This window comes from Macaca mulatta, chromosome 5, assembly GCF_049350105.2.
Source record: "Macaca mulatta isolate MMU2019108-1 chromosome 5, T2T-MMU8v2.0, whole genome shotgun sequence".
NCBI classification, from domain to species: domain Eukaryota; kingdom Metazoa; phylum Chordata; class Mammalia; order Primates; family Cercopithecidae; genus Macaca; species Macaca mulatta.
This window is the reverse complement of record NC_133410.1, coordinates 137,096,084-137,384,441: the sequence shown is the minus strand read 5'-3', so window position 1 is coordinate 137,384,441 and position 288,358 is coordinate 137,096,084. Positions and strand designations below refer to the sequence as shown.

At 40.7% G+C, this 288,358-nt stretch overlaps 3 long non-coding RNA genes across 4 annotated transcripts; 2 read left to right on the top strand and 1 right to left on the bottom strand.

Annotated features, from left to right (window-relative positions):
• The first annotated feature begins 16,586 nt into the window (after positions 1-16,586).
• On the top strand, positions 16,587-24,232 carry LOC106998497 (uncharacterized). Its single transcript, XR_001444979.3, has 2 exons — positions 16,587-16,690; positions 24,016-24,232. It is a non-coding gene; the product is annotated as an uncharacterized LOC106998497 (long non-coding RNA).
• Positions 24,233-65,120: 40,888 nt separating this feature from the next.
• LOC114678396 (uncharacterized) lies at positions 65,121-76,402 on the top strand. The gene is made up of 3 exons (XR_013417299.1): positions 65,121-65,287; positions 66,228-67,213; positions 74,844-76,402. It is a non-coding gene; the product is annotated as an uncharacterized LOC114678396 (long non-coding RNA).
• A 61,805-nt stretch (positions 76,403-138,207) lies between these two features.
• Positions 138,208-262,951, bottom strand: LOC106998496 (uncharacterized). 2 transcript variants are annotated; one of them, XR_013417298.1, is made up of 4 exons: positions 262,794-262,951; positions 262,316-262,397; positions 149,346-149,512; positions 138,208-144,769 (listed from the first exon to the last, which is right to left on the bottom strand). It is a non-coding gene; the product is annotated as an uncharacterized LOC106998496 (long non-coding RNA). The 2 variants fall into 2 exon arrangements; XR_013417297.1 differs by lacking the exons at positions 262,316-262,397; positions 262,794-262,951 and adding an exon at positions 184,226-184,458.
• Positions 262,952-288,358: the final 25,407 nt, after the last annotated feature.

The window sequence follows — 288,358 nt, the reverse complement described above, 5'->3', positions numbered from 1 at the left end:
TATTTTGTTGAGGATTTTTGTGTCTATGTTAATCAAGGATATTGGATGATAGTTTTCTTTTTCTGTTGTGTTGTCTGGTTTTGGTATCAGGGTAACACTGGCCTCATAGAATGAGTTAGGGAGAGTTCCTTTGTCTTTAATTTTTTGGAATAGTTTCAGGAGGACTGCTATTAGCTCTTCTTTATACATTTGGTAGGAATAGCTATGAATCCAACCAGTCCTGAGCTTTTCTTTACTGGGAGACTTTTTATTACTGATTCAACTTTGCTATTCATAATTGGTCTATTCAAGTTTCCTATTTCCTCCTGACTCAATTTTGGTGGGGTGTATGTTTTCAGAAATTTATCCATTTCCTCTAGGCTTTCCAGTTTGTTCATGTATGGTTGTTGATAAAAGTCTCTGATGATCTTTTGTATTTCTATGGTATCAGTTGTAGAGTTGTAATGTCTCCTTTATTTCTAAATTTGTTTATTTGGGTTTTCAGCTAGCGGTTTATCAATTTTGTTTACCTTTTTTAAAAAAACAACTTTCTGTTTCATTGATCCTTTGTATTTTTTTCTTTCTTTATTTTTTTATTTTTTATTTTTATTTTTTTATTTTTTATTTTTATTTTTTTTTTTTTTGAGACAGAGTCTCGCTCTGTCGCCCAGGCTGGAGTGCAGTGGTGTGATCTAGGCTCACTGCAAACTCTGCCTCCCAGGTTCATGCCATTCTCCTGCCTCAGCCTCCCGAGTAGCTAGGACTACAGGCACCCACCACCACGCCCGGCTAATTGTTTTTTTTTTGTTTTTTTTTTGTTTTGTATTTTTAGTAGAGATGGGGTTTCACCATGTTAGGCAGGATGGTCTCAATCTCCTGACCTCATGATCTGCCCACCTCGGCCTCCCAAAGTTCTGGGATTACAGGCGTGAGTCACTGCACCCGGCCTTGTGTTTTTTTCATTTACACTATATTTTGTTTAGTTCTGCTCTGATCTTTATTATTCTTTTGCTAATTTTGAGTTTCATATGTTCTTGCTTTTCTAGTTACTTGAGATGTCTCTTTAGGTTGTTTATTTGAAATCTTTCTTTTTTTTTTTTTTTTTCTTTGAGATGGGGTCTCACTCTGTCACCCAGGCTGGAGTGCAGTAGTGCAACCTTGGCTCACTGCAACCTCTGTCTCCCAGGATCAAGCAATCCTCCCACCTCAGCCTCCAGACTAGCTGAGACTGCAGGTATGTGACACCATGCCTGGCTAATTTTTGTATATTTTGGTAGAGATGGGGTTTCACTACACTGCCCGGGTCTCGAACTCCTGAGCTCAGGTGATCCACCCACCTCAGCCTTCCAAAGTGCTGGGATTACAGGCATGAGCCACTGCACCTGGTCCTGATTTTTTTTTTTTTTTTTTTAAGCAGGGTCTCACTCTCTTGTGCAGGCTGAAGTACAGTGCAGTGGCATGATCTCAGGTCACTGCAACCTCTGCCTCCTGAGCTCAAGCAATACTCCCACCCCAGCCTCTTGGATAGCTGGGACTCAAGTGTGCACCACCACACCCAGCTAATTTTTTGTGTGTTTTGTAGAGACATGGTTTCACCCTGTTGCCCATGCTGGTCTCAAACTCTTAGGCTCATGCAATCTGCCCATCTCAGCCTCCCAAAGTGCTGGGATTACAGACATGAGCCACTGAGTCCAGCCTCAATTTTTTTGATTTAGGTGATTTTTGCTATAAACTTCCTACTTAGCATTGCTTTTGCTGTATCCCAAAGATTTTAATATGGTGTGTTTCTATTTTCATTTGTTTCAAGAATATTTTTTATTTCCATCTTACTTTCTTTGTTGAGTTAATGGTTGTTCAGGACTGTGTTGTTTAATTTCCATGTATTTTTATAGTTTCCAAAGTTCCCCTTGGTATTTATTTCTAGTCTTATTCCACTGTAGTCTGAGAAGAGAGTTGATAAAATTTTGATTTTTAAAAATGTTGAGCCTTGTTTTGTGGCCTAATATATGGTCTATCCTGAAAAACATTCCATGTGCTGATGAGAAGGATGTATATTCTGTAGTTGTTGGATGAAATGTTCTGTAAATATCTGTTAGGTTCATTTGGTTTAAAGTGCAGATTAAATCCACTGCTTCTTTGTTGATTTTTCCATCTAGATGATCTATCTCATGCTGAGAGTGGGGTGTTGAACTCCCCCACTATTGTTTCATTGGAATGTTTTTCCTCTCTTTAGATCTAGTAATATTTGCTTTTCAAATCTGGGTGCTCCAGTGCTGAGTGCATATGTTTTTAGAATTGTTATTTCCTTTTTTTGGATTGGTCCCTTTATGACTGTATAGTGACTTTCTTTGGTTTTGTTTGTTTGTTTACTGTTTTTAACTTAAAGTTTGTTTTATCTGATATAAGTATAGCTACTCCTGCTTGCTTTTGGTTTTCATTTGTGTTATATATTTTTCCATTTCTTTAAGTTTATATGTGTCTTGGCAGATAAAGTGTATTTCTTGTAGGCAGCATATAATTGGATATTGTTTCTTTATCCATTCAGCTAGTTTATACATTTTAAGTGGAGAACTTACATTAAGGTTATTACTGATATATGAAGTTTTGAATGGCATCTGAGAAGTGTTCAGCTGCCAACAGTGTTCAGCTGCCAACAGTGGCTGGACAGGGCGATCTCTAGCCCGTTGGACAGCATGCTTGAGAACTGGGGGACAGGACCAGGATAGTGGACTTCAGGCCCTCTGGTAGTGTGTTCAAGCACTGGTTGTAATAGGTAAAGGCAGGTGGTCCCTAGGCTGCTGGCAGAATGCTCAGGTAGGGGCAGTGGTGGCTGTGCTGTAGGCCTGTCTCTGAGGAGGTTGGGGCCACTCTCAGTGAGACCAGTTTAGGAAGGCAGCTATGGGATATCCTGTTCTGTCACCTTTTGGTCCAACAACAGACTGTGGCAGAGGAGGAAGTAAGATTTATCCTTGGTGTGTGTAAAAGTGCCATCCTCTTCTCTTCTTTGACAATCCTCTGGGGGCTGAGTGCTCCGAATGGTGCCATGTGGCAGTTGCTTGGGGCTCAGAAGCCTGTGGGACTCAGTGTGAGTGTTCTTTCTAAAGTAGTGCCTCTACACAATCTCTAAGTAGCTCTGTATGTTAGTCTGGAGGCCCAAGAGGGTCAAGGCGCTTTCCTGTGGCTAGGAACGTAGAAGTCCATGGTGGGAATGTGGAGCCCTGGGGGTCATTCACTTACCCTTTCCCTGTTTATGGGAGGTTTTCTCAGCTTCCAGCTGATCTTGGACCAGTAGGTTGCCCCGCTTCCCTCTCCTTCTCTGCTTTTGATGCTTCCTACCACTTTCCCGTTGAATTCTAGTGTTTTCTCTTAGATGATCTATTTGAAGTGTGAATATCTACTTGTCATTTTTTGTCCTCTCCACAGAAGAGGTGTGTACTAGCTGCATTTAGTCAACTATCTTAGATTTCTTCCACTGGTTCCTTGGTGGGTTGCTGACATCAATTGCCAGAAAAACGTTTCCTCTTCCCCAGGGCCTTACTGAAGAATTGTTCTACTAAAAAAAAAAGTGGGGGGGAGGGGGACTATGTTATTTAAAAAATGTCGGTTCCATAAAAGTCACAGACAGGCTGCAGGACTGTTCTATATTAAAATAGTAAATGGACATGACAACTAAGTACAATACTTTAGGTTAGACTTGATCCTGTTCTTGAAGGGGGAAAAATGTCATAACAGATACTGCTTTAATTGACAAAATTTGCATATGAATTCCAGAGTAGATACAAAATATTTTATTAGGGTTAAATTTACTAAAGTTGATAACTATTCTGTGGTTAAGAAGAGAATAGCCCTATTTTTAGGAAAAAAGAGATATTTAGAAGGGCATAATGATTCATCCAATTTATTTTCAAATGGTATAGAAAAAAATTCTGTGTGTGTGTGTATACATATATATGTGCATACACATACACATATGTATTTATAATAAAAAGGAGAAAGAGATCAAACAAAAAAGCAAGTAGGATAAAGTATTAACAATAGGTGAATCTGGATAAAGGATATACAGGCATTCCTTATACTATTCACACTTTCGACTTTTCTGTAAACTGGAAATTATTTACAAATAAAAGTAAAAAACAAAACAAAACAAAACATGTTTCATCCTTTCTCTGTTGCCTGAGGATGTTTATTAGACCCTTCATAGCCTGGCTCTGGCTCCTTTCTGGCTGCACCTGCTACCATTTCCTTTCTCACTCTCCAATAAGCAACCCAACGCTTCCCATTCCCCAGAGTACACCTCTCTGCCTTTGCACCTCTAGTTTCTTACATCTGGAATGGTGTTCAGCTTCCTTCCTGCTCAGCAAATCCTCATTTCCTGAAGGCTCAGCTCAAAATGACCTCTTCCTTGAAGTTCTTTGAAAAATCTTTTAGAAAGTTTTAAGCAAAGTTGAGGTGCTCAGAAAACTAGAGAGAGAAACACAATATGCTTTGTTTTATCAGAAATGTGCAAAATAAAAGGTCTGGAAAGAATTGGGTAATTTCATCTTACAACTGTGTTTTAACTTTTAAAAATTCCTGCATCATTCAGTACAGTTTCAAAATCTTCATTCTACATGGAACTTCTATTTGAATCTTTCTACTATATTATAGTAAGTTATTTTATTTTATTTATTTATTTTTTTGAGACAGAGTCCCACTCTGTTGCCCAGGCTGGAGTGCAGTGGTTCGATCTTGGCTCACTGCAATCTCCACCTCCTGAGTTCAAGCAATTCTCCTGCCTCAGGCTCCAGAGTAGCTGGGATTACAGGCACCTGCCACCATACTCCTCTAATTTTTGTATTTTTAGTAGGGATGGGGTGTTGCCATGTTGGCCAGGCTGGTTTCGAATACCTGACCTCAGGTGATCTACCCGTCTTGGCCTTCCACAGTGCTGGGATTATAGGCATGAGCCACCATAACCAACCTACAGTAAGTTATTATTATTATTATTTGAGACGGAGTCTCACTCTGTTGCCAGACTAGAGTGCAGTGGTGCAATCTCGGCTCACTGCAACCTCCACCTCCCGCGTTCAAGCGATTCTCCTGCCTCAGCCTCCCAAGTAGCTGGGACTACAGACATGCGCCACCATGCCCAGTTAATTTTTGTATTTTTAGTAGAAACGGGGTTTCACCATATTGGCCAGGATGGTCTTGATCTCTTGACCTTGTGATCCACCTACCTTGGCCTCCCAAAGTGCTAGGATTACAGGTGTGAGCCACCGTGCCCAGCCTAATAAATTATTTTATATTACAACAACAATTTGTATATCTTATAAGATACCATGCTGTATCATAATTATTTCTTCAGGTATCAGTTTCACCAATCACAACGTGGAATAAGAAAAATCTGATTTATCTTTAAATCTCTTCCAACACTTTGCAAATGCCTAGCATGTAGTGGGCGCTAAGCAAATTCAATGATCATTATATAAAACAACCTAATTACCAAATGTGATTTAAACTTGCATGTACATACAACTCTCAAGTTTAACATCACTATTATCCTAGCAAACAAATGGGAAATGCTTAACAAAAATGTTTTCACTGGATTTATTCTTCTCGTGGGCAGTCTAATAAATAGAGTCCACTTTTTTCCAGTCCTTCTCAGGCAAAAAGACGTGTAATATATGGGTAAATAAATGATTATAGACTGCAGTACAGTCTATAATCATTTATACAGAGTGAAACCTTTTAACTACAAATTTACATAGAGCCAAATCTAGTTAGGGTCAGAATTTGAAAATCCCACCAGACTCAAAGCAATTTGTAAGTAACAAAATTCCATTCAAATTCCAGGCCGGGTGCGGTGGCTCAAGCCTATAATCCCAGCACTTTGGGAGGCCGAGGCGGGTGGATCACGAGGTCAGGAGATCGAGACCATCCTGGCTAACACGGTGAAACCCCGTCTCTACTAAAAATACAAAAAACTAGCTGGGCGTGGTGGCGGGCGCCTGTAGTCCCAGCTACTCGGAGGCTGAGGCAGGAGAATGGCGTGAACCCGGGAGGCGGAGCTTGCAGTGAGCCGAGATCGCGCCACTGCACTCCAGCCTGGGCGACACAGCGAGACTCCGTCTCAAAAAAAAAAATAAATAAATACTTTTGTCTATACAGTCTCTGAACAAACATCAGTATCTCTGTACCTTTGTTATGGCTAGGTTTGTCAGATGAGTGTGTGTATTACAGTTATCTAGAGGGACAGAACTAATGGAATAGATCTATCTGTACAAAGGGGAGTTAACTCACACGGTCACAAGGTCCCACAATAGGCCGTGTGCAGGCTGAGGAGCAAGGAGAGCCAGTCTGAGTTCCAAAACTGAAGAACTTGGAGTTTGAGGCATGGAATCGTCCAACACAGGAGAAAGATGTTGGCTGCGAGGCTAGGCCAGTCTCACTTCACATTTTTTCTACCTGCTTTTTATTTTAGCTGCACTGGCAGCTGATTCGATTGCGCTCACCCAGATTAAGGTTAGGTCTCTCTTTCCCAGCCCACTGACTCAAATGTTAATGTCCTTTGGCAACATTCTCAGAGACACATCCAGTATCAATACTTTGTATCCTTCAATTCGATCACGTTGACACTGAGTATTAACCATCACAGTGTGTGTGTTCATCTGCCTTTTGGTTTAAAAAATACGTAATTTTATACTTTGAACTCATGAGGACAATTATATTTGTACAGATTTAAACAAACACTATTGTGTACTAGATTTTCTAGAAAATAAAACAATTCCTTCTAGGATTTAAATTAGAATCAAAAATCAAAGTCAATTTGTGCTTTCATGCTCTACGAACCATTGAAAATGACACATGCACAACTTTCCCAAATCTAATTTAAATCTTAGCTAAGAATATTCTAGCATATCAGTTGTTTCCTGGAATTTTAATATTTGAAGAGGTGGAAAGAAATGTTTTCTTTCTTTATTTAAGGGTAGAGTTAAATAACAATTAAGAATTTTATTTTTTATAACAAAGCTGCAATGTTTTGAGTACTATTATGTTTTAGCACAATGTGAAGTCTACAGATTCTTATATTAACTTAGTGATCTCAGACTTTTTACAAATGAAAGTATAAAGTTTTATTCCATTGGATTCTAATACTCCCCTTTGTGTTATAATTGTTCTATTTTTTTTTTTTTTTTTTTTTTGACACGGAGTTTCGCTCTTGTTGCCCAGGCTGGAGTGCAGCCGCACTTGGCTCACCACAACCTCCGCCTCCTGGGTTCAAGCGAGTCTCCTGCCTCAGCCTCCCGAGTAGCTGGGATTACAGGCATGCGCCACCACACCCGGCTAATTTTGTATTTTTAGTAGAGATGGGGTTTCTGCATGTTGGTTAGGCTGGTCTCGAACTCCCAACCTCAGGTGATCCGCCTGCCTCAGCCTCTCAAAGTGCTGGGATTACAGAGGTGAGCCACCGTGCTTGGCCAATTGTTCTATTTTTTTCAGTAGAGCTAGTTATTTTTTGTGTATGTGTAAGACAGGGTATTGCTCTGTTGCTCAGGCTGGAGCGCAGTATCACAATCACAGCTCACTGCAGCCTTGATCTCCCATGCTCAAGCCATCTTCCTGCTTCAGCTTCCTCAGTAGCTGGGACTACAGGCATGTGCCACCACACCTGCCTAATTTTTTATATTTTTTGTAGAGATGGTGTCTTGCTATGTTCCCCAGGCTTGTCTTAGATTCCTGAGCTCAAACAATCCTTCCACCTAAGCCTCCCGAAGTGCTGGAATTATAAGGAAATTATAAGCCACCATGCCCGGGCTAGCTAGTTCTTTCTACAATGTAAAATGTAAAAATCAAGTATATACTGCAACCAGAATTCTTGATTTGCAGAGCTCAGTTAGGGACTGATAAGGACATGCTGCTGACTCAAAAGGTTGAGAAGCTTGCATTTGATGATGCTGAGTAAAACCTAACTTCCTGAGTTCCAGTAATTGCCCACAACACATTATTTTTTCTCCTCTTTTTTTATTTCACCTTTGCCTCATATATTACATACAACTGTGAGAATTAGAGGTGTCTTACCTGGAAAAGAAGATAATTAGAGCAAATATAATTGTCATGGGCTAACTCTTGCAGATCACAGCTCAAGAAGTCAGAAGCCATAGGTGAAATTATAGGGATAACACCAGCTCAATGTAAAGAATTTCCAACATAAACAGCTACTGCATGACAGAATGAGCTGCTATGGGAGAATACAACATCCAATCAAGGCAAGTAGTCAAGGAAGAGTAGGTAACCATCTGCAAGAGGATTTCAACACTGGACAAGACAATCCTATAGTAAGTCAAAGTTTAAGACCCTATAATTATGTGATATTGGAGATTTAATGTTTACAATATTATTCTCATTCCATCTGGTTCCTAGTACTAAGTCTTTGCTTTTTGTTTGTTTGTTTTTCTTTTGGAGACAGGGTCTCACTCTGTCACCTAGGCTGGAATGCAGTGGCCTGATCTTGGCTCACTGCAGCCTCAACCTCCCAGGCTCAAGCAGTCCTCCCACATCAACACCCCAAGTAGCTGGGACTACATCCATATGCCACCATGCCTGTTTAATTTTTGTATTTTTTGTAGAGACGGGGTTTCACCATGTTGCCCAAGCTGGTCGCGAACTTCTGAGCTCAGGTAATCCACTCACCTCGGCCTCCCAAAGTGCTGGGATTATAGGCATGAGCCACTGCACCTGGCCTGCTGGTACTAAGTCTTCCCTGACATTTTGTCAGTAAAGGTCAAAGTCACTGGAAATGGTCACTGCACCTAACCTAAGTGTCAATTTCCTGATCTACAGAGTAGAGGGTTTGACGAATTCATCTCTAGAATTCTGTCTACTTCTAGCCAGCCAGACTCTTCACTGATATGAAGTCACCACTGTGTATCTACCTTACTAACCTTTTTTAGTTAACATGTAGGAAATGTAATAAATGCCTGACATTTTTCAACAACATTTATAACCTTTGGGGATCAGTTCATTTTCAGCAATTCAATTTTAGTCATTTTGATTGCTTTTGTCAGAGGGGAAAAATAATGTCACGTAATTAAAATGATAAATAACCTCCCAAATAATGTATGTTTATTAGTCTTATGACAGAACCTCCAGCTATATTTTGTTAGAACTAAATTAAAAACAGCACATAACTTGCAGCTCTTGCAAGTTTTCACAATTTAAAAATTGAAGATGTGTTGCAAGCAGAGTTCATTAATTATAGAGCTCAATGATTATATTTGATAAAATATCCTCTGATCTACAATTACAGACTGATGAGAACATGCTGTTGATTCAAAAAGATTGGAAAATCGCATGTATCACTTGCAGACTCCTGGGACCAGCGTACTCTATACCACTCAGGTATAGAGATGCATCTTCTAGAAGTGCCAATTGCCCTACTCTCTGGGACCAAACTAACTAATACCCAACCTCTGAGGTTCTTAACACCTCATGTATTCAATCTGTGGTATTCTTAACACCTCACCTCTGAGACAGTCAACATTGTGTCAGGTGTTGAAGCCTAAGCCTCTGAAGCCAATGTTATGCTAAGCTGTACAGGAACTGTAACTACAACCCCTGGCTCAAGAACAACCTAAGCAGTGGCCTGTGCAGAAACTCCTGCAGGAACACCCCTTCCTCAGGTCTAGTGAGCCAAGTCCTTGCAGCAGGAGGGCCAGTAATCACACCCATTCCTATTGAGTTATTTTTTTTAATCAGTTAATGCTTAAACATAAGTCCACCTCAGTCATCAATCTCTTTGCATGATTTTTCCCCACAGCTCCTGGATGAGCCCTCTGTTCCCCCTCTCTTGCCCAAGGCTTCCACATGCCTTCTGGAACCATTGCTTTGTATTCAGCAAACTCCCTTATGTCATCACTCTGTTCTCTCAACCATCCCTTCACCTTTTTGCTCCAACATGAACCTGAGTTTTTCCTGAGGACATTGCTTCTCCTGTAGTCCTCTAACGTGGTGACTGTCTGCTCTCTCACATCGGGTGGAGAAGGGCTTTGGTGTCTCATTTTTCCCCATTGTCATTTCCAGGTCCCTTGTCTTTGCACTCTCTCATCTGAGTCAGTGTGGAGCTATCTGATAAGGCCTCCTTTCCCCCTGCTGGTAGCTGTCATCTCTGGGCCTCCCATTTACTCTTTCGGACTGCTCCCCTCAAATCCAAACTCAGCCAATCGCTGCAGTAATTTCAAAATGCAAAGTTGACATACATGATAATCTGGCCTCTGAATCCCAACTTTCTTATCTCCAATGACCTTTAGCTTCTCTCCATCCTAGCTACCCACTATCAGGGTCACATTTGGACCTTGTCATCATCTACAACAGATCTATTGCCAAAACCACCAATTCAAGCATCCTGCTTTTTGACCACACCTGTTTCTCCTTTGCCATTCCACCCACCATGACTATTTTGTGTCCAAATTTAGATTTTTAGCCCAGTGACCCCTTCTACTTTCTACCAATTCATCAGGTCTCTTCTTTTATCCCTTTGTCCCTTATCCAGCTAAAATTCCATGTGCTATAGTTTCCGTAACAGTTTGTACACTGTCTCCCCCACCACAGAGTCTTTGCCCATGGCAGTCTCTCAACCTATAATGGTTTTGTTCATCACTTTCCTGGTTAATTCCTATTCATTATTTAGACCAATGCTGGTCAGTAGAACTTCAGCAGTGATGCAAATGTTATATACCTGTGCTGTCCAATTCTGTAGGCACTAGCCACATGTGACTATCGAGCATTTGATGTGGCTAGTGTGACTGAGAAACTGAATTAGAAACTGAATTTTAGGGTTTTGTTTTTTGTTTTTTGTTTTTTTGTTTGTTTTTGAGACAGAGTCTCACTCTGTTGCCTGGGCTGAAGTGAAGTGGCGCGATCTGCAACCTCCTCCTAGGTTCAAGCGATTCCCCTGCCTCAGCTTCCCAAGTAGCTGGGATTACAGGTGTGTGCCATCATACCCGGCTAATTTTTGTATTTTTAGTAGAGACGGGGTGTCACCATGTTGGCCAGGATGGTCTCGATCTCCTGACCTCGTGATCCACCCGCCTCAGCCTCCCAAAGTGCTAGGATTACAGGTGTGAGCCACCGTGCCCGGCCTGAATTTTAGTTTTATTTAATTTTAATTAATCTAAATAACTACATACAGTGGCTGCTATTTTTGTCAGTGCGGCTTTTGCTCTCACTCAAACTGACCTTCCTTAGGACAGCCTTCCCTAACTCCCCATGTGATTTCAGGGTCCTCTGTTATATTGCCATGGCTTTATCCTTGCCTTCACAGCACCTATCTTAGTTCGTGATTATATACTCATTGTGGGATTGTTTGACTGTGTCTGATTGCTTACCATTGTATCCCAGCATCCATCACAGTTCCTGACATACCATAAATATTTTTCAATAAATGAATGAATGGATGGACATTGTGAGAGCAAGAGGAGGGGATGCAGATTAAAATAGCTGTGAAGAATCTTCAGTGGACTATCCTCATGATCCAAAGAAGAATGACTGCACTACTGGAGTTAGGGGTGCCACTAACGAGTCAGTTGAGCAACCTAATTCCAGGACCACTTGGCCAGCATTGGTGCCAGTGGGTGCAAGGACCGTTAATACTGACTCACAGGCCAAAGGCAAGCTCCTTGTCCTCCAACTATAAGCATCATCTTATTATTCACGTTCCATCAGGTTATCATTAGTCAGATTTCAACTGTCAAAACAATATCCTCCTCCAGCAGAGCTATGAGCCTGATAATTTATTCTGATATACTTTTGCTGCTACCAATTTTTTGTAACTTAACAAAAATACTGGGATACTATATTTGAAAGTAAAGCACATTATTTCAACACCTGATTTACTCAATTTAACATATGGCTTATATCTTAAATGTGTTTTTAAAAGATTATATATTCTCAAATTGATAGAATTATAATTTCCCCCATTTAAGGGTTACATAATTAAACATAGGCATGTAGTTTTTGTGGAAACAGATACAACATGATCTAGAACATTGTAAAATATTCCTGCTCAGAAAAAAATACATAAAATTCAAAAAGGTCCTTCCACATATAACACTTCCATTTTTTCAGTAACAAGTTTGAGAATTCCTTACTAATATCAACAATTTTTAAGGACTCTCCCATTTATAGTAATTGTACTTTCAGTATTCAGTTAAATGAGAAAACACATAATGATAAAAGCTTCTATAAACCCAGGAATGTTCTGAAACTTATAGCCATTAATCAGCACGTACTTACGTATTCTTAAAAATAAGAATACAAATATATTTGCAATATAAACAATGTTTGTAGTGGAAACACTCATTTGCTCCATTACCCCAACCTCCCCACCATGCTCTCCAGTTTGTTTCTGTTATATATTCGGTGGTTCGGTATCTCAGAAACTGATCCAATATTTAGAGTAGAAAATGGACTTACTGAAAGGGGACAGTCTTAGGCAAAATGCAAACATATATGCATATATGTGTTTGCCAGGTGTATTTATTATATATATGTTGCATATTATATGTACTCTTGACAAGGGAATCATAGAACTTGGAGATATTCCAAAGTTTATCTGGGCTATTTCCTATAATGCAATAGAATAGTATCTAGAGCATTCATAACAGAAATAGCTGAATGATTTAGGCGCATTCAGCAATGAAAGAATGTTATTATTTTATAGTAGCTTTAACACAGGAGAAAAAGTGTTTTCCCTATAATTATGATTATTGCCATTAATATCTCCAAGGTTTTTGGTTTTCACTCTACTACCTGTAGGTGTGTGGAGGAGTGCAAAAAATCTAGTCCATGTCTATTCTGCAACAGAACAGCCTATCAGATCATTTCCCAGTTAGAAGCACCTGCCTTTCACTGATTCAAATCATACTTTAGCCCTGGGGCATTCACTTATGGCATTTTTTTTGTGATGATGGTTTATATCAACTTGGGTTTTGCAGTAAATGCCCGTCATTCTTAGAACTTCCTCCCCCACCTTATCTAGTTATGATAAGCACAACATCAGTGATTCATGAGAACATAACCCTGAAAACCTCCCCATTTTAGAAACTGCCTTAGTTTTGCAAAGTATTTTATAGAAATACTATGTTCATATTTTAATAGAAATATAATCTAGACAAAACCAAAAAGCAAACTTCTTTCTAGGTAAACTTCCCTATGAGGACTCTGCTATATTTTCCTCCTCTGTAGTTAAGTTTCCTATATCTTTGAGCTTTAGTTCTAGAGTTTCAGATTTTGTAAGGCATTTTAAAAGAATCATCGAATAATAGCTGCTGCTCTAGGACCAGGTTTACTTACATTGTCCTGACTCTGAACTTCTGAATCCTATGTGCACCTCCTTAATTATGTAAACCCATGACCCTCTGGTCTCTACCTCAAGTTCCTTTCTGCTCCTAGCCCTCTACAAACAAGTCTTTTTATTCCCTATGTCCCAAAAGAAAATCACTCTAGTTTTGAAGACTCGTACTTTGCTGATCAACTTCTTTACCTATTCATCCTCCAAGACACACAGTGGTAATTTGATTAGTAGCAACCTGCCCAGGATAGCAAAATGCATGTCCACTTTAATTTCTGTACAGTCAGCTTACATGGTATTATGCCTCAGGGAGAGCTCTAAGCTACACTTGACTTTAGATTCCCTTGTTAATTCAACAATTAAGACTAATCTGTTACATATTACAACTTATAAAAGACTATTTCCAACATTTTTTTTTTCCAGACAGGGTCTTGTTCTGTTGCCCAGGCTGGAATGCAGTGGTACAATCATAGCTCACCTCTGCCTTGAAGTCCTAGGCTCAAGCAATCCTCCTGTCTCAGCTTCCTGAGTAGTTAGGACTACAGGTGTGCACCGCCATGTTGGCTGATCTGGCCTCAAACTCCTGGGCTCAAGCCATCCTCCTGCCTGGTCTGTGTTAGGATTACAAGTGTTGGGATTACAAGTGTGAGCCACCATGCTCAGCTATTTCTAAGACTATTATGGCACAATGGGTACTCAATAAATATTTGTTGAAAGAATGAATGAATCAACTTATAGTCTTAGATGGAAAAGCCAAAGGATCAGATCTCTTTTCGGTAACCACAGTGCTGGATTGGCGAATGCTGCCTTCTATTTGAAATCGTGTAAAATTCTTCTTTCAGATATAAATTAAAATCAAAGACAACCTCTGAATGCCATCCCATGAAGCAATCTGCTATTGTGATATCAGGTGTGGCTTCTACCACCACAACCACTGTCAATCTAATTTTTTTTTTTTTTTTTAAGATTCTGTCACCCAGAATGGAGTGCAGTGGTGTGCTTTTGGCTCACTGCAGCCTCCGCCTCCTGGGTTCAAGCAACTCTCCTGCCTCAGCTTCCCGAGTAGCTGGGACTATGCCACCATGCCCATGCCACCACACCTGGCTAATTTTTGGATTTTTAGTAGAGATGGGGTTTTACCATGTTGGTCAGGCTGGTCTCAAACTCCTGGCCTCAAGTGATCTGCCCACCTTGGCCTCCCAAAGTGTTGGGATTACAGGCGTGAGCCACTATGCCCGGACTTCATCCTACATTTCTCTACTCTTCTTCTGTCTCCTCTTATCAAAATCTGAACTGATCCAGAAATCTTCCAGTCCTTGGTGTGCGTGTGCACATACACACACACACACACACACACATACACATGTACATATTTTCTTGATCATAGTCCTAATGAAAAACATGTGGAGCATAGCAAGAAATTCCTTCTTATTCTATGAATAGCAATTCAAGGGATGGTTTCCAAAGAATTATTAAAACACACGCAAGAATTCACATTATACTCCAGTGGGTAGTAACAAATTGAAAACGTTATCAATGCTTTATAATGTGGGGAAAACCCTGAGTATATAACAGTCTTGGGCAGTGAAAAAGAAATAACCCAGATTCCACAATTTGAACTGCTGACCTTTTTCTGTAGCTGACCAATATTTTTCACCTCACTTAGTTTACTAATTTATGATTTTCTTACGCTAAATTTTGCATCCCTTTGGTATAAAGTGCCAGCGTACCTAGAAAATATTTTTGCATTTTACATGCTAGTTAAAATATACCCTCACATAGTTTGTGTCTTTGAAAATAATTTAGTACCCTATGATTAATACACCAGACTCATATAAATATAAATAGACATAAATACACACATATATATGTTTCGTCTTACTATAATCCATCCGAGGTTAACTGAGAAAATCCCCATATAACAAACATATGTACAAGTCCCAGCCAATGATCCATTCTAGGGAATGTTAAATAAACCAAATCTGGTTTGGCCAGAGAACTTAGATAGTCCCTTGGAGTTTTCTGCTACATCAGGTGTAACTGAATGTAAAATTTTCTATCTGGAATTTCAGGGGCAATTAAAACTCTTAATAATTCTTTTTCCCTTTGGCTGTACCTTTATTGGTTGGCAATGAATGACTTGGCTTCTGACCAGCATAGGAAAAAAAATACTTTTTTCTCAGAAAACTTGTGATGACAGCTGTCATTTTCCAGCTCTCGGATGCCAATGGGAATTGACCCCAATAGTCATAAGCAATAAAGTTCTGTACAGAGAAAATCCTATTTAATGGAGGAGCATTTTCCATTAGGAAATTCCTTCTAATAACAAATAACTAGAAACTACTTTTTGTTCTCTTCACAGGGCCTAGTCCCATGACGGGCCCTCATTCCAGGCCCTACCACGGTGACATCTCTATTGTACCACCAGCTCCCCAAAGTGGTGACAGGAGCCCTGGGCCTGAGCTGCAGCAGTGACTCAGCATGCCCCAAATGTCTCCAAGTTTCCAAGGCCACCCCACAGTTGTATAGTAGCTCTAGTCAGGCTCCTGGGGAGGTCTGTCTGACCTCATTACCATGGAGCAAGACAGGATTTTGTAGAACATTCTTTCTTCAGTCTCTTTAAAGAGCACAAGCCAGGACACACACAGACTAGAAGCTGGTTTCTAGGAAATTTAACCTCTCGAAATATGGGCATCATTGAATGTCCCTGATATAGTCATTCTCCAGCTGCCACTGTATGAAAACAATACACACAAAAGATGAAAGACAACTTTGAATGACTAGCACTGGACTCAGGACTAATGATAAGAGTATTAAAGTCACACATTGGCCTACCCGAAGCAAAAATTTTCTTCCCTGAAAGAGTTGAGAAGTGTCACTGTCCAGTGAGGCATTTCCTTTCAAACTAAATCCAGTTAAGAAGCTGGGCTGCTGGCCATAACTCCTACAGAAACTAACATATACTTCTGTGCCTCTGACAGCCCGGCCCAGTGATGAGTACACAGTTGTAATTGAATTGCATTTGATGTTGTTTGCACTAACACAGCACCAGACTTCAGGACAAACCACAGCTCTGCAGAGCAGAGGTCTGGCCCACTCTCCCCCCACCCCACCCCCCGTGGCTTGGGTCTGCCCTTGTTGTTACGACCTGCCCGAGGTTTCATCAGCATCACCTCTGACTCATACTTCGCATTCAATAGCAAGATGAATTCGCCAGCAATGAGAGCCTGGAAGAGGGCCAGCCTGTTGGTACTAAAGCAGTGCTGGCCCCAACGCAGCTGGCTGGGCCAGACGTTGATGGGAAATGGCTGACAGCAGGATAAACAAGCAGCTCCCTTTTTGGTGAGCTTCAGAGGAAGCAGGTGGACAGAATCAAGGCTTCAGGTATGCTCTGCAGAGGCTCTGTGGAGTGGTGGGAGGCTGTAAAACAGCGTGGGAGATGGTTGTGGTTCTCCCCCAAGAAAGGCACCGTCAGGGAGAAAGGCAGATTGGCAAACAGTGTGGGCCCACAGTGTGAGCCAGGGGAGAAGCCATCAGGGGACACATCAAGCCGTGAGAGGCAACTGGTCAGGGACCCCTCAGTTCCCCACCGTCCCGCAGAGACATTGGGGGCAGTGTCTGTGCCTCCCTCCCTCACCACCCAAGCTGCTCCACAAGAAATTCTGAGCCCTACTGGGCAAGTGGAGGGAACCAAATGCCTCAACTTGGAGAAGAGTGGAAGGTCTAACCAGCAGTACTGTGGAAGAGCAACACAGACAAAAGGTGTAGAATTAGCTGGGCAGGGTGTGTGAGTTCCTCCTGGTGCCTGCATGCCTGAGAGGACGTCATGCATTGAGCTTGGTTTAGGTTTTAAGGCAGTTTTGGTGTTTGAGGCTTATTTAGCACACATACGTCCAAGGTAGCATCAGAAAGAATTATAAACTTCGTGTGACTTTTCAAAACAACCCAGTGAGCCTAGTGTTGGCAAATAGCAGTCAGCCGAGATAAGCGGCCATTCTAGGAGCAAAGGCCCTTGTGCCAGGAAAACAAGAACAAGCACGAGCGAGAAGCAGGGCAATGCAATCCACAAACACAATTCATGCTTTACAGCTGTGAGACAATGCTTCTTTTGCTTGGACCTCAGGCTCTGCAAACTGCAGCACAGAGGAGGGTAAGTGTGCAGTGGCCCCTAGAGAAGAGTGGTCAGTAACAAAATTGCACCCCACTTTACTTGCCCCTTTGTGTCCCTGGGTCACTGCCCGGCCTGTCCCAATCCTGCAACATGTGGAAAGCCAGCGTGTTCAGATGGAATAATAGGGGATGCGACCTAAAGAGATTACTAGTAAGATTTTCCAGAAAAAGAAAAATAACTATTTTTTAAGCATGAGCAGGGAGAAAGTTTCTTTGTTTCTAATTGGAAAGCTTTGCAAGCTATTGACTTATTGAGAAAAATGACAATTGGGTACACAGCTTTGACTTCTGGTGATTTCTGACACTTTCCTCAAAAGCCTAGCACTCCAAATTGAGGGCCCCAGGACTGGCTGTTTTACAGAAGCCCTTATGTATTGAGGTCTTGTATGAAGTGAACCCACGTAAGATGGGGAGGGGTGACAAATGTTGGCTCAACCTCAATCGTCGGATTATGGTTCAAGGTCATTTTCTTAGAGATAGTGAGTCTTCAGAAAACCTTTGAGTAAAGGCAAATGAAAGGCTTGGGTCTAAAAACAGGCTTCCAAAAGTGGAAATAGGACACAGGAAGTGGAGAGTTGGAAAACAAAACAAAACAGATGAGCTGGAATGAAAAGAGCAGAGAGAGAGTAGAAAGACGGGGAGAGACTCTCTAAGGAAAGCTGTGAAGGAAGAGGATTGTGGCCTCTTGGCTTTATTTTCAGTTAGTGCCTCACACAATTCATAAGGTGAGGCTCCCGCACATTCTGGCCTGTTCTCCCCAACTGTGGGGGTGGGGAGGTAAGTGAACTACACCCGGACTTCTTGCAGCTGTCATCTCAATATCAGGTATCTGCGAGGTGGGGAGAGAGGTGGGAGGATTGATAAGGGGTTGTATAATTACTGGGAACTCCAGCCAATGTAATACATGCTTATGTGGGCCTATGTAGTTAGGTTTCACAATCCCTACTGACTGTGCCAGACCCTGAACTAAATACTGGGGATGTCGAGATCAAGAAGGCATGATTCCTGCCCTTAGGAGTGCACCATCAAAGGAGGTGAGGAGTACATTTCCTCAAAGGAGGAGACAGATGAGAAAACTAAACATTTTGATTCAGTATGTTTTGGGATGCAGGTAGGAACCAGGGCTGCAGGGCCAGGGAAAGGGGGCACCTCCCCCAAAGACAAAGGTTCTATCCTCAGTCCCACAGAACAGCTTACAAGACTCCTCCTCAGGTGCAGCTGGGTCGGAGGGTACGGCCATCTCCAGCTGTCTCCTACATCGCCTCTATTTTCTTACTGTCTCCTTCTAGTCTAGGTCTCTCCAATCCTATACACTTCGTTTCCAGCTCTGTTATGCCTTCAGGCTACTGGCTGAGCCTTTTTCTTTTACTGCTAAAGCATAGCATACATTTTCCTACATTTCCTCCCTACCCTCTCGTTTTCCACCCACCCCTTGATGTCAAGTTCCTCTCTGTACCGCTTTATCATAATCTCCCTCTTGAAGAAGAACCACCAGTGATTTCCTCATCACTAAATCCAGCGATCCTCATTGATGTTATTATACAGAGAGCTGACTGGCAACTATCACACTACAAGCTAAAACTCTCCCCTCTTTCAGCTTCCCAGGCCTGTCTGCCCTTGTTCTTCCCGCAGTTCTCCTGTGCTTTCTTCATTAGCACCAATTCCCTTTCCCATCTCATAAGTGGGGGTGTTCCCCAGTGAACAGCCGCAGGGAGCGCACCTTCGTCCAGAGTACCAGGTCTTCTCCCTGCTGATGACACCCAAGTCTTTTTCTCTAGGTCTGATCCTTCACCTTATTTCCAGTCCAGAATTTCTAATCATGTACTGGTCAGGTTCACATTCATGGTCATCTGTGTCTCTCAGGGTTCCTAGCACAGTACATTGCATAGATATGGACACAATAATATTTTATATATATATATATATAAAATACAATAATATTAAGCTTAATGATGAGTGAACGAATGAACAGATAAAACATCCCAGTCTCCTTCAGAAACCCACTTTGTCACTTCTGCCTTTCTTTCCTGACCATGGTTTCCGGCCTGTTATCTTCCAAGAGACAGAAAATTTATTATTATTTTCCTAGAGGAGTCTCATCCCCAAAGCCTGGAAATGGGGCTTTGTATTATCCATCTAAAGATGAGTATTGTTGTCTTTCACCCCTCCATTCTCTTTTCAGTGCCTCGTTTTCTTTCTTGGTGAAATGGAATAAAAGTGATCAGCCCTTGTGACAAGTCATATTATTCATGGTAACATTGTTTTGTCTTGTAAGTGACTGACATTAGGACTCACATATGAACTGATTTATACCTCAACTTCAAAATGCCCTTTCTCACGATCTTTAACCCCAAAGCAACAGTAATAGCTGGACTAATAGCACTTGTAGTATGCCAGGCACTGTGCTGGGCTAAGTGCTTTACATGTATTATCTTTCCAAATCTTTTCCAAAACCTTATAAAGCAGAAACCATTTCCACAGAAGGAAACTGAGGCTTAGGGAAGTTGAAGTAACTGGCTCAAGGTAAGTGGTAGAGGCAGGGTTCAGGGAAACATGAGAACATCCCACTCTTAACCCCTTACCACACAGCCTCTTGTGTCTATTGGATTCAGTTACAGGGGGCTTGAGTTGGTTCACATCTACAAATAATTGAATGTCTGTTACCTGCTGAGCATTGGGGGATAAAAAGTTTAAAAAGATCAAGTCCGTGATCTCAAGGAGCTTACAGTCTAGAGGAAGAGAACCAACATGAGACTGATGCCTGTGCAGTGAAATGAGACTTTTGGATGAAAGGGTTACATTTACACAAAGCACGCACAGTTCAGTATTACATGTCCCTGCCCTTGAAGAAGATCCCAGCTGCTAGAGTTTTGACTATGCAGTGTTTCAGATTTAGTTTCCCCTCCTCTTTGATCAGGCTCCTCTGTCTTTCTAAAGCTCATACTATACATATAATTTCCATTCAAATTCAAAATCTTTCCAATTATTGTAGTGAATGCAATGTTATTCAAGGATTTTTTTTTTCCTGAAAGAGCACCTATCTGACATGCATTTTTAATTTTATGTGCAATATGCAAATGTCATCACTGTAGTTGTTAACCGCAGTGCAGGATTGCAATTAACTATGGAGCTGTGCATTTTAGTTATATGCTAATGCTAATGAGATTTTCATAAAGCAAGTCCAATTACCAGCCCTATTTTTTAACTGCAAGAGCTAGTGCAAAGCAAAGGTGTTGACTTTCTTTAGAATAAATTACCCTTTGTCCTTGGCTCCTTCATCATATTCAATCATCCTAAAAAGTAACTCCTGCTACTTTGAATATTGTATCCTGCCTTGCTCTCCAGTACAATATTAATGGAGACTGTGGGCAAGATTGTTTAGAAACCAATTTACACTGCACAGGCAGTGGGAAAACTTCCTCCAAATGTAAACTGCTCCAACAGAGGAGCAGAGCTTTGAATACTCAAAGTAAACAGGACCTAGAGGAGACTGAAGACCCAGACAGTGAGTTAGCAAAAATAAATCACAACAGAGCATGTATGTGGTGTAACCTTGCACAGAGGAAACAGAAGCAGTGAATGGGTATTTAAACTCAGATTTATGATCAGCTGTGTCACTAGTGGAAGACAACCACCTTAGCGGGATATTCATTCATTCATTCATTCATTCAAGAAACAAGTTATAGGGGCTTCTGTGTTCCAGACACTAAATTAGACACTGAAGGTTCAAATACGAATCATATAGGTGAGGAGAGACAGACTTTCATATTTTATTTCTGTACTAATTGATTCTTTTACAAAAAGAAAGTGTCTGTGAATTACTCGGGCAGTGAAAGAATGAATAAGCACAATGCCTGCCTTCAGTGAGCTTATAGTCAAGTAAAAGGATACAAATATGTAAAATAATTTTAAAAGGACACAAACATGTAAAATAAAGTATGACACATGAGGTATTTTTAGAGGGGGACAAAATGAAGGCAAAGGTCAGTTTGGAGAAGGAAGGTGATGGGGGGAAAAGCTTCTTAAAAGATAAGGAGATTCTTGAGCTGAACCTTGAAGGTGGATAGGTATTAGCTAGAACAGGGTGAGAGGTCAGTCCAGAAAAGAACAATCTGAAGAAAGCACAGCAGTATGCAACAGCCCAGGTGACTGGAAGTGATCCAAGGTCCCTGGAAGCACAGGGTACGCAGCAGAGCCAAGATGAAAGGTAAAGTTGGAAAGGAGCCACTGAGAGGTTTTCAGCAGGAGAATAAACAATCAGACACGCCTCTTGGGCAGCAAAGTGGAACAAGGGTGAAAGGTGAGTGGGTGGGGGCAAGTAAATCACCACCCACAGGAACCACTTCTCTGTTCAACTCAGACCCTGAGACAAATGATCAGGTTATATTTCCCCTCAAGACGTTTCCTGTGCCCCTATGGAAGGCTATGAAACAACAAAGTACTCTTTATTTTTAATATTTTTTTCCAGAAAGAAAATATGGGAGAGAGGGAAAAAAGCTTGATGACGTTGATACACAGTTTGAGTGTCTTTTTTACTCTGGATCAACTTTGAACCAAGATGAAAGAAGCATAGAAACAAAACCACAAAAGAAGAAAAGGCGAGAAAAATAAGGGGAGAGAAGATGATAAGAATAGTACCAGGCTGGGCTCAGGGTTTCAGGCCTGTAATCCCAGCACTTTGGGAGGCCAAGGCGGGTGGGATTGCCTGAGGTCAGGAGTTCGAGACCAGCCTGGCCAACATGGTGAAACCCCTTCTCTACCAAAAATACAAAAATTAGCTGGGCGTGGTAGTGCGCACATGTAATCTCAGCTACTTGGGAGGCTGAGGCAGGAGAATCGCTTGAACCTGGGAGGCGGAGGTTGCAGTGAGCAGAGATCGTGCCATTGCATTCCAGCCTGGGTGACAAGAGCAGAACTCCGTCTCAAAAAAAAAAAAAAAAGTATTAAAAATGAAGTAGAATTAGGTCTGGGTAATCGGAGTACCTTTTCTCCTTTTCATACCAACCTGCCCCCAAACTCCTGCCGCCTCTGCCTGGGAGAGGAAAGCCAGGAATTGGGAAAGGAAAGTGGAACAAGGGAATCTTCTGGAGGTGTCAATAGAAGCAGACGTCCATTCGAGGTAGAAGTACACAGAGTTCCACTTCGTTGTAACAAGGATGAAAGGTTAAAAGTCCCAGTACAAGGGCAAATATATTTAGTGGTGGAAAGTTGAGGAGTTTGTATCAGATGTCTTCTGCTTTAATTGTGAAATACGAAGTAAAGTTATCTGCCCTGAGGGGAGAAGTGGGAATTCAAACAATGAAAAAGTTTGAGCAAATAGTGGGGTTCGTCCAGAATTGGGGTTTTGCTAGATAATTTCAGTGAAAGGATCAAGGGTCAAGGGAATTTAGAATATAAGTAATCTGTTCTGATAGGAGGAAACTCAAGACAAAAGTGGCTGGTGGATGGGCAGAAAGGAGAGAGGAGGAGTGATGGGAATAACAGAGTAAGCTGGAGGGAGGGGGATGTAGCTGGAGGGCAGTCATCTGTACTTGTTATCTCAGGGAGGATGTCCAGGTCTAGGGTGAAGCTGTGAGAATGGAAGTCAGAGATGGGGTATGGAAGCTCACTGCAAGATGAGGAGGTCAGAGAACTGAGTGCTCAATGGTTAGATGGGTCAGATAGAAAGAATATGAAACAAATGCCAGGCTTCAATGACTGAGGAGGAGTGAGCAGAAAACCAAAAGAGAACAACATCATGGAAGGGCAGCAGGGTCTTGGCCTGATGACCTGGGCCTTCAGGGAGCAGGAATCCTGAGGCAGATGTTGGTGAGTTTTAACCTCATCCTCTCATCATTTTTCTTGCTGATAGAGCCTCCCTTCCCCATTAGGTCACATGTATGAGCTCATGACCCAACCCCAGCCAACAGGACTAGGGGGCAATAAGATGGGGGCTTCTGGGAAAGATTTTCCTCCTGGTTAGGAAATTGTAGGTGAGGAGAAATTGCACTTTCCACCTTTTGACATTATAGTAGGTTGAATAATTCCCCTGAGAGATATCAGGTGCTAATCCCTGGAACCTGTAAATGTTACCTTGTATGGAAAAAGGGTCTTTGCAGATATGATTAAGTTTAGGATCCTGAGATGGGGAGAATATCCTGAATTGTCCAGGTGGGCCCTAAATGCAGTCACAAAGTGACATTTTAAAAGAGGGGTAGAGGGAGATTTGATATAGACAGAGAGAAAACACACACACACACACTCACACACACACACACACATACACGAGAAGGTAATGTGAAGGTAGAGTCAGAGATTGGAGTGATGTGGCCACAAGCCAAAGAATGTTGGCAGCTATCAGAATCTGGAAGAGGCAAGAAATAGATTATCCTCTAGAGCCTTCAGAGGGAGGATAGCCCTGCTGACACTTTGATGTCAGCCCAGTGACACATCAGACCTCTGGCTTCTAGGTCACACCAGACCTCTCTCACTGGCTTCTAGACCAGTGAGAGAATAAATTGTTGTTGTTTTAAGAACCAAATTTGTGGTATTTGTTACAGAAGCCATAGGAAACTAATTCAGATGTAGCAGTGAGCGATGTGATGACTGGAGTGGCAGCAGCTATCTTGAAACCATGAGGACACAAACCTGAGGATAAAATTAAATTCAATATCCTGGAGAAGACAGAGTGGAAAGATGGAAAGACCTGTTGAATTAGCCACGTATCACTCAACCTTTTGACTTCTTATCATGTAAGATAATAAATGTCTTTATTGTTTATGGCTCTTCTGGTTGGATATTCTGTTACCTGCAGCCACGAGCATTCTAATTGATACAGGCCTATCCAAAAGGGTGGGAGAAGGCCGGGCGCGGTGGCTCAAGTCTGTAATCCCAGCACTTTGGGAGGCCGAGATGGGTGGATCACGAGGTCAGGAGATCGAGACCATCCTGGCTAACACAGTGAAACTCCGTCTTTACTAAAAAATACAAAAAACTAGCCGGGCGAGGTGGCGGGCGCCTGTAGTCCCAGCTACTCGGGAGGCTGAGGCAGGAGAATGGCGTGAACCCAGGAGGCGGAGCTTGCAGTGAGCTGAGATCCGGCCACTGCACTCCAGCCTGGGCCACAGAGCGAGACTCCGTCTCAAAAAAAAAAAAAAGAAAAAGAAAAAAAAAAGAAAAATGAGCAGCTCCCATTTGAGTTAGGAGCAGAACAGGTAACTTGCGGAGAGTCAGAAGCTTAAGAAAATGGTTAGGGAAAAGATTGTAGGGATAGGGGCATTTGTTAATTACGCAATAGGCCTTTTCAAAGGCAGTAAAAGCTTAGGAAGAGGAAGATAATTGGGAGGTATTCTGAGAAAATGATTATGTGAATCACGACACCGTATTGTTGTGATGAAATTACATAGAGTATATATATAATATAGGTAGAGTGGGGAATAAGGAGAGACTCGCACTTTGGTAGATTTAACCAGTCCCAGGGTTGCCAAGAAAACATTTCTACCAATGCCAGGACCAAAGTGGCTTTTAGACTTTAATGCTCATAAGGTTCATGGAGTTTGCTAAAAATCTTAAACATTCCTAGGCCCCAGGACCAAGATCCTGATTCGGTAGATCTCAGTAGGGTCCAGAAACCTGCATTTCTAATGAGTATCCCAAGCGATTCTACTGCAATTGATTTGAAACACACTGTCCAAAACACTTGCTTTCACATGTTTTTGACTAAAATCTGCATTAAGAAATACATGTTGTGGCATAAGCCACATGCACACACCCACACATATGCATGCACACACCTACAACCACAAACGTGTGTACAAGGCATGTAAAACAATCTGGCTTAACCAAATACACATTTATTTTTCATTTATACAAAATCCAAAGCTGATGTCCCTGGCCAGGTGACTCCATTTGGATGACACTCTTCCAAATGATGGCTCAGGGTCCAGGCTGCTTCCACATGTGCCTCTGAGATCATGTGGCTTCAAGATTGCCCTGGTGTCATCTAGTGGCATATGGAAAGAAGAAAGCATGGAGGAGCCTGTGTGGGAAGGTTTTAAGGGCCATATCTGAAAGTGGCAGATATCTCTCCAGACACACTGTATCAGCTGGGTCTCAGTCACATGGCTGGTTGTCGAGGCTGGGAGAGGTCGAGGAGCCCACAGGTCCTGGTAAACACCATCAGACTCTCCACTGTAGATAGACTGAGATGTGTGTATTTAACCAAGATCAAAGTTTCACAAAATAATACTCCTATCATATCCAAATCCTCTAATAGTTTTCTGTTTTGTTCCACCCCATTCTTTTCTACTTTATTTTTCAAAACGTCAGTCTTCACAACTAAATTGATCTCATGTTCAATGAAACTCAACAAGTCACAGTTTGGGAAGCATCATCCTGGAGGATGTTGCCATTTGGCCAATGGGGTGGGTGGTCCCACATTTTTGAGGGACTCTGTTTTCTTTGAATATATATTCAGCACCCCCACAGTCCGGCCCACTCAGTAAGTGGTCACCATCATTGCTCTCATGATTGTGGTGGTGAAAAATACAAAGGTTTCCCCAGAAATGACATTTTTTTTTTTTTGCAATTAACAGCATATAAGATAGCCTCCTTTTGGTTGTTTAAGACTTTAGAACAGAAACTTGCTAGTGGAGCAAGAGCAAGGAGTAAAAAGAGCTGAAGGACACGTGTCTACACTGAGGGCAGAACGGAATCCACAGAGCGCCTCTGCTGCTGTGCTTACCGTGTGGTTCCCTTTCTCCCTACACTTGGACCAGACACGTAAGATTCACCAGATGTGAAACCTTTGGAATCAGTTGGAAAAACCAGAAACCCGAAGCCACAGTAGACATCTCCATAGGGATTTCTTACCTCTTTTGGTCTGGACTGACCCAATGATAAGTTATTGAATTTGACTTGTATTTCTGAAGCTCCAGGTTGGAAATGGGGTGAGTGAGTGAGAAGGAGCTGCCCTGACTCTGGCTCCTCCCCACACCCAAACTCTTCTCACCCTTCCCAGCTGTCTCAGACACAGGCTTGGGGAAGGAAGAGATACACGGAGGGAATGGGAAAGAAGATTAGGAAAAGGTGTGGAGATGGCAAAAGGAAGGGAGAAGAGTGGGAGAGAGGAGAGGGGAAATCAGGGGACGTACTCCAGAGCAAATTTTTACCAGATGAAGAGAAAAAAAGAGGAAAGGCTGTTTAGGTTTCACTCCACCTCACGCATGGATTTAGGAGAACACGACTACAGGACTCAGTTTTTGAAACTGTAGCTTCTGGAAGGATTCAGAATTCACTGAGTTTCATGAAAAATGAAAAGTACCTGAGGAAAATGCTAAATGTTATTCCAGAATCATAGAACAAGCACTGCTCACTTTAGACAGGTTAATGTGTAGCTCTTGGATAAAAATTTAGAAAGAGGCAGCTGTTTGGAAAGTCCAGCAGGGGCACCAAGCCAAAGACCTGGGGCAGCTCGCAGCCCAGCCTTACACTGGAGTAACCTGAGCCCTCAGAGAGTCCAGGAGGTGAGGCTACAGTCCAGCATTCTATTTTTAATTCACAGTGTGGAGATAAGAGTTAAATAGAAAGCAGATTGAGACTTCCCTTAAATCTCCTCTATAAAAGAAAAACTGGAATTAATCTACAGGAGCACTCCATGGATAGCTCAGTACCATCATTTTTAAAGAATAAAATTAGAAGCAGAAAACTGCGTCCATATCTTTCTGACATCCAAGAATTATTGCCATCGAAGCACTACAGCCCATGAAATTACTTTCCAGGCTACACTCATTAGATGTAGCATTTTCATTCTGTAGACCTGTGGTTTTAACGGAAAAGAAAAGAAAAAGAAAATCCCTCCCTTCATAGTACAACTGTTCCCATATACTGGCCCATTAATGGGATGCTAATGAATGCGGAAGTCATTGTAAAATCACAAATGCAGAACTGAGAAGCAGATTTCCAATATCGATAGGCCTAACCTTGTTTTGGAAATTTGGATCATGAGAGCATGGGACTCAGGTAGAGCATTGCGGCCTGTGTTTTCTGCACACTGCAGCTAAAGAGGCACTCAATTACAGGCTTGATTTTTAAGAAAATTTTAATCACATCATACAATCACCATTATGGGTTATACATTAAACAGATGCTAACCTAGCTACTGCAGCCTTTGTCACTGGAAGTGTTAACCACATAACACGGCAGCAGCAGAGCAAAGAGATTAAGAGTTCAGGCTCTAGAGCAGTTGGCCAGGGTATGAACCCAAGCCCTACCAATTACTCACTGTGTGACCTTGGGCAAGTTGCTTAATCTTTCTGTGCCGGTGTTTCCACTTTTGTAAAACGGAGATAATAATAGTCCGTGCCTGCAGTAAGGATTAATTGAGAAAATGTATGCAAAGCACTAAATCAGTTCCTGGCACTATAGTGTGTGCTCAACAGCAGTTGGTGGTTGTTAGTATTATATTGTTGGAGACGTAAGAGAAATGAATCTGAAATGGCTCTGCACTCCGGTGGCTGAGTTCAAACCTGCTGAGGTGTCTGGTCTTCATGACATCTCAGGCCTCATGCTGCAGAGGAAGAGGAACCAGTCACCTTTCTCTGACGGTCTTCGTGTATCTGAATCCATTGCCATGCACTGAGCCTCGCATGGTGTGTAATGCCTTGGTTTGTGTATTTACAGGATGCTTTTCTGAACAACTCTCTGTTTGCATGATGCCTTTAAATACACACAAGAATTACAAGGCAATCCTCTGTTTGTAGCCTACATGAAGGCCAGTTGGAGAGACTTCAAACACCCAGGAGATTGAGCAAACTCATTATGGGGTCTGATATAAGAAGGAACTGTATGTATGAGGAGCTGCTAGGATGCAAAGATGAGTAAGAACTGACCTCTGCTTTCAAATCATCAGTTAGCTGAGGGGCACAGTTAAGACACAGGTGGATTGACTTATGTGCTATCCAAACAACACAAACCTATTGTTGTGGAGTCTCCAAAGATGAAACACCAAACAAGACACACTTTAGAGAGCAGCACAGCACTGATCGATTTCACAAATATCTACTGGGCATCATCATTTGCCAGGTTACTATTCTAGGTGCTGGGATATAGCAGTGAACAAAAGTCCCTGCCCTTGTGGAGCTGACATTCTAGTGGGCAAAAGGACAATACATAGAAAAGCACAAGAGTACGTGTATATACACACATATACACATAGGTAGTATGTCAAGGCGTGCTAAGTGTTACAACAGAACGGGTAACAGGTTAGGGAGTGACAGAGAAAGGAGGGGCTATATGACAAGCTGCTAATCATGAGGTAAAGGAAGTTAGAGAAAGAAACAGAGGAGGACTGAGAGCATCCTGAGAAAATTCTGGAAGCTGGGTGGGCAGGAAGGCCATGGTAGAAGGAGTGGGGAAGCAGGTTGTTCTAGGTATGGGATTTAGAGAGAGCAGAGAATGACCAGAGTCAGGAGGAGGTCAGAGGAGAGGCAGGCGCCCCCAGGGTGGGCACAGCACCTCTGGGGACCAGGTTACCCAGGGACCTGAAGCCAGAGCCATACAGGTCATTAGGTGTAACTCTCAAGAGCTACTGCAAGCTGCCTGATGAAAAACATAAGCAGTCCCAGTTTTTATTTCAGCTGATGAACAGGAACCAGGGCCAAAGGATGGCACCAGCCTAGTAACACTGACACTTCTTCTTTTTTTTTTTTTTTTTTTTGAGACAGAGTCTCGCTCTGTCGCCCAGGCTGGAGTGCAGTGATGAGATCTCAGCTCACTGCAAGCTCCGCCTCCTGGGTTCACACCATTCTTCTGCCTCAGCCTCCCAAGTAGCTGGGACTACAGGCGCCCGCCACTCCGCCCAGCTAATTTTTTTTAATATTTTTTTAGTAGAGACGGGGTTTCACCGTGTTAGCCAGGATGGTCTCGATCTCCTGACCTCGTGATCCACCCACCTCGGCCTCCCAAAGTGCTGGGATTATAGGCGTGAGCCACCGCGTCCGGCCAACACCAGCCACTTTTTCTAACTCTCATTGTCACTTGTCACAAATAACCTCCAATACTGCCTGCTCTTACATGTGGAATCTAAGCAAGCTGAACTTACAGAAGCAGAGTGTAGAACAGTGTTTGTCAGGGGCTGGGAGAAATGGGGTCATACATCTCATCTATATTAGGATGAAAACGGTCTGCAGATCTAATGTACAGCATGGTGACTGCAGTTAATAATTCTGCATTGTATACTTGAAATTTGCTGAGAGAGTAGATCCGAAGTATTCTCATACACACACACACACACACACACACACAGATATGGTAACTTTGAGGTAATGGAGATGTTAGTTGACCGTAGTAATCATTGCACAATGTGTATGTGTATCAAAACATCACATAGTACACCTTACATGTATATTATTTTCATTTTAAGAAAAAAAAGAACCTCCAAATGTGCCTCTCTCCATGTGCTAGAGAAGAGCCTTCCGCAGCCACACATGCCCCCTTCCAGTCTGGTCACATCTGGGAGGCCCTCCCAGCTCCTGCTCCCCCATTTCAAGGAAGGCTGCGCACCACTTCTCCGCTCACTCCCATGGTGGCTGGGTTTGAGGGCATTATGCCTGGAGTGATGACACCAGAGCCACATGGAGAAGGAGCAAGGTGGCCTCCAAAGGAAAGGAAGCTGGGCTAGGGCAACTGTCCACCACACGTGGGGTGTGGTTCCGTGTGTGTGAGTTTTGCTGCCTCTTCCTTCAGCAGCATCCAGAAGCCGTCACCTCTTCTATGGCCTGAGTGCTCGCCTCAGCAGCCTTCCCCATCCCTCTGGGGTCTGCTGCCTCGAGTCGCGAGTCCAAATACATAAGCCTTTAAAAAACACCCGGCATATAAGCACAGAACGAGAGCTTAAAGAGGACCACTCAAACCTTGGCCTTTTGAGAGACCATTTCTAAGAACTGTGTCTGTGTTTCTGTGGGTTGAGTTGGCTGAAATTCTAATGGGCACCACAAAATGCTCTGTATAAAGTAAGTGTAATTCCTTAACGTGAAATAGAATGGCTGAATGTCACGCGAGTTTGCCCGCCTTGCAAACTCACAGGAGGCAGTCCAATCTGCAGAATCTACAAGATATGCTATTTCCATATTTTTTTTTCTTTCGTAATCAGGTTAGCCTACAAGTCAGTATCTCTGATATTCAGACTCTACAATAAGCAGCTCCCATGGAAGCCCACTAGCTTTGCTCAAATTGAACTATTTCATTTCAATAACCAGTACATTCTATGTCTCATTGATAGAAATTGCTGTTTGGAGGTTTGTCAATTCACTTATTCATTTTTTTTCAACAAATATGTTGAACACATAATATGTGCTAAGTACAATGCTATGTCCTAGAGGTTCAAAGGAAGAAAAGGTCCTTGTCCATCCACAGGTATATGCTACATCTTGGGCTTCTTAAATGGGGTTTTTAAAACTCCAGCAGAAAAACTCTTGATTCTGGCAATGCTGTAAGAAATTTGTTTTTATTAGTTCTCTTTTAGGCACTGTACCTTATTTTAACAATCAAATCATTGAGCACATAGCAGGGGGAAAAAAAAGCAGAAAAAAGTTATATGGAATCATTCTTTGAAAGGCCTAGATTATAAAATCAGAATATAAGGTGAAAATCATGAATAAGCACAAGTAGTTTTGAAATTGCCTTATGCAGGTACCATGCTGGAAACCAACACACACCATATCCAGGTAAATCAAACCCAGCCATCATTTCTTCTAGCTTTTGTTAGGCACTAAACGGTTGACTTGCATTTAGAGACAATATTGTTAATAAAAACATGTCTTTAAAATGCTAGGATTGCATTCAGTGTCTAATAAACTGGGTCAGAATGACAGTACAACAGACTGATGTGTAGAATATTCTGAAATAGTAACTGATGAATTACGTTTGCACCTGGTAATTCTAATGGCCCTGCAGCTCTGAACCACTGAATTAAAGGCATCCATTTCATCATATGAGGATGGGCCTTTAAGCTGCCACCTGCCTTCCTACTCTCTCCTTGTAGTGAAGAAAGGTAGCTGAGGGTTCCTGAGCTTCCCAAGGAGGATTCAGACGTCCTGAAGGGACCACTAGACCAGAAGAGGCCTGGGTTGGGTCAAGGGCAATGTGTAGAGTGTGGACTTGGAACCTGAATGGCCAACCATCAGCAGTGGGAGGGTGTCACAGTGCCCACAAACTAGGAAGGAGAAGTCCCACCTCAACTGAGGTCAACACAGACCAGAGGAGAGCACGTAGAGCTCAACAGATATGTTGATTCTCCCCTGTGAAGAAAAGCAGGAGAGTAGGAAGAAACCTGTAGTGCCCAAATGTGCACCCAAAGAGACTAAATATTAAACTAGAAGTGCCCAAGTTATTTTGAAATAACAATATTTTTACATTGCCTACCAGAAATGGGGGCTTGAGAGCTACATTGTGTTCAGTTATAGAAAAACAAAACCGGGCCGGGCGCGGTGGCTCAAGCCTGTAATCCCAGCACTTTGGGAGGCCGAGACGGGCGGATCACGAGGTCAGGAGATCGAGACCAGCCTGGCTAACACGGTGAAACCCCGTCTCTACTAAAAAATACAAAAAACTAGCCGGGCGAGGTGGCGGGCGCCTGTAGTCCCAACTACTCGGGAGGCTGAGGCAGGAGAATGGCGTAGACCCGGGAGGCGGAGCTTGCAGTGAGCTGAGATCCGGCCACTGCACTCCAGCCTGGGCGACAGAGTGAGACTCCGTCTCAAAAAAAAAAAAAAAAGAAAAAAAAGAAAAACAAAACCACATTTCTACTCATGAAATAGTGCTGTATGTTGTAAACCTGCTACATATCCCAACTATAACCTCAGTGACTGAAATGGCGGAAGCACCAGCACGATTAAATGAGTTCTCCTTATGTACTGAGAGAAATATACATTGAATTTTCATAGCTTAAATGCATATAGGACATCATCTCCTTATCCTCTTTGATCCTACATTCCTATGCCACATATAACACTAAGCTCAGAGAACACAATAGTTTGCTTGGATACACAAAATATATAGCATGTATCCACTAATACTCACACCCATCCAAACTCACCAAAAGCACAAAAGAAATGAGAAGTTTTGTTTCTTAACTTTGTGCTTAACACCCTTTGTGGTTTTTTTGTTTGTTTGTTTGTTTGTTTGTTTTGTTTTGAGACAAGCTCTCACTCTGTCGCCCAGGCTGGAGTGCAGTGGCATAATCTCAGCTCACTGCAACCTCTGCCTCCTGGGCTCAGGTAATCTTTCCACCTCAGCACCCACCTCACTCTGTAGCTGGGACTACAGGCATGGGCCACCATGCCTGGTGGCTAATTTTAGTTTTTTAATAGAGACAGGATTTCACCGTGCTGCCCAGGCTAATGTCAAACTCCTAGGCTCAAGCAAGCAATCTTCCCACCTTGGCCTCTCAAAGTGTTGGGATTACAGGCTTGACTGGGTTTTAATGAGACTGAATATTTTGTCATTTGGGTTTCTTTCTTTCTTTTTTTTTTTTTTTTTTTTTTTTGAGATGGAATTTTGTTCCTGTTACCCAGGCTGGAGTGCAATGGTGCGTTCTCAGCTCACCGCAACCTGCACTTCCCGGGTTCAAGCGATTCTCCTGCCTCAGCCTCCGAGTAGCTGGGATTACAGGCATGTGCCACCACTCCTGGCTAATTTTCTGTATTTTTAGTAGAGACGGGGTTTTTCCATGTTGGTCAGGCTGGTCTCGAACTCTCAACCTCAGGTGGTCTGCCCACCTTGGCCTCCCAAAGTGCTGGGATTACAGGCATAAGCCACCATGCCCAACTCACATTTCTAACTCTAAAAACTACTCTAGAATCATATTCTATTCTATCTTGTTATCCAATATTAAATGGGGCACAGATGTTCAGTACATTTTTATTGATTAATAGATTAAAGGACTATGTTTATAAACTGGATTGGTCGGCAGGAACTGGGGCAGGTTATATATTAATATCTTAATGTGAACTAAGATATGGAAATTTATTTGGATAATGTAATATTGACATCCTACCCAACCCTGAAATCCCATGATTTCTAGTTCAAACTACCTAGCATAACAGTGGATTCATCTTTAGGGATAAAAGACTATTGATTCTCTTGTGGAGAAGCAGCGTTCTCTTTCACCATCCTCAGTCTAGTTCTCCAAAATGCTATTTTTAAGAAGCCCCAGCTAAAAGGCAAACAGCACAGTGGGTTAGATTTGGTGTTGGAAAGGTGGAAATAGATCTTTCCTTGTTGAGAACTACTCAATTCGGTAGAATAGGAGACAAAAACCTCAGTGAGGCTGTTAAAGGTAGAAACAGAAAACAAATCTATCACGGAACCTCAATTAGCTTTAGGGGGCAGTGTCTCAGAGCCATCTCCATGGAGAGGAGGCCACTTCTCTCAGTGACCAGGACACAGTCTCACAGCTGCTCGGGCCTCAAGGGCCTAAGGAGACAAAGTGAGCAGAGGTGAGATCATGTTCTGTAGAGATCGTGGTGCCAGCAAATGTGCCCCTGTTCTCACATGCTGGCAGGCTGCCTGGAAGGAGCCAGCCCAGCTGTTAGGTCTGGTGGCAGTCTATTTAACCTGACCATACTGGGAGCAAAATCCCAGCTCTCCTGTTCGTGAGGCATTTTCCAGGCAAAAGCTCTTGTATGCATTTGGTTCAGTGGTTATTTGCGTATCAGGAAGGGCTGAGAGAAAGGCAAGTAGATACATCCATCCTTTCAAGGAAGATACACCCACCCTTTCAAGGAAGAAAGTTGGATGTTTTATGGCTAGAGACACTATGATACTTGCAACCAGAGTCATAGCTAACAACTAAGAGTCTCTAAATCATATTTATCATAAAATTCTAGAGCCGAAAGAGATTTTAGAGATTGTCTAGTTTTAGGAAAGAATCAGAAGCCCAGAGATTAAGCAACTTGTTGAAAATTACACAACTATTTCATGGCAAAACCAGGACAACAACCCAAATGGCCTAATTGCTAATCCAGGGATCTTTTCATCATACCTAACAGCTGTTTGAGAACATACAGGACAGCTCTCCCTTGCTCACTCCTCTGTCTTTATATCCCTCTTCCCCCTAGTGTCTGAAAAGGGTGTTTGGTGGGTAAATATCTGGAGGGCCTCTGAAGATTTTGTTTAGAAGGTCTTCGTTTGCTCCCAACATCCTTCCATCATTTTGTGACATTTTTCTGCATATATTAATTTTTCTAATTTTTAAGATAAAAAAAAACTCAGATGATATAGAAATAAAAAATATAAGTTCTCATAATTTTCAACCTTTGGAGATAGCCACATTAAAGATTAGATGTACATTCTTCCCAATGTTTATGTATATGAAGATTTTACACACACACACCCCCCCCCATATGATATGATATATGAGTTGTTAACAATTTATTAAGTTTTCGCTACTTTAAAAGAAGCATGCTATTCATTCTTAGTGGGTGGGAGATGAGCTATTGAATATCTACTAAGCGTGAGATTTCTTACCCAGGAAGTCTTTGTTAATGAAGTCTACCCTTCATTAACCACCCTGTTGCACCCACTGTTAACATATTCTTTTGTTTTTCAGCCCCAAAGATGAGAATTTAAGCTGGATCTCCTAGAGGAGTTGGGATCAAGGTTATGTACTTGGAGAATAAGAGAGAAGGACCCAGCTGGGCACGGTGGCTCACACCTGTAATCCTAGCACTTTGGGAGGCCAAGGCGGGCGGATCACCTGAGGTCATGAGCTCCAGACCAGGCTGGCCAACATGGCGAAGCCCTGTCTCTACTAAAGATACAAAAATTAGCCTGGCAAGGTGGTGCACACCTGTAATCCCAGCTACTTGGGATGCTGAGGCAGGAGAATCACTTGAATCCGGGAGGCAGAGGTTGCAGTGAGCCAAGATCGCACCACTGTACTCCAGCTTGGGTGACAGGGTGAGACACCGTTTCAAAAAAAAAAAAAAAAAAAGAGAGAGAGGGAGAGGGAGAAGGACCCAACCTTTGGGACAGGGAGGAGGAGAGTTGCTTTCCAGAAGACAGTAGGGTGGGACTGATGCATTTACCTAAAGCTCAGGAGCTGGTAGGAGCGCCAATAGCCATGGTTTTGCCTGAACCCAGGCAGGCCAGGAACTCAGCATCCCGAGTAGGATTCTCAGTGAAGATAACACTGCTAAAACCTGGCCATGGAGAACATAAACACTGCCAGAGCAGTTGCTCACGACAAATGGATTACATGGTCAGGAAATCCAAGTTCTCAGAGATAAACCCAACTAACTGATAACCAGGCACTTCATCCCCATTCTCTTTGACCTCTAGGTCCTAGAGTTCTTGTATAATTCCAAATGGGTGAGAGGAACTCCCTGAGAAAATGACAGATAAGATTTCCCAGCAACCCTGATGGAGGGGACAGAGTCTTATTGAAATGAATTTAGAAAAATAAAAGCATGTGATGACTGTCTTACCTATGAGCTGTGGAACAAATCAAACATGCAACATATGTGATGCAATAGGACGTGATGGGATTTTATTTACACATCAATGTATCCAATGATACAAAAATTGTTTCTATTTCCACATCTGTCTCACAATAGATATAAAAATTTGAGAGATTAAATGTTCAAAAGTAAACAAAGCAAGCAAACAGAACCTCAGAAGAAATTTTAGAAGAATATATGTGTAAGTTATGGATCAGAGAGACTTTTATACACATTGTATCAAAGCAAGAAACTTAGTCCAGGCACAGTTGCTCACACCTGTAATCTCAATGCTTTGAGAAGCTAAGGCCGGAGGATCACTTGAGTCCAGGAGTTCAAGACCAGCCTGGGCAACATAGCAAGTCCCCTGTCTCTACAAAAAATAAAAAAATTAGCCAGGCGTGGTGCCACACGCCTGTAGTCCCAGCTTCTTGTGGGGCTTAGGTGGGAGGATCACTTGAGTCTGGGAGGTCGAGGCTGCAGTGAGTCACGATTGTGCCATTGCATTCCAGCCTGGGCAAAAGAATGAGACCCTGTCCCTGCCAAAAACCCCAAGCAAACAAACAAACAAGCAAAAGAAACTTAAAAGCTATAGAAGAAAATGTGGACATATTTGATATATAAAAATGTAAATTTTTTAGTATGGAAAGACGTACAATTGTTCAAGGTAATATGCAAATGCTACATTAGGGGGAAATTGCCATGGATATGTCAGATAAGGCGTTACTATCAGTAAAATGCAAATAACTCCCACAAATTAGTAAGAAATAGATAAACACTGCAACAAACATAATAGTAAATAATATGAATAGAAAATTCACAGATGAGCAAATCCAAATGGGGATAAATGAATAAAAGATGCTCTATTTCACTAGTTATCAAGGGAATATAAATTAATGATATTTATTCTCATTTATCAGGTAGACAGTTTTTTTGAAAAGGATACTCTCACACATTGGTGTTGGAAATTTAAGTAAGATTGAAATGCACACACATGTATCCTATAATCTAGAAATCTTACTTCTGAGAAATTAATACCATAGAAATATGAGAGCCATCTCTTCATGGTATAGGGGTAGGAAAAGTTTCCTTAAAGAAAACGGAGAAAACATGAACCATAAAGGAAAATGTTGATAAATTGGCTATATTAGTATTTATTTCTGTATGCCAAAATATGTCATAAACACTTTTAAAAGGAAAGTCATAAACTGGCAGAAGATAACTGCTACTCATAAAATGATCAAAATATTAATATCCAGAAATACTTGTTTTTATCTAATGACATTGCCAATATTCAACAATTTTGGACCCCAAAAAAGACATGTGACTCAACCTAATACACAGAATTTTTCCATATTCAATAAGAAAAAGACAACCCAAGAGAAAGAAATGGACAAAGCATAGGAATTCATAGATGAGGAAAACCAAATGGCCAATAAACCTTTGAGAACTATGCTTAATTCACTAGAAATCTGGGAAATAAAATAAAAGCTATAATGAGATAGCATTTCGTATCATAAGGGCTGGCAAAGATTAAAGAGCATTGGTAATAATGTGAGGAAATGGGAATTCTTATATATTGTAGAAGTACCTATAGGTATAATTTGGCTATACCATGTGAAGTTGATGATAAACACACCCACCTACTTCACTGCTGGGTATATGTACCAAAGAGAACCTCAAGGAGACATGTATAGGAAGGATTTATGAAGCATCATTTATAAAGCAATTGGCACAATATGAATAACATTGTATTTTATAGGTGAGTATCAATATGAGATAGATTTATATCTGTCAAAATTAAAGACCTAACTCTACATATGTCATTGTGATAAGTCTTTAAAAAATGTAATGTTGAATAAAAAACAAATTGCAGGAAAATACCTAGAGTATGAGCTCAGTTATATACATTTTAAAATTACACAGGACTTTACATACATAGTAAAATGTGAATGGAGACAATATATAGATGATTTAAGATAACAATTAGAGAGAGAAAGCGATGAAATGGAAGAAAAATAAGGAGATCTTTAACTACAATTCCAACCTTTAAAAAAAAAAAAAAACCTGAAGTAAATATGGCAAAATGTTAACAATTGTTTTAAAAAATAATGTTTCAGGCCAGGCGTGGTGGCTCACACCTGTAATCCCAGCACTTTGGGAGGCCGAGGCAGGTGGATCAACTGAAGTTGGGGGTTCGAGACCAGCCTGACCAACATGGAGAAACCCCGTCTCTACTAAAAATACAAAATTAGCCAGGCGTGGTGGTGCATGCCTATAATCCCAGCTACTTGGGAGGCTGAGGCAGGAGAATTGCTTGAACCCAGGAGGCAGAGGTTGTGGTGAGCCAAGATGGCGCCATTGCACTCCAGCCTGGGTAACAAAAGTGAAACTCCATCTCAAAAAAAAAAAAAGTTTCATACTTCTGTGTTTTTCAGTTACCATCTTTTCTCTATCTTTGAAATATTGATATTTTTTAAAAAAAGAAATAAAAGTTATAATATGTAAGATTCCATGAACAAGGATGTTTGTTGCAGCATTGTTTCTAGAAGAGGGACCCGTGTTGGTGCCCGATGATAGCGGAGAGGTTGAGGAAACCGTGGTACATCCATACCATGTAGTTCATTCATCTATGGCTTGCAATAGATCGAATTGGGCTTTTGTTTAGTTTAACTATTAAAAACAATTTGACATTAATTTAGTATCTCACATTGTTGAAGTAATGAAAAATGGGATGCATAGTGTTCTGAAACTGGCTGCGTAATATTTCATCATATAGAAGCAGGTGACATCATAGGTGAATGTTGGCCCACTTGCTCACCCTGTTTATTAATGATGCATTTCCTTCCCTCTGCCCCTCCTATGTCTTTGAAGCTTTGATTCAGAGCATCATTTACCAACCTCCATTTCCTCTGTGGTTATGGCTGGAACCTCTGATCACATAATTTCGCAAGAGAATAAATTATGACACCAGAGTCTTTTGGTTTGATTTCTAATTAAACAAAAAGGCCCTTAATAACAAACTCTCTCATCAATTTATGTGGATGGCAAGTGTCAGAGAGCACCTTGGGATTTCAGCTTTCTTCTTTCCTATCATCAAGGAAAGTGTCACTCCTCTGACTTGTACCTCTCTGTCCACAGCATCTTTCTTCAAGAGCTCAGTTAACCTCCTGTCACTGCACTCCTGAACTCCTGGGTGATGCCAGGCAGGAGAGTAAGTTACAGCCATTCTTGTTTGTTTGTTGGTTTGTTTGTTTGTTTGTTTGAGACAGAGTCTGGCTCTGTCACCCAGGCTGGAGTGCAGTGGCGCGATCTCGGCTCACTGCAAGCTCAGCCTCCCAGGGTTCATGCCACTCTCCTGCCTCAGCCTCCTGAGTAGCTGGGACTACAGGCACCTGCCACCACACCTGGCTAATTTTTTTTTGGTATTTTTAGTACAGACAGGGTTTCACCATGTTAGCCAGGATGGTCTCAATCTCCTGACCTCGTGATCCACCCACCTCAGCCTCCTAGATTGCTAGGATTACAGGCGTGAGCCACCGCGCCAGGCCAGTTACAGGTATTCTTAAAGCATCTCTGCTGAATACCCAGGGGACTGGAGAAAAAGTGGCTAACTTGTGCAGGGCAATGCTAACAATACTAATAATAGAACAACGGCTAACAAAGGGCCCTGCATCGCCAGACCCCCTGTGCTGTCTTCATGAACTCAGTTCCTTATAAATACAGCTCATGAAGATTGTTGCCATATCACAGAGGTTACACCATTATTTCAAAGAATCAAAAACATTCACATAGTTCCTTAAAGACATTCTGCTCTCTAAATTTCTTCCTTTGGCTGGTATTTTAAGAGCTGCCTCTATACTTTGGATGTGTAGTCTACTGATGTTCAACAGCTATGAAAGGATCACTCATTTACCACACCATGGCCTTCCAAAGCCCTTGTCATCCAGAAATAAAATTTCATTTCTTAGGAGGAAAATGAAAGTTTTGGGGTTTTTTTTCCCCCTTGTAATGTTGAGAGCTTCTTCTCACCACAGCAAATTGGATCAAAATCTCCCAAAGGGGCACAGAGACAAAGGGAAATGATCTGAAGCTTCCTGGTGAAAGCAGGTCACATTATCCCCTCTTCCTCGTCTTTCCCGTCAACACCTCTGCAGGAGGTGCGCCTTCAGAAGGCAGTGTTAAGGGACTGCACACACAGGCTTCTCCAGCCTGGGAAATGGGAGTCAAATTGATAACTACCATTAACATGCTGGCCATTTGCAAACTACTTCCCCTTGAGTGTTTAAAAGCATTTTTTTTTTGGTCAATTGAGGACAAAGAAAATGCCCTTTTCTGTGCTGGAAGAAAACAAGTTAATGACTTCAATTGCTTCCCTTGCTGTGGCTAGTTGATTTCCAAAGTCTCCTTTACCCATAATGGTTTGGATGCTACGGCATTCTTACTGTGATGCTGACATAGCTAGACAGTAGAGAGTTAGTGTCACGCTGTGGGTGGCTAGGGGGCATGGACTTTGCAGAGAGATCTGTAAAACTGAGAATTCAGTTCCCAGAGACAGAATAATATTAAATATCAAATGTGGCACATTGAAGAAACTGTTTTTGTTTTAAATTACCTCCAATACATAGTACTAATGCCTATCCAAATATTAAAATTACCCCCACATGGAACACATTTGCTGTTCTTTAAGATGCATTTTTAAACTGCCACTCTATAATAATTCTGGCCTTTTATAGTGTCCAGAAGTCCAAGGCTATACATCCTCCTCATCAGCATTCACTTGAGAGGGCCTGTAACCTTTCAGATGAGGAAGCACTACTTTTTATTTTTCTCATGCTTTTAGATAAGTCTGCTAAAAGGTCTGGTCACATCTGAGACTGGGGCATATTGACCCCAAAGAATGGGGAAAGAGGACTTCTATGCTACTAAGGACTGCCTAAGGGTTAAGGCAAGCTTGTCCAACCCATGGCCCACAGGCTGCATGCGGCCCAGGATGGCTTTGAGTGGGGCCCAACACAAATTTGTAAAACATTATGAAGCCGGCATGGTGTTGCGTGCTTGTAATCCCAACACTTCGGGAGGCTGAGGCGGGTGGATCACTTGAGGTCAGGGGTTCAAGACCAGCCAGGCCAACATGCTGAAACCCTGTCTCTACTAAAAACACAAAAATTAACCGGATGTTGCTGCACATGCCTGTAATCCCAGCTACTTGGAAGGCTGAGGCAGGAGAATTGCTTGAACCTGGAAGGCCGAGATTGTAGTGAGCCAAGATGGCGACACTGCACTACAGCCTGGGCTATAGAGCAAGACCCTGTCTCAAAAAACAAAAAGCAAACAACAACAAAAAAAAGTATGAGATTTTCTTTGGCGATTTTTAAATTTTTAGCTCATCAGCTATCATTAGTGTTAGTTTATTTTATGAGTGGGCCAAGACAATTCTTCTTCTTTCAATGTGACCCAGGGAAGCCAAAAGATTGGGCACCCCTGCCTTAAGGTGATTTGAAGATAAGACCTATAAGGAGGTAACAAAGGTTATGTGAGGTGACAAGGGTGGGGCTCTGATACGACAGGATTAGCATCCCTATGAGAAGAGATGCCAGAGATCTTGCTCTCTCCTTGCACAAAAAGGACATGTGAGCACAAAGTGAGAAGGTGGCCACCTACAAGCCAAAAGAAGAGGTCTGAGAATGAAACCTATCTTTCTAGCACCTTGATCTTAAACTTCCTGGCCTCCGACACTGTGAGAAATACATTTCTGCTGTTTAAGCCATGCAGTCTGTGGTATTTTGTTACGGCAGCCCACAGCTGACTAACAAGGGACATACCTTCAGGCACGTTCACATTTCAATTTAGAATGCCACTGTGGCAGTGGCTGAGACTTCTTTTTGAATTAGGCTGAAGAAGTTCAGGACATGGCACCCCAAAATATGCCCCTTTGGTATATTGATTATTTTGAGCTCAAGGCACTTGAAAAACAGCAAATGCAAGAAGCTTTCTCCAAGCTCTTATTACCTGCCTAAAGACAGATCCTCCAAGAGGAACTCAATTGTCATAAATTCCTTCCCCGGGTGTTTCATCAACCAGGAAAGATTGATTCTTAATCACAAGAGAGGAGACCAGAAGTTGACACCACACCCAGACACACTTTGTCACAAACTATTTTATCTCTCATCTCTTCTTCTTCTTTTTTTTTATTTTTATTTTTTTATTTTTTTGAGACGGAGTCTCGCTCTGTCGCCCGGGCTGGAGTGCAGTGGCCGGATCTCAGCTCACTGCAAGCTCCACCTCCCGGGTTTACGCCATTCTCCTGCCTCAGCCTCCCGAGTAGCTGGGACTACAGGCGCCCGCCACCTCGCCCGGCTAGTTTTTTGTATTTTTTAGTAGAGACGGGGTTTCACAGTGTTAGCCAGGATGGTCTCGATCTTCTGACCTCGTGATCCGCCTGTCTCGGCCTCCCTCTCATCTCTTCTTCTAAGGGTCCATTCATGTTTCCTAAAAATCACTGACTCTTCCCTAGGCGGTCTACATCTCTCTCCGCTTCTCCTCTTAAGACAGTGTATATAAGCTCTCAAACATCCCTGCTTGTTTGTGTATTCTCATTTTTCCTGTGATGCCTCTGTGCATGTAATATTGCAAAATACATTAAAAATAATTTATTATTTAAAACTTTAGATCATAAATATTTTAAAATATTACAAATCACCATGAAAAACTTGTATTTTTTTGTGTTGTTAATATCCCTGTTATCAGTTTATTTATTTATTTTATTTTTATATATTTTGTTGAGATGGAGTCTCACTCTGTCGCCCAAGCTGGAGTGCAGTGGTGCGATCTCAGTTCACCGCAAGCTTTGCCTCCTGGGTTCATGCCATTCTCCTGCCTCAGCTTCCTGAGTATCTGGGACTACAAGTGTCCACCACCACACCCAGCTAATTTTTTGTATTTTTACTAGAGATGGGGTTTCACCATGTTAGCCAGGATGGTCTCGATCTCCTGACCTCATGATCCGCCCGCCTCGGCCTCCCAAAGTGCTGGGATTACAGGCGTGAGCCACCGCACCCAGCCTATCAGTTTATTTTGTAGACCCAATTACTGAACCTAGGAAGGTAACAAGGTTTATTTTACCTAGGTGGGTTACCAGGTTCTGGCTTCAGGATCAGCTCATAGCCTGAGACCCAGGGGCCCTGAGCTATGAGTCTTTTCTCCTTGAAATTCCCCTACAAGCTTAAAATACATCAGTGCTTTCTGACAGATTCGGTTTTACGGCCTGTCTGATTGTGTCTGGGGAGGTAGAAAATGGAAAGGGTTGGGCACTGGAGATGAGAGGAAGGGTCAAGATTCCCTAGAGGTCATTCTCACAGGTACTATGGGGACTTTGTGTGCACCTTGCTTCTCTTTTAGGGGTATCTCTGTTTCTTACATTCCTTAGGCTTTACCACTATTCATAATAATCTTACTATCTAGGCATTCAGCCATTTTGCTGGCCTGGACATAACTGACTTGTAACTCAACTGCCCAGGTTGATATAAATTTGTGATTTTCTTTATTCAGCTCTTTTCGCAGAGTAGAGGGAAAAGGATTCGCTCTAGAAAGTGAGCAGACTAGGCTGGGCGCTGTGGCTCAAGCCTGTAATCTCAGCATTTTGGGAGGCTGAGGCAGGCAGATAACCTGAGGTCAGGAGCTCGAGACCAACCTGACTAACATGGAGAAACCCTGTCTCTACTAGAAATACAAAATTAGTTGAGGGTGGTGCCGCATGCCTGTAATCCCAGCTACTCAGGAGAATCGCTTGAACCCAGGAGGCCAGGAGGCGGAGGTTGTGGTGAGCCGAGATCGCACCATTGCACTCCAGCCTGGGCAACAAGAATGAAACTCAGCCTCCAAAAAAAAAAACGAAAGAAAGTGAGCTGACTATTACCATCAATGTCCCTGGTAGGCTCTGGCATTCCTTGTTCATTAAAGATAAGTACAAATTGGACTTCCAACAATTAACAAAAATATTTTAGTAGCTTATTTTGATCTTGAATAACAAAAGTTAATTGCACATCCTTGAACTTTTTCTTCCCAATTCCTGGAATTTATATAAAATTTGTAGAGAAACCCAATACCATGATGCATTCTACTAGAGAGTGTTAGAGCTCGAGACTTTCAGGAATTAAACCAAGTCAGCACACTCTATTGTGCTATCCTCAGACTCCTGGTCGAGGGTGGTGGTGGGGAGCCAGGCCTGGGGCGCTTAGTACAACAGGAGGACAACAATGGGGAAATGCCTACTGCCCCCTGCTGGTGAAAAAGGGTCCATAGTTCCAACAACTTGCATAGCCCTAAAAGGCCTCATTTAGACAATGTTTTGAAACCATGGTATCAGCTTCAAAATGACTTTAAATAACCTTAAATATTTAGCTTTTTAAAAATAAAGCTGAGCAGTAAAAATCTACTGCTTGGTTTTTCTTTAATTATGCTGCTCCTCCTCCATATTTTCAGTTTCCTTTACAATCTGGTAGATCATATGTCATTAAATTCTAGGTCATTCTGCACCAAACAACGGTTGACCTGTCTTAGGTACCAAAGTCCCTTTAATTTGTGATGATAGAAAAAACTTTTCTTAAAGTGTTCCTTTGAGAATGTATCTCGAAAGTATAGAAAGTAATTACCTGGAAGGTAACTGTGGCTGTAAGCAAGTGCTGGGACTTGGAGCTGTATGTTATCATTCCAGTATCAGTTCTGACACTTAACTTAGCTGTAAGATTTAGGAAAGTCACCTAATCTCATAGAATTCATTTGTGAACATATAATGATAATAACACATAACACACAGGGTTGTTATGGGGATTAAATGAGATTATTACAATGAAAGTGTTACTCTAAGAGCTATAAAATTGGAAGGTATTACGAGTAAAGGAATAGGTAACTGTGGGGTTGCCCACTTAACCATTATCACACAGGTATTTGGAGTCAAATGCCCTAGAGCATAGTAAGGATTAAACATTAAACTGTAGATATTCGTCATTGAGATTAGCATTATTACCGTGGTTTAATATTTAATTCTCACTGTTCTCTAGGGGACCAGATGGACTCTGGGGAGAATGTAGATTTAGACATTCCTGACTGCTGGAATCCCAAACTAAAGTCCATACAAAATAAAAACACCTCATAGACAGAAGAGTCACTCTATGAGGCATTCTAAGAATGCACTTTCTGCATGGTGACTAGTTTTTAATTGGTCAAGTGGATAGGTTCTCAGCAATCTTGCTCCTCTGGGAATAATAAAAACATTACACTGAAGGTTTTGTTTGTAGGTTTGGACCTAAGTTTTTCTGCTATAAGGGGTATATTATTAACAAAACAAACCCAACCAAAAAGTTGGAATTCTTGGAAATTCACCAAAATTCTTTAGCTCTTTTCAATCATCTTTATTTTGGATTTACTTGGAATCCTTGATCTTTAACCCAATTTTGAGCATTACACTGTCCCTATTTAATGCATAAGGAATATTTTGGAATTTTAAAAGAGCCACAAAATGTCAAACCCAAGATCCTAGTTTTTGGTCTTGTTTGTTTGTGAGGGTGGAAGGATTTTACATCTTATTTTGTACTTACTCTGTTCCCAGCAGCTTTTGCTTTGTTCACATCTCACACAGAGCATACTTAATTCAGTGAATTAATTTGGTTGTATGGTAAGCACTGCGGAGAAGCTAAGAAAAAACATCACAATCGAGAAGGTAGAAAAGGTCTTCCAAGGATGCACTGAAACTGTTGCGTATACTCTGGGGCCTCCAAGTTTTCTGGGAAAAAACAAAAGCAAAAGAGTGGCTGGGAAACTAGCTTAATACATAGGTATAAAGCATGGAACAGCTTCTTTTGACTAGTTTAAGAGGAAGCCATAAAGCACAAGTTCTTGGAATTATGCCAGCAAAAAGTGTAACCCTTTTATTTATGGGGGCATTCATCAGAACTGGGCCTTTGTGAGCCTACCCCAGACTGTGGTCGCTTGGTTTAGTCAGCTGCTGACTCCTCTGGGAAAACACATCCCCTTTTAGCAGAAATAAGGAGCAAGGAGAACCACTGGGTAGCGGCTATCACAGTGATTCCCAATGGAAACCAGCCCACAAAAGCCCTGTAAAGAATAGCCCTGCTGTATTCCACGCCAGTGAATGATTACACACAGGATGGGTGAGGCAACATGGATCCACAAACACCTGGTTTACTTATGTTGGCCATGATGGTGCCCTCAGGACAAACCACAGATGGAAATCTGTCCAGGGAATTCCTGAGTTCATAGGCTCACCGTGTCCTTTGAACTCCAGCCCAGCCATTTCTATATGACCTCTGTTGTTGTCCCAACTGAACCCCATTTCTTCTCTCTCTTTTGTGGTTGTAAGAATGGAAAACTTGATGACTTCTTTCTCTTCATCATGGCTACTCCTCAGAATGTCTTGCTGACCACGTCCGTGTTGCCAGAGTCTACTGATCTAATAAAACCTATTTCTATCAACAAAATGTAACTATGTGTGACCATGTATTTATACCTTTTCACAAATGGAACTTCTTAAAAATAGATTTCCCATCCATATTAACTTATTAAGTAAAATTTCCCTGTTTTTTAATAAAACAAGTTTTCCTAATCTCAAATACTATCCAACAGATGTTAGTCACAAATGCACATCATACATGGGAAAGCATTATAATAAAGCTCATTAGTGCTGTTTATTTCCTTTTCAAATGCTATTGAATTTTTACATGAGTTTCTCTATAAGTTAATTAGTTGTTATTAAGAAAAAAATATATGATTGAATTTTCCAAATATATTTGAATTTCATAGTTTAGAATTTCATGCGAGATAAATAATCAGCCAGTGTTTTTGCCTGCTGTTTCCATGAAGATCTCATTTATCTTAGAAGTGATTAATGTAGAATGACTATAAATAATATAAGTTTAAATAGAATATACATTTTTTGTTTGTTTGGTTTTTTGCTATGCTGTTTGTTAGGCTTTACAATGTTGTAAAAAAACTGTAACAATCCTCTCAGCCTGGAATTTTTCTTTATCAAACTTTTCCTCCATTTTCAGGAAGGAACAATGATTCAGAAGGCTTGTAGATTAGTCACTTCTTAAGAAGTTAGATCATTCAGTACTGCATCTTAGCCAACTGTCCAAGGTCAGCAAAATGCTATTTTGCTAAATGCATGTTCTGTCTGATGGCCCCAGGCAGAAAGCCACAGCATTCAAACTATTAATATCTCCTGACCTTTCAACTTACAAATAGAAGCATCCTTGCAGCCATTTTTTTTCCTGTATATCCCTGAAAAACTAAGGATCTAGGGTGTAAGATAAGAAATATTTAATTTAATCAGTTTTTAACCACAATCTTGGGCTTTTATATAAAAGTACACTGTTTATTTCTTTTTTCCTTTTGAGACAGGGTCTCACTCTGTCGCTCAGGCTGGTGCGCAATGGTTTGATCTAGGCTCACTGTAACCTCCGCAGCCTGGGCTCAAATGATCCTCCTGCCTCAACTTCCCAAGCAGCAGGGACTACAGGCATGCGCCACCATGCCTGGCTAATTGTTGTATTTTGTGTAAAGACAGGATTTTGCCATGTTGCCCAGGCTGGTCTCGAACTCATGGACTCAAATAATCTGTCCGCCTCAGCTTCCCAAAGTGCTGGGATTACAAACATGGGGTACCATGCCCAGTCACTGTTTATTTGTTTCATAAAATTTTCTTAAACACTAATTATGTGCAAGTTACCATGCCAGGCCTCTGGGAAACAAAGATGAATCAGTCAGATGTACTCTCAAGGAGCTTATGGTCTAACTGGGGAGAAGAAATATCGCAAAATACTATAACATAGGGTAAAAAGTAAGAAGTACCACAAGAGAAGCACAGACAAGATGATTTGGGGGTTCCAAAAAAATAGATTATTAAATTTTGTGGGCTGGCAGCAGAGAGGAGGGAATTGGTAATTAATCTGAGAAGATGACATTTGAGCTTGCCATTGATGGACAGAATTTAAAACATAGAGAGGAGATGTAAGTGCAAACATTTCAGATTCAGGGAAAAGCATAATTAAGGGCACGGAGGTCAGAAGATACAGGGTAATAAAAAAAGGTTCAAGTAGTTCAGTTTAGTTAGAGAACAGGGTATATGAATTTAAAAATCACTGAAACTAAAACAGGGAAATTAGTTTGAGACAAAATCTAGAGAGCTATTAACACCAGATGATAGAGTATGGGCTCTATTTTACAGATGGTGGGAGCCCGCTGAAAGGGAATGCCACATTTGACTTGTGCTTCAGTGTTGGATTCCATTGGAAAGGGGGCGGTGACTGGAAGTGAGGACACCAACCCATCAGGCATGCTCTGTAACAGTCTAATAAGATATGGCTTTGGTTTTCTAGGGAAAAAGAAAGCCTGAAGCAAGGACTAAAGTGCTGATATTTTATTTGGGAAGCACAAGCCAGGGCCAGGGAAGCTGCAGAAAAAGGAAAAAAGGGAAGTGAGTATAGGAAACAATGCAAAGTCATGCCTTGCACAACTGGCTTCTGCTTCGGGATGAGTCGTTGGATGATGAGGCATGGGAGGCTCAGCAGGTCTGTTCCTTTGGCATGTGGGACATCTTGCAGTGGATGCAGGGAGGGACCATGCCTCTAGCATGCTCTGGGAAGAATAAAGGAGAAGTTTATCTTCCCACCTACCTCCCATTGCCTGTTTTTCATTGGTCAAAACTAAGAATTAACTCCCTCACATTTCCAAGTTTACATCATATGACTGCTCCAACTACATGGGATGCCAAACCGCAAACCTGATGTATGTATGGTGTTCCTGTTTCATTCAAGTCTGGAAACAATGGGAAGAGCCAGAACCTCTAGGTGAGTACTAGGTGGCTTGGCAGTGTGCATGTGTGCGTGTGTGTGTGTGTGTGTGTGTGTGTGTGTGTGTGTGGTTGAGGGGTGAAGAGTTAAGGGAACTTCTAAGATAAGTCCCTGGTCAGTCCCAGCCAGTTGAACTCTGTTGGGCAGGTATGGTGGTTGAGTAGTTGAAGGTCCTAGAAGGAGGCAGTGGCCATGGTGTCTAAGGAGGCACAGAAGATTTGTGTAGAGATAATGATTCAAGAGAAAAGAAGGACCCTTCATACTTCAGTTAAAGAAGAATTCTTCTGGTGGGCAATCATGCACTTAGGGTTGAATTCTTTTCTCTGTAACATTATTTAGAAAATCGCCTGCCTCTCAACAATGAAGACTGAGTACCACTGGCTTACCAATATTTCTGTATATTATCTGAGTTAGTAGGGTTTGAGTATCACATTTTTTTCCTTCCAATTCTATGATTTGTCATCATAAAGTTTTGGCATATGCAGCCCAGTCTTTGGAAGAGGGGTTGAGAACTGTGTAATACAGGTTTAACATTATAAAGTAACATCTATCATCTGAAAATGAGACTGTAAACACCAGTCTGGACATAATAGGGCATGCTGAGCCCACTTGTTTGGAACTGCGAGGAAAATAAGGTCATACAAAAGAGCCCTCTGCCCTTAAGAAAGAATTCTCAATTGCAAATCACTTCTGAGTACCAATGGGGAAATGCAATCATTTATTCTCAAGACTGAAAAGAGAAAGGAGACCTTTTTACCACTCTGTGTGTGAGTGTGTGTGTGTGTGTGAGAGAGTGTGTGTGTGTGTAAGATAGAGAGAGAAAGAGATAGAGAAAGAGAGAGAAAGAGAAAGAGAGAGAGAAAGAGAGAAAGAGAAAGAGAGAGAGAAAGAGAAAGAGAAAGAGAGAGAAAGAAAAAGAGAAAGAGAGAGAGAGAAAGAGAGAGAGAGAGAGAAAGAGAAAGAGAGAGAGAGAATATGTGTGTGTTTTACCTACCTAAAGCTAATGGTAGCCAAAGTTTTCCTTTTTTTCTTGGAATTTTTTCCTTAATCTAAAACAGGTTTGGTGCTCTGGAAAAAGAATAAGAATTGCATTCAAATAGTCAGGCTTCAAGTTGCTTCTGCCTCTGTGTGAAGCAAATAGTTACAACTCACTTGGAAACTCTCAGGCTCCTGGACTGTAAATGAGGATAACGATACTCACCCTACCAACCTCAGGGACTGTTCTAAGAATGAAATGAAATGAGACTGAGCTCTGAAAATGCTTAAATGCTTTTCAAAGTAGAGTGATTGTGCTTTCTGTAGCATCAAAGACAGTCTTGTATAACTGGGCAAAGTCAACTGGACGGGATCTGACAATAGAGACTGGCTTGAAGGGCTGGAAAAAGAAGAAAATGCCCCAAATCTCTGCCTCTCTTACAATGTGGAAATCGCCCCATATCACACTGCACCAGGTAGGGTTAAATTGATCCCAAATGTTTCAGGAATTTTTAATGCCCTTGGAAGAGACACAGCCAATTCTTCATCTGCCGAAAGTAATGCTGCTAACCTACTATCTGTCAGTTTCCTCAGTGCTTTGAAGATTTCTCTAAAGTCATTTGACTTGGTTTCCCTTTGATTTCAAATTCCTGCTTGACCACTTACTATATGTATGACCTTGAGCCTTTTTAACTCATCTGAGTTTCTCTGTTTCCTCATCTATATATTGTGAATAAGAAGACATTACTGTAGGATTATTAGGAACTTTAGAAATAATACTTCTTATACTAGCATAGTGCCTGATCCATAGGCATCCAGGACATGTCAGCTAAGATCATTGATTATTGCTGTCGTTTTTAGTATCATACACTAGAAAGAACAACAGCTTTGAAACGAGACAATCCCGCATTTAAATCAGCTCTGTCACTTACAAAAAGTGTAACCCCGAATAACTTAAGAAAATGTTTTGAAGTTCAATTTTGAGATAATGATGGATGATTTCAGAAATTGTGAGAATTTCAGAGGTATCGGCAGTAGGTTGAATGGTGAACCCTCCAAAAGATATATCTATGTCCCAAACTCAGAACCTGTGAATGTGACATTATTTGGGAAAAGGGGGTTTTGCAGATATAATTAAGGATCCTGAGATGAGATCATCCTGGATTTTCTAGATAGGGCCTAAAGCCAATAATGAGTGTCTAAGACAGAAGAAGACACAAAGAAGAGGAGAAGGGAATGGGGTCACAGAGGCAGAGACTGGAGCAATGCAGCCACAAGCCAAGGAACACCTGGACCCACCAGAAGCTGGAAGAGGAAAGAAGGGATTTCTTTTTCTTCTAGAGCCTTGGGAGGGAGCATGGCCCTGCTAACAACTTATTTTCAGACTTCTAGATTCTAGAACTATCAGATAATAAATTTCTATTGTTTTAAGCCACTATGTTTGTGAAAATTTGTTCTAGCAGCCCTAAGAAACCAATGCAGTATTTAATACAGAGCGCCTGGTACGATGTTGGCATGTGACAAGTGCTCAGCAAATGGTAGGTGCACAGTGGGTTCTCCACCTGTCCCCACTACCTCCTCAATGAGTAAATGCCTGAACAAATCCATAGGCAGCAACCTGAGAGTCTGACTCCAGGGAGCAGGGGATACAGTTAGACTCAGCCCATGCTAAGATAGAAGCCTGACTTTAGTTTGGTTAACGCCACGTTCTACCACAGGCAATTGACACCAGGGCTCTCCCATTTTATAATAGCACAGATCCAGTCTCATTATGCATTAAAGAGTTTGTTCTCCTAAAACTCTTACTGCCCCCAAAGGTTTAGAATTTAAAAATAACATCAACAATCTCTGTTCAAAAAAAGTGAACAATATACTTAAATGTTCTTCTTGTAACAATAGCCCGCCTCTTCCTGAAGTGCTATAAAAATTCAGGGAGCAACTTCACCCAGTTGTGAGAGATAAAAGAACAGCAACTAAAACAGGCAGTCAGACCAAGGCAGGGGGGCAGCCTGTTGTCTCTGGGTTGAAAACCATCCTGAATGCTAAAAGAAATCACTCTAAAGAGCGGTGTGTGGGTGCATATTGACAGACTTCAGAAGCTGAGGTTTCTGAGCTTAGCCTCCTGAATGAAGCAGGACTTTTGACATACTACCCCCTGGGGCCGCTGCCTTAGGTGTGATGCTATTGGAGCCAAGGATCTGTCTGTGATGGGGTCCAAAATTTACACACCACAGATGAGATGGAGCAAACATGTGGAGTTTTTTTTTTTTTTTTTTTAATGTTTCTATAACAGATTCCAGCTTCCTTGTGAATCCACATCCTGTAGGGCAATTGTTACAGTGAACCTTTATACAGTGACTGCTGTGTGTCCCGGCACACTTTTCAGTGCTTGAGATATATTAACCATTTAGTCCTCACACTTCCTAGGAGGAAGTACTATCAGGATCCCCATTTAGAAGATGAGCAGCCAGTGACAGAGATTTAAGCTATTTGCCCAAGGCCACAGAGCTAGCAAACAGTGCCAATTCAAGAGCAGGTCACCCAAGACTTTATGCTCTTTGTCACTACAGTAAACTGTGAGAAATAAAATTAAACTTGCCAGTTAAAATGATCTGCCCATCTCAGGTTTACACTTTCAAATGAAATCAATTTCTTTTGAGTAAATGCTCAGTCAGGTCCTCACACTTACGGGAGAGGGGCTTCTGGTGGCCGTACTGGTCCCTGCGCAGTGGGTGGACATCCACTGCTGGGAAGCCCTGCGGTTTGTTCTCTGTTGGTCTCTTTCCCTGGCTGATCTCTGGCCTTGGCAGCATTCTGCCTCTGGCTGCCTCATGCTATGAAAGGGTGGTCACAATTGTCCATCAGGGCCCCTCTTCCACAGGCATTGGACATACCCCCGCAGGTCCCCTTCTGCTGGCATTGAGGGTCCTGTGGACCCTCATCCCAGCCATCCACTCCCTCAGCTTTGGCACTCAGTACCTTTAGCTGGCTGAGCAGGCCTTTGGTCTTCTTTCTAGGCCCACCAGAAACCTAGGAGTCCTTGCAAAGCCAACCTCGGCTCCCAGGAAAAGAAAACGACTACCTTTATCCTTTCCAACTCATATCATCCTCTCCGGACTCTCATTAGGCTACCAAGCCATTTCCAAACCAACATCAGACGCTGCTCCAAAGGGGCGTACAGTTTTCTCAGTCTACACTCAGGGAGGTTGAAATGTAAACATTACAACTCAGATGTGAAAAAAAAAATATGTAGCTCTTTGTTATTATCTATTATCTATCCCAACTTGCTATGGGGCCCCATTCCCAGTCAGTAGCAGAGACAATTAAAAAAAAAAAAAACTTAAACCTCAGTCTCTTCTGCTTTTAGGAGAGTCTATTTCAGTTTAACTCATTCTTTTGGGGGTAATCTTTTGAATTCAATCAATTCAAAGTTAAGTGCCTTCTCAGTGCTAATTTTTTCAAATTTCTCAAGGGGGCCCTTTTTTCCCTCTTCCTTTCCAAGACGGCCTCTCAGGAGTGAGGGTGGTTGAGAGAGGGCACATTAGTTCTCCAGAGAGCAGGTCTTCATTGGGCTGGGCTGGTCTCTGATGCCCTCTGCTGGTATCCGCCAAGGTGTGGCTAGTCCTGCTTGGCCCACTGCTGGACTCTGGGGTCCCCGCCATTGCCTCAAGATGTGAAGCCTCTACCCTTTGTGATCACACTGTCTTGTCTCTAGGCCTCTGCACAATCACTGTTTTATCAAAACTTCTGTGAACCCCTTTCAGGTTCATGTGGAACCCTGGGTTCTCCTACGTACCATTTGGAGATGCTGGGGACCAGCATTAAAGAAAAATTATCCAGACACTTGTAAAAATGGTAAGGAAGGCTTTATTCAAGACTCTGTAGTAGAGATGACGTCTATTGCAATAGGAGAAAGAAATTGGGTTCAACTCTGAATACAGTAGAGACAGCTGAGGATTTATAGTCAATGAGCAGAGTGAAGGAGTCGGTGGATGAAAAATTACTAAGAAGAGACATTAAGGGTAGGGGGCATTCTTGCTAAACTGACCTTACAGCATTCTTGCTAAAGGCAGGCTAAGGACTTATACATCAAAGTGGGTTGATGAGGAACTTGATCAAATGTCTAGGGTGGGGAATGATTTAGCAAGATCCTTGATTAAAACTGGGCTACGCAGCCCAAAGTCAGGATGAGACCAAGGTCAAGGTCTAGTGAAGAAAAGGACTCAGAAGAGCCTGACCAAAGTTTGGTCAAAGAGAGAATCTTTATTACCAGACAGCATCTCAGGCCACTCTATCTGAACATCCATCAGCCTAGACATTCTCAGACTCTCTCACACCCACACTATCTGTGGTTTCTATCATCTTCCTCTTCCTCACCCTTTGATTGAAGTCTGGAGAGTTGGAGGTGCCTTTCCAGGGACCTAACAGCATCCCCACCCTGAGTGAATTCCCTCCAATCTCTCTGCTTTCTCTCGCAGAGGAAGCCTTTCTACAGCTTCTTCCTTTCTTGTATCTTCTGTCCTCTCTATGCTGTGTTCATAGTAAAACTCTAATCCAAGTTGGGTTTTGGTATGTGAAAGGGAGGTCTGAGAATAAAAAAGAACTCCTTTTCTCTCTCAGCAAAGGCTAGCTGAGACAACATTATTGTCTTTCTTTGGATTAAATGCTACTTGGGAAGACAAAAACTAAACCTGACACCTTGTTTTCCTTTACACTTCAACAATATTGATCATTCCTGACACAATAAACACCTCTAACTGGATGAGGATGGTCACACAAAAGGAAGTTCAAAAAAGAAACATATATTAATATATTTCAAAACTACTTTATTCCCATGGCAAATCTGTAGGAGCTTCCCAAGCCCACTCTCTGTGCCTTCCCTCCCCATTCTCCCTGCAAAGCTATGATGATGCGTATTTTTCTGATAGTTTGAAAGACATTTGAAGAATTCCACTTTTCTTTCTCCACAGCACAGTGATGGACATTGAGGAAGATACTGTACATTTGTTCACTCAACACTCATTCGAACCATCTCCTAGTTTGCCCTTCTATCTACCACAGGCTGGAAGATAAAAGAATTGTATTTTCCATACTTTCTTGCGGTTAGGAATCTGCATGTGACCCAAGCTCTACACCCACTCCCAGCCCACCCCAATGAGACACTTGGAGGTGGAAGTGAATAACTTGAGGAAATGGCTGAATTCTCAGTCAGACAGGCTTTTCCAACAACCATAGTGAAAGAAGCATTTGGGTTTCCCGGGGTAGCTGTGGAAACATGTCTGCCATCCAGTCTCTAACATCACAGGTGCCGCTAAGAACAATCCCATGGTTTAGTCGGGCAATCATCTGGGTGTGTTGTACTTGGCTGCTCTGTTCTTGGTCATGGAGCTTTTAAGAATGTTTGTGTTCAGAGATTCTGTGAACTATCTAATACTATTTAATATATCCTTTTCTGCTTAGACTGACTCTAGTGGAGCCTGTTGTCTGCAACTCAGAAGTCTGACCAATGCAGCAACCCTCTCTCCATTATCCCTGTTCCCCCCTCCTCTCACGACATAAACAAAAGTGTAAGCATGGAAATAATAATTTAAAAAAAAAACAGGAGGGTTCTTTGTCTTAGTCAAAGCTATCTTGGTTTTAAATAAGAGACATCAACTTGAGCTATCTTTACATAAAAGGGAAATTCATTAGAAAGATGCCAAGAGCTATGTAGTGCTCTGGAGACTGGAAAACCCTCAGGGGACAAGAAAGCATCTGTCTTTTCTTCTCTCTCTCTCTTTTTTTTTGTTTCCTCCATGCAAAGTTCCTGAGTTTGTATCAAGTTTCAACCACAAGTGCAAACTATTCCCAGTGCCAATTCAAAATTCTTGAAATAAAGATCGGGCCTAGAAGTCAAGTTGTCCACCCCAAGCTAATCACTTATGGCTAGAGAACTGCATTGCACAAAAATACAGCTGTGGAGTAGAAGTGAGTACTCAGAAAATTAGGATGACAGACACTCCAAACTGTTACTCCTTAGATATCTGTGTTTAGAAATCTTATCAGAACTCAAACATTTCTAGAGCTTAATAATGCTTGAGTGGTAATCAGATAGTTACAATATAGCTCAATGTACTTTGAAGCTGCTGAAGCCTCCCCAAGGTTTCCCTAACACTTTTGGGAAACCTCTGGATGGGGAATTTTGTGAAACCACTAGAGACCAGTGGCTTTGCCCTTAATGGCTATGGTGGTCATTATCCTGACTTCCCGGGAGCTTGTCTCATTCACACCACCTTCCTTAATAGTTTACTACTAAGTCCATGTGACACACAGCTTGCCTGGGAGGAAGTCCAAGCCCAAGGTGAAGACACTGTAAGATGTATTGCTCTGATTTTCCTTTTCCAAAATTTTAATGAAGATCCCAAACATGCCATGGTGGTGTATTCTAAATCCTTAGATCTTGTAAAGAGGGCACCAGAAATCTCAAGTCAAACATATAACCAGTTTTACCCAACTATAGTTCTCACCAGACACTCTATAATGGTAGAATTCAGGTCCTCAGTAGGACTGGGATTGACTGGCTTAAGTGATGTTTAGAGTTCCTCAATGAGGCTAAGAACTATGATCTAAAAACACAAGGTCTCAACCATGCACGGAACAAGATGGGATGTTCCCTACTATCTCAGAATTTTGACTAAAAGCCCCAAAGCTGGGGACAATAAGTACTAAGTACTCACACAAAATCTAAAAGACTTAATAACACATGGCAATAGCAGTCCAACCATTATCATTCTGTCTCGACTATGTAAGACTAGAAATTTCAAAATAAGATTATTTGAAGAAACTATGTAGGTACAGAGAAGTCTTTGATACTTTATCTCAAGAGACACATTCATAGGGACAGGCAAACATGCAATAAAAAAAGTTGGTTATCTTACTCCTTATCTCGGTTTTTGCAAAGCTTCCCACACTCATAGGTCTAACCTCTACTTGCCAGTAGAACAGACTTGGTACTCCAGGGGACCCTACTACTATAAAATAATTAGATCCTGAATAAAATAAAATTTAAATTACATGGCTAGACTCAAATGAAATAGGAGAAAGCACCTAGGGTGAAAAACAAAGCCTAACTAAAACAAATCTCTCGATTTGAAACCACAGCAAGTGAATGTGCACAGGTGAAAGATAGAATGTCTCTGAAGCTAAAGATGGTCCAGGCATTGATTTGGGGCTGGTGAGTAGATTAGATTCCAAGATAGAGCAGGGTAAAAGGAGCCCAGGCTGTAGGTATACTACCAAGGGTCACAGTAAATAGCCACAGCCTAGGGCCCTGGGAGAACTCCAAGGATACAGAGATGGAGATTAGAACAACACTGACAGATAAGAGGCATTTCCTAATCCCTCCTCCCTGGTGCCACATAGAGAATGAAGAGAGAACCAGGGGCAACAAATGAGGAACAAGGAAAGAAAAAACAAAAACAAGAAAGGAAAGACTATGCTGCCCTTCCCTACTGAGATTACTGAAGCTCCCATATCAGGGTGAGGCCTGATATGGGAGCAGGGAGATTTAACTCCGGCAGACCTTAATACCGCACTTCAAAGCAACTGCAAAGCCATGAACAAGGAAGAGAGATCCAAGAGCATGATTGCAGGCATTGACAGGAGAATAAACTTCATTGAGTTCTGGCCAATCAGTAAATAAGTTACTTCAGATATAATTGTTTCACATGATTGTGTGTAAAGTTTGATGAGATTCCATGAAGATGCCCTAAAAATTAGCCTGGGACAAGGAACTCAGGAAATCTCTTCTCCAAACAAAGTGAAAGCAAATCTCATGGTCTGTGTTTACGTATACTTGTAGATATCACAATCCAAATCAGACGCACAGGAAACATGCTTTAAAAGTTGTCTAATGTAACCCCATTTAAAGCAAAAGATGATTCCTTTTTTTTTTTTTTTCCTTTGGTCCTAAAGAAAATGGCTCTGCTATATTTCCTTCATTTCTGGTAGATTTTTGTTTTTATTGATAAGATAATGCATATTTGAACCTCAATAATTTGGAAGCACTGAAAGAAGGGGTAAGGGGCAAGTGAGGGGTTAATGGAACACTACAATTGTGTGAGAGCTAGTCATAGAATTAGGGGAGCAAATCCTTTATGTTGTTACTTCTGTGTGATCATAATGTCAAACAATCCAGCCCATATTTAAAGGAAGGATAAAAACTAAGATTAATGTGAATGAAATGAATAAAACCAATCACAAGTCAGTGGGCCTCAGGATGTTACATAGTAATATGTCATAAGCACAGTATTTTCTTTTCTTTATAGAATTAGATGCTAAACCTAGAAGATGAAGCTATTTTCATGAAATCATTTCTGAACTACTGATTTTAGACATAACTCCTCTTATAAGTACTTACTATTCTGAAAATAAATGCTTAGTTTGAAGTTATTCTGTAAGAATATGTTCTCATATCTAAATTACCACAAACTTTACATTTTTTTTAAAAAAAGATGGGGTTTCACTCTGTTGCCGAGGCTGGAGTGCAGTGGCATAATCATGGCTCACTGCAGCCTAGAGCTCTTGGGCTCAAGCAATCCTCCTGCCTCAGCCTCCCGAGTGGCTGGAACTACAGGTATGTGCTGCCAGGTCTGGCTAATTTATTTTTTAATTTTTTAGAGATAGTGTCTTGCTATGTTGCTCAGGCTGGTCTTGAATAGGGCTCAAGCCATCCTCCTTCCTTGGCCTCTGGAGTAGCTCAGACTGGATTACAGGCATGAGCCACTGTGTCCAGCTCACAAACTTTATATTCTTAAGGCTTCACATAATGAGGCTAAAAGGTTCTTGTATTTTCTTAGTCATTTTAGAAGAGACAGAGGGAGTTGGCTGAAGGCAAGAGTTCTTCTTAACCTGAAACCTTCATTACAACAGACAAACTTCTGGCAGCTTCAGCCTTCCACAGATACCTTACATTTACATAGTATCTGGCAGTGTTCAAAGGGCTTCAGTAATGGTGCAGGAGATACAGCCTTGAATCAACTGAGGAGGCAGAATCGGCCGGCTCCGAGACTATTACAGACAAGCTTGTGGCCTCCAGCAAGCTATGCAGTCTCTCTGAGCTTTAAGCTCCTCATTTATAAAACAAGGACATTACATATACCATCTCAACATCTTTTCTAGGCCTAGGATTCAGCTGTCTTGCCCTCCTAGCAACGGAGTGATACAATGCCGCCACTCTGGCAACTGAGCAGAGGCTGGGGAGTTTGGCAAGCTGAAGAACATGTTTGTGAGCTCAGAGCATGGTTAAGGCTGACGTGTGAGTCGTTCAGACAAAGCAGAAAGAAAACCACTTTCAGAATACTCTTTGTGATGTGTATGCAATTTACTTCCTAAAAAAAGACAGAGTATTTTCACGGCTGGTGTGAGTCCAAACTTGCCATAGTCTCAGGCAACGCGTCTGGCTATTTTAAACTGCTAAGAAGTTTAGTGACAAGTGCCCTTCCATTTCATCTTTATAAGAATTATTAGGCTTTGGGGATGAGGAGAAGATGCGGGGGAGGGAAGCTTGAGTAATCCTTTCAGGAGCTTCTTACTTTGGCACACGGATAGTTCTCAAGAGGAAAGTAGATTTTTTTTTTTTTCAACCATATAGTTTTCCAGAACAGGAAATTCATAGCAAAACATTTCCCTTTGTTTTGAGGTAGTCACCACACCACAACACCCAAGGGCCCACCCTGAGAGAGTCATGTGTAGATCTTTGTATTTCAGCCAGCATTCCTTGCCATATTGTTTATATAAAACACACACACACCCCTAAACCCATCTATCTAAATTCACACACGGAGGAAATTTAAATGCAAATATTTTTTCATATACCCATATATGTACACTAAAAGCAAGTTTATATAACAAGATTAGTCACAATTATGTAATATAAAAATTCTGACCTTATTCAAGTTACCCTAAGAATGTAGTACTATGATTGTCAAATAAGGTCCTGGGCACTTTGGTGTGTCTAAGAAAGCTCTGTAAGTGTGCTAACAAATTTTGAACGACATGCAAAATTTATTTTGGTGACATCTAGGTAGGAAGCCTGTTCTTATGATGTCCATCAGATGGACCACAAAGCTCAATGAGCAGAGGCAACTTCAATGTAGAACAAAGGGGGCAACTTCTGGGAATGGGATATAGGCGGTGACCACATCAAACCTAACAAAAAGGTATTTACTGGAACAAGGAGGAATGTTGCCTTTAGAGGTCTGGAGAAAATAAGTCAGATCAACACATTGTTTTATTCAAAAGTAGCAAAGTGATAAGCAAAGTGATAAGCTTTGCTACTGTTGAATAGAACAATGTATTGATAAAATTGATAAAATTTATTGATAAAAGTGGCAAAGCTTTTATATTATAGAAATGATTGTTTTATCTAAATTTTTTTTTTTTTTTTAGACAGAGTTTCACTCTATCACCCAGCCTAGAGTGCAGTGGTGCAATCTTGGCTCACTGCAACCTCCGCCTCTCAGGGTCAATCAATTCTCGTGCCTCAGCCTCCCAAGTAGCTGGGACTACAGGTGTGCATCACCACATCTGGCTAATTTTTGCATTTTTAGTAGAGACGGGGTTGTGCCATGTTGCCCAGGCTGGTCTTAAACTCCTGGCCTCAAGTGATCCTCCCGCCTCAGACTCCCAAAGTGCTGGGATTACAGGCCTGAGCCCTGGTACCCAGCCAAAATGATTGTTTTATAATTGTTGTTGGCTTATTCATTTTTAATTTCTTCAAATGTACTGATAAGAGTCCTAATATTTGCAAATGTGTTATAAACACAAAGAAGGGTAAGAAGCATCATTATAAGAAAGCACTTTTGGTTTGGTCCTGACTTTCCTACAGTGTCCCAAACATCAACATCCCTTATCCTCTGGTGTGTCTCTGGGGGCTGCTGAGCAATCCAGGTGCCTCCTGAGCTTGTAGAGGTCATAGAATAAGGCTCTGCCAAGGAGGGCTTGAATGTCTGCTGAAGGGGTAGACATTCCCCATATCTCTTATCCAGGGAAAAGGGGTCCCTGGATGGAAAAAGAGAGCCTTAGATAGAAAGGGAAGACTCATCACTCTCTGGGACCTGGCCTATGGCCACTTCCAAGTGGTAGAGGTTGACGATTTCCTCCAGTGGAGGCAGAAACACGGTTAAGAGCTGAGTCTTGCAAACCAGATAGTCTGTTTTTATGTTCCCCTTAGTATATAGTTTTCTTTTGTTATCCCAAATTTTTTGGTGCCTAAAAATTTTGCTTAAAAGTTCCAGTTTGCAAGGCACAGTGGCTCATGGCTGGAATCCCAGGCTTTGGGAGGCCAAGTTGGGGGGATTGCTTGAGGCCAGAAGTTCAAGGCCAGCCTGGCCAACTGAGTGAGAACCCTTCTCCACAAAAAATTAGCTGAATGCGGTGGCACATGCCTGTAGTCCCAGCCACTCGGGAGGCTGAGGTGGGAGGATTACTTGCGCCTAGGAGTTCAAAGCTGTAGTGAGTTATAATTGTGCCACTGTACTCCAGCCTGGGCAACAGAGCAAGACCCTGCCTCAAAAAAAAAAAAAGTTCCAGTTTGGTCACAGCCATGCTGTGTGTTTTGGAAAATTAAGGAGACAGTTGAGTTTACCTTTGGGCTAAACATTATTGGAGGAGTGTTCTGCAGAGATTAGTGTGGAGACAACAGCACCATAAGCAAGAAACCCTCAAGGGAAAAAGGAACTCCGAGAACAAGTGTTGGCCGTGATACTCGCTGTCCCTCCCAAGGTGCAGATTCTTTCCTCATTGCTAAGCCTTAATGGATTAGTCTTCAATTTTACCAGCACATCTTGCAAGCTCCTTTACACATGTAAGGAACAATAGGGCGTGAGTCGGTAACTTTGGCATCATAAGAAAGTTTGGACCAAACCTAAAATGTTATCACAACAACAATTAACAAACTCTCATGAGACCCTGATAGAGGTTAAATTGCTAAAGGAATAGTAATTTATTCATGTTGCTCTTTGGTAATTATTTGTAGAACTTGAATGTAGTACATCATCTGGAAATACCATTTATCATTTTGTTGGTGCTTAAATAGGATGTTTAATAGGGACAAATCCTCAATTTCCAAAATCAAGAGTATTAAATTCCACAGCTTAAATTATTTGATTAAAGTGTCTGCAGTGTTGCTTGTGAAAAAAAAAAAATGGCCACAATTCCTAAAACTGAGCTGGGAGCTTGAGTCCAGTAGGATTTTTGTTTATGGGACAAGAAGGGAAGCCAAAATGAAAGAGGGGAATGAGAAGAGAATCCACATTCAGAATTCACTTTCTTAAAAACCAGCAAGAGTGACCCCCAAAGCCATCACAACTGTTTTGTCTATCAAGACTGTGTCATTGAATCATGTAGACATACAGGCCAGGCGAGAACTCAAACTTCTCTGAAAATCACTGATTCTTTTGTCCTTAACAAGTCTAAAACAACAATCCTCCCAATAGCAAACAACAGTATCACTGTATTTTAATCTCAGTCATCTTCATTGATGCCTATAGTGTAACATCAAGAAGTATAACTTCCATGTAGTGAAGAGCTTGATAACAAAAATCTACAAAATGCATTTATGTATACTAGCTCCCAAGTTATAAGAAATTTGAGAAATAATGATATTTATTCTAAAATAAGAGGTGGAACCTTTCCTTCCCCTCCTCTACCCTGTAGATATAAAAAAATTTACAATTTGAGAAACCAAAGAAAATCTTAAAGAAATGTTATAATGTATAAATTATAGCTACCAATACTCAAAATGAGTCAAGAAACGAAAAACATTCCAAATACATACCATTAATAATGTAATGTCACCTTAATTTTGAAGTTTATGTAATTGATGTTTACATGTTGAGATTATTTCCCCTAATAATAATAATGGATTTGCACTGACCTGTTATTATTAATAGGGAAAATAACCTACTTTTCAGGGGCCCTTTATAAGCCACAACATGCTTTTTAAAGATGGCTAAAATTATCTTTAAGTGAGTAGGAATTGAATCAATGGTCATGGCCCCATTAGTGTGATGCTCCATCAGCCAAGTGCAGCCTGAGAGCTCACATGTGTTTACTGATGTGGTAACAGGAGGGGTCAAGCCAGCTTCATCCTGTGCATGTCAGTGCCCTTGTTCAGACTGCATTGGACAGTTGGCATCATTCTTACCTTAACTTTTGTTCAAAACATTATTTGCTAGCAGATGATATCTTTCTTTTTGAAGCATTACTGGCATATCCATTGACAGGGTGGGTGAATGGGCTATTAAACATCAATTTAAGGACTCAAAATTATTTGTTGTTACAGCTGGAAGGAATTGAGTCAAACATCAATACTCTACAGATGAGAAAACTGCAGCTTGAGGAGGTTAAGTCCCTTGCCCAAGGACATGGAGGTATTAAGTGCTGGAGCTGGGACTAGAATTACATCTTCTGTTTCTGCACTGGTCTCCACAGTGAAGGCTGCTGGATTCCGCACTGGTTTGTGGAGGAGATGACTTGCAAGTGTAGAAAGAAAGAAGCGTTGATCTCCCAATGGCTCAGAACTTCTTTTAAAAAGTGATTTAAAAAAAAAAAAAAAAGTGATTTTTGTTGGCATGACTGGGAACACTGCCCGGGCAAGTCTCTGTTGTCTGACCTCCTCTATATAAACCCAAGCCATGGCCAAGGGAGCTAGGAGCTCTGGCTGCCCAGAGGGTCCACATCTGGGCAGGCACCAGGAGAACTGCACTGAGGCTCAGGCTCCTGACAATTGCTCATACACCCAGGGCCTACATTCAGAATTCTTGTCCGCCTGTGAGGTTTGACGGCCAGCTGTAGTACCAAATCAGGCCTGGAGGTCCCCAAAGTGCTGGCCATTAAGTCTTTAGTTCCTGGATTTCGAGGAGGCCAGGGAGGAGGTCCTAGAAGTGCAGGCCAGGGTACACTTGGGGTGGTGTATTCAGCAGGTCTCATGCAGTGATTTACCAACTAATAGATATTTCAATAATTAACAACTAGTACATTTTTACTAGCTTATATAGCAGTCCTGAAATCAAACCTGCATATGCCCATTTCAGATGAAATACTCTTAATGAGATACTCAGTTTAGAAGTATCCCAAGGAGTAAACTCAGTTCTATATGCTGGTGCAAGAAATGTTACCCAAAGTATGGGATGTGCCTCAGGAACCTGGGGCCCATAGTCAGTCAGTGTGTAGGCCCCCAATCCACCTGCCCCATTCTCTCATTTATAGGCCCAATATCCCCTACCCCTGCCAACTCATCCGTCCCTTCAACCCACACACACACACACACACACACACACACACACATATGCATGCATACACAAGGCAAACATCACAAGCAATTCTGAAAAGGAAATTACAGAAGAACATGAGCCTAAGGGTATATGTGTATAAGGGTCCTTGGCTTACATATGGGTGTCTTTCTCTCAGCTACCTCCCTCACCTAAACATGTGTTAGGAGCTTTGAGATTTTTTAAACCTGCATGAGTGACACCAGGAAAATTACCCCATCCTCAAATGGGTTTGGGCTCTAGGAATGGTTCTGCCCAGCAGCCCATCTTCCATCTAGTTGAGACCGAGCAATGAAGTCAAAGAACATTCTTTGGTCAAATATGTTTTGGCCTGGATTTGCTAGAAGAGCTCTTTGGACTTGCTGAGAACTCACTCAATTACTGAATCTTCTTTCATTTAACTTTTGTGTTTCTTGGACAGAACTCAAGAGGAAGATATGATTGTAGTGGGGTTCAACAAGGTCACTCTGGTCTGAGTGACAGACAATAATAACGAGCCCCAGAAAGGTACCTGTTTTTCAGGGTGGTGTGATCAGTATTACACAAGAATCTTGCAAGCCATCTTTTACGAGGCCAGCAAGATCACAGAAGGCAATGCCCAGTTTGCCCAGAGACAAGCTGTTTCCTAATCAAGTTTTCTTATACTCGGAACTATGGAAACATTTTCAAAGGTATTATTCTCGGCAGGTTTCCAATAATTCAACATTTCCAGACTTATCCAAATGGCTTCTGAAATATTTGCTGTTTCTTGAGAGCAGCTTTCAGGATGAGGTAATTAAAAGAAACCTATCAATTTGATATTTTTTTTTCCATGAGTAAATAATGTTGACATACTGTTCAAATAAACCCACAATTTACTGCAATCTGTTTTTAGACAAACCCTCCACTTTAACCTCCAAATGGGAAAAAACGAAGAGACTTTCCTCTTCTCATTTAATCAAGAACATATGTTCAAAGATAATACCGGAGGCTTATTCTGGGAAGCGTTCTGCTCTTCCTCCGACAGCCACGCAGCGAGCTCACGAGGCAGCCTCCACACATAATGAAAGCAAACGCCACCATAAATCTCCCGCTCGGCGGAGGTCACTTCAGAAAAATCGCCCGCTGCTCAAATAAGCACCGGCTCTGCTGAGGCACATGGATGGGGGTAACGCCGACTGTGATAAACACCAGCAGGTAGGCTCCAAACGGAGGCCAACCCAGGCAACTCAGAGAGAAGGGAGCCGCGATGAAGCAGGTGTGTGTGCGTGTGTGTGTGTTTACACACAACAGCCCTGGCCCAGTGTGTTCTGGCTGCGAGAACGAGCAACCGTACCGCGAGAGGAGCTGCTCTCCCCACTGGGAGCAGAGCTCCGGAGGCACCAATTTTCATTAAATCTAAGAGTACACACAGGGGCAGGAGGCCAAAACAGTCCTCAAAAGTGAGGCTTTTAAAAACATCTGTTGGGAGCTTTGAGATCGTAGGACAGAGAGAGAGAAGGAGAGAGAGCGAGCGAGCGAGAAAGAGAGAGAGAGAGAGAGAGCGCGCTCAGAGTCCAGCAGTTTCATTTCCAGACTGTGAGTCATAAAAGGAGTACGTAAATCCCTATCGCCGGAATACGCTGACCCAAGTCTGGGTTTACGAACACCTGAACTACATTTCACGGGAATTAGCTTTAAATATCAACCTGATCACAAAGCTTGAAAGGCTTTTCTCCCACCTCAGGATGCTTGGAGTCCTCTGGAACCTGGAATGGAGTTTTCTGACAGCAAAGGTTTACAGGAGCATAACATAAATTATGGAGATTTCCCCGCCAGGCATAAGGATGTGATCACTATAGGCACCTGTGGGCCCAAGCAGGTTACCCACCAATATCCCTTTAAACACCAAATTATGGACTATTAGGCCACTGCTTCAAGGCTTCTACAAATGTGAAACCTTGACAAATTCCCAAATAGAAGCCATAAAACCGATCATTTTTTAAACCTGTATGAGTGACACCAGGAAAATTACAGCAGTGTGGCAGGTCACTGTGAAATAAAGCTGCCAGAGAGAAGCTTATGATGCTGTCATGGAAAAGGCAATTAGAAGGTTACTTTCTCTCAGGTCTAAGATTGGTTCTTGTTCTTCCTACAGCTCCCTGCCTTCCACCTCCCTGCTGCAAAATGGATCAATCTATAATAAGTAGTAGTTATATATCATAAGGCAGCAATTCCTTTTAGTTGTTCCACTATAAAAAAGCATCCAGATTTAGAACTTGACAGGAACCAGTATCGCCTGCCCCCCAGAGCCGGCAGAAAGTCTGTGTGTGTCATTCAGCCAGCATGGAGTCTGGGTGTTTTAAAAGCTTTAATTTGAAGGGGATAAAAACCTGGGCGTTAAGCAATTTGGCTGTGGATATTTAATGCATCAGCCACGCTATAGAATTGGAGCCCTCTATTTAAAATGAGAAATTGAAAACTTACACGCTCTGTAGGCAAGGTGTAAGTAAATGTAGGATGGTAAGCAGAAATCAGCTGAGAACCTGCAGAAACACCATTAGAAGGACTAATGGCATGGTTCAGAAGTGGCCTTAAATAAATGTTAGGGTATTGTTTGTAAGTGTGTAAAACAGGTCTGGCTTTTAATTAGCAGGAGCCATATCTCCCTCTGTTTAGGTAAAGGCATTACTTCTCAAAGAGAATATCCTAACAGGGTCTACATAGGGACTAGGAGGAAACAATGGCCTGGGAGTTGAGATTTACCTCAAGGCACGTTCCTCCTCAATGGCAGCATGGAAATTGGAACTCAGTCTCCTTATCTCTAATTTCCACTCTAACACACTTATTGTAGGTAGAAAAATGCATCCCAAAGATGTCTACATCTTAATCCCCAGAACCTGTACATACAGCACCTCACATGGCAAAAGCGACTTTGCACATATGATTGAGTTAAGGGTTTTGAAATAGGGAGATTACCAGGTGGCCCAAGGGAATCACAAGGGTCCTGATAAGTATGAGAGGGAGCAGGAGAGTGAGGGTCAGAGTCAGAGAGAGACTGGAAGATGCTATACCACTGGCTTTGAAGATGAAGGAAGGGGCCACAAGCCAAGGAATGCAGGCAGCTTCTAAATGCAGGAAAAGGTAAGGAAATTGGTCTTAGAGCCTCCATAAATATGTAATCCTGCCAATGCCTTGATTTCAGCCTTATGAGACCCTTTCAGACTTCTGATCTCTAGAACTGTAAGAGAATACATTGCATTGTTTTAAGCCACTAAGTTTGTGATGGTTTATTACAGTACCAAGAGGAAATCACTACAGTATACTAGCTGGGGATCACATTTCCCCACCTCATTTTGATCTACTCAAAGTAGTCCATTACCTCAGTGCTGGTTAGAGTCTTCATAAAAGCAAAAACAACAGAATTCAGATGCTTCTGCAGTTCTCTCTGGTATGGAGAGCAGGTACAATCCTGAGAACCATACCCTGGAGTTGGACCAGCGTGTACCAAGGTGGGGCTTGGCAGGAGTGGTCCACCCTTTTGGGAAGGAGTGTTTTATCACTGATGTTGTTAAGGGTCCCACAGCAGATTTTTAGTGACTTTTGTTGTTTTTAAATTCTCACAGGCAGTGCACCTCTGATTATCCGTTCCAGCATGATCTGCTCCCACTGTCCACACCTACCACTAACCTCCATCATTGGTCTTTAGTGTCTTCTACTTTTCTTTTTTGATTTTGTTTTTGTTTTATTTTTAAAAAATTTTTAACTTTTCTTTACGCCACTCTCTCGTGGCACCTTGTTGGCTCTCTGCTCTGTGTCTCTTTCCCATATGAATGATTCCTAAAGGAAAGATTTTTTTCTAATTGTCACCTCTGTGTTAAGAAATTAGTTGGAAAGAACTTAAAGTATGAGGGTTCACCAACTATTTCTGGCGTATTAGAATACTCTATTTCATTTGGGTGTGTTTCATTAATGACTTCTACCCTCTTATCCCTGCTTCTTCTTCAAGCCTTCAAGACCCCTCAAAGTTAATCTCTTCAGGTGAAATTTCAGGTTCCTTGTTTGGGTGGGCCTTTTCCAGAGTGTCTCATGTACATTGTGTAGATACAGCTTTGGAGTCAGACAGACCAGGGTTTGACTCCCTGACACACCATTTACTAGTGATGTCACCTTGAAAAAATTATTTATTGTCTCACTTTGTTTCTCTGTAAAATGGAGAACATAATAATGATCTTGCTCCATGGTGAGAAATTAATGAGATTTTGTATTTCAAGTGTTTAGCAGAGTGTGACCCACACAAGCCACAGAAATCGTGGTGGTGGATAAGTCACAAAGCGCTTAGTGCCCGTATTTCTCGGATTCTGAAACTTCTGGTCGCATAGGATTTGAAAACCCATTTACATCCTATGGGACCAGAAGTTTCAGAATCTGAGTGTTGAAAAGAAATATCCACCAAATGTGTAACAGCAGCAAGAATTTACACATGGCTAGCTGTGAACCTTCTTCTTGGATAGCGGACTCCAATAGGAACAAGCAATGGTAAGAGATGATCTACAGCCCTGTCCAAAAGAATACAAAAGGTTTAGTAGGGAGAAGATATAAAGACATAATTACTGAATTACTGGCATTTATCACTCTATACTGAAGTGTTATTACAACTGAGGATGATGAGAAGACCCAGGAGACAAAATCTTCCAAGGGAATCAGGAACAAGGGCACAGAGGTAATGAATTTTGAGTTGGGTCCTGGCACGTGAGTAGGAGTTTGCAAAGCAGAAAATAGGAGAAAAATTATACCAGGCAGAGAAAAGTGTATAAGAAAACCAAAGTAAAAGAATAGCAAGATCTCCTGAGCATAACAATAATATTGAAACCATGGGTACAAATTAAATCCAGTTCAATGAGTTAAAGCCATGGCCCCTTGCTCTGAATCATCAACAACCTAACTTTCTCTGGATCTGCTGCAAAGCGATTTCAGGGTCACACCAAACATTCTTCCTTAACTAAAAACGATGCCTTGAGAATTCACTGATGGCCACAGTGCAATCAATACTAATCAGTTAATATGCACTGGCCCTGAGATAACAGAGCACCTAGAATCCCAATGTATGAATTCATACCTAATCAATATACTGCCTTATATGAGTTGAGGATTTGTTCACATTCCAAAGCATTTTAGTAAGATGCTAAGAAAAATCAATAACTTATTAAATACCAGTTACTGCATTAAAACAAACAATTAATCATCTTTGTTGCTATTATATTGGGACCAGAGATCTGACTTTATATGTTTTTCATTGGTGTGCATGCTCACAGGTTTACTCCCTTCATTAGAGGAAATGACAGAACTCATGACAGCAATGCTATCAAGAAGGAAGTTTCAGTTTAAGAACCCCTCTGGGCTTGCAGAATAACACACTACAGCCGAGATGGTGCTACTATAAGAAATGGACTCCCCAGCACATTATTGAAGACAAAAAAACCCCTGCAGCAATAAAAAAAAAAAAAAAAAAAAAAAAAGCAGGGGGATGGGGGCAAAGCGATAACTTCAGCTGGAAGTGATGAAAATCAATTGTTAGAAGTAGAAGAGACCTTATGCTACTAAAACAATAATCATCACTTCAAATATTTCCTGCTCTTGAAATATTTTGTCAGTGCCCTGTGATACCAGGAAATAAAGTTACGTTCATTTCCAGTTTTAAGATGGAAATGGGAGTTCACATTAGCGTACATATATATTTTGTGAAATGGAAAAATGAGACCCACTGTCAGCCACAATAATAAGTACCTTTCTCAAAAAATGAAGACTTCTGGTCCTGTTTCATTGACCTGTTAGGAACAGTTAACTTTTTAATTTTTTTTTTTTTTTTTTTGAATACAGATTTCAAGTTGCCTCTTCCACGGCCATGATGTCATCAATTTCTTAGGAATATAGAGAAAAGGTTGAACTATATGCCTATGAACCTGTGAATAAGTTACTCTTCTTATCTATGGAAATGTCCCCTACACTTAAAAAGTATGATCAGTATTATGTAAGCTAAACTGAGAAGTGCTGAGTTAAACAAAATTATCTCACTAAATTATATCTGATAGGGTTTTTTTTTTTTCCCTAGGAATCTTTGAATAGCATTTCTTAAGAAATTGTGATTATTAGGTCCAAATAATTTAAAGTTGCCATTTCATTTGGAGTTGGTTGATTTTTGTGTGAATGTTTTTGCAAAGAGCATTCATATGTGAGTCTTCCCTGCAGGCTGCATGGTGCAGTGGAAAGAAAACAGATACTACATTTATTAGTCTGGATTTGAATCCTAACCACCCTCACACTGTCTTTAGTCAGTAATTTTACTTTTCTAAGTCAGTATTTTCAGATATTAAATAGAGGCAAATAACATTTCCCCTACGTACCTCGCTGGAGTATCATTATGACGAGCTAAAGTCGTGTGTATAAAAGACTATTATAAAATCTGGGACCCTAACTGGTTAGTCATCCTGTTTTGTTGCACTAAAAGAAACACAACAAAAAGAAACCCAGCAACTGAAATTTATTTGCATCTTTAAAGAGTACTAAAAGAGATCGAATTTATAATTCACAGCACTTTTTTTTCTTTTTTTCTTTCTTTTTTTTTTTTTTGAGACTGAGTTTCGCTCTTGTCACCCAGGCTGGAGTGCAATGGCGTGACCTTCAGCTCACTGCAACCTCTACGTCCTGGGTTCAAGCAATTCTCCAGCCTCAGCCTCCCAAGTAGCTGGGATTATAGGTGCCCACCACCATGCCCAGCTAATTTTTGTATTTTTAGTAGAGATAGGGTCTCACCATGTTGGCCAGGCTGCTATTGAACTCCTGACCTCAGGTGATCTGCCTGCCTCAGCCTCCCAAAGTGCTGGGATTACAGGTGTGAGCCACCGCGCTTGGCCAATTCACAGCACATTTCTGATAGTCCCCCTTACTGTACCTGTCAAGTTCTCTCACACGCGCACATTCTCACATATGGTTGTTTTGGAGTCTCTTTCTTTATCAACTCCTCCCTCTCAACTCTCCACCCAACCCCTCTCCAACACTCAGGACTCAAACCTTGTCTATACTGTCTTCTCCCCCATCCCCTGGGTACCACCTCTTCTCCTCAAGCTCTTTATTGCATATATCATTTTGGCTTTCTGCCTGCCTTCCATACAGCTATGCTCCAGATTCTCCACCAGAAAAGCCTAGGGGGGAATCCAGCAGGCAAGAATCTTCCATGCAACACTCCTATCCCCAAGCAAGTGGTGTGGAATGAAGAGACGGAGAATACGCGTACATTCATATTTTTCACTTTGGGAGGCTGAGCAGGCAGATCACCTGAGGTCAAGGGTTTGAGACCAGCCTGGCCAACATAGTGAAACCCCATCTCTACCCAAAATAGAAAAATTAGCCGGGCATGGCAGCACATGCCTGTAATCCCAGCTACGTGGGAGGCTGAGGCACAAGAATCGATTAAGCCCAGGAGGCAGAGGTTGCAGTGAGCTGAGATCATCCCATTGCACTCTAGCCTGGGCAACAGAGTGAGACCTGTCTGAAAAAAAAACAAAACACACACACATACACACACACATAATTTTAATCCTTTTTGCACATTAATATTTTCACCCTAGCTGTTGTTCTCTATGCATATTAATAATTATATTGTCTTTTAGTTTTTAGTTTAGGTAATAAGGTCTTTATTTTCAAAATAAGTAAAACAAATAGCAAGGAATTGACCCAGCAATTGATTCAGGATCCCAGAATCAGTCAAGAATGTAGGTAGAAAGTGAGTTTTAATTTTTTTCTACTCTACAGAACAGTAGTTCCTAGAGTATGTTCTAAGATATCCCTAGAAATGCCTCTGAGAAAGAAATCCAAGGCCAAATACAACAGAAAAGTGCTGTACTCTGTCTTCCTTCAAGGGGCCGGGGTCCACAATGCATACTGGCAACTGAGGGAAGTCCTGAGTTTGTAAAGAAATCTATTCACAAAAACAGAGATTAGAGACTTAGTGGGAAAAGCAAGATTATAAAACATTTAGGACAATATCTTTAATCTCTTGTAGGGAAACTTTCTTTTTTTTTTTTTTTTTTTTTTTTAATAAAGAAAAGAGATTTAATTGGCTCGTGGTTCCATAGGTTGTACAGGAAGCATAGCAGCTTCTGCTTCCAGGGAGATGTCAGGAAATTTGGAATCATGACAGAAGGTGAAGGGGAAGCACACACGTCTTACATGGCCAGAGCAGAAGGAAAAGAGAGCGGGAAACTTTCTTAAATTGGACCCCAAAAGCACAACCATAACATAAAAGATTGATACATTCATCTATATTAAAATGTAAAACTTCTCTTCATGAGAGAACATCATTAAGTAATGAAAACATGAATCACAAATTGAGAGAAGAAATTTTGCAATACGTAACTTAAGAATTACAATGAAGAAAGCATAAAGAACTCCTAAAAGTCAATAAGGAAAAGATAACCCAGTTAGAAATTGGGCAAGAACATGGATAGTAGCATTTATGGAAGAGGAAGCTTAAACAACCAACAAATATATGAAAAGATGCTCAAATTCACTAGTAATAAAGGAGATGAGAACCAAAATCACAATGAGATGGCAAAAAATTCAAGTCTGACAATACCAGGTGTTGGTGGGGATACAGGGCAATGACATTTAAAGCCTGTTAGACTGAATGAAAATTAGAATTGTCACTTTGGATCACAATTTGGTTAATCCTATAAAGGTGAAGATGTACCTACCCTCACACCCACTGATATATACCTAGAGAAATTCTTGCACATGTGCTCTAAAAAACGTGTACCAGGAAGTTTCTAACACCATTGTTTGTGATGGTAAAACACCAAAGCCAAACTAATATTAATGAGACAAGAAAATGGCAAATGAATTGTTCATAAACAAAATAAATAACAGCAAAGAAAATGAACCACAGCTATGTGTATCAACACATATAAAGTCCAGAAACACAGAATGGAATAAAGGACAAGTCTCAGAAGAATATCCACTGCATGATTTCATATAAAGCTAATTCAAAAGCTTTTTAAAAAAAATTTTTTTTAGACAAGGTTTGCTCTGTCACCCAGGCTAGAGTACAGTGGTACCATCTTGGCGCAATGCAGCCTTGACCTCCTGGGCTCAACTGATCTTCCTTCCTCAGCCTCCTGAGTAGCTGGGACTACAGGCATGTGCCACCATGCCTGGCTAATATTTTTTCAAAAATTTTTTATAGACATATGGTCTCACTAAGTTGCTCAGGCTGGTCTTGAACTCCTGGCCTCAAGCAATCCTCCCACCTTGCTGCGATTACAGGTGTGAGGCACCAGGCCCAGCCCAAAAGCATATATAAATCTAAAAGATATCATTTAAGGATATATATATTTATATACCTATAGTAGAACCATTATGAAAAACAAAACTCAAACACAAAATTCAGAATACTGATTACTCTGGGGAAAGGAGGAGGCTACAATCAGAAAGGGGCAACCAGGGGACCCTCCGGGATTGGCAGTGTATTTGTTAAGCTGGGTTTTTATTGTTCTTTATAGTGGGTGTGTGTGTGTGTGTGTGTGTGTGTATAAATTTTTTGTATGCATTAATATTACATGCATTCATTTTAATTTTTAATTTAACTTATTTAGCTCAGTATCTCACAGACATTGCCCATGTAATCCTTTTATCTCCTTACACATACTAACACCCAGTCAAGTTCAGTTTGGGAAACACTGCTCTAGGCCTTAAAACCTCTCTTTTGGCAAAGAGACTCGCCCCAGCCAAAACTTGGGGCTATTATTCCAGCAGGGCCAGGATGCCAGGACAGATGCCTAGCTCTTCCTGGGGCCACGCTTCTCCAGGCTATGCTGGTGCATGTCTTCATAAGCACACATAAACTGTACATACCAGCCTCACTTCACGTTTTAAAAGTCCTTGTTGTGGAAGTAGAAGGTGGTCTGTTGATGTATACAAAACTAACTGATATTCAACTCCCCCACGTCCTTGAAGTCCACTTTCTCTCCCCAGCATGTCCAGGTACACATGGCAGGAGAGACAACACTTCAAGCAGAGGTGCACGTTCCTGTAAGAATGAAAATTATTCTGGAGAGCTCAGTGGTTTCTGGGTTTTACCATGGAAGTATCTAGTCAGGCGCAGCATTTTCTGAGGCAATTCCCCTGTGCAGCTAATGCCTAATAATCTTCAAATATAAATAGCTCCTGCTGGGCTTTTGATGTTCACACCTTGGTGGACTCGTTGAGAGATACTTTACAGCTGGTTGCATTGCTGAGAAGCCAACATATTTTTCGCCATACCTTTGCTGATAAAGGACTTTTGAATCGCTGTGATTGTAGCAATATTAAACTCCCATGCATGGCCATTGGCTTTAGTCGCTCATTAGTATCAGGTTTAATGAGGTCAGGCTAAAAGAAGATTGTATGGTCTTCAACTGAGTTGATATTGATTGTCACTACCGTGGAGTGGCCTACTATACTTTAGACCCCTGGTTCAGAGGGAATATTTCATTTTCACGAACATTGTCTTCCATTGTGAAGATTGATTTCAGCATAATGATCCATCACCTGAGGAGATTCACTCTGCTGCTTCGAAACTCATATCTTGTAACCAGACATTTTATATTCTCTGAGTCTCCCATTCCCAGCTCCCCGGCTTACTGCACCTGTTTTTTTCATAGCTCACAGTCCTCTCTCCTTACAGGGGATGCCACAAAGATGTTCGCCCCTCACTTTTTTCCCCATTTTCTTTTTCTAGAAACCTTGTCGCTTACACAGTTTCTAGCTCAGGAGCAAGCCATCTATCATCGCATGAGGTGAAGGTGGCACGGAGCAGTGTGTGCTGAAGCAGAACCAACATGGAAATGGTGAATTTGTTTTCACAAAGTGTCAAATGGACTGAGGTGTCCTTAACACACTGGCTTTACCCCGGAATGGCATTTGGAGGGCAAGGAGCTGACATTTTCCTCAACCCAAGGCTAGGAGGTCAGATGAGCAGCAAGAAGATACTGGAAATCCATCCCCACTGTCTCCCTGGGTCTCACGTCACACTTTCTCTTTGCACATCTGCTCGGTCTCCTCTCTTTCTCTGCTCACTAGCCTTCTCTGGTCCCAGCCCATAAAGCAGAGTTCATGACTGCCCCAGGTCTCCTGAGGACACATAGTCCAACCATACTTCTCTCCAGTCCCAAATCCAAATTACCGGAGTTGCAATTTCAGTTGACTCCGTCTGGATCAGCTGCCAATCCACTGGAGCCAGAGGTCAGGGGCACAAGCACCCAAATGTTCCTAGGGGCCATTTCCTCTGACTCTGGGAGCCCAATTAAGAGTGTTATTACAAGCTGGACAGACATACCAAAGTGCATCCAATATACGCACCTGTCCTTAAGAACATAATAATACTTTAAAAAATCATGATGATGCATTCTATCATTTATTTTACAAATAATCAATGAACACCTAATTTGTCATGCACTGTGCTAGGTGCTGAGGATTCAGACAGATGAAGTCCAGCCCTCTAGTGCGAGAGGTAAACAAAAGAATAAACCAACTTACAAACAAAATAATAACAGATTGCAATAACTGCCACATAAAAAATGGAAGGGGTTATGTGACAGAGTATTACAGGGATGCACGTGGAGGCATGCTTATCTGAGCCCTCTTGAAGAGCTAATGTTAAATACCTAAGGAAGAAGGTGATTTCAGCAGAGGGGATGGGGGCCCTGAGGTGGAAAAGAACCTAGAGGATATAATATGAGTTTAGAGACATGGACAGGATCCAGTTCACTCGGGGCCTGTGCACCATGCTAGGAGGCTGGGATTTTATTCTAAGGGCACAAGGAAGATGTCGATAAAGATCAAGCAGAGGAGAGCTTGATCTGACTTATGTATTTAAAAGATGACTTTGGGGTGGGATAGTGTGGAAGCAGGGAGGCTGTTTAGGAAACTGTTGTGGTAGTTCAGGAGAGAGAGCAGATGAACCTTTGGGAGGGTGGCAGTCATTAGGATGGACAGATGCTACAGTCCAAATGTTTGTGGCCCCCAAAATTCATACATTGAAATCCAATCCCCAATGTGATCATATTAAGAGGTGAGGCCTTTAGGAGGTGATTAGGTCATGAGTGGGGAGCTCTCATAAATGGGATTAGTGCTGTTATAAAAGAGCCTGAGGCAGCTCATTTGCCCATTCCACCAGGTGAGGAAGCAGCGAGAACGTGCCATCCATGAATCAGAAAATGGGCCCTAAGCAAATCTACTGGCACCTTGATGCAGGACTTCCAGCCTCCAGAACCATGAGAAATAAACGTCTGTTGTTTGTAAGTTGCTCAAACTGTAGTCTTTTGTTGTAGTCACACAAACTAAGACAACTGAAGAACCAGATTCTAGATGTATTTTGTAGTAGGACAGCCCAGAACTTGCTGATGCATAGGATTTGAGGAGGAAAAAAAAGAAGAATTTCAGATGACTCTTAGCTTAGGTTTCAGTGGCTGCATGGATGGTGAGCCATTTTCTGGAATAGGGCAGATTGGAATGACTGACCAGGCCTTTATCACAGAAGACGTCAAAGCAAGAACTCTGCAGCCCCAGACATCAAGGTTCTTGGAACCTGATCTGCTGAGGAACTCTTGGTTCTCTCTGTAGTCCAAGGGCCCTAATTCTTATAGACCATCACTGTAATTTCACTTCAGTCACCCCAACCGTACCTCCTCCCTCAAAACCTACCTATCTATCCCTAGGATGCTTAGAGGAAGAAAGGCTTGGGGTTGATGCAGTGAATTAACCCAAATATCAATTCTCTCCTTTCTAACTCTGTACATTGTTAGGACAACATTGCTCCAAGTGCCATATCAGCCTCCACCTCTACAATAAGGGCAGGGAGAACATATTTACTTCACAGAGCTTTCATTTTTAAAACTGAAACAAAGCTATATATCTAAAGTACTTACCACAGTGCCTACATTATGTTGAGTGTTTGGTATATATTGGATGTCATTATCCTTAGCATTTCTTTTTTTTTTTTTTTTTCATTTCTTTTACTTTTTTCAAAGTAAATTTATTGCCAGGTTCAAATCTGCTGCTTATACAGAGAGACTGGAAATAAGTTTTGTTTGTCTTTAGCTCTACAGATGAGGGATGTTTTGTAGCAGTATAATTATCCAGGCAAAAAATTTCACCACCAGGAAAATAGATGTTCAATTGCATTTGCCCAAAATAAAAATTAAGATGGATTAAGACATAAAATCTTTTCCTGATTTGTGAAAGTATTTGTACGAAATGTCTTACCAAGATATAAAATTAAATTACATTTAGTTATACATTTAATTAATTCCTTATTGAAAAGAATAAAGTACACGAAATGAGAACTATTCCAGAAATTCAGTATATATGGTCATTGTCCAATGGAGATCAATATAATGGGATTTTACTTGCATTTCCTGCCAAAGAATTGCTTTTCTGGCATGTAGACATCACTTAGAGGTTGAAGACAACAAAAGAATGTCTCACTAAAGAGCATTCTGGTATCTCTTTTCCTATAAATTCTCAAGTGTGGAGCAGACAGAGTATGTCTACTAATTAAATGTAATAATCTCTTTCAAGAGGTTAGCACTTATGTTATCTAATGTGATTCCCTCTATTCCCACTATTCAGCCACACATTTTGTCTTGGAGGCCATCTCTTCAGACAGGAAGATAATATATTCTCAAGACTCGGGGGGACCTTAAAGGCCAACTCATCCAACTCTCCATCAGGATAGAAAATAAATGAGATAAAGAAATATTCTCTGCTGTTTGAGTTCTACCCAAAGCATAGAATAGCCAATAGCCTTGGAGAGAATATACAAGGGAATAGCTACTGCTATTCCCACCATCCCGCATTCAGCTGCCCTTGCAGGAAAAGCAAGCAATCCTGCCTCATTGATGGGCAGAGCTTTACCATGTTCACAAAGTTAAAGCAATCTCCTACTGAGATTCCATGATAGGCCTCCTCTTAGTCTTAGTAGTGACCTTTCCTTTTGAAGGAAGTCCCCATGAGCCACAAATATCTGATAAAACCCAATACATCAAAGAAGCAGAGTGTGCTAGGTAGAATAATGAACCCCTATAGATGCCCACATCCCAATCCTCAGAACCTGTGAATACATTCTATTTGCACATGAGCTATGATATTTATATGGTAATATAACATAGAAATGTGTATGTATGTACATTTCTGTTCATATGTATGAAGTATATTGTTACTAATCAGTGGTTAACCTTGAGACAGGGAGATTTTCCTGTCCTGGAGTATCCAGATGCCCCAATGTGATCACAAGTGTCCTTATAAGTGAAAGTGGGAAGCAAGAGAGTGCGGGTCAGAGTCAGAGAGAGATTGGAAGAGGCTGCCCTGCTGGCTGTAAAGATGCGGGAAGGGGCCACGGCTAAGAAATGCAGGCAGCCTCTAGAGCTGGGAAAGGTAAGGAACCAGATCCTCCCACAGAGCCTACTGAAAGAAGCACAGCCCTGAGGACATTGTTTCTAAGCCTAATAAGGCCCATTTCAGACATGTGTCCCCAGAACCGTAAGGGAATAAATCCATGCTGTTTTAAGCCACGAAGTTTGTAGTCATTTGTTACAGGAGTAATTGAAAACCAGTATGTAGGGTGGGTAAACATGAGAGGGTAACAAGAGACTTCATTTCCTCCCAAAGCCTCTTGGAAACCTCACAGGAGCCCCAGTTGAAGAGCCGTGTATGTGTGTTCCTGACCCCCCAAGGGCCAACCCACAGCTTCCAGCTACTGATGGCTTTTTATCGTGGCATAGTGAAGGCAAACCAGGTACTCATATGCAAAATAATTTCAAAGAGAGAGTTAAGGTGGGGAGAAATTAACGGACATTTTAAACAGGCCAGGCATGAAGTGGTGAGCATGGAAACAGAGTAGCAGCGATTAAAGAAAAGCCATGACTTTAGGGTCACTTCCCCACCACCAAGCCTTGGCCATCCTGGCTTTCCCTCTGTTCCTACAACTCTCTGTGCTCATGGAGAGCTTGGGCCCTTCTGCTTGAAAAGATCTCTCCCCTGATAGTACATGGACTCAGAGCTCACATTCAATGGCACCACCTCCAAAAGCTTTTCTGTGCCCACCCCGTCTATGGCAGCCACCCAGGCAGCATTATATGTCTTTGCTTCAATTCTGTACTAAGCACTTAACAAACTCCCATGAGTTTCTTGTTTATATGTTTACATATTTATTTATCATCTATTTTCTCCACCTGGAATATAAGCTCCATAACAACCAGCACTCTGTCTTCTGCCCACTTACATCCTCAGGGCCTAGATGAGTACCTGGCACACAGGAGGTGCTCAATAAATATATGTAGAAGGAACAAATAAAAGTGGAAAGTCCTCAGTTATTCACTGGATAGAGAAGGAAACAGAAGGATGAATCAGGAGTGCTGGGAAGGGAAGAGCGTGGTCCCTTTAAACAATATGGAAGAGGGACAGGGAAGTGCTGGGTAGAGGAGGGCGGGTCCCTGGCTAGGACTTCACCCCCACAGACCTAGGTGAGGACAGGCACTTCTGCCTATGTGTCCAAATGTTACATTTCCCAAGATCACCCTGGCCCACCACACCCCCATCCTGGGCCTATAGAAACCTGACACCCTAGCAAGGCAGAGAAAAGTGGCTGGACATGGAGAGGAACAGGTCAGTGGAAGCAGACACAAGCGGCTGGATGGTGAAAGGATGTTGAGGGGAGCATGCTGGCAGAAGAGTACACCGACAGACTTCACAGGCCATCGACCTGCGGGTCGAGGCGGAGTTTGGCCGGGGCACTCTGAGGAGAGCAAGGGCACCCAGCGGCCCAACTCCAGGGGAAACTATCTCCCTTCTGGCTCATCCATCGGCGAAGAGCTACTTCCACGCAATAAAACTCCAAACCCATGTGTGATCTGATTCTTCCGGTACATCAAGGCAAGAAACCCTGGGATACAGAAATCCCTCTGTTCTTGCAACAAGGTTCATTGAGCTGGTTAATACAAGCCACCTATAGATGACAAACTAAGAGAGCACCCTTTAACACACGCCCACTGGGGCTTGAGGAGCTGTAAACATTTACCCCTAGACACTGCCATGGGGTTGGAGCCCCACAGCCTGCCCGTCTGTATGCTCCCCTAGAGGTCTGAGCAGCAGGGCACTGAAGAAGCGAGCCACACCCGAATTGCACGCCCTGCAAGGGAGACAAGGGAACCTTTCACGTTTTAATATATGGCTCCAACGTGTTTACCCTTAAGTACCTAGAGAGGGTGGTGCCATGGACAGAGATAGGAGAACAGAGACAAAATGTAAATTCAGGATATAAAACCAAGGATGAGTTTGATTTTCAGTATGTCAGGCATGGAGTAACAGCAGGAAGTCCTGTGGGCACTCAAACTCATCAACTACCAATTCAGCTTGTTTTTTCATCGTCTTCCTAAACTGGCTCCTGTCTTCTTCCTCTCTCTACTCCATTTGGTGATACCACCATTCAAGCAGTTGTCCAAGCTAGAAAGCTAGGAATTTATCCTGGACTCCCTTTTCTCACTTGTTCCAAAATCCGATCAGGCCAATTTTCAAATTGCCAAATTTAAGTAAGAGGCATATTTTTTCTTCCACATATGCTGCCCTTTTCTTTGATGAATCCTATCAGTATGCTATCTTGCAGTTTTTTTAAAAAAATAAATACACTTACTCAGTTTCTTCAAGGTAAAGATAACATTTTAACAATGAATGAAAAAATAGCTACTTCTCAAAAGAAATCCCTATCGAAGAGAACTTTAAAAATAGACATTTAAAAATGTTTCCATATCATGTGATTTTATTGCCAAAAATAACATAAGGGGGTCATGTGTACACACATGGGTATCAGAACACTTTAGAAGCTTGGCATACAGACTTTACTAAACTATTTTACGTTTTTTAGAAAAGAGGTTCAGCAGATAACGGAAACTATTTGTTAACACGACGAAAAGTACATATCTCTTCCAGTTAGCCTGCAAGAACAACTGATTGATATCAGGGAAAAAACATATTTACTAACTTGAATTTCATCAAAGACATGTGCGTCATTACTAATAGAATTGAGCACAGAGTCTCATGATTAGTAAGTGCGCTTCCATTTGGAGCTCCATATCTTTATGAAGCCTTTTCCAGCTACATCAGCCACTACAAGCAAGAACTGAAATACACTGAGAACAAGACCTGCAAATCACAGTATCACAAGAATTAAACCAAAACTTAAACAAAATAATTAGGTGTATTCAATCATTAGGTTTGTCTATTATAAATAAATAAAAATTATTTAAATGCTTTAATCCCTTTTCTATTTTATCCTTTTACTGTTTATATTTTGGACTATGTTTTTAAATGGATATAATATATTAGTGGAGCAATAAACATATAATTGATTTGAAATGTAAGTACACTGTGAGTGTGTAGCGGAGATTTCCATACCCACAGGATGTTCGATTGCTGGAGCCAGAGGAGCCACCACAAAATGCACACGGCCCACAGCATGGAAACACTTCCATGGCTCCCCATTTTATGCAGCTGCCATCCTCTGTGACCATCAAGACGGGCGATGTACATGCACAGAGGTGTACTGTCCTCTGGGTATACTTAGGTTTCATGAAACCTGAAAGCCCTAGTAAGGAAGTAAAGCACAGCAGCAGTTTGTTAATACTGTAGCCACCAGCTTGCTGCTTGGATAAGGTGAACAGAGAATTATGCTCAAGCCCTGGCTTCCAGCCCTCGCTCCATCCCTTTCTCTCTCTCAAGAAAGCATATGGAATGCCAGTGGGGGAGAGTCACCATATTCTAGGGATAACCTTGAATCTGCTCAAATTTAGATTTCTAAAGGAATAAAGCCATTACAAACCTAACACTTTATTATTAGTAACACATTGTTTGGCTGCACCCCAGTGAGTTAGGACTCCCAGGCTGAAAGCCTCTTCCTTACAAAATCACATCTTATCTTCCCCATCCCTGCTTTCCTCTCACACCTCACTTTCTACCACCTTTGGTCTCACACTTTACCCTCTGGTGCCTGCACATATCATGCTGTTTCTTACTGCGTTCATAGTCTCCTTTGCCCAACATTTCTTCTACTTGCCATCCCCACCTGACTAACTTCTATTTTTCCAGTAGACTAAGCTCATCCCAAAGCTCATCCCAAAGGTAGATGCCATCCTTGGCATCTACCCAAAGGAAAAGAGGTCATCATATTAAAAAGATACCTGCACTCGCATGTTTATCACAGCACTATTCACAATAGCAAAGTCATGGAACTTACCTAAGAGTCCATCAACAAACGACTGGATAAAGAAAATGTGGGGTGGGGGTGGGGGGTGTGTGTATAAAATATATATGAGTGCGTGTGTATATATACACACCATGAAATACTATGCAGCCATAAAAAAGAATGAGATCATTGCTGGCAAGATGGCCGAATAGGAACAGCTCTGGTCTGTAGCTCCCAGCGAGATCCATGCAGAAGGCGGGTGATTTCTGCATTTCCAACTGAGGTACCCAGTTCATCTCATTGGGACCGGTTGGACAGTGGGTGCAGCCCATGGAGGGCGAACCAAGGCAGGGTGGGGCATTGCCTGACCCAGGAAGCACAAAGGGTCGGGGAATTTTCTCCCCTACCCAAGGGAAGCTGTGAGGGACTGAGCCTGAGGACCATGCACACTCCAGCCCAGATACTGTGCTTGTCCCATGGTCTTCGCAACCCACAGACCAGGAGATTCCCTCTGGTGCCTACCCCACCAGTGCACTGGGTTTCAAGCACAAAACTTGGTGGCCGTTTGGGCAGACTAAACTAGCTGCAAGAGCTTTTTTTTTTTTTCCATACCCCAGTGGCACCTGAAATGCTAGCGAGACAGAGCCGTTCACTACCCTGGAAAGGGGTGCTAAAGCCAGGGAGCCAAGTGCTCTGGCTCGGTGGGTCCCACTCCCAGAGAGCCTAGCAAACTAAGATCCACTGGCTTGAAATCCTTGCTGCCAGCACAGCAGCAATCTGAGATCCACCTGGGATGCTTGAGCTTGGTGGGGGGAGGGACGTCTGCCATTGCTGATGCTTGAGTAGGCAGTTTTCTGCTCACAGTGTAAACAAAGCAGCCAGGAAGTTTGAACTGGGCAGAGCCCACTGCAGCTCAGCAAGGCTGCTGAGGCCAGACTGCCAGATTTCTCCTCTCTGGGCAGGGCATCTCTGAAAAAAAGGCAGCAGCTCCAGTCAGGGACTTACAGATAAAACCCCCATCTCCTGGGACTGAGCTCCTGAGGGAAGGGGCAGCTATGGGTGCAGCTTCAGCAGACTTAAACATCCCTGCCTGATGGCTCTGAAGAGAGCAGCAGATCTCCCAGCACAGCGTTGAAGCTCTGCGAAGAGTCAGACTGCCTCCTCAAGTGAGTCCCTGACCCCTATGTATCCTGACTGGAAGACACCTCCCAGTAGGGGCCAACAGACACCTCATATAGAGCTCTGGCTGGCATCTGGCAGGTGCCCCTCTGGGATGAAGCTTCCAAAGGAAAGAACAGGCAGCAATCTTTGCCGTTCTGCCGCCTCCGCTGGTGATACCCAGGCAAACAGGGTCAGGAGTGGACCTCCAGCAAACTCCAGCAGACCCGCAGTAGACGAGCCTGTTAAAAGGAAAACTAACAAACAGAAAGGAATAGTACATCCACTCAAAGACCCCATTCGAAGGTCACCAACATCAGAGACCAAAGAAGGATAAATTCACAAAGGTAGGGAGAAACCAGTGCAAAAAGGCTGAAAATTCCAAAAACCAGAATGTCTCTTCTCCTCCAAAGGATCACCGCTCCTTGCTAGCAAGCGAAAAAATCTGGACAAAGAATGAATTTGACGAATTCACAGAAGTAGGCCTCAGAAGGTGGGTAATAACAAACTCCCCTGAGGTAAAGGAGCACGTTCTAACCCAATGCAAGGAAGCTAAGAACCTTGAAAAAAGGTTAGATGAATTGCTAACTAGAATAACCAGTTTAGAGAAGAACATAAACGACCTGACGGAGCTGAAAATCCCAACACAAGAACTTCGTGAAGCATACAGAAGTATCAATAGCTGAATCCATCAAGCAGAAGAAAGGATATCAGTGATTGAAGATCAACTTAATGAAATAAAACAAGAGGACAAGATTAGAGAAAAAAGAGTAAAAAGGAACAAACAAAGCCTTCAAGAAATATGGGACTATGTGAAAAGACAAAACCTACGTTTGATTGGTGTACCTGAAAGTGACAGGGAGAATGAAACCAAGTTGGAAAACACTCGTCAGGATCTTATCCAGAACTTCCCCAACCTAGTAAGACAGGCCAACATTCAAATTCAGGAAATACAGAGAAAACCACATAGATACTACTCGAGAAGAGCAACCCCAAGACACATAATCGTCAGATTCACCAAGGTTGAATTGATGAAAAAATGTTAAGGGCAGCCAGAGTGAAAGGTCGGGTTACAGACCAAGGGAAGCCCATCAGACTAACAGCAGATCTCTCGGCAGAAACCCTACAAGTCAGAAGAGAGTGGGGACCAATATTCAACATTCTTAAAGAAAAGCATTTTCAACCTAGAATTTCATATCCAACCAAACCAAGCTTCATAAGTGAAGGAGAAATAAAATCCTTTACAGACAAGCAAATGCCATGAGATTCTGTCACCACCAGGCCTGCCTTACAAGAGCTCCTGAAGGAAGCACTAAACATGGAAAGGAACAACCAGTACCAGCCACTGCAAAAACATGCCAAATTATAAAGACCATTGACACTATGAAGAAACTGCATCAACTAACGGGCAAAATAACTAGCTAGCATCATAATGACAGGATCAAATTCACACATAACAATATTAACCTTAAATGTAAATGGGTTAAATGCCCCAATTAAAAGACAGACTGTCAAATTGGATAAAGAGTCAAGACTCATCAGTCTGCTGTATTCAGGAGACCCATCTCATGTGCAAAGACACACATAGGCTCAAACTAAAGGGATGGAGGAATATTTACCAAGCAAATGGAAAGGAAAACAAAGCAGGAGTTGCAATCCTACTCTCTGATAAAACAGACTTTAAACCAACAAAGATCAAAAGAGACAAAGAAGGCCATTACATAATGGTAAAGGGATAAATGCAACAAGAAGAGCTAACTATCCTAAATACATATGCACCCAATACAGGAGCACCCAGATTCATAAAGCAAGTCCTTAGAGACCTACAAAGAGACTTAGACTCCCACACAATAATAGTGTGAGACTTTAACACCCCACTGTCAATATTAGACAGATCAGCAAGACAAAAAATTAACAAGGATATTCAGGACTTGAACTCAGCTCTGGACCAAGTGGACCTAATAGACATCTACAGAACTCTCCACCCCAAATCAACAGAATATACATTCTTCTCAGCATCTCATTGCACTTATTCTAAAATTGACCACATAATTGGAAGTACAATACTCTTCAGCAAATGCAAAGGAATGGAAATCATAACAAACAGTCTCTCAGACCACAGTACAATCAAACTAGAACTCAGGATTAAGAAACTCACTCAAAACCGCACAACTACATGGAAACTGAACAACCTACTCCTGAATCACTACTGGGTAAATAACGAAATGAAGGCAGAAATAAAGATGTTCTTTGAAACCAATGAGAACAAAGATACAACATATCAGAATCTCTGGGACACATTTAAAGCAGTGTGTAGAGGGAAATTTATAGCACTAAATGCCCATAAGAGAAAGCAGGAAAGATCTAAAATTGACACCCTAACATCAAAATTAAAAGAACTAGAGAAGCAACAGCAAACAAATTCAAAAGCTAGCAGAATACAAGAAATAACTAAGAACAGAGCAGAACTGACGGAGATAGAGACAGGAAAATCCCTTCAAAAAATCACTGAATCCAGGAGCTGTTTTTTTTTTAAAAGATCAACAAAATAGATAGACTACTAGCCAGACTAATAAGAAAAGAGAGAAGAATCAAATAGACATAATAAAAAATGATACAGGGTATATCACCATTGATCCCACAGAAATACAAACTACCATCAGAGAATACTATAAACATCTCTATGCAAATAAACTAGAAAACCTTGAGGAAATGGATAAATTCCTGGACACATTCAGCATCCCAAGTCCAAACCAGGAAGAAGTTGAATCCCTGAATAGACCAATAACAGGTTCTGAAATTCAGGCAGTAATTAATAGCCTACCAAAAAAGTCCAGGACCAGATGGATTCACAGCCGAATTCTACCAGAGGTACAAAGAGGAGCTGGTACCATTCCTTCTGAAACTATTCCAAACAGTAGAAAAAGAGGGAATCCTCCCTAACTCATTCTATGAGGCTAGTGTCATCCTGATACCAAAACCTGGCAGAGACACAACAAAAAAAGAATATTTCAGGCCAATATCCCAGATGAACATCAATGTGAAAATCCTCAATAAAACACTGGCAAACTGAATCCAGCAGAACATCGAAAAGCTTATCCACCATGATCAAGTTGGCTTCATACCTGGGATGCAAGGCTGGTTCAACATACACAAATCAATAAACGTAATCCATCACATAAACAGAACCAATGACAAAAACCACATGATTATCTCAAAGATGCAAAAAAGGCCTTCAACACCCCTTCATGCTAAAAACTCTCAATAAACTAGGTATCTATGGAACATATATGAAAATAATAAGAACTGTTTATGACAAACCCACAACCAATATCATACTGACTGGGCCAAAACTGGAAACATTCCCTTTGAAAGCCAGCACAAGAAAAGGATGCCCTCTCTCACCACTCCTATTCAACACAGTATTGGAAGTTCTGGTCAGGGCAATCAGGCAAGAGAAAGAAATAAAGGATATTCAAAATTCAAATAGGAACAGAGGAAGTCTCTGTTTGCAGATGACATGATTGTATATTTAGAAAACCCCATCGTCTCAATCCAAAATCTCCTTAAGCTGATAAGCAACTTCAGCAAAGTCTCATGATACAAAATCAATGTGCAAAAATCACAAGAATCCCAATATACCAATAACAGACAAACAGCCAAATCACGAGTGAACTCCCATTCACAATTGCTACAAAGAGAATAAAATAGGAATCAAACTTACAAGGGATGTGAAGGACCTCCTCAAGGAGAACTACAAACCACTGCTCAAGGAAATAAGAGAGGATGCAAACAAATGGAAAAATATTCCATGCTCATGGATAGGAAGAATTTTGTGAAAATGGCCATAATGTCCAAAGTAATTTATAGATTTGATGCTATCCACATCAAGCTACCACTAACTTTCTTCACAGAACTAGAAAAAACTACTTTAAATTTCATATGGAACCAAAAAAGAGCCTGCATAGTCAAGACAATCCTAAGCAAAAAGAACAAAGCTGGAGGCATCACGCTACCTGACTTCAAACTATACTGCAAGGCTACAGTAACCAAAACAGCATGGTACTGGTACCAAAACAGATATATAGACCAATGGAACAGAACAGAGGCCTCAGAAATAACACCACACATCTAAAACCATCTGATTTTTGACAAACCTGAAACAAACAAGCAATGGGGAAAGATTCCCTATTTAATAAATCATGTGGGGTTAACTGGCTAGCCATATGCAGAAAACTGAAACTGGATCCCTTCCTTACACCTTATACAAAAACCAACTCAAGATGGATTAAAGACTTAAATGTAAGACCTAAAACCATAAAAATGCTAGAAGAAAACCTGAGCAATACCATTCAGGACACAGGCATGGGCAAAGACTTCATATCTAAAACACCAAAAGCAATGGCAACAAAAACCAAAATTGATAAATGAGATCTAATTAAACTAAAGAGCTTCTGCACAGCAAAATAAACTATCATCAGAGTGAACAGGCAACCTACAGAATGGGAGAAAATTTTTGCAATCTACCCAACTGACAAATGGCTAATATCCAGAATCTACAAAGAACTTAAACAAATTTACAAGAAAAAAACAAACAACCCCATGAAAAAGTGGACAAAAGATATGAACAGACATTTTTCAAAAGAAGACATTTATGCAGCCAACAAACATATGAAAAAATGCTCATCATCACTGGTCATTAGAGAAATGCAAATCAAAACCACAATAAGACACTATCTCACACCTGTTAGAATGGTGATCATTAAAAAGTCAGGAAACAGGTGCTGGAGAGGATGTGGAGAAATAGGAACACTTGTACACTGCTGGCGGGAATGTAAATTAGTTCAACAATTGTGGAAGACAGTGTGGCAATTCATCAAGGATCTAAAACTAGAAATATCATTTGACCCAGCAATCCCATTACTGGGTATATAACCAAAGGATTATAAATCATTCTACTATATAGACACATGCACACATATGTTTATTGTGGCACTATTCACAATAGCAAAGACTTGGAACCAACGCAAATGCCCATGAATGATAGACTGGATAAAGAAAATGTGGAATATTTTGCAGCCATTAAAAAGGATGAGTTCATGTCCTTTGCAGGGACACGGATGAAGCTCGAAACTATCATTCTCAGCAAACTATCACAAGAACAGAAAACCAAACATGACATGTTCTCACTCATAAGTGGGAGTTGAACAAGGAGAACACATGGACACAGGGAGGGGAACATCACACACCAGGGCCTGTCAGGGGTGGGAGGCTAGGGGAGGGATCACATTAGGAGAAATATCTAATGTAGGTGACGGGTAATGGGTGCAGCAAACCACTAAGGCACATGTATACCTATGTAACAAAACTGCACGTTCTGCACATGTACCCCAGAACTTAAAGTATAATTTTAAAAAAAATTTTAAAAAGAAAAGAAAAACAAACAAAAAAGAATGAGATCATGTCTTTTGCAGCAACATGGATAGAGCTAGAGGCCATTATTCTAAGTGTAATAACTCAGAAAATCAAATACCACATGTTCTCACTTATAATTGAGAGCTAAACAATGGATACACATGAACACAGAGAGGGAAATAACAGACAATGGGTGCTCCAAAAAAGGAGAGATTAAAAAGCGGGGGTGGTGAAAGCTGAAAATTTACCTGTTGGGTACATTGTTCACTCTTTGGGTGATGGGGAACACTAAAAGCCCAGACTTCACCACTACACAATATATCCCTGTAACAAAACTGCGCTTGTACTCTCTAAATCTATAAAAGGAAAAAAGAAAGAAAAAAGGCTAGGCTCAAACCACTTCCTCCAGGAAGTCTTCCCTGACTCACCATGATCTACCTTTGCCAGCCTTTATGTTCCCATTATACTCTTCAGTAGCTCCATGATTGCACCAGAATTGTCTATTTACAGGTTGGTCATTCCCACCAGACTGTGATCTCTCATTTACGCTGAGGGGGATGGAGTCTTACCAGTAAGCACAGTGATGGCATGTAGCGGGCATTCCAGAGATGTTTGCTGAATGACAGAGTGAAGGAGCCGATGAATCAGAGAGCCTCTGGAAGCCCTTGGATGTTTAGGAGTGACAGACTAGAAGGTTAATCTAATGACAAAACATCTACATTTAATTAGTGATCTTTCATTGCCTTGAATGAGAAATTACCAAAGAATGAGAAATTACAAGAGCAGTAGAATTGGGCACTCTTGGGGGAGGGTAGTGAAAAGCTGTCGAGTAAGAGAAGAACATGAATAGGGTTCCGCAGCTGACCCAAAAAAGCCACTTCTCCCCTTCACAGGTATCACCACAGAGCAACGACCTCTAAGACAGCTTGTGGCTGGACAGGGTTGGAGGTCTCTCAATTGCTGGACATTAACCCTTTAGTTGCTGTACTGTCGGGAGTTCCAAGGAACCCCAGAGGAGGGTCAAGCAATGTGGACAATGAATGGGGGACTCTCAAGGAGCCCTGGGCTGGGGCTATTTTCCAACAAATACAAAATTATTTTAGATTTTTTAATCATTGGTGTAGATATACCAGGGAAATCAAGACTAGCCTGCCTATAGGTAAATCACGTACATACCTATTGTGTCTTCAAGGAGAATAACTGATTCTTTAAAAGCCAACAGTTTTTTATCGAGTAAGAACTCTTTGGGCCGGGCGCGGTGGCTCAAGCCTGTAATCCCAGCACTTTGGGAGGCCGAGGCGGGCGGATCACAAGGTCAGGAGATCGAGACCACAGTGAAACCCCGTCTCTACTAAAAATACAAAAAATTAGCCGGGCGCGGTGGCGGGCGCCTGTAGTCCCAGCTACTCAGGAGGCTGAGGCAGGAGAATGGCGGGAACCTGGGAGGCGGAGCTTGCAGTGAGCCGAGATCGCGCCACTGCACTCCAGCCTGGGCAACAGCGTGAGACTCCGTCTCAAAAAAAAAAAAAAAAAAAAAAAAAGAACTCTTTCCCTCTTGACTTTTGAGAACACTTTCTTTCTCAGCACTTGGGCAGATAGAGCAAGCTCTAAACAAGCATTGAGTGATTTTTTTTTCACTGTTTTTGTTCCCTTAAAAACTTGCCTGTATAACTGTGCCAGGTAGCTCTGTCCTTTCCCATAGCAATAAAATGAAAGCTGATTTAGGCCTTACTATGTGGAGGACTTTTAGTCACAACAAGCAATAGTTTTACAGTTATTTGCATTCTTAGCTTCCTCCTTCATGTAATTGGAAGAGATTTTGATTCATTTCTTAACCTAGTTTTTACAGAGCCTCCACCAAATGCCTCAGACCCAGACACACTCTGTCACTCATAGCTAAGTAAATGAAATGAGCTTTCATCAGAAAAGATCAGTTCTCCTCCCAGAAAGGGTTTCTATGATTCCCACACTTGATGGGGTTTTCCCCCACCTAATGGATTTGTTTCTCACTTGATTGTCCTTTCCTCATTGAGTATAAGCCGTGGATTTTTCCAACGTGGGGCTCACTTGCGGTTTTCATTTTCCAGGATTGATTCACTCTCAGAAGGTGAAATTGGGATGGGGGTGGGATGAATGAAACCAGCTCTGAAATGACCAAAAATAGCTGCAGTATACAAAGCAGCTGATTAAATTATTTTGAAGAGCTGATGAATGCTTTTAAAATCTCTGCACTGAATGTAATTACCAATGTTTCTCAAAGTGCACTTTAAGGCCACCTATATCCCAATCACCTGAGTGCTTGTCAAACATGTAAAGTCCCAGGTCCCATAAAAGGACCACATCTCACAGTAAAGGCCTAGAAATCTGTACTCTAAAAAAATTCTTTAAATAAATAATAATATACATACTGAAAAGTGCACGTAGCATAAAGTGGACAGCTTGCTGGAGTTTCACAACTAAACCCATCTGCAAAGCCAGCACTCAGATCAAGAACAAGAATATCACTGATATCCCAGAAGCCCCTCTGCTCTCTCCAGGCACAGTCTACTCACTCTCCCCAAGGCAAACCCGTACCTTAATTGCTAATGCCATAGATTACTTTCACCTGGATTTTTTGGTACTGTCTATAAATGGACTCGTGCAGTCTACATTATTTTGTGTCTGACTTTTTTCACAGATTGTGAGACTCATCCACATTGTTGTATGTCACTCTCTTTGGCTTAATGGTATTCCATTGTATGATTATACCAAAATGTATCCATTCAATTTAAATCTAAATTATAATGAAATACAGTCATGCATCACTTAACGATAGGGATATATTCTGAGAAATGCATCGTTAGGCAATATTGTCATCGTGTGAACATCACAGAGTGTATTTACACAAATCTAGATGGTATAATCTCCTACACACCTAGACTATATGGTATGGCCTATTGCTCCTAGGCTACAAACCTGTACAGCACGTTATTGTCTTAAATATTGTAGGTAGTTGTAACACAATGGAAAGTATTTGTGTATATAAATATACTTAAATATAGAAAAGATACAGTAAAAATACATCATAATCTTATGGGACCACTATTGTCTGCATGGTTCATTGTTGACCAAAACATCATTTGATGACACATGACTGTACCTCTGTATAACCAATAGAATGGCTAAAATAAAAACAGAAAACACCAAGTGTTGGTAAGAATGTGGATCCACAGAAACTCTTAAACACTAACAGTGCAGTGGGACTATAAGTTGATAAAATAATCTTGGAACACTTTTGGCAGTATTTACCAGTGCTGAATATATGGCTACCTTAAATGCAGAAATTCTACTCCTAGATGCCCAACAGAAACACATATGTTCACCAAAAAGACACAAAATAGCCCAAAACCTGGTACTACCTAAAAGTCTATCAACAATTGATCCAAATCTGCCTTTTTAACAAATTTACTGGTTGTCTCTTATGCACATGAAATTTTCAGAATCTTTGCATTTATATTCTGAAGGTCTACCTTGAGAACAACCCTAGGAGTTTTAGCAGCTATCAAAATACATATAGGATCAATATATTTGAATTAGTCAAAGAAAAGATATTTTTCATCATTAAACCACCAACAGGACTCCAAGTAGGAGTTTACACATAAGCACCGTATACATTCCCTCATGACTTTGAAAGCTGAGCTGTATAGAAAAGTCTTTCACAAAGTGTGTTGAAATTTTAATTGTTGTCTCACCGCCATGTGCTCAGGGCAGCTGCTGCTATTACTCAATTGCACTATCACTGCTGTGAATGAATATTTTCTGCACTGCTGTTTTCCCACACAGTTCCTTTGATTAAATAAAACTGGAATGTGTAAACTCAAGAAATAACTGAAAAAACTCAGTTCTTAGAAACTTTGATAAGAAGCAGTTGAGCAAACCCCTACTCTGAAGTCAGTGTGAGAATTTACTTTTGTTCTAGTACAGATGACGGATGTGGAATAATGACCTATTTAAGGGAGTACCCTCAAGGTGAGCAGCCTTAAATAACATAGAGATAACCCAATTTTCCCTCCTCAGGAGGCAAACAGGCACCCAGGAGGCAAATCACCTTAAAGGTAAACAAAGAAACAAGCCATTCTTGTTCCTCAGGATTTCCACAGATTGAAGATAGTCCAAACAAACCCCAAATGCAAACTATTTGGAATCTCCAAATGTTTAGAACTGAAAGAGGCCTTAAAAGACATCTACAAAGGGAAAAGGAGACTTTTACATGGATATGATGTAACCAAAATTATACATTGCTATGATTTAAAAATAAGGCATAAAGCCAAATTTTTAGGCACTCAGTAATATAGTGACTGAATTTAGCCTCCATGTGAGACATTTCAGCAATTACTAAAAAGCACAACCAACTTAAGGAAATCTAGCATCTCCAAGTGTAAGCCATGAATCTGCCCTCCTTCTAAAACTAGAGCCACCACAGGTAGTGTTCCTTTTGTTATATTTATAATGGACTATTCAGAGGTAACCTACCAAAGTAAAGGTGAAAGAGCCTACAGTAGACACCAGTATCTCAAACCTAAGGTTGAGAAGGGCACAGTGGTATTCAGGACAACTGGGGCTTCTATGTGCAAGTGGCTGTGACATGGCAAATACAGAGGAAGGGCTCTGACTGTAGCTGCAGGAAGTAGAGAGAAAAAAAATCCCTTTTCCATTATTAATCTGCTCTGTCTCAAGGGAGACGACAAATATTTAATTTTTTTTTTTTTTTTTTTTTTTTTTTTTGAGACAAAGTCTCACTGTGTCACCCAGGCTAGAGTGCAGTGTGGCAAGCTCGGCTGACCTTTGCCTCCAGTTCAAGTGATTCTCCTGCCTCAATCTCCTGAGTAGCTGGAATTACAGGCGTGTGCCACCACACCCAGCTAATTTTTTGTATTTTCAGTAGAGATGGGGTTTTACTATGTTGGCCAGGCTGGTCTCGAACTCCTGACCTCAAGTGATCCTCCCGTCTTGGCCTCCCAAAATGTTGGGATTACAGGCTTGAGCCACCGTGCCTGGCAAATACTTAAAATATTAGGAAGCTTGATCACTTACAAGGAGCAGCTCATCTGGGAATACACTTCTCATTCACCCTAAATTCCAGAACTTCCCTCAGCCCTTAGGATCACACTTAACTTGCCAGACAGCGAAGTTACAAGGAGGGGGTGGTCATGGGGTAGGGCCCATGGAACAGTCAGCCTGTGCAGGTGAAAAGGGGGTGACTTCCGAGGACTCTGCCACTCTATCACTCAGGTTCCCTAGACTGGTGGTCTCAAAGGATATTGTCAAGTGAATGTCTTGTTTTGTAGGAAAAAGTTGACTCTTTCAGACAATGAAGTTATACTAAATATGGTGAATGTACTTTTTTTTTCTTTTTTTTTTTTTTAAGTTGGAAGCCAACCTAACAATTAGTTGTTCTTTGAGATGGAAACTTTATCCTCATAATTTAATTTAGTTGGACTGCCCAGGAGTTTTCGAATTAAAAATTGTCTCTAACAGTGTTACTAGTGAATTTAGCATTATTTCCAGTTTAAAATGTAGCTTTGCCCACAGACAGCCAAGACAAACCCAGGACAGCCAGCTTTAACCAGCCTGGGCCAGCCAAGGCCCTCCTTCACCAGTCAGGAAGTAGATGCTGGAATGCCTATGCCTGGGTCACTGCATTAGGTCCACCCATAACTCTTAAACAGGACTGACTCAGCTGCTAGCAGGGCGAGGCCCTGAGTGGGTGCCAAGCAGACCTTGTTGTTCTCCTGCTTGTGCCCCAAACTTTCTTTTTTAAAAAAGTTTTCAACTTTTATTATAGATTAAGGGGTATATTACATGGGTATATTGCATGATGCTGAGGTTTAGGGTACAAATGAGCCATCATCCATGTAGTGAGCATAGTACCCAACACAATACTTTTCAGCCCATGTCCTCTTCCCTCCCGCCTCATCTAGCAGTCTCCAGTGTCTACTGTTCCCATCTTTATGTCTATATGTATTCAATGTCTAGCTTCCTCGTATAAATGAGAACACGTTATTTGGTTTTCTATTCTTGCACTAATTGGCTTAGAATAATGGCTTCCAGTTCCATCCATGTTGCTGCAAAGAACATGATTTCGTTCTTTTTTATGGCTGTGTAGTATTCTATGACACGTATATATACCACATTTTCTTTATCTAATTCACTGTTGATGGGCACCTAGGTTGATTCCATTTCTTTGCTATTTGTACTCCATTCTTAAGGCCATCCTGGCATTATCTTAGGCCAGTCTCTGATTCACTTTTCTTTTATGGGACAACCTAGCAATCCAGTTGAGGAATTCCTTACATTTTTGACAAATAGGAGAAACTGGTAAACTGTCTGAACCAATTCCCATCAAGGCCACCCTGATGAGGAGCTGATTCTATCATGTTTGTGTGGCACAAAGGTAGAATTGGGCCGAAACATAGAATATAAGCTCTGTGAAAGCAGATGCTTGTGTGCATTTTATTCAGTTCTGTCTCCCGAGGCTCAGAACAATGCCTGTCATATAATAGGGGCTGGACAAGTATCTGGTGGAGGTAGTGCTGACCCAGAGGGGATGATGAGAGTACAGACCAGAAGGAACCAGGGCTCGGCAACATGGGCCTGGGCCTCATGAGCTAGAAATGGAAGAAGGGTAGCTGAACCTGGTGGAATTCAACACTTATTGCAGGCTTTTAAAAAACCAGATAATCAAGGTAAATCCTACCTTATTAGTGTTTTTTCATTAATTCAGCAAACATTTATTGAGTACCTGTGTTGTACTAAGCACTGTCTAGCTGCGAGGCACACCACAATGAACAAGACAAAAATCCATGTCTGCAAGAAGTTTACATTCTAGTAGGGAAGACAGACAATAAACACGCAGGTATTTTGAAGAATTTTTAGTGTGAAGAAGAAAATAATCATTAAAACAGACAGACGCCAGGTGCAGTGGCTCACACCCGTAATCCCAGCACATTGGGAGGCCGAGGTGGGCAGATCACCTGAGGTCAGGAGTTTGAGACCAGCCTGGCCAACATGGTGAAACCCTGTCTCTACTAAAAATACAAAAATTAGCCAGGAGCAGTGGTGTGCACCTGTAATCCCAGCTACTCAGGAGGCTGAGGCAGGAGAATCACTTGAATCCTGGAGGCAGAGGTTGCAGTGAGCCAAGATCGCCCCACTGCAGTCCAGTCTGGGTGACAGAGAGAGACTCCATCTCAAAAACAAAACCAAAACCAAAAAACAAAACAAAGCAAACAAGAAACAGAGAGTGGAGGAGGGACAATATTATTGCTCCTGCTAGGATAATCTGAGAAGGACTCTCTGAGGATCTGATATTTGAGCTGGCACCTGAATACTGAGAAAAAAGGCAGGGACCTTCTCAAAGAACATTTCAAGCAGCAAGAGCAAAATCCCTGAGACAGGGTACATTTGGAAGGTCAAGGAACAGAGAGTGTTAGTAGAGATAGAGGCTGAGTGGGGAAAGGGAGGAAGATTGAGTTGTGTGTCCTTGTAGCCTTGGGTAAGAAGCTTACATTCTAAGTGAGAAAAAGAAAACATAAAAGGAGCTGGAGCAGGGGAGTAGGTTGATCTTCACTCATTGAAAAAATGTGTCCAGCTGTGGTCCGAAGATTGGCTATGGGGGAAGCAGAGAGGCCAGTGAGAATGATGCTACATGCCTCGGCTGGGCTGCAGCCAGAAGGTGCTGAGAAGTCATCAGCTTGGGATACCGTGTGCAGCTGCAGGACCTGCTGATGGATTGCAGGTGAGGTATGAAATGAAGGGATGAAGGGATGCAGGTGACTCCAAGGATTTCCAGCAAGTAGCTGAGTGGATGGTGGTGCTATTTACTAATCTGCGGAGGGTAGAGATGGGGTCAGGTGAGTACAGAACCTCTTTTAGCCACAAAGAGTTTGAGGTTGACTGTTAGACATGCAGTCTCATGATGTCAGGCAATGGTTGGAATATACAGATCTAAGGCATAAAAAGAAATAGCAACTGAGGAGTCAGCAGCATATTTGTGGCATGGAAAGCTCTGGATGAGACCACCTAGGCAGACGCACTCAGCATCAATAGCATCTTCCACAGAATTGACCGCCTCTAGAGTTAATGTATCACTCCCCAGTATCCTGTTAGCTCATAACCTGACTTCTTTCACACCTATTCTCGACTCTCTCATTGATGTAATGTGAAGAAAGAGGAAATAATAGGGACAAAATGTCTGATCAACATAGAAGTTCAAGGATGATGAAAGTTCCTTTTTAAACTAGATAATCTAGAGGGGAAGAGAGCAAAGTATAAAAACAAAATGCAGATCATTATTCTCCTTGAACCTGGTTTCAAGTCTGTTTTCCTAGTGATGCTAATGACATCTGAAATGCTGGGGGTGAGCTAGGACAGTGCCTCCAAACATTCCCTTTGAATGACATCATTGATTCTAGGCAAAGAATCAAGGGATCTTGGACAGCAGGACTTAGGAGATAAGGAAAAGGGAAACCCATTAACATTTAGGTAACACACACATTGAACTTCTTGTTTTTTGCGTTTTTAAAATATTCTATTCTTAAACCTATGATGCTTCATTCTAAAAATATTTTATTTTCATTTTAAACTGTAAGGTCTCATTGAATTTGCTGCAGTGAGCTTCAAAGGCACACCTGTAATTATGAGGGAAAACCGAAGCGTAAAGTTCTATAACAAATAGATCTAGTTTTCTGCTTTGCCACTGGGAAACTAAGCAGATTGCACATTTTGTTTCATAAGCAAAATCCCCCAGAGTCCTAATGCAAAACCTATGTCATATACATGACTCCACTTTGAAACAATGGAATCTCAGGGTGCAGCCAACCTTTGTAAAACAAGTCGAGGAATTTTCCATGATGCCAAGGACTCTAGTTGGAGTTTGTAGTATATCAGGCCCCATTTTCCCCTCTTACTCAGCTCAAAACGTAAACAAAAAAGAGGGGGTGGAGAGGAAGAGAGGAAGGAGGAAAAGAGGGAGGGAGAAAGAAAAACTTTACCCCAGAGGTCAAAGGTTAAAGCTTAGCTCTTCCCTGGAATTGTCTGATCTTGATTCAAGGGCATAGGAAGTATATGGCTGCTCTCATTTTATACCAGAAAATAGCAGAGTCCCTGATTCTTTGCTCTAAAACCGCTATAACAGGAAACTGGATCTAAAATCCTGTTTCACCCTGAATTGAGAATCCATCTGTGCACTCTGAGCGCTCTTCCTCACCCCTTCCTTCACTGTACAGACAAAGGAGGCGGACAGCCCAGTGCCTTGCACATCTCCACCACAGGGCCACACTACTGCTAAGGTGTTTAAACCAGGATCATTTTTGCTCACTCTCAAATGGCTGCTTCTTTGGACACTACCTAGTCCACTGCATCCAAAATATTACTGAGTTTTATCAGATCCACTCTGAGGTCTGCCCGCTTTTCCCTACTCTCCTCTCCAATCATTATACTCACTCCACCTAGCACTGTCTCACCAAAGAGCTCTTTCTTGCCTCTGTGCCTTTGCACACACACCTCCCTCTCTCTGGTCACACTTATTTGTTTCACCATGTCTGTGTTCCCCACTTACATGTTTCACAATCATACCGCAGCCGGTCTAGCATCACACCATGAGAAAGGATCACAAGTAGAATATTTTTTAAATTTTCGGCTGGGTAAGGTGGCTAACATCTGTAATCCTAGCACTGTGGGAGGTTGAGGTGGGAGGATCACTGGAGCCCAGGAATTTGAGATCAGCCTGGGCAAACAGTGAGACCCCCAACTCTACAAAACACTTAAAAACTGAGCTGGTGTGGTAGCACATACCTGTAGTCCCAGCTACTGAGGAGGGTGAGGCAGGAGGATCACTTGAGTCCTGAATTTTGAGGCTGCAGTGAGCTAATATGGTGCTGCTACACTCCTGTCCAAGTGACAGAGTAAAGACCTTATCTCTAAGAAAACAAAAAGTAAAATATAAAATAACTGGCTGGGTGTGGTGGCTCATGCTGATAATCCCAGCACTTTGGGAGGCTGAAGCAGGAGGATCACTTGAACCTGGGAGGTTGAGGCTGCAGTGAGTCATGTTCATACCACTGCACTCCATCCTGGGTGACAGAGTAAAACCCTATCTCAAACAAACAAACAAACAAAAATTATCCCCAATTTAGGTAGTTTGGTGGGTTGAGTGTCTTAATGGCTCCAGAACATCCATCACTTTTGCCATGTACCTTGGCAGTGCCCTCTCACTCTGGGAGGGGCATTCTGCCCCAAATCACCCAACTGTGACTTTAGTCTGGTGACCGATTTTATCTCGTGGGATGTTGGCAAACATAATTCAGGCAATTCTGAAAGTGCTTGCACATTTCCACTTAGACTCACGTGTCTCCACCACTAAGAGAGCATCCTCAAGCTGACCTGCTGGCTACTCACACGGCAGAGCCAACGTGCCACAGCCATCCCAGCCAAAGCTACTGTGGATCAGCCAATGGCAAACAATCTCCATACATGTGAATGAGCCCTGGCACCACCAGCAGAGCTGCCTAGCCAACTCACAGCTGACTGCAGATGACTGCAGCGCAGAGCAGCCGAGCCCAACCCAGAACAGATTCATGAGCTAAATCAAGGTTCAGCCAACTATGACCATGGGCCAAGTCTGGCCCACCATCTGTTTTTGTATGACTTGTGAAAAAAACTCACAGACCATTCAACTTCATGGTTGAAAAAAATCAAAGAGTAATATTTCTTAACATATAAAAATTCCATGAAATTCCAATTTTAGTGTCCATAAATAAAGTTTTATTGGAACACAGTCATGCTCCTCCATTTGCATAGCATCTAAGGCTACTATTGTGCTACAAGGCCAGAGTTCAGAGACTGTATGGCTTGAAACATCTAAAATACTCACTATTTGGCCCTTTTCAAAAAAAAAGATTGTCAATCACTGAGCTAAATAAATGTTTATTGCTATGTGCCACTGAAAGTCACTGATGGTTTGTTTTGCAGCATCACTGTAGCAAAAGTTTACTGATACATCTTCTCCTCTGAACAGCCATTTCCTTACCTATTTCCCCCACAGAAAGTACTGGTGGAGCAGCAGAAGCCCAAGGTCAGAACAAAGCCAGCTTCCTCCTCCTCTTTCCCACCATGGACATGGACCCCATGGCCTGGATTGATGGCTGGGATGGTGACGGGTTGTAACAATGAATGCCAGCATATCAAAAAATGTCAGATTCTTCAGTGGGTTCCTGTCTAGGGAGCAGACAACACCAGCCACTCTGCCACAGTGACCAGTGAGGATCCAGAAGTCCCCTCATCCTGCCAACAGTGCCACAAAGTTTATGAACAAGGGTTTCCATCTATCACCAGCTGCATACTCAGAGGTCAAATTGCATAGGAGTAGAGGCATGGAGAGGAAACCTGAAAGATGAAAAGAAACTTTTAGCTCAACCTGAATAATTACATTGGAACTAAGTTTACGAGATTGGGCTAAAATTTAATTCCCACTCTGGGGTCCAGTGGTGGAAATTCGAGAGAAATATTCCACCAGTTAATAAAAAGAATTAAGTTACATTTTTTATCATCTCTGAGTGTATTGTGAGTGAATTTTGCAAATCTGATATGAATTTTTATAAAATGAATACACAGATGAATAAATGAATGAATTAATGTGAAACTCCTTATCATCCTGCCATGTACTCTTTCCACCACCCACTGGCATTTCTAGCCAGTGAAGGCATCAATCCAGAAACAACTCATTCCTCATCTTGAAATGCCTTCCAACTTCTAGGAGCAAGCAGCAACTTCTAGGTCTAGCTCCCTGCTTCAGAAATGCCTAAACATTCACCTACATCCTCTGGTCCCTTGGCTCAGGAATTTTGTAGGTGGTCTCAAAGTCTTGGATAAATTTACATGAAACAGGCTGGCATCCTCTATGTTAGAGGAGTTTGGATCTTTCAGTAGACTCTAGCCTTAAACCTGTACAAAAATCTTTTGAGATTATAATGAGGCAATGTTTTCCCCAAGAGGAGGAAAGGTCAGATTCCCACATCTGGAGTTTGACCTTTGTGCATGTTGCCATTTCACCCACCACAGGAAACCTTTCTAGGCTGGGCTAAAATGTGTAACTTCTCAACAGTGTGGCTGGTAGCAATCCCACCCAGCTGTGTGGAACGGGAAGTGAAAAGGCAATTAATATTCTGTTAAAACTTCAGGGGGTTGCACTGAAGCTGGCCAGATAGCAAGGCTGACTCATCATGTTAAAACTCAATGCAGTATTGTCTGCTCACTTCTGCTGACTCACTTGTCAGCCCTAAGCTATATGTACACAGGCAGAGCTGCCAGGTCTCACATCCGCCTTTGCAGAGTGTTACCCTTCCGCACCAGCCATGACCGTTCACTCTCTGGAGAAGCATTTATGATCAGCCATGGATGATTTTAAATGTGTGAAGAACTGTTTCATGGAGGGAGATTATCAGCCTCTTTCTTACGTTGTTTTACATGAAAACAGCATGAACAGCAACACAACTGACATTGCAGAAGAACCATAGTTCTTCCAAGCTGGAATGGAGACTTAGAGATCAAGCTAGATCTCATAAGAAACATATAGATTTTTCCTATGAGAGACTGAGAAGGAGGCTAGCATGTTGACTAAGAGCTTTGAGTCAGGCGACCTGAATTTATGTAGCCTTGGACACAGGTAGTCGAATTACAAGTAGTAGGCTAATATAGCTGTTAAGTAACTTCAAGCAAATTGCTCAGACTCTCTGAGCTTTGGTTTCCTTATCTGTAAAATGAGAAATAATTATAGCACCCATCTCATGGGGCTATTGTGAAGAAAGGATGAAAAGACATCAAGTATAAAAGGAATCGAGTGCTGGGCACAAAGTGCTCCATATATTGTAGCTATTAGTAAGGCTGATGAGGCAATTCATGGAAACCTCTTTCCTGGAAACAGGATAGAACCTACATGTGTTTGGCATTAGATTAGTAAAGGGTAAAAGAATATCACTGCAAGCTGGGCATTGACGGCGGTGGGGAGGACAGAGACTGAGGAAGAATTGCCCGGGGAATGCTGGACCTTCAGTATTTTGAAGGGCCCTGCTTTGGGGCCCAGGTGGGGAAGTACCCACCTTTCCATCCTGATTTTAGGTCTGCTGAAGATAGTTACTCATTTTTTGTAAAAAAAAAAAAAAAAAAAAAGACCCCTCTGATTATAAGTCTTTGTTTGAAGACATTGCTCAGATTTCCCTTTAAGGGCCTCATTTAAATGTACACACAAGGCAGCACAGTCCAGTTTTTTTAAAAAAACCCTGGCTAGTAATGACATACAGAATCTGATACTTACATGATACTGTTAAGTACACTCTTTTTAAACCACTAGTTCTTATTTCACAGAAAGTGGTCCTTATGTCAAAGTCCTTAAGAGGTCCAACAGCTTGTATAACCAGCGGACCTCATGGTTAGTTAGCAGCTTTCAGGACTTGAATTCCCAGTGATAAACAAAAGAATTCCAAAGGCCACAATCCATAAACTCTCCATAAAAGCATATGGAACTACTTAAGAAGGTTGGCTCAGGGCTGTTGTTTTGAAAACAAGTATCCTCAGCCAGAATTTCTACTGAGTGCTATTTACTGAATGGTTGAAGAAGGGCAAGACCCCATGGATGCTGTAGGGCTGCATTTCAGCAATTGCCAACATTTTGCAGATATTGCTCTAAGCCTCCTGATATCCTGCGAAGGATGCAAAAAGTCCGTACCTTTGTATCCATTCTACCCAAGGCATTGGGGCTACTCATGGAGGAGCCTGCACACCTTAAATATCCTTCTACAAATCCGATGGCAAGATCTTAGGCCTCCAGAATTCTCATTTACTACTCTTGGAACTTTCTGATTATAGTACCCCCTGCAAGATTCAACTGACTGCTCCATCCTTTGCACCTCAACAAAAATCCATCAAAATTTCACTTGTAGGATAGATGATTCCAAGCCAGTCTCCTATTACTCAACTGTGTTCTTTGAGAGCAGCAACTTTTATCTGCTTCTCCATATCACTAGGATTTGGCTTAGTAGGTGCTGAACAATTCTTTTATTCTCATATTAATAAAATCTAATTAATTATGATTATAAGTTAACGAGTAAATTGATTAGGCCCTGACCTTTTGAATCAGTCTAGAGCCACGACTAGAACTCAAAGTTCTGACACTCACTCTGACTTCACAAGGACTTCACTTGTACTTCACAAAGATTTCCAGTGAACCCAATCATTACTCTTGCTGTCAGATGTCAGATTAATGTGGCTACCAAGATGTAGATATAGGGTAGGTTTTGGATCCATTGACCATCATACGCCTAAACATGAACATAGTCAACTTACCTGGTTTTTCTATGCTGTTTAAGGATCAAGAGAGAATCTTCTAGAACTTTGTCTTGGTGCCAGAACAACACAGATTGTCTCGCTTTTTCTAAAACTAATAATGAGACTTTTTTTCTCAGTTTTAAAATGTTACTCAAGACTTTCTGTTTTAATAAAATGAGAGAGTAAGATAAATCTCACTATTAAAAAACTAGAAATACTGGATAAAATATAAAATTTGAAATGTTTTATATTCATGCTTAAGCTCTCAAGAAAGAAAAAGAAATGCCCAGGCATCAGAAACCAAGAGATAATTGAAAACAGAACAAAGTTTCAAGGTGTCAGTTCATGACGTAGCTGTGCTGTGGAGGTGGAGGGGTGATTATTATTATTTATTGTTATTTTTTTGAGATGGAGTCTCGCTTTGTCACCCAGGTTGGAGTGCAGTGGGGCGATCTCAGCTCACTGCAACCTCCACCTGCTGGGTTCAAGAGATTCTCTTGCCTCAGCCTCGCAAGTAGCTGGGATTACAGGCGCATGCCACCACTCTGGGCTAATTTTATTTATTTACTTTTTATTTTTTTGGGATTTTTAGTAGAGACAAGATTTCACCATGTTGGCCAGTCTGGTCTCAGCCTCCCAAAGTGCTGAGATTACAGGCGTGAGTCACCGTGCCGGACCGGTGATTATTGATTCTGTTCACCCAAGGGCTTGGGATTTCATGCTCATGTAGAAACATGAAGTAAGCATTTGGCCCAAGTGGGCAGGAAATTGGAATTCAGAACCTTGCATAGAAGCTATGTTCTACATGAAAAGGTAGTCTAAGTAAAAACCCACCCATTCACATAGGTATATGTCAAGGAAATTAAAAACTTAAATGAGTAGATACAGCAAGAGAATTTATAAACTGGAAAACAGATTTTAGGACATTACTCAATAGGCACAGAGATATAAAGATCTGGAAAATATGGAAGCTTAAGGGACATGGAAGACGCAATGAGGAGGACCAACAGATTTAATTCCAAGAATGCGAAATAGAGGAAAATAAGACGGGGGCAATACTTGAAGAGATAATGGTTGAAATGTTTTCATCCATGATTAAAACACTTGAATCGTGAAGTTCAAAAATTGTAATGAATTCCAGGAAGGATAAATAAAGCTTAAACAAAACAAATCCAAAGCAAGCCACAATATAATGCAACTGCAGAACTTCAAAGACACACATCTCAAAATACTATAAAAATACTATAAAAGCAAAATCATCAACGTAGAATTCTATACTCAGCTGTATTTAGTTTTCTAGGGCTGCCATAACAACATACCTCAAACTAGGTGGCTTAAACAACAGAAGCTTATTTTTCACAGTTACGGAGCCCAGAAGTCAAAGATCAAAGTGTTAGGTTTGGTTTCTCCTTGACTTGCAGAGCACCCTCTTCTTGCAGTATCTTCCTGTGGCCTTTTCTCTGTGCAAACGCATCCCGGGTGTCTCTTTTTTTTTTTTTTTTAAGACGGAGTCTCTCTCTGTCGCCCACACTGGAGTGCAGTGGAGCGATCTTGGCTCACTGCAAGCTCCGCCTCCCGTGCCCACGCCATTCTCCCGCCTCAGCCTCCCCAGCAGCTGGGACTACAGGTGCCCACCAGCACGCCCGTCCAACTTTTTGTATTTTTAGTAGAGACGGGGTTTCACTGTGCTAGCCAGTACGTTCTCGATCTCCTGACCTCGTGATCCGCCCGCCTCGGCCTCCCAAAGCACTGGAATTACAGGCGTGAGCCACGGTGCCAGCCAGGTTTCTCTTCTTATAAGGACAGTGACATTGGGTTAGTCTCTATCCTTATGACCTTAGTTAACCTTAATTACCTCTTTAAAGGCCCTGTCTCCAAATACTGTAACATTTGCCATTAGAGCTTCAACATACAAATTCTGGAGGAACACAATTCAGTCCATTGCATCAGCTAAATCTCATTCAAAAGTGAAAGTAAAATAAATACACTTCCCAAATAAAAAACCAAGGAAGCTTACTGCTCATTGACAATGATGAAATCTGCCCCTCCATAATTGGCCAAACTCTATGCTATCATTTTTAAAAATTAAGATTGAACAGACAAAAATGTTTTAATGTTCTACTCCCTTAAACTACTATCATAACCTCTTCAGAGACTTTCAACGTCACATTCCCCTGCTTCTTCAAAGTATCTCCTCTTCCTTTTAAGATGTACATTTGAATCTCTTTTCGTGTGTTTATTTCAACTCTTCAATACTCTTGTTTTGAAAATGGACATTTGACTCTCCTTTGAAGTTTGTTGGCTTATGAGTACTGGACCGCCTCAACTTCTTTGTGGATACCAAGGCAACTTCTAGAAGAGGTAGATGTGTGAGTACACGGAGGGAGGAACCTTGTATTCATATAGAAAAGAGAATTTATGGAATTAATTAAATCATAAAATTAATATCGACCTGAGTTGTGGTAGGTAGTCCTTGCCTCTACCTGTTCATCTTTTTCATTCCTTCTTGCATACAGATCTTAAGTAAATGACAAAAACTCATATTTTAAAATTTTGAATCTGTAAGTTATCTAAAACACACACCCTTACAGAAATAAATACTAAGGATATGTTGCAAAAAGAAGAAAACTTTAACCAAAGTAAAGAAGTGGAATGCAAAATGCAAGGTGATCAAAGTAATTTGAAAACACATGGGTAAATTTAAACAGACATTGACAGTATAAAATAATAGAAACAATAACGACGATAATAGTTACAATAATAATAACATTATCAGTCAGCATCCAGTCATGAAACAGGAACCTAAGTCTTTCTGACAGAGGGAATTTAATGACTTACATGGGTCATGGAAGCACAGAGAAGTCAAACAGGAATAGAGTGACAACCCAGACACTGAAACAGCAGGCTGCTGCTACTCTCCCTGGGCTGCAGAAGCAGGGCTCAGAAGCCAGGCCATTGGGCAAGCACTAAAACCACAAAGTGAGTGACACCCAGTGGGAGCTGAAATCATGGAGGAGACACAGATACCACCAGAGATGCTAGAAGAAGCATCCAACCTTCCACCAATGTCTTCCACTGACAAAACTCACCCAGATAGCAGAGGACAAGGGAGCCTGGAAATGTGGTTGGCTGTAATACAGAGTAGAGTAAGACAAGAGCAGGAAATGGATCTGAAAGCAAAGGCAGCTGATTAGCACAACAATAGTGACTAAGTTAGGATTTCAAAAAAAGGATAGGATTAAATAGATAATAAAAGACAAGACAGAAAGGGGGTGATCTAGCAAATAAAAAATTAGTAAGAATTTTAAAAATTTGAGCTGGCCGGGCACAGTGGCTCATGCCTGTAATCCCAGCACTTTGGGAGGCCGAGGCAGGCGGATCACGAGGTCAGGCAATTGAGACCACAGTGAAACCCCATCTCTACTAAAAATACAAAAAATGAGCCAGGCGTGGTGGCGGGCGCCTGTAGTTCCAGCTACTCGGGAGACTGAGGCAGGAGAATGGGGTGAACCCGGGAGGCGGAGCTTGCAGTGAGCCAAGATCATGCCACTGCCCTCCAGCCTGGGCGACAGACCGAGACTCCGTCTCAAAAATACAAAAAAAAAAAAATAAATAAATAAAAAAATTGAGCTGCACAAATTAAGAAGCTTGATTTAATTCAGAGCTGCTCACAGTTGTGCCAGACTCCCTGGAATGCCAAGAATCACTTACAGATGTGCTGTGAGATATTAATCCCTTTGGCCCTCAGGGCAGTCTGGCAGGGCCTGGCTGCCTGGAGCCTCCAGGATGTTAGAAGCCTTATCCAAGGCTCCTTGTAGAGAGGATGGAGCAGAGCAAGGTCTGACAGGGGACCCCACAGTCCCTGGAGATCTTGAGTGCAATGAGCAAAATGGAGCCCTCACTGCTCTGCCAGATGCACTGTGCATGGCCAAGGTGCTCTACTTCCTGGAGATGTACTTCAGCAGGCACTGCAGGGCAAACCCCTGCTCTCTGAGTCCAAAGGGCTCGTGGAGCTCCAGGGGAATGGATGCTCCAGGTGACTGAGCAAGGAATACAACCCAAACTGCAGCATGGGGTGGAGAGGTGGGGAAAGGGGACTCCTGGTAAGTGCTAATCCAGGCATTGGTCCCAAATACCTGTCTTTACATATATATATATTAAATAATGTTCTGTTATCCATTGCTGTGTAAGAAACTACCTCAAAACACAGTGGCTTAAAACAACAATGATTTCATTATCTCTCATTATCTTCTGAGTCAGGACATTGGGCAGGACTTAGCTGAGCAGTTCTTTTGCTCCATTTGAGGTACATATACTTGGTATTATTCAGTTGGTGGCTGGGCTGGGCTGGAGGAATCAAGACAGCTGTTCTCACATACCTGCTACTTTTGACAGCATGGCTAGATGGCTGGACTAACCAGGGCTCCTCTACCTCTGCATATAAGGTCAAGTCTTCTCCACAAGGTCTCTCCAGCAAGGTAGTCAGATTCTTATACAGCAACTCAGGCACCAAGAGGCCAAGGCAGAAGCTTCCAAGTCCTTTTAAAGAACAGGCCTGGAAACAGCACAGCATCACTCTTCCCTATTCAATTGGCTAAAGCAGTCACAGGCCAGCCTAGATTCAAGAAAAGGGAAAGTAGACCCCACCTCTAAATGGGAGAAATATCAAAGAATTTGCAGTTGTCTTTAATCCACCATTGATGCTTTTGTCTGTTTGTGACTAATATGCACTTGAATGGCCTGCAAGCTAGAGGTAACTGTTCTAATAGTAGAATTTCAGTAGAATTTTAAAATACCTGGTATGTGAAATTTTATTTGGATTTGAAATTTATCTGTCCTATGTATAAGTCAGGGTTCAGACAGAGAAGAAGAACTTTTTGGGGATAAGATGGCCAGACATCCAAATAGACAGCTAGATAGAGAAAAAGATAGATAATTAATAGATGATAGATAGATAGATAGATAGATAGATAGATAGATAGATAGACAGACAGACAGACAAGGATTTCACCTTATGCAACTATGGAAGCTGATTAAACAGTCTCTCTCTCTTTTTTTTTTTTTCTTTTTTTTTTTGAGACGGAGTTTTGCCCTTGTTCCCCAGGCTAAATAGAGTGCAATGGTGCAATCTCTGCTCACTGCAACCTCTGCCTCCGAGTTTCAAGCGATTATCTTGCCTCAGCCTCCTGAGTAGCTGGGACTATAGGCGCCCACCACCAGGCCCAGCTAATTTTTTGTATTTTTAGTAAAGAGACAGGGTTTCGCCATGTTAGCCAGGCTGGTCTCGAACTCTTGACCACCTCGGTCAAGATCCACCTACCTCGGCCTCCAAAAGTGCTGAGATTACAGGTGTGAGCCACCGCACTTTGCCGTGGTTGAACAGTTTCTATTAAGCTATTATTATTTTTTTTTTTGTAGGAAAAAATGGTTTTATACATGGGATGAAACAATATAAATTCAAAACTTACAGATAAGGGTTAGCTCTATCACTCAACTCTTTAAAAAGTTTATATGAATATCCAGTCAAAACCAACAAGGTATTGCCCTTGAAATGTTAACTAGACAGATTTCCAAGGAGACCACAGGACTGTATACTGTCTTGGAATGTCCTCAGAAGGCTCTGTCATTGATCAGGTAACAGTAAAAATCCCAGAGTCCTTTCTTTCAAATGGAAAAGGGAAAGCAGAGGGACAGAAGCTATTCAAACTTCGTCTTCTTTCCTTGTGGCTTGTGGTCACCTCCTCCTCCTCTGCCTCCTTGGAAGCCGCCTCGCCCTCCAAAGCCTCCCCGGCCTCTGCCACCAATAAGCTATTATTTTTGTGTCTAGTGCTGGATTTGAAACCCAAGAGCAAGCAAGGTGCATATAAATAGGAGAGATTAAGGTCAAGATGTAACCTAAAAGGATGGCCTGCAACCAGTGTCAGTTCTTGCTCTCTCCAGCCTTGATGAAGTGAGTGTCCTGCAGGAGATGCTAATGCCCTTTGTCCCAGAGCTAAACACATAAACACACACTTGGCTCAGGAAATGGAGAAGGCAAAGGAAGATTCAGGGGAAGGTGCAGCAGTTCCAGGTCCAGATGCTACCCTAAGCAAATGAGATGAGCCGAAAGATAAAGCAACACATGTGAGCCTTAAAACACCCCTGCTCCAACCTTCCCAGCATACAAAACAGAATGGCTTCTGCTTCACTTCTACCCTCCAAATCTCATGCAAAAATGCCTGCTGAAGCCCATCCTGACTGAAAACACATAGGGAAAGGGCTTCTGGGAGACACAGTCCAACTAGCCAAGTGGACACGTTACAGAGCTACCATGCCCTATCACAAGAAATTTCAAATTACATTTTCTTAGTGAAATTAAGGAAGAGCTTTAGATGCTTCCTATATAATATCAACAGTTTGAATTGTTTTTAAAACATTGTAAAATTATTTTGGTAATTTATCGGGACAAATATTTTCATTGGGTTTTCAACACCATGAATTTGAAGAGATTAGAAAAGGTCATTATTAAAACATCTTAATCAGGAATGATCTATAGCTACTTCAAACATAAAATCTGATTAAAATAGTTATGTTCTCAAGTAAAATTCTGAAAATGTTTTATTTAGGCTTATAAAAATTTAACAATATCTTATCTAATACTTATTTTTCCTTATAAGTTTCTCAAGTAAAATTCTGAAAATATTTTATTTAGGCTTATAAAAATTTAACGATATCTTATCTAATACTTATTTTTCCTTATAATTATATAACATTTTAAAAGGTACAATAAATATTTTAGTAAGCCCTGCAAGACATTTTCAAATAAACTCCAACTTATGCTACTGTGCTATACAAATATTAGAATTTTCTATACATGTTATGGCATTAAAGGATTGGAACCACTTATATAAATTGACATATATGGATTTCCGTACCTAACAAAAAAAGAATGTATGTTCTGTTTAAGTGCACATTGTACATTTGCAGAAACTGACCACATTTTAGGCCACAAAGCACATCTCAACATATAGCAAAGAACTGATATCATATATACCAAGTCATCAACCATAATGCTATTAAGTTATAAATCAATAATCTTTTAAAAAGCAAAAAGAACTCCATAAATCTGGGGATTTAAAAACATGCTTTTTCTCTAGGCAAGATCTTATTCAACTTTGTTTCAAGCTATTAGCCAAATAAAAAGACTGAATACATTTACGGCAATAAGTTTTTGAAAATGCTTTTAGGTAAATCATTAATCAAACAGGAAATAAATGATAACAGACATTAAAAAATATTTAGTACTGAGTTATAACTAAAACTATTTGTAAAAATGTGTGAGGTGCAGCTATCATTACAGTTAAAGGAAAATTCATCGTCTTAAATACATGCATTTGACATAAATGAGTTGAAAATTAATGAACCAAACATACAACCCAAGAAATTAGAAGGAAAAAAAACCTATCTACGATAGGCAAGTTGAATAGAGGGAAGAAAATGATAAAGATATGACTGAAAATTAATAAACTAAAGACAATGAAACAATAGAAAGTATCACAATCCTAAATTTGTTTTGTGGAAAATTGACAAACTTTTAGCAAGATTTTTAATGAAGAGTAAGAATAGAAGGCTCTGTGAACAGCTAGTCAGGGGGCTGAGGCAAGAGAATCACTTGAACCCAGGAGGTGGAGTTTGCAGTGAGCCGAGATCACACCACTGCTCTCCAGCATGGGCGACAGAGTGGGACTCAGACAAAAAAAAAAAAAAAAAAAAAAAAAGGTGCTGTGAACAAAAGAAGACATAGTTACAAATATGGTGGATATTTAACATTCATGAAATAACGCTTTGAACAACTATATTATAAATTAATTAGAAAATACGTAAAACAGGCAATTTCTTCAAAACAAATGTAGACGCAAAACTAACTCAAAAAAGAAACAGAAAATTTGAATAAACTATTGAACAACCGAAGAAACTGAATCAGTAATTAAAATCTACCCATTAAAAACACCAGCCCAAAAGTTTTTTAGGATTGTTCTACCATATGCTAAAGGAATAGATAATCCAAAAATCTTTCAGAGAATAGAAAGGAAAAACAAACACATACCTTTCATGAGGCAGATATACCTTGATTCTAATAAACAGACAAAATTAAAAGGTCAATCACATTCCCAAGCAAAGACAAAAAACTTTAAATAAAATATTAGTAAATGGATTCTAGCATTGTATTTAATTACATTAATATTTATTAATATATTTAAAATTATTAATAACACAATTATATTGTTAATTATTTAAAAACACAACTTTATATAAAGAGAAATATATACACACTTCAATACATGCAGAACAAATATTTTGTAGACTTCAATAACCTTTTCATGATTAAACTGATAGCTAACAAAAAAAGAAGGGAACTTTCTTAAACTAATAAAGGTTATCAACCAAAACTGTACAGCAAATATTATACTCCATGATGAAATTCAGAAATACTCCTGTTTAAGTTCTGAACAAAGGATGAATACCCATTATAATCACCTCTCGTTAATTTTGTTGTAGAGGATATTACACAGTACAATAAGACAAGGCATAAAACGAGTAAAGGATTGGGAAGAAAGAAACAGGACTGTAATTATTCGTAGATGATGTGAGTTCAGCAATGCTGATGGATTAAAATATCAACATGCATATATAAATAACATTCTTATACATCAGCCACAAACAATTAGGAAAATGTAATTTTAAAATAGATTCCATTTACAACAGCAACAACAAAAAACAAATGCAAATAAGGACCTAGGAATAACCTAACAATAGATATACACGACTCTATGAAGGAAAATTATAAAAATATATTGTAAGACTAAAAGAAAAGTGAAATAAATGAAGATATATATTTATTCATTAATTAGAAAGTTTAAAATCATAAAGATCTTAGTTATCATCAAGTTAATCTATACATTTAATGCAATTTCAATCAACAAGTTTTTAACAGAACTTGCCAAGTTAATTCTAATGCATATGGAAAAGTAAAGAGTCAAGAATAGACAAGAAGCACTTTTGAAAGACATGAAGTATCAAGAATAGACAGGTAGACTTGAACAAATGGAAAGACATCTTCTGTTCTTGGACAATGCAACTCAATATTATAAATATGTCAGCTCTCCCTAAATTAATTTATATATTTAGGACAATCTCAATGAAAATACCAACAAGCTTCTTCATGAAGTTAGATAAGCTAATATTATAGTTTACATAGAAAAACAAACATGTAACAATAGCCAAGACACACTCAAAAGAAAAATCAATTTGAGGGATGAGTCATATATCAGTCATTAAAACATACTATAAGTTCTCTATAATTAAAAGCTTAGTGCTAGTACAAGAATAGACAAATAGACCAGTGGAATAGAATAGAAAGCTTAGAAATAGACACAAATTCATCTGGAAATGTAATATGTGATAAAGGTGGGATCTCAAATGACTGGTACAAAAATGGACTTTATCTTATTTTATTTTATTTATTTACTTTTTAATTTTTTTTTTTTTTTTTTTTGAGACGGAGTCTCGCTCTGTCGCCCAGGCTGGAGTGCAGTGGCCAGATCTCAGCTCACTGCAAACTCTGCCTCCCGGGTTTACGCCATTCTCCTGCCTCAGCCTCCCTAGTAGCTAGGACTACAGGCGCCCGCCGCCTCGCCCGGCTAGTTTTTTGTATTTTTTAGTAGAGACGGGGTTTCACCGTGTTAGCCAGGCTGGTCTCGATCTCCTGACCTCGTGATCCGCCCGTCTCGGCCTCCCAAAGTGCTGGGATTACAGGCTTGAGCCACCGCGCCCGGCCTATTTTATTTATTTTTAATTTTTTTATTTTGAGACAGAGTATCACTCTGTTGCCCAGGCTGGAGTGCAGTGGCACCATCTCAGCTCACTGCAACCTCTGCCTCCCAAGTTCAGGCGATTCTTGTAGCTCCACCTCCTGAGTAGCTAGGATTACAGGCCTGCACCATGACACCCACCTAATTTTTTTATTTTTAGTAGAGACGGGGTTTCACCATGTTGCCCAGGCTGGTCTTGAACTCCTGGACTCAGGCAATCCTTAAACCTTGGCCTCCCAAAATGCTGAGATTACACGTGTGAGCCACTGCGCCTGACCTCAAAGATGGACTTTATGATAAATGGTGCTCAAACAATTGGGCATCCACTGGGGAAAAAAGATAAAATTAGATCTGTAACTTACACCATAAACAAAAATGTGCTCCAAGAGGATTAGGAATCTAAATAGAGAAAAAGGAAAGGAGCCATAAAAATCCTAGAAAAAAGCATGGGGGTATTCCTTTTCAACCTAGGTATGAGAAAGGCTTTCTAACTATAATTCAAAATCCAGAAGCAATAAAATTTTAAAAAATAAAAATTTGACTACAAAAAATGTTCTTAAGATTACATATCAAGAATAAATAGAGTCAAATGACAACAGACAAACTGGGAGAAAATATATCAGTGTTATGGGACAAAGGACAAAAACCTCATAGCAAGATGGCAAAATACATGAACAGAAATTTTTTTCAAAGGTTAAAACGTCCAAATTCACTCATAGTTACAGAAATAAAATCAAAACAATACTGTGATACCATGTTGTACTTCTTATATCAGAAAAAATAAAAAAGCGTGAGGACGTATTCTGTCGGGAGACTATAAGGAAACAGATAATTTCACACAATGCAAACTGGTAGAAGCTTTCCAGAGGGAATTTTGGCAAAACCTAACAGAGCTACATACACACTTATCTTTTGGGCCTGCAATCTCACTTCTAGGAACCTATCCCGCAGATACACCCCCAATCATACACACACACACACACACACACACACACACACATATGTCCAAGGTTAGTCATTGCAGCATTGTTTGTAATTGCAAAAAAACTGGAAGCAACCAAAATTATTATAGAAAGGACAGTTGTTGGATAAATGAAGTTACCTTCATACAATGGAGCACTATGCAGCAGTAAAAAGGAATGTGGAAAATGTCTGTGATTTCCAGCATATACTGTTATTATTATTATTTTTTTTTACAAAAAAGCAAAGTAAAAAAGAGTATCTATAGTGCTAACCTTTGTGCATAAAAGGAGTGTAAGAAATTGTACACCTATCTGCTCATTTGTACAAATACAAAAGAAATACAGGAAAGATAAACCAGAAGTTAATGAGATTGGTTACCTAGAGGGGGTGAGTGAGAATAGGGTGGAAAGAATAATAGGACAAGGCTGAATGAGGAAGCAATGCTTCTCTGAGAATACTATTTTTTTCCCCACAGTTCTGATTCTTAGAACCATGGTAATGGTTCACACACACACACACAAAATAAATAATTAAAAATAAACCAGGATGTGATGGGAACCTCAAATGGAAGATAAATAGTGACAAATGAACCTAACTATATCACAAATAACTAACATAATCAAAGTGAAGAGACTGGTGAAGAAAGAGCCATTCTAAATATCTTTGGAAAACAGTATTTTGCATGAATACTGTAAGACTTATGACCAAAAAAAAAAAAATTGTACCCAAATTCTGTATTCTAGGCTAATGTAGGCTGATTATTCCAAAACTAGTTTGTGTATATACTAGGATCAAAACTTAAGTAAATATAATGAGCTAGTTTCTCACTATCAGCAAAAGAAGCAACAAAGAAGAGAAAGGCTAGAATGAAACCAGCAGTGTGGGGTTGGAATCAGAGGTATAAATGCATAATTTTTAATATGTATACTTTAATATGCATAATAAATAAATATGGACGTATATATATCCTACTTCTGTTGACTGAGCAGGACTAGAGACAATAATGGTATGGACAGGAGGCAGGGGAAATACTGCATAGAAGAGGGTGGGATCCCTGGCAAAGCCCCACCCTCAAGCCTGGACCCTCAGCCCAAAGTGAGAACATGCATTCCTGTTTTCCCTCTTAAATGTTGCCTTTTCCAAAATCACCCTGGCCTGCCCCACCCCCTATCATGTAACCATAAAAACCCCAGGCTCCACTGGCAGCGGGGCAGCAGCAAAGGAAAGAAGAGAAAAAGCAGCTTGATGTCAAGGAGAAGCAGCTTGATTTCAGAGGGATGGCTTGATGGTGAGACCTCGGAGAAGAGTTTGGCCCAGGATGGCTGAACTCCAAGGAAAACCACCTTCCCAGTTCATCCCCTTTCCAGCTCTCCATTATACTGACAGCCACTTTCATTGGCAACGAAATCCCCTGCATTTACCATCCTCAGTTCGTTCATGCCACCTGATTCTTCCTGGATGCCGAACAAGAGCTGAGGATACAGAGGGTTGTCACGCTGAGCTGTTAAACACTTAAGCCATCAGCAGAGGGCAAAGCTAAAAGAGCACAACTGTAACACACACCTTCTGAAGCTCCATGGGTCTCAAAACAGGTACCCCCCGCAGATGCTGCTGTGGGGCCACAGGAAGTTCTGTTCCTGCCAGTGCCCAGAAGCACTCATGCCAGCCCCTGTACCCACTCACCTGCGTGCTCCCTGTCCCATGAGGGATTGAGAGCTGCGGGCTCAGTAAATGAGCTACCCCCCTTCACAAGTCCTGTGAAGGGGTCAGGGAAGATTTCCTGTTTCAATAACACCCTATAGCAATAGTATATCTGCCCAGATCTTGGCTGTAAATACCATTCCTGAATAAAAGAAATCAAGGCTACAGAATTAACTCCAGGGAAATGGTGATTCCAGAGCTAGGGTAAGGGAAATAAAAGATAATTCAGGAAAAACTTGTGTTGCCAAGTGAGAATGTGCTCAGAAAAATCTGGGGACATGTTGAAAAGACAGAGAAGCAATATGAAGGATCTCCCAAAGACCAGAGCTAGACAAATTTGAGCAACAAAGTTATGATAGTATCAAATGATGACCCATGAGTTCATGCTAATATAAATAAATAATTGAATAAAAAAGTAAATGAGGAAGAAGGGGCAACTTCTGACAATGGATTGCCATTGAATAAATTTAGAATAAATTAGGAAAAATAAAAAATAGCCATTAGGCAGCAGCACAGTAATAAATGTTGCAGGCAAGAACAATCAATGGCTGCTCAAATTAGTGTGCAAAAGTATGGCAAGAAATGAAATATTTGCATAGTCTTCAAGTATCTCCCCAGAAGATATTCAGTGAGTGTCAAGGGAAAAATAGTGACTTCATAATTGAGAAACCTGGCAGACATCACCTTAACTGAGTGATCCAGGCTAACATCACCAGTAATCAGGCATATCGACATCATGTGCCCACTGATATGATGTGCTAAGATGGGCACATCACTTCAGTGACATTCTTGCCAAAATGGCCAACCTCAATGTACTAATGTACTAATAATAAAAAAAGACCATTCCAAATTAAGGGATATTCTATAAATAATTGACCAGTTCTCTTTAAGTGTGTTGGCCATGAAATTTAAAAAAAAAGAAAGAAAGAAAGGAAAGACTCAAGGTAGGTCACATATTGGACAAAACTAAGGAGACAATACAACCAAATGCAATGTAGGAGCCTAATTGGATCCTGGACAAGAAAAACACTTTAATAGGAAATCTGGCGAAACTGGATAAAGATTCATAAATAAGGTGACAGTTTTATATCACTGTTAATTTCCTGGTTTTCATACTCTTACTATGGTAATGTAAAATATTAACACTGGGGGAAGCTGTTAAAGGGTATGCAGGAACTCTGATTTCTGCAACTTTTCTTTGAGTCTAAAATTATTTCTAAATAGAAAAGTTTTAAAAAATAGATTTGGAAAAAAGTAAAAAAAAGAAAAGAAATTTCTCTTTCCACGAAGGCTGCCTTTCAAGACTATTATCTCACTAGAGAGGTCAAGAAAGTGATTCAGAGTCTATCATTTTGTTTGTGGTAATTCTCATTTTCTCCTTCCCAGTACATAGTCGTGTGGCACAGATTTGAAAATGGACAACTGCAAGGAAACATGAGTTATATTAAGTGAAGTGAAAACTACTGGTTTAATATATGCAAAAAATTCCCTATTTACAAAATAAGGGATCATCTGAATATTAATGTGTCTTTATGACACTTTTCTAGGGTGAAAATGCCATCAGTTTTAAAAGTCAAAAATCATCATGCAGTGTGATATTAGAAATGGAAAAATGTAGTGACAAAAGTGGAAATTGGAGGGTCAGAAAAGGCATAAAAAATATAGCCAGTGGCTGCATGACAAGCAGTCAAATGGCATTTTTGGTCAGAAGGACCACTCTCCTACTTCCTTTATGCTAGCAATTTTAACATTTAACATGTTAAAAGTATTTTTGTAATTATTTTTCATGTTTCTAAAAATACATCAATTTACCTTGGCTTTTTAAAAATCACATTTGTCAATATGAGCAGAAGACTATTCTTACTATTCTTTATGCATAGCTTTGTAACCTGCAGATAAAAATGAAAACACCACTCCTATGTTCTTTCCTATCTGTAACATCCCACAACTCATTGTCAGTTTAACCTCCCTCTGCCCAGTGTCTAAGTCTTATTTCCCTATAGCTATACAAGCTCTTCGGAGGCAAACATTATATCTGGTCCATGATGTTATCATGCACCAACACCATATACACATTAAATGTTAAATAAGTAGAATGATGATGGCTTACTGGCACTCAAACCTCTTACAGGAGGGGGAGCGTGCATATGGGCAGGTGCAGAAGCTGGTGCGAGCGCTTTTGGGCTCTGGCCCCACAATAGCGTCTGGGGTGGATGTCTGTGACTCCTGAAGTTCCAGTGAGCATGTGTTACAGTGCACTCTTTTAGCTTTACTGTCCATGGACAGCTTAAGTGTTAAACAGCTCAGTGAACCCTCTGCTTTTTCGCAAGGGCTTTCTGTATCCTGAGCTCTTGTCCAGCATCCAGGAAAAATCAGGTCACACACGGACTTGAAGGATGGTGAATGCCAGGGTTTTATTGACTGGTGGAGGTGGCTCTCAACAGGATGGATGGGGAGCTGGAAAGGGGATGGAGTGGGAAGATGATCCCTGGAGTTTGGCCATCCAGTGGCTGATCTCATCTCCAACCATCCCCAGCTGAACTCCTCTCAATGTTCAGGTGCTCTTTCTCTCCTTCTCTGCTGCTCTTCTGCTCTTCCAGTCATCTGTTCATGGAGCCTGGGATTTGGGGTTTATATGGGTTCAGTACACAGAGTGTGGTGGGCCAAAAGGGAACTTTTGGGTGCAAAAACAGGAATGCCTGTTCCCATTTAGGGCCATAGGTTTCCAGGCTTGAGGGTGGGGCCTTTGCCAGGGAACCACACTCTTCTACCCAGTATTTTGCTGTCTCCTGTCCATATTATTAGGGCCATTGGGCAGACCAGGGGTGTGTCTGCTGGGGGCAGCGGCATTGCTACATTGTTTCTCAGGTTCTGAGTATGGCCTATGGTCATTCCACTGACCCAAGGATATATCAGCTACATGGAAGCTTGAAAGCTTCCTGTTTGAAGGATGGCATGTAGTGTTTTGGCCAGCTTAAGTGGGGGTTCACCATGGATGAGACAATCAGACTGTTCCTTCAGCTGGAGGTAAGACAGCAGGAGTTGGTTTCCCCGTAGTGCAGGAGTCGTAATCTGATCTTGGGCCCAGGCTCTGCACAGATGAGTTTGTGGGGTTCAATGACCTATGGGCTTGGTGGGATGAAGACGGAGTCCCAGTGCTTGTCAGGCACAGTGGCTAGTGGCTCCCAGAGCAGGGTGCACACCAGAGGTGACTCTGGTCTCAAGATGGCACCATGCTACAGCAGCCTGGCTCATAGAGAGTGGGCAGGGGGTGGAGAGTGTACACCTTGTACTGCTAATTTAGTATAATCCCCACAGTTCTCCCAGTTGGACTCATGGCTTGACAGGACTGTGGAATTCTCTTGTTATAAGGACTGTAGGTATTGGCACTGGCAATGGAAGCTGGCAGGGGTCTTCTACTTAGATTTTTGCCAGAACAGGAAGCGTCTCCTGACTTCAGACATATCCAATCTGGGTGGGGCAGACGTGCTTCAGAGGCTGGGTGCCTGTATGCTGCCCCCCTGGACTTCCATTTACCACAAGTGCATCTCCACTCCTTTGCTGCCTTCCAATGTGCTCCTTCCCACACTCCAGTCAAATCTTAGCTGTGTATTCATTGCCTTGGTCTTTTCTTATAAGGAGAATGAACACTAGGCACCTCTAACATTATGCTGATGTTACTCCCCAAACTTTTAAACAAGAACTAACACCAATTAATCTCAAACTATTCCAAAAAATGGAGGTGGGGAGTGGAATTCTTCCAAACCTAATCTATGAGGCCAGAATTATTCTCACACCAAAACCAGAAAAGAACACAACAAAGAAAGAAAACTACAGACCAGTATATTTGATGAACATAGATGCAAAAGTCTACAACAAAATACTAGCAAAAGAAATTCAATAGCACATCAAAAGAATTATGCCCCATGATCAAGTGGGGTTTATCTCAAGGATGCAAGGATGGTTCAAATAAGCAAATCAATATACATCATACATCACATCAACAGAATGAAGAATAAAAACTAATATAATCCTCTCAGTATTCACAGAATAAGCATGTGCTACAATTCAAAATCTTTTCATGACAAGAACTCTCAATAAATTAGGTACAGAAATAATATAACTCAACACAATAGAGGCCATATATGGCAAACCCACAGCTAACATCATATTGAATGGTGGTTGGGGGGAGTTCTTCTAAGAACTGGAATAAGACACGATGCCCACTTTCACCACTCTTATTCAACATAATACTAAAAGCCTTAGCCAGAGCAAAATCAGGAAAGAGAATGAAATAAAGGGCATCCAAATTGGAAAGATGGAAGTAAAATTGTCCCTGTTTGCTGAGGACATATTCTTATATACGGAAAAACCTCCATCGAAAGATTCCATCAAAAAACTCTTAGAAAAGAAAGAAATTCTGTGAAATTGTATTATAAGATCAACATACCAAAATCCATAGTGTTTCTATACTCCAATTAACTAGCTGAAAAAGAAATCAAAAAGTGGTATGGTTTGGCTCTGTGTCCTCTCCCAAATTTCATCTTGAATTGTAATCCCCAAGTGTTGAAGGAGGGACCTAGTGGGGGGTGATTGGATCATGGGGGAGGTTTCCCCCATGCTATTTTCATGATAGTGAGGGAGTTCTCACGAGATCCATTGGTTTAAAAGTGGTAGTTTCCCCTACACACTCTCTCCTGCCACCATGTAAGACGCGCCTTGGTCCTCCTTCACCTTCTGCCATGATTATATTCCTGAGGCCTCCCTAGCCATGTGGAACTGTAAGTCAGTTAAACTTCTTTTCTTTACAAATTACCCAGTCTCAGGCAGTTATTTATAGCCGAGTGAAAACAAACTAATACAAGAAGGCAATCCCATTTATAATAACTATAAAAAATTGAACAAATTTAACCAAGAAGGTGAAATATCTCTGCAACGAAAACTATAAAACACTTCAGAAAGAAATTGAAGAAGACACAAAGAAATGGGAAGACATCCCACGATTATGGATTGGAAAAACTAATGCTGTTAAAATGATCATACTACTTAAAGCAATCTATTTATTCAATGCAATTCCTATCAAAATACCTTTAACATTCTTCACTGAAGTAGGAAAAAAAAAGTCCTAAAATGTGTATGAAACTACAAAATACCTCAACTAGTGAAAGTAATCCTGAGGAAAAAGAATGAAGGTGGAAGTATCACACTACCTGACTTCAAAATACACTACAAAGCTATAGTAACCAAAACAACAGGATACTGGCATAAAAACAGACACACAGACCAACTGCACCAGAAATAAATTCATGTATTTACAGCCAATTGATTTTTGACACAGGCACTGAAAACATACACTGAAGAAAAAACACCCTTTTCAGTAAATGGTGATGGGAAAATTGGATATTCATATTCAGAAGAATAAAACTAGACCCCTATCTCTCATCATATATAAAATCAACCCAAAATTTATTAAAGATGTAAAAGTAAGGGCAAAACCCTCAAAGAAAACATAGGGGAACCACCTTAGGACATTGTTCTGGGCAAAGATTTTATGGATAAGGCCTCAAAAGCACAGGCAACAAAAGCAAAAATAGACAAATGGGATTATATCAAACTATAAAGCTTCTGCACAGCAAAGAAAACAATCAACAGAGTGAAGAGACAACCTGCAGAACAGGAGAAAATCATTCCAAACCATTTATCTGACAAGGAATTAAGATCCAGAATACACAAAGAACTCAAACAGCAAACAGCAAACAGCAAAAAAACCATATAACCCAATTTTAAAATGGGCAAATGATCTGAATAGACGTTTCTTAAAGGAAGACATACAAACAACCAACAAATGTGTGAAAAATGCTCAATATTGCTAACCATTAGGGAAATTCAAATCAAAACTACAGTGAGATACCATCTCACCTCAGTTAGAATGGTTATTATAAAAAGACAAAAAATAACAAATGCTGGTGAAGATGTGGAGAAAAGGGAATTCTTATATCCTGTTGGTGGAAATGTAAATTAGTACAGCCATTATGTGAAGCAGTATGGAGATTCTTAAAAAAAAACTAAAAATAGAACTACCATATGATCCAGTAATCCCACTAGTGGTTATATATCGAAAGGAAAGGAAATCAGTATGTTGAAGAGATATCTACACTCCCATGTTTATTGCAGCACTATTCACACTAGACAAAATATGGAATCAGCCTTAGTGTCCATCAACAGATGAATGGATAAAGAAAATGTGGTATATGTACACAATGAAATACTAATCGGCCATAAAAAAGAACAAAATCTTGTCATTCGCAGCAACATGGATGAGCTGGGAGACATTATGTTAAGTGAAATAAGCCAGGCACAGAAAGAAAAATACCACATGTTCTTACTCATTTGTGAGAGCTGAAAAAGTTGATCTTATATAAATAGAGAGTAGAATAGTAGTTACTAGAGCCTGGGAAGTGTAGGGGGAAGTAGGGAAGAGGGAGAGGTTAGTTAACAGATACAAAATTACAGCTAAATGGGAGGAAAAAGTTTTAGTGTTCTATTAGTACTGTAGGATGACTATAGTTAATGTTAATTTATCATATATTTTCAAGTAGCTAGAAGTGAGGTTTTGAATGTTCCCAATACAAAGAAATTGTAAATGTTGGAAGTGATGGATATGCTAATTACCCTGATTTGATTATTACACATGTATATATAAATTGGAATATCACATTGCACCCCATAAAGATGTACAATTATTAGGTATTAATTAAAATTTTTTAAAAAATCACTAGTGGCCATGATTTAATCAATCATGCTTATGTAATGAAGCCTCCATAACTGGGATGCCAAACAGGAGGAGGTACCTGGAGAGTGGTGGTCCCAGAGAGGGCACAGAAGTTCACACCCCATCCTACATACCTTCACCTGTGCATCTTTTCTTTCTGACAGTTCCTGGCTTATATCATCTTATAATCAATGGCTAATAATAAGTAAAGCACTTTCCTCATTCTGTGAGCTGTTCTAACAAGTGATCAAACCAGAGAAGGGGGCTTTGGGACCCCAAGTCTGACACAAGTCATGGGTAACATGGGAAACTACCACTAGTGACTGACATCTGAAGCCAGGGACAGTCTTGTGGGGCTGAACCCTTAACATGTGGAGTCTGTGCCAACTCCAGTTAGCACAGAATTGAACTGAATTGTAGGATATCCAGCTGGTGTCAGAGAATTGCTTTGTGTGGGAGAAACCCACACATTTTGGTGACCAGAAGTGTTTTGTGCTGAGTGTGAGGAAAACAGTTAATCTTTTTCCATATAAGAGGGTAGGCAGCATGTAGAGTAGGAAGAGGACCTACCACCAGAGCCTGACACCAGCTCACAAAGGAAGAGGTTCTATAACTCAGTTAAAGTACTTATATACAAGGAAATCTACAAGGACTGGAGAGTTAAGGACTAAAGACACATGAACCCAGGCTTTCCAATACAGTCAAATTTATATCTAAAGAATCTGGTGTCTCACTAAGAAAGTGAAGCCTTCAAGTTTATGCATAAAATTAAGTAAAGGAATATTTGGAAACATAATGGAGACCATAACAAAAATAGAAAGTTAAACTTTCAGCAGTGATGAGTACTTTCTCTACAAGAGGCATATAAATCTCAAAAGTTAAGCCATGAATAGTATAGAAGTTTTAGCTATCCAACCCAGTGTGGTGAGGTTTTAGATGTATGGTAGTTTATTTTACAACAGTCAACAAGGTCAGCATAAATATGAATTAGGTCCCTGTTCCACTTCCAGTTCATGATTGATACAGGGACTTCCTACCACACAGCAGTTCATGCTGAGCCAAGTGATACATGTTTTCACTTCATATCAGCTATGATAAAAGAAAAAAGTTTGTGAGTAAAATAGATATTCAGATAAACAGAAATAAAATACCTTCCCATCAAAATCTACCAGCAGGGAGAAAAGCAAAACCCAGGAAGTGCCAGGAAAGGAAAGCAAGTCTAAGGCTTGTTCTCAGTTTTAAGTTCTGCAGGCCTTCCTAGAAGATTATCCATTTTTTTCACTTTTTGTGTATTCACACTACTCAGAAACCCTCAATTCTCCTATTTTAAGGATTAAAAAAATTAATTAGAGGTATTTCAACAACAACCTTGAGACACGACATCTTCTGTTAATAGAAAAAAGACTTCTACTATGACATGACTTATGCTTAGTATAAAACTTAAAACTATGACATGTTTTCCTACTACCTCCTTTAAAAACATATAAAATTGTGATATATGTGACTATAGAACTGATATTAGTAAGTTAGGAGGTTATAAACAAGGTTCTGTGTCGTAAAATTTGAGTCAACAGGAACCCAATTACTGAGAAATATTTTAGAAAGATGAGGGACTAGTCTTTCGAATGAAAAGAAGATAATAAGAACTAAAAGATAACAATAAAATATTAAGGCCTTTTACAAAAACAAATATATCATGATATATATGCCTTCTTTAACAGCGATAATAGACATAGCTGTCACATTGCTTTTTTTCCTAGACTTCCCTGTAGCTTTGCTAAGTGGGCAGCACCAAAGCAGGACACCTGATGCAAAGGCAGGCAATCCATGAGCTTGTAGCAGTCAGTGACCTGGGATCTGACTAGAATAGATGAGCTGGGTCAATAAGAGTCCTCCTTCAGGAATCTGAACCACAAGACCTAGAGAATTTCCAATAAGCAACAAGGCAAAAGCTAAATGGACAGATCAAGAGATACTATGCTATAGGGAGGTGTAGAGTCCCTACTATAGTCTGTATTAGTCTGTTGTCACATTGCTATAGAGAAATACCTGAGACTGGGTAATTTATAAAGAAAAGAGGTTTAATTGGCTCATGGTTCTGCAGGCTATACAGGAGTCATGGAGCCATCAGCTTCTGGGAGGTCTCAAGGGACTTCCAGTCATGGCAGAAGGCAAAAGGGAAGCAAGGCACTTCACATGGCTGGAGCAGGAGGAAGAGAGAGACAGGGGAGGTGCCACATACTTTAAAACAACCAGATCTCATGATAACTCACTCACTATCACAAGAACAGAACTAAGGGAATGATACTAAACCATTCATAAAGGACCATCCCCATGATCCAATCACCTCCCACCAGCCTCATCCTCCAACACTGGGGATTACAATTGAACATGATATTTGGGTGGGGACACAGACCCAAACCATATGGTGAACCATATGCAAGCTATAGTTATGAGGAAGCCAGTTAATAGACAAAAGAGAGTGAAGGCCACATATGTAAGGAAGATTTTGCCTGTGTGGACAAAGAGAGAGCGAGAAGAAGGAAGGAGAAGAGAAGAAAGAGGAGAGGCAAGAGTAGGCTTGTTTCATGACAGCTTCCTTAAGACTCAACTATAATTCAGTTTCTGTCATTGGGTTTGTCTGAAATCCCTCTGAAACCTAACATCGCTGTTCCTTATAAGTAAAAGAACCCTAAGCAAAACAATGCATCCTAAGGTCAGTATGCTTCTAGGCAATCTTCTACACTCTCTTTATCCACAAGAAATGGTACTTAGAATAAAGACTTTTGATTAATCAAGGTATCAATTTGCTATAAAGAAATTTAGTTCCACTGTTATTTACATAATCTTGGGCAAGTCCCTTATCTCCCGAGCCTTACTTTTCTCACCTATATACATCTATATATATAGTAGGTTTATTGTGGAAATAACAATCGTGTATATGGAGCACCTGGCCCCTGGACACTCAGAACTTGGTAGTTGTCATCATTCATTAAAATAAAACTTAAGACTTGTACAAAGCAAGTCCACTGTCTTTATATAATTTGATACACTAAACAGCCCAGGTGACATAGGTAGGAAAAGTGTTGCCATCTCCATTTTTCAAATGGCTCAGTGTCATAACTTCCCCAAACCATAGAGCTGGCAAGTGGAAGAATGTGGACTTAAACACAGGGCTTATGATTGCTAGTCAATGAGATAACCTTCCATTTCAATAAAGCCCAGAAAGTGCACTCATGTATTAGGGAAAAAAATTGCAACCAATAAATTTGAAAAAGGGTGGGGAAAAGAGTCCTGATTAACCTTCAGTTCAATAGAAAAATCCATTCCATTAAAATCCCCTTTCCCTGGGCATTCCTGATAATTGAGATTTTACAGTTCTTTGAAATACCACAAGGTCAACAAATTGCACACACTTACAGTTCCATGAAAGAATGGAAATAATGGTACTCTCTAGGGTAGAGAAAGAGAAATTCATTACATTAGAAAATCCTGAAAGAATGACATGAGAGACCAAGAGCAATGCACGTAAATGCAGAAAAGAAAGAAGGAAGAGGGGGAGGAGGGTAAAAAATTATTTTTGGCATACCTAATTACTACAGAAACTCACCTCCTAATCCCCAGAGTAATTCACACTTTTATAGATCAGTATGTCAAATTACCTTTTCAGATCTGAGTAAAATAATCCTGAATGTTTCAGATTCAGATTGTAAGAAAACTTTATATTAGATCATATGTCAGTTCTAAATAAAAGTTAGTTGCTAAATCTAAGTTTTTAAAGTTTCCCTTTCATATAAAATAAGAAAAGTTTCAATGATTGTACATATTTATCTTCTAATAACTTTAATAAATAAAGCTATTAAAACCATGGTCATGCCCTAGTATAGAAAACCCCAGCTGGGCAAAAATACCATGTCATAAGACTTCTGTTTGGCACCCAAAATTATGAATACATCATACAAACTAAGCTCTGCTCCTTGTTCATTTTTGTTGGCAGCTTTGACATTGAGATACAGGTCAGGAGGAGATGACACACAGAGGACCCTCATCTAACCTCTTGAGAGTCTCATATTCCTTGGTGACATGACCTTTAAGATCTCACCTAGAACTAAATTTCTAAGCTCTATCAACTCTCTCTGTCATTTTTTCAAATCAGATTTAATGAACATGTCAGATGACTGAACTGCCTCGTAAGTTCACTCAGTGTTCATTAAGCCTTGTACATCTCCTGTAACTCCAAAGCCTGGAGTGAGCAGAGACTCAAGGTCAACAGCTTGGGCTTTAGAATTTACTAGCCAAGTGGCCCTGGGAAAGTAACATAACCTCTCAGTGCTTTATTTTCTTCATCCATAAAATGGGATAATAAGTACCTCATAGTATTGTTGCAAGGATTAAATGCACATAAAAATGCTTTAAAAAGCACCTACAACAGCATGTGTTCTCAATAATTTTTAGCTGCTCTTATTATTACCTCTCGACGATGAAATATTCCTTAATATATGCAAGCACAAAGTCTATGGGAACGTCTGCCACTAGGAAGAAAAGATGAAATTCAAATGTGCACACAGAACAAAGACAGGAATGAATGAAACAACACATACTGCAGGCTGCGTCCGGTCAGTTAAACTGAGATGAGCTTCACATTCTTCCATGGTTGGCCTGCACCATTAGCCCCTGCTGGCAAATGGGAAGTGCTCATGATAAAGCTGACCAAATGGCAGCATGTGGGTGGACCAGCACAATCCATCCCCACTACTGGACCAGGAGCCTGGACTGCATTCTCTGCTGTCCCTGCATTAGAGCACATAGGATGTCATACACTGTTAATAGGTTCTGAGAGTTCCAGGGGTTTGAGAGAAAGAATGAAGGACATAATGAAAGAGCTGGCATTGAGGGAATCTCTGTGAAGCGGTCTTTAGCTGCATTTCAAAGGCAGGTGGGAAGCGGGCTTGGGGAGAAGTGAGCAGAGCTTTCCAGATGGGAGAAATAGGATATGTGTGCCCCTGGGTGTGAAGTTTGGAGAAGCCCACGTTGGAGAAGGCCAATAGTGCTGCCAGGAAGAAAGAGCATGAAATAAGGTGTAGCAGCAGGTATAGCCAGTAATGGCCAGGGAAGATTTTTGTCTCTTTTTGCCAATTTCCAGAGAAATAATCTCTGCAATCGGGTGTTCTTTGTTGTTAGGTTAGCTCCCTTTTAGGATTATATTTAGACTTTTTTTTTTCTTTTCTTAGAAAACCTCAAATGATTACAACTTGCACAGAATGTTTAAGTAGGTCACAAAAAAACAAGGAATGCTTTTTCCCACTCAAATAGATCCCTGAAACTCTAGGTTCTAGAGAACTGGATGCTAATTTCCTCATTCTCCCAGGGGGACAGAATGACAAATTCTACCTGCCTCACTTCCATCTCCCTCCACTCCATTTAAAGGCTCCCAGTTCACTGTTCAGTAAAAGGAAGGAGCATTTGCTCAGAAACCAATTCTCTAGGTGAAAGAAACCTAGGTGAGGATTCCCAAAAGCTAAAGACTTCTCACAGAAGTCAGGGCATTTTATATCACTCTAGGAAGATAACCAAGGGGATTGAAGGGATATTACTATACAGAAAAACAATAACATTTAAAACCCTCAAACCCCACTAAATTCCTTATATGACAACCAATAGTGATGCTTAATATTTTTTGCATGACTCAATAGTCAGATACAAACCTCAACTCAGTCACAGAACTCTTTCATCCATGCTACTCATACAGAAAAGAGAAAAATGATGGAAAACTTTCTAGCAAGGATTTTTTTTTTCCTTTTTAAAGTTTATCCTGGAGTTGAGGGAGAACTTGGAAATAAGATTCTGATTAAGAAGAAGTTATCCTCATTGAGACAGGCACCTCCTAAGACACCCTTCCACAAGCTATCAGCACATGCTTTACACATTGTGAAGTCATGGCTTTCTCACGTCTTCATCTGATTCCTAATTCTTTTTCTCATCTAGCAAAATGTTGCCAGGGATTTTCACTGAATGTCATTTTCACTGAAGAGGTCCCAATTAAGAATTTTTGGATCTCGGACTGAAAACCTTTCCAAGATAATTATTATAATCCAGGGCTTCAAAGGAGCAGAAATTCAAAAGAAGGGAAAGAATTTCAGTAGATAATCTACAGGATGGCTGCCATTGATCCTCCCCTTGTCCTGCACTCCTGGTTTTGCCCTTTACTGTGAGCTTACTGCTGAAAATCTGTTAGGCATTTCAGCAAAGGTCATGACATTTATTACCGCTTAATACAGAGCATAAAGTGGAAAAAAGGTTGACTCCAAGGCTGCCAGTCCAAGAGAAAAAGAGAATGGAGTAGAGATATAGGCAAGGGAAGGGAAGATGATGAGTGACAGTTGGGAATTTGAGACTAAAGAGAAGGTGTGAAATGTAGCTTCAACGATAGAGTAACAGTTAAAGCCTTGAGATAAAAAAGTTGGCATGTGCATCTATGTACACACACAGATATACCCCTATGTTCATGGCCTGGGTTTTGGGGGTAATCAGGAGTAGGAGGAAAAAAAGAAGAAACAGAAGGACACAGTGAAGCTAGGTTAGAAAGGCAGGGGGAAAAATTCCAAGATGTTCCAAAAGCCAAGAGAATATTTTACTACAGGGCAAACATTAACCCAAAGAAAGCTGGTGATAAAGCATTAATATCATACAAAGTAGACCTAAAGGTAAAATGCATTGTCCCAGGTAAGAAAGTCATTATATGATGACAAAAGTCAATTCATGAGGAAGATATAACAATCCTCAACTTGTATGCAATGAATCACACAGTCTCAAAAATATATAAAGTAATAATTGAAATAACTTAAAGGAAAATAAACATTCTACTATCAATCATAGTGGGAGATTGTTATACACTTTTCTCAGTAAATGACAATCCTAATATCAGTAATGTCATAAAAATATCTCTAATAGTGGTGTTTATTGAGTTCCAAATTTTTAATAGTAGTCTTTAATATTTTTACCTTAGTTATCTTCCTCCTATTTGAACATTTGCAACTTGAAACATGAGTTCTGGTCAAACCAGTTCACCAAACATATCTTATTGGTCTCACTTTTATTTCTCACCTTAAGTTATATCCCCTAGCTGAAATGTTCTCTCCCTTCAATAGATTTTTTGCCCCTGCGATTGTGAGAAGGGTTGAAACAAGACTGGCATAAGTAGACTTCTGGATCACAGGATGGAAGGAGTACAAAGATACATGGGCCTCAAACACAATGCCTCAGCTTCCCCAAGAAAATTATGTTTGTTTCTAGATCTCCCTTCTGGTCAAGGGCCACTCATTTCAAGCACTGTCCAAGAACTCAGCCTGGACCAAGCTTTGGAATAACAATCTATGTAGTATGAAAAGCAAGGAAGACCAGAAGTCAATTGTGTCTTCTCTTTTCAGGAAAAGCCAGTGGTCTGGGAAGGCAAATCACCTGGGGTTGGCTCAATGAAGCAGAGGAGAAAAAATGTGTCTGAGATATCATGCCAAAACCTGACAAACAAAGGAGAAAACAGAGAATAAGCTGAAGGTACCAATGAGTGAATAAGAAATAGAGGATTAGTGAGAAGCTGAGATACAAGTTGAGTCTGGTGGAGATTAAGTGTAATAACTTATACTGTGAAGTTTTAGGTCTGGTGTTTTGATCCTACCTCTTTGGCATTTAAGGCTACAGGGAATGACTCAGTATCTTGGGATAGACCCCTGGCATTCTGTCTTTTCTGTCAGGCAAGACTTTATCAGAATCTAGGCATACTTTAAACACAAGGCATGCAGAAGGAAGTATACCGCGTCCCTTTGTGTCTCCTGTAGTTGTGATGCACCTGCAAATAGGCAATACATATAAAGGAAAAAGTCATGATAAAGATAATGCTCTGCGCTGGGCATGGTGGCTCATACCTGTAATCCCAGCACTTTGGGAGGCCAAGTCAGGTGGATTACCTGAGGTCAGGAGTTTGAGACCAGGCTGGCCAATATGGTGAAACCCCATCTCAACTGAAAATACAAAAATTAGCCAGGCATGGTCCCAGGAGGTAGAGGTTGCAGTAAGTAGAGATTGTGCCACTGCACTCCAGCCTGGGCAACAGAGCAAGACTTTGTCTCAAAATAATAATAATAATAATAATACTCTGTCTGCAACTCCTCCTAAGGGCAAGAAAGGCAGATGAGTAAATCACCTTCCTGTATGAACCTATGGTTCTGGTTATGATTGTCGACAGTTTATACAAAAAATATAAATAATTCAAAGCTAAGTGCCAATTGATAGTTTTAATAAATGCATAATTTCACAGCATGAAACCTTTGTTGTTTGCTCATATCACTTGCTGTCTAAAACTAAAACAGCAATAATAATATATATGATATGTAAGATACACCCTTAAATAGAAATAGCAAAAACTCACATAATGTCAAAGGAGGCTCTTTTTCAAACAGCCAAAAAGCCATGAAAATCAATGAGCCCTGGAGGAGCTCCACCCTTGAGATCCTGTCTAAGAATCAGAAGATATTTACTAAATTGTGCTGTTTTATCTCACATAAAAGAAACACACATAGACGGTCTAACCCTTAACAGTCTCAGCAAAGCTCACGTCAGAAAAACAAATTCACTCAGGTTCAGGTTGAGGCTGCCACCAGCATAGGCAACTAGGAAAGGGCTATTGAAAAGGGTATTCTATTTTCTGAGGAAACTTTTAATGTTAAGAGCCTCTACTTTTTAGAGTACTGTGAAAGCTCTGCTGAAAAGAAACAAACATAGCAAGAGCAAGGAGTAGTGATATCAATAATATTAGGGATAACAGCAGCTGCTGAGGAGTTTTCCCATATTGTGACTGACCAAGAGGAGTCTCACTGCTATTAAACAAACAGGGGATGAGATTCAACAGTGAGTACAATAATCTTCATTTGGGTTCACCTGAAAGTAAGACTTAGCACCAGACCCTACATTGTAAAGAATTTCCTAGTCCATCAGGGTTTCCATGTAAATAAACAAAATAATTCCGTTGTAATACTTGGATGTCTCCTGAGGTCAAAGACTGAAGTTCAGGTTCTTTCTTGGTGTAATGCCAGTTTTCCATCCTCTTTATGCCAGACTCTGCGTTGTTTTTCTAATTTATACAATAAAATGCTGTTTGTTGAAAGAAGATCACTAGAGGGTTTGTGGGAGCCCCTCAAATACTTCATTCATTTTTAATGGGGTACTTCACATCCCACAAAGTTCACACACATGAGGAAGAGATTGCACAGTGCAAACTGGTGAAAAAAATCCATTTTCTATCCCTCCAGGAGCATGCTGATAACATGAGGTGACTAGTACATAGTATATTTCATAGGACAGCTTTGTAAATGGTCATGCCTTTTAGCACAAAACAAATTAAAACATAATCATAACCCCAGTACCACTGTTATCACTGGGTGGCATTCTTCATGATTAAATGAATATCACATTCTTTCTAGGCATGCCAGGGTAAAAGCTGCCAAATTCACAACAGCAATTTATTTCAAGTTTTCAAAATAAAAGTGATGTACCCCAAATTTTTTTTTAATGTATCAACTTTTTATTTTTTCCCATGCACTTATTTGATGCACTGTTTATTAGTAAAATTGACATTGCCCTTGGATGTCCATAACACTGGCTATAAAATGGGGTAATTATATCTAGTTGACAACATATCTAAAAGGTTTAATATTTTAGCTACACTTTGAAAATTTGTATGGTTTGAATGTTTTTTTATAATATTGTCTCAGAGGTTAAAAATGTATTAAAAATGTAATTTTTATAATATTGTCTCAGAGGTTCATTTTGGTTTTTTTGGAATTTTTGTTTTTCTTTCCAACTTTTATTTTAGGTTCAGGGGGTACATGTGCAGGTTTGTTACATGGGTAAATTGTGTGTCATGGGGGTTTGGTGTACAGATTATTTCATCACCCAGGTAATGAGCATAGTACCCAATAGGTAGTTTTTCAGTCCTCACCCACTCCTGCACTCCACCCTCAAACAGGCTCCAGTGTTTATTGTTTCCTTCTTGTGTCCATGTATATTCATCATTTAGCTCCCACTTATAAGTTAGAACATTTAGTATTTATTTTTATATTCCTGCATTAATTCATTTATGATAATGGCCTCCAACTCCACCCATGTTGCTACAAAGAACAGGATTTCATTCTTTTTTATGGCTGCATAGTATTCCTTAATGTATATGTAACGCATTTTCTTTATCCAGTCTACCATTGATGGGCATTTAGATTGATTCCATGTCTTTGTTATTGTGAATAGTGTTGCGATGTGCATGTGTCTTTATGGTAAAACAATTTATATTCCTTTGGGTATATACCCAGTAATGGGATTGCTGGGTCAAATGGTAGTTCTGTTGTAAGTTCTTTGAGACATCTCCAAACTGCTTTCCACAGTAGCTGAACTAATTTACATTCCCAACAGCAGGGTATAAGCACTCCCTTTCCTCTACTACCTCACCAGCATCCGTTATTTCTTTGCTTTTTAATAATAGCCATTCTGGCTGGTGTGAAATCGTGTCTCACTGTGGTTTTGATTGGCATTTCTCTAACGATTAGTGATGTTGAGCATTTTTTCATAGGCTTATTGGCCACGTGTATGTCTTCCTTTGAGAAGTGACTATTCATGTCCTTTGCCCATTTTTTTATTGGGGTTGTTTGTTTTTTGCTTGTTAATTTCTTTAAGTTCCCTATAGATTCTGGATAGTAGACCTTTGTTGGGTGCATAATTTGCAAATATTTTCTCCCATTCTGTAGGTTGTCTGTTTACTCAGTTGATAATTTCTTTTGATGTGCAGAAGCTCTTTAGTTTAATTAGGCCCCATTTATCTATTTTTTGTTGTTGTTGTTGCAACAGCTTTTGCAGTCTTTGTCATGAAATCTTTGCCAGGGTCTATGTCCAGAATGGTATTTCCTAGGTTTTCTTCTAGGGTTTTTATAGTTTTAGGTTTTACATTTAAGTCTTTAATCCATCTTGGTTTAATTTTTGCATATGGTAAAAGGGAGGGATCCAGTTTTAATCTTCTGTATATGGCTAGCCAGTTATCCCAGCATCATATATTGAATAGAAAGTCCTTTCCCTATTGGTTGTTTTCATTGACCTTGTTGAAGATCAGTTAGTTAGGTGTACGGTTTTATTTCTAGATTCTTTAACCTGTTGGTCTATGTGTCTATGTACCAGTACCATGCTGCTTTGGGTACTGTAGCCTTGTAGTACAGTCTGAAGTTGGGTAGTGTACCTCTGGTTTTTGTTGTTGTTTGGGTTTTTTGTTTTTGTCCGTTTGTTTTGCTTAGAATTGCTTTGGTGTTCAGGCTCCTTTTGGTTCCACATGAATTTTAGAATAGTTTTTTTTTAATTCTATAAAAAATATCATTGGTAGTTTGATAGAAATAGCACTGAATCTGTAAATTGCTTTGGGCAGTGTGGCCATTTAACAATATTGATTCTTCCTATCCATGAGCATGAAATGTTTTTCCATTTGTTTGTCTTCTCTCGATTTCCTTCACCAGTGTTTTGCAATTCTCGTAGAGAACTTTTACCTCTCTGGTTAGCTGTATTCCTAGGCATTTTATTTTTTTGTGGCAACGGTGAATGAGATTGTATTCCTGACTTGGCTCTCACCTTGGACATTGTTGGTGTATAGAGATGCAACTGATTTTTGTGCATTGATTTTGTATCCTGAAACTTTGCTAAAGTTGTTTATAGGTCTAGGAGCCTTTGGGCAGAGACTGTGGGGTTTTCTAGGTATCAAATCATGTCATCTTTACAGACGGAGTTTAATTTCCTCTCTTCCTATTTAGATGCCTTTTCTTTCTCTTACCTGATTGCTCTGGCTAGGACTTCCAGTACTATGTTGAATAGGACACATTCTTACCTTGTTCTGGTTCTCAAGGGGAATACTTCCAGGTTTTGCCCATTCAGTGTGATGTTGGCTGTGGATTTGTCATAGATGGCTCTCATTATTTTGAGGTATATTTCTGTGATGTCTTGTTTGTTAAGGGTTTTTAACATGAAGGGAAAATGAATTGTATCCAAAGCCTTTCTGCATCTATTGAGATGATCATGTGGTGTTTGTTTTTAGTTCTGTTATATTCAGTTACAAGTCAAATCATTATGGAATGTCCAAATATTCTCCCAACACTCTAGTTTAATGGTGTTGAATACCATTCAAAATAAATAGGCCATTTCCTAAATATTTTGAAATCTATTCTTAAGGTTTCAATTTACTGTAAAGAAACCTAATATATGAAAAGCCAGATTTACAGAAAGGATAAATTGGAGAGGGGATGTTATTTACATTTTCTTATGGAGTTTACCACAGGATTCCTTCACAGCAAATCCCTGTGATGAAATGGAGAGCCCACGACTCTCAAGTGGGGTTCCTACCCCTACGTGCTTTGAGGAGTTTTCTTCTGTCAGCTTTTGAGGGATCAAAGAAAAGGATTTATTACTTTGGCAAAGAGTGAACTTTTCTCAGTCTTTCCTCTCTGACTGCCAGGATCTGCATTTAAGAGCATGTCCAAGAGTCTGAAGCAGGTAAGCCACCAATCTTTGCACTCTGTGTGAGGAAGGGCACCATTGTCAGTTTTCCACAACCTCGGGTCTTCTGTTCTCAGCCTTAGGTAAGAGGTATTCTTTTCTCAGTCAGTGGCCTCACCAGCATTACCAGGGCCAAGACTTTCTCATGGTGTTAGGTACACACCTTCTTTTCAATGGAGTCTACACCTCATGGAAAGAATATGAGTGTTGGATTCTGAATCCCAATCCTGGCTCCACCACTTAATAGCCAAGTGACTTCAATATTCTAGAGCTCCCATTTTTCCATTAATAAGGGGGGGTGACAATATCCAACTCATTGCAAAGTGGGAGGTTAAATGTTGGTAAACCATCCAGTGTTGGGCCTCATATGTAACAGATTAACAAATGGGAGCTTTAATGATGACAGCAATTATCCTGGATGTTTCCTAATGGTCTCTTCTTCCTCTTGTCCAGTTTTGTTTGCTTGCTTCCTTGTTTTCTTATCTGCTTTTAATGTTCTTCCAGTAGGCTTTCAGTTGATCTAGAGGTCCTTTCTCTTAGCCTGCATTTACCCACATGTCTTACTCTCCTTCTTCCCCAGCTAGCTCAGTAGGTCGGAATTCCCATCCTCCTCAACAGAAATCATTACTAAGTTTTCCTAAACCCCATCTGGAGCCAGACACTATTTTCACAGAACAATAGTACATCTGCTTGTCATTACAGTTCAGCTCCCCTGGCCGCAGCCAGGCTGAACAGGATGCCAAACCCACAATGACTTCTTAGGAAAAGGGACTCTGTCAAAGCTTCTCGGTACATTGAAAATAAAATTTGATTTATAAAACCCTCACTACACAGGTAACTTTCAGGAACAAATCTGTGGTTCTTGAAAGGTAACGCTCATAGGTTTAAAAAGAAGTTCTAAACAATATTTGTCCTTATACTGAGCCTTTGCCTGGATAGGAAAGGGGACAGGAATAAAGGTAACTAACATTTATTGTCTATTTTGTGTCTTAGTGCTGTGCTAAGTGTTTTGCAACCATTATGTTACTTAATTTTCATAACTATCCTCATAAAATAAGGATAATTATCCTCACTTTACAGTGAGGAAACTGAGATTCCACCAGGTTAGCCCAAGGAATAAAGCTAGTCAGTGGCAGAGCCAAGACAGAAATTCAAACCTGTCTCACCAATACAGAATGATATCTCATGACAGAGAATGCTTTATGACATATAAAACACAATAAAACACGTTCTTTCTGCTGGCTTAAATATTTTATCTGGTACTTTGGATCACTGGAGGCTGAAGACCCTCCTAGAGGCAGCAGTGAGAACACTGACACCTTCGGCATGCAGGTGGCTGCAATACTCTGGGGTTGCATAAAGTCTTAAGGATCAGTCTGATCCCTTTCTCATTGCAGAAAGCTCCTAATCACCTGGTTGGGAGATTTTTGATTTATCCCTTATAGTCATACAGAAAGCACTAAACCTGCTGACTACAAGTTAATCCTCTTTTCCTAGAACTGTGCATGGACAAAGGCGTGGAAAGACGATGGCCTCCACCATTCAGAGGTGGACAGGCAACAGACCACCTGGGCAGTGGCCCAGGACTCCAGCCTTTTCTGAGTACTATAGCATGATTGGAAGCTCAAATTCAACTGGTAATATAACCTGAGAGTGTAGAAAATTATATTTATCAGGCCTCCTCTCAGGGAGTGTATGTGGTGGAAAGGGATGCTTTAATAATCTTCTTGGGATAAGAGAAAGAGACTGCCAAAGGGTGTGATAATGTTATGGCTGATGAGCCCTCAACTGTGTTCTAATGAGGTAAGGTCGGGATGACAACAGGGCTCTTCTTTGGTAGGGTGAGGTCTGTATATTTGGATCCAGAGCTGGACTACACAGGACAGGCTGAGCACTGTCACCCAGCATTTGTTCATACATTCATTCATTCAGTCAGTCAACACATATGTTTTGAGTGATTACTATTAATATATGTTCTATTTGAGGTACTGGGGATAAAGCAGTGCACAAAACGACAAAAAAGGACCTCAGTCTGGTTTTTTTTTTTTTTTTTTTTTTTTTTTTTTTTTTTTTTTGAGGTTTTCACATTTTTTTCCAGCTTTATTGAGATCTTTATGCTAAATAAATATTGAAAAAGACTTAAACTTATCTCATGCCCCCAAAGTAGCTAACTAAGCAAAATGCACAATGCCCTTCATGTTATAGACTAAAAATGACCAACATAATATAACCAGCAATGTTTTCAAAATGGTTAAAATTGAAAGACAGGCTATCCCAGGTATCAGAAATGCAAAGGAAACCTAAAACTGAAGTGGTAACAGTGGCCCAGGGAGGAGACTGGAATAACTACAGGGCCTCATCTGTTAAGTGGTAGGTTTTTAGTATGATGAGTGTCAAGAGACATGGCCTTGGGCTTATGTGAAATAGAGAGCCAGAACTGAAACTCCTAAATAAAGCCGATATGTCAAAGTTACATACCCACAATGAAAGGGACTAAAACATCTGTGCATCAGACCAGGGATGTGACACATAAGCAAGGAGTGTGTCTCTTCCTAGAGATTTTGGGTGAAAAATCAAAAACCCAGGCCCGTGCTTTGACCAGGTTGGGAGTCCAAATTTATGCCAAAAGATGTTATATAGCAGAAGCAAATCCAAACCATTCTCTAGGGCACACAGACTTTATAGAAAACAACCCTGCTGAAGATGAGCTCACAAAGCACATGCAGAAATAATCTACATTGAGAGAGAATGAGTCAACAGACTTAAAAATTGGGAGAATTAGCAGGCCCAAAGAGTTGAGATAGTAAAATAATGTGGAACAATCTATAAAATAAGAATGTTTTTAAAGATTAAAGAGAGGAATGAGTTAAAACTATAAGAAAAATACTGAGTACTATGGGGAGAAAGTTAAGATTATCAGTTTGTTGGTGTGTCAAATGACTAATCTGTCATGAATACCAGAATATTTACCTACCTTGAGTGCCCACATGTCTGAGTTTAACTCTGCTTCCATTTTATGGCTCTGTAATTCCATGTTACATTTAGAAAAGAACTATGCAGCAACACAAAGAGCAGAATTAGAAGTATTTTATTAATGTTTAAAAACTCAATTCAATGTATTCGTCTTTCCTTTGAATAACAGAGGACACTAAGAAACAAAGACATCGATGGCATTTATCCTATTGTGAGTCAGAATGAAGGTTGTTTTTAAAACAAAGAACTCCCAAAATACAGAGGTTTAAATAGGGTACATATTTCTTCCGCTCCTAAATAATAGTCAGGCAAGCCTATCTTGGCAAGGCAGCTCTGCTCCACCAGGTCATTCAAGGATTCAGGTTCCTTCTATCTCATTTATCCACTATGCCCCAAGGCATTTTACTTAATCTTCATGTCAAAGCTGGGTCTCAAAAGGGCTCTGTTTCACTTCAGACCAGATCAAATGGGAGCACAGTCCTGTTTTTTAGGCTAAGGTGTGGAAATGGCGCATACTGCTTCCACTGTCATTGCTTGGCCTGACCTCAGTGACATGGCCTTATCCAATTAAAAGCATACCTGGAAAATATAGTTTTTAGCTGAGTAATCATGTGTCCAAACAAAATTCTATTACTCTGGAAGAAGGGGGAAATGAATTTGTAAATCATCTAACAGTGTGTCAAATCTGTAATTCTAGCAAATATGGGGGAGGAAGCAGTTAACTAAGTTTTTAAAAATATATGTTTTAGCCTATCAGTCAATCACAACTCTTTTTCAAAGTCCTGCTATTAGCTCAGCATTGTGAGTAGAAGAAACAAAAAATGAGGTGGCAATCTAAATAGAAAAGACTATTCACATACATTCATTGAAATATAATTTTTTAAAGTATGCAATTAAGTGCTTAATTGTAAAGATCCATTTCTAATTCCAGGCCAATATTTTCTTCCACACTCTTCCAACATGATACTTTCGCATGTGACTTTTCCTAAAATTTGTTCCGTATGACACCCCCAAGCCAGAAACCGGAAAGTCACACTGACTTCTCTCTCTCTCTTTCCCCCACCCCATAATCAGAATGTCATCCATTTCTATTGGTTCTACCAACAAAATTCCCACTCATCTCTCTTCTTGCTTCTTTTCTAGCTCAAGCTCTCATAATTATTTCTTGCAAGGATTATTGCACAGATCTTAAAAACTTCCATTCTCTCTCCCCTTCTAACTATCCTGTATATTGTTTTTTGAGTGATCTTTCTAAAACAAGTTTATCCATCTGTCTATCTATTGTCTACTTTGTGCCAGGCACTGTTCTAGGTGTTTGAGATTCAGCAATAAACAAAACAGATAAAGATGCCCTCATGAAGCTTACGTTTTAGTAGAGGGAGACAAAGAATAAATGATATACAAAGTAAATGAGTACATTATGAAAATATATCAGAAGGTGATAAACATCATGGAAAAAGGAAAAAGTAGAGCAGAGTAAGAGGGATTGAGAGTGTTAATGTGGGGAGGGGGATGGCTGGCCAGGACTCAGATTTATTGATCAGAAAGTTCATTAAATGAGAAGATAACACTTAAGCCAAGAAGAAGAAGGGAGTTGGCCATGAAGATCTGAGCATAGAGAATTTTAAGAGGTATGGCTGAATTGAAGATATGTGGTAGGAGCCCTACCATCATGTTCCAGAAACAGAAAGGAGGCCAGTGACTTTGGAACAAAATGAGCCACTGTAGACAGCAATGGGATCAGAGAGGACTGCAAGGACTTTGGTGTTCACTTTGTATCATGAGACAACAAGTTTTTGAACAGAGGAGTGACATAATCTGACTTAAGTGTTTAAAAAGACCACTCTGTTGTACTGAGAGTAGATTATTGGCCGGGTGTGGTGGCTCATTCCTGTAATTCCAGCACTTTGGGAGGCCAAGGTGGAAGATCACTTGAGGTCAGGAGTTCGGGAATAGATTATTGGAGGAGGGGATGGAGAGGGAGAAGGAAGGGTAGAAGTAGGTGGCCCAGTTAGGAAGCTATATTGCAGGCAAGAGGTGATGGAGGTTTCTACAAGGGTAACAATGGTGAATGACTCTGTTATAATATATTTTGAAAGCAGATCCAACAGGATTTGATGTACGATATGAGAGCAAGAGAGAAGTCAAAGATAACATCATGGCATTTGGGGCTAAGGAAAGGAAAGATGGAACACACTGCCATTAGCTGAAATGAGAGACTGAGAGAAGAGCTATGTGGAGTTTGCAGGGGGGTCAGGAGTTTGGTTTTAGAATAATAAGCTTGAGATGTGCATCTAAGTGAGAATGCCAAGTAAGCAGCTGGATATATACACCTGCAGTTCAGGCAGGTCTGGCCTGAAGATATGATAAAAAATGCAATAATTGCATACGTGCAGGCACTGTGCTAAGCATTCTACATATGTAACTTATTTAATCCTCACAACAACCCCAAGAGGTAGCAGGAAATATTATCATCTCTTATTTCACAGGTTGGGAAACTGAACCACATAGAGGTTAAGGAACTTACCTGAGGTCACGAGAATAGTTTGTGGAAGAGCCATGATTTGAATGCAGGAATATAAGTGCCAGAATGCATGCTTTGAGCTACAATGCTACAGCCCAGGTAATATAATAAACTCAGGAGTCTTTAGCATGTGAATGATATTTAGTTATGAGTCCAGGTGAGACCACCAAGGGAATATAACAGAGAAAAGAGAGTCTGAGGAATTTGTTTAAAAGTAATATGGAGTGGATGGAGGGAAGTAGGTAGGAGAATAGATGAATAAGGTTGGCTCTAAGTAGATAAATACTGAAGCTGGGAAATGGGCACAAGGAGTTTCATTATACTTTGCTGTCTAATATGTGTATGGCTAAAATTTTGCATAATGACAGGAGAAAAACGAAGACAGAGGGATGAGGAGGAACTATTAAAGGAGGCCAAGAAAGAGCGCCACTGAAACAGGAACAAAACCAGGAGCATGCTATCCTAGAAATCAAGTGTCCCGATTGTCTATTGCTGCATAACACACCCCCAAAAATCTATGGCTTAAAAATATAACAATTATACACAGTATAGAGATTCCTCAAAAAACTAAAAGTAGAACTGCCATATGATCCAGCAATCCAACTTCTGGGTTTATATCCAAAGGGATTGAAATCAATATGTCAAAGAGATACCTGCACTCTCATGTTCATCACAGCACTATTCACACTAACCAAATTATGGAATCAACCTAAATGTCCAACAATAGATGAATGGATAAAGAAAATGTGGTACATAGACACAATGGAATACTATTCAGCCTTTAAAAAGAAGGAAATCCTGTCATTTGCAACAACATGGATGAAACCAGAGGACATTATGCTAGACGAAATAAGCCAGGCACAGAAAGACAATGCTGCTTGATGTCATGTATATGTGGAATCTAAAAAAATCAAACTCATTGAAGTAGAAGAGCAGAATGGTGGTTACCAGGGGCAGGGGGTGGAGAGAGGGGAAATGGAGCTGCCAGTCAAAGGGTACCAAGTATCAGTTATACAGAAGGAATAAGTTCTGGAGGTCTATTGTGCAGCATGACCACTATAGTTAATAATAACGTATTGTATTCTTGAAAATTGCTAAGAGAATAGATTTTAAATGTTCATACCACCAAAAAAATAAATACATGAGATGATAGATATGTTAATTAGCTTGATTTAATCTATAATGTATACATATACCAAAACATCACAGTTGTGCTCCCTAAATATTATTTGTCGATTAAAATTTTTATCTAAAAATAACCACCATTTATTTTATTCAGAAATCTGCAATTTAAGCAGGGCTCAGCAGGGACCTGTCATCTCTGCTCCTGTAGCATTGACCATCAACTGGGGTGACTCTCCTGGGCCTGAGGACGCCTCTCTAAAGTGGTTCATGTATGTGGCTGGCAGACATCAGCTGGGGGCTCAGCCAGGGCAGGCCTATCTCTAATCTTCGGTTAATCCCCAGATTGACTAAAGATAAGTAGTGCAAACAAGAATTACTTGAAACTTCTTCAAGCATGTGCCTTACTCTCAACTGACAAATGACCCTTCAGAGAACACTAAGAAAGGTTCCTCTCATGCTGGGACTGTTTCCTTTACAGCAATGACAGGAAGTGAGGAGAAAACATTTGTTATTTAGGTATTTGTCAATGCCAGGAGAGCCCCCTGAACTTTACAGCAAAAAAACAAACAAACAAAAAACTCTGAATGTGTTGTTGTTTCTTTTCTAATAAATTTCATTATGTATATTTGGGGTTTAGGATATATTTTGGGACACATATAGATAGTAAAATTGTTACTATAGTGAAACCAATACATATCTATCATCTCATGTAGTTACTCTGCATGTGTGTGACAAGAGCAGCTAAAATCTACTTAACAAAAATCCCTAATACAATTTTATTAACTATAGTCCTCATGTATCACATGATCTCTAGACTTGTTCATCCTATGTATCTGCTATTTTGTATCCTTTGATCTGTATCTCTCCATTCTCCCCACCCCTCACCCATAGTAATTGCTGTATCATCCTCTATCTCTGTATATTTCAGCTTGAGCTTCTTTTTTGTTGTTTCACATATAAAATAGAGCATACAATATTTTTCTTTCTGTGTCTAGCTTATTTTACTTAGCGTAATGTCCTCAAGCTTCAACCATATTGTGGCAAATGGCAGGACCTCTTTTTAAAGACTGAATAATATTCCAACAACAAATAATATTCCATTGTATGTACACACACATATATATACACACAATGCAATATTATTTATTTACACACATATACACTAAAGTTTGTATTATGGTGTGTGTGTGTGTATATATATATATATATGCTTCTGTTATGGTATGTATACATTTATATTGTGGTGCATCTGTGGTGTGTGTGTTTATATATATGTATATACATTGTAATTCCTTTATCCTTTCGTCCATCTTTGGGTGTTTGGGTTGTTTCCACATCTTAGCTACTGTGAATAATGCTGCAATGAACATGAGAGTACAGATATATTTACGAGGTAGTGATTTCATCTCCTTTGGGTATATACCCAGAAGAGGAATTGCTGGATCATATGGTAGTTCTATTTTTAATTTCTTCAGAAACCTCCATACTGTTTTCTGTAATGGCTGTACCAAAAGACATCTGAATTTTATGGATACCTTTTAGTCACAGCTCCTTCTTGGAACGTCTCCTTTGTAAAATACTTTAAATAGCTGCAAGAAGATCAGAGAGAGGTTGAAAACATGCATACAAATTCTTGTGTCTCTGACAGAGAAAAAGCAAATAGCAGAGATTAGTTTTTCCCTAATCTTGTTCTTCTTTTTTTTTTTTTTTTTTTTTTTTGAGACAGAGTCTCACTCTGTCGCCCAGGCTGGAGTACAGTGGCTCGTTCTCCGCTCACTGCAAGCTCCGCCTCCCGGGGTTCACGCCATTCTCCTGCCTCAGCCTTCCGAGTAGCTGGAACTACAGGCACCTGCCACCACGCCCGGCTAATTTTTTGTATTTTTAGTAGAGACGGGGTTTCATCGTGTTAGCCAAGATGGTCTCGATCTCCTGACCTCGTGATCCGCCCGCCTCGGCTTCCCAAAGTGCTGGGATTACAGGCGTGAGCCACCGCGCCCAGCTTTTCCCTAATCTTCTTACTCATGATTCGTAATAGTTCTGTTCATGGGCTTTTCGAAGGTCATCACCATAGGCAGGCTAGCAGTTGTTCCTCATCAGCATCCTAAGGTAGTGACTACCACTGAAGCCTATCAAAGTTCATGGAGAGTTTTTAACACCAAGACCGGAATTCCAAAATGCTTTGACACTTTAAATCAGGGAAGAGATTGGCGTGCCAGGGCTATGTCTCCCCCACTGTATGCCTGACAAGTACAGAAGGCTGGGGGCAGCTGTTCTCAACTCCCCTGAAGATGCTGAGACATGCCACTGAACATGCAGAGACCGCAGGGCTGTTGCAGAGGAACCAAGGAGGAAACAATTAAAAAACACATAAGGAGAACTGAAAGACAAGTTTCATCTTTATTTGCCCGTTTTTGCTAACTCAAAAGTTCAAGGGGTGCCTGAAGCCATTAGATGTGACAGAGTACATGTTTTGATCATGGTGCAGTAGTTCTGCATGTTTTACCTTTGCCTGTGTTTTACTATTTGAGAATGGATTTGAACAAGTCGGCTTGTCTCTGCGGTGAAAGCCCTCAGGGCATCATCCTCACCATGACCAAAGCCACTGACTAAGACTTGAAGTGTTTCTCAAACACTCAAAGAACTGAAGTCGGTCTCAGAGGCCGGCATCCTTTCATCCTCTGCCTCCCACTGATGTAACTTAGTCAGATCACAGGTGTGCTAACAAGGCACTTGAAAGCAAACTCTTTTTGCCACCAATATAAACATACTCCGAGTTTTTTTTTTTTTTTCCTTCACTGCTCCCATCACTTATTAGTTTACCACCATCTTCTTGGCTTCTAGGAGATCTGTCTCCTAATTTTTCTTGATTTCTCTGGTTGCCCTTCCTCATTCTCCTCACAGACTCTTCGTCACTTCATACACCTCCACCTCCTCATCAAGACACTTCTCTCTTCATTCTTCCAGCTCATCCTCCCTCATGGTCTAAGATGATCCTGCTCCCCCTTGACCATCCCTGTGGTAATAGAAACAGTGATCATAGCAGCAGCAGCTACACAGAGTAACAGCACCCATGGAAGCCGTAAGTGACAGCACACCAACACAGTCTTTCACCCCAGTTTCTGTAGTGGCCTTCTACAACATTCCCCAGTCCATGATCTTGCCCCTTCCTATTGCATCTTTCACACTGTTGCCTTCATAATTTTTCAAAAATAGAAATTCCATCATGCCACTCCCTACTTTCAATCTTTTAATGGCCCCAGTGGTTTTGGGGCCATTAAAATCTAAATTGGGGATAAAAATATAAATTCTTAATATGGTATTAAAGCCTGTTCCACCTGGACCTGTCTACCTCGGCCCTCACAGGTGCCCTTCACCATCCCCATCCCAAACAACTTGCATTTTAGCACATACACTATGCTATTTCTCATCTCTGTCTTGGAACCCCTTCTCCTTGCCTCATACAGGACACCCAACTCTCATGTGTCCACAAGCAACTGATGTTTCCTCTTCAGAAAGAAAACTCTCATTCTTCAGGCTAGAGCAGGTGCCTTTCGGGCGTGTTTTCTCTATCACAGCACATTACAACAATAATGCTCATTTTGCTGTTTGTTAATTTTTTCATATCCCTCTTCCTGTGTGCCTAGTACTCAACTGCAAGCATGTTTGAGATACTCAATAAGTACTGCATGAATCAATTATAGCTCAACCATGGATCAATATGTACACTGCTTTTCTTTTGTCAGTTCTGACTTGCTTCACTTCCACAAGTTGCTCCTGTTCTAGCAAGACAGACAGAAAAGTAAGCAGATACGCCTAGTATAATAATCTCAGAGGACTCATGGGCCCTCTAGGCTCATCCAGAAATCCCATACTAACAACTATAAACAATGAGGAAATGGACACACACAGGACAAATCAGAGAACATCATTCTTTAGTAACATATAATGTCAGAGCCTTGTCAGAGCATTTGCATTTCTTTGTTTATTCTGAGATAGACAGGGTCTCACTCTATCACCCAGGCTGGTGTGCAGTGGCACAATCACAGCTCGTTACAGCTTCGAACTCCTGGACTCAGAGATCCTCCCACTTCAGCCTCCCAAGTAGCTGGGACTACACGTGTACACCCCCATGTCTGACTAATTTTTTTAATTTTTTGTAGAGATGGGGGTCTCCCCATGTTGTCCATGCTGACCTCAAATTCATGGGCTCAAGCCCACCTTGGCTTTCCAAAGCACTGGGATTACAGGTATGAGCCAACGTGCCAGCCCTACAGCATTTGCTTTATAAAACAAGGCTGAAGAGTGCAGAGCCATACTTGCCCTCCACGATGGTCTGTAGCCCAGTAGGCAGCACCTTTGGATAAAGTTCACTTAGCCAGTTTTGAATCCACCTAATCAAGGGCATGGTGAGATACTTGGTAAAATGCTTTGTGGTAATCCTTTGTTTTACTCTGATATACCAATCGCATAAACTTTAACAAAAAAATTTTCTGCCTAGCTTTTTATTTCTCTTGACTCAAGAGTCTCTTTCCTGGGGTCCTCTGTGGTCCACAATTTCCTTGGGAAGTTTCCATCCTGTCTTTCTCATCTTGCCACCTTCAATCGGTTCCTCTTCTGCTGCTCCCAGCCCTACTTTCAACAATTTAATTCACAGAGTATGGACCCTCATTTCAGCACCTGCCCTTGGCTCTGTTCACCACTTTCTTTAATTTCATGCCTTTCCTACCATGTTGAGCATTTTTGCCTCATCTCTCCTACCCCTCCCTAGACCAGGCTCTAGCATTGGCTGGCCTTTTTCATCTTCTACTGTGAAAGCACCTGATCTGGTCACCACCCTGTGGTACCCAGGCAGCAGCCTCTAGTTTACCCTGAAATGTCATCACCAAAATGCACACTGACTTCACAACTATGACATTGACTATAGTAAAAAGAGTGTAACAGCAACACACAGCACTGGGGTCAGGGTTTCTACATCTCATTTCTCTTTGCAACTGGTACCACCCCTGTATGAGTTAACTGGCTTGATTGTTTAGAGCCATAGTTCTTAAGCTTCTTGTGAGCTGCAGAACCCCTTACTCAGATAAACTCTTAGTGTTAGCAAATAACATTTAAAGCGCTGACTGGTTCTGGCTGATGTGGATGTAGAAGTCCAGAGCCTCCTTTGCCTCTCATTCTCATGACCCTTAGGGATTCTGCAGAGCCCCAAGATTTGAAAAGCACTGGGGGAGGGTACATTCTTTTTTTTTTTTTTTTTTTGTGAGACGGAGTTTCACTCTCGTTGCCCAGGCTGGAGTGCAGTGGCGCGATCTCAGCTCACTGCAACTGGGGGAGGGTACATTCTAATGAAGCCCATATGGCAAGCTCCACACCATTCAGGTTTTGCCATAGGCTATGCAATATCCCAGAAAGCAATGTGACTTCCTAGTTATGTGGATAGATCCTAGGAAGGACTGACAGGTTCAAAACCCCATTCCCCCAGTCACTAGCTAAGGCTGATTGGACAATTTACCTAACCTCTCTGTGCCTGAGTTTTCTCATCTGTTGAACAGTGATTATAATGGTTCCTGTCCCTTTGTTTGTTAAGAATATTAAATGAGTTCACAGCAGAAAGGGCTTAGAAGAATACCTGGCCAGGCATGGTGGCTCACGCCTGTAATCCCAGCACTTTGGGAGGCTGAGGTGGGCAGATTACCTGAGGTCAGGAGTTTGAGACCAGCCTGGCCAACATGGTGAAACCTCGTCTCTACTAAAACTACAAAAATTAGCTGGGCATGGTAGCACACGCCTGTAATCCCGGCTACTTGGGAGGCTGAGGCAGGAGAATTGCTTGAGCCCCGGAGACAGAGGCTGCAGTGAGCCGAGATTATCGCGCCACTATACTCCAGCCTGGCCGGAAAAGTGAGACTCTGTGTCAGAAAAAAAAGAATGCCTAGCTGATCTAGAGAGGTGGTAGATAAATGTTTGCTTATTATCTTCTAAAACCATATACTGTCCTTAAGGAAGACCCAGGGACACAGTGTAAGTGACTCAGCACAGTCTTCCATTACCACAGAACACACCCTGTGGTGGGAGTCAGCACAGTTCTCCTTCTACATGGGGTGTGGCAGACTGGTCCTTTGCAAACTGTGTCTTAGAGTACATAAAGTGGTAGCTCAAGGTCCTAAAAAGGGACATTGACTTCATCCAATAGAATGGCTGACTCCACAAAGGAGTTTATTTCCCAAAGTCTACTACAGATTTAGGTAAAGTGAAAGATTATACACAGTGCACAGCTTTTCAATGGAAATGGACTGGGCCATTTGATTAGACTTGTAAATCTAAGGTTAATTGGGAGTTGAGCATTGTAATTCCAGGAAATAGGTTACAGGCATGTTTGTATGTTTCTGAATCTGTCCCCTGTTTATAGCTGCAAATATATGCCATTAATTTATGATTTTCTTTCTACAGGCTTCACCAGGGTAAACATAAATAAAGAGATTAGTCATTAAACCCAGAAGGAATTTGAGAGCAGGGCATAAAATTTAAAGAAGGTTATACCCTGAAAAAAAAATGATGTGAGAATTAAAGGCAACAGAAAATTAGCTGCTAAATCTTTGGGATAATGCAGTTTTACAGGTTGTTTTTAATAATACTTGCTATATTGTACTTTAATCTGTGATCCTGCAAGTTAAGCTAAGAAACTCCCAAGGGAAGAAGGGTAGAGGCCTAAGTAGGGTAAATAGATCTTTCCTAGAAAAACCTTTTCTTTTCTGAGTTTGTGTTTCCTTTATTACTTTTTGCTCATCAAACCTACAGGGAATGTATAAAGTGTAGATATGGACTCTACTTCCAGAATGCCTACTTTCCCAACTAAAATCTGGAATGAGAAGAAAGCTTGGAACTGTGATTCTTAAGGCTCAGCCCGAATCAGATCCCTTCCCAGCCAGCACAGGAAGTGTAGGAACAGCTTTCTCAGCAGCTTCATGTACATGACCTTGATGAAAGAGGAAGGAACTGGTAATGATATGGTCCATGATACCTTATCCTCAGTTCCAAAATCCCAAAAGCCCTGCAACCAAAAGTTTTTCACATATTTGACACAAAAACTCCATAGGTGGCCAAAATCTGACCTTTCTGACATGAGGTTCTGCATAGTCGCTACTGACCTGAGGATGATGATTCATATATGTTGCGATCAAAATATTAATATATTTGCTTATGAGGTGCTGACCCAGACTCTACTAGAAATACTACATATGCAATATATACCATTTTACCTTTCTAACATCTGCAAAGTTCTGAAACCCCAAACCTGTCTGGTGGCCGTGTCCTAAGTGATTTGAGGTGAGAAGAGGTCTGAGAAGACAGGAGCCCACTGTGGCTCTGCAGAAGGAAAGTGACAGCAGATCTAGAAGGATGGTGTACTTCAGATGAACAGGAACTCAAAGGGAGCTGTCAGGGGCATCCATTTCAGCCTGAGGAGCAGGAAACCAGTGCGATGCATGACACACCAGTCACCAGCCACACTCCTTAACTGATTGCCCATGCCTGCCTGCTGGTACTAGCTGAGGCCCAGGTAAGCACAGAACGGGAGATATTGCCACACCTACCCTCCCAGAATCTTCATCTCAGGACCCACGGCAGTATTTTTGCAAGCATCTTTCTTCATTTTTTCTTCTCTTTCACCATCTCTCTACTTCAGTTTCTCTTCCATTCTTCCAAATTCCACACTACTGTCACTCGGAATTCACTGGTGGTGATGGAAAGTCTAGGAAACCTGAAAAGAGCAAAATAAGTTTCTACCCTGGTTATACCTTTTATTATTATCATTATTCCAGATTCAGACTGCCTGGGTTCAACGTGTGACTCTACCACTTCCTAGCTATGTGACTATAAACAAATTATTTCATCTCTTTTTGACTTAATTTCCTTATCCATAAAATATGGATAATAGTACCTACCCTATACAGTTGTCGAGAGGATTAAATGAGTTAATAATATTAATATTACTATTTGAGCTAATATTAAATGAGCAAATATTATTATTAGCTAATAGAAAGTGCTTGGCATATAGTGAGTGCTTCGTAAACATAAGCTGCTATCATTTTTATATGTGTCTGTAACTGTCTTCTAAATAAATTTCATACACTAACAATGTGGTTTTTTTCCTGTAGAATTCTTTACATCCATTTCTTAAGACGGTATCATAATGGCATTTGATGGTCAATAATTACTTGGTAAAGATGAAGATAAAGGAGAAGGCAGCAATGAGATAGATGCACAATCAAAACCTGAGTATAAAGTTCCAACATTGCTTTCACGATATTGCCTACTATAACATTCTGGTGGTGTGCATAGTTTCTCCCTCTCCTCTTTCCTCCTCTAGCTAATTTGTTTTGAAAGCTAAAAAATAAAATGAAAAAAGGGTAATGGAACATTTGATATATAAATTTGAAATAAAACTATCAAGCAGAGACAAATCTTTGAGATAGTTCATATTATATTCACATTTTTCTTTTCAGATTACCTATAAACACTAACGTAAATAAAGTAATAATTGCATTGTCCAGCTAATAACACACTGAGAAGAGTTAATTCTGCATTAAAACTGAAGCCCAATTATTTATGTACGGCAACTAGAAATCTTTCCAATTATATAACCTTCCCTGATACCCCACAAACTGTCCTAGAAGTCACACCTTGGAGTAGATGTCTCCTGACCTTCCCCAAGACATTTAGAGTAATGCCTGTCCAAATTGGCATTGTGGGCCATCTCTACCAGTTAAATCATAAACTTCATGTACATTTTTAATGTCCCCAACTCGAGAATCCATGGTTGTACTGGGAAGGCTGGGAACCCTATATACTCATCCACTCCTCTCTCGCCTACTCTGACTACGGAATTAATGTTAAGACTGATATGACTTTTTTTTTTTCAGGGTCAGCCCTAAATGGACCAATCCATATCTGTCTCGGTCAAATTCACCTTCACCCTACTTTATTTATCAAAAAAGTATTCACTAAAAACATGTCCAATTTAAGGAGAAAAAAAGAATCACAGCTAAATGTGGGTTTAAAGCTGGAGAGACTTAAGATTGAAAAACTGCCAGTTCTTACTGCTCACTTACTCACATGAGGGTTTACAGCTCCTGAAATCATGCCAGGGCTTTGAAAATGAAAGCTTGCAGTTAGAAAACGATGGCTCATGACAGCAAGGATCAGTCATGTGACAGGCCAAGCGTTTTCCGTCACTGCTTCCCTCAATCAGACAGAGCTCAGAAATGGAGGTTAATCGGTCAGATAGCATCCACAGAGGCTGAGGGCAGCAGAATCCAGCCACAGCAATTAATCATTTAATTGCTTTCTGATTCACTTTAAATGTCTTTTAAAAAGATATTAAAGAAAAACACTATTGAAAGGACATTTTAGACTATTTAATAAAGATCCAATATGCCCTTTGTGAACCAGAAAATAAATGGATCTCTAGCCCAACTCTGTTCAATGTTTTCTTGGGCAACATTTACTTATACAGAGGAAAGCGTGACAGTCTCTGCTCCCGGCAGGAGAAATAGCACATATAAAAGCACTTAGGAAAGAAAGCACGGGTATAATAAAAATGGTTTTTTGTTTTGGGGTTTTTGTCTGTTTTTTTGGCTAAAGAGCAGGATGTGTGAGGGGTGGAGAGGAAAGCCTGGAAACCTAGCAGTCTACATTTTAAGGGACCCAGAAGCCAAGATAAGGAGCCCAGACTTGATCTATTAGGCAATGGGAGCCACTGAAGGATTCTGAGCAGAGAAAGCAGCATGGTTAAGTAATAGCAGGAACTGAGGGACCCAGCAGCCCTGGGTTCTCATTCCAGTTTTGCCCCTCATTAGCTGGCATGAATGTGGGCACATTATGTACCTTCTTTTGGTGCCTTCTAAACTTGTACAATGGAGGTAATAATACCATTTCCAGGGTTATTGCAAACATTACAAATAACGTATGTGACATAGCAACCTCAGGGCCTGAAAAGGTCATAGAAAGGGTTAGAAAGGGTTAGAAAGAAACCCTGGCATAGAAAGGGTTCCTATTAAATGGTGTTAGCAGTTACTACTGCTGTGCTCTGGGTAGGAAGATTGAAAGGGAAGAGATGGGAGGAAGGAGAGCTTGGAGGTCCAGGCAAGAGGTCCAGAGGGCCTGGAATGGACAGAGTACAGGCAAGGAGGGTGGCAAAGAGAAACGAGATCGAACAAAGACAGGATCCAAAAAAATGGAGGTCGAGAAAGACTAACTTGCACAGAGCCATTTGACAATGACTGGACGTGAGCAAGGGAGGAAGAGAAGCTGCAGAGACTCCAAGGAAAGGCTGAAGTATCACACAAATCAGAAAGACACAAACTTCTACACGGATCCAAAATAAACAGTTATGTCAATAAATGCCAAACTGAGCCTGGATTTCTGGAATGACTACGGAAATAACCCAAACCATATTTATTTTCCCATCTGAATTCTTAATAATAATAGCAACTTTCAAATCTGCAGAGTCAGATGATTTGGGTTATATCATTACTCAGCATCATATACCAGGCAGCTTCTTCTCCCCACACACCTTTGCCAGGGCTCACTTCTTCACCTCACCTCCACTATGGAAGTCTGGCCATTTCCTGGGGCACTTCAACCAGCTTCATTGTCCTCACTCACTTTCCAGGCCTGTCAGCACACACGACTGCTGATGCTTTCCTCAGCCTGTGACTGCCTTCCCCACAAAACTCACGTTCACAGATAACAGGTAGAGAAATACCTGGGACTTCAGAACAGCAGTGCAGCAACTAATAACTCATCGCACCTGACATTTTCATTAGGTGCTGCGTTAGAAGTGTCTTCAAGAAGCAGCTTTAGTAATTTTGTACCACTCTGCTCAGAGGAGATTAATATGACTTACACAGAGGGGCCTAGCCCCTCGCCCAGCACAAGCTTCCATCCTCCTCCAAGTCAGCTGTGGGTTTCAGCCCTGTCAGCTCCATGTAATTCACAAAGGAATCAGTCCACAGATACTGCCCAGCCATGCACGTGCCTGCCAGGACACTCAGGGGAAACTTTACAGTGTGTATAAATAAGCTTTAATATTGTAGTATACCTTTTGGGATGCATGTCTAATTTATTAGAACATGCAGAAGAGCTGACAAACCACTTTGCACCTTTTCGGCAGCCTCTGCTTTGCACGGCTGTCCTGGTGAAACACAGGACCTGGGCTCCTGTCTTCTTCTTCCACTAAAGTTGTTGTTTTTCTTGAACATCTCTGAGAAAACACTGAATATAGTTTGACTTTGTTCCATCATTTATTCCAGGCCAAATGTCCTGCTGACTTATCTTTAATGAATAAGATTGTACTGACAGTGCAACCTGCCCAACTCCAGAGTAACAACACAAAATACAGTGTTTTGTAGGTATTAAAATGTTTTATGCTTTACAAAGGGAAGTGGGATGTGGGGAGGTGATGACAGCATGAGGCCAAAGGTGGTTCACAAGTCAACTCTTCCTAGACGGGAAAGTCTTCCTTCTGAATTCTGCACAGGAAATATTATATTCCTTATCCAGCAGCCCTGGGCACAGGGAAGCGAAGACCCAGCTCCTGCATGGCCAACTCGCCAATGGTGTGGCAGTCTTACTTTTTTTTTTTTTTTTTTGAGATGGAGTCTCACTCCGTTGCCAGGCTAGAGTGCAGCGGCACAATCCCAGCTCACTGTAACCTCCGCCTCCTGGGTTCAAGGGTTCGAGCAATTCTCCTGACTCAGCCTCCAGAGTAGCTGGAACTACAGGTACACACTACCATGCCCAGCCAATTTTTTTTTTTTTTTTTTTGTATTTTTAGTAGAGATGAGGTTTCACCATGCTGGCCAGGATGGTCTCCATCTCTTGACCTCGTGATCCACCCGCCTCGGCCTCCCAAAGTGCTGGGATTACAAGCGTGAGCCACCACGCCCGGCCCGGTCTTACTCTTTACCCTTGTTTCAGATGAACGGAGACTGACAGCTATGGGTAAGTTTTCTACTTTTTGATCTCTGTGTGTCACAGTAATATTAATGATAAAAAATCTAATATTCATTGAGTGCTACTATTTCTATTTTACTCCTTTGCCACCACCTTATGAGATAAGGTGTTATTATTACTCACACTTAACAGATGAAGAAACTGGGCTTCAGAGAGTATATTAGTCAAAGTTCTCCAGAGAAACAGAACCAATAGAATGGATGGATGGATAGATGGATGGATGGATGGATAGATAGATAGATAGATAGATAGATAGATAGATAGATAGATAGATAGACAGACAGACAGACAAGAGCAGGGTTATTATGGAAACTGGGTCATGTGATTATGGAGGCTGAGAAGCCCACGATAGGTAGTCTGCAAGCTGGAGAACCAGAGGAGTCAGTGGTATAGCTCAGTCCAAGTCCCAAGGCCTCAGAACCAGTGAAGACAATGATGTAACTCTTGATCAGAGGCCAAAGGCCTGAGAACCTCGGGGCTGCCTGTTCAAAACTCCCAGAGTCTGAAGGCCAGAGACCCTGAAGTCCTCATGTACAAGGCAGGAGAAGCTCTGGAAGAGAGAGCAAATTCGCCTTTTCCCTGCCTTTTGGTTCTCTCCAGGCCCTCAGCTGATTTGACGGTGCCCATCCACACTGGGTGAGAGCAGATCTTCCTTTCTCAGTCCACTGACTCAAATGTCAGTCTCTCCCAGAAACAACTTCACAGACTTACCCAGAAATAATGCTTTACCAACTGTCTGGGAATCCCTTAACCTAGTTAAGTTGACACCTAAAATTAACCATCACAGAGAGGTAGTAATTTATCCAAGGTGAGACAGCTGGTAACCAAGAAAACTAGAACTCAACCCAGGTCTCTTTCACACCAGAGTTAGATTTAAAAATTACTGTAACTCACTGGAACAATGGCACCCCCAGATTACATTCCAGGAGCATTTACTAGAGAATTCCAGCTTGGTATCTACAATTAAAAAAGAAAGCCTCAGTGCTTACTGCTATAAGTTTGACTAGACACACACTTATTAACATAAAATGATCTTAACCATTTCAGGAAAAAGCAGATCAACTCTGTGACATTCACTGACATCCTACTCTATAAAAGGCACACAGCTAATTATCACTAAACGGGGGAGGAGTGTCAAAGAGTAAGATGAGGTCCCTTTCTCAGGGTACCTGCAGCTGAAAAAGATAGACAAGCCCTAAAACCATGCAATTCAAGGTGATATCATGAAAGGCATTGCAAAGGTGGATGAGATTAGTTGGCAAATTAACAATACATAGTAAAAGTGCTAGAGTGATTCGGGTGAGGAAGATTTCTTTCCAAGCAGGAGTAGTCAGGGAAGACAAGATCAGAGAGACAGGACTTCAGGCAGGAACTGGAGGAGGGATAGCCCTTGATGAGGCTGGAGATTGCTAGAAAGTGGAAGGGGCATCCAACAGAAGTGAGAATGCCTGGAGTGGGTGAGAGGGAAAATCAATGCCAGGCAGTAAAGGGCATAGCATGTTGGCAAGATCTTATACAGTAAAAGCCTATGCATCTTTTTTTCTGATCACCAAAATTTGAATTATCCAAAAGAATATTGAACGAGGTATAATATACTTTATTTTTCATCTAAGAATCTTATTTTTGTGTGTTTAATTTAAAACTTTTCATCTTCAAATTAATACACCAGGAGATTTTTTAAAACATATTAGTTTCCTCATGTATAAAATTGCCCATTTTGTCTTTAAAGTCTAACAATTTGACTACATGATTTTTCTTGATAATACTGTTTAAACAAACTTCTCCTAGTGGGTAAAAGTCAAATAAATTCACCTAGGTGGATCTTTCAGAAGCAGAGGTTATAAATATGTACAGATATTTATTTACATAATTTATTCACACACTGGGAAAATTAGCCCCTTCGAGGGAGCTGGTTCTCTTTCCAGTGCATTGACTCTCAGTTCCTGTGTGTTTTCTGATGCCTCTTACCCCACTGCAGGCCAGGCCACTACGGCATTGGTTTACAAGTGATGCCTTTGGATTCTTTGGCATTACTGATCTTCAAGAAATCGTGGCTCTCCACTCAGAGTCGGCCTTAGCAAGTTCAGAGGGAATGTGTAAAACAGGGGGTGTCAGAAAAACCTTGGCCTTTTCTTACCCGTGACACTGAAGATGAGGACCATAGATTGGGGATCTAAAAATGAGACAGAAGACTCTTTGCATCAGCTCTCCACACCTAGACCTCCTCTGTGACCTAAAAATATACTGCATATGAAATGCACAGCAATAGAGCAAAACCATAAATTAAAAGTATACATTTATTAAGCACCTATCATGGGCCAGACACTGTGCTAAAAGCTTACGTCCGTGACTTCACTTGATCTTCATAACTACACTGTGAGGGAAGCCCTTGTATTATATTCATCTTACAGATGAATAATGCAGGATAAGAAAGATTAAGGTGCCGGAAGACACACAGCCAACGGGAAGGCAGACCTGGGAGTCAGGTCAAACCTCCTTGTCTTCAGTCTTGTGACCCACTACACTGTGCTTGATTGGAATGCAGAGTGAGCCCCGACAGGTAAAGCACAGGGACACACTGACACAGACGGGGTTGTGTCCTCCCAAATTTTGTATAAAGTCCCAACCCCCAAGGTGACTGTATTTCAAGATAGAGCCTTTAAGGGATCATTGTAGTTAAATGAGGTAATAAGGGTGAGGATTGGTATCCTTGTAAGAAGAGGAGGAGACACCAGGGTTTCTATATTTGCATGCAAATGAGAAAAGACCATGTGAGGACACAGCAAGAAGGCGGCCATCTGCAGGGCAAGGAGAGTGGCCTCAAGAGAAACTAAGTCTGCCATCACCTTGATCTTGGACTTACAGCCTCCAGAGCTGTGGAAAAAAAAAAAAAGTTCTGTTGTTTATACCACCAATTCTTTGGTATTTTTCATGGCAGCCCTAACAGACTAATACACATACCTTCTGCTATTTCACATTTGGCTTCTCTGCCCCAGCTGGGTCTGCCACAGCTACCCTTGATCCTAACTGTCTTATAGGACTCAAAATCTGGAGTAGGAGGTTTCTAAACCAGTGGGCATAACCATTTGGTTATCATGAAGACCTCTGTTGAAATACTCTGTTGGATCTCAGAACAAGCTGAAGGTGATCTAGGGCAGTGCATTTCAAACTCCCTATGGTGAAGGGCCAATTTCCTCTATTCCTTTGTTGACAGATAGGTGATCCTACCATGCATGTCTGGGTAGGCAGCTCCAGTCACAAGTAACTCACCAAGAAAGTGGAACAACATGCCGTTCCATAGTATTTCCTCATCAGATGCTTGGACTTCTCAGCCAAGCAGTGGCGTGCCGCAAATGTTTAGCACCCGGTTCTTAAGGGTGGGAGGAGTCCTGATTTGTAGCATTTGTCAATTTGCATGATAAAAATACCTCCCATTATGGCTGATTTCAAGCTACCACAGTGAAGTTACTGAGCTGCAAAAATGGGAAGAAATGCCCACGATCTCTCTGGCTCTGGCTCTCTCGACTGGTACCACCCACCTCCTGCACATCATTGTAGCAATGTGCAATGCTATAAAGTTTCTAAATACAGACTGTGGATTTCTGTACTTACCTCCTTGCAGAAGGCAGATCACACTTTGCATAACACTGACCTAAATTGCTTAAGCTCAAGAGTCCCCAGAGAGGCCCCCTAAAGTCCATTAGCTCACTGTTTTATTAGGTAAAATTCTGGACCGATAAAGTTCATGCAATGCCCATGCAATGCACAGCAATAGAGCAAACCTTAAGGTAAAAGTGCACATTTATTGAGCATTTTCAGAAACGGCCCATTTAATCATAATTAGCTATGAAAAATGGCAGGAGCTCAGCTCTAGTCTTCTCTCCTTTTTTTCTTCCTTCCATCTAGAATTATTATCTTAATGGCCTTCTCCTATCTCCTCTTTTACATTTTCCCTTCTCTTGTTCTCCCTTCTCTAAAGGATTGTTCTTCCATTTCCTTTGCCTCTTTTCAACAACATAGTCAAGCACAAGCTTCCCATTGGTCTGCTTTCTTTCCCTACAATTTAACTTTATTGTGAGAATGGATCCTACTCTTTGTTATAAGGAGCAATGAGGGGATAAGCCCACTCAAGCAACTTAAGGGTAAAACCCAAAGCAGGCAACAGCTTTAAGGGCCTGTGGGATTAAAGGCAGATAATGGAGTGTTACTTTAGCCCTCTTTATCCTTGCTTTCCCAGAACCAATTCTGCTTTGTTCTGTTTTCTTTTTTTCAAACAGAGCCAGTCATCAGTAGCATAGCCAAGCCCGTGGCTTACAGAAAAGGGATCAACAGCGACCAGAGTGGGGAGTGACCTATGCTGACATACAGACAAGAGGTAATTAGAGCTGACCTTGGGAGGTGGCCATGAGAACAGAAACAAAAACACAAATGCGAGCCATAAAGCCACACGTGGAAGTAAAATCAACAAGATTGGGCCCCTGATTAGAGATGGAACAGCAAGGGCAAGGGAGGAAGATGGCACAAGGTTTCAATGCTGACGGCAGCCAGATGAGTCATCCTGAAGCTCAGCTTCAATTGAGTTACTCAAATGAGAAAAAGCCTTGCATGGCTGCAAGCCCACTGCACATACAGTAAAGCGTAAATTCCTATATAAGGACTGCCGCAATTTTGCATCAATTTATCATCAACCTTGGACTCATTCATTCATTCAGCAAACATTTATTGAACAGCTACTATGTATTATGCTGGATCAGGAAATTAAAAAAGAGGAAAAGGCACAGTTCCTGAGTTTGAGGAGTTCAAGAGCTTGAAAGGGGTATCCTCCAAATAAATCAATACATACATGCACAGCCTCTGTTCACAATGTTCTCTTCACCTGAAATCCCTACTGTTTATTGAGTACCCACTACATGCCAGAGACTGCTCTTGGTCCTGGGGACCCAGTTGGATTACTTCTGCTCATTTCCTAACTAGAGCTGTAGATATATTCATATATTTGTCTGCATAAAGTGCTGAGGTCATGGGGACCACAAGAAGGAGAAGACAGCCAACACCAGACTCTTGGAGTAATGCTTCTATTTCATGGGTTGGGAAAGGGAGAAGAGCCAGAAGTGATCAGAAGAATAACCAGAGAGGGAAGAGAAAAACCAATCACAGAAGCTGGAAAGTAGAGAGTTTCAAGAATAAAGGAGAATGTGTTCTGTGTTCAGTACAACAGAAAGGCTAAGAGAGAAGGCTAAGAAAGTCCCCACACAGTCACTCATTTCTGTTAATAGATGGCAAAGATTAACGAATAAACTGACAGAAGAAAAGCTAAAGATGCACAATAGAGCAATTGGGTGCTTTACAAAGACCCTGGAGCAAGAATTAGGAAGGTACAGAATTCAGGCAGGTACAGGCAGGAGTGGAAAGGTTGACCTTGGAAAGAAGAGAGACACTTCTTCCCCAAAAATTAGAAGAAAAAGATAAGAATATGCAGACATGAATTCAGGGTGGTCACAGAGGCTCCATGAAGGGTTTGCAGTCAGCCCCATGTGTGAATCCCAGATCTGCCACTTACTTTCTGTAATGCTGGGCAAGTTATTCGGACCCTCCAAGCCTCAGTTTCTTCACCTACAAAGAGGATATGATAATGCTTTTCTCATAAGGGTGTTGTGAGGATAAGTTGAGAAAATGTATGTGCAACCAGCTACCCCTTTGCCTTACCAGTACATATGGGGTCATCAAAATAAATTCTACTGTCCTTTTCCCCCTCTTTGTTCACACTGTGGTCCTCCAGAAAGTGCTCTTGCAAAAGAGCTCGCAAGGGAGCCCACCCCACTGCACTCTGTGGTCAGCCAAGCCTCTGCTGTCCCAAAACTACTGCAGCTGAGGTCCTGGAACAAACAAGATGCCAAATCCAAACAATGCCATCTTGTCCTACAGAGTTATCCCAAAGCAACCTTTTCTGTTTTTCACTTAAAGCTTTCTCCAACCCACCCTCTACAAATCTCAGCTAGGGCCTAGCTCAAAACCTGAGTGATAAGTACCATGTTATAACTAGCATTATTCCCTCCTTCCCATGACCAACTTGCAGTCAAGCTCCTAGGAGGCTCTCTGTCCTTCATATGAATACATTTTTGTTAGGCCCCACATCGTTAATTTGCTAGGTACCTCCTGATATATGTCAGTCTCAATCTAGGCTAGCATAGAACCTGGCACACAGCAGGGACTCAAGAAAAGTGAGTCCTGCATCATGGTTTTATTTATACTTCTGATTTGGGATGCCCCTTCTCCCATTCTCAGTCATATCTGCATTTTACCCAGGTGCACAAAGATTTGGTTATACTATAGAGTGCTGAGCTGGTAAATGTTTAGCAACCAGCCCTCTGGGAGAAAATGCCTGACTTTGTAGTGTTTGCTAATTTCCATGGTGTCAACACTCTCACCATGGCCAATTTCACTCTACCAACATGATTTCAACCACCTTGCAAAATTCCTGAAAATGTAACTATCAGTTCTTCCAAGCTTGTATGAGCTGTCTCTAGCACACCACTCAACAGGTTACCTGGAAATCCCGACTAGTAGCTTATTGAAGCAGCTCTGAAGTTTGTGTCCATTTAATAAAGCCCTGTGCACATGCAGCTACAGCTTTGTAAAGACAACATCCCATCCCAACTGCACTGCAATGGGGATGAACTACAAGGGCATCAAGTCTCATTTAGAGACCTTCACTATTTTCATGTGGTTTGAGAAAGGATTATATTTAAATGGCATTTTGGCATTTTGAGAGAAACAGACACACCCTGACGAGTAAAATCTCAGGGATGATCACTGAACAAAAACACTGTCACCAAGTAAGTAAATAGTGACAAGTTTATAAGATGCTGTTGGCAGTAGCTGGATTTCTCAGTGCTGAACACTTGAGTTGGGCATAGTGGGAGCGGCTGGTTAGCCATTTGTCAGGCTAAGTCAAAACAGCCCTCCAGCTACAGCACAGACGGCAGACTGCAGCTCATCAGCATTTTATTTATGACTCTTAATTAGCAAGCAAAAAGGAGGGAAGAAGTTCCCAGCTTGGGATATACATACTTATACATATATATTTTTCCCATAAATTATCTTTGTCAAAATAATTTAAATCTCCATGACCCCAAGAGGTAGGCATTATAATTTACATTTTATCAATAGGAAACTCCATCCTAGAAGATAAGTGTAATTAGCCTAATTTTACCAATGAAGATTTAGAGAGGCCAAGTGATTTTTCCAAGGTAACACAGCTAGAACATGGCAGAGCTGGGAGTTGAAGCAGTCTTTATATTCTAATGCAAAAGCTCTTTCAATCATATCATGGTTGACTCTTGGCATGTCAAAGTAATAGTCCATTGAGTTGGGTTAAAAGAGCGTTGGCTACCAAACTCATTACACTTGTGAATATACTCCTGGTTCTTATGGTTAGAATTGTATCTTTGTTTTTGGTTTTTTGTTTGTTTGTTTTTGAGAGAGTCTCACTTTGTCGCCCAGTGACGCGATCTTGGCTCACTGCAACCACCACCTCCTGGGTTCAAGCAATTCTCGCGCCTCAGCCTCCCAAGTAGCTGGGACTACAGACGTGCACCACCACGCCTGGCTAATTTTTATATTTTTAGTAGAGACAGGTATCACCATGTGGGCCATGCTGGTCTCAAACTCCTGACCTCAAATGACTCCCCTGCCCTGGCTGGGATTATAGGTATGAACCACTGAGCCTGGCCTAGAATTGTATCTTTGGAAGGAGGGAAGTTATGGAGTGCGTGTAGAACACAGGACAACTGAGTGAGTCTGGATGACTCCCTGCTTGCTTTTGAAGAACCTGGAGCCTTGCTTTGTGACTGACAGAGTCAATCACAGGGCAGGGAATAAAGATCAGATCCCCAGAGCCCAGGAGTCTGAAGTGGCTCTGATGATGGAGAAGGTCTGAGCTACTGGGCCTTTGAGTGACTGTGAGGTGTAAGACGCATCAGAAGCATGAGAAGGGCTGGCAACTCTAAACATGTCCAATCACTTCCATCAGCCATCTGTTTAGATGGCATTTGGAGAGCGCCACAACTGATTACCACTGATCACTGATTTGGGGGAAAATAGCCTGATATTTACATAATATTTAAAAATCTAATTTTTAATTATTAATACATAAATCATCTTTAATACGGGTTTGTTTCATAACTCCTGTGAACCTCAAAGGATAAAGTATTTATATTATTCCCAAAGGTCGTCCCATGCCTTATTAAAGAATGAACTGAAAGACAGCAACTTCTGGGTTCTCTGAGGAGGTGTGGTCAGTTCTACAGAGGTCACCAGTAGTTTTGGTTTTTGGTTTTTTCCAGAGCCAGGGAAGGACTGCACTTCTCCATCCTCTTGAAGTTAAGCATGGCCATGTGGCTTACTTTGGCTAATGAACTATCTGTTGCAATGTGTGTCACTTCAGGGTGGAAGAGTTAGCGAAGAGTTGGTGAACGATTATCCATGCCAGCTTCCCCTGCCACAGTGATCCCGGCAGCACACACTGAGATGACAGACTGTCTGTCAGTTGGGTCCCCGAGCCACTCTGTCAAACAGAATCTCAACTAAGTTTTGGAAGCTGTTGTTACCACTGCATAACTTCACCTATCCTTCTGGGAAAGGAGATTAGTTTGGCAAAGGAGGTTATCACACATTACATCTGATATTTCATTAGCCAAAGTCAGTCACGTGACCATGCTTAACTTCAAGGGGACAGAGATGAAAAGTAAAAAATAGGAAGTCAAACTCCCAGATGCCTTGAATCCCATGGGAAATGTGGAATTCCAAGTCCCTGAAAAAGTCATGTCTCGGGTGCTGTTCTTCCTGAAGTGTGGAGGAGAAAGTTAAAGTTGGAAAATTCGTCAAAATGAATTTATACCTTCAGGTATAGAAAGGATCTAGACTCCTTGGAGCTTAATAAGAAATCTCCTGAGCTGAACATGAAATTGAGATTGGGTCAAATCAATTTAACAAATACCCACTGAGTGCCAATTCCTCATACAATGACAACGCTGTGCTACACATTGCAGGAAATGCTTAGGAGTACAGAAGCCCTGTCTTTCTTTCAAGGAACTTAATGATCTAATTAGTGAGCTCAAACTCAACACCAGAGAGGACCACATAATAAAATTGTTAAATAAAAGCTTCAAATACTGGTAAATAGGATGCCATAAAACAGAGCACTCAGTGACAAAATTCACCATATATAGAAATCCCTATCTATGAGGTGAAGGGGCTCAGTCGCCTCTGAAAACTAACTGTAGTTTCCCCCTTGCTTCATCCTCACACCTGCAGTTAATACACTCTTGTCAGTGGCTTACGGCTGAGACTGACTACAAGTGCTACAAGTGGAAGAGATGGAGGGGATGTTCAGGCTCTCAAGAAAAATAGCTGAAGAAGAAAAAGCTCCTCAAGTTCTTGGTGGCTCAACTGGAGGTAGCCAAAAGCAAATAAGCTGCCTCGTGGGGCCTGCCTTGTTTTGCCACATGCCCTCAGCATAATAGTGAAAGGACTAGAGGAAGGCCAAGAAACTGCAGCATCTGGCAGCTATCTGGCTGTCATACCCTGTGTGCCCCCCCTTGCCCTGCTCCAGATGGCTTGGCTGCATCAACCAGGGATGCTGCCAATGCACTGGGCAACAGGTGAGGAGCTCATTGCTGCATATGTCATGGCGCCTAGAAGTAGCACCAAGAGGTAGCACTCGCGAATCTGTCTTTGGATTAAAATGCAAGCTTGAGACCTTATTAAGGAAGACTTGACTGTAACAAGGAGACTGGTGTCTAATTCAGCCACTCCCCTGCCTCAGCCTAGTCCAAACCAAGCTGTGCTATACAAAATACATGCATCATCGTTCAAATGAAGCATCTGTACCTCTTTCTCCAAGTTTCTGGAATCATTGAAGATTGAGTGTAAATTATCACTCTTAAGTGTATTCTCCAAGCTTCATGACTGCTTTCTTATAAAGAAGAAAAGAGGTTTCTTTGTCTCTTCCTAGAGTCTGAGCAACTTACCAGGGTAAGTACCCTGACACCAGGATATCCAGCATCGTTGAGCCTTCCTTTGTATGGAGAAAGGGGCAATATGTCAAAACTGGTGTCCACCACATCCACAGTCCTCCTGAAGGGAACAACCATGCCCACAGCCCAGGCTGGGGAACAGCCCTGCACAGGTCTCAAAGTGACTCAAAGGTGGTCAAGCCGAGCCTAACTCATCCCCGGGAGGTGACCTGGCCTCCAAAGCTCTTTTCAGACAGGGAGAATGCAATTAACTCAGCCAGAGTCTCTCTTCCCTTCCTCCTTCCCTTCCCCCTCCACGCTTCCCTCAAAATTAACCAGGAAATACAGGGAAAATAGTCACTGAATTGTTAGTGGGACCAGAAGCTAAAAAGATGTACCCAGAGAGCAGGTGCCATGCAGGAAAGCTACGGGACAGAGGGTACGAGGGTGTCAAGGTCAAGACTAAGCTGAAGAAATGAGTTAAGGAAAAGGTACACAGAGTTGAAGGCGAGGCCAAGCAGTAGTGGTGTACACAGACGCAAAGTCCCTATGCTGGATAGGATGGGGGTAGGCCCACGGCTGAGCTGTGCTGGACCCCAGACTGTTGCTGAGCCCAGCTCCAGCCTCCTGTGGCATTTTGCACACTACTTTCCCGCGACAGTCCTGTCTCTAACCCCCAACAGCTGCCAATAACCCCCAACAGCAAGGTTGCCTCAGTGTATTCCAGCTCTTGCCCTCATACTTCCTAGCATGACGAGGGCCAGTTTCCACAGATAGTTGGACATTGGCCAGGCTAGACCAGCTCTGATGCTCCTTCACCCATGTCACTAGATGCTTTTCCTATCAGGCACATGACACCCAGCACGTAAGGTTATACTGCTCCTTATTGTTCAGGGCTTGATGTCATCTCAACAGCTATTTGTTGTGTAAAATATTTTTAGCATGGAATTTCTATGTGTATGGGGGGACCTGGAGGAACGGTTAGGGAAGAAGAGAATTATCCTAGCAGGCAACTGTATCACATTCTTGATGATGTGTTCAGTGCCCTGCACACATACATGCTCAAAAAATAATTGTCAATAATGCCATCTTCATCCCACCTTCCTGTGTTTATAAAAGACAAGTGCAGTGAATTGAAAATGAGTCTCAGGGGATCCCAGGCAATTGAAACTCTTCCTTCCTCCCTCAGGGAGTGAACCAGAGAACACGTAAGTGCACTCATGTGGCCTTCATAGAAAGATATTGCACAGGGCAGTAGATTTCAGGGAGGAAAAGAAAAGAAAAACCTTTTCAAGTCCATTTAAAACAATCCATGCAGCTGTTTCCTGAACTCTTCCAGAAGAACTGAAATACAAAATGCTACATCTTCCCTCCATCACCTCCCCCCACCTCCGTCCTCCAAACTGGCTTTCAGGTGACGCAATGATGAGACCTCTGCGGTGAGCTCTCATCTGGAGGGATGCAGAAAGCCGATGGAGCATGGGGTGCTGCCACCTCTTGGATGTTCATAGCCAAAGCAAGTCTCTGTCCCAGAAAGGATGTATTTCGGTGATATTATGAAATGTTAACGGGCAATCTGTTCTGAAATAATTGCTCAGTGTGTTGGCCTCCTTTTCCGTTTTAGAATTTCAAAGGCATTGCAGGCCAAAAGCAGTGCCAGCCTGTTAGTGGTACCTACGCTGATTAAATCCAGCCCATCATAACCACAGCTACACAAAAGCTCTTTTTCCCAATTAATGAAATGCAATTAATGGTATCATTGAAAAACTCCTGCCACTTCAATTTGGAGCTATTTAGAGCTTCAATTTAGAACTGTGTGCATATTTTAGAACATGCTTTTTTTTTTTTTTTTTTAGCTGACACGATTAACAGCACCTAATTTCTGAGATACGCCCAAGTTTCAGTAGGGAAAAAAAGCATGTTTACCAGAAACATACATAATAATAATGGCCTCCTTTCCCTTCCTTTCCTAAACACACAAACACACACACACAGACACACACACAGAGGCTCACACACGTGCAACCCAGTTCAGTTCCAGTTATTCAACTGTTACAGTGTCTCCCTCCCTCGTGGAAAACCTGATAGGTCTATGTTGGAAATATCTAGGGTGCTCTGATGTAGGATACAAATTCCAAGGCCTTTATTGCACGATGGTCCTTTTGAAATATTTCTATTGATCGGCCCAGTTCCTGAGAGGAAATAGGTTGTTTCTCTTATTCTCCCAGGTATAGGTCATTTGAGCAGTTGGGCTGTCATTTTTTTAATCTCCACATTTCCCTAAGGATAGTGAGAGGATGATTTAAACGGCAACATTAGCTGCTTTAGGCTAGATTTTCGAAGCTACACCAGGGGAGTTAAAAGCCCAAATCCTGTTATTGTTACAGGATTAATGCACAGAAATCCCAGAATACCACTTTGGAAATGTAGCCAAGGAATATTATTTTAATGTACTATGTGTTATTTTTAGACTCAGATATAGCCCAATTATCAGCTGGTGTATCAAAAATGAGACAAGGGAAATAGCTGTCTTTAATCCAAAATTCTAATGATGTTTTTGGTGTTTGTGTTTTCTCACCCCTTAGAAATCTGGATATTTGGAGGAAAAAGGTAAAAGACAGAAACTACAACAGCTACCTCCTACCTGCTTGGTTGCTATAGAGGCTACTTCTCAGAGTACTGGTTCTATAGAATATTTTAGCATGGTTTTCCCCTCCCCCACCCAGGGGAGGCAGGTGGTAGGAAAAGGAGATACTGAATCAGGGGTCATCTTGACCATACTGCAAAAAGCTACAAATCAACCACAGCACACTCATGATTTCAAGGCAGCAAGTCAGGGCTCCTTTCTTCAGTTATTTTTATTTCTGCTTTTACACATCTTAGATTGTTGTTCAAAAATAACCAGCTGCAAAAGGTCTTCCAGTTGCTTCCAAGCTGCCCTGTGGACATCAACCAACATTTATTGATTCTCTACATCCCTGCTGTTGGGTTTTATTAAACTGGGCTTGTCTTTCCTTTTGGCCCCTGAGTAATTGCATAGGTCGGAGATGGCCAAGTCACTGTCTCTAGGCTACGCCTTGTCTGTGAGAACTCCTGCCTTTCTGTTAGTCAAGAACTACTGCGCCAGTAGTTCCTCTCACTGACTTCCAAGATTCCAGAGTATCTTCCATTATTTCAAAAGTTATTGTATCATCCTAAAAAGGACAAGCATGTTTGCACAGATCTGTTTCTGTGTGGGGTAAGTTAGGAGGGGGTGTATTCCCACTTGAATAAACTCGCAGTTTCACTATGTCATCAAGGAGGGTTTCACTTGGAAGTCTCCCTGTGTTTGGCCACCACGGACTCACAGATCACAGAGCCCTCTCAGCAGACAGAAATGAACCCTTTTTGAACTACCAGCAACCAGGAGCTCTGACCTTACTTTTCAGAGCAGTTGTGAGAAGGATTAAGTAACATTTTAAGAAGCACTTACCACAGCACTTGGCACCTTGTAGGCTTCCCTGAGTTAAGGAAGCAGCACAAACAATTTTAAAAATTCTTTTATATTTATGTGTACTTTTCAATTTGCAAAATTATTTTTGTACATGATCTCACCAGCAATACGATGATGAGCCTTACTAATAATGCCTATGGCAGGTACTCAATGTGTGTTTAATGTGGAGCTGACTCAAGTTACATGTGAGCTTTTCCCATGTAGTACATGTACATAGAGTTTGGGCTATAAATAGGACTAGAATGAAATTCTCCATTTCAGTTTCTGGGGTGTCGTCTATATCGTAACCACTATTCAACTGTATTTATTCATCTCTGAAATAGAAGTTATTGAATCCTAGACCCTCAAAAACCAGAAGAGGACTCCCAGTTATATATGTCAAAACTATAAAAATAGATTAACAACTCATGAGAATTATTATATTCTTATAATAACTTTTATATCTAATAATATAAATACCAATTACTACTACCACGTACTATTGGTATAACACAATAAATTAAGCACTACTATATACATATATATATATTACAAACAGTTCTTACTCTCAAGAAATATTCATTGAAGAACTACTAGGATGCTGTACACACCTATATTTTACCAAGAATAAAAACTTACTGGCACCTAGCACAGTAGCATACCTAATATTTTGTACTTTCACATCATAGTCATGGAATAAATGCATACATGAATGAACACTATGAGTCACTAAAGATAAATGTCAGTGTCAGTAGGTGCAAGTACTAAAGTCTGAGAACTTGCCCTACCTGTGAAATGAGAGGACTAACAATGCATTGGAGGATCATTATAAGGACAAGTGTGACAATGTACGTCGGACGGTGGTAGTCAGCTTCTAAAGTGGCTCCCAGTGATCCTTGCCTTCTGGTTTTCATGCCCTGGGTAAGCCCGTGCCCTTAAATGTGAACTGGTGACATGCTTCCACAAATAGAATATGGCAAAGGTGATGAGATGTCACTTCTGTGATTAGGTTACAAAAGACTGTCACTTCATTCGTGCTGGTGCTCTCTCTTGGGAATGAAGGAGATCTCTAACCAACAGCTTGTGAGAAACTGGGGCCTTAGTCTCATAGCCCTCAAAGAATTGAATCATGCCAAATACCTCATTATTGGAAGCAAATCCTCCCCTAGTCTAGCCTGGAGATGACTACAGCCCTGGCTAAGATCTTGAGAGAGGACTTGACGCAGAAGACTCAGTCAAGCCATGCCAGGATTCCTGACCCACAGACACTGGGACATAATAAACGTTTTAAGGCACTAAGTTCTGAATAATTTGTTATGCAGCGACAGGTAACTAATGCAAGGACCGACTGTAGCATGTACATTTTAAAGTGTGTGATATAGAGAAGCCATCCTATTTTACAGTGGGGTCATAAATTATAGTGGGCTTATCTACAAGACTAGAGTTTTTTCATGCTAGCACAGTGAATCATAAAGGCTCTCCCTTACTAAGGAGAAGAGCCAACCAGTTAGTCAGTGGAAAGGAATGACAGGATCCATTCTGCTGGTGATCTCCTCAGCTAATACCAGGGGCTAGTCCTGTGCAGCAACCAGCACTAAACCGCAGGGATGAAAGAATATCTTCATATACAACTGGTGGGCAAAGATGCAGTTGAATTCATCCCTGTTGAGCAGGGGTTGAAATGGCAGTGGTCTCCTGGAACCATTTCTGTGAAACACTGGGACACATGGTTGTCTAGTGCAAACCCTGGCCTTGCAGAAATTAAATGATTCTCTCAGCAGTCCTTTTTTGAACTGTTCCCATTGCCTGCTGTAGACAGTTGGCTCTTAATCCATTTTATAGAAGCACTTTCTGTTCCTTGGATAAAAGGAAGTACATAAATTTCAAGTGCTGTATTACCATACATGCATGGTTCTGTTTGGGCACAAGCACGTTGTTCTTGTCATAAATTCTGACTCAGAATGAGAGCTCAGGATTTACCATCTCACTCTTTATAGTTACAAGATCGACTAAACTGATTACAAGAAGAAATATGTAAGCTTTGAAACTGTTCACACCAGTGATGTGGCTCAGTAGCTTGTAAAAGTGGCAAATAACAGCAAGCCAAAAGAAGGATATTTCAGGAAAGACAGAGTTCTTAAAAACACAGGGTTGGTTGTGTTCATAACCCAGATGCTGATGTTGCTCTTTGGAGCCTGGGGTGCTCTCTCCATTGCCTATTGTTGGACCATGGTCCTTGGAAACATGGGTTTCCTCCACTGTAAGTCCTTCCTCCATCACACCAAAGTTTCTAGGACCTCTCTCAGGGAGCTGACATGGCAGTAAGTAAGGGGCAGTCAGCCTGAAAGATGGAATGTTCTTATATCTTCTAAGGCTGCAGCTCTTGATTGTGTGTGCATGTGTGTGTGCGTGTGTGTGTGTGTGTCTGTGTGTATGGTGTGGTGTGTGTAAAAATGTTGCTTTGATGTGGTTGTTTTGGGCAGTCAAGAGGGATCTAGAGCCCCATAACTGGCTTCTTTCTGTCCTCGTCCAGTACTTGAGGCAGGATAGTGCAGCCATTAGAATGGAAGGCAGTGTAGGCAGATCACAAGGATATGAATCCCAGGCTCACTATTTACTAGCTGTGAGACCTTTAACAAATTATTTAAATCCTTTAAGCCTCAGTTTCTTCACATGAAAAATAGAAATGATATTACCCCCACAAGATCGAGATGAAGATTAAATGTGATAATCTATATAAAGCAACATTGTGCCTGACACATAGTAAACACAACATAAACTTTAATGTTTAGAATAATCTTGTTTTTTATATTGTTAATCCTCTTTGCATGTGTCAAACTGTTACCTCTTTGAAGACTTTAGGCATGGATTTTTACAAAGTTGGACATTTTTCAGTAATTTTTCAGTGAGTTTACCTAGGCTGAAAATACCCCTGCCAAGCAGTCCTGAGAATGCCCTCTTCTCTACATTTCCTCTTCTGGTGATCTCATCCCCTCATGACTTTAAATACCATCTGCTTTCTGACAACTCCCAAATTTCTGTCTCCAGCATAAATCCCTTCCTGAACTTCCAATTCTGGTCTCTAACTGCCTCGACATGTTCATCAGGAGGATGTCTAATGAGTGTCTCAGACTCAACTCATCCAATATGGTACTCTTGATACTCCCTCCAAAAACCTGTCTCACCCACAGTTTACATATCATTCCAGATGCTCAGGCCAAAACCTTGGAATCATTCTTGCCTCCTATTTTTCTTTCATAATCTATATCCAATTCATCAGGAAGTTCTATTGGTTCTATCTTCAAAATATATCCCGAGTCTGACCATTTCCCACCACTGCCACATCACCTCCCTGATCTAAATCATCATCATCTCTCACTTCCAATAGCCTTCTTTTAAAAACATAAGTACTTTAAAATAATTTTAACTACACAATCAGAAGCTTTTGAGGGTACATTCTGTCACCCCAAAAGTACTCTTCAGTGTGAATTTTCCAAAAGCAACAACACTCTCCTATATAATCAGCATACAACGCTTTGAATCAGGAAATTAACATCGATACACTACCATCAAATCCCATTCAAATGTTGCTAATCGTCCCTAAAATGTCTCTTTTCCCTCTGTGGTTCAGGTGTTTTTCAAGAACACATCACAGTTAGCTGTTATATCTCTTCAGAATCCTTTGATCTGGAAGTGTCTCAGTCTTTCACCATCTTCCATGCACTTGGCACAGTAGGAAGTGTTAAATTCTGTAGGATCACCCACTGTAGGATGATGGTTCCTTATGATCAGACTCAGGCACTTCATCCAGGGCAAGAATTCCACAGAAACAATGCCATTCTCTTTTCAGTGCATCACAGCAGAAGTGATACAATGTCAACCTATCTTACCTTGGTCTCCTGGTCATGTTGATGTCTGCCAGCTTTCTCCACTTAAATTCACCATTTTTTCTTTGTAATTGATTTATATGTTAGGGGAAGGTATTCTCAGAATATGTCAAAATATCCTGTTCCTCATGAAACCTTCACCTTTCAGCCTTAGCATCCATCCTCTGTCAGACTTCATTGATGACTTTAGCCCAAAGCAACCACATCTGTGAAAATTGCCAAACACTGACTCACTATTTCCATTATTCTTTATACGTTAATTAGTTGGCACTTTATAGTAAAGTCAAGCTTTCCCTTTTCATTCATTTATTCATCTGTATCAGAATGGATTCACAGATTTCTATTTTATTCAATGAGTTGTAATCCATTATTATTCTTTAATGCAAAAATTCTCCCTGATTTGACCAATAGGAGCCCATGTGTCCTTTTGAAATGTTCCCACCATTCACTGAGCCTTTCCTTATTGTCCAGTACAAGATGTTGCAGGCTCATCTTACACTTTCCAAGTCTCCCCACCCCAACCAACCTAGAATCAGCCATTGGTCATTACTCGAAGGAGCCTTGGTATCTTCCAGTGAAAGATGGTTTTTAGAAACCAATGTCTGGGTGCTCATTGTACTAATTGTTGCTAAGGTGTTATTGCTACTAAGCCCTCTCAATGAACAGAGCTTGGACATGTTGTGTATATACATGGCACACATTTAAACATCTATAATTAGTTTGCTAGACAGACAATCATATGTTCATACTGATACCTCCAATTCCAGTCCAACTTCAGAGTTCCTTCTAGCCTTCCTCATTTCTGTTTATAAATTCCTTCTCCAGCAGTGAAAAACTTGGCTCCCATTATTCTTACATTCACCATCAATTTACTAATTTGCTCAATGTAACCAACTCCCTCTCCCCGCTCTACCACCCACCATGCTGGTTGTGTCTTCCACCTACCACCTCCACACCACTCCCTCAGCTGCTGACCCACAGCCTGCAGCTCCCCAACCCCATCCTATGCCCCTGCATGGCTGCCCAAACTCCATCACTGCCTCACATTTTCAGCTGCCAGGCTGTATCCTCCATGAGAAGGGGAACGGGAAGGAGGAGTGACAATATCAGCTGTACCCCCAGAGTTTATCCTCACTCAGAAGTCAGAATGATTCTGATAAAATATAAGTTCAATTGTTCCTCTGTTCAGAACCCTCCATGACTTTCCATTTCACTCAGAGCAAAATCTGAAGCTCTGACAATGCCTAGAAGGTCCAACATGATCTGGGACTTGTTACCTCACTAACTTTGTCTCCAACCATCTTCCCCCTCACTCACTCTGCTTCAGCCACACTGTCCTTACTATTCCTAAAATATGCCCGTCATGCTCCCACATAAGGGCCTTCTACTTGCTTCTCTCTACCTGGAATACTTCTCCCTCACATAGCTGCATGGCTGACTGCCTTACCTCTTTCAAATCTTTATTCAAATATTACCCCAGTGAGACCTACCATAACAGGACTTTTAAAAATAGTGATCCTTCCATGCACTCCTGATCCTTCTTATCCAACTCTATGTTTTCCATTTCCATTGCATTTACCATTTTCTAACATGCTATATAATTTATTTAAGCATTATGTTTATCATTTACCATCTGTTCTCGCTACCACTATAATGTAAGGTCCTTTGGAATAGGGAGATTTTTTTTCACTGATGCATCCCAAGCACCTAGAAAAGTACTTGTCATGTAATAGAAACTCAATATACAATTGTTGCATAAATAATTAATTAACATAAGCATTATTATTTTTATTATACTTATGAGGAAACTGAGTCTCAGAGAGGCCAAAATAATTGCTTAACTCAAAGAGGTTAAAATAACTTGCCCAAGGTCATATAACTATTAAGTCATTTCTGAAGTCCCATCCCAAAATTGTTTAATTTCTAAACCATTTGACATTTGAATAAGTATTGATTAACTTAATTAACTAATTAACTCAGAATGGGCATTTTCAAGGTGCCTAACTTAGAGCCAAAGAACATTCTAAAAACTATAATAAGATTACTTACTGTGTATTGAATATTATTATTTCCTCAAAAGAAAAACTTTGCTTTGTCACATGTTAAGAAGCAGTTAGAAAGAGGTTCTTGAGAAGTTGGCAAAATCTGAGTCACTGAGATCCTCAACAAGATTTATTCTATACTTTATGGTAATTCTACTTGCTGTATTGGGTGAGGCCAAAAACCTATGTTGGTTAATGAAGCACCTCCTTAAAGACAAATGACTTTCCATTCCCCCCTATAAATAAAGTTCCCAAGTACCTGGGTTTTGCACACAAAGATGTTAATCATAGCATTGTTTATTACAGTAAAACATCAAAAGCAACAAAATGCCATGCAGGAATGGCAAAGTAAACTGTAGCATATGCTCCTGTCAGGCACTACGTTTGTATTTGTGGCCCTCCAACCAAACTCAATGTCAGATCCACTCAGATTAACTTATAATAACATGATATTTATTGAATACTTATGATGTGCCAGGCACGGTTTCAGTTTATACATATTATCTCTTTTTAACCCTCACAATAACCCTGTGAGACAGACCCTGCCCATGCATGTGCATGCACGCTCCACTGCCCTGCTGCTGCTGGCACAAGCATGTGTGCACAGACTCTGCTGCCCTGCCCCAACCAGTGCACACATACATGCAAGGACCTTGCTGCCATGCTCCAACAAAGCACTTTTGCCAGCATCCCTCATCAGATTGTTGTTGCCAGCAGGCCGGGAACACTTCAGCCCCTCTAGTGCAGTAGGTACTTAACCTTGAAGTACCAGAGAATAAAGCTGTGGGCCTGCTACCAGCTGCCTAGGGTTACAGCACACAGCCCAGTTGTGCTGAACTGAGTTGTGGCCCCCTGAAATCTTCCAGCAATGAAACCGGTTAACTGAATCCAATTTATACCACAGTCAACCCTCAAGAGCATCAAAGAAAGTCTGCATAACAACCAACTAATAACACAATGATAGAATCAAATCTGTACATATCAATATTAAACTTGAACATTTTAAGTTAAGTGGGGGGCCAAACACCCCACTTAAAAGGTGAAGAATGGCAAGTTAAATAAAGAAGTAAGACCCAACTGTATGCTGCCTTCAAGAGATCCATCTCACATACAATGATATCCTTAGGCTCAAAGTAAAGGGCTGGAAAAAAAAATCAACCAAGCAAATGGAAAACAAAAAAGAGCAGGGGTTGCCACTGTAATTTCAGACAAAATAGTCTTTAAACTGACAAAAGACAAAAAGGACAAAGAAAGGCATTACATAATGATTAAGGGTTCAATTCAAAAAGACTTAACTATCCTAAGTATATTTGCACCCAACACTGGAGAACCCATATCCATAAAACAAATTTTAAAAGACCTAGGAAGAGACTCAGATAACCACAAAATAAGAGTGGAAGACATCAGTACCTGTATTAGTCAGGGTTCTCCACAGGGACAGAACTAACAGGATATATGTATATATGAAAGGAAGTTTATTAGGGAGAATTGGCTCACACTATCACAAGGCAAAGTCCCACAATAGGCCATCTGCAAGGTGAGGAAGAGAGAGGCTAGTAGTGGCTCAGTCTGAGTCCAAAAGCCTCAAAAGCAAGAAAGTCAACAGTGCAGCCTTTAGTCAGTGGTTGAAGGCCCAAGAGCGCCTCACAAACCACTGGCAGAAGTCCAAGAGTCAAAAGGTTTAAGAACCTGGAGTATGATGGCCAAGGGCAGGAGAAACAAAAGGAAGTATGCACCACAGGAAAGAAATGAAAGCCAGAAGACACAGCAAGCCAACTTATCCCACCTTCTTCCTCCTGCTTTTATTCTAGCTGCACTGGCAGCCAACTGGATGGTGCCCACTGAACATTGAGGGTGGGTCTTCCTCTTCTAGTCCATTGACTCAAATGTCAGTCTCCTCTGGCAACATCCTCACATACACACCCAGAAATTATACTTTACCAGATATCTAGGCATTCTTTAATCCAATCAAGTTGTCACCTCATATTGACCATCACAAGTCAACCCCTTGTCAACTTGGCACTCATACACATCTCCTGAAATCGTACTTAATCTCCAAGTAAAGACAATAACAGGTTATAATTATGCCTAACATAATACAAAGTATCCTTCATACAACAAGCAGCACACTAATCAACCTAAATGCTATTACATATAGTTAACAACACTTAAATGCTGATATGACGTCAATAAGTCTTACATTACGTGATAAAGGAAAAAGAAGAGAAATAAAATGAAGACATTTTCTCAGTGCAGGTATATGCATGCACAAACATATTTATAACAAAATAAGGAGGAAATAGTCATGACAATTACAATCCTCATTTCTGTAACTGGTCATGTGATCATAGCTGGTATTCATAACTACCTTCTTCTACTACCCATTCTGTATTCCCTTTGCCTTCAGCAAGCACCTTGGCTGGTCATGCTTTTTTACCTGGTAGAGTGACCAAAACCTTCATTCCTGAGGGGTGTTGGCCAGTTGCAGTCCTGCCTGAATTGGGTTGTGGTAGTTTCCATTGACCTTAATCACAGGGCATGGTAATACTAAGACATGCCCTAAGGGGTCTCCTGTATTCCAGAAATACTTTTCCTTACTTCCATTGTGGAGTAGTAGTCTTATTTCATCTTGATAGTCTGGGTCAATCACTTCAGCCAACACTGTAACTCCCTTCTTAGCCTGTTGACTTAGAGGCAAGAGGAGGCCAGAGTGCCCAGGTGGCAATCTTAACTTCCAGTTTAATGGAATCACTGTTGTGTCTCCCGGTGGTGGCATTCCTTCCTCTGGAAATAAGACTTCTAGAAGTAGAAGATAACGTCATGGAAAAAAGAAGTAAAAATTTTGCTAGTGGGTCACTAGGGGTGATGGTGAATGGTGCCACTTCCACTTCCACCCCTTGATTCCTGAACCCGTGAATCCTGGGAAAAACAGTACCATATATTGGATGCTGATTCAGAGCACACACAGCCTTGTGGAGAAATTTGCCCCAGCCTTGTAAAGTATTGTCACGCCTAATTGGTGTTGTGATTGTGACTTCAAAAAGCCATTCCACCACTGGTACCAGAGAAGTGGGGCATTGCTATAAAGATACCCGAAAATGTGGAGGTGACTTTGGAACTGGGTAATGGGCAGAGGTTGGAACAGTTTGGAGGGCTCAGAAGAAGACAGGAAGATGAGGGAAAGTTTGGAACTTCCTAGAGATTGTTGAGTAGTTGTGACCTGAATGCGGATAGTGATATGGACAGTGAAGTCCAGGCTGAGTTGGCCTCTGATGGAGATGAGGAATTTACTAGAAACTGGAGTAATTATTTTTCACTCTTGCTATGCTTTAGCAAAAAGACTAGTGGCATTGTGCCCCTGCCCTAGAGATCTGTGGAACTTTGGACTTGAGAGAGATGAAATTTCTTCTGATGGAAGAAATTTCTAAGCAGGAAAGTGTTCTAGGTATGACCTGGCTGCTTCTAAAAGCCTAGGCTTATTTGCATAAAGACAGAAACGACCTAAAACTAGAGCTTATATTTAAAATGGAAGCAAGCATAAAAGTTTCGAAAATTTGGGCTGGGTTTGGTGACTTATGCCTATAATCCCAACACTTTGGGAGGCTAAGTCCAGCAGATCATTTGAGGCCAGGAGTTTGAGTCCAGCCTGGCCAATGTGGCAAAACTCCATCTCTACTAAAAATATAAAAATAGCCAGGTGTGTTGGTGCATGCCTGTAATCCCAGCTACTCAGGAGGCTGAAGCACAAGAATCACTTGAATGTAGGAGGTGGAAATTGCAGTGAGCCAAGATCACACCACTGCACTCCATCCTGGGCAACAAAGTGAGACTCCGTCTCAAAAAAAAAAAAAAAAAAAAAAAAAGTTTGGAAAATTTGCAGCCCAACCATGCAGTATAAAAAGAAAAACCCATTTTCAGAAAAGAAATTCAAGGCTGCAGAAATTTGCATAAGTAAAGAGGAGCTGAATGTTAACTGCCAAGACAATGGGGAAAATGTCTCCAGGGCATTTCAGAGACCTTCATGGCAGCCCCTCTTATCACAGGCCTGAAAGTCTAGGAGGAAAAAATTGTTTCATAGGTCAGGCCCAGGGTCTTGCTGCTCTGTGCAGCCTCAGAACATGGTGCCCTGCATCTGAGTCCCTCCAGCTTCAGCCATGGCTCAAAGGGACCAATATACAGCTCAGGCCACTACTTCAGAGGGTGAAAGCTCGAAGCCTTGATGGCTTCCATATGGTGCTGAGCCTGCAGGTGTGCAGAAGCTAAGAGTTGAGGTTTTGGAGTCTCTGCCTAGGTTTTAGAGGATGTATGGAAATGCCTGGATGTCCAGGCAGAAGTCTGCTGTGGTGCAGAGCCCTCATGGAGAACCTCAACTAGGGCAGCACAGAGGGAAAATGTGGGGTTGAAGCTCCCACACAGAGTCACCACTGGGGCTCTGCTTAATGGAGCTGTGAGAAGATGGCCACCATCCTCCAGACCCCAGAATGGTAGGCCCACCAACAACTTGCACCATGTGCCTGGAAAAGCTGCAGGCACTCAATGCCAGCCCATGAAAGCAGCTGTGGGAACTGCAGAGCCACAGGGGCAGAACTGTCCACGGCCTTGGGAGTCTACCCCTTGCATCAGTGTGGCCTGGATGTGAGACATAGAGTCAAAGGAGATTATTTTAGAACTTTAAGATTTAATGACTGCCCTGCTGGGTTTTAGACTTGCAGCCCCCTTGTTTTGGCTGATTTCTCCCTCTTAGAACACATCTATTGACCAAATTCCCATACCCCCATTATATATTGAAAGTAACTAACTTGCTTTTGATTTTAAAGGCTCAGAGGCGGAAGAGACTTGCCTTGTCTCAGATGAGACTTTGGACTTGGACTTTTGAGTTAATGCTGGAATTAGTTATGACTTTGCGGGACTGTTGGGAAAGCATAATTGTACTTTGAAATGGGAGAAGGAAATGGGATTTGTGAGGGGCTAGGGGTGGAAAGATATGGTTTGACACTGTGTCCACACCCAAATCTCATATCAAATTGTAATTAACAGTGTTGAAAGAGTGGCCTGGTGGGAGGTGATTGTATCATGAGGGGCGAACTTCCCCCTTGCTATTCTCATGATCATGAGTGAATTATCAAGAGACCTGGCTGTTTGAAAGTGTGTAGCACTTTCCCCTTCTCTCGCTCTCTCCTGCTCTGCCATGGTAAGATGTGCTTGCTTCCCCTTTGCCTTTGCTATGATTATAAGATTCGTGAGCCCTCCCAGTCATGCTTCCTGTACAACCTGCAAACTGTGAGTCAATTTAACCTCCTTTTTTCATAAATTACCCACTCTCAGGTAGTTTTTTACACAGTGTGAGAACAGACTAATACAGTACCCCACTGACAGTAACAGAACATCGAGGTAGAAAACTAACAAAAATATGTGGGACCTAAACACAACATGACCAAATAGACCTAACAGACATCTACAAAACACTCCATCCAACAACAACAAAATATACATTCTTCTCATCTGCACATGCCACATACTCTAATCAACCACATGCTTGGCCATAAAACAATTCTTAACACATTCAGAAAAATCAAAATCATACCAACGAAGCCTTTGGAAGACAGCAAAATAAAAATAGAAATCAATACTAATAATATCTCTCAAAACAATACAATTATGTGAAAACTAAACAACTGTCTCATAGATGACTTTTGGGCAAACAGTGAAATTAAGGCAGAAATAAAAAAATTATTTGAAACTTATGAAAACAAAGATACAACATACTAGAATCTCTGGGACACAACTGAAGAAGTGTTAAGAGGATAGTTTATAGTGCTAAATGACCACATCAGAAAGTTAGAAAGATCTCAGATTAACAACCTAACATCACACTTAGAGGAACCAGAAAAACAAGAAGAAAAAAAAAAAACTAGCAAAAGAAAAAAAAAAAAAAAAAAAGAAATAAGAGCTGAACTGAATAAAACTGAGATGTGAAAAAACATGCAAAAGATCAAAAAACCTAAAGTTGGTTTTTGAAATAATAAGTAAGATCGATAGACCACTAGTTAGAATTAATAGAAAAAAAGAGAGAAGATTCAAAAAAGCACAATCAGAAAGGACAAAGGGGGAATTAGCACTGACCGCACAGAAATAGAAAAACTTCTCAGAGACTATTGTGATCACCTCCATGTACACATACCAGAAAACCTAGAAGAAATGAATAAATACTGAAAACATACAACCTCCCAAGATTGAACCAGGAAGAAATTAAAATCCTGAACAGACCAATAATGAGTTCGAAAATTGAATTAGTCAAAAGAAACCTACCAATCAGAAAAAGCCCTGAACCATATGGCTACACAGCTGAATTCTACCAGACGTATAATGAAGAGCCAGTACCAATTCTACTGAAACTATTCCCCAAAATTGAAGAGAAAGGACTCCTCCCTGACTCACTCTTTGAGGTCAGCACCATTCTGATATCAAAACCTAGCAGACACACACAGACACAAAATATCAGGCCAATATCCCTGATGAACACAGATGCAAAAATCCTCAACTAAATACTATCAAACTGAATCCAGCAGCACATCAAAAAGCTAATCCACCATAATAAAGTGGGCTTTATTCCTGGGATGCAAGGTTGATTCAACATACACAAATCAATAAATGTGATTCATCACATAAAGAGAAGTAAAAATAAAAACCACATCATCATTTCAATAGACAAAGAAAAGGCTTTCAATAAAATCCAACATCTCTGCATGTTATAAATCCTCAACAAATTATGCATAAAATATAAGAGCCATCTATGACAAACCCACAGCCAACATTATACTGAACAGGCAAAAACTGAATGTGTTCCCCTTAAGAACCAGAACAAGACAAGGATGCCAACTCTCACCACTCATATTAAATGCATACTGGAAGTCCTAGCCAGAGTAGTTAGTCAAGAGAAAGAATTAAAAGGCATCCAAGTAGAAACAGAGGAAGTCAAACTATCTCTCTTCACAGATGATATTATTTTATACCTAGAAAACCCCAGAGTCTCTGCCCAAAAGCTTCTAGATCTGGTAGACAATTCCAGTAAAACTTCAAGATACAAAAACAATGTACAAAAATCAGTAGCATTTCTGTACACCAATAACATTCAAGCTGAACGCCAAATCACAAATGCAAATGCAATTCCAAATATCTAGGAATTAACCAAATAAATGAAAGACCTCTACAATGAAAATTGTAAATCGATGAAAAGTATAAAACACTGACAGAAGAAATGGACACAGAAAGATGAAAAGATATTCCATGTTCATGGATTGGAAAAAACAATATTCCTAAAATGTCCATACCACCATGAGCAATCTACAGATTCAATGCAATCCCTATCAAAATACCAATGAAATTTTCATAGAAATAGAAAAAAAAAATCATAAAACTTATATGGAATCACAAAAGACCCAGAATAGCCAGAGCTATTCTGAACAGCAACAACAACAACAAACAAAGCTGGAAGAATCACATTACCTGACTTTAAATTATACTACAGAGCTATAGTAACCAAAACAGCATGGTAGTGGCATAAAGACAGACACATAGACCAATACAGAACCCAGAAACAAATCCACACACCTACAATGAACTCAGTTTCAACAAAGGTGCCAAGAACACACACTGGGGGAAAAGATAGTCTCTTCAGTAAATGATGCTGGGAAAACTGGATATCCATATGCAGAAGAGTGAAACTTAATCCCTATCTCTCACCTTATACAAAAATCAAATAAAAATGGATTAAAGACTTAAATCTAAGACCTCAAATTATGAAACTGCTACAAGAAAACATTGAGGAAACTCTCCAGGACATTGGTCTGGGCAAAAATTTCTTGAGTAGTACCCCACAAGCCCAGGCAACCAAAGGAAAAATGGACAAATGGGATCACATCAAGTTAAAAAGCTTCTGCACAGCAAAGGAAACAATCAACAAAGTGAAGAGACAACCCACAGAATGGGAGAAAATATTTGCAACACCCATCTGACAAGGGATTAATAAGCAGAATATATAAAGAGCTCAAGCAACCCTATAGGAAAAAATCTAATAATCCAATTTAAAAATGGGCAAAACATTTGAATAGACATTTCTCAAAAGAAGACATGCAAATGGCAAACAGGCATATGAAAAAGTGCTCAACATCATTGATCATCAGAGAAATGCAAATCAAAATTATAACGAGATATCATCTCACTCCAGTTAAAATGGCTTTTATCCAAAAGTCAGACAAAAACAAAGGCTGGTAATGATATGGAGAAAAGGGAACCTTCATATACTGTTGGTGGGAATGTAAATTAGTACAACCACTATGGAAAACAGTTTGGAGGTTCCTTGAAAGACTAAAAATAGAGCTATTATATGATCCAGCAATCCCACTTCTGGATATGTACCAAAAGAAAAAAAAATCAGTATATTGAAGAGATATCTGCACTATCATGTTTGTTGTATCACTGTTAACAATAGCCAAGATTAGAAGCAACCTAAGTGTCCATCAACAGAAGAATGGATAAAGAAAATGTCACACTTATACACAATGGAGTACTATTCAGCCATAAAAAAAGAATGAGATTGTTACTTGCAACAACATGGATGGAACTGGCTGTCATTATGTTAAATGAAATAAGCTAGGCAGATAAAGACAAACATCATATGTTCTCACTTATTTGTGGAATCTAAAAATCAAAACAATTGAACTCATGGAGATAGAGAATAGGATAGTTATCAGAGGCTGGGAAGGGTAGTGGGAGGGCAGGTAAGAAGTGGGGTTGGTTAATGGATACAAAATAAAATAGAAAGAAAGAATAAGACCTAGTATTTGACAGCATAATAGGGGGACTATAGTCAATAATAATTTAATTGTACATTTAAAGATAACTAAAAGAATATAATTTTAGTTATCTTAAAATAACTAAAATAGTAATACAAAGGATAAATACTTGAGGAGAAAAATAGCCAATTTTGTATGACATGATTATTATGTATTACATGCCTATACCAAAACATCTCATGTACCTCATAAATATGTACACCTAATATGTACCTCCCAAAATTTTTAAAGTTATTTTTTTAAATGAAATCCCATTCACAATAGCAACACAAAGAAATATGTAGCAATAGAGCTAACCAGGGAGGTAAAAGATCCCTACAACAAGAATTACAAAATACTGCTGAAAGAAATCAGAGATGACACAAAGAAATGGAAAAATATTCCATGCTCGTGGATAAGAAGAATCAATATTGTTAAAACGGCCATACTGCCCAAAGAAATTTATATATTCAATGCTATTCCTATCAAGCTACCAATGACAATTTTTACAGAATTAGAAAAACTATTCTAAAACTCATATGGAACCAGAAAAGTGCCCAATAGCCAAAGAAATCCTAAGCAAAAAGTATAAAGCTGGAGGCATCATACTACCTAACTTCAAACTATACTACAAGGCCACAGTAATCAAAACAGTATGATACTGATAAAAAAAACAGACACATAGACCAATGGAACAAGTTAGAGAACTCAGAAATAAAGCCAGAAACCTACAACTGATCATCAACAAAGTCAATGAAAACAAGCAATGGGGAAAGGACTCTCTATTTTATAAATGGTGCTGGAATAACTGGCTAGCCATATGTAGAAAATGGAAACTAGACCCCTTCTTTATACCATACACAAAAATTAAGATGGATTACATACTTAAATGTAAAACCTAAAACTATGAAAACCCTAGAAGAAAACGTAGCAAGTACCCTCTGGACATAGACCCATGACAAAGACTTCAAAAGCAATTGCAACAAAAACAAATATTGACAAGTGGGATCTAATTAAACTAAAGAGCTTCTGCACAGCAAAGGAAATTATCAACAGAGTAAACAAACAACCTACGGAATGGGAGAAAATATTTGCAAACCATACACCAAAGGTCTACTATGCAGAATCTATAATGAACTTAAATAAATTAACAAGCAAAAAACAAACAACCCCATTAAAAAATGGGTAAAGGACATGAACGGACACTTCTCAAAAGAAGACATACACGCAGCCAACAAGCCTATGAAAAAAAGCTCAATATCACTAATTACTACAGAAATGCAAATCAAAACCACAATGAGATACCATCTCACACCAGTCAGAATGGCTATTATTAGAAAGTCAAAAAATAACAGATGCTGGTGAGGTTGTGGAGCAAAGGGAATGCATATACACTGCTGTTAGGAACATAAATTAGTTCAGCCACTGTGGAAAGCAGTCTGGAGATTTCTCAAAGAATTTAAGACAGAACTGCCATTTGACCCAGCAATCCCATTACTGGGTATGTACACAAATGAACATAAATAATTCTACCATAAAGACATGCATGCATATGTTCATCACAGCACTATTCACAATAGCAAAGACATGGAATCCACTTAGATGCCTATCAGTGTTGGACTGGATAAAGAGCATGTGGTATATATACACCACAGAATACTATGAAACCATAAAAAAACAGTGAAATCCTGTCCTTTTCAGCAACATGAATAGAGCTAGAGGTCAGTATCCTAAATAAATTAACATAAGAACAGAAAATAAATACTTCAAGTTCTCACTTATAAGTATGAGCTAAACACTGAATACACATGGACAGAAAGAAGGAAACAATAAATACCTGGGCCTACTTGAGGGTGGAGGGTGAGAGGAGGGTAAGGACTGAAAAACTACCTGTCAAGTACTATGGTTATTACCTGGGTGATGAAATAATCTGTACACCAAACCCCCATCACACACAGTCTAACCACGTAACACACCTGCACATGTACCCCTGAACCTAAAACAAAAGTTGAAAGAAAAAAAAAAAGAAGAGAACACTAATGGATATGGGAATATGACGCAGTCACTGCCCCCAGGGCTGGGATACAGTGCCCATGAAAGGCTCCCCAGTCACTTCCCAATCCAGGGTTGAAATCCACACCTCACTGAAGAGGGAAGAATCCAGGTTCAATGAATGACAGAGAAATTGCTGTGGTGTCATACTGACCAAACTTGCTGGAAACCTGCTCTCTGGAACTTGCTGGAAATTCCTGACACTTTTTAGGGTGTCAGGAAAGGCGTTCACAGGGAGATGTCACATTGGAGCATTCCACAAAGTCAACCAAGAAGAGGTGAAAGAGTATGCTGCTGGCCACTGGGTGCTGCTGGTTGCCGGCAGGACCCAGGTGCTGGAGAAACCACAGGCATTCCAGGAGCTTGCATATAAAAAAGGTCAGACCAGGAAGCAAAGCCCTTTCCTCCCATCATGTCTCTCATGCACCCTCTACTGACAAAGATTAACACGGTGCCATCTGGCAAAGAAAAATATTTAAAGGGCCCATATCCATTTTCTCAGAGCAGGCAATGAAGAGTGAATTTGTAGCTGTGAGGCAATAAATTGATACCCTATACATCCTTCAAGATGAGAACATCACCTATTCTTTGCTGAATTTGGTTCCAGAAAAGTTCAATGCGTAATAATTATCTTCAACAAAAATGCATAGTTTTTTGGTGTAAATTCTTCCAAGGATATAAAAGGGTGGTGAAAGGATTGTGGAGCTTTCCAGATCCAGAAACCTGCTATGAAGGATATCAGCGACAGCCACGTGCCTCATGAGGATCAGCACAGAGTAAGAGAAGCCATGCTGATTTGTTCTGCATCTGCTCCCACCCTCTGAGGACACCTTGCTGCCTATCAGATTTTACATTCTTTCCTAACTAATTTGACAACGTAATCTAATCTTACTCTGTGTATACTGTTGTCTCCTCCACCAAGCAATGTTCTACCTGAAATGCTATAGCATGCCATGGAATGTTGTGCAACCATTGCACACGTTATTTAAAAAGAGTTCATGGTGAAATGGAAAAAATGCTTATAAGTGAAAAAGGTAGGATGCAATATTATAATATGTGAAACAAACAACACTACATAGAAATAAAGAGCAAAAAGAAATACCCCCAAATCAGTCACTATCTTTAGGTGGAATCGGATTAATTTTCTTCTTCTTCCTATTTTTTTTCTGTTATTTATATATTTACTATAGTGACCATATACTGGTTATACCTTTGGGACAAAACAATCTAACAATAACAACGACAACAATAAATATACATGCTTTTAATTAATTATTTACATTTATGTGTGTATCTTGAAGTCTTAAACTGAGCCAAGGTTTGGGAACCAGAATTTGACAGACAGAGTTCCATATAGAGTATCTGAACCAGTTCTTTATAGTTTACCCAAGCTAAGGTAACTGTGACTCAATAGCATTTTGGCTAATTGAGATAGACAAATTGTCTACCCTAATGAGATAGAAAAGGGCAATATATTTACAAAAAAAAATGAATTCCATTCCCTGAACTTTTAGAATTATTGAGATCTATACACATATTTGAGAAGGATGTAAGAGAATATCAAATATAAAGAATTAACAAAACAACCAGGAAATAAAATACCAGCAACCTTCTTCTTTATCAGTGAGACAAGCCAATCTCTGTATAGTTTTAACAGCAGTTTGGGGGAACCCTCTAAACACTGAACTCTAAATTTAGAAAACTTATATTTACATTTGCCAATACAAAGCAGTAATTTCCCCCCAAACCACGGCTATTGCTAGAACCATGAACTTCTAAACTCAACCTCCATAATCCCTCTGCAAAAACGGGCAGCCACACCTCTCAATTCTATAATAACGTGTAAGAAAAAAGAAAGAAACCACATAAGATGAAAGAAATTCAAATAGCAAATAGTAAGGATTATAAAATGATGGACTGAGTATCAGACTCTACACTATCTGTGGACTCTTTCCCAGCACATCGTTTTTTAGGAGCAGATGATCTAAACAGCCCAGCTGAATGAAACCTGCTAGAAGGCAGCGGATGACCTCATGACATCTAAGCATCCCTTCCAGTTCTAGGACTCCATTATTTAGCAGAGATCTGATGCACAGGGAACATGTCAGAAAGAAGCACTCAGTCTGTAACAGAATTTTAAATGGAAGAAAACTTGAGTCTGTGAGGAAGAGGAATGCTAAGTTGATCTCAGTTTGCTTAGGAATGTCCTGGTTTTAGCACTGCAAGTTCTCCATCTCAGGAAACATCATCATCATGGGAAAACCAGAATGGCTAGTCATCTTACTGTTTGGATCTGACAAAGGTTAGCTTCTTTGGGTTCCCATGCAAATTAAAAGCTTTAATTAAGCCTCATGAATCTTTAAACTAGTGACACTGATTTTTGCCTCTTTCACCCAGCTCCATGTAAACACATTCTCATCATCGCCCATACAAGGGCTGGACTCTACGGGTCCTTCCGAATGGAGATCAGGAGAAGCTGTGAATGGTTAAATCCTGAAAATGTTTGAAAAAGAAGCTGCTTCTTCCCTTTATTAACTATAAAGTGGCAAGCTCTCCAGGAGAAACAGGCCTTCTTTGATGAGTGTTCTGACTATATAACAAATGTATTCCCCAAAACCTGTAAATTCACATTCAATTATTGATTAGCGTTCTCTTCAGGACACACTATTCAACAACCCAAATTACTCAATAATCAATCCTATTATTTGCTTGCTACTTTTTAAAGGCAATAAAAGGGATACAAATACATGATCTGCACAATGCTTTGTGTTCCTGTTTCCTCTCAGCCACTTCTCTCTGGTGTTTCCATGTCTCTACCAGTCTTTGTGATCCCCAGAAAATCTCCTTCTCAATTCCCAGCCCGCGTGGTTTTCTTTCCTTCTTCTCCTTCCTCTATTCTCAGCATATTAGCCTATCTCCCAGAAAGAAACAGCTCCTTTTCATGAAGAGGTGGGAGGAGGGGAGAAATTGAATTTGGAATTACGGGATTTTCTTTGGCAGTCTAGGAAAGATCAGAATCTGAGGACATTCCTGCGTTAAGTATTTCTGTTCCACAGCACTCCTAATGTTGGTAAGCGTCTGACACAGATACCCATAGCACGTTAGTGCTAAAAAGGATCATAGAATGCACGAGACCAGTCCCCTAATTTTAACAAGTGGGAAAATCAACAGAGACATTAAATAACTTATTCAAGGTCACAAAATGTCCTTTCCATGCTATATGACTTTAAATCCTGTGACTTGTGGTTATCAAAAGGAGTAGTTGTCAATGCCCTGCAGACAGAGACTACCAGAAATACACATGTAGTTGAATTATGTGCTGTGGCAAGAGAGATCACACACGGTGAGGAACCATGGGGTGTCTCAATAAGAAAGTATTATAAAGGATTTAGTGTAGAATGTTGGTCCTGCTAGGTGACTTTTGGGGAGGGTTTAAGGAAGTGAACTTTGCTGTTGATTGGATACTGTGAGGAAGCAAGAGTACTTCTATGACTAAGTATCATAATAAATCTTATGTGTAAAGAGGGATGAATAGAGCCAGGCTAAAGCCATAATTGGTTTTAAAAAATCAGCAGTCACTCATATTAGCCAGAATAAAGGGATGTTTGGTCAGTTTTATGTATTGGACAATGTCCACAATTTATCTGTGTCAAAACATAATTACACAACGGTCTTGGTTTTTTTCTTTATCCTTCATGATCACAGAGTGGCCTTGTCTAATGTTGATATTTTGTGAAAATGATTTATTTCGGTAGGAGAACCCCAAGAACTCTTGCTGTCCATCCAGCTTCTGGATGTTGGGAACTGCTTTTCTCATTCTCACAATAATAAAACTACCATCTATGGAGCACTGTCAGTATTCCAGGAAAGTTTTACTCTTCATCACCAACTGAGGAGGTAGGTAGTATTATGATTCTAATTTTCATAAGAAGAAACGAAGGCTTGGTGAGGCTGGTAATCTCACAGCGAGTAGATGGGCAGAGCTGGGGCTCAAAACTGGGCATCTTTCGGCAGGGTGTGTACTCTGATCTTCTCCATGACACTGCAAAGCATGAACTGGAATATTGGGGTCAGGGGAGTTAACTCATGGAGATGTGGAACATTTTTGCAGTAAATACAATGAGGAGAATATTTATTCAGGTATTGCAGGCTTCCATGAATGACTGGATCATGAGACACTCAGGATGGAAGAAGAAAAAATGTGGGAAAAAACCCAACTGTGATATTTTCACCATAAAACCTTTCTTGGGAATAGTCTAATAAAAGGAAAGCTGACTTATTGTTCCTTAACTGAAGAATGACTTTTATGATTTAGAATATTATTTTAAACTTTATTCTCTGTTTCCAGTGTGAATTTAAATCAACTGACAGGAGAAGGAAAAATTCAGCAGCAACTCCTCCGACATAGAGTAACTCAGTGTAGTCAAACGGTAAAGCAAAATTGTTCAGGGCTTTCTGATGGGAGCAGCAGGCACCTGGCAGTACCAATGACTTAACCATAATGATCAAGAGGAAAATATGGTTATTAATAGCCTTATAAATGCATTTATTTTTCAGAATCACCTTTGGAGTGAAATGAAAGAATGAAACTCAAATTAATAGAGAAAGGCCCCCACTCCACTGTTCCCACACACTTCCAGGTCCTCCTGACTTCAGTGGGTGTTCTGGGCACAGAGAAAAAGCAGGAGCTCAATATTGATCTATTTCTAGTATTAGAAAGAATTATTCTCTTAAATTTCAAGGCAGCCAAAATCCTAGCATCACAGCAGCACTATAACCTGTGCTTCCCTTAATAGATCCAAGTAACAGCACTGAGATACAATATACACTCCTTTCTCAAATGAAAGAAAAAGAGTTATTTCAGATGTGGGGTAGGAGGTACTGGGGAGGTGGTTTAATTAAAAAAAGGGGAAATGGGGTATAAGATATAGCTCTTCAGCTATTGTAGCTTTTATCGATCTATTCGTATCACACACATTCACTTTTTCAAGTATCATCATTCAACAACTTATTGTGCCAGTACTATGCAACAGGCACTGGGCTAAGCTCTAGAAATAAAAAGTCATTTAAGATTTGGTCTATAGAAAAATTAACTCAAGATGGATTAAAAACTTCAGTGTAAAACCCAAAATTATAAAAACTCTGAAAGACAACCTAGGTAATACCATTCAGGACATAGGCACAGGCAGATTTCATGATGAAGATGCCAAAAGCAATTGCAACAAAAGCAAAAATTGACAAATGGAATCTAATTATACTGAAGAGCTTCTGCACAGCAAAAGAAACTATCAACAGAGTAAATAGACAACCTACAGAATGGATGAAAAATTTTGCAAAGTATCCATCTGACAAAGTTCTATTATCCAGCATCTATAAGGAACCTAAACAAATTTACAAGCAAAAAGCAAACAACCCCATTAAAAAGGGGGCAAAGAACATGAACAGGCACTTCTCAAAAGAAGACATACATTTGACAAATAAGCATATGAAATAAAGCTCAACATCACTGATCATTAGAAAAATGCAAATCAAGGGCCCAGCACGGTGGCTCACATCTGTAATCCCAGCACTTTGGGAGGTCACGGTGGGTGGATCACGAGGTCAGGAGTTCGAGACCAGCCTGGTTAACATGGCGAAACCCCATCTCTACTAAAACTACAAAAATTAGCCAGGCGTGGTGGCACACGCCTGTAATCCCAGCTACTCAGCAGGCTGAGGCAGAGAATCACTTGAACCTGGGAGGCAGAGATTTCAGTGAGCCGAGATCGCGCCACTGTACTCCAGCCTGGGCGACAGAACGAGACTCTGTCTCAAAAAAAAGAAAAGAAAAATGCAAATCAAACCTACAGTGAGATACCATCTCACACCAGTCAGAATGGCTATTAGTAAAAAGTCAAAAAGTAACAGATGCTGGAGAGACTGTGGAGAAAAAGGGAAGCATATACACTGTTGGTGGGAGTGTAACTTAGTTCAACCATTGTGTAAGACAGTATGGTGATTCCTCAAACACCTAAAGAGAGAAATACCATTCGACCCAGCAATCCCATTACTGGGTATATACACAAAGGAACATAAACTGTTCTATTATAAAGATACATGCATGCGTATGTTCATTGTAGCACTATTCATAATAGCAAAGACATGGAATCAATCCAAATGCCCATCAGTGATAGATCTGGACAAAGAAAATGTGGTACATATATACCATGGAACACTACGCAGCCACAGAAAAGAACAAGATCATGTCTTTTGCAGGGACATGGATGGAGGTGGAGGCTATTATCTTTAGCAAACTAACACAAGAACAGAAAACCAAATACCACATGTTCTCAGTTGTAAGTGGGAGCTAAATGATGAGAACACATGGACATATAGATGGGAACAACACACACTGGGGCCTATTGGAGAGTGGAGGGTAAGAGTCAGGAAAAAAACTAACCAATACTAAGCTTAATACCTGAGTGATGAAATAATGAAGCCCAATAACACACATTTACCTGTGTAACAAACCTGCACATCTTGCACATGTACCCCTGAACTTAAAATAAAAGTTAACAAAAAAACACTTGGTCATTGCCCTCGAAAGTTCTATTTAGATTGTGTCTCTCATTCTTTTTTGCATAACACCTTGGATATTGCCTTGCAGATGTTTCCTGTTAACGAAAATTACAACGATATTGATGATGATGACAATGGAAAGCATAGCTGTCCACAAGTATAAGTGGCAAATATAAAAAGGGCTTATCTCGGAAAACTTTTATTCATCCAATAAGTTCATCCATAGTGAGCAACTATTTTGTGGTACAGATGACACTCTGGGCTCTGTGAGAAGTACAGAAAAGACTTCCATTCTCAGGAATGCCTGGTGATTCTCTAAGCTCATCCTGGAATGAGCAGAAATGCCCAGGTCAGTCTTTGGCAGTCTTTGGTTGCTCCAAATCTCAGAAACAACTGATGGACAGTAAAGATTTGGCCTTGCTGCCTCTGTTTCCACTATACGTCTAAGGTAGAACAGAAATGTGCCCAGCGAAGTAGCATGGGACAAATAACAACCACATTAAGTACTTTCTTCTCATTCTCCGGGCAGCAGTACCAGGAAATGCATTGTACATCACACATTTTCAAGGTCATACATTCAAGGCGAGGTTATTCCTGTGCCCCACCGGAGGACAGCATCACGTGAAAGCCACAAGATCATGCCAACCCATCTTCTCCAGCAAGAGGCCTTAAGAAAGATGTGCCTGTATGGGAAGTTATCGGATTGCATCATTAACTGAAGCAACCAGTTTCATTTCAGTGTGTCAGTGAGCATTGTGTGGTTTCAGAGTTGCAGCGTTAAGTGATAAGAACGTGGATAATTTTCTAGATATTTTCTAGGAGTAAATAGTGATCACTGGCTGTGGAATGGATTCTTTGTAGATGCACGTAGCTGCCTCTGCCCCAGTAAACGGGGGGCAGAGGCCCTGTGCCCTGTGGCCTCCTGGACCACTCCATGCTGCTACCACCACCACCACCCCAGGACATATCCTTGCAAAAACACCTGCTTTTCTGGATTCCCAGCTAGGCCACCTAAAGCAAATTTCCCAGCAGCCTTAGCCAAGCCCCAAATTCTACATCTGTTCCACTTTCCTGTATTCCACATCAGCACGATATCTTCACGTTTGCTATTGTGATCACTGTTGAACCACAAAGACAGGATGGAAATGACTAAGACATGCTTTTTTTTTTTTTTTTTTTTTTTTTTTTTTGGCACAGCACATAGAAGAGATGGTCCTGGATTAAATCTAGAGTTCTTAACTTCAGTAATAAAGAAAAGAAGATGGATCTCTACTGACAACTGGGATCAGAACCTCAAGAATCTCTTTAGCAAGTCTCCTCTATTAATCAAAAGGAGGTAACAAGGAAAGAAATGAACATTTATTGAGTACTTACTATTTGCCTGGCCCTCTCTTAGGTACTTTATGATCTATTTATCCTCATACCAGTCTGGCAAGTTCATATTATTATACTCAATAAAATCTACAGAACATTCTGGAAGCTCAAAGAAGATAAAGAACTCACCTAAGATCACACTAACTAGTAAGTTAAAGAACTGGGCTTGAAGCCCAGGTGTATCTGATGCCACAGATGTTTACTACAAAGGGGATCATAAGGGTGAAAGACTCTCATTCAGGATCATAGTCAATAAAGTCAATAAGTCATTCTTACCTCTTCTACAAATCTGACATAGCAGCAATGTATTCTAATGTCTTAGATTATCTAAATACATTTGTGATTTAATTAAAACAAAATAGCAATTATGTACTTGAAATATTTATAAAATAAGTCAACTACATTTGAAAGAAAATGTAAAAGCATTGCAATTAAACAGATCTGCACACACTGCAGGGTGTTTTTCTAACAAAAGGAGTAAGGAATAACGCTGCTAATAAAAACAAAGATGATCTTGTTTAAATGCCCTAATAACTCATTTGGCGCTGTTCTGAGTGGAACTGTGTATTAGTAATTTCAAATAAAGCGTTTGATGAAAGATTAAATATATCTTTTGCCCATTCTCCTCTGCAAAGCTAGTGATTCAAATGGGCTAATTTGTTCCCTTTCTTCTCATAAAATGCTTTAAGTAATCTATAAATGTTTTTATCCTTCTATTCATATTGTAAGAGGAATCAAGTGAATAATAATGAATAAGAATAAGAAGTTATACTGATGTATTGGAAAGTAATGGGTTCTTTGAATTCTCATTTGGGCTTGCAATAAGAAACAGGAACCTCTCACATCTCAGAGTAAATATTCCCTCTGGAAACTATATTAAATAGGAGCTATCCTAACACAATTGTCTGATCACTTTTGAAAAAATTATCATGCCAATTAATAAAAAGTAAGCTTTTATTTTTCCCAGAGAAGAAATCTAAAACTGTACAATAGCTTATATATTTCGCTCTTCCAGAAAGAAATTAAGTTTGGCCGATTAAATTCTATACTGAAAATTTTCTCTTTAGCATTTCAAACTTAACAATATACAGTATTTGTGGTGCTTCTAAGCCTGTGTGGGGAAAACAGGCCAAGCCATTTTAATGTCTTTTGGGATGTAGGGCACGTAGGTTGTTTTTGACATAGATCAAAACAACTACACTCTGTGAAATGGGTAACCTAAAGGAACAAACATAACCTTGGCTAACATATCAGATTGTTCATGAAAAATACTCCTGTTTAGAGGACAATATTGGTTAGAGAGACCTTTGGCTGCAGCATTGTACTGAAATTCCTAACGCAAAGCAAAACATCCATAGTACCTATCATGCTTTCTGCAAGTAACTGGCTGCCTCCTCAGCTCCTGTGGGCCTCTTAAGAAAACAGCAAACACCTTATTTTTTCTTATTATTCAGTTCCCAGTATCAGGCACTCAATAAATATCTGTTTAATGCAATGAATGACTCTATCAACCAACATTCACTCTGAAGTAATTTCTACATTTTAGTGTCCATATTTCTGATATTTTCTTCACCAGATATGACCTGACAAACATTCTAATTTCAAAAAAGCTGGTCACTTCCTGTTTCTGAAACCCTCAAAGCCAATTTGTAAAATACATTGATTCAGGCTCAGAGAAATGAGCATCAAGGCATGTCATATTTTCTCCATAGAGAAGCCTGGCAAAACCAATCCCTTCCCAGTCCAGGAACTGCAAAATTCCCAAAGACAAAAACCACAATGAAGAGAATCACAAGCCTCAAATAATCTACCTGCTCCAAGTTAAGGTGAAATAAAAACCTGAGCTCCTTGAAAAGATGTAAACCCACTCGGAAGGTGCAGCATTATCCACAGACAATGTACCAAGGACATATGCCCAGAAAAGACATCTCCCTCACTGGATAACCAAGCCAACTAAAGACCTCAGCCTTTTAGAACAAATGGGTTATTCTTTGGTGGTGACATTAGAAGTGTAAATTTAGGCTGTATTCTAATAAAAGAGACTGATTTATTTTTAGTCTGTTTTTCGAACATTTAAATCAAGATTTTTCTCTCCTACCTCTGGGTTAAGGGCCTCCCTGCTTCCCAAGCCTGCCTGTTTCAGGATTTGCCTTTGCCTCCTTTCATTAGTCAACTATTTACTCTCCAATCAGACTGAGTCCAAACCACAACACTGACACTCACTCCTGCACTTTCTTCTAGGCCAGGCCAGAGTCCCAGTACAATTTCAATCCACACACCTCATTCTCAGAGCTCAGCCCAAGAAAGCACATATCATGAAGGACAGAGTGGAGAAAAGGTAACATGCGGGTGATCCATGAGCAGAACAGAAATAGAAAATATATGATATTTCTTCCAGGAGCTTATGATACTTGTGAGCACCCAGGTTTACACTTTTACATCCTTCACTATAGTTTTATACTTTAGGTTGAAACTGTTCTACATGTTGGAGAGAAGTGAAAGAAGAGACAATCACAGGGCTATCATGTCAGCCTCAAACACTCACATGTGCACATACTTGGCTTGGAAATGAGAAATGTGATCACATGAGTAAAGCCTCTTTTAAAACTTGTTGGTCTCTTTCAATGTTTTCTATTTAGGGCCTTATTATCCTAATACTATATGAGGTAAACCTACCACTTTGGAATAAACCTCTAATTTGGGGTGATTGAGTATTCTTTTTTAAATTCACTGAAGATAGAACAAAAATAAATAGGTTCATATTATAGCAAGTGGGATTTGGGTTTCTTACAAAAAGTTCCTGGTGATGAGAACTTATACAAATAGCAGGTTCAAGTAGAAGGGAGTAGGGTCAGGTCCCAAGTCTGAGGAGCTGGGTTGGCTTTATCACATATTAGCTGCAATCTTATTCAAGCTACTTGACCTCTCTGTACTCAAGTGTTGTATGATTTAAATAAGATAGTATAGGAAAAGTACTTTGTATCAACAAGTACTTTTTTAACAGTGTTATTTTCATCATATGAATCCAGCAAGATAAAAATCCCAAACCCAAATTTCTCATTATTGACACACAATTGCCCTGAGCCTTCACTTTCACCAGAAAAGAACCGAGGCCTGAGATGAGGGATGTTTAGTTGTGTTTGAAGTGTTCCTGGGAGGGTACACAGGTAGCATATGTCTGCTCCATGGATAAAAGCCAAAATAGTAAGTAGATACTCACCTTTCAATCATATCATCTAGTAGAGAATGCTTGAATTCATCAGAGAAGAGATAGGAAGTGCCAGAAGTAAGTTAGGAAAAAGTCTGAGGCAGCTTGCCAAGCCAGGAACTGACTGACAGCCGGGAGAGGCTCCTGGACATGGGGAAACAGTAAAAGAGAAATTCCAGAGCTCTGTAACAGGCTTTTATGATCTTGGCTCTGAGAGAAACCCTCTGCCCACTAGGCCCTTGTGCCTAACATACATACACAGCTGCCTAAAGACTGCACAGAGATGTTGCTCCAGAAAGAGAACCCACACAGAATCCTACAGGCATCCAAGCCTGGAGCAGCCTCAGCTGGGAGGCATTTTGATTTGAGCCTAGATACCAAGGATTTACAGATGTAGCTACAGCCACTGCACTGCTCCAAGGAGGGAGACCAGAGGACAGGTACCTCCTTGCGCCCTGGGGAGGGTACTTGCCACCCTGCTGTGAGCTGCTGTTGAGACTGAGATGCAAGCAGACCACACTTCCCTCAGCTTCTTGCTCATGCTGCCTGTCTGGATGGTACCCCACCCTCTCCAGTCCCAGGTCCTGGGTGCCATTTTCAGAGTTTAATCCTGGGCTGCACCCTACACTCAACCTGAGCTCAGGCTGACGAGGATGCAGCCACCACCCAGCCAAGGAGGGGCAGGCAAGCCAGGCTCCCCTATACATATCGAGGAAAATACCCAATGCCTTGCCATAGGCTGCTGTGAGACTGAGAATTTAGTGGACTGCACAGCTTCTTGCCCATGCTGTTCACCTGAGAAGGGTCCCACCGTCTTCAGTCACAAGTCCACACCTGGAACCATCTGGGGAGTTTAGAGATGTTGTTTGGCAACCTGGCAGTGGTGGCCACAACATTCATTGTAGTCTTGAGCCAGAGTTTCCAGCGCTTGCTCTGGAACTGGGGAAGGACCCACAGAGCCAGAATTAAGTGGCAAGTGTGGAGAGTGCCCCAGCAGTAGGCACTGAATTATGTTTTCTCCTGTTGCAGGACAGGAATGGGAGGAGAGTTGCTGAAGTCTAGGTTTCTCCCAGGCTGCAAGACTTGCATCGGAGACAGCTTTGTGATCTGGAAGCAGTTTGAGTCACTGCTGGGTCCCCCCGCCTGCTCCCTTGGTCAGTTGGGGGACAGGGCCCTACCAGCTACAAGGAGCAGGAGGGAGACAGACCCCACACCCCAGGAAATCTAATCCTTAGCACAGACTACCCCTAAGGGATGAGAGAGCACAGCCCACCAAACACCCCCTTGGGTCAAAAGAAACATAAGCACAGCACCAGACACTGGAGGCAGCACCACCATAGCCCAAAAACAGATGTGGAGAGGAATCTTCTCTCACCCTACCTTCCTCAATGCACTGTCACAGACTCAGCAGCAACTATTCCCATCAGGGCCTAGGGAACATGAGCCGAAAGAGTCTGCTTCCCAGGCTTTTCTAGTAGCCCCAACTCCACTGAAGGCTAATATGCACTCGTAGTGAGTACTTTTTGTGCTTCTCTGTTTCCTCTGCTCCCACCTTTACCTGCTGGCTCTTACTCTTAAGCTCCATTAACTAGACTGCAGCCTGAATTACATCACCAAAGAAAATTGCATTGCTACAACAAGCCACATCTGAGTAAGCCACAGCATGAACCTCTCTGCAACCAAGAAACCTGTACAGAGCTAGGACCCTTAAAGCACCCAGAAATGCAGCCAATCAATTATATACATATATATATATAAATATATAAAATATAACTTTATATTTTATATATATATAAAATACCACAGCTATACACCCAAAGGAAAAAAAAGATTAAAAAATCAAGGAGCCCCATCCAAACAATAGCAAATTCAAAAAGAAGGAGGAGGAGCAGGAGGAGGAGGAGGAGGAGGATGAGGAGGAGGAGGAGGAGGAGGAGAAGGAGAAGGAGAAGGAGAAGGAGAAGGAGAAAGAGACAGAGACGGCGACAGAGAAGGAGAAGGAGGAGGAGCAGCAGCAGGAGCAGCAGCAGCAGCAGCAGCAGCAGCAGCATCTGCTGTCCCAGATGAGAAGGAATCAGTGCAAGTACTTGGACAATAAAAACAGCCAGAGTATTTTAACATCTCCAAAGGATCCCACTAGCTCCCAAGCAATGGGTCCCAACCAGAATGAAATGTCTGAAATGACAGATATAGAATTCAGAATGTGGACGGCAAAGAAACTCAATGAGATCTGAGATAAAGTTGAAATATAACACAAAGAAGACAGAAAAATAATCCAAGATTTAGAAGACAACATAGCTATATTATGAAAGAACCAAGCAGAATCTTATGGAATTGAAATGTTGCTTCAGGAATTTTAAAACACAGAAGCATTAACAACAGACTAGACCAAGGTGAAGAAAGAATTTCAGAGCTTGAAGACTGGTCCTTTGAATTGACCCAGTCAGGCAAAAATTTGTTTAAAAGTAATAAAAATATAAACAAAGCCTTCAATAACCATGGAATTATATAAAGTGATCAAATCTATGATGTATTGGCATTCCTGAGAGAGAAGAAGAGAAAGTGAGCAACTTAGAAAACGTATTTGAGGATATAATTCAGGAAAATTTCCCCAATCTTGCTAGAAAGGTTAGCATGCAGATACAAGAAATCCAGAGAACTTCTGTGAGATATTATAGAAGATGACCATCCCCAAGGCAGATAGCCATCAGACTGTCCAAGGTCAATATGAAAGAAAAAAAAATTAAGGGCAGCTAGAGAAAAGGATAATATAGGCTTATATTATCTGTAAAGGGAAACCCATCAGACTAAGAACAGACTTCTCATCAGAAACATTACAAGCCAGAAGAGATAGGGAGCTCATTTTTAGTATTCTTAACGAAAAGACATGCCAGCATAGAATTTTATATCCTGCCAAACTAAGCTTCATAAACAACAACAAAGAAATAAAGTATTTCCCAGACAAGCAATTGCTAAGGAAATTCATCACCACCAGACCAGCCCTACAAGAGGTGCTTAGGGAGTTCTAAATATGGAAATTAAAGAATGATACTTGCCACCCCAAAAGCACACACAAGCATATAGCCCATTAACTCCACAAAACAATTACACAATCAAGACTACAAACCACTAGCTAACAATACTATGACAGGGAAAATAAAAACTCACATATCTATATTAACCTTGAACATCAATGGGCTACATGCTCCACTTAAAAGACACAGAGTAGAAAATTGGATTTAAAAAATAAGACCCATCTTTCTATCTTTCTACTGTCTTCAAGAGAGCTATCTCACGTGTAATGACACCCATAAGGTCAAAGATGGAGAAATTTCTATCTTGCAAAAGGAAAACAAAAAAGAGCAGAAATCACTATTCTTATATCAGATAGACCCTAAACCAACAACAGTAAAAAAGGATAAAGAAGGCATTGCATAATAATAAAGGGTTCAATTCAACAAGAAGACTTAACTATCCTAAATATGTATGCACCCAACATTAAAGCACCCAGATTTAAAAAACAGTTACTTCTCGACCTAAGAAAATACTTTCACAGCCACACAATAATAGTGGGGGACTTCAACACTCCACCAGCAGCATTAGACAGATTATTGAGGCAGAAAACTAAAAAAGAAATTCTGGACTTAAATATAAACTGGAACAATTAAACATAATAGTCAGAACACTCTACAGAATACTCTACCCAAAAACCACAGAATATACATCATTCTCATCTGCACACAGAACATACTCTAGTATTGACCAGCTGCTCGCTCATAAAGCAAGTCTCAACAAATTTTTTTTTCTAGTTTGTGTGCCCAGAGATGTTCATAGTCATCCCTGAGGATCTTTTGTATTTCTGTGGGATTGGTTGTGATATTATCTTTGTTATTTCTCATTGTGCTTATCTGGATTGTCTCTCTTTTTCTCTTTGTTAATGTAGCTACAGTCTATGAATCTTGCTGATCCTTTCAAAGAACGAGCTTTTTAAATCTTGATTCTTTGTATGTTTTCTTGGTCTCAATTTCATTTAGTTCTGCTCTGATTTTAGTTATTTATTATTTCTGCTAGCTTGGGTTTAGTTTGTTCTTGATTTTCTAATTCCTTCAGGTGTGAGGTTAGGTTGTTAATTTGCAATCTTTCTATTTTCTTGATGTAGTCATTTAGCGCTATACACTTTCCTCTTAACACTACTTTTGCCACATCCAGAGGTTTCGGTATGTTGTTTCTCTATTTTTATTTCTTTCAAAACATTTTTAAAATTTCTGCCTTTAGTTTGTTTTTTACCCCCAAATAATTCAAGAGCATGTTTTTTAGTTTCCATGTGTTCATGTACCTTTGAGAGTTCCTCTTGGTATTGATTTCAACTTTCATTCCACTCTGGTCCAAGAAGATCATTGGTATGATTACAATTTTTAAAAATTGTAAGACAGATATTCCCAGAGAGGCCATTTCAGAGACCTCCCCCAGGAATGCATTCTTTTCCCAGGGCTATTCCTTGCTGAGAAAAAGAATTCAGTGATATTTCTCCTATTCACTTTTGCAAGAAGAGAAATATGACTCTGTTCTGCCTGGCCCCACAGGCAGTCAGACCTTATGGTTATCTCCCTTGTTCCCTGAAAATCGCTGTTATCCTGTTCTTTTAGCATGCCCAGATTTCATATTGTTCAAACACACGTTTTACAAACAATTTGCACAGATAATGCAACCATCACAGGGTCCTGAGGCGACACACATCCTCACCTTATGAAGATGACGGGATTAAGAGATTAAAGTAAAGACAGGCAGAGGAAATTGTAAGAGTATTGATTGGGGAAGTGATAAATGTCCATGAAATCTTCACAATTTATGTTCAGAGATTACAGTAAAGCCAGGTGTAAGAAAATATAAAAGTATTAATTTGGGGAACTAATAACTGTCCATGAAATCTTCACAATTTATATTCTTCTGCTGTGGCTTCAGCTAGTCCCTCCGTTCAGGGTCCCTGACTTCCTGCAACAGAAGCTGAGTCCTGAAAGCCCTGCTTTCTTCTTCAGTGGGGAGGCTTGTAGCCTGGGGCAAGATATCAGCCGTACTCACAAGCTGCGTGAATATAAACTTGGTGCTGTTAGTGGGGCATGGTGGGGGTGAGGCTGGCCTAGCTGGCTGCATGACAGCTGGGTAAGGCCTGTCACTGCTGGCTTTCTCCAACTTTCCTGTTGACCTGTATGTTGCAGCAGAGGCAGACATAATCCCCCTGGGAACATAGCTCCATTGGCCTGAGAACCACACCCCATCCCCCACTGAGAGCCACAGCAAGGTGAGTCAGAGCTCAGACATGCCTACCCCTGCCCCCATTTGATGGTCTTTCTCTACCTACCCTGGTAGCGGAAGACAAAAGAAATAATCTCTTGGAAGCTCTATGGCCCTGCCCATTACCTAAGAAATCTGGCTTTCTTTTTTTTTTTTTTTTTTTTTTTTTGAGATGGAGTTTCCCTCTTGTTGCCCAGGCAGGAGTGCAATGGCGCAATCTTGTCTCACCACAACTTCTGCCTCCCAGGTTCAAGCGACGATCCTGCCTCAGCATCCTGAGTAGCTGGGATTACAGGCATTCACCACCACACCCGACTAATTTTGTATTTTTAGTAGAGATGGGGTTTCTCCATGCTGGTCAGGCTGGTCGCAAACTCCCGACCTCAGGTGATCTGCCTGCCTCAGCCTCCCAAAGTACTGGGATTATAGGTGTGAGTCACCATGCCCAGCCAAAACCTGAATACTTATCCACGCAACCTCAGGCCAAAATTGTATCCCCACTATACTACTACAGCTGATGCTCTCTTGAAAGCACCACTTCCTGACTGGAAGTCAACCAACTCAAGCCATTACAGCAACTCATAAAAGAGAAACCCTGTCCCAAGAAAGGAGAAAACAAGAGCTGATTCCACCGGCTATAGCATCCTGGCAAACCAGAGGTCGAGTCTGCCCACGGGACAACTTCACTCCTAGCACAACCAGCATTCAGGAAAACCAGCACACTAAACAAAACTACAACCAAGGACCCACACAGAGTCTACTTCACTCCCCTGCTACCTACACTGGAGCAGGTGATGGTATCCATGGCTAAGAGACCTGAAAGCTGATCACATTACAGTACTCTGCAGACACTCCCTAGTACATGCCCAGAGCCTGGTAGTTCTGCTGGGTGGCTAGACCCAGAAGATCAATAACAACCACTGTAGTCCAGCTCTCAGGAAGCCCTATCCCTAGGGGGACGGGGGAGAGTACAACATCAAGGGATCAACCTATGAGACAAAAGAATCTGAACAGCAGCCTTTGAGCCCCAGATCTTTTCTCTGACATAGTCTACCCAAATGAGAAGGAACCAGTAAAATAATGCTGGTAATATGACAAAGCAAGGTTCTTTAACATTCCCAAAAGATTACATTAGCTCACCAGCAAATCCAAACCAAGAAGAAATCTCTGAATTACCAGATAAAGAATTCAGAAGGTTGATTATTAAGCTACTCAAGGAGGCACCAAAGAAAGATGAAAACCAACTTAAAGAAACTTAAAAAATAATACATGATATGAAAGAAGAAAAATCTTGAAAGAAATTGTAGCATAAGGAAAACAATTACAACTTCTGAAAATGAAACACACACTTAGAGAAATGCAAAGTACAATGGAAAGTTTCAACAATAGAAGAAAGTACTTTAGAGCTCAAAGACAAGGCTTTTGAAATAACCCAATCTGATAATGACAAAGAGAAAAGAATTTTTAAAACATGAATGAAGCTGCCAAAAAGTGTGAGATTATGTTCAACTGAACCTCAGAATAATTGGTGTTCCTGAGGAAGAAGAGAAATCTAAAAGTTTGGAAAACTTATTTGAGAGAATAATCAAGGAAAACTTCCCTGGCCTTGCTAAAGATCTAGACATCCAAATACAAGAAGCTCAAAGAATACCCAGGAAATATACTGCAAAAGATCATCATTTAAGTGCATAGTCATCAGGTTATCTAAAGTCAAGATGAAAGAAAGAATCTTAAGAGCTGTGAAGCAAAAGCACCAGGTAACCTATAAAAGAAAACCTATCACACTAACAGTAGATTTCTCAACAGAAACCCTACAAGTTAGAAGGGATTGGGGTCCTATCTTTAGCCTCATTAAACAAAACAATTATCAGCCAAGAATTTTGTATCCAGTTAAACTAAGTTTCATAAACTAAGGAAAGATAGTCTTTTTCAGACAAACAAATGCTGAGAGAATTCGCCACTACCAAGCCAGCACTAAAAGAGCTGCTAAACAAAACCTCAAAATACAACAAAATAAAACCTTAAAGCATAAATCTCACAGGGCCTATCAAACAATAACACAATGAAAAAAAAAGGTATTTAGGCAACAACTAGCACAATGAATAGAATACTACCTCATATCTCAATACTAATGTTGAATGTAAATGGCCTAAATGCTCCATTTAAAACACACAGAACGGCAGAGTGGATAAGAATTCACCAACCAGGTATCTGCTGTCTTCAAGAGACTCACCTAACACATAAAGACTCATATAAACTTAAGGTAAAGGGGTGGAAAAAGATATTCCATGCAAATGGACACTGAAAGCAAGCAGGGGTAGCTATTCTTATATCAGACAAAACAGACCTTAAAGCAACAACAGTTGAAAAAGACAAAGAGGGATATTATATAATGATAAAGGAACTAGCCCAACAGGAAAATATTACAATCCTAAATATATATGAACCTAACACTGGAGCTCCCAAATTTATAAAATAATTACTACTAGACCTAAGAAATGAGACAGAAGGCAACACAATAATAGTGGGGGACTTTAATACTCAACTGACAGCACTAGACAGGTCATCAAGACAGAAAGTCAACAAAGAAACAACAGATCTAAACTATACCCTAGAACAAATGAACTTACCAAATATTTATAGGGCATTCTACCCAACAGCTGCAAGATATACATTCTATTCATCAGCACATGGAATATTCTCCAAGATAGCCACAAAACAAGTTTTAACAAATTTAAGAAAATCGAAATTATATCAAGTACTCTCCCAAACCACAGTGGAATAAAATTGGAAATCAACTCCAAAAGGACCCCTCAAGACCATGAAAATACATGAAAATTAAGTAAGCTATTCCTGAATGATAGTTGAGTCAACAATGAAATCAAGATAGAAGTTTAAAAATGCTTTGAGGCCAGGCACAGTGGCTCACACCTGTAATCCCAGCACTTTGGGAGGCCGAGGTGGGAGGATCACAAGGTCAGGAGATTGAAATCATCCTGGCTAACATGGTGAAACCCCGTCTCTACTAAAAATACAAAAAATTAGCCAGGCATGGTGGTGGGCGCCTGTAGTCCCAGCTACTCGGGAGGCTGAGGCAGGAGAATGCTGTGAATCTGGGAGGTGGAGCTTGCAGTGAGCCAAGATAGCACGACTGCACTCCAGCCTAGGTGACACAGCAAGACTCTGTCTCAAAATAAATAAATAAATAAATAAATAAATAAATAAATAAAAATGCTTTGAACTGAATGATAACACTGACACAACCTATCAAAACCTCTGGAATACAGCAAAAGCAGTGCTAAGACGAAAGTTGATATCATTAAATGCCTACATCAAAAGGTCTGAACGAACACAAACAGACAATCTAAGGTCATATCCCAAGGAACTAGAGAAATAAGAAAAACCAAACCCAAACCCAGCAGAAGAAACGAAATAATCAAGATCAGACCAGAATTAATGAAATTGAAACAAAAAAATACAAAAGATAAATGAAACAAAAAGCTGGTTCTTTGAAAAGACAAATAAAATTGATAGGCCACTAGTGAGATTAACAAAGAAGAGAGAATATCAAAATAAGCTCAATTAGAAATGAAATGGGAGACATTACAACTGATACCACAGAAATACAAAAGATCATTCAAGGCTACATAGACACCTTTACATGCACAAACTAGAAAACCTAGAAGGGACGGATAAATTCCTGGAAATATACAACCCTCCTAGATTGAACCAGGAAGAAATAGAAACTCTGAACAGACCAGTAACAAGCAGCAAGATTGAAATGGTAACAAAAAAGTCACCAACAAAAAAAAGCCCAGGACCAGATGGATACACAGCTGAATTCTATCAGACATTCAAAGATCTGGTACCAATTGTATTAAACTACTCCAAAAAATAGAGAAAGAAGCCAGTATCACCCTAATACCAAAACCAGGAAAGGACATAACAAAAAAAGAAAACTACAGACTGATATCCCTCATGAACATAGACACAGAAATGCTCAACAAAATACTAGCTAACTGAATCTAACAGCATATCAAAAACATAATCCACCATGATCAAGTGGGTTTCATACCAGGGGTGCAGGGATAGTTCAACATACACAAGTTAATAAATGTGATACATCATATAAACAGAATTAAAAACAAATCACACGATCATCTCAATAGATGCAGAAAAAACATTTGACAAAATCCAACAGCACTTTGTGATTAAAACCCTCAGCAAAATTGGCATAGAAGGGATGTATCTTAATTTAATAAAAGCCATCTATAATAAATCCAAAACCAACATTATACTGAATAGGGAAACGTTTAAAGCATTCCCCCTGAGAACTGGAACAAGACAAGGTTCCCACTTTCACCACTTCTATTCAACATAGTACTGGAAGTCCTAGCCAAAGCAATCAGACAAGAAAAAGAAATAAAGGGCATCCAAATTGGTAAAGAGGAAGTCAAACTGTCACTGTTCACCGATGATATGATCATATACCTAGGAAACCCTAAAAACTTATCCAAAAAGCTCCTAGATCTGATAAATAAATTGACTAAAGTTTCAGAACACAAAATCAATGTACACAAATCCATAGCACTGCTATACACCAACAGTGACCAAACTGAGAATCAAATCAAGAACTCAACCACTTTTACAATAGCTGCAAAAATAAAAATAAAAATAAAATACTTAGAAATATACCTAACAAGCAGGTGAAATAATTCTACAAGAAAAACTACAAAACACTGCTGACGGAAATCACAGATGACACAAACAGATGGAAACACAACCCATGCTCACGGATGGGTAGAATCAATATTGTGAAAATGACCATACTACCAAAAGCAATCTCCGATTCAATGCAATTCCCATCAAAATATTATACCATCATCATTCTTCACAGAACTAGAAAAGCAATCCTAAAATTCATATGGAACCAAAAAAAAACCTGCAGAGCCAATGTAAGACTAAGAAAAATAACAAATCTGGAGGCATCACAGTTCCTGACTTCAAACTATACTATAAGGCCACCATCACCAAAACAGCATGGTACTGATATAAAAATATGCACATAGACCAATGGAACAGAATAGAGAACCCAGAAATGAACCCAAATACTTACAGCCAACTGATCTTAGACAAAGCAAACAAAAACATAAAGTGGGGAAAGGACACCCTATTCAATAAATAGTGCTGGGATAATTGGCAAGCCACATGTATTAGGTTGGTGCAAATGTAATTGCAGTTTTTGCCATGAAAAAGTACTGGCAAAAACCCACAATTATGTATGCACCAACTTAATAGAAGAATGGAACTAGATCCTCATCTCTCACCTTACACAAAAATCAATTCAAGATAGATCAAAGACTTAAATGTAAGACTTGAAGCCATAAAAATTCTAGAAGACAACATCAGAAAAACTCTTTTAGACACTGGCTTAGGCAAAGACTTCATGACCAAGAACCCAAAAGCAAATGCAACAAAAACAATGATAAATAGATGGAACTTAAACTAAAAAGCTTCTTCACAGCAAAAGAAATAATCAACAGAGTAAACAGACAACCAGATATTGATCATCAAGACGGATGGGAGGCAGGGCTAGATTGCAGCTCCATACAGATAAGTGTGAGGAGGCTCACACTGTGAATTTTAGCTTCAAATTAACTGCAAGAACAAAGCATCAATCTGAGAGGACCCACATACCCTCTGAAGGAAGAGGACTGATCCTGCAGGACCCAGGAGACACCCCAAATACTGTGAGTGCCCCAACTGCAGAAGTGAGAAAGGGAGACCCACCTCTCCCAAACACACATCCCCACTAGAGAAACTTTTTTTTTTCTAGAAACTTTTTTTTTTGCAGGAGAAGTTTCTGACTTTACCTGGAGCTGAATCAATTCGGAGAGCAGAGTGAAATACAGGTGTACAGGAAGCAGCAGAAAGGCCCTGGGAGCTCACTGGGTCCCCAATCAGGCCATTCCCGCTAGTAACACAGGGATTCATCAGGAGGGTGGCCAGAGGAGCAGGGAGTAAAACTCCATAGGGACAAGGAAATCTCTAGTTGAACTTTGTAACAATTTGAATGGAGCAAGAAGCCTGCTGGCCAGAACTCAGGAGAGGGCATGAATCCTGTGTGCAGATTTCACAGCTGGGGGAAGAACCAACCCCAGCTGGGAGGCAGGTAGCCGGGGGCAAGCTTTCAAGCCCCTCTCCCTCACTGCCTAGAAATGGGCTCTGGGCTGTTGTGGGGGTGGGGGCATAGTTGGAGTGAGACTGGCCCTTCAGTTTGAGTGGGAGCTGGGTGAGACCTGTGACTGCTGGCTTTCCCCCACTTTCCTGACAACCTGCATGACTCAGCAGAGGCAGCAATAATCCTTCTAGGTACACAACTCCAGGGACCTGGGAATCTCACCTCCATCCCCAACAGCAGCAGCAGCAAGATCTACCCAAGGAGAGTCTCAGCTCAGACACGCCTAGCCCCACCCGTACCTGATGGTTCTTCCCTACCCACCCTAGTAGCCGAAGACAAAAGGCATATAATCTTGGGTGTTTTAGGGCCCCGCCCACTGCCAGTCCCTCTACAACCCCCAGTGTCAGCCAGGAGCCAGGTAGACTCGTTGGGTCGCTAGACCCAGAAGAGAGACAACAATCACTGCAGTTCAACTTACAGGAAGCCACAACCATAGGAAAACCGGGAGAGTGCTACATCAAGGGAACACCCCAAGGGACAAAAAAATCTGAACAACAGCCTTCAGCCCTAGACCTTCCCTCTGACAGAGACTACCCAAATGAGAAGGATCCAGAAAACCAACCCTGGTAATATAACAAAACAAGGCTCTTAAACACCCTGAAAAAATCACACTAGTTCACCACCAATGAATCCAAACCAAGAAGAAACCTATGATTTACTGGAAAAGAATTCAGTTTAGTTATTAAACTAATCAGGGAGGCACTAGAGAAAAAGGCAAAGCCCAATGCAAGGAAATCCAAAAAAAATGATACAATAAGTGAAGGGAGAAATATTCATGGAAATAGATAGCTTAAAGAAAAAACAATAAAAATTTCAGGAAACTATGGACACTTTTAGAAATGTGAAATGCTCTGGAAAGTCTCAGCAATTGAATTGAACAAGTAGAAGAAAGGAATTCAGAGCTCAAAGAAAAGGTCTTCAAATTAACCCAATCCAAAGAACACAAAGAAAAAAAGAATAAGAAAATATGAACAAAGCCTCCAAGAAGTCTGGGATTATGTTAAATGACCAAACCTAGGAATAATTGGTGTTCCTGAGGAAGAAGAGACTTCAAAAAGCTTGGAAAACATACTTGGGGGAATAATCGAGGAAAACTTCCCCAGCCTGGCTAGAGACCGATACATTCAAATACAAGAAGCACAAAGAACACCTGGGAAATTAGTCACAAAAAGATCATCACCTAGGTACACTGTCATCATGTTAACCAAAGTTAAGACAAAGGAAAATGTTAAGAGCTGTGAGACAGAAGCACCAGGTAACCTGACAAAACTATCAGATTAACAGCAGATTCCTCAGCAGAAACCTTAGAAGCTGGGAAGGATTGGGTCTCTATCGTCAGTCTCCTCAAACAAAACAATTATCAGCCAAGGATTTTGTATCCAGCAAAATGAAGCATCATATATGAAGGAAAAATACAGTCATTTCCAGACAAACAAATGCTAAGAGAATTCACCATTACCAAGCCACTACTGCAAGAACTGCTAAAAGGAGCTCTAAATCTGGAAACACATCAAAACAGAACCTCTTTAAAGCACAAATCACACAGGACCTATAAAACAAAAGTACAAGTTAAAAAGCAAAAACAAAAAACAAAAAAACCAAACCACACAGGCAACAAAGAGCATGATAAATGCAATGGTACCTCACATTTCAATACTAACATTGAATGTAACGGCCTAAACGCTCCACTTAAAAGACGCAGAACCACAGAATGGGCAAGAATTCACCGACCAATCTGCTGCCTCAGGAGACTCACCCAATACATAACGACTCACATAAACTTAAAGTAAAGGGGTGGAAAAAGGCATTTCATGTGAATGGACACCAAAAGTGAGCAGGGATAACTATTCTTATATCAGACAAAGCAAACTTTAAAGCAAGAGCAGTTAAAAGTGACAAAGAGGGACATTATATAATGGTAAAAGGCCTTGTCCCACAGGAAAACATCACAGTCTTAAACATATAGGCACCTAACACTGGACTCCCAAATTTATAAAACAATTACTAAAAAATGAGATAGACAGCAACACAATAATAGTAGGGAACTTCAATACTCCACTGACAGCACCAGACAGGTCATCAAGACAGAAAGTCAACAAAGAAACAATGGACTTAAACTATGCCTCAGAACAAATGGACTTCACAGATATATACAGAACATTTCATCCAACAACTGCAGAATATACATTCTATTCAACAGTGCATGGAACGTTCTCCAAGATAGACCATATGATAGGCCATAAAACAAGCCTCAATAAATTTAAGAAAATTGAAATTATATCAAGCACTCTCTCAGACTACAGTGGAATAAAACTGGATATCAACTCCAAAAGGAACCTTCAAAACCATGGAAACTAAATAACCTGCTCCTGAATGAGCATTGGGTCAAAAATGAAATCAAGATGGAAATTAAAAATTCTTTGAACTGAATGACAATAATGACACAATCTACAAAACCTCTGGGATACAGCAAAGGTGGTAGAGTAAGAGGAAAGTTCATAGCCCTAAACATCTACATCAAAAAGACTGAAAGAGCACATAGTGACATTCTAAGGTTACACCTCAAGGAACTAGAGAAACAAGAACAAATCAAAAACAAACCCAGCAGAAGAAAGGAAAAAACCAAGATCAGAGCAGAACTAAATGAAATTGAAACAAACAAACAAAAAAATACAGAAGATAAACAAAAACCGGGTCCTTTGAAAGGATAAATAAAATTGATAGACCACTTGCAAGATTAACCAAGAAAAGAAGAGAGAAAATCCAAATAACCTCACTAAGAAATGAAACAGGAGATATTACAGCTGACACCACTGAAATAAAAAAGATAATTCAAGGCTACTATGAATACCTTTACTCACATAAACTAGAAAATCTAGAAAAGATGGATAAATTCCTGAGAAAATACAACCCTCCTAGCTTAAATTGGGAAGAATTAGATACCCTGAACAGACCAATAACAAGCTGCAAGATTGAAATGGTAATTTAAAAATTACCAACAAAAAACAGTCCAGGACCAGAGGTATTCACAGCAGAATCCTACTAGACATCCAAAGAATTGGTACCAATCCTTTTGACACTATTTCACAAGATAGAGAAAAAAGGAACCCTCCCTAACATATTCTGTGAAGCCAGTATCACCCTAATACCAAAACCAGGAAAGGACATAACAAAAAAAGAAAACTACAGGTTGATATCCTTGATGAACATAGATGCTAAAATCCTTAACAAAATACTAGCTAACCAAATCCAACAACATATAAAAAAGATAATCCACCATGATCAAGTGGGTTTCATACAAGGGATGCAGGGATGGTTTAACATATTCAAGTCAATAAATGGGATACACCACATAAGCAAAATTCAAAACAAAAATCACATGATCATCTCAGCAGATGCAGAAAAAGCATTCAACAAAATCCAACATCCATTATGATTAAAACTCAGCAAAATCAGCATAGTACAAGGGACATACCTTAATGTAATAAAAGCCATCTATGACAAACCCACAGCCAACATAATACTGAATGGTGAAAAGTTGAAAGCATTCCCTCTGAGAACTGGAACAAGACAAGGATGCCCACTCTAACCACTCCTCTTCAACATAGTACTGGAAGTCCTAGGCAGAAGCAATCAGATAAGAGAAAGAACTTTAGGGCAAATAGGTAAAGAGGAAGTCAAACTGTCACTGTTTGAGGGTGATATGATCATTTACCTTGAAAACCCTAAAGACTCCTCCAGAAAGCTCCTAAAACTGATAAAAGAATTCAGCAAAGTTTCCGGATACAAGATTAATATACACAAATCAGTAGCTCTTCTACACACCAACAGTGACCAAGCAGAGAATTAAATCAAGAACTCAACCACTTTTACAATAGCTGAAAAAACAAATACTTAGGAATATACCTAACCAAGGAGTCGAAAGACCTCTACAAGGAAAACTACAAAATACTGCTGAAATAAATCTTAGAAAACACAAACAAATGGATACACATCCCATGCACATGAATGGGTAGAATCAATATTGTGAAAATGACCATACTGCCAAAAGCAATCTACAAATTCAACACAATCCCCATCAAAATACCACCATCATTCTTTACAGAATTAGAAAAAACAATTCTAAAATTCATAGGGAACCAAAAAAGAGCCCACATGGCCAAAGCAACACTAAGTAAAAAGAACAAATCTGGAGACATTACACTACCTAATTTCAAACTATACTATAAGGCCATAGTCACCAAAACAGTCTGGTACTGGTATTAAAATAGGCACATAGACCAATGGAACAGGATAGAGAACCCAGAAATAAACCCAAATACTTATAGCCAACTGATCTTCAACAAAGCAAACAAAAACATTAAATGGGGAAAGGATACCCTTTGCAACAAATGGTGCTGGGATAATTGGCTAGCCACATGTAGGAGAATGAAACTGGATCCTCATCTCTCACCTTATATAAAAGTCAACTCAAGGTGAATTAAGGACTTAAACCTAAGACCTGAAACTATAAAAATTCTAGAAGATAACATTGGAAAAACCCTTCTAGATGTTGGCTTAGGCAAGGATTTCATGATCAAGAACCCAGAAGCAAATGCAACAAAAACAAAGGTAGATAGATGGCACCTAATTAAACTAAAGAGCTTTACACAACAAAAGGGACAGTCAGCAGAGTAAACAGACAATCCACAGAGTGGGAAAAATTTTTCACAATCTATACATCTGACAAAGGACTAATCTCCAGAATCTAAAATGAACTCAAACAAATCAGTAAGAAAAAAAACAAGCAATTCCATCAAAAAGTGGGCTAAGGACATGAATAGACAATTCTCAAAAGAAGATATACAAATGGCCAACAAACATATGAAAAAAATGCTCAACATCACTAATGATCAGGGAAATGCAAATCAAACCCACAATGCAATACCACCTTACTCCTGCAAGAATGACCATAATCAAAAAATCAAAAAACAGTAGATGCTGGCATGGATGCAGTGAACAGGGAACATTTCTACAGGGCTGGTGGGAATGTAAACTAGTACAGCCACTATGTAAAACAGTGTGGAGATTCCTTAAAGAACTAAAAGTAGAACTACCATTTGATCCAGCAATCCCACTACTGGGTATCTACCCAGAGGAAAAGAAGTCATTATTCCAAAAAGATACTTGCACACGCATGTTTTTTTTGTTTGTTTTTTGTTTTTTGGTTTTTTTTTTTTGTTTTTTTTTTGAGACAGAGTCTCGCTTTGCCGCCCAGGCTGGAGTGCAGTGGCGTGATCTTGGCTCACTGCAAGCTCCGCCTCCCGGGTTCACGCCATTCTCCTGCCTCAGCCTCCGGAGTAGCTGGGACTACAGGCGCCCGCCACTTCGCCCGGCTAGTTTTTTTGTATTTTTTAGTAGAGACGGGGTTTCACCGTGTCAGCCAGGATGGTCTCGATCTCCTGACCTCGTGATCCGCCCGTCTCGGCCTCCCAAAGTGCTGGGATTACAGGCTTGAGCCACCGCGCCCGGCCTGCACACGCATGTTTATAGCAATTGCAAAATCGTGGAACCAACCCAAATGCCTATCAATCAACAAGGGGATAAAGAAACTGTAGTGTGTATACACACACACACACACACACACACACACACAAAACAGAATATTACACCATAAAAAGGAATAAATTAACAGCATTTGCAGTGACCTGGATGAGATTGGAGACTCTTATTCTAAGTGAAGTAACTCAGGAACGGAAAACCAAACATCATATGTTCTCACTGATATGTGGATGCTAAGCTATGAGGACAGAAAGGCATAAGAATGACACAATGGACTTTGGGGACTTGGGGGGAAGTGTGGGATGTGGGTGAGGGATAAAAGACTACAAATATGGTGCAGTATATACTGCTCGGGCAATGGGTGCACCAAAATCTCACAAATCACCACTAAAGAACTTACTCATGTAACCAAATACCACCTGTACCCCAACAACTTATGGAAAAATAAAATAATAATAAATTGTTTTAAAAAAACAGATAACCCACAGAGTGCGAGAAAATCTTCATAAACTATTCATCTGACAAAGGACTAATATCCAAAATCTACAAGGAACTCATACAAGGAAATCAGCAAGAAAAACAAATAATCCCATAAAAGAGTGGGCTAAGGACATGAAGAAACTTTCTCAAAAGAGGATATACAAATGGCCAACAAACATTAAAAAAAAAAAAATGCTCAACATCACTAACGATCAGGGAAATGCGAATCAAAACCACAATGAGATACCATCTTACTCCTCCAAGAATGGCAATAGTTTAAAAATAAAAAACAACAGATGTTGGTGTGGATGTGGTGAAAAGGGAACACTTTTACACTGCTGATGGGAATGCAAACTACTACAACCACTATGGAAAACAGTATGGAGACTGCTTAAAGAACGACCCACGATTTGATTCAGCAATCCCACTACTAGGTATCTACCCAGAGGAAAAGAAGTCATTATATGAAAAAGATACTTGCACATACATGTTTATAGCAGCACAATTTGCAATTGCAAAAATACGGAACCAACCTAAATGCCCATTAATCAATGAGTGGATGAAGAAAATGTGATATATATATACACCATGGAATACTGCTCAGCCATAAAAAGGAACAAAATAATGGCATTTGCAGCAACCTGGATGGAATTGGAGACCATTATTATTATAAGTGAAGTAACTCAAGAATGGAAAACCAAATATTGTATGTTCTCACTTATAAGTGGGAGCCAAGCTATAAGGATGCAAAGGCATAAGAATGATGCAACGGACTTTGGGGATTCGGGAGGAAGTGTGGCGGGGGGTGAGGGATAAAAGACTATACATTGGGTACAGTATATACTGCTCAGGTCATGGGTGCACCAAAATCTCAGAAATCACCACTAAAGAATTTATCCATGTAACAAAACACCACCTGTTCCCCAAAAACCTATTGAAATTAAAAAAAAAAAACAAAAAAAAAAAAAAAAAAAAAAAAAAAACCCTGATGTTGGCAAGATTATGGAGAAAAGGAAACACTTATATACTGTTGGTGGGACTGCAAATCTGTTCAGCCACTGCAGAAAGCATTTGGAGATTCCTCAAAAACTAAAAACAGAATTACCATTCAACCCAGCAATCCCATTACTGGGTATGCACCAAAAGGAAAATAAATCATTCTACCAAAAAGACACTTGCACTCATACATTCATTACAGCACTATTCACAATAGCAAAGACACAGAATTAACCCAGGTGCCCATCGATAGTGGATTGGATAAAGAAAATGTGGTACATACACACCATGGACTACTCCACAAACATAAAAAGAATGAAATCATGTGTTTTGCAGCAACATGAATGCAGCTGGAGGCCACTATCCTAAGTGAAGTAACATATAAGCAGAAAACCAAATACCACATAATCTCATTTATATGTGGTAGATAAGCATTTGGTATACTCAGACATAACAACAGGAACAATACACATTGGGAACTCAAAAGGGGGATGGGGGGAAAAAGGGTTGAAACAGTACCTATCAGGTGCTATGTTGGTACTATTTGGGCAAAAAGTGAAGAAGCCCAAACCCTAGCATGACACAATATACCCTTGTAATGAACCTGTGCATGTACCCCATGAACCTAAACTCAAAAATCAAAAACAAGTATTTGGATCAATTTTTTAAAAAGCAAATAAAAAATAAAGTTGTGTTTGGACAAGATGAATAAGGAAGGGAAGGGTACCTCTGGGGAATATGGCACAGTGTTATCATTACAACAGAGGTAGTGTTAGAGTGTTATCACTGTAACAGAAGTAGAAGATGGTAAAAGGAGTTGGCAACATTCCTTTCCACCAAGGACGGTCTGAAGTATGGAAATATTAGGAGGAAAATTAGGTCTAAGAAGATTGGGTGAGAAAATAGCAAAGATCATCAAGCAACTTTAACTCAAAACTCTAAGCCAGACACATTTCTAATGTAAGGAAATAAAAGGACTTCCAGGTTTGAGCTCAGAGCACCATTAATAACCTTGTGAGGAACCACAATCTGTAGAAGAAAGGCCGGAATACTGCTCCAATTTTCAGAGTTGCTCTTTCCAGAAATAATGATCCACTGAGTTTGACATAAGTCCTCAGAAAATTCTACAATGGATAATTTTATATGACTTTTGAAAATAATTATGTTACAGACAAAGTGTAAATATTATCAACTTGACACAGTGAAAGCAAAATTACAGCTGAGAAAAAAGAGAAGGTGACGAGGCATATAAAAAGTGGCAGAAAGGATAGGAATATGAATGCCCTTGTCCTACAAAGTGGATGGTCAAGAGATTATGTTCATAGCTGATTGAACAAAAAAGAGGGGTTTAAGTACATTATTCTGAGTTACAAAAGTTAACTTTAGAAGAACTAAAAACAGTGATATTATATTACAAAAAAGAAGAGAGATGAGCAAACTTCTCATCTACAATAGTTTCTACAATGGATGAACCAAGAATTCATAGTAAGCATGTTTTTAGAGTTATAGGCATTACCACCAAAAGAATTAAAAGTAGAACTGGTTAAAGGTGAGGATTTCTGAGAAGGGAGGAGTAGGACAGAATAATGATTCTTTTCAATATAAGCCCTTCCACAGTACGTGATGGTTTAAACCATGTTTATGAATTACTTAAATTTAAAAAAACATCATTTTTCAAATGATACATGAGTAGTTCAGAAAAAGCTGCTATTTATCTCTGGACCCCTTATATGCTCACCAAGAATAATTCATGCTACACTAGCCTGGATAGGAGAGGAACTTTGTGGAAATAGATCTTTCTTTTTTTCCATCTCACACAGTATTCAGAATACAATATACATCCAACAACTATCTCTTGAATGAATTAATGAATGAAGAAATGACATCTCAATTTCAGCCTAAGTCTCAAATGATGTCTTTGTTTGTGCAATGAAGGAATGTGGGTGGAGGAGGATACAGTGGGGTGAGTTTTTTGGATGCGCCTTAGTCTTTCCAATCCAAGAGCCCTGAAGTCAGGCACTGGCGGTAATTCTAGATCTCTCCCAGTGATCAACAGCAGCCTCTGAATCACTGTTACCAAAACCTGCCAGCAACCACGCTCAGCACTGGCCACAGAGACGCCATCCTCCCTGTGCCCAGATATGACTCTAGCTTCACAAGAGTATCCAAGTACTGACGGGTAGTTTTCCCTCTGTACGTGTTAGGATCTATTAAACCATCCAACCTCCAAAAGGAGACTTGGAGTATATCTTTTAAACAACATGAAAACATTATTTTGTGTGAAGCTTGCTTTTAAATACTGTGGCTTCTTGTTTGTAATTTAGCAACTAATCTGGCTTTGAGTTTCTTTGCTGCCAGAGCATCTTGAAACTAGATTTCCATAGATAAAATGGACCACTCAGAGAGTTAAGTCGAGAGATAAAACAGTGCATCCAAATTCAGAGCAGAGTGAATTAATTTTCCAGGTCTAGCTGGTTTTTGAATACATAACTTTACTTAAGAAAATTCCCCAATATCTGGTTCTTTTTTTTTTTTTTTTTTTTTTTATAAGGACCAGGTTGTGGTGAGGAAAGAATGCCATTGGTCCTGAAAGTAACCAATTAATTCTTCTTGGGTTTTGTTCAGGTTGGTTTGTTTGTTTGATTGTTTGTTTGTTTGTTTGTGATGGATTTCGCTGTTACCCAGGCTGGAGTGCAGTAGTGCGATCTCAGCTCACTGTAACCTCCGCCTCCTGGGTTCAAGCGATTCTCCTGCCTCAGATTCCCAAGTAGTTGGGATTATAGGCTAGACATGCAGTTTCGCCATGTTGGCCAGGCTGGTCTTGAACTCCTGACCTCAGGTGATCCACCCACCTCGGCCTCCCAAAGTGCTGGGATTACAGGCATGAGCCACTATGCCCAGCCTGATTCATTCTTTTTAATGCTAGGTGAACCCACAATTTTAGTCATAAAAGAAAGCTTTGGAAATAATTGATGAAATAACATTAAATATACCTTTGTTTGATATAGGACAATGTGTTGGCTGATAACTTGAAATTTTTCTTACACCTAAATGTAGCACCTTCCATTTAAATGTAATATGCTAGGAATATGCGTGAAAGAATATTTAAGGCCTTTGAGTTCCCATAGAGGAAGTCGTTTTTGAAATGAGTTTTGAGAGATGAACAAGATTTCACCAGGTAGAGTCTGGAATGGGAAATCATTTCAGGAAAAAAATAATGTGGAAATTTAAAAATAAATGTAATTTCTGACAGGTCTGTCAGAATGTCACTTCTGAAGTAAAAAGTAAGTTAACACAAATGCTTTCTCTCAAATAGCTCAGCTATTCCCTGCCCTGAGCCTCCCTTACCATCCTTCCCACTGCTCTCCCTCTCTGCTGCCCGCCCATTACCCCTCCGTGAAACAAACAGAGCACATCAAACTGGAAGGCAGTGATGACGAGACAGGGAGCCCCACTTGACAGGAGTAAAGCTGAATAGCTCTTTAAAGCCAGACTCGAAAGCTCTGCCATTTGAGTCTTCATGTCATTCATGATAAATGATCCTTTCCCAACAGTTTGCCACTGCTGTTAAACACGGGTCCTAACAGGGCCCTCCCATCTGCACTCTACCTTTGTAATTAGCACGTTTGGTCTCTGTGCATGTATTTCATGGGTGACTCACTTATAAGCTAAGTGATAAGTAACCAAATTACAAGGCTATAAATATATCAACTGCTGCCTGGGAGAAAGCCTGAGTGGTTTCATTTATGAAGTCAGCAGTATTCTGACAACTGATTCTTACAACAGAGCTTAGTTTTCTTTTCCTCCCTCCCCCTCCCCACTTAGGTAATTTGATATTGTATATGTCTCCAATTATAAATCACAGTGAATTATTGCAAAAAGGTAACTTGGGCCTGAACAATTTTAATTAGAGCAAACATTTTGTATTCATAAGAAGCCTTAGCTGGACAATTTCCAAAGAATCTACATCCACCCAAAACATTTGGAAACAGGCAAGAACTCTTGGTATGTAAAGCAAATCTGGCCTTCACCAACTGACTTGCTGTCTTGGTACCATCATTGTGTTTTATCTGTCCAAATGAGTGCCAGTTACTAAATTTTAGACAGAAATATGTTAGGTAAGAGTCCCCAAAGTGTGATTTCACATGTCAAAAGGACAAAAGTTGATGATAATCATTATTATAATGAAGACAACTAACACTGAATGGAAACTTACAGTCAACACTTTCCCTGTTTCTACTGTCTAGTTTACCCTCCACACTGACAACAGAACTTTTTAAAAAATTATCATTTTAATAATATAAGGATAGGGTCTCACTATATTGCCCAGGCTGGTCTCAAATTCCTGGACTTATGTGATCTTCCCACCTTGGCCTCCCAAAATGCTGAGGTTACAGGTGTAAGCCACTGTGCCCAGCCAGCAGAGCTATTTTTCTTAAACTTTTAAACATTGTCCTTCTTCTGCCTAAAAACTTCTGTTAGCATAAAGACTGAGCAATTAATCTTAACTCCTCATGTACTATTATTTGTCATGTTGTAGTTCCATCTCCTCCTTGAGAGTAAGAGCATGTTTTACCCATCTTTGTATTCCAAGCACCTACCATAGACCCTGACACAAAATTGGTGCTTATCAAACATTTCTGTTGAACTACAAACTGAACCTCATTAAACAAGAGATCTGATCTCATGTGAATACACACACACACACACACACACACATATAAACACATTTGTTTTCTATGAATTTCTGGTTGTTTGAAACTTAAAATTGAAACTCCTCAATGTGACATAGGGAACTTTTTGCAGTCTGCTTCCGATCTTCCCTTCTGGCATCATCCCCTACCCCTCCACCTGAGCACCATATTTGTGCTCAGCTTCTCTGATGTTAGGACAAAGAGTTGTTCTCCTCCTAGGCCTATTGTCTTTTTAATACTCAGTTAAATATGGAACAAATGATCTCACTTTATGGAAACTGAGTCTTGAGGCAGCACCAATAAAGGTCAGAAGCAGAGACAAGAGTGAATTGTGGAATACAGGGAGCAAAAGCCAGAAAACAAAGACACTGTGAAAGAATGGGAGAGAAAATTCAGACTCGAATTATTTTGTTTTCTAAAAGTTAGAACATGACTATGGGTAATGTTTACCTATGCATGGGATAAAGAAGAAAGGGATGCATTTCGCCTTGAGAAATAAAAAATTAGAAAGTTGGTCCCAAGTTTATGATAACCCCTAGAACAGAACTAGGTGTTAGGAAATATATGCAGAGTTCCTCACGAAGTAAGTTATTTTGTTGATGACGATGAGTCAGTACAAAGTCACCACAATTGTCCCATGCTCCATGTTTGCTATCACCCTTGTTACAAACACCTCAGTCTCCGTTGAGCCTATCATCAGACAGAACAAGGAAGGTGGGCGTCATGAACAGGTAAGAGACAACAGCTGGGCTCTATCAGTAGGGTCAGGGCTGCAAGGCTTCCAGGAGACATACAAACAGATGAGATGCTGAGAAACTTCACCTCCCAAGGTTGAACAAGATCATCAGAAGTCAATATTTGCAGCCAATTTTACAGCTGATTCTTCAGGCCTTACCATAGCAACCTCACCAAGGAAACAGAAGCCTAAATGGCCAAATGACTTGTTGGGAACATGTGGCAAATCAGTAGGATAAAGGCATTTCCCTCAGTCAGTTTGGTGCTTAGTCTTTCAAACCATATTATCTCTCCTTTTAAATATGTCTCTGCTCTACGGATTAAAAAATCTTGGAAACTTGAGATGATGTGCTTGCTAATTAAGAATGTTTCCATTTCTCTGGATTGCCCCCTCTTAAATCTTTTCATGGGAAAGCTATAACAAACCCCTCTTTATTACTAAATAGGACTGGCCCAATGAGGTCAGCTGCTCCAAGGAAACTGTCTCTGCTTATAACAGAGACTTGACTGCAGTACAGCAATTCTCTCCTGCAGAGAAAGTGGAATTAAGACCAAAAGAGGAAGGAGCTAGATGCAAAATTCAATCTGAACTTCCTTTGAGGCAAATTGCATTTCTCTCTCTAGATGTATTCAAGAGGGGGATAGCATTAACATATCTATAGGATTGTATAATTTTTTAGCTAAATAATGAAACTGAGGCCCAAAGATGTAACACAGCAAATTATTAGCAGAGCTCTGACTGGAACTCAGAGTCCTATGGCCACTTTCACTGCAAGAGGAGGCAGAGCAGAGAGTGTGGTTTCCTGGCCTGAATCCTGGCTCTGCAGCTTACCAGCTGTGTGACCTTGGGTAGGTTTCTTGAAGCCTGTACTACATTTTCATGTCTGTAAAACAGTGGTGATGGATCCTCCCCTGAGGTTGTTGTAGGATTTAAATTAGTGACTACGTGATCAGTGCTTACAACAGCCCTTGGAACTTAGAAAGCAATTACTGTTAGCCTCATTTTGACTTAGGATCATTTCGAAACATTTCAAACAACACACCAAAAACACTGAAAGCAGAAGGAGGGAAACACCATGGAGCTGGAAAGCAAGCTCTTCATATAAAGCCCTTACCCATCCAGGCATACTCTGTGATCCTTTAAAGCAGGCTACACTATCTTTTCCTGTTTCTAGTTTTTTGCCAACTGGAGCTAAATACTTCTTTTTTTAACTTTTTAAAACTATGATCCTAGGTTGCATCTTCTCAGCAATAACTTACTGGTCATGACACTCTGTACAAAATTCTCTTTTACCCAGTAGAGTGAGGAGTTCTCCACTGAAGCAGCACAGTTCCTCACTCTCTCTCATCTCCCCAAGCCTGTCCCCCTCGGGGTGTGATGAACCTTGAGTTCAGTCATATACCCTGATCTCAGGTTGGCATGGAAAGGAAACAGTGTTATTCTGAGTGACTGTGAATGAATGAAGGTGAGTGGTGCTCCCTCCCTGAGAGAAGCTGCTCCCTCAGGACAGCTTAGGAGCCCTAAGGAGGCTCACACATGAACAGACAAAGTCTTAGAGGGAGATGGTGGATTCCTGCGGTGATCTCAAGAAGGAAGCGTCTGGGTATTTCTAACATTGTATATTAGGGAGTTGGGGTGGTACCGGTATAAATTCGAGAAATGCTAAGGAGTGATTGAAATAGGGGGAAATCGAGAAGCAAAATGAACAAAATGCCTGATATGTCCACGTGCCAATGAGGAGGTGAGGTGTGAGGAGAAGTCTGTCACAGTAGCCAATAAACCGTGAGGGCCAAAATGTTTGGCTTGAATAACTTAGAATCTGCTCCCTGCCTGCAGCAGAGCTTGGCAGTGAGTCACCAAATCCAGCAACAGAATTTCTTTTTCAGGAGCCACAGACAGTTCATTTACATACACACACACACACACACACACACACACACACACACACTTATAGATATACCCTTTATCAGCAAGGAGACAAATATGGCATTTCTTAGTATATTTCCAAAACTGTGTACATCACTGACAGTGATCAGGACCTATTTGCCAATAAATCAAAAGGTTTTTTGAAGCATTTTTTAAAATTCTACTAAAAAAAAAAACGCCACATGTGTTCTGATAATTTCTTCTATCCCCTCCTTTTGTTAAAAGTGAAACAAAAACACAAGTACATAACCAAAATGTTAACAGTGGCTATATCTGAGTTGCATGATTACAAGATAATTTTTTCCTCTTTTTTTTGTTGATTATTTGTATTTTCTAATTCATCTTCCATAAACATATATTATTTTTCTAGTATTTAAAATAAGTTAAGGATAGAAACAGAGTGAGCAAAAGCAAAAAACTGCCAGAGAGCAGTCTTGCTATTTTATGATGTTCCTTCAAATGACACCCCCTTGAACCAACAAGTACCAACGATAATATTCTTGAGAAAGGGCAAGACCACCACAGAAGAGCAAAAGGGATTAAGAACACAGGGGAATCACAGAGATGATTTCACAGTCTTGCAGAAATGCTAAAACCTGCATAGTGACTGTGCTGAGCAAAATGTCACACTGAGAAGGCTCTGTGGGACATTAGCGTCTATCAGGTCCATGAGCAGTAGGACCCCCCAAACAATTGCAGGTCCCAAGCAGGCTTTGCAATTCAGTTGGAACTTTCCTTTTTGCAAAGGTATTCCCAGTCTTCACATTGCACATGTGTTTAAGTGCTAATTAATTGGGTGTAAATAGAGGACAAATCCATGTAATTCAAGCTAATGCTATCTGCTAATGTCATTTTTCAAATTGAAGCCCATTTGGTTCTAGGTATCAGCCAGACTACAAATAATCATGAACTCCCAAAAACCCCATTGAAGAAGCTCACCTGGGTTTCAGGTAACATCTTTCTCACCTCCACCTGCTGCCTTTGTTATTGAGGAAACCACAATATCAGAAACTCTGATCTTTCCTTTTAAAAATGCAATTATTGATGGACAAACCTTCCCAAGGATTGGCATTCAATTCAGAATCATCAGTTCCTATAAACTACAAGTATTTTACATGCACTGGAGATCACACCAGCTTCAGTTGTCATGTCCCAGGTTCTTTAATGTGCCAGAGGTGACCAGCAACCTCGCGTTGGCTAGTCATTTCAACGTACATGTCATAGCTCAGGCATGCCCCAACCCAAGGCAGCGGGGTGTCAGTGGAAGAAGCTAAGATTCAAGCAAGAGAAGGGCTGGTCCCTAAGGAAGGAATGGAGGTTGGGCTGAGAGACCCCAGTCCAATGAGCAGTATTTGAAGTGGAAAAAGCACATTTGGGCTCACATCAAGAGTCATATCTCAGGGAATCCAGTGTCAGGAACAGGTGAGGGACAACAGTTGGGCGTAGGTAAAAGTTTACCTGCAACCAACACCCAACCTACATGGCATTTCCGGTAGCTGCATCTCCATCTGAATCATCCACCTGGTATTCAAGTTCACATAAGCCCTTAACTATCTCCACAGGGTTTGTAATTAGACTCCTCAATCCCAGCCCTGGAGCTCAATAGGCAGCCCCCCTTACACTACATGCCAGCTGTTGTCATGCATTGCAGCTTTCTCCCAGACTTCCATATTATGGCTCCATTACATACGGCCACAGGGTGAGGAAGGGGCATCTGACAGGTATGTGAGCCCCACGCTATGTGACCTTGGGCAAGTTACTTTTGTAAACTTCAGTTTTCTTATCCAGAAAATGGGAGCAATAGAGTTCCTTCATCTTAGGGTTGTTATGAGGATTAAATGAGATAATGAATGCAAAGAATGCCTGCCACGTGGTAAGTGCCCAATAAAAACAGGATGGAAGATGGATCTTCTTAACCCTGGCCACATGCCTGGAACCCAAGCTACCACAGTGGTTCTCAACCAGGGGTGATTTTGCTGGTTGCATTAACTGAGAGGGGCTGTGGGGCTACTAACATCTAGTGAACAGAGGCTAGGGATGCCGCTCACCATCCTACAATGCACAGTGCAGCCCCGCAATAAAAAATTATCTCATCTAAAATGTCAACAGTGCCGAGGCTGAGAAACCCTGTCCTGCTAGTAGCTTCACTTGACTTCCTTCGCCCCATGCTGCTACTGTGTCCCCCAAGTTGGAATGGCTTTGGGGGAAAACCTGACCCTTCCCAGGACTGGCCCGTCCCACTGTTTCCTGAGCCCCCATTTGTGAGATTGTTTGTCAAAAGGCCACCAGGCTTTAGTGCCCTGACCTAAGTCCATAACAGCAGGGGACAGGCAGAATCACCAGGCCTCTCTGGCCAGAGACAGGCAAGAAACTGCCTCCTGCAGGTCTGTGGCAAACAGCCACATGAAAACAGGCGCAGCAGCCAGTGGAACGTTCCACCCAAACTGGCTCCACACCAGGCCCAGACCATGAGTCACCACCACATGCTGCCGCCTCTCGCCGCGACCTTTCTTTATCCCTTCATTAGCCATAAATCTTTAGGAGCAAAACAGCAGAGAACAGACTGGGAAGGCCCTGGCAGAATATCACACCAGGCAAATGCCCAAATCAAAATTCAGAGTTAAATGCCCGGGCCCTGGATGAATGCCAATCACAGCAAACCAAGGCTCCCCCAAGCCATCCCTGCAAACCAGGGAAGTGGACAAACGGAACCTCCACTCTTGACATAATTTAAACCATGTGACAACACTGGAGCATCCTCTCCAAGAGAAGAAACAGATGTGTTTAGCAATACCCAGATGGCTGGAGACAAACTGAAGAACCTGTGCAATGTTTGCCTATAATTCAAGCTTGCACCAAAAGTCCCTGAATCCTCTAATGTCAAATGGAATTATTATTAAGTCTTTCATGTGGTGTTGTGAGAAACAATTGACACAAGTTATTAAGTAGTGCTTTGACTCAAAATAAAGCAAATTTGGATTTTTTGTTTCATTTTCTGGTTGTTTGTTTCCTTTTTAGAAGCAAACCATAATGCTAGGGAAAAGGCTGGTGGAGGCAGCTCCTTCTACCGGAAACTTTACTCTGCCCAATCTCACTGCAATTGTCTTTCTCAACATGTAGTTTCTAAGCACCTGTGTTAGAAGCACCTAGAGAGCCCGAAAACAAGCAGATTCCTGGGCCCTACCAACAACCTACTGAATTGAAATGTTTGTGAATGAGGCTTCGGAAGGTGCCCTTTTAACAAGTTCCCTACTTGAGTTTTATACCCCTAAAGTTTCAGAACCTTTTAACAGTGAATAAACCCTGGGACAGCCCAGCCACTACCACTATTTCCAGTAGTAAGAAGACAGACTGGGTCCTTAGCTCGCTTCTTTCCTCTGCCAATGGCACCCCATCTTATGCAAGTGAAGCTTCCGGACAAGACAGGACAGACCCAGAATGACTCATCTGAGCTAAACTGTCCAGCCTCACACTGATGTTTATAATACTGACAGCAGCAAATTGCCATTTGTCCTTCTTGATTTTGTAATTTCTTTCAACATTCTTAAAGTTAAAAGAGCCTGAGTGTTTCCCTTTCACAGCTGGATACTGACTGCTCTGAGCAAACTCCCATCTCCATTGCTTGTTACCAGGGAACTCATGATAAATTAACAGATCTAACCTTAAATCAATCTCTCTTCCCCTCACTCCTGCCCTCACCCATGACAACGTTTTTGAGTATTTAATGTGTGCTCCAGACATTCACATACATTGTTCTTGAAAAGGTCTTGTGAGGAATTAGCTCCATTTTACAGATGAGGGAACTGAGCCACCAAGAGGCCAAGTAAGTAACAGAACTGCTGTTCAACTACGCTTTCTGATTCCAAACCCAATGCTCTTAATAGCTAAACTACACTGCCTCCTGCTGTCTCCAGGAAATGATAATTCAATGTAGCCACCAATTGACTGTGGTTGCCTAACTTTTAAAATCTTCTAACCATACCATTAGCAAGCACAAACAGGCAGACCAAGTAAAATGGGATTATTTTATGACTACACGACCATCCAGTTTCATCAATTATGTAACTTCATGAACTTCTGGGATAATACCAACAACTCACATTTGTTAAACACTTACTGCTGCAAGGAATCGTTCCAAGTGCTGAAAGTACTAGTTTAATCCTCACAACCACTCTTGGAGGTGAGTGCTACCATTGTTCTCTCTTCACAGCTAAGAAGATGTAATACAGAAATGTTTGCTAAGGTATCTAAGGTCACACAGCTAGTAAGTACCTAAGTTGGGAATATACCCAGAAAATAAGGCTGCAAAGCCATATTAGTTAAAGTTAGTTAAAGCCTTAACTAACCCACTTTACTGTGTATTCCAGTGTTAACACAATGACAGTGTCAACACATCTATGCAAACAATGAGGAGAGCGGGACACACTCTTCCTAGATCTTTCTGGTGCCTGAGAGAATTCACATTGTTTTGAACCATGGTTTCAGAAATGCTACAGAAAACGGGACCTATAAAATGCTGAGCACATGGAAGATGAAAGCTCTAAAATGTCGTAAATACTCAGAAAGAGTTCAGGTCTGCAATGTGCTTTCAACTAAGGGCAGGGAGAAGCTTTGTTATGATTATTACAATCTAATTTAAAGCTGGAGCCAGGCAGGAGGGAAAAAAAGAAAGAAAATAAACTCTGCACTAAAGCTGTCAGCCCAACTGTAGCCTCCAACTGTTTTAGTCACTAAAACCTCGTATTTAATGGTCACTTTTATAACAAACACTAAGAAAGAAATACAAAGCTCTAAATCAGACTTTATTTCTTTAAAAATGAACAGAAATCGCACTGGAGGCTCGGGAAGGCCACTGAGAGACAGTGCCACCATGCTGCCCTTCCTGCTGGTGATGGTGACATCACCATCAAGTCAAACCTCTGGTCTAAGGCAGTCCAATAACCTTGAAGGGAATCCCAACTGTGTGTATAGAGTCCAGGTCATTCCCAACACCAAGTGATAGCAGCTTCTATCCATCTGGCCCAGACCTAGAGCTTCTACATTCCCATTTCAGAATGATCATCTTTCCCATTCATAATTTATTTAACATAGCATTATTGCCACAGGAAGTAAATACTGGGTGGCCGAAGTAAAAGTCTCCCATAAAACTCCTTAACAAATGGGAGCATTTATCTGCTAAGCCTCAAGGATGCAGTTTATCTCTGATTATGTATGACATCTTTTAAATTCTTCGGCTCAGAAGAACATTCCAGAGATGCTACTATGGTCTGTCACTAATTGCAGAACCAAAAGAACAAACGCTGAGACCATATTTGGCCAGAAGATGTTTTCTAATATTTATGAGGTAGTGTGATCAAACTAAAATCTGGGAAACAAAACTTCAGTACATGAGTAAACTCCTTATGCTAAATTTCAGCCCCAGGGTTCCCTCCTCCCTGACTTTCCTAGGACAAGTTAGTCACTCCATCTTCTGGGTCCCACTGCATTCTCTTCATACCTCAATGATGGCATGGAAGACGTTGTGGCCTAATTATCCTTTTTCACAAGGTCTGTCTCCCTTACTATCCACATGATAGCTCCTAGAAGGAAAGGGCCAGTGCCTTATCATCTTAATGTCCTCAGCACTTAGCAGAACTGGCAAATAATGGGCAGTCAATAAATATTCAGTGAAGAAAAGAATGAGATCTAAAATGAGAGGGCAAAACCCAGCCGTTCAATTCAAAATGATTTTTTGTTGTTGTTGTTTTAGAATTAGGGTCTCACTCTGTCACCCTGGCTGGTGTGCAGTGGTACAATCATAGCCCACTGCAGCCTCAAACTCTTGGGCTCAAGAGATCATCCTACTTCAGTCCCCCAAGTAGCTGGGACTACAGGCACCCGCCACCACACCTGGCTAACTTTTTATTTTATTATTATTTATTTATTTATTTATTTTTAGAGACGGGTTATCACTCTGTTGCCCAGGCTGGAAGACAGTGACACAATCATGGCTTACTTCAGCCTCAACCTTCCAGGCTCAAGCAATTCTCCTACCTTAGCCTACTGAGTAGCTAGGACTACAGGCAGGTACGACCATGCCCAGCTAATATTTTATGTTTTTGTCAGAGACAAGGTCTTGCTGTGTTGCCTAGGCTGGTCTTGAACACCTGGTTTCAAGCGATCCTCCTGCCCTAGCCTCAAAAAGTGCTAGGATGATCTACCATGCCTGACCTCAAAACGATTACATCAATTAATCCTGTGGTACTGGGTCAATAATTTTGTGCCTCTATCTTCTGACTTGGCCTGTCTCTGGTTCTATTCCTGTTCAAGTGTAATCCTTTTTGTTTTTTTGAGATGGAGTCTCACTCACTCGTCACCCAAGCTGGAGTGCAGTGGTGCCATCTTGGCTTACTGCAACCTCCGCTTCCCGGGTTTAAGCAATTCTCCTGCCTCAGCATACCAAGCAGCTGGAATTACAGGTGTGAGCCACCATGCCCAGCTAATTTTTTTGTATTTTTAGTAGAGACGAGGTTTCACTATGTTGCTCAGGCTGTTCTCAAACTCCTGGCCTCAAGTGATCCTCCCACCTTGGCCTCCCAAAGTGCTGGGATTACAGGCATGAGCCACCATGCCCAGCCTCAAGTGTGATCCTTACACCAAAGACTTGATCAGGGATCCCAAAGTTGATGTAACACATACATAAGCACATAGGCTTGCAATAAATTGACATACTATTAGGTTGGTGCAAAGGTAATTGCGGTTTTTGCCATTAAAAGTAATGGCAACAACCGCAATTACCTTTGCACCAACCTAGTATTTACTGGATTTCTCAAAGCAAAAAAACAACTAGTATATGGATACTTCCATTTTCCGTCAGGATATTGTGTCTAATGAATCTGAGACTGTTTCTTTCCTCCTTCCTCTACCCAGAGGGAGGACAAGTCTGCATGGCCATTCCCACACAGTTGACAGGAAGCCAAGAGTAGGATGGATCATTCGCACCTTGTCATTATTCCCTAACTCTGCACCAATCCCTTCAGCCCTATTCAATACAAAGGCATCATGACTCCACTTCCAGGTTACCTTCTCCATAAAGTCCCCTATCCTGGAGCAAGGGAAGCCTGGATAGAGGCAGGACCAGAAGAACAAAGCTCTGTCATCTTTGCCCCAACATGCCTCTTCCAAATCCCACAGCTCGAGTGTGTACTCCTGACATAAAGCCACATGCCAGAGTTCTCTCCTCTTCTACCACGCAGCATTCATTGCCCTTTAGTTACTAGATGACAGCGAAGATTTATTAGCATGTGAAAATTCCCCAATCCACCCACAAGTAGAATTATCTTTGTCAGCCCATTCGTAAATCTTTTATGATACAGAATCAGAGTAGGTAAGAAGTCCACAGAGGTGTGAGAAAACAGGGAGACTAACCAGAGAAGCTACGTCAGTCTACGTAAGAAAGAGCTGGGAGATGCAGGGCACAAGGGGGGATGTCAGTAGACACGTTGGGAAGTAGAGATTGAAAGAGAATTAGACAGGAGAAGAAGCAAGATTTTATGATGTGTGGCTGGCAGATAAGAACAAGTTTTCCTTTAATGTGTTTTGAGAGGCTTGTGTAAAGATTAAAATCACTTAAATTATATTTGGTTTAGGCTGGGTATATTTATAAGAAATTCCATGCAGAGATTGGGCCATTTGGGCTCTCAACTTGTTTTACAGTTATACCTGCTATGACCTAATGCAGTAACACCTTTCCAGGTCAGGAAACTTGTCCTTGTGAGAATCACCTTACCACACCCTTTATAATATAATCCATGAGGGGCAAACTGGGATCCACAGAGGATAATTAGACTCATTTACAAGGAAGATTAAAACTAACCTTTATGGTATATAATTTACTGTTGGCCAGGCAGCACTGTGAAAACTGCTTTAAATGTATTTGCTCATTTATTTGGTAACAAATTTTTTTATTTTATCCCATCTCATTTCAGAAAGATAAAAAGCAGCTTAGAGGAATACTTAACTACACAAAATACAATAAATAAAAAGTGAGAGCAATTTTTTAAAAAATTGCAACGGTGTAAACAGATCCATGTATGAGGCCAAAAATGTATAACATAATGACATGCACACTTGATACTGATGAACCGCACACTTGGCTCTAGGCTTTCTAGCAGCTAGTTCAAAGAAAGAAAACCAGTCAGTTATGCAAATTACCAAATCCATAAGATTAAAGCACAGCAAGAGATGTGAAGTTATTCCTGGTATAAAGGCCAAATAAGCATTTCTCCAGTGGAGAGGAGCCATACATGATGGACAAAACAACTCCCTCTACAACATCCATAAATAGAGTTTCAAATATGCATTTCAAAAGCTATCTCTTATATTGACATTGAATATAAGCTGACAATTTTACAACTAACTAAAAGCAAGTCTGCATAGAACCCTGTGAAGTGGATATTGTTCTCCAGTCTGGTAAAAAAAAAAAAATAAGACTCAAAGAGGTTAACTGATGTGTCCACAGACACACCCAATGAAGTGCACACTTAGGTTGTGCAGCACCACCTTACTGAGTCCCAAGCTCTTCATACGACTAACACTACTACAGCAGAGCCAAAAGGACTCCTCTTGATCAAAAGTTATTCTCCACCAAAGTCATCATGATGCACATGCATCTTATTCTCAAAAGACTGGAAAACAGGTTTCTCAGGAGGCAATATTATAAGTCTCTATTATATGAGGCAGACCCTCCTCAACTTCAGGGTGGTTTCCAGCATCCACGCTCATTTAAGTATTTAAGTGTCACTGAAGCAGGTGGCACCCTGAGTACCAGCCTGCAGAAGAGGTCAACCCTGTGGGGTGGGGGGTAACCAAGACCTGGTTATGCTGCAGGTGTCTTCCCTGGTGCCCTCTCAGGACCAGCAGGTGAAGGTATCTCTGAGAATGTTCCCCTCCTCCTGTAGGACTGGGTGACAGGAAGAGATGCTCATGAGAAGAGGAACAGGAAGGGGAGGGTGGGAAGGCTGGCTGGGTCACATTGAAGGGCTCTCAGTGGCAGGTCCAGGAAGCAGGGATGTGTTTCTCACACTCGAGCAGCCATGAGCAGGGCAGGAACAGCTGAGCAGCAGTCCTCAAGTCAGAACAAGAGGGCTTCTTCCCTGAATTACATTCCCAGCCCCACCCCAGACCTACTGGGTAAGAATCTCAGGGCGGGTTGACCCCGGATGATTCTCGTGGTCAAAACACTTGAAAACCTCTGAGTTAGGATTTGCAGTAAAATTGGTTCTTTAAACTCACAGATATTTACAAAGGGTCCCTCATGTGCCAAACTTGAAGTGAGTCCCAGGAAAGAGGGAGGAGCACCAAGACAAGACCTCATCTTCAGACTATAGTCACTGGAGACAGACATTTGACAAATAAACACAGAAATACAGACACACTAGTTTGTGCCTTTCTCTCACCTAGAATCAAGTCTTTCAACTTGCCGCAGAATGTACTGAACTTTCCACGCCCTGGGAAGGCTCAGTTTTAAGAAATATGAGGAGCTGCATTTCAAAAAGGCATAACCTGAAAAGAGGAAAGCACCCTCTGGTGGCCCTCTGGGCAGCGGCACCTGCAGGAACCCCTAGTCCTAGGTAAGAGGGCAGATGTGGCTTCAAGCAGGCGGCCTCAAGGTAGGAGATCCCACAGTAGCCAGAATTTCCATAGAGTCTGTTGTGTTTCCGTCATGAATCTCTCCTCAGTGTCAAACCAATCACTCTATGAGAAGACATTTCCCCCTATGTCCATTGCTAAGTGGGTTTACTTCTGAACACCTGGCCTCTGCTGTGGAGTCAAGTGACATAATCTGTAGTTAAGGCATGGCCTTAGTCCATCTCCACTCTCCCCCAACGCTAACATGCAACAGGGCCTGGAACACAGAGGTACTCAATATAAATGTGATGAATAAATAAATGAACTGCACTATCCCATCTAGCCCGCCATTGTCTGCTTTGTAGGACGTAGGGAAGGCTGGACAAATATCACAGTGGTTAAGTCCCTGAATTCTCTGAAAATAAATGACTTCTTAAAATATTTAAATATAATCTATGTCCTTCCTAAGAGTCTCTATGAAAAGAATAATATTCACAAGGGGTATACTTTGTGCTTGGAGCTAAGCCTGGTATGGCTTAATTTGCAGTAGAGTAACATGTAAATTTATGATAATAAATTATATTATTTAAATGAAATTATAAAAATAAGAGTGGCTCACTCATATTCAACTTTCATGAATGCTGACACCTCTTGAAGAACATGGAGGCCTGATTTGTATTCAGGCCTGAATACCAGTGTGAACCACAAGAGCTCAGGGACTGCTGGTTTGAAGTATGTCCATGGGAAGCTCAGTCAAGTACCCACATGGTATACTTAGCATTTTCAGCATGTCTCCATTCAAGAAGCCATGAGGAAATCTGCTCAGTGCAGGGATCTGGGTTATGAGATGGCACCCACAAAGTCACTCAACACTAGCTCTCGGAGATCACCAGGAAGAAAGGTCATAACAAGAAGTAACAGAAAAGGCACACATTTGATGATATGGTAGAAGAATTAGAAGGGCAGGGAGAGAGAGAAAAGCAGAGAATGGAAAAAACAAAACAAAACAAAAAACTCAAAGAACTATTTGTAATGGTGTTTAATCCTCAGAATCCAAAAGTAAACAAACCAGTCAGTAGCCTCTGAAGGAGGGAATTGATTTTGAAACATGTTGATTATGCCTCTAAATCTTAAGCTTGTGAAATACTCTACTGAATTAAGAAACACCAGAGGCTGAAAAGTACTTCCGGCCAAAGATGTAATCCATCTGAGTTGAAAGGCCACAGCAAACCAGCAGAGAGGTGGTTGGCTAAGTAATTCATCACTGCACAGCCATGGCCTCTCACTGGATTCTACTTCTAGTGCTCGGAGTCTCCTCTGTCCACCACATCTGGCTCAGGGCATGGGATTTAACATCTGCACCAGTGGGATGTTTGCAAGGGCACTGATGCTGACCAGAGAAACAGCTTCATTCACTTCCAGATGAGTGACATCAAATCTTCATTATTCAGAATTTTGGAACCCTGTCTTTGAGGTTTGCTGCCTGTAAAAAGCCCACATTACTCCCAACTACCATCCTCAGAAAATACATGGGAGAAGTGGTTAAAAATATTAGCTTTGGTAGAAAATCTGACATTTAATGTTCATAGCACAAAGAAATAACAAATATTCAAGGTGATGATATGCTAACTGATATGGTTTAGCTCTGCGTCCCCACCCAAACCTCATCTCAAACTGTAATCACCACATGTTGAGAAAGGGAGGTGACTGGATCATGGGATCGGTTTCCCCCCTGATGTTCTCATGATAGTGAGTGAGTTCTCACAAGACCTAATGGTTTTATAAGTGTTTGGAAGTTCCTTCTTCCCTCTTTTCTCTCCTGCCTTTGTGAAGAAGGTGCTTGTTTCTCCTTCAACTTCCATCATAATTGTAAGTTTCCTAAGGCCTCTCCAGTCATGTGGAACTCTGTGTCAACTAAACCTCTTTCCTTTATAAATTACCCAGTCTCAGGTATTTCTTAATAGCAGTGTGAAAACGGACTAATACAGGAAATTGGTACCAGTAGAGTGGGGCACTGTTATAAAGATAACCTGAAAATGTGGAAGCAACGTTAGAACTAGGTAATGGGCAGAGGTTGAAACAGTTTGGAGGACTCAGAAGAAGACAGGAAGATGTGGGAAAGTTTGGAACTTCCTACAGACTTGTTGAATGGTTTTGACCAAAATGTTGATAGTGATATGGACAATGAAGTCCAGACTGAGGTGGTCTCAGATGTAGATGAGGAACTTCTTGGTAACTGGAATAACAGTGACTCTTGCTATGCTCTAGCAAAAAGACTGGTGGCATTTTGCTCCTGCCCTAGAGATCTGTGAAACATTGAACTTGAGAGAGATGATCTGAAATTGAAATATAAGTTTCAAAGGAAGGAAGAACATAAAAGTTGGGAAAATTTGCAGCCTGACCATGTGGTAGAAAAGAAAAACCCATTTTCCAAAAAGAAATTCAAGGTGGGTGCATAAATTTGCATAAGTAACGAGGAGCCAAATGGTCATCACCAAGACAATGGGGAAAATGTCTCCAGGAAATGTCAGAGAAACTCGTTGCAGCCCCTCTCATCACAGGCCCAGAAGCTTGGGAAGGAAAACCGGTTTATGGGCTAGGCCCAGGGCCCACGCTGCTGTGTGCACCCTTAGGACATGGTGCCCTGTGTCCCAGATACGCCAGCTCCAGCCATGGCTAAAAGAGGCCAAGGTACAGCTTGGGCAGTTGCTTCAGAGGGTGCAAGCCCCAAGCCTTGGTGGCTTCCCCATGGTGTTGGGCCCACTAGTGTGCAGAAGACAAAAGTCAAGCTTTGGGAGCCTCTGCCTGGATTTCAGAGGATGTACGGAAATGCCTGAATGTCCAAGCAGAAGTCTGCTGCAGGGGGTGGAGCCCTCATGGAGAACTTCTGCTACGGCCATGCAAGGGGAAATGTGGGGTGGAGACCCTACACAGAATCCTTACTGGGGCACTGCCTAGTAGAGCTACAAGAAGAGGGCCACTGTCCCTCAGACTCCAGAATGGTTGATCCACCAATAGCTGGCACCATGCACCTGGAATAGCCACAGGCACTTAATGCCAGCCCATGAAGGAGCTGCTCAAGGCTGTGGGAGTGCACCCTTGCATCAGCATGTCCAAGATGTGAGACATGGAGTCAAAGGAGATCATTTTTGAAGCTTTAAGATTTAATGACTCCCCTGCTGGATTCTGGACTTGCATGGGGCCTATAGTCCCTTTGTTTTAGCCAGTCTCTTCCATTTGAAATGGGAGCATTTACCCAATGCCTGTATTCCCCTAGGAAGTAACTAACTTTCTTTTGATTTTACAGCCTCATAGGTGGAAGGGACTTGCCTTGTCTCAGATGAAACTTTGGACTGTGGATTTTGAGTTAATGCTGAAATGAGTTAAGACTTTGGGGAATTGTCAGGAAGGCATGATTGATTTTGAAATGTGAAAACACATGAGATTTTGGAGGGGCCAGGAGCAGAATGATCTGGTTTGGCTCTGTGTCCCTACCCAAATCTTATCTCAAATTGTAATACCCACATGTTGAGGGAGTAACCCGTAATCACCACATGTTGAGGGAGGGAGGTGATTGGATCATGGGGGTGGTTCCCCCATCCTGTTCTCATGATAGTGAGTGAATTCTCACAAGATCTGATGGTTTCATTAGTGTTTGGAAGTTCCTCCTTCACTCTTCTCTCTCCTGCTGCCTTGTGAAGAACGTGCTTCTTTCCCCTTTGCCTTCCACCATGATTGTAAGTTTCCTGAGGCCTCCCCAGCCATGTGGAACTGTGAGTCAATTCAATCTCTTTCTTTTATAATTTACCTAGTCTCAGTTATTTCTTTATAGTGTGTGAAAACAGACTAACACACTAACCGATCTGATCACTACACATTGTATACATGTATCATTCTATATATGGGATATCATTGTATCCCATAAGTATGTACAACTAAAAATAAAAGATAAAGAATATATTGGTTTTGAAGTCAGGGAATCAAGGATTAGAATTCTGGGCTTGCCATTTAGTAGCCATGCAACCATGGGCAGGTTTATATACCTCTATGAGCCTTAACTTCCTCAGGGTTAAAATGCAGATTATAATAATATATCTTACAGGTTTACTGTAAAAACCAAATGATATGACATAAATAAATCTGCTGGCAAATGCTAGGAAATAATAAGCATTCAATATACACTTTTTAAAGTTCTAGTTCTTACCTGAGTCCAAAGATATCAAATGACTTCCCTGAGGTGACATAAAGGCAACCCAGCACCATTTACTTCTCAATATCATGGATTGGTTTCAATTGCTACTTTTATTATGTATTATTTATCCCCTCATCTAGCCTATTAGCAAATGTGTTAAATTTTAAAAGAGCCTTGTTTCATCTCTCTCAAATATTTCAACCTCTTTGGAGAAATCGTTTTTAACCATCACTTGCTGTTCATAAACATTCAGTTAGGCTGACATCCAAATGTCAAGAGTTCAGACATGTAAACATTAAAATAATTTTGCCAGTGAAATTTCATGAGCTTCCACATAAAGTGTTTCAATTAACTCCATTTTGTTAGACGTGATCTTAATCCCTAAAACAGCAATTAATCACAGCTAGTAGTATTCTGATTATGTTTTCATCAAGCTTAAAATACCCTTGAAGACAGGTCTGTGACTTGCACTTCCTTCATATCCTGCACAATCTCTGGTATAGCATTAGGCCTAGGTAGATGTACAATATCCATCTGATCAGGCATATCTTTGGTATCAATAAATGCAAGTTCAGGGAAAAAGAATAAACCAAGTCTCTTTCTCAAACTAAAGGCTAAATTATAAGAAAATTGTAATTGTTCCAATAAAAGCAATCGCTTTGCAGCTACTGTGACAAAATAAGACTACATAGACAGAGTGAACCAAGTAACTCCTTGAGTTACTCAGCCCACTGTTCTCACTGGTCCATGAGAATGTACAGTAAGAACATACAATGAGAAGGAGAGGTGCTTCTTGTTAAAATATATATATATATAGTAATAAAAACCACTTAATCTAAACTTACAGTTTTCAGCTTATGGGTACACATGAGATGTCAGTGATAATAGTACCTCCCCCTTAACTGGCTTGTTGTGATTTGAATAATGAAGAATTTCAACAATGCCACTCTTGTGCCACCTTTTTAGCTGTGACTCGTGTGACCACAGACAGTCTTCCAATGGCCTTTTCTCTGCCTACCCTTTACACTACACTTAAAGTCACAGAATGCAGCCCCTTGCCAGTCCATGAAGATCCTAATTCCTTGCTTTAAATTGTATGCCCAGTGTTCACAAACCTATAAACCCACCAGATGCCAAAATGGTTCCCACCAGATGCCAAAGTGGTTGCCTTCCATGCTCTTGACCCCAGCCACACAGTGGTCCTCACAGCGCAAGGAAGAAAGCCACAGTCCTGGTGTCCTCACCTACCAAGTCCACATATGTCATAATATTGTGATTAGACATGTATGCTCCAGGGTCAGACCACTTAGGAGAGAACTCTGGCTCTAAAACTCACGAACTCTGTGAACTAGGGTAAATTACTGAGCCTGTCTCTTAGCTTCAGTTTCCTTATCTGTAAAATGGGGATAAATACAACTGGGGCTTATTGCAAAGATTGAATGCAATAAGGTACATAGCAGCTAGTATAGTTTCTGGCACATAAGAAACACTCAATAAATGTTCATTATTATTATATTACACTCTGAGAATAAATCACTAGAGTTATGCCCTAACATGATTTAGTGGCTGGACGACATAACTGCAGGGAAACCCTAAAAGTGAATCCTCTTTTGCCAGGCATTATATTAAGCCCTATCATACAGTTTAATATTCACAAACACTGAAATAAATATTGTTATCACTGTTTTTACAGGTTCATAGAAGTGACTTACCCAGAGTTAATTTGCTTACACAAAAGAACAGCCAATAGCTGTCCAAAGTCCCAGTTTTCTCCACTAACTCATGGTGCCCCTCTCACACTTTGGAAAACTTGAGACCTTTTCATTGGTGCTATAGTTAACATTGAAATCAACAACACACTCACAGGTTGAATCTGCTGTCCAGAAAGTTGCCCTGACTCCTGTCCACTTCAGCTTCTGTCCGCAGTTCATAAGGATGCAACCATCTACACAGTTGCTGGATTGTCGTCACCTTTGAGGTTTTATTTATAAGTCCACAAGGCATGTGTCTTTACAAAAGTAATGGATGGGACCCTCAAGCACTGATGACTTCCCAGCAGGGGCCCAGTTGTTGGTTTATGTCAAAGCCTTTGAACCCGGGCTCTTCCAACCTCTTCACAAGGAAAGGCTCTAAATCAACTCATCCTTTATGAGCTGCTAACTTCCTGGAGTTGGAGGCCTCCTTGTTTGGAGGAGACATGAAGGGGTCTGGGATAATGTCCTAGCTGTCCCTCTCCATCTCTGGCATGGAACACTCCCTGGGGTTGGTGAGCTGCACTCCCTTGTCGGTGAAAGCTGCACCCCTCTCATCTCTGCACAAACACCATCCTCCTTTGTGCTGCCTCCTCGGTTTCCTCCCCTGTCAGCAAGTGTCATCTTCTATACTTCAGGGGGCTAAATACCAGCAAGACCTTGCTGAAGTTCTTCCCCTAATGAAGACAGACAAGCACATTGGAAAGATGATCTGAGAGTCTCCTCTAGAATTTATTCTCACAATTTCTGTATTCTCTTACGAACAAAGTACAACGTTTTTTACTCATTCTCATTTCCAGAGTCAGAATTTGTCATTACAATAGATGTGTTCACTTGATGTGGACAAATCTCTTCTTTTTAGTCAAAAATTCTTATTACTACAGTAATGTAGCTACATTTGCAAACTGCTTAGAAATCAGGAACAGCCAGCCGGGCGCGGTGGCTCACACCTGTAATCCCAGCATTTGGGAAGCCCGAGATGGGTGGATCACGAGGTCAGGAGTTCAAGATCAGCCTGACCAAAGTTGCAAAACCCCATCTCTACTAAAAATACAGAGAGAGAGAGAGAGAGAGAGAGAGAGAAATCAGGAACAGACAAATAAAAGCCACACTTTTTTCTGAGTTTCTTGGTATTTTTTATGTTCCTCTATTATTATTTTTAAGACCATTGTTTACATATCTGGCTCCCCAGCTAGTCTGTAAATGCTTTAAGAGCCAAAACTTGGTTTTATTCATTTTTGTAACCTCAGCAAAATGCTCAGTTCCTGAAATGCAGCAGGTGATCAACATATGTCTGGATGAATGGATTTAATGGAATCCTCAGACTTTAGAGAAGGAGGCCCTTGAGCAAATCTAATCTGAATTTTTCTCATTTTACAGTACTATCTTTTTACTGAATTCCAATCAGGTTTAGAAATTAAAGAGATAGCAATAGCATCAATTAACTCCTACTTCTTCTTCCTTTTGTGGTTCTTCTAGCCACTCAAGGGGCATGAAAGGAGTTCCAGGCTCCTCCATTCAACCAATTTCTTTACAGTTCATCAAGTTTCCCCAGAATAATATGCTTGGCCTGTTTCAAGTTAAGGGGCTTTTCTAATGCCGTCTTATTCTCTTCTTGGAGAGTCCAACCTTGCAAATCTTTGTAATATTCATGTTTATAATAATATAAGTAGCAGACATTTATTGAGAGGTACTCCATGCCAGGCACTGTGTTATGGCTTTACACACATTGTCTCATATAATTCTCACGACAACCCTATGAGGCTTAGACAGGAGAAGTGGTTGCCCAAGATGACACAGCTAATAAGTGGCAGAGTCAGAATTTGATCTAAGTCCAGCTTCAGAGCCCTACTTGTTTAATCTAATCTAGCTGAGAAAATCACTCATATTTTTCTCAGGTAGCTATTTTGAGGGTTTTATTCTTAAGGGTCAACTGCTTTTATTATATCATGAATATGAAGTATTTTTAATATATTGATGAAAAGTATTAAGTAGGAAATAATTGCATTCCTAAACTAATCCCATAAAACAGGATAGACTTCTACTATGAAACATCTTTGAAACGAGAGTTCAGAAGGGAAACAGAACAGGAAAACACATGGAAACCCAAGGTGCCGATCATCTTTGCTCAATGCACTGGCCAGCAGTTGTCCTTCAGAGCAAGCAGTGAAGTTGCGGGAGATCATCCACTCTGTGTAAGGTAACACGTCTTGATTAAATTTTTAAAAGGAAGAAAAGGAAAGTGTAACCTCTCTTCTGCCTACTTGAAGGTTACAACATATGCAAGAGGCCAATGTTTGCTCTTACTGGCTGTGGAAACATATCATGTAACTTATGCCTACTCGGGAGTCAAGTTTGGGAAGGGAATTCCTATAGATGAATTCCAAGTAGCTGGCTTTATTAACATCTTGTGACATTAAGTTGCTTTTAACCTAATTATTCAAGCTATTTTCAACCACAGATTGTGTCATCACCAACACTCAGTCCAAAGACTAAAATAAAACAATCCTTGGAAAATTCCAGCAGCATTCTCATCAGCAGGCTCTGACCTTCAAAAGGCTCACCGAAATGCCTGTGCAAAGGCCCAGCATTCTCTGCTCCTCATGTACACTTCTGAGCATTCCCAACTCAGACAATTCACAATCTCAAATTCTTTACTCACTCCCACCTGCTTGGCAAAAGACTTTCCCTACTGAGACGTGCCACAACTTGTAGGAAGAACTCCACTAATTAGAAACACTGCACTGACAGTAGTCGTGAATAAGTTGTGCCAGGTGTTCACATGTCCTTAATACCAGCCGTGTTTGGTTATTTATAACACCAAGTCAGGGCAATGGAATGCCTGGTCTTGCAGGCTGTGTCTCTAGCCATACATTGCATTTTAATCCCTATCACAGACTAATTAAAGGCACTAAAAGATATCACTTTTAGCTCAAATTTTCAAAGAGCAGAGAAAGAAGTCTAAAATGTATTAAATTCCTACTAAAGGCCAGGCCTTGTGCTAGGAGCTTTACTTATGTTACCTCTTTAATTCCCACCACAGTCATACAAGGGAGGTATTACTGTCCCCATCTCACAGATAAGGAAATGTAACCGCTGAAGGATTAAATATCCTGTCCAAGTGAGTGGTAAAGACAGGATGGGAACCTGGATTATGTGAGCCCAAATTCCATGTTTGTTTTCACCAGCAGATCAACATTTCCCCCATACTGCCTAGTCTGGGGCCAAAAGCGTAGGAATAATGGTTTAAAAGGTACAGATTCTGCAGTCAGGCTTCCTGGGTGTTTAATCTGCTCCATTCAGTTTCTAGGTATGTGACCTTGCCAAGTTACTTAACCTCTCTTAACCTCAGTTTCCTCACCTTAAAAAAAAAAATAGAGATCATTATAATGCTAACTCATAGATTTTAATTATTTGACAATAATTATGACTGATATTGTTTGGTTGTGTCCCCACCCAAATCTCAACTTGAATTGTATCTCCCAGAATTCCCGCATGTTGTGGGAGGGACCCACTGCGAGGTAATTAAATCATGGGGGCTGATCTTTCCCATGCTATTCTCGTGACAGTGAATAAGTCTCATGAGATCTGATGGGTTTATCAGGGGTTTCTGCTTTTGCTTCTTCCTCCTTTTCTTTTGCTGCTGCAATGTAAGAAGTGCCTTTTGCCTCCAGTCATGATTCTGAGGTTTCCCCAGCCATGTGGAACTGTAAGTCCAATTATACCTCTTTCTCTCCCCAGTCTAGGGTAGGTCTTTATCAGCAGCATGAAAATGGACTAATACAGTAAATTGGTACCAGTAGAGTGGGGCATTGCTGAAAAGATACCCAAAAATGTGGAAGTGACTTTGGAACTGGGTAACAAGCAGAGGTTGGAACAATTTGGAGGTCTCAGAAGAAGACAGAAAAATGTGGGAAAGTTTGGAACCTCCTAGAGACTTGCTGAATGGCTTTGACAATAATGCTGATAGTGATATGAACAGTAAGGTCCAGGCTGAGGTGGTCTCTGATGGAGATGAGGATCTTGTCGGGAACTTGAGCAAAGGTGACTCTTGTTATGTTTTAGCAGAGACCAGAGACTCGCAGCATTTTGCCCCTGCCTTAGAGATTTGTGGAACTTTGAACTTGAGAGAGATGATTTAGAGTATCTGGCAGAAGAAATTTCTAAGCAGCAAAGCATTCAAAATGTGACTTGGGTGCTATTAAAAACATTCCATTTTAAAAGAGAAATAGAGCATAAAAGTTCAGAAAATGTGCAGCCTGATGATGCAGAAGAAAAGAAAAATCCGTTTTTCATGAGAAATTCAAGCTGGCTGTAGAAATTTGCATAAGTAGCAAGAAGCCTAATGTTAATCCCCAAGACCATGGGGAAAATGTCTCCAGGCCATGTCAGAGACCTTCACAGCAGCCTCTCCCATCACAGGCCTGGAGGCCCAGGAGGAAAAAGTGTTTTTTGTGGGCTGGGCCCAGGGGTCCCCATGCTATATGCAGCCGAGGGACGTGGTGCCCTGTGTCCCAGCTGCTCCAACCATGGCTGAAAGGGGCCAATGTAGAGTTTGGGATGTGGCTTCAGAGGGTGGAAGCCCCAAACCTTGACAGCTTCCATTGGTGTTGAGCCTTCGGGTGCACAGAAGTCAAGAATTGAGATTTGGGAACCTCCACTATGATTTCAGAAGATGTATGGAAATGCCTGGATGCCCGGGCAAAAGTTTGCTGCAAGGGCAGGCACTCATGGAGAAACTCTGCTACAGCAGTGTGGAAGTGAAATCAGGGGTCAGAGCCCCACAGAGAGTCCCTTCTGGGGCACCACCTAGTGTAGCTATGAGAAGAGGGCCACCGTCCTCCAGACCCCAGAATGGTAGATCCACCAACAGCTTGCACCGTGCACCTGGAAAAGCCCACAGATACTCAACAGCAGCCCATGAAAGCAGTCAGGAAGGGGGCTGTACACTGCAAAGCCACAGGGGTGGAGCTGCCCAAGACCATGGGAACCTACCTCTTGCATCGGAATGACCTGAATTTGACATCTGGAGTCAAAGGAGATCGTTTTGGAGCTTTAAAATGTGAGTGCCCCACTGGATTTCAGACTTGCATGGGCCCTGTAACCCCTTTGTTCTGGCCAATTTCTCCCATTTGGAACAGCTGTATTTACCCAATGCCTATACCCCCATTGTATCTAGGAAGTAACTAGCTTGCTTTTGATTTTACAGGCTCATAGGTGGAAGGGATTTGCCTTGTCTCAGATGACACTTTGGACTGTGGACTTTTGGGTTAATGCTGAAATGAGTTAAGACTTTGAGGGACTATTGGGAAGGCGTGATTGGTTTTGAAATGTGAGGACATGAGATTTGGAGGGGTCAGGGGTGGAATGATATGGTTTGGCTGTGTCCCCACCCAAATCTCAACTTGAATTTTATCTCCCAGAATTCCCACGTGTTATGGGAGGGACCCATTGGGAGGTAATTGAATCATGGGGGCTGGTCTTTCCTGTGCTATTCTTGTGATAGTGAATACGTCTCACAGGATCTGATGGGTTTATCTGGGCCTTCTACTTTTGCTTCTTCCTCCTTTTCTCTTGCCACAGCCACGTAAGAAGTGCCTTTTGCCTCCTGCCATGATTCTGAGGCCTCCCCAGCCATGTGGAACTGTAAATCCAATTGAGCCTGTTTTTCTTCCCAGTCTGGGATATGGTCTTTATCAGTAGCATGAAAATGGACTAATACAATGACTATGGTCATTTTCTTTTCCACCAAGCCTCATCACCTGTTAAATAAAATATTGAATTCTTACTACAGGCCAGGTACTACACTGGGGGTTTTTTTGTTGTTGTTGTTGTCGGGGGTTTTTCTTGTGGTTTTTTTTCTCTTTTTTTGAGACAGAGTCTCACTGTGTTGCCCAGGCTGGAGTGCAGCAGCGCAATCTCGGCTCACTGCAAGTTCCACCTCCTGGGTTCATGCCATTCTCCTGCCTCAGTCTCCCGAGTAGCTGGGACTACAGGCACCCGCCACCACACTTGGCTATTTTTTTTGTATTTTTAGTAGAGACGGGGTTTCACCATGTTAGCCAGGATGGTCTTGATCTCCTGATGTTGTGATCCACCCACCTTGGCCTCCCAAAGTGCTGGGGTTACAGGCATGAGCCACCATGCCCGGCCTTACAGTGAGGGCTTTTAAATGAATTATGTCATTTAATTCTTACACTAATCCAATGAAACAGCAGTAACTAACACTTCTTAATCACTTACTACATAGCAAGATCTGTCTTAAACACTTTACTCATATTAACTGGAGTAAATAATAACTATTCGTGAACTAGTGAGTAACTGAGGTAGGCAATATTGTTGTCTCAATTGTACAAGTAAGGAAAAGGAAGTTCAGAGAGGATAAGTAAATTGCCACAGTCGCAGAGCTAGGAAAAGATGAAGCCATGTTAAGGACTCAGGAAGCCCGACTTAGGGGGTTCAGCCTTAACCTCTACTCTCAGGTTTCTGGGCCTGGGCTAGGCCATGAAAGAAATAAGAGCTCGCACCTCTAACTCCCGAGTAGATGTAACCAAATGTCCAAAACATGCAAAATATATGCTACAGGCCCAGGGGTGAGGATGGTGGCCTGTGGGTTCTGGGGAAACCTTTCTCAGGAATTTGTGGCTTTCACTGATTGGGGTTAGTCAGGAGGTGAGGTGGGGGAAAGTATCTTAGGATGGAGACTTAGTAAGTGCAGACAGGTAGACTTGAGGGGAAGAATAAGGAGAGTAACACAACTAAGGAGCGGTTTCATAGAGCAAGACATGAAGATAAGGACAGTTTAAAGAAGACCCCTGACAACAGTCTTAACTGGGACGTCACTTATAAGGGACAACAGGAAGCATCAGTTTTTGTGTGTGTGTGTGTGTGTTTTTTCAATTAAGATGGTTGTTGGGAGTGTCTGACTCTGTCACCCAGGTTGGAGTGCAGTGGTGCAATCTTGGCTCACTGCAGCCTCCACCTCCAGGGCTCAAGCTATCCTCGCACCTCTAACTCCCGAGTAGCTGGGACCACAGGTGTGCACCACAAGGCCTGGCTAATATTTTGTATTTTTGGTGGAGACATGTTGCCCAGGCCGGTCTCAGACTCCTGAGCTTAGTGCTGGGATTATAGACGTGAGTCACTGCACCCGGCTGCAAGAATCAGATCCTTGAAGAGGAAAGCGACCTGACGAGAGTGCCCTGTGCAGCACGGCTCGGTGTGGAGAGCTGGAACTAGATGGGGGCTCTGCAGTGCCCCCATCTTGACTGAAGGGCCAGCAGCACAAGACAGAAGGAAGGGCCAAAGCAGAATCAGTGGAGTTCAGTGAAAGATTGATGCAGGAGAGCTTTAACAGAGAACAGGTCCACCATGTCAGGATCGGAACCAGGCCCAATCAACACTGAACTCCCATACCTGGCTCTGTGAATGACCTACTGACACATCATTGATGCAGAAAACAAGTTTGCTAAATAAATGTATAAGTCATCTAGCTGCCAGCCCAGGCTCTTCATTTTGCACATCAGAAAATAGATCCCAAAGGTTATGTGAATTAACCAAAATTATGAAAATATGAGCAGCAAATTTAAACTAAACTCCCAAATCCTAACAGTTATTCCAGACTTTTTTTCTGCTATAACTTGCTCTCAAATTGGGAAGTCTCAGGGACTATAATATCAATAACAGATGTCATCAATAACAGAAACTAAGATTTGGGAAAAGATTGCTGGGGTTCTTAGATAATATTACCTTAGTTTTGAACATGTAAATACTGACTTGATGGCAGAACTTCTGATTAGAAATGTCCTGTAAGCAGTTTTCAGTTTGAGACAGAAGTACAAATGAGAATTAATGACTAGAGATGGAGATAGTTGAGAATCACAAATAGAGAACTATTAGCTGAAGGCGTGAGGAACATATTTTTATAATATCATGAAATAGAAATGTTTTTGGTTTCTCATTACTTCAATTAAATATTTTTTAGTCTACTAAAGAATTGTTGAACAAGCAGTGCACTTAGCTGCAATCAGCATGTTAATGTTGTTGGAATCACTTCATTTGCACATGTCAATCTTTGATCTGACTACATACAGAATGATTCAGGGACCGCTGCATTGACCAAACTATATTAGTGCCCCCTGAAAAGCATTGCCAGGGCTCCAGATCTGTCCTGTAGGTCCTGTTGGAATCTCTATTCTGTAAGTTTTGCTAGATCTTGCCAGCTATAGTTTCCAATGCAAAGCAAAGATCTTAAAACTTTTCTCATATTTAGAGCATATGTTTAGGCCATACATGAAGCACAGGCCTTAGATGTAGATGTTTTTGCCCTATAAGATTTTTCCCTTTGGTTCCTTAAATGCAAGGGGTCAACCCAAATCAGTAGATTAAGTCTGTTATCAATGAAGCTAGACATTGCTGAATTACTGTCATCTAAAACAACACCTGTTTTCTCAGCATGGACTCTACATAATTCTATGCCAACCCAAAACCTAGTTACTGAGCAATGTGTACCCTACACTGCTTTATGGGAAAGGGCAAGGCACTCTGAAGTAAAAAAAAAAAAAAAAAAAAAATATATATATATATATATATATGTATATATATATATATATATCTTTGGAGAGGTAATCAGGTTCACTGATACAAATTTTTAAATCTTTTGGGCTTTGTAGTGAGTTGAATGTTGGTCCTACCCAAAAGATGTGCCCAACAAGAACCTGTATGACTTACTTGTAAGTAGGGTCTTTGCAGGCATAATTAAGTTAAGAATCTTGAGATAACTGGATTATCCACGTAGGTCCTAAATCCAATGACCAGTGTCCTTATATGAAACAGAAAAGAAGAAGACACAAGCACAGGGAAGTCCCTGTGAAGAGGCAGGCAGAGTTTAGAGCTATTAGCCACAAGTCAAAGAACATCTAGACCCACCAAAAGTTGGCAGACATAAGGCAGGACTCCCCACTAGAGCCTTCACAGGGAGCAGGACCCTGCTGACACCTTGATTTTGAACTTCTGGCCCAAAACTGTAAGAGGATAAACTTTTGTTATTTCCAGCCAACAAGTTTGTGGTAATTAATTACAGCAGCCACAGGAAGTGAATACAGAGTTCATGAAGTGAAAGACTTTTATCTCTTTTGATCCCCTTGGAATGAAGATCTCAATCTTATCTTTAACAACTCAGTCCTTCAAAAATGCTACTCTCTTGGCTCCAACAAATAGGAATTATCTTTGAGGTTAAGCGAGTTTTCGGTGCAGCAGCCAACAGTAGAAATTATCTGTATTGATATTTTTTTTCCTTCCCAGAAAGGCACAAGAAATTCAGAGTTCATATCTTATAAGCCAATTTTGAAATCACATACAACATTCCTCCATTCCTCCATTCCTCCATTCCTCCATTCCTTCCCACAATCGCCTTGCTGTTGTCAGATAAAGCACTGTTACTAGCAGATGAGCTTTGTTACACTGTCAGGGTTGGCTTCCATCAATTCCTTAGGGGGAGTAAAGCTGAGTTATTATAGAGGTGACCAAAACCACCACCTGAATGCACTTACTGAGAGCTTCATCACCTGACTCACCAAGTTCCTCTCCACTCTAATTCTGAAGTCAGTTTAGGTAAAATAAACATCCATGTGAAATAGCCATCCAATACCCAAAATACAAAGTTCCTTGACTTTTCAGACTACAGTTCCCAACTCAGTTCCATAGGCAAATCCTAAAGCTTGTCTTCTCTGCCAAGCCTCCTCCCCAAACCCTGCCCCCCTTAAAAAATGACCCTCGATTCATATATGGTGGCTACTGATTGTGAATCCTTTCAGCCAGCTTGTTATACCCAGTTTCCACTCCACAACCTATAAACTAACCTGCATCACATCTCAGTTAAAAGGAATCCTCCACTCATTGAAAGCTAGACTGTCTACCTATACTAGATTATTTGTCTTCTTTTTCCAATAACAATTCCTCCTTCCTCTCTCTCTACCTATCTCTCTCCTGTATCTTTAATAGCATTTTTTCAAAGGCTGTTGCCACTCAGCACTTCCCAGAGACTGTTGAACTCTCTCTTAACTTGGCCATTGATCTCCACCTTTGACTTCCCACAGCCCAGCTTCTTGGAAGTGCTGGTCACCATGGGTTTTCACACTTCCTCACCTCTTATTCACTCTCAACGTCTGATGTTCACTCACACACTTCTGTGAAACTCTGGCAACAAGGTCACACAAATATAACAAAAATGTTCGTCGTTGCACCTGACCTCTCAGTGGCTTTCCATGCTGTCGCATTCACCTTGTCACAATCTCCTCCCTCTGTTATTGCATTATCATGGACAGAAAGTTTATGTCCTCCCAAAATTCATATGTTGAAATCCTAATCCCCCCAGGTGATGGTATTAGGACGTGAGGACTTTTGGAGGTGATTAGTTCCTAAGGGCGAAGCCCTCCTCAATGGAATTAGTGCCTTCACAAAAAGATACAAAAGAGCGGTTTTCTCTCTCTCTCTCTGCCACTTAAGGATACAACGAGAAGACTGCCATCAGCAAACCAGGAAGAGGGCCCTCACCAGACACTATATCTGCCAGCACTTTGATCTCAGAATTCCCAGGCTCCCAAACTGTGAAAAATAAATTCTGTTGTGCAAGTCACCTGTCTGTGCTATTTTTGTTATAGCAGAGCAAACTAAGACACTGGGACACCATTATCTCCTGGGTCTCTTCAAGCTTCCTGAACCATTTTTTCTCATCCCACATATTTACATGGTTCTCCCTTCTTCTCTTCTTGCACACTCACCTATACACTAATGATTCCAAAATTGTCTAGATCCTAAATGCTTTTCCTGAAGTTGATACCAACTGTGTGCTGGGCATATCCATCTTTATACTCTGTGAGTACTTTAAATCCAACATTTAACTTAATACCTATTTCCTCATGAAATAAATTTTCCTATCTCAAAGAGTGGGTACCACCACTCACTCCATGGCCTCTTCACTGTTGATTCTCCCTCCTATTTCTTGTGCCAATTCCCCACTCCTGATCTCCTATCAATGCCTTAGTTCAGGCCTTATTGATTCCTGCTCTAGACCACAGCCTCGCAACAGTTCTCTCTGCCTGTAGCCTCAACCCTTTCACATCCATTGTCCCTGTTGCAATCCAAGGAATTTTCCTAAAACACAAATCATGTTATCGCTTAAATCCTTCTATCTACAAACCACTTAGCCCGACCTAGAAAACCATTTGCTATCTGCCTTCTATCTCTTTCTACCCTAATTTCTTGTCCCTTTCTTCTTAACCCACTATTGTTATGCCAAACAACTTGTAGTTCCTGCATAAAACATATCTTACACCTCTCTCCTTTGAACTAGCTGTTTTCTCTGCCTGAAGTAGCCTTTCCCATCCTTGTGTTGCCTCACAAACTCCTCACCATTCATGAGGCAACCCAGGAATCCTCTTCTCAAAGGTTTTACCTAAATCCAATCTGTGACCCTCACACCTGCCCCACTTTAGGCAATCAGGTATCCTTTCTCTTCCTTCCCCCAATACCATAAACACATTTCAGTTCTAGCATACAGCATACCATTTTGAAAAACTAGTCAATCTGTATGTCCATTAAAGTAAGCCTTTAGGCTGGGCGCGGTGGCTCACGCCTGTAATCCCAGCACTTTGGGAGGCCGAGGCGGGTGGATCACAAGGTCAGGAGATCAAGACCACGGTGAAACCCCATCTCTACTAAAAATACAAAAAATTAGCAGGGCGCAGTGGCGGGCGCCTGTAGACCCAGCTAGTCGGGAGGCTGAGGCAGGAGAATGGCGTGAACTCGGGAGGCGGAGCTTGCAGTGAGCCGAGATCGTGCCACTGCACTCCAGCCTGGGGGACAGAGCGAGACTCCGTCTCAAAAAAAAAAAAAAAAGTAAGCCTTAAATCCTCCTCATCTTCATGACATCAGTTATAGCCCACGTCAGAAATTTAGTCCATTTTGATTGAAATATTTTAACATCCGATCACCTGCAGAGTTGGGGTGATCCAGGTTGGTCTAGCAGTTTATGGGAAGAAGAAACCATGTCCATACAGATTTACACTAGCAGGAGGGAGAAATTCTTTCCCAACCAGAGAAACCCACAGAAGGGAGAACAACTAGGAGGTGGGAAAGAGCATAATGTATGTGGAAGGAGGGAGGAAACCGATCTGACTCAAGCAGAAGACTTTGCTGGAGAGTTAGGTGGGTTGGGTGGGATGAGATTGTGGAAGGTCTCATAGGGGTATGAATGAGACTCAGTATACTAGCTTCCAATTGCTGTTGTAACAAATTGCCATAAACTCAGTGGCTTAAAAACAACAAAAGTTGATTATCTTACACTTCTGGAAGTCAGAAGGCAGAAATGAGTCTCACTGGTCTAAGATCAAGGTGTTGGCCAGACAGTGTTCCTTTCTGGAGGCTCTAGGGGAGAAACATTTTCTGATCTTTTCCAGCTTTTTAGAGGCTGCCCTTAATCCTTGGCTCATGACCCGCTTCCAGCTTCAAAACCAGGAAGGACTGGTTGAGTCTTCTTCACATCCCTATACTATCACACTTTCTTCTGCCTCCCTCTTTCACTTTTAAAGACCCTTGTGATTACACTGGGCACACCCAGATAATCCAGGATAATTTCCCAATCTCAAGGTCAGCTGATTAGCAACACTGACTTTATCTGAACCTTAAATCCCCTTTGCCATGTAACCTAACATATTCACAGTCTAAGGATTCAGACATGACATCTCTGGGGGGCCATTATTCTGCCCACCACATTCAGTAACTAACTGGAAACCTTTTTCCAGCTCTTAAGCCTTAAATGCCGTGAGGAAAGCATAGAGCTCCAGACTGAGCTGCCCTAAATCACCCTCTCTGAAATCTTGCACAACTGAGTCATGATGAGGTTTTTTGTTTGTTTGTTTGTTTGTTTTGCCTCTGTGCATAAAGTATTTCAGGGGCCCAGCACTTTTGTATTGTGCCACTCTGCTGCCTATATGCACACAAAAAAATGTAACAGCAGATATTCTTGGGGCACCTTAATCACATACACATAATACACATACACATACACATATACATACATAGATAACATGACCATTTTGAGTCTTTCTCTGTGTATAGATGAGGTTGGCCCTGAGAAATGCACCAGTTGCCATTCTGTGGGATGCCCACATCCATAATATTTTAAATTATTTTAATTCACTTAATTGGATCTGGTTCCCATTAACACCATAGGCACTGTGATTCCCATGACACTGACAGGGCTGTGTGAGTCTCTCACTTTTGTATAACACTAATTAATCATGACAATACAACTTCTCAAATGTAGTTATCATCTTTCTTAGAGCTCAAAGAGTTTCATAGAATTTATCCTTTTTCTTTCAAAAATATTCCTACAGGGTTACCAGCTACAGGGTCACTATTTGAGATTAAAATAAGAACTAATTTTCTTACATCAGTGAAAGGCAAAAGGAAATTTATAAATACAATGCTCTAATTGAAAAAATTATCACATATTTCCATATATGCAAATTGTGAATTCAAAGATGTTTAAGTGAAGCCTTCTGAAGTTAACTTACTTCTATCTTCAAAGTATAGGTGACCGTGTCTTCATTCATTCATTCGTTCAACAAATATTTCATATAAACTTTCAGGTATGGGATACCATTCCCTAGAACCCATAGAGATTCAACAAGAAAATGTCATTGTCCTCAAGGAGCTTACTGTTAGTAGAAGACAGATCATACAATTTTAACAAACAAATAAATCATCTTTCAGATAATAATGAGTGCTGTGAATAATAACAACAAAATAGTGCCAGGTGAAAGAGAAAAAAGTGAGAGATAACAGAAAAAAAGGTTATTTTAGTTTGGATGGTCAGGGAAGGCCTACGCAGATATTTGAATAAGGAGCAAGGCATGTGAAGAAATCAGAAAAGGGTGAACATGCCAATTTGATTCCATTTAACAATTCTTTTTTTTTTTGAGACAGAGTTTCACTCTTGTGGCCCAAGCTGGAGTGCGGTGGCGTGATCTCAGCACACCGCAACCTCCACCTCCCAGGTTCAAGTGATTCTCCTGCCTCAGCCTCCCAAGTAGCTGGAATTACAGGCACGTGCCACCACGTCTGGCTAATTGTTTATATTTTTAGTAGAAACAAGGTTTCACTATGTTAGCCAGGCTGGTCTCAAACTCCTGACCTCAGATGATCCACCCACCTCAACCTCCCAAAGTGCTGGGGTTACAGGTGTCAGTCACCACACCTGGCCCATTAAACAAATATTAATTAAGCATAGACTATGTGCCAGTCTTGGTTTTTGGTGCTGGAGAGCAAGCAAGTACAAATAACCTGCTTACAGCAGAACAAACCTGAATGGATCAAGAAACGAACAAAAATGTATATGTAGCATTACATTGCATCCACAAATGTCTTTACCAAACACATTTACCCTCTAATTATCTGACAAATGATATAATTATCAAAAGCACAAAATCTTAGTAGTAGAGGTCAGTTAAACTATCTCTCTTCCTAAACTTGGTTTTCAAATTTTTGCAATAGAACTATTTGTTTAAATAAAATAGTACATGGAATTCCAACATAAATAAATAAAAGCAGTCTGCTCCATGGAAGGATTGTGAAAGTCCACAGTCCTACCTATTTTCCCTTCACTCAAAGCCCCTACACCATTTTGCAGCAATGTTAATTTGTTAGTTTTGATCACTGGATCATTTGATCATGGTTGTGTAAAATGTTAACATCAGGAGAAGCTGGGATATATGAGAACTCTGTATACTAGTTTGCAACTTTTCTGTAAGTCTAAAATTATTTCAAACTAAAAAGTTGAAAAAAAAAAAAAAGTAATCCGACCATGATCACTACTGGCAGCCGACCTTAGGGCGCTGGAGACACCAGTTGACATCATTAACCTTGATCATGCCGGGATGGTTTAGCCTATTTACTAAGGACCTTCGGAAGAGAGAAATTCCTTTCTAAGTAGCCTAGTCTGGTTTTTAACCATTCTCAACACCAGAAGATTCTTTCCTATGACTCTTTCAATCTCTAAGATAAACCCACTTTTTCAAGTTTTGTCATCAGTGGAAAATTAATTTGTCTTCTCTAAAAACCTTATGATATATTTACAGACCTCATAATTTCCCATCAACTTTCTTTCCACAAATTAACAGCAATGCTTTCATCTTTTCTCATGGGTCTTCTACTTCCATTTTTCAATCATTCAGAAAATTCTCCACTGTAAGTATTTTTTTATCTTCTTAAACTATGGTGTTTAGAGCTCACCACTGGATTTTAAATAAATAAAAGAGGCCTCAGCCAGTATCAAATACCTTGGGTAAGAGGGTTGTATTATCACTCAGACTTTATACACAGTACTCCTATCGGATATTACTGCCTTAACAACCTCTCTACATTACCATATTTTGTTTTTTCTTACACATTTTTTCACACTGCTTATGACAGTCATTAAGCCAAGTGCCCCAGGCATTTGCTCTTAACCAATGAACAGCCACAGCCAGGCTGGGAACTTCAAGTCTTTCAGCAAGTCACAAAGTGCCAAAAATGCTCTCTCGCCAGGAGACATATTCCCTGCGTTAGAGAAAGTAGAAATTTGTTCTGATCTCATTCACCTGAGATCATTCAACAGTAAGATAAGTGAACTGACTGAGTCTGTGACCCTGTCTGTTGGACCTCTCCTTGCTTTAGTTCCCTGCCTGAAAAGCGAGGATAAGAGTGTTTACCAACTTTGCACGGGTGTTGCAAGAGTTGATTAAGGCTTATATGGCACCATCTGATGACAGTCTCTGTGGCTGTGCCACTCAAGTTGTCAAAGGCTGTGAAATGCCCGTGTGCCTCAAGGGCACTCCCTTAAAGCTCAATATCACAACTCTAGGTGACTTGCTGTGGACCATAACTAGAATATGACCCAACTGTACTTTCAGACATGCATGCCGAGCGCCAGTAAGGCTATCATCCAAAGCTGAAAAGCAGTTTTTCTAATGCTGCAGGCTCATGCACAAGGCACCAAAATAGCACCAGAAATACTATACCCATATTGCTTTATCCTAGACATCTGACACTTGTAAAGCTGATGCCAAATTTCTTGTCACATATGTGTCTGGAAGCCTTCGTGCTGAGAGGCATTTCTTATCTTCTGACATTTCAGAGAGCTGCATAAAGCTAGACAAGCACAGAGCCTCCTTCTAAAAGGCACAAGGCAGAGGCGAGCATTCTTTTCAGATGACCTCTGAAACCCTCACTGGAGGAGATCCAAGACACCCTTCAGCACATCTGTAATCCTCAGGATATTCCAAATGTTTGAGTGTGCAGCTTCCAGTTAGTAACAGCCAAACTACCCCGGCTGTCCAAGGTCATCTGAAAACGATTCGCCCATCAGCCAAATGAGAAAATGCTATTGTAAGCAAACCAATCATAAGATCAGACAATCCTCAGGGGCCCAGGGCCCAGATGCTCTGCCTCTGGTGACACAGGCCACCCCATCTATTACATTCGGGCTTCCGGTTGATACTAATGACTGTTGTGACTGACACCCCCAAACAGAAACAAAACTAGGATATTTGGACGTGATACAATAATAGAAAATTTCTAGTGATTCCTTTCTCTTCTGATCTTTACCTATGCAAACTGCCTGACAAAGTGGGTGCCGTGTAGACCTCCCCCACAACTGTCAAACAGCAGGGGTTTCTAGTAGGAGAGTCCCTTAAAGCAATGTGTGTCAGAGTAATCTGGTTTTAAATGCAAATTCCTGGACCTTATTCCAGACCTTTGAATTAGAACCTCCAGCAAATGGGATCCAAGAATCTACATTTTAAACAAATTCCTCAGATGATCTTTTTTTTTAACTTTTTATTTTCCCAGATAATTTTTATACACACTAAAATTTTCAGAAACCTGACGGAATTTTCAAGTAAATTAAAATTCGTACAAACCCTCAGCTCATTGGGACAGTTTCCGGCCACAGGCCTATATTTAGTGGTCATTAACTCACTACTCTAAACACCCACAGCAAACCACTCTGTGCTCAAGAGGAAGGAACAAGTTTCATGATTTCATCCTTTTCTCAGCCTCATTGTTCACGTTCCTCTTTTGGAACAATAGGCACTGCCATATGATGCTTCTGGCATCCGTTGCCTTGTATTGTTTAACATTTGTGTTCGTTTTTTAATGCTGCCATAACAGATTACCACAAACGTGGCACAAATTTGTTATCTTACAGTACTGTAGATTAGAAGTCCAATACAGAAGTCACTGGGCTAAAATCAAGGTGTCAGCAGAACTAGGTTTCATGCTGGAGGCTCCAGGGGTAAATCTGTTTTCATGCCTTTTCCAGCTTCTAGAGGTCACCCACACTCCTTGGCTCATGGCTCTCCTCCATCTTCAAAGCCAGCAATGCTGCATCTCTGATTCTTCACATCTCCTTCTGACTCTCTTCTTCTGCCTTCCTCCTCCACTTTTAAGGACGCCTGTAATCATATCAGGGCCACCCAGATAATACAGGATAACTTTCCTATCTCAAGGTTCTTAAGATGTGATTACATACGTGATTACATTTCCAAAGTCCCTTTTTCCAAGTAAGGTAACATTTTCACAAGTTCCAGCAATCTAAGATATGGATATCTTTAAGGAGCCATTATTGTACCTACCACAACTTTCACCTGTAATATGAAGTATGTCTTCATCTGGGCTCCTGTGAAAGTGGACCCTGAGAGTAGGATTTGAGTAGAAGTCCAACGAAGCCCAGTAAAGGAGTGGGGCAGTCAGGTAGTAAGGGAGGAAAGCAAATAACTTGCAAGTTAATGAGCAGGATACTACTACATGCAACTAGGCTAAATTCTCCTAGGGACTGTGTACAACACACATTAGAATAGTCCTACCTCGGGGAAAGGAAACTGAAGCATTTATCCACAAGTCCCCATCGTTTAACTCCCAGTGCACTTCCAGCACTTCATGCTTCCCTGACTGTGAATGGGCTCCACAGCTAGCGAATATTCCTGGCAGAGACACTCAACAGGCTATAAACTTGTTCCATCTGAGAGGCTTCTGGAGTGGACTAAGAAGATATGGGCGGGGCATCAACAGCATCTGAATCAAGGGGGTTGGTGTTTGAGTCAAGTGTGGCATTATGTCTCAAAAATTTCAATGCTCATATCCTTTGACCCAACAAAGGATCCACCTCCAGGGAATGTGTGCTAAGAGTATAATTGGAGACAGGTGCAATGATTGTTTATAATGTTTTAAAGAATTTGAAATTATTTAAATTCCATTAATAAGGGATTAAATTACAGGTGATATAATTGAACATTCTGCTACAATTGGATATAATTATGTGGGTCTACATTTATTGATAGGGAAACTAGTTCCTGACATATTGCTGAGTGAAAAAAAAAAGCAGGTTACAAATAGTAAGTTTATTATAAATCCATTTATGTAAAATTATGTATGTATAATATATATGTGTGTGTATGTATAGCAAGATGTCTCAAAGAATGTTCATCAAAACTCTAACAGTAGTTATTTCTAGGAAGCAGAATTTCTCATCCTTTATACTTTCTTCTTCATGCATCTCTGTATTACAAAAAAATTTACAATAAACAATGTATTGTTTATTAATCAATTACAAAGATACTTGCAATTTTTTTTAAAAAAGAATTCAAATTTGTCCTAAAAGATAAGCTTCTATTTAGTTCTAATATGATAATGTCAATGTGCTTATATATACATCTCCATTTTAAAACTACATGGAACTGAGGACCCCCATGCATTACATAAAATGTTTAGGGCATATTTGGAACACAGCAGGCACTTAATAATAATTGATGTTCATCAGTATGAAATTCAACAAAACAACACATGGAACAAACTGGGTCATAGTAAAATTTTCACAATGCATGGGATGACTCCCTAGGGAGCTGAGAGGCCTGGCGTGGCCTTATCAGGCAGGGGCCTGCTCTGGCAGACAAAGAAGGCCTGCCCTTGCACAAACACACCCATGCCATCCCAGAGATAGCATCAGAGCCCTGCTCGTCTTAGGTAGAAGTGAAAACAAATGCAACTGTAGGCTTGCAGTTTTACAGCATGAATGAGACAAGTGGAATCTCTGTTAATCTGTTAGAAATTAATTCAATGGTTTGTCTCCTGAAACTCTAGGCCTTCCTTGCAAGAGCACTCCACTTCCTGTTATGCACAATGGCAAAGCTGACTGGAACTGCCCAGAGGAAGAACAAGTGGAAGAGAAGTCACGGTGTGCCCTTAGGGCAACAGAAATTTAAAAGAATATTTAGGTGTGGGACTTCACACTCATGCCTCCTTTTTATGTCTAATAAGGGAAAATTTCTCACCTGTTCAGGTTGCTCTTGGACTCTCTTTTGTTGTTCAGCATCTAAATAATGAGCAAATAGAGGGAAAACAGAAAAGTGGACAAGTCCCCATTTGTGTATATATTAAAGAGCTGAGAGAGGTGGCAAGAGAAAGGAGGGAGAGAGACCAGAAAATCATGTGGAACAGATGCCAGGGAGTTTGAGTTTGGGGGTTGTGAGGTAATAGTTGGAGATTCAGAGCTTTGGGGATCACCTGATATCCATGTAGAAGAAAACAAAGATAACAATAGATTTTAAGATGCTTTTTCTATAGTAAGAATGCATACCCCATACTAACATCTATTGAATTGTATACTTTAAATGGGTGAATTGTATGGTATGTAAATGATGCCTCAATAAAGCTGTTTTTTAAAAAAGAATACTCCACTTCAAAAAAAAAGCACACTCCACTTTGGCAGTTTACTGAGAGATTGCAAAAATATTTGAAGAATCCTTTTAGATACCGGACCATTCCCTTGAATTCATTCTTTCACAGAGGCTGGATCAAGTGGAACTTCAATTATGTTTAGGTTCTGGTAGGTTAGAGAAAGGACCCTTAAGACCCTTAAGAATCTGCGTGTTTAACCTTCCAAGAGGATCCCCTTGCACCCTGCTAGTCTAATGCTCTCATTTCAAAGGTGAGAAAATGAAGCCACAGAGGCTAAATCAGTCTGCCTTGTCACACAGCAGCAAAGCTGGGAACTATGGAGGTCTGATCTCAGGTCTTTCGAAATATACCACTCCACCCCCATCTGATGCTCTTCCTGCTTTTGTTTACAGAAAGAAACAATTTGAGGATAACAATGATTAGAACACATAGTTATTATGCCCATGGTTCAGTCTAGTTGTTCTGGCCTTTAAAACAAGTCAGTCAGACTGGCACCAGTCCAATCAGTTGCACACCACTGCCCAGCAAACAGCCTTGCCAGGGAGATCCAGCCTTCCCAGCCCAAGCCTGGAGAACAAACAATCCCCACAACAGCAATGTTGCTTTCACTTCCTTTTGAAGAACAATAGGAAAACAACGATAGCTACCTAACATTTATTGGACATTTATCCATGCAGCAACTTGGGCAGAGTAGTCAGAGCCCTATGACACGGAAATTTAGAGAGTTCAAATTTTAAGTAAGAACTTTAAAACTACTAGATGTCACTAATGTAAATAACACCCATCTGTGAATCACATCAGAAATTTACAAAGTTAATTATGGGATTGCATTTCTGATGCTCTCCCAGGATGGCTCTGGCGCCTGCTATGTGCTAGGCGCTGGTCTAGACATTTTACATATGGCATCTCTTTTAATCTCCACAATAATTCCATCACATGGGTATTAATCACCCCACTCTGTAAGTAAGAAAAAAAAAGAAAAAAACTGAAAACATGATGGGAGCAGGACCAGGCAAGTAAAAGGTAAGTTCTGATGTCAAGTAACAGTCTTAGGGCTCAAGGAGGGTATCTTCATGATGTAACTTAAGTCTGTACCAGAAGAGTTCTCCTTTATCCCTAAAGAGTCACCTCAATGCCTATCATTCCATCATTAGTTTCATCTTTTTTTTTTCTTTTTAAGACAGAGTCTCACTCTGTCACCCAGGCTGGAGTGCAACGGCACGATCTCAGCTCACTGTAACCTCCACCTCCCGAGTTCAAGCAATTCTCCTGCCTCAGCCTCCCAAGTAGCTGGGACTACAGGCCCTTACCACCGCTCCTGGCTAATATTTTTATTTTTTTAGCAGAAATCGGGTTTCCCCATATTGGCCAGGCTGGTCTTGAACTCCTGACCTTGTGATCCACCAACCTCGGCCTCCCAAAGTGCTGGGATTACAGGCACAAGCCACCACACCCAGCCTAGTTTCATCCATTTTTAACTTAAATACCGTTAGTAGTCACCCATAAAATTGGGAATACCCCTATGCATTGATCAGAGTTGGCAATGCTATGTTACAGAATAAGCTGGAATCTCAGTAGACTAACATGATAAAAGTATTTCTTGTTCATGCAAACTCTGATGCAGATGTTTGGAGTCATTTTAGAGGACCAGGAATGAGATAAGGAGAGCATGGTAGATATGCAGGATATTTTAGATTCAGAGCATGGAAGATCAAGCAGCCTACAAGTAGAGAACACCATTTCCACCCACATTCCATTAGCCAGAAATCAGTCACACGGCCAACCTAACTGCGCAGGAGTCTGAGAAATGTAGGGAAGTGCAGAAATGGGTGGGCATTATAATATCCACCACATTCCCAAAAGAATTCTACGTTTGGTTCTTATTTGTCAGCACATCAGTTAACAAGAATTAATAGCAACAATATACACAAGTAGTATGTAGGAGTCTCTTCTTCAGGACAGGACCAGAAAGGAAGAGATGGAAAAGGGACAGTGACAGAGACATATGCACATATTTAACAATTTTGTTGGGTTTTGCCTGACTTGAAAGATCCATCTACTAAGCCTTGCTGCGTCTCCAGCTCATTGGCTGATACTTCCAATGACTTTGGTTGTATGCTGAATTAGACTTTTAAGTTTTGCAAATATAATTTCTCCCAGAGATATCAGCAATAAAGCTATGTATTCATTTTATTCATAGAGGCAAATAGGTACTTTGGGATCTACAACTAAATAAATAAATGTTTTCCTGACAAGTTGACTATAACAGATCTTAACGAAGTGACATATTTTTTTCATTTTATTTCTACCATAAAATTCAACAACAAAACAATTTGGCCCTGAAAGGAAACAATAATCAAATTTAGGAATGTATCAAATTTTTAAAATTATATATAAAAGGAAAAGTATAACTTATTAAAACTTTAATAATAACTATTAATGCACCACCCAATTAAGACAGAAACCTGGCTTGAAACTTTCTTCTTCACTGAGTCTATCCAAGCACCAACTACATGTGATTTTATCCCCAAAATACTTCTCAAACTTATCATATTCTATCTTCTATCCCCATTGACACTGCTTCAAACTTTCTCACCTGGAGTATGATATCACCTCCTAGATGACCTCTCTGCATTCAGTCTTCCCCAGCTTTTCAACTCCCTACCCCTAAGAGCAGTGTGTTCAAAACTGCAGGGTGCAAGGGGATCCTCTTGGAAGGTTAAACATGCAGATTCCAAAGTTTTCCACCAGGATTCTGATTTAGTAAACCCAGTGTTGACAAAAAGGGTCAAACTCTGTAAAATATTTGAAGAGATTTATCCTGAGCCAAATATGAGTGACCAATGGCCTGTGACACAACCCTCAGGAGATCCTGAGAACATGTGCCCAAGGTGGTTGGGGTATAGCTTAGTTTTATACATTTTAGGGAGACATGAGACATCTATCAAATACATGTAGGATGTACATCTATTTGGTCCAGAAAGGCAGGACAACTAACTGGAAGCAAGGGCCTCCAAGTCATAGGCAGATTTAAATACTTACTGATTGGCATTGACTGAAACAGTTAGGTTATCGTCTAAAGCCTTAGGACTGTCTAGGTTACGATAAGGAATTGTGGAGACCAAGGTTTTATCATGCAGGTGAAGCCTCCAAGTAGCAGGCTTTGAGAATAGATTGTAAATGTTTCTTATCAGACTTAAAAAGTCTGTTCTAGGTAATTCCAAAAGGGAGGAGATCCAACACCCTCTTCCCATCATGGCCTAAAACTAGTTTTTCCACTTAACTTTGGAATGCCGTTGCCAAGAGAAGGGGTCCACTGGGATGGTCAAGGGTCTTAGAATTTTATTTTTGGTTTATACCAGGATAGAGTTCAGGGCTCTGAATTTTTAATAAGCACAACAGAAGATTTTAATGTATGTGCTCTTGGGAGAAACACTGCTCCTCAGAAAAAATCTCAACAAGAATTCCAAACCTCAGTTGTCAGTCCTTTGTTTAAAGCAATTGAATGGCTTTCCAGTGACTACCAGATAAGTCCCAAGGCCCTTATTATAGAATACAAAGCCACCATGACACAGGCCTGTAGTATCTTTTCAGCCTCATATTTCCCTATTTCTCCTCAAACCTTACAGTTTCAGAACCTTCAGTGCCAAACTATTTGTATTTCCTGAGCACACTCCATTGGTTCATGCCTCGACATCTTAGCCATGTCGAAGCAGGATTTTTTTCAGCCCCGTTGCTGGACTTGCAGCAGGGGTGCCCCCTCTACTCGGCCTGCCATGCTCAGCCCCTTGCAGGAGAGAGCACATGAGCGAGCAAGAGTGGAACCTGGCAGGCCACCCTGACCACCAACACAGGAGCAAGCTCCATGCAGGGCCCACAGCCAAGTCAGGCGTGTTACCTCGAGGGGAATGGGGCAGTGCCCAGGGAGGTGTGCCCATGACCCTGAAGCCCCAGAGTGGGTGTTAGTGTGATAATTAGCTCTTTTAGTTCCACTGTCCGCAGCCTTACAGCAGCATGTTAGCAGCTCAGTCGGTCCCTTGCTCCCTCGCGCTGACTGCTGTCAAGGCTGCTCTCTGCTGTCAAGGGCAAGGGCCAGTGCTACAGCTTTTCAGAGTACCTGTGCTCAGTGGGCCCTAAGCTCTTATCCAGCATCCAAGAAGAATGACGTCACACTGATGGCTGAAGGGTGATGAGAGCAGAGGATTTTACTGAGTGACAGAACAGCTTTCAGAAAAGAAGGGATGTGGGGTTGGGGGAGGGTACCCCCCGAGTCGGGTGGTTTCTCTGTGTGATTGGGTCTGGGGCTTTTTATGGACTCAGAATGGGGAGTGCAGCTGATTGGTTTGTGAGTATGCAAAAAAGTTTAAAGCAAAGACATCACTCAAAGGTGGGCACCACAGTGTAGAAAACCAATTAGGAAAGGGTAGGTATATGTATAATAGGTAAAAGGTAGAGACCAATCAGAGGAAAGCACACCAAATGGGAAGACAGGTTCTCAATCTGGTCCCAGGATTTAACTTGTAGCTTGGCTTCCAGGCTTTATATGGTCTTCAACTTGGAGGTGGGATTTTGCTGGGGACTCACCTCTATCTGCCTAGGCATCTGACTGCCTCTTATCACTATCAATGTTGTTCTGGCTACCCAGAATTTCCATGCCCATTGTCTTCCTGATAAACCAGCATTTACCTTCAAAATTGAGCTCAATTCTTTCGTTAATTTCTTCTAATATGCCACCTTTGACAGAGTTAATGTCTTCCTCCTCTTTCATCCTCCTGTCTGCTCTGACCTTTGAAGTACTTCTATTACTACACATCTTTGTTTACATTCCTCTCATTCCCTATCTAACCTTCTTACCTCGTCTCAGTGCCTCGCATGTAGAAGGCATTAAATAAACATTGTTGAACTATAGCTAAATACGAAACAAGCTCTTTGGGAGCAGAAACAAATAAAGATTCCTCTTTGGATTATTTGGTCCTTTAAGTTAAATATTTCAGTTCAGTTCAGTTTATACCATTTTTTTCTTTCTTCATTATTCATTAATGAATTATTCATTTCCCTCATTAATTCTACAAACGCTTTTTGAAAGCCTACTATGCACGTCATTGTACAATAATGCTACCTAAAATCCTGTGTTTATATGCTAGAAACTATTAGATATAGTCTTTCTTTACCTTTTATTCTCTACAGGTCTTTCGTTAATTTTCTTATGTAATGGTTCCTGTGGCAGGTAGGTGAGTACTTTGAAGACTAGCATCTTTTGAGATACTAATAAATGTTTCCCTCCCAATAAAACTAAAATATTTCCCAAATAGTATAGTATAGTGTTAAAATGATATCCATACATTTGTGTTTCTACCTCATGGGCTTCTTTGGGGAAGTACATGAGAAAGTTAATAGTGGCCTACCAGCCTACCATTTAACCCACATCCCTAATCAATCAATAATTTTTTCTTTTTTTTTTTTGGAGACAGAGTTTCACTCTTGTTGCCCAGGCTGGAGTGCAATGGCTCCATCTCAGCTCACTGCAACCTCTGCCTCCCGGGTTCAAGCGATTCTCCTGTCTCAGCCTCCCGAGTAGCAGGGATTACAGGTGCATGCCACCATGCCCAGCTAATTTTTGTATTTTTAGTAGAGACAGGGTTTCATCATATTGGTCAGGCTGGTCTCGAACTCCTGACCTCAGGTGATCCGCCCACCTCGGCCCCCCAAAGTGCTGGGATTACAGGCGTGAGCCACCGCACCCAACCAATCAATAATTTTTTTTAATTGCACCACATAAGCACCTAACTCACACCCTAAGGGAGACTGTGAAAAAACAGAAAGAATGTGCCACTGTCTTTCTTTATTCATCTCTGCATCTTTGTACTTACAGGCCTCCTCTGGATTCTGAAAGCAGCCTTGACAGTTGAAAACGTGGCATAAATTTTGTAGCCTCAATCACCCCTAGATGAACTAAAAAAAAAAAAAAAACACCTTTTTTGTATATTTATTCTAAAATTCAGGTCAGGATCTAAAACCTGAACATAACAATGTATTTAAACATTGCTGCTTTACTCAACTTCTTACATATCTTACTGTGTAAATTTGTCTTTCAAAGGAGAAAACATTATTATACTATCACAAAATAGACAGTGAAACTCTAAAACTTGCCAAATACTGCAGTCTAAAATCATTTTCTGACAGAAGAAGACACTACTTCTTTTTAGAAAAAGAGTGGAGTTATTACAAATGTATTCTTTCTGACATCAAAACAAAAAGAATGATTACTCATTTTATATTTGTTGGCATGGAGTTATTTGGACGTGGTTAAAAATATCTCCAAGAACAGTCTTCACTCTAGCCACAAACCTGTAAATCTTCCCTTCAGAGATGAAAACTGTCCACAGCAATCAACAGTAACATTCCAAGTCTGACACTCCCCGACACCCAAACAACACAATGCCGGGCGGCTGGAGAGCACAGTTAGCATTACAGAAATCACACTCCCTCTGCCCAGAGAGCAAGTGGATCAAATATCAAAACTGTCCCAGAAATACGCTATGCGGGGTTATAAATATGCTCCCACAGAGGGATAAGAATTTGTAACAAAGTTTAAAATCATTTGTAGATTGGCTATAATTTAAAAAAAAAAACAAAAACAAACACAGAAAACAGTAAGTGCTGATGAGTATATGGAGAAAGGAGAAATCAGAACTCTCATACATTGCTGGTGGGAATGTAAAGTGTGCAGCCTTTTGGTGATTCCTCAGTAAGTCAAACATAAAATACTATATGACCCAGCAATTTCATTCCTAGGTATATACCCAAAAGAATTGAAAACAGGGAGTCAAGCAGACGCTTGTACACCAGTGTTCACAGCAGCACTACTTTCTACTAGCCAAAGATAGAAAAAACACAAATGTCCATCAATCCATGAACAAACAAATAAACATGGTATAACCATCCAACAGAATATTTTTCAGCCTTAAAATAGAATGAAGTCCTGAGATATGCCTCAGCATCCATGAACCTTAAAAACATCATGTTAAGTTAAAGAAGCCAGTCACAAAAGGCTTTGTGACTGTAAATGGTATGATCTCATTTACACAAAATATCCAAGAATAGGCAAATCTATAGAGACAGAAAACAGATTAGTAGTTTCCAGGAGCTGTGGGTAGGGGAGGATGGGGAGTGGCTGCTTAATGTCTCCTGTTTCCATCTGGGGTGATGAAAATGTTCTGGAGCTAGATAGTGGTGATAGTTGCACAACAATGTGAATGTCCTAAATGACAATGAATTGTATGCTTTAAAAATGCTTAATCTGAGCTGAGCACAGTGGCTTACACCTGTAGCCTGAGCACTTTGGAAGATTGAAGCAGGAGGATCATTTGAGCCCAGGAGTCCAAGACCAACCTGACCAACATAGAGAGACCTAATCTCTACAAAAATAAAAATAAAAAATAAAAAACAGCCGGGCATGGTGCCACGCGCCTGTAGTCCCGGCTACTTGAGAAGCAGAGGCTTAAAACCGGGAGGTCAAGGTTGCAGTGAGCTCTGTTTGTGCCACTGCACTCAGGCCTGGGCAGCAGAGTAAGACCCTGTGTTTTAAAAAAAAAAAAAAAAAGTTACTCTGCAATTTTGCAATTTTACAGGCATTAGGGAAAGACATTATTTAAATTGCAAATTTTATATTAACTGAATTTTGCTACAATAAAAAATCATTTGTCGGTTAAATAATTTTCTAATGTGATACAATTCTAGGATATTCCACAGTGAAAACATTTTTTATTAAAATATACTTATCAATATATGCATGTGTACATTGTTTGAATTATCAAATATTACATCTAATTTAATTGTTCTATAACTAAGTAAGTTAACTGTTTCAGTAAAATTTCAGAGAAACTTCAAAATAGGAGGCTGGGTGTAGTGGTTCATGCCTGTAATCCCAGCACTTTAGGAGGCCAAGGCAAGTGGATCTCTTGAGGTCAGAAGTTCAAGACCAGCCTGGCCAACATGGTGAAACCCTGTCTCTACTAAAAATACAAAAATTAGCCAAGTGTGGTGATGGGTGCCTATAATCCCAGCTACTTAGGAGGCTGAGGCATGAGAATTGCTTGAACTCAGGAGGCGGAGGTTGCAGTGAGCCAAGATGACGCCACTACACTCCAGCCAGGGTGACACAGTGAAGACTCTGTCTCAAAAAAAAAATATATATATATATAGAAGATATTTGGTGAATTTCATAAATAAAATGATTACAGATTATTTATGGTCAAATACCTAGAATGCCTAGAAGACCACAAACTTTCAGAAGTCTGAGAAAAACTAATGTTCTATTTTGAAAACCAGCACACTTTCAGCACCCCAAAGAACTACTGGCCTATAGCCTTACTTAGCATTATGTATAAGTATGAAGAGTCATCCAACATAATTTATTCTAAGTGCTTATAATGTGTCGGGCACTAGTCTAGGCACAGGAAATATGAATACTATTAAGGCAAGGTTCTTGCCCTAATGGATCTTATGAATAAAATAGAAACTATGCATGTTTTACATATTGCAATTTTTTGTATGACAATAACATTACCCAAGAATAGTGAAGGGATTTATAGGAAACCAGAGTCAACAGTAAGTACAGATAACTTATTACTATTATCTCCTAAGTGGTATTTAAAGCAAAGCAATAATAAATCAGGATCATCATGTTGTCATCCAGACAACAGCTAAGAAACATCTTGCTGGATATCTGAGTTGGTAATCACATTCTCCAAAACTCCTAAGCTCTGTTTTATTCACGTTCTATCCCTTCAACCAATAAGAAGAATGAGTAAATGTTTCATTTCAAGCTATTATCACTAAGAATAGAAATGTTTGATCTACAGAACCCTGTACCAGGAACTATGGATGATTCAAAGTTAATGGACGGTACCCCTAACTCTGTGTAGTTTATCATCTGACTAGGTAGGCAATATGTCCATCAAAACTATCTGAGAGCAATTATAATGTGACATAAGAGCTAAACACGTGTGAGTTGACACAATATAAATCAAGCTCCCAAGTGCAGTGAGAATGTGAAGTATGAACTACTCACAACCAGAGCACAACATGGTACCCACTGTCCTTCTGATACAGCACGGGCTATAGTTTACATGTTCCTTTAAAGTGTAGAAACAATCCTAATACTAATCTATTTTTCTTATCACATGTAGGGGTTTGGGAGAGAAAGTCTAGGACTTACTATGTTGCCAGGCATTTCAATAGGCACTTTTAAATTTAACCTCACAAAAACCCACGCTACTTTATCACCATCATCATGATTGTCATTCCCATCATCATTATCCCTATTTAATACTTGCCCAAAGTCAGCCAGCAACTAAGTGTGATGTCTGATGGTTGCAGAGGACTCATTGAGCCTAGGTTTGATTTTTAAAATTATTTTTTCCAAACCATTTTGCTCCATGATGCCATACACTTCAGATCATACTCTAAGAGTCATCACCCCAAAGTAATGGCTCTTATCCAGGGGTGCCTCTCAGAACTACCCCAAGAGCTTTTTTCAAACTATAAACTGAGAGTCATACCCAGATACATGTCATAAACTCTAAGATTGGGGTTTGGGCTTGGGGAAAAAAATATTTTAAAAATTCTCCCAGGTAACTGTATACACTCCCCTGCCTTGAAACTCTACAAGCCAGAAGAGAGTGGGGACCAACATTAAACTTCTTAAAGAAAAGAATTTTCAACCCAGAATTTCATATCTAGCCAAACTAAGCTTCATAAGTGAAGGAGAAATAAAACCCTTTACAGACAAGCAAATGCTGAGAGATTTTGTCACCACTAGGCCTGCCTTACAAGAGATCCTGAAGGAAGCACTAAACATGGAAAGGAACAACCAGTACCAGCCACTGCAAAAACATGCCAAATTATAAAGACCATTGACACTATAAAGAAACTGCATCAACTAATGGGCAAAATAACCAGCTAGCATCATAATGACAGGATCAAATTCACACATAACAATATTAACCTTAAATGTAAATGGGCTAAATGCCACAATTAAAAGACACAGACTGTCAAATTGGATAAAGAGTCAAGACTCATCAATGTGCTCTATTCAGGAGACCCATCTCATGTGCAAAGACACACATAGGCTTAAAATAAAGGGATGGAAGAATATTTACCAAGCAAATGGAAAGGAAAACAAAGCAGGAGTTGCAATCCTACTCTCTGATAAAACAGACTTTAAACCAACAAAGATCAAAAGAGATAAAGAAGGTCATTACATAATGGTAAAGAGATCAATTCAAAAAGAAGAGCTAACAATCCTAAATATATATGCACCCAATACAGGAGCACCCAGATTCATAAAGCAAGTCCTTAGAGACCTACAAAGAGACTTAGATGCCCACATAAAAATAATGGGAGAATTGAACACCCCACTGCCAATATTAAATAGATCAATGAGACAGAAGGTTAATAAGGATATCCAGGACTTGAACTCAGTTCTGCATCAAGCAGACCTAATAGAAATCTACAGAATTCTTCACCCCCAAAACAACAGAATATACATTCTTCTCAGCACCACATCTCACTTACTACAAAACTGACCACATAGTTGGAAGTAAAGCACTCCTCAGCAAATGTAAAAGAACAGAAATCACAACAAACTGTCTCTCAGACCACAGTGCACTTAAATTAGAACTCAGGATTAAGAAACTCACTCAAAACTGCACAACTACATGGAAACTGAACAACCTGCTCCTGAATCACTACTGGGTAAATAACAAAATGAAGGTAGAAATAAAGACGTTCTTTGAAACTAATGAGAACAAACATACAACATACCAGAATCTCTGGGACACATTTAAAGCAGTATGTAGATGGAAATTTATTGCACTAAGTGCCCACAAGGGAAAGCAGGAAAGATCTAAAATCAACACCCTAACATCACAATTAAAAGAACTAGAGAAGCAAGGGCAAACAAATTCAAAAGATAGCAGAAAGCAAGAAATAACTAAGATCAGAGCAGAACTGAAGGAGATAGAGACATAAAAAACCCTTCAAAAAAATCAATGAATCCAGAAGCTGGTTTTTTGAAAAGATCAACAAACTTGATAGACTGCTAACAACAATAATAACAAAGAAAAGAGAGAAGAATCAAATAGATGTAATAAAAAATGATAAAGGTGATATCACCACTGATCCCACAGAAATACAAACTACTATCAGAGAATACGATAAAACAGCTCTACACAAATAAACTAGAAAATCTTGAAGAAATGGATAAATTCCTGGACACATACACCCTCCCAAGACTAAACCAGGAAGAAGTTGAATCTCTAAATAGACCAATAACAGGCTCTCAGATTAAGGCAATAATTAATAGCTTACCAACCAAAAAAAGTCCATGACCAGACAGATTCACAGACAAATTCTACCGGAGGTACAAGGAGGAGCTGGTACCATTCCTTCTGAAACTATTCCAATCAATAGAAAAAGAGAGAATGCTCCCTAACTCATTTTATGAGACCAGCATCATCCTGATACCAAAGCCTGGCAGAGACACAACAAAAAAAGAGAATTTTAGACCAATATCCCTGATCAACATCAATGTGAAAATCCTCAATAAAATACTGGCAAACTGAATCCAGCAGCACATCAAAAAGCTTATCCACCACAATCAAGTCAGTTTCATCCCTGGGATGCAAGGCTGGTTCAACATATGCAAATCAATAAACACAATCCATCACATAAACAGAACCAATGACAAAAACCACATGATTATCTCAATAGATGCAGAAAAGGCCTTCAACAAAATTCAACAGCCCTTCATGCTAAAAACTCTCCATAAACTAGGTATTGATGGAATATATCTCAAAATAATAAGAGCTATTTATGACAAACCCACAGACTATATCATACTGAATGGGCAAAAATTGGAAGCATTCCCTTTGAAAACTGGCACAAGACAGGGAAGCCCTCTCACAACTCCTATTCAACATAGTGTTGGAAGTTCTGGCCAGGGCAATCAGGCAAGAGAAAGAAATAAAGGGTATTCAATTAGGAAAAGGGGAAGTCAAATTGTCCCTCTTTGCAGGTGACATGATTGTATATTTAGAAAACCCTACCATCTCAGCCCAAAATCTCCTTAAGCTGATAGGCAACTTCAGCAAAGTCTCAGGATACAAAATCAATGTGCAAAAAATCACAAGCATTCCTATACACCAATAACAGACAAACAGAGAGCCAAATCATGAGCGAACTCCCATTCACAATTGCTACAAAGAGAATAAAATACCTAGGAATCCAACTTACAAGCGATGTAAAGGACCTCTTCAAGGAGAACTACAAACCACTGCTCAACAAAATAAAAGAGGACACAAACAAATGGAAGAACATTCCATGCTCATGGATAGGAATAATCAATATCGTGAAAATGGCCATACTGCCCAAGGTAATTTACAGATTCAATGCCATTCCTATCAAGCTACCAATGATTTTCTTCACAGAATTGAAAAAAACTATTTCAAAGTTCATATGGAACCAAAAAAGAGCCCACACTGCCAAGACAATCCTAAGCAAAAAGAACAAAGCTGGAGGCATCACACTTCAAACTATACTACAAGGCTACAGTAACCAAAACAGCATGGTACTAGTACCAAAACAGAGACCAATGGAACAGAACAGAGGCCTCAGAAATAACACCGCACATCTATAACCATCTGATCTTCAACAAACCTGACAAAAACAAGAAATGGGGAAAGGATTCCCTATTTAATAAATTGTACTGGGAAAACTGGCTAGCCATATATAGAAAGCTGAAACTGGACCCCTTCCTTACACCTTATACAAAAATTAATTCAAGATGGATTAAAGACTTAAATGTCAGGTCTAAAACCATAAAAACCCTAGAAGAAAACCTAGGCAATACCATTCAGGACATAGGCATGGGCAACGATCTCATGACTAAAACACCAAAAGCAATGGCAACAAAAGCCAAAATAGACAAATGGGATCTAATTAAACTAAAGAGCTTTTTCACAGCAAAAGAAACTACCATTACAGTGAACAGGCAACCTACAGAATGGGAGGAATTTTTTGCAATCTATCCATCTGACAATATGAGTACATTCTAATATCCAGAATCTACAAAGAACTTAAACAAATTTACAAGAAAAAAACAACCCCATCAAAAAGTGGGCAAAGGATAGGAACAGACACTTCTCAAAAGAAGACATTTATGCAGCCAAGAGACACATGAAAAAATGCTCATCATCACTGATCATCAGAGAAATGCAAATCTTAAAACCACAATGAGATACCATCTCACACCAGTTAGAATGGCGATCATTAAAAGTCAGGAAACAGCCAGGCGTGGTGGCTTATGCCTGTAATCCCAGCACTTTGGGAGGCTGAGGCAGGTGGATCATGAGGTCAGGAAATCAAGACCATCCTGGCTAACATGATGAAACCCCATCTCTACTAAAAATACAAAAACATTAGCCGGGCATGGTTGCGGGCACCTGTAGTCCCAGCTACTTGGGAGGCTGAGGCAGGAGAATGGCATGAACCCGGGAGGCGGAGGTTGCAATGAGCTGAGATCACGCCACTGCACTCCAGCCTGGGTGACAGAGCGAGACTCTGTCTCAAAAAAAAAAAAAAAAAAAAAAAAGGTCCGGAAACAACAGATGCTGGAGAGGATGTGGAGAAACAGCAATGCTTTTACACTGTTGGAGGGAGAGTAAACTAGTTCAACCATTGTGGAAGACAGTTTGGCAATTCCTCAAGGATCCAGAACTAGAAATACCATTTGACCCAGCCATCCCATTACAGGGCATACACCCAAAGGATTATAAATCATGCTATTATAAAGACACATGCACACATATGTTTACTGCAGCACTATTCACAACAGCAAAGACTTGGAACCAACCCAAATGTCCATCAATGATAGACTGGACTAACGAAATGTGGCACATATATACCATGGAATACTATGCAGCCATAAAAAAGGATAAGTTCATGTCCTTTGCAGGACATGGATGCAGCTGGAAACCATCATTCCGAGCAAACTATCACAAGGACAGAAAACCAAACACCGCGTGTTCTCACTCATAGGTGGGAATTGAACAATGAGAACACTTGGACACAGGGCGGGGAACATCACACAACAGGGCCTGTCGTGGGGTGGGGGCCAGGGGGAGGGATAGCATTAGAAGAAATACCTAATGTAAATGACGAGTTAATGGGTGCAGCACACCAACATGCCACATGTATACATATGTAACAAACCTGCACATTGTGCGCATGTACCGTAGAACTTAAAGTATAATAATAAAAAATTAAAAAGTTTACCAAAAAGAATAAAACGGATTCAAACCCAAGGGTGAGAGGCAGAGCCTGAAGAAATGCCTGAGATTTTCTCATGGTTCCTATGGTCAAAAGCAAGAGTGTAGCCTGAGGACTTGTGGATAATGCCCAGCTCAGGTGTTACATACATGTACAGTTGACGCTTGAACAACACAGGTTTAAACTGTGTGGGTCCACTTATATGCAGATTTTCTTCTGCCTCTGCCACTCTAAGACAGTAGGATTAATCCCTCCTCTTCCCCCTCCTCAGCCTACTCATCCTGAAGAAGTTTATGATGATCCACTTCCACTTAATAAATGTTAATATATTTTCTCTTACAAAAAAAAAAAAAAAAAGCTCTGCCTTAAAGCATGTCCCAGGAGGAAAACATCAATTACATAATTCAAGAACAATCCTCAGAACTGAAGGACATGAATTTTCAGATTAAAAAGACTCACTAAATGCCTGCCTAACTAATGAAAATAGATCCACAGCAAGGCATAGCATTATGAAATGGCAGAGGATGGGAAAAAGAGACAATACAATAAACACTGAAGAGACTTCCTTTAAAGTCATATAGAAAACAAATGGAATCAAAATGGCTTTAGACATCCCAACAACAATATTGGAAGCCAGAAAATAAGGGAATAATGGCTTCAAAAGCAGAACCTGGGTGTAGTGGCTCATGCCTGTCATCTCAGCACTTTGGGAGGTCAAAGCAGAAGGATCGCCCAAGGCCAGAAATTCAAGACCAGCCTGTGCAACACAGAGAGATCTTGTCTCTACTAAAAATAAAAAACTGGCTGGGAGTGACGGGCACATGTTTGTAGTCCCAGTTACTTGGGAGGCTGAGGAGGGAGGATCACTTGAGCCCAACAGTTCAAGGTTGCAGTGAACTATGATTTATGATTGTCACTGAACTCCAGCCTGGACAACAGAGTAAGACCCTCTCAAAAAAAAAAAAAAGCAGAAGAAAATTTTCTCCAACCTACAATTTTAAACCAACCCAAACTATTAGTCAAATATGAAGGAAAGATTTTTTTAAAAGCATCTTCAGACATTCAAAGTCTCAAAAAATTGACTTTCCATTCATCCTTTTTCAGGAAGCAAGAGAATGTGTTCTACTGAAATGAAAGAGTAGCACTAGAAAAGAAATAAGACATGACATACAGTTAACAAAGGATGCACCACAGAAAACAGCAAAGAGAATCTCCAGATGGAAGATAAAGATAAATCTCCAGATGGAAGATAAAGGGGGACACAGCCTGACAGCTGTGTCCCAGGCCCATAGGACAACAGACCAATTGAAAGGTCAGAAACCAAGTCAGAAGGCTCCAGAAGAGCTTACCCCAGGAAATGAAGTCAGTAGAATACGGAATGCTTCTGAATACATTGCAGAGAAACTAAACATTTGTAGTTTGAGGTTGAATTACAATAAGCTAGAGGTTGCAATTTTTTCTTATAAAAGGTCAGATAATATTTTAGGTTTTTCAGGCCATACGGTCTCCATCACACTACTTAACTCTGCTGTTGTAGGGCAAAGGCAGACATAAACAATAAGCAAAACAAATTTATTTGCAAAAACAGGTAACAGACTGGATTTTTCCTTTGAGACACAGTTTGCTGACCCATGATATAAGCATATAATCACAAAGAAGACAAAAAATGTATAAACATAAAAATTATTAGTTTCAGGGAAAATAAAAAGTTGTACAGAGAAGAAAATTTTATCATGGCTCAGATAAACGGGTTTATATATATAATCATATCATGTAATCACTGAATATTTATAAATCATAATCGTGTAATCACTGAATATCGATGCTACTAAAACCACCACATATCCATATTAGGAGGATGAAGGAATGGGAAGTGTGCAAATATGTGATAGGTGCAGGGGACATAAGTAAGAGAAAGCTAGGTTCTCATCTTTCACATTGGGAAATAACATTTACAACGACAATACCAAGAAGTAGTCAAGGTGACTAACTTCTCAGTCTCAACTGAGGCCAAACTCTTCAGAACAAATGTAATTCATGGGAGAATAAAAATGAAGTGATGAAAAGCCAATGTGCCAAGCCACTGATACCCAGGAGATATATAAAGTTAATGCTCAAGATGTCGTATGTTGGCCAGGCGCAGTGGCTCATGCCTGTAATCCCAGCACTTTTGAAGGCTGAGGCAGGTGGATCACTTGAGGCCAGGAGTTCGAGACCAGCCTGGTCAACATGGTGTAAACCCCATCTCTACTAAATATACAAAAATTAGCCAGGCATGGTGGCATGGGCCTGTAATCCCAGCTACTCAGGAGACTGAGGCACAAGATCACTTGAACCTGGGAGGTGGAGGTTGCAGTGAGCTGAGACCGTGCCACTGGACTCCAGTGTCTTATGTTACTGACCACAAGGGGGACTTCAAGAAAGGTGAGCCATACACAAGCAGAATATGCATGGGGGAAAAAAAGGCGAGGCAGCCACCGAAAAAGCTGTAAAACTTCTCTCTCTTGACCACAGTGGAACAAAAGGGTCTGACCCCTCGAAAAGAACTAATCTGCTAAGGAGGACATAGACACTAACATTGAGCCCATTATAAAGACAATCGTGTTGTTGCATATCCATTGCCAGTTCTGGTAGAGCAGTACAGAGAGGTAAAACATCCCAGAGAAACCAGCTGATAAAGGCTCAGGGCTTAATGCGAGACTTAAGCCAATGCACAAGTAAAGGCAGTGTATTAGTCCATTTTCACACTGCTACAAAGAACTACCTTAGACTGGGTAATTTATGAAAAAAGAAAAAAAATTGAGGTTTAATTGACTCACAATTCCACAGGCTTAACAGGAAGCATGACTGGTAGGCCTCAGGAAACTTACAATCATGGCAGAAGGCAAATGGGAAGCAAGGACCTTCTTCACATGGTGGCAGGAGAGAGAGAGAACATGAAGGGGGAAGTGCCACACATTTTTAAACCATCAGATCTCATGAGAACTCACTCACTATCACGAGAACAGCAAGAGAGAAATTCACCCCCATGACCCAATCACCTCCCACCAGGCCCTTCCTCCAATTCTGGATGAGATTTGGGTGGGAACACAAATCCAAACCATATCAGACAGGAATCAGGAATAAAGGACTCAGTGTCTAGAAGAGGATTCTCTGGACCACATGTAACAAGAGGAACAGAATCCTTATCTAATCTCTTCCCTAAGCCACACAAATTATAGTTTCTCATCAACTTCTTAGGGATGTCAGAACCCCTAAAAGGCCTCTACAAAAGAGGTACTCTTTTTTTTTTTTTTTTTTAAGTCATAGGCTTTAATCACCAGGAGGGTTTCTTTTGACAATCTAGGTTCAACAGTTTCAACAATTACTTTTGACATCTTTATAAAACTCCAAGTTAAGGAATCCCTTCCAGGAATTATTGCATTGAGATATATAGTGAAGTAGTAACTTGAAATATTAACCTTTGTGGGGGTTTTTTTGTTGTCTTGCTTTTGTTTTTGTTTTTCGAGATGGAGTCTTGCTCTGTCGCCCAGGCTGGAGTGCAGTGGCTTCATCTCAGCTCACTACAACCTCCACCTCCTGGGTTCAAGCGATTCTCTTGCCTCAGCCTCCTGAGTGGCTGGGACTACAGGTGCCTACCACCACACCCAGCTAATTTTTGTATTTTTAGTAGAGACAGGGTTTTACCATATTGGCCAGGCTGGTCTCGAACTCCTGATCTCATGATCTGCCTGCCTCAGCCTCCCAAAGTGCTGGGATAACAGGCATGAGCCACTGCACCCAAGCCACCTTTGTGGTTTTTAAAAAAATGTTCTGCACTTCCTTGGAGTGACCCTATCCTACTCAATCTGAGGCATCCATATTGCCTTACAGAGAATTAGAACAGCTACAGCAAGAATGAAGGAAGCAGGGCATGGAGCTTATGTCATAATAATAGATTGGAAACAGAATAGAGAGAGGCAAATGATCCCCTCTTCATCTCCCAGGTTAACTGAGGATCACTTGGGCTGTGATTAAAAGAAAAATCGTGGTGGTGGGTGACTTTGCTGGTAAAGAAGAGGAATAGACATGAAAGAAGTACATAGGCCGGGCGCAGTGGCTCAAGCCTGTAATCCCAGCACTTTGGGAGGCCGAGACGGGCGGATCACAAGGTCAGGAGATCGAGACCATCCTGGCTAACATGGTGAAACCCCGTCTCTACTAAAAATACAAAAAACTAGCCGGGCGAGGTGGCGGGCGCCTGTAGTCCCAGCTACTCAGGAGGCTGAGGCAGGAGAATGGCGTAAACCCCGGGAGGCGGAGCTTGCAGTGAGCTGAGATCCGGCCACTGCACTCCAGCCTGGGCGACAGAGCGAGACTCTGTCTCAAAAAAAAAAAAAAAAAAAGAAGTACATGATAACTAATACCAGAGAACTGTATGGAATCTGAGCCAATACTCATCAACCACGCAGCACTATTCTAATGAAAACCACATATCAGCCAAGCTGAGGAGCTGTAGAGTGAGAGTCCACCATTGACAAAGCCTACACATCACCCTTGCAGCATCTAACAGATGGACATCTATTCATCCTCAAAACTTTATTAAATCCCATATAAACTGCCTCTTGAGGACTTACCAACAAACTCATACATCCATGACACCCAGAGGAGCACTAGGTCAAGAAATGGAAGCCCTGAGCAACATGTGCTTGAATGAGACTAGACAGGAGTTAATCTGCCCCAATCGCAGGCACTTGGACTGGGTGGATTCTATCTGACTATAGTTACCCAAGTAGGTACCTTTTAAGGCATGTGGCCTTAATGAGACTTGTTTTTGTCCATATATTATGAAAGTTTATGCCATGTTTGTGAAGAAATGCATTTTCCAAGTTTCTAAATCAATTCTCCTAGGAAAAAAGCTCTGAAATTGAAAGTCTTGGTTAGTCTTAGATTTGAATGAAGGGTTCATTAACAGCTCCCAATAGAACCCTATAAATACCCAGATGCAATAGCTACTAATTCCAGACAGTAAGCCAAGCATCTGAAATAACAACAACGAAAAACAGAGTAATACTTCCCTTTGGGTATATGGTATCTCTAAACATTTATGTGTTCTTCTCAAAGACAGTGTCTTTTTTTAGGAACTCAATACTATTACATTTATAAACAAAGTTTAGAAGTTCTACTCAGGCCCTGCATTCTAGTTCGGTCTTCACCTGTATTATATTATTTTATTTTATTTTATTTTATTTTTATTTTTATTTTTATTTTTATTTTTCTATAGAGACAGTATCTTCTTATGTTGCCCAGGCTGGTCTCAAGTTCCTGGGCTCAAGCCATCCACCCACCTTGGCCTCCCAAAGTGCTGGGATTATAGGCATAAGCCACCATTCCCAGCCTTCCCCTGTATTTTATAGCCAGTAATACATTGTCAGCTTAAAACCATGCCCTCCTTGTTAAGCTCCTTGTTAAAACTACTTCTCAAATTTAATAAACACAAAAGAATCTGTTGTCAACAGTCCTATATGTATTTATCAAGGAATTTTCTCAGAGAGGAAAAATGCTATAATAGCTTTTTAAAAACAGAATAGGCAGTGGTCCAGTAACAAATCTGTTGAACAAAGAATATAAGAGTGAGCTCAGGCCTTCCTTAATAGCAAGAAGAGATGCCACCTAACAAGACATCTGCTTACTCTTTAATACTTATGATAGGACTATGCGTCCATGTGGCATTAGGCAAGAAAAATGATTCCAGGTGATGGACTAGAGTTGATAAGGCCAACCACAGCCACCAAGTCCTAAGTGGAATGTTGTGACTCAGAGGAAACAGACTAGGGTGTAAATATGTGGGTCACAGACACTAAGGGCAGACAGGCTGATGTGTCTGAGGCAGCTCCTAATAAATTTCTGGCACCTTTACAATCCTACCAAACTAGCTGTTCCAAACACACCAAATGTTTTGCCTAACTTAAATAGACTAAGTTATTAAGTCTGAATAAATGAGGAAGACTTGCTGCCATGATTATAAGCTATGAGCACAATCAGAATGTTGGTTAGGGCTTAAAGTGCTGGGAGGAACATGCAACACAGGCGAAGTATTCAGAAGGAAGCTAGACAGAAGAGATGGTGAGGAATAAATGATAGTTCATCAATGTTTTTAAGGTCAGAAAAAGAATTATAGGCTTTAGGGCCTGAAAGGGTCTTTAACCCAAGTCTCTCTTTTTTAACATATGAAGGAAATAAAACCCAAGAAAATTGTAAGTTGCTCAATGTCACATAAGTTTTCTTTATTTCCTGTTTAGACTCTTTCCACCGTACCATTTTGGCCTCCTCTACTTAAATTTCCCAAGGACAGAGATTCTACCCTTCTAGACTGTCCTTGTATTCCATAAATCCTTATTTGATGAAGGATTTCTGGGCATAAGCCCTGGCTCCTTAGGCTTCCCTGCAAGTGAACCCTTTCCTTCCAGTTCCCATACACCACATAAAGCAAGCAAATACTAATGCAACGCATTGCTCTTCATGACTTTACAGAGGAAGGAAATGAGTAGTAAGGTCTACCAGCAAATAACGTTCTTGTTCCAAAGATGAAGGAAGAATTATGCAAACATCACCCTTTAGGGAAGCTAAAATTCACTCCAAGAGGAAGATGAAGGGCTACCATGCTACAAAACCAGTCTGCCAAATTAGGCCTACTGGTGAGAGAAAAAGCCACACTATATGGTTGGTAAATATTCACACTGAGTGCCAAGTGGGTGATACACAAATATTAAGGGAGGAATCATTTGAGAATGTCATATGGGTAACTTTATCTCATTTTTGATGATACAAATGCCCTTCATTGTTTCAGCAAATATTTATTGAGTACCTCCTACATGCCAAGCACTGCTTTAGACCTGTAGATAATAGTGGTAGAAAAGCCAGGCCGGCCGCGGTGACTCACACCTGTAATTCCAGCATTTTGGGAGGCTGAGGCAAGTGGATCACCTGAGGTCAGGAGTTCAAGACCATCCTGATCAATGTGGGGAAACCCCATCTCTACTAAAAAATACAAAAATTAGCTGGGTGTGGTGGCAGGCACGGCACCTGTAATCCCAGCTACTCAGGAGGCTGAAGCAGGAGAATTGCTTGAACCCAGGAGGCAGAGGTTGCAGTGAGCCAACATCACACCACTGCACTCCAGCCTGGGCAACAAGAGTGAAAACTCCGTCTCAAAAGAAAAGAAAAGACAGACAAAAGAAAAGCCAAATCCCTACCCTCACTCCCTCAAACACAAAATTGCAGTCCTTCTGACCATTTCTCCTCATGCCTCACTTTTACTCAGCATCCTATGTCCTTTCAGATATTGCCTTTATCCCTTTCCCCCTTTATGTTTGCTTCCAAAGCCAGCACATTAGCTCAGGCCTTCCTTATCTCATGCCTAAACCAGTTTTCGAACAGATCTCCCTGTCTTCTTTCAATGACCCAATTACAGTTTCAAAAATTCTGATTTATTCTGGTTACTTAAATTCTCAAAAGCTTCAATGGCTCCACACAACCCACCTCAAACTCCCCCGACTGGCATGTCCCATCCTCCAAGATCTGGATCCACCTCTTCTGTACAAACTTAATTAAAAGGCATACTACTTAAAAACAACTTTAAACTGCATTAATGTTTGTGACCACGTATCCCATAAGTTTACACAAAGAGAAAAAAGACCTGTAAGACAAGCAATTTTTAATTTATGTGAGTTAAGTTCCTGTAAAAGTTATTTCAAATCAATAAAACATAAATAGACTTTAATTTTTCCATAGAAGCAATGCTATTATAAAGAGTTTCACTCTTGACCAAGAGGCTAATGCCCAACATTTTTATTGCATGTCAAGATAATGGGAAAAGTCTTTGGGAGGCAGAGGCAGGTGGACCGCTTGAGCCTAGGAGTTCAACACCAGCCTGCGTAACATGATGAAACCTTGTCTCTACTAAAAATACAAAAATTAGGTGGGCATGTTGGTGCACACCTGTAATCTCAGCTACTCGGGAGGCTGACGGGGAGAATCACTTGAACCCAGGAGGTGGAGATTGCAGTGAGCCAAGATCATGCCACTACACTCCAGCCTGGGGGACAGGGAGAGATGCTATCTCAAATCAAAAAAAAAAAAAAAGTGGGAAAAGTGCTATAAGCCAAAATGATGTAAGTAGAATCTTATTTACTGTAGAAATAGCTATACTTCTAAGCAAGCATCAACTGAGCAACCCTTTGTGGAAACCAGTCACCAAATATTATCAACTATAAGCCACCTACCTATGCACCATGAAATATAAGGCTTTCTAAAATGTAAGTAATCAAGGCAATACAATCATAAGAACAGATTAGAACAGATTTAATATGATATGGTATCAAAAGTTATTACACAGTTTTCTCTGCTTACTTGATAACTTCCACTTTATTTTCACTACAGTAAAAGTAAAGGTGAGATACACCTTCACCAAGGACACAGAGTTTAGGAGGATTACTTTGGGTCAATTTTGACAGCTTCTTTGAGAAAAGAAGTCCTAGGGCAACTTTTTTTTAGTTATAATGACACAGGGAATTCTAAATTGTTGGTGCCCCTTTTTCTCTCTTAAGAAAAATGTTATTGTAGTAAGCTTAAGCATTAGAGATTAAAGGTCTTTGTGTGCTTGCAAACTTTCTTGGGCAGTGATACCACCAGGGCAATCATCTTAAAATACATAAAGTGACTCTCTCAGATTAATTTTTGATCTCTCACCATTCTTACTTCATAGTGTTAAAAAGACTCAAAGTCAAGCCCAAAGAACTCACTGTTAAGTTTGATTTGTACCAAGTGAAGTAAGTCTCTCTACCTTAGTCACAGCTGAGTTATTAGCTTATAGTTATGGAATGCAGCCAGCCCTCAACATGTAATCAGTTATTTCGGATAATTTGTATAGACAATGTCCTCCCATTAGTGGCTAATTTTTCCCACAAGCATGTGAAACTGTTAAATACAAATGTTGTGGTTCTAGCAAGTACCAAAAGCCGTTAAGATGTACATGCGTGAGGCTGTGTGCAATGGCTCATGCCTATAATCCCAGCACTTTGGGAGGCTGAAGTGGGGCAACTGCTTGAGCCCAGGAGTTCAAGACCAGCCTGGGCAACATAGGGAAACCCCTTTTCTAGAAAAAAATTTAAAAATTAGCTGGGTGTGGTGGTACGTACCCGTAGTCCCAGCTGAGGCAGAAGGATCACTTGAGCCCAGGAGGTCGAGGCTGCAGTGAGCTATAATGGTGCCACTGCACTGAAGCCTGGGTGACAGAGCAAGATCTGGTCTTTACAAACAAACAAACAAACAAAAAGATGTGCATTCCTGCTGTTGATCAGTAATAGACTGCAATTTCATTTATAGTAATTTTTTGTAATGAAATAAAGATGCAAGGAAATATACAAAAATGTGTGCATAAGAATGTATCACAACATTGGTTATAACAATGAAAAAAGGAAATAATCTAAATGTCCATCAATAAAGAAACACTACATTTGGATGCATTCAGGCAATGCAATACTATGTTAGCCTAGGTTCCAGCCAGAAAGCAGAGGGCAGGAACTTGCATGGAGGTAGTTTATTTTGGGGAGTCAACCAAAGGAAAAGTAGTGGGAAACTAGGAGAAATGGAACTGGAAAGAAAGAAATCCACTATTAAGGTACATTATCAAACTAGAAAGTATGGGAAACTAGAGCTTGATTCAAATGAGGGGCTCTAAGAAACCGTGTAGAATGTGCCCCTTTGAATTGTCAGCCTAAGAGATAGAATTGGGGAGCATTTGGCCACGGGCTCCCATCTTCCATTGGTCAAGGGTTTTCCCATGAGGATTAACACCCTCACACTTCCAAGTCTACACAAACTCAAGTGCTAAATGGGTCCCAAGTTTCCCATGTGGGGTGTGAGAAGCCCCAGGGCAGAAACTGACAAATACATGGTGCAGCTAAAGCAGGTACATGAAAGGTAACACCTATGTAATGGCCAGAGTAAAACTGAGAAGATGTGAAGTGTGGGAGCAAGAAGTGTCCAACATAAATACCATGTGCCACAAAAGTGATGGTGTAGTTTTATCATCTACTGACATGAAAGACATCTGTTCCATCATGATGAGGAAATAACACAAGTTACAAAGGACTATGTATAGTATGATCCCGTTCATTTTAGTTAGCTAGCTTTAGTTTCTAGTAACAAAGTCCCTCAAGGTAGCTTTTAAAGGGGAAGGGGTGGTTTACTGAAAGAATCAATGGAGCAGTAAGGGAAAAGGGGATCTCAGAGGAACCGTGATACATACAGCTCTCAGGGCGACTAGGAAGCCACCACAGAAACAGCTAAAATATTGACCACTCTCTCTACCTCACTCTCATTCACAACCTAGTTCTGCTGTTCTCTTCCTCAGCCTATCCGTTCTAGCTTGGAATCTCTGCTTCTTCATCTAAAGCATGGTTTCTGCTTCTTCACGGCCTCAGTGTACACATATATTTCCCAATCAGAGCTCTCAGTGGTGGCTCCCACTGTAAACTCTTTCCTTCTTGATTTCTCCCCTAGATGTGTTCCTCTCTCAGTAAATGTCTTCATTATTCACAGACCATGTTGTTGCCCTGCTTCAAACCCTCCATGGCTTCTCAGTGCACTTAGAATAAAATTCAAACTCCTAACCGGGGCCCTCATGACTCTGGAACATCAGGCGTTGGCTTCATCTTCACAGTCATGCCACCACCCACCTCCCCTACTGCCACTCACTCACTCTCCAGGCAACCATGCCAAACTTGTTCCCACTTCAGAGCCTCTGACGTTGCTGTCCCTTCTGACTGCCACAGAATTCTTCTGGCTCTTTATGCTATTCAAGTCTCAGCTCCACCACTACCTGAGAAGCCCTCTCTGCCCAGCCTAGCTAAAGTAGCTCACCGTCCCAACAACATTCTGTGAAATCTCCACTTTAACTATTTTAGAGCACTTTTCATCACCTGAAATTGCCTCATCTGTGTATTTAAAATTGCCCTTCTTTCCATCTGTGTATTTAAAATTGCCCTTCTTTCATTAGCAGTACCCTGGAGAGCATCAATGGACATTAGGTACTTGTAACTAACCACAGTTAAACAACTGAATGAATGCACTGGTATTCACGGTACAAATTCCCCAAAGGAGAAAGCTGAGTGGACCAGCATGTTTTTGTTTGTTTTTTGTTTTTGTTTTTTGTTTTTTGTTTTACCAGATCACAGCATAGTTGCTGGTCAATTTAAGGCCAATTCTTGAGCCAGGAACCCTTCCCTAGTTCAGTAAGTCACAAAAAGGTAAGAGTTGGCAGGCACAAAACATGGCCACCATGTCCCACCCCTTCAGCAGAAACGATGGGCAGAGAAACAGAATTACCAAAAGCTCTAACACATCTGTTTTTGGTGTATAATCCTTTAAAACCTGTAGACCCAAATCATCTAGTTCCAGGGAAATATTACAGCAATATTCTTGTACTTCTCAAAGGATATTAAAAGAGAAAGCAAACACATAATCCAAAGAAACACATTAAAATTTCTCAACTTGCCACTTCATTCTATCTGAAACCCTTCGGAGACTGTCTTTTTCCAACCCCAAGTAACTCTCTCATCCATGCAGTTTTCTCACTATCTCTTCCTCTGCTGCTTCTTCCTCACCTCTAATTCCTCTCACCTTTAAACAGATTTTCTCCCATCATATCACATCCACTGATGTGTGGTGTCCTAACAAGTAATGGATATTTTTCTCTTTTACTCCTTTTTTCCCGAGGACAATTCATCCAATTCATGTGCTCTCTCTGTTCTCCACTCCCCTCTCCATCTTCATTGGGAGAGTTGGGGCAGGAATCTTTGGAAATTCACCTGTTAATAATTTTTTTGTTCCCATGATACAAAGCCCATATAGGCTTATATTCAGCTCCTGTGTCCCTGTACAGTGTGGTACTGGTTGTTTATGGCTGACATCCACTTTGACTGGTAGACTTTCATGTAATTTTATTTGTTAAAAATTTTTAATATCACCTATGTATACACACACATTCATACATACATGTACACACATATATGTATTATGCATTATGGAGAGGAAGAAGAGACATATAAGGAAATAAAGAATCAGAGAATAAGAACTTGTACCAGAGCCAGTGAAGGAAGATGCAACTGTCATTGCACACACAAATAAACAGTTTATGTATATGGTAGCAATACTCACACACAGAAGGATTTTCTTCAGCCCAGTGCCAGAAATAACTCTTTCTCCTTTTGGTCCAAATATAGAAAGTGGTTAGCAAAAGGAAGGAGAATCTGAAGAAATTCATTCTCTCCATATCCAAAGACTGTACATTTCCCAGGAAAAAGGTGTGGAGAAAATAGCTCATTAACATATTTTTCTACAATATATCAAAGCAGTCAGGTACTCAGACCTTCATAATTAAATACATGAGAGTCAGAAAGCATAAAACTCTTATAATGCATCAACTCTAAGAATTAGATGGTTTCTCATGCCATAAGAAACCAAAAAGAGAAGACTTTTTATGCATTTTTTGTATATCCTAGCAAATTATAAAGTCAATATTTGTAAATATTCTATAAAAATCCTGAGTACTTGTATTAAATACAACTTTATAGCTGATATCTGTTGTTTTGGTCCCTATAACTATCATAATTCTCCTTAATGGAACCACTTTTCTACCAATCTTGGGCCATGTGGTTTGGATGTCTTGTCCCACTCCTAAATCCAGTGTGAGCCATGACTGGACTAAGTTACACTGCAGATTCAACCCACTTACACAAAATAATTGATTCAAGGATGGGCACATGTCCTAATTCAGGCCACTGAGAACCAAATGCAGGGCCTCTGTCAGCCACCATTTTATTTTCTGTCTTTATGAATTTATCTGCTGAGGGTGAGATGTCCTCTCTTCCTCAGTAGACTTGAAGTCTTGGGAATGTGAAGTCTCGGGAGGCTGCAGCTTTCTTTTCTTTAGTCTTTTTCTTTTCTTTTTTTTTTTTTTAAGATGGAGTCTTGCTCTGTCGCCCAGGCTGGAGTTCAGCGGCGCAATCTCGGCTCACTGCAAGCTCCGCCTCCCGGGTTCCCGCCATTCTCCTGCCTCAGCCTCCCCAGTAGCTGGGACTACAGGCGCGCACCACAACACCCAGCTAATTTTTTGTATTTTTAGTAGAGATGGGGTTTCACCATGTTAGCCAGGATGGTCTCGATCTCCTGGCCTCGTGATCTGCCCACCTCAGCCTCACAGAGTGCTAGGATTACAGGCGTGAGCCACCACACCTGGCCAATCTGCAGCTTTCTTACAACCATGAGAGGAGACTTTATCTAAGAATGAGGCCAACATGTGGAAGAGAGAAAAAATGAGGTGACACCTGGTGCTGGAAATATCTCTGGGCACCTGAGTCAAGCAACAGGTAAATGAGGCTCCTCACCGGACCAGTTACAAATGCCTATAAATTCCCTTTTTGATTAATTCCGTTTGGTTGAGTTTCCTTCACTTTCAACCACAGGAAACTTAACTGGTACACTGCTTACAACATAGACACTGATTTGTTTCTATGCTTTTCTCCAGGAATATAGAGAGAGCAGACACCATCAGAAATAAGCCTCGCCAATAAACTATTCCGTAAGGGGGGCATCTTACCTGATTTTGATCACTCTGGGCCCCTAAATATTAAGTTTAATTAAGCTGAATCCTTATAGTTCAGACATTTATTTGTAAAAAGGCCTTACATGATTGTTAATTTCAGAACTTTATAAAGACAGTCTTGTTGAGAATGATAACCTACCTTATGGAATGAGAACTATAAATATTTTACTATATAGTTAATGTAAATAGTTATGTGCCAACTAAAAGTGGAATTCTAATGCTAAATTTTCAGCTCCGAGCTCACTAGGGAATTGGTTCTTTAAAAAAATATTAACTAAATTTGGCTACCAAAACAGTCTCTATTTTTGTCCAGATTTCTTTTTTCCTTGCATTCTCCAGGCCAATCCTCTGTCTCTTTCATTTTAGGTATGGAGTAGGGATGTGGCTTCTTGGTATCAGGGTCCTTGTTCAAATCCATTGTAGTTGTTGATAGTCTCTATCTACAGTGCCTCCAAATCCACTTTAAAATACCAAGTCCTTATTAATAACACTCCTAAAGAGGTCTCACCAGGCTTTCCCAGTGCTTCAGGCAATTTTTAGCTCTATAGTTCTTCCCAATTTAAAAACAAAATGAATTTCACAAACAGAATTGAAATGTCAAATTTTACTACCATCTGGATTTAAAGACTGCAAGAAAAACTAGGTTTGGGTTGTTTTATTTTTGTAGCCAAAGTGAATGTATTACAGTACATTTGTTTTCAGACCACTTACCTCTCTATCCCTATGCATTTCACTCTAGGGGAATAAGGTATTCAAGTGGAAAAAAAGGAAACCATCCAAAAAATTCTAAGAGGACCCTATAAAATTCAGTAGCTGCACTCGATATAATGGAAGAAAAGTCTTCCAATTCCTCTTCATCATCGTCATGAGGATAAACCCGATCTGCTCACTGCACTGAATTTAGAACCGTGAATGTGAGTTAACAACTTGGCTCTGCTCCTCTGGGGGCTTACAATCTGATATATGTAGAGACATAAAGGATGTACGGGCAACTTAACAAAGGCTTTATGGTCCATCCTTTTAAAGCACAATGCAGCCCCAGTGCCTCCAGTATCGGAGAAAGAATGGCAGCAGCTGAGACGTATCGGGTGAAGGGGTGGATGGTTACTGGCGGCAAGGACAGGGTGACTGGGCACCTCAGGGAAGAACCCAGGACTGGGACACGTGCAAAAGACAGCTGAGTAATTCCATGTACTAGAAGTTCCCCTCCAGAGCACATCATTCAGTTCTCTCAAGAATCCCACTGAAAGGATGGTCAAAAACTATCCACCAAACTTTAGAGACATGGAAACTAAGATCCTGAGAAGTTACGATTTGGCTTAGTGACTTTGGAGAAGCACAGAAGGAGATATGCCACAAAATGCTACACTGGCTTTTGTCCAATATTCCCTGAATAGAAACCTGGTTTCTCCCCAACTTCGGGCATTCATTCAGTTCCAACAAATGATCCTACTATGCCCCACACACTATGCTAGATGCTGGGGATACAGCAGTGAAAAAGACAAGGTTCCTGCCCCCATTAGACTTACATTTAGTAGAAAATATAAGATTTCACATTTTTTATTATTTTATTAATTTTACATTTTTTATTGTAAAATATACATAACAAAAATGTACCATTTTAGAACATTTTTAGGTGTACAGTTTAGTGGCATTAAACACATTCACATTGTTGTGTAACCATCACCAACATCCATCTCCAGACTTTTTTATCTTGTCAAACTGAAATTCTGTGCCCAATAAATAATAATCCTCCTTTTCCCTCTGCCCTCCACCTCTTTTGACTATTTTATCTGTTGTCTTTATGAATCTGACTTCGCTAGATATCTCACACAAGTGGAATTATACAATATTTGTCCTTTCGTTTTTGGCTTATTTCCCTTAGGATAATGTCTTCAAGGTTCATCCAGGTTGTAGCAAGTGTCAGAATGTCATTACTTTTTAAGGTTGAATAATAATTATGTTATATGTAAATATCACATTTTGTTTATCCATTGATGGGCACTTGGGTTCTTTCCAACTTTTGGCTATTGTGAATAATGCTACTGTGAACATTGTTGTACCATTATCTGTTTGAGTCCCTGCCTTCAAATATTTTGAGTATACCCAGAAGTGGAATTGCTGGATCATATGATAAGCCTATTTTTAATTTTTTGAGAAACCACTATACCGTTTTTCACAGAGGGTGCACAATTTTACATGCCTGCCAGTAATGCCCTAGTGCCCTTATTTCTCTATATCCTCATCAACACTTGTTATTTTCTGGTTTTTTGTTTGTTTTTAATAATAGCCAGTATGAAGTGGTATCACATGGTGATTTAGATTTTCATTTACCAAATGATTAGTGGTGTTAGGCATCTTCTCACATGTATTAGATACCTGCATACATTCTTTGGAGAAATGTCTATTTAAGTCCCTTCCCCATTTTTAAATTGGATTTTTTGTTGTTACTGTTGAGTTTTAGGAGTTCTTTATATACTCTGGATATTATCCCTTATCAGATATAAGATTTGCAAATATTTTCTACCATTCCATGGTTGCTTTCTCATTCTGTTGATAGTTTCTGTCTTAGTCCATTTGCATTGCTATAAAGGAAAACCTGAGATTGAGTAATTTATAAAGAAAAAAATGTTTATTTGGCTCATAGTTCTGCTGGCTGAAAGATTGGGCATCTGATAAAAGCCTCAGGTTGCTTCCATTCACGGTGGAAGTCAAAGGGGAGCCAGTGTATGCAGAGATCACGTGGTGAGAGAAGACGCAAGAAAGAGAGGGGAGGGAGGTACCAGGATCTTTTTAACAACCAGCTCTGGTGGGAACTAACAGCGAGAATTCACTCGTCACTGTGAGGATGGAACCAAGCCATTCATGATGAATCTGCCCCCATGACCCAAACAGCTCTCATTAGGCTCCCACCTCCAACACTGAAGACCAAATTTCAAGGTTTGGTGGAAAAACATCCTAAGTATAGCGGTGTGCTTTGGTATGAATGCCGACTTAAATAAAAAATTGCAGGCTTTGGGCATGCTGGAAAAATAAGAGGAAATCTCATGGATTGGGAGGATGAAACCCTTCCTCCCTCATTTGTTCATTCCACATTCACTGCTCTAGGCAGTGGGCAAAAACAGTGAACAAAACAGACAAATTTCCTGGCTCCAAAGAGCTCCCATTCTAATGACATTCATGAAGTAACATTCTAAATTGAAAGACGAAAGATAAAGAGGAGATTGCTGGGGACTGAGCAGTGGGAGGATAAGGGACAATGACAGAGTGAAAGGAGCTCTCTAGGGGCAAGAAACAGCCTGTCTGAAGGCCTTGGTAAGATGAGAAGTTGCTATGTTTAAGGAACAAAATTAAGGCCACCAAGACTTGCGCAGAAAATTCAGCAAAAAGGTAAGCCTGAAAAAGTAAGCAAAGGCCAGTTATAGAGAGCATATGCTATGTTGGAACCTTGGTTGTTATCAAAAAGCAACAGAAAGCCATTTAGAGTTTTGGGCAGAAGAATGACATAAATAGAGTTATATTTATGAAAAACTACCTGACTCTAGAGAAGAGAAAAGATAGAAGGGTGGGTGTGGGGGGCAAGAGACCAATTATGGGGATACTGCAGTAGTGAACCTCGGATCGGAAAGGTTGGAAGCTGCATTAATAAGAACATTAAATAGAACTGACAAAAAGCTAACTCAAACTAGCTCAACTAAGGGAAGAACTTTATTGTTTCATAAAACATGAAGTTCCAAAGAGTAGTCTTAAGTCCAGCTGGATCCAAGGATTTCACATGAAGTCAACAAGTCCCCCTCTCTACCACAGGAATCTATATTAGAAATATATTATTTATAGCTGCTGAAAAACATTTTCACATTTTTATAGTTTTCCACATTGTGAATCCTTTCTTCTAAAAGTACAAATTACATTTACTGGATTTCTTTGCATTTAG